The 216,355-nt window shown below is 40.5% G+C and overlaps 1 protein-coding gene across 5 annotated transcripts; it reads right to left on the bottom strand.

The window, feature by feature from the left end:
- Positions 1 to 3,223: 3,223 nt before the first annotated feature.
- LOC129707261 (nuclear receptor coactivator 3-like) lies at positions 3,224 to 199,383 on the bottom strand. Of its 5 annotated transcripts, none has more exons than XM_055652168.1 (23): positions 199,129 to 199,383; positions 160,226 to 160,318; positions 77,291 to 77,366; positions 54,847 to 54,954; positions 46,781 to 46,953; positions 44,709 to 44,809; positions 43,633 to 43,807; positions 41,509 to 41,697; positions 39,463 to 39,567; positions 37,346 to 37,486; positions 36,184 to 36,331; positions 32,188 to 33,502; positions 27,958 to 28,123; positions 25,391 to 25,591; positions 22,896 to 23,126; positions 21,068 to 21,197; positions 19,457 to 19,628; positions 17,239 to 17,544; positions 15,490 to 15,591; positions 14,577 to 14,802; positions 12,628 to 12,802; positions 11,311 to 11,498; positions 3,224 to 9,048 (listed from the first exon to the last, which is right to left on the bottom strand). In XM_055652168.1, the coding sequence occupies exons 4-23, from the start codon at positions 54,933 to 54,935 to the stop codon at positions 9,020 to 9,022; spliced, it is 4,362 nt and encodes a 1,453-aa protein (XP_055508143.1). In that variant the 5' UTR covers positions 54,936 to 54,954; positions 77,291 to 77,366; positions 160,226 to 160,318; positions 199,129 to 199,383; the 3' UTR covers positions 3,224 to 9,019. The 5 variants fall into 5 exon arrangements, with proteins under 5 accessions (XP_055508143.1, XP_055508144.1, XP_055508147.1 ...); XM_055652169.1 differs by having other exon boundaries at positions 199,172 to 199,383; XM_055652172.1 differs by having other exon boundaries at positions 14,577 to 14,784; positions 199,129 to 199,382.
- Positions 199,384 to 216,355: the final 16,972 nt, after the last annotated feature.

The raw sequence follows: 216,355 nt of genomic DNA, 5'->3' as shown, positions 1-216,355 counted from the left end.
AATAATAAAAAAAAAATATAATATAATAAAAAATCAAATATATATAAATAAAAATAAAAATAATATATAAAAAAAAAATATATAAAAAAAAAAATAAAAATTATAAATAATTATAAAATAAATTAAATAAATAATTTATAAATAAAATAAAAAATATTTATAATTTAAAAAATATAAATAAAAATACAATAAAAAATAATAATAATAATAATAAATAAATACATTATAAATATATATTAATAAATATATAAAATAATAAAAAATAATAAAAAAATAATAAAATAAATAATCAAAATAAATGCTAATTATATAAAAAATAAAATATAAATTATAAATCAAAACAAAATAAATAAATAAAAAAAATATAAATATTAAATATAAGGGGTAGGCCGTCAAAGAATTCACAAAAGATGTCCATGGACACAAACATGTCACTTGTTTCTCCAAAGGCACAACTGGCTTGTCAGAGTGAAAGACAAAATGCCTGCTAAAAATGCTCAAGGGGTCAAGCAAATCTTTAGCTAAGATGCAAAAGACAAACTCATTATGGACACAAAATGAAAATAATGAACAAGATTAAGATTGTGGCTGTGGAGAAAATTAGGTTATCACTTCTTGCCCCCAGCAAGAAACAAAATTAGATGAAAGAGCGATGAATTATTATCTACATAACATTACAGTGTGATTGTTGTGTTGGCACCAAACATTGTTGTTCTTTAAGGTGGCTAGTAAAATGGTTTGTAACTGGACTATTAATTCAAGTAACTAAATAGAAAGGCCTCCAATTTTTTTGGTTAGAAATAAAAATGGTACCAGTTCAACAAACATTTAGAAGCAGAGCATGCAGCCACAGGTCAGTGGCCCTGTCAGATAACAGGTCAGCCGACAATATTTGGATTCTTTGTGCTTGGAAAGCCAACCTTTAAAAACCATCTGGCCTCTTCCTCCACTGGAAGACAAGGGCAACTATAAAAGGTTTCCAGGCAGCCTTGAGTGTTGCTGGAAGGCCAGCCTGGGTACAATTCACCTGCTTCCTGAGCTTAGCTCCTGCTGCCAAGGATCAGAGTCCTGGGGGCCAACAACAGCCTGAACATTGAATCTCTCTGAGCTTTCCTGATGTTGCGGGCATCAGAGGAAGAAGGTAGCAGGGCAGCCGACCCTTGGAATCAACTGAACTCACTGATTTATAAACATTTTCATGATATGCTCTCTTTGATAAAACTAGCAAGGGGTCTCGACCCGAAACTTCACCCATTCCTTCCATCCAAAGATGCTGCCTGTCCCACTGAGTTACTTTACAGTATTTTGTGTCTATATTCGGAGTGAACCAGCATTGGCAGTTCCTTCCTGCACCCTTTCTATAACCCTAGCCTTGAGGATTGCATGTCAATATACAGAAAAATGGTGAAACAAACAGATTCTCTTTTGAAATTATTAACAATTAAACTCTGAGGTCCATTTCTTGAAACAGAAAACTTTGTTCATATTACAATGCTCTTAAATTTGATATACAGTGCCCTCCATAATGTTTGGGACAAAGATCCATTTATTTATTTGCCTCTGTACTCCACAATTTGAGATTTGTAATAGAAGAAAAATCACGTGGTTAAAGTGCACTTTGTCAGATTTTATTAAAGGGTATTTTTATACATTTTGGATTCACCCTGTAGATATTACAGCTGTGTTTATACATAGTCCCCCCCATTTCAGGGCACCATAATGTTCGGGACACATGGCTTCACAGGTGTTTGTAATTGTTCAGGTGTGTTTAAATGCCTCCTTAAAACAGATATAAACAGGTATCTCTGCACCAAGTCTTTCCATCACCTTCAGAAACTTTTATTGCTGTTTATCAACATGAGGACCAAATTTGTGTCAATGAAAGTCAAAGAAGCCATTATGAGACTGAGAAACAAGAATAAGTGTTACGAGACATCAGCCAAACCTTAGGCTTACCAAAATCAACTGTTTGGAACATCATTAAGAAGAAAGAGAGCACTGGTGAGCTGGGACTGGCAGGCCAAGGAAGACCTCCACAGCTGATGACAGAAGAATTCTCTCTTTAATAAAGAAAAATCCCCAAACACCTGTTCGACAGATCAGAAACACTCTTCAGGAGACAGGTGTGGATTTGGCAATGACCACTGCCCGCAGAAGACTTCATGAACAGAAATACAAAGGCTACACTGCAAGATGCAAACCACTGGTTCGCTGCACAAATAGGATGGCCAGGTTGCAGTTTGCCAAGAAGTACCCAAAAGAACAACCACAGATCTGGAAAAAAGGTCTTGGGGACAGATGAGATGAAGATTAACTTATATCAGAGTGATGGCAAGAGCAAAGTGTAGAGGAGAGAAGGATCTGGCCAAGATCCAAAGCATACCACCCCATCTGTGAAACACGGTGGTGGGGGTGTTATGACCTGGGCATGTAGGGCTGCTGAAGGTACTGGCTCACTTACCTTCATTGATGATACAACTTCTGATGGTAGTAGCATAATGAATTTTGAAAGTGAGTAGACACATCCTATCTGCTCAAGTTAAAAAAGCCATGCAAATTAATATGCTGGCGGTTCATTCTACAGCAAGACAATGATCCCAAACATACAGCTAAAGCACCAAAGGTATTTTTCAAAGCTAATAAATGGTCAATTCCAGAGTGGCCAAGTGAATCACCCGATCTGAACCCAATTGAGCATGCCTTTTGATATGCTGAAGAGAAAACTGAAGGGGACTAGCCCCCAAAACAAGCATAAGCTAAGGATGGCTGCAATACAGGCCTGGCAGAGAAGATACCCAGCAGCTGGTGATGTCTATGAATCGCAGACTTCAAGCAGTCATTGCATGCAAAGGATATGCAACAAAATATTAACATGACTACTTTCATTTACACGAATCGCTGTGTCCCAAACATAATGGAGCCATGAATTTGGGGGGGGGGGGGGGGGGGGGGGGGGGGACGGGTATATAAACACTGTTGTAATTTCTACATGGTGAAACCAAAAATATATAAAAATTGCCTTTATCAAAATCTGACAATGTGCATTTTAACCACATGTAATTTTTTTTCTATTACAAATCTCAATTTGTGGAGTACAGAGGCAAGTAAATAAATGTTAGTCTTTATCCCAAACATTATGGAGGGCACTGTACCTCACGGTCAAGTGGCAGTAAGATAATCTTTAATAAGCAATAAATAAAATGATACACATGGTACAACTATGTTCTTTTAACATTCACATTCACACACTTTAATATCATGAAAATTTATTCAGACATGGCTTGTGTGTATTTAATGTACATCTTTTACAGAATGCTTTTTACAACATCTGTTTCCAAACAGCTGAATAGCAAGATACGGTAACAAATTGCCAAAGACATTTTAAATAGAAATCTTTATTTACAACATTAACATTGAGGCGAATAAATCATTAAAAGCAATATCTGCTAACCAGTTTACCATTATTCTGTGGAACCATCTTAAAATGAATTTCCTTTCATAACTTGCTTTACTTGAAATGTAACATAGGGATATAAACGGCAATACTAGAAATCTTGAGACTATCCTTAATTGAGTTCTTACTATTCAAAACGTGTCTCCTCCAGATGGCCTTTCAAATATTGCTTTTCCAGCATGATACATTTATCAAATTCATAATTATGATACAGAAAATTAAAAACAATAGGCTGAAGCAAAAAAAGAAAAAACAAAAAGTGACTCATTATAATACTTGCATTTAATTATTTCTTATTTAAATAATAAATAGTTTGCTCCACTGAATAAACCTATACATTAACTATATTAATGTACAATTTGGTGTTATCAGTTAAGAAATGGGTTTGAATACACAATCTCAATTTCTAAAGCCGTAAGCAATCTAGAAATGAAAAAAAATTAAAAACCTACAATAGCACACTGTTTACCTAGAAATCCCAAATCTTCAAGAGCACCAGTTAAGATCGCACATAATAATTGTACAGGAATTTAAAACGGTAATTTTCAGCATTAAAAATATAACTCGATTTTATTCACAGTGCTCTGAACTCATTCTGTATTGTGAAGCACAACGTTGGGTAAAATGGTCATTTATTGTCAGGAAGGGTGGAAATCAATGTGATGGTCTGGAAACATGCAACCCAACCTTTTCAATTTTTAAAATGAGTTGCTGATATTACTCAAAGTCAGTGTTCAGCCTGAAAGGTAGACACCAATTTGTAAACAGTGTCACTGAAGTGTCACTTGGAATACAATCCGAGTCATTTAAAATTTACTAAAGAAGATACACTATTCTCACACTATATGCTTTCCTACAAGTCCTCCCTTCTTGGTGACATTGGATCCACACACAAGCACTGTTCTACAGGCAATTGGGGCCTGAAGTGTCTGATCCAAACATACATCATTCATCCACAATCGTGGAGAGTTTGTATCATGAGACATGCGACTAATCCTGTCCGGCTGATTCCACAATATACATTGATGGATACATTTTTTACTTTACAGGGAGCATGATTCCCAGCCAGTTTCCTCCTCATCAAAATCAGTATGGACAATTGTAGAGTATCCGTCCACGACTACATTTTAACAGAGGGATCGCACCTGGAGTTCCCTGACCTATGTGGCTCAGCTGCTATCTGGCTGGACCTTCTGAGCTATCAAGGATATCAAAGTACTTTTAAGTTTCTTTCACAAGGTTGACTGTATCCCTTCTCAGGATCTACTGATAACCTTGCACCCTTCAGAAGCAGGGGCTATTTCTGTTCTCCAATGAAATAACCATGTTTTAAGAGGTTGGTGCATTGATATCTGTAAATATTCTTGGCTGTAACAAAAAAAATGGAACTGAGCCAGTCAACAGTTAATTCAACTTTACAAAACAATCACATTTTGCCGTTTTTGAAGCGTAGTAATTGCCTCCGGAAATAAAATTAAAATGCAAAAATCTTGCTCTGCTTCTAAATCATGTAAATAATTACTTTTGTACATTGGAAATGTTATACAAGATAAGTAATGGCCTTTTCCCGTAAGATGCAAGTTATTTATCCCATGCCATGCACCTTGTACTAGTACCGGAAGAATCAATCCTTGAATTAGCTCTAAAGTACAACTTTGCGTTGAGAATGAAATGCCCGAATGTTCAAGGTGCCATGTCACCAGCTGTAACTGGGCACGTTTAGTCATTGAGGAATGTTTGTATATCGGGCTGCAATTTGAAACCTGACCACTTGAACCAGAAATCCTGCCTCACATCCACGGCATCTAATGCTTTAGTAGGGATGTTCTGTAAATCAGCTGGATCAGCATGCCGACATCGAATGAAAGTAATTTTCCCACATTGTGAGAGAGTTTTTAAATCAGTGAACAATAATAGATGCACATTAATTGGTTATATTCTTAATGGAATTCTTCACTAAATGTAGAACTAGCAGTTTTAATATCTATTTTCCCCCTAGAGATAAATAAAATGCAACTGAATAAAACAAAGCCTTTATTTTTCTGAGTCTCCACACTAAGACTCTGCTACTGTATTGTAGCCAGTGGACTCACAAGTTCAGGTTACTGGTTATTGCCAGGCTACACACAACAGTCTGAAGAAGGGACTCAACATGAAACGTCACCGATTCCTTTTCTCCAGAGATGCTGCCTGACCCACTGAGTTACTCCAGCATTTTGTGTCTATCAGGCTAATTTAGCTGTTTGTTTTGTTTTGACCTCACGTCAGTTAGATGTACAGCCAACCTGAGTATTTTCACTTAGTAACTGATTCCCCTTTCAACAAAAAAGCCTGACAAAATAATTTTTCAACTCTGATTTGCTCATGTATAAATATAACAATTAATACTACTTTTATTACTTCAGGACTGATTCTCTAATTCCAGATGAGTGGAATCAGCAGTCAACTCGGTCTTGTTCCACTGAACAACTTGGCTGGACAACAGATGTGTTGCATCTATTCTGTTTAACTTCCATCTCTGTTTAACTTCAGACTGCCAGATTTTATTTTGGTCCATTTGCACACCAACAGCTGCCAAGGAAACCAATACCAACCCTACGAGCATTTAAAAAAATTTTTAAGTAGGGTTAGATGGGGTTTCTTGGGAGTCAAACAGCAGGGAAATAAGCCTTCAGCCTTGTACATCTGTGCTAACTGTCCACAATCATCCAGAAGAATATAATTTACATCTCCATAACAGCACCCACTTCCCCACCATAATTCCTGTCACTCACCTGCACTAGAGCAATTTACAGTAGCCAATTAATCTACCAAACAGCATATCATGGAATGTGGGAAGCCAGAGCACCAGAAGAAGCCCACGCAGTCAGTCACAGGGTAAACGTACGAAATCCAGACAGGCAGAGCCCAAAATCAAGACTGAATCTGGGTCACTTGAGCAGTGAGGCAGCTGTGCTGATGCTGTGTCACTGTGTCACTCCCAAACTAAACAAAATCAGGTACTATTGATCAAAGTTCTCACAATGAAGCAAATCTGCTTTCAAGTTAAGAACAGTAATTTATTCAAAAGTGAACATTAAAAGCTGCGTTTCTCCTGTGAATGGATTATACAAAAACAACCCTCCATTGAATAGTTGTGGAATGTATCAGCTGCTGTTGAGAGCAACAAGTCATTTAAAAAAAAACTGTTAAGTGATCAATATGATCAGAGGTGGCCTCAGGCCATTAACTACACAAAACATATCCATTACTTCAGCCAAAGTAGGTCAATTTGTGAAAATATTGTTGCCAGAAATAGCATTTTGTCTCAATCTCCACGCAAACATTAATTGTGGTTGAATTGTTGCATAGATTTCTTTAACTAACTGAACATTTAAGCTAAAATCATTCAGTAAAAGTATCCTTTTATAATGTTGTTTCTATTTAGGGAAACAAGTTTCATCTTGACAGTGGCATATCCAACTCTATTAAAATAGAGGTCATGATTTTGTGTGTGTGTCCTTGCTGTACATTTTACTTAATGCAGTAGCAGACATTCATCTTAGCAAATGATGCAGACCAAACATTGGTACGCAGAAACAAATTAAAGAAGAAACAAGGAAAACGGAAGGTAAAGCAAAGTCGAATTAGCTCAGGCAATGAACAATTAAGAGTATATAAAATGACTCCACCCTGTGTTATCTTTAAGGTGATTTGCCAATGTTATGTTTATGGTTTGATCTTTTTTCGTTCACCGACAGTATTACATTTATGCTTCTAACTTGCAAAAAATAAACCCCACTGCAGTCAAGGAATTTTGTCTTTGATTAAACTTTCTGAAATCACTGGCATTTACTCTTACACAGTTATTTCCAGCTCAATGAGCTGAAGACAGATGCAACACAGAATTCCAGAACCCTCAAAAATCCCCGCAAACAATATTTAGTCTTACATTAGTTACTGTGTTGCCCATGGAATTGCACATTGCTCAGTTCATCAAATCATCATGGAGTTTGCTCATTCAAAATTATACAGAATCAGTAAGTTACACAAAGCTCAGACCATTATTCCTTTGGAGTCCAACTGTATAAATTGCCGTTTGAGGCAATGTCACTTGAGGCATGACGTCATAATTGAATCTCATTTTCAGCCTCAAATTTATATTCCACCTCCCCGAAGTAGTGGATTGCCAAAGTCGTCTCTTCACCATGATCCTTACATTATCCATCGCAAGGGATTCAGCAATTAGTATCTGTTCAACAATTTACAAGCAACTCACTCCCTTCCTCTCAGAGGCGAGGATAGCCAAATGGCATGATGGGCAATTCTGTCTCAATACAAATTAAAAGGAAAACAGGGAGAAATAAATCATTGTTCATACTTTCTGATCAATTACTGTTTTGTCGATCCTAGCCTCAATTTAAAGGTTAAGATTAATACAGTTGTACTTTTCAGAAGCACTTCTATTTATAAATGAAATTGGGGAAGGTGGGGATCAGGGGTTGAGTCAGAGGGAGGACTAAGAGAGAGAAATGCAGCCTTCTACAAAACTAAAAAGTGGATGGTGACATGGGAAAATCTAAACATTTTGCACATTCGTACAAATTAGTTCCATTGTCAATGCCAGGCGCAAATAGGACTGACAACCTGAACTGATGCTTAAAGGCATGTATACAGAAATAAGTCCGTCAAATAATTAGCCTCACCAATGCTGTGCAAACAAAAAAAAATCCTTAAATGTGACCTATAAAAGTGTATATATAATATAATATTGTATTCATTATTTACATGATATATTCACAGGAGCCAGCTTCCAGGTGTTCCATGCTGCAGTACCTTGCTTACAGTCAACAGCACGCACCTTGTATTACTCCCATATGAAATTTTTTATCTGCAATATTTCAAAACGAAGATTATTATTGCTAGGCATTGCATATGCAGATTTAAGAAGTTGGATGTTGAGATACATATTCTGTGATCTTTCTGAAATACCAATGGAATACTTAATGCAAAGATAAGCTGGAAAACGAAACCAAGGATGTGCCAGTGTGCAGCCAGGGCTACACTGATCACAAGAACAGTGAACCTCGACTACTTCAATCTTCTCTAAAGTGCATCCACAAGCACACTGTTCTATGCCGACACTTGGCAATATTTTTCTCCCCCAAATGTCCGCAGCTGTATAATGACCACATTGCAAGTGACATTTCACAATACTGTCAGGAAAATAAACATGGCTAGGTACTGCAATAAAGTAGATGCAAGATTTGGCAAGCAAAGATGACATTGAAGGACAATTAAAAACCAAAGCAAATCCTAAACAATTTGAATTTTCGATCAAGCTCTGCCCTGTCACCAGGAGTCTGCTTTTCGATAAAACATCTAATAAAAACAGAGAAACAGTTCTTCTTTCTTAAGAAGTGAACACCTTAGCAGGCTGGCACAGCGGTTCTGGTTGGGCCACACCAAACACCAGCAGCACACAAGATGGCACCGTTTCCTTCTCTGTGCAAGTCTCTGCTGTAGATCCTTAGTGCACTGATTTCACAAGCCACATGGACCCAGGTGAACCTTTTGGATTGATAGTCAGCCATCCTGAGTTGTCAGCAATATTTCTGTTTCATGGAAAAAAATAGATTAAAAAAATGAATTGAATGTAGAATCAGCTGTTTAGCCCACTTCAAGAAAAACAAAGTAATTCACACAATTTCCTTTGGCGTTTGAAAGAAACTCAGTGATGGCAAAAATAATCTATTTTCTTCTTCTCATGACAAGGATCAGAAAAAGTCATCTAGATCATATCACAGTCCAAATACAGAAGTTTCCTTTACTGAACTACCAATACCATCTTCATACAACAAGCTATTTATATTTTTTCTTATAAAACAATAAAACGTTAACTTCTTAGTTTTAGTTTAGGCCCTTTGGCCCATCGAGTCCATACTGGCCATGGGTCACCTGTTACCATTAGTCTATATTCCCCCATTTTGTCATCCACTCCTTATATTCTAGGAGCAATTTACAGCCGCCAATTAACCTAAAAACCCGCGTGTCTTTGGGATATGGGAGGAAACTGGAGCACTTGAGTAAACCCACGCAGTCACAAGAAGAACGTGCAAACTCCATACAGAGAGCACCCAAGGTCAGGATCAAACCCGGGTCTGATGCTGTGAGGCAGCAGCTGTACCAGCTGCGCTACTTACAGGCAGAGAAGTTAAATAAACTTGACCTATAGACTAACTATACATGTATGACCTTTCCATTTTACATGCAGACTACCCAAATAAATTCAAGATAAACGATACATCTAACAAAAAAACAATAAATGACTACCCATGCTACATCCATTCTTCAACACTCAGAACAGGTGTCTAAATGCATTTATTATATTGTGGTTGATTCTGCACTGGCCAAGCTGCTTAAAATAATTTCAACCAGATATAAAATCATCCTGACATAATTCATTTAAAAATACTTCAAACTATTGCAAATTTATATGAAGGCAGATACTGCAGCAGCATTACTTCAGCGCAGTGCTTCCCCCACTGAAGAAAGACATTTGGAGCGGTACATGGAACGCAATATACATAGAGCTATATGGGTCAAACGCATGCAGGAGTGACTAGTGCAGATGGGGAATCTCAGTCGGTATGGACAAGTTGGCCGGAGTGCCTGGAACCATACTGACTCTAAATTTCATTCTAAAGTTCTAGTTGCCAACTGCACTACATCAGTGAGACCAAGCGTAGGCTTGGCGATCGCTTCACCCAACACCCCCGCACAGGTCGCATTAACCAACCTGATCTCCCAGTGGCTCAACACTTCAACTCCCCCTCCCATTCCGAATCGGACCTTTCTGTCCTGGGCCTCCTCCATGGTCAGAGTGAGTCCCACCGCAAATTGGAGGAGCAGCACCTCATATTTTGCTTGGGTAGTTTACACCCCAGAGTTATGAACATTGACCTCCAATTTCAGGTAGTTCTTGCTTTCTCCTTCCTTCCCCTCCCCTTCCCAGCTCTCCCACAGCCCACTGTCTACACCTCTTCCTTTCTTCTTCCCGACCCTACCCCCACATTAGTCTGAAGAAGGGTCTCGACCCGAAACGTCACCTATTCCTTCGCTCCATAGATGCTGCCTCACCCGCTGAGTTTCTCCAGCATTCTTGTCTACCTTCAATTTTTCCAGTATCTGCAGTTCTTTCTTAACTAAATTTCATTAATAATGTTTTCCCTAGGTTGGTTCACACTATGAGTTGCTCTTTGAGGCAAGAAAGAGCAGAAGTAGAATGGGCCGATGTTCTCCGATTTATTTTTAACAGTAAATTCTGATGGGTTTGTAAATCATTGGGATCTTTGGGTCCAGTGAATCATAAATGTTTTTCCTAGTATACCAAAAACGGAAAAAAGGCAGATTTTTGGGCATCAGAGGGTACGGGAAAATAGGACAAGAAAGTGGACAACGTAGAAAGAAAGTACAGCAGATACTGGTTCATGCCAAAGATTGACACAAAGTGCTGGAGCAACTCAGCAGGTCAGGCAGCATCTCTGAAGAAAAAAAAGATGGGTGAAATTTCAGGTCAGAACTCTTTTGGGACAAGTGGACATGGCAACGTCGCCCTTCTCCAGCAATGCTGCCTGACCCGCTGAGGTATTCCAGTACATTGTGTGTATCTTTGGACAATGTAGAAGTCCAGTCATGTATTTATTACACGGCACAGCAGACTCATAGGCCTGAGGGACTTTAAAGACTTATCACTTTCACATTTCTTGTGGACAACATCTTAAGATTACTTTATTGGCTGCAAAACATTTTGGGGACATACTTGGATTGTCTAAGATTCTATATAGAAACCTTTATTGCTAAATGAAAACTCCTACCTGTTCTGGACCCATGCTTGATATCCCCGACACAGACATTGGAGCCATGCCCATTTGCCCTGGCATCGGACCCATACTGTTGCCACTGGCATTTACTGGCATGGTGTTGTTCATATTCATCAGGTTGCTGTAGGTGCTGGCATTTGTCTGTTGCCCGAACTTGCTGTGGAGATTGCTGTGAAAAAGCACTGCAAGCCAAAAAAGATAAAATAATCCAATTTACACCTGTTCTGTGCTATTCTGACCACAGCAGACAGATACAGAGGAGTGAAGTCTGTACGACCCAACTAAAATTCAGCTGCAGAAAGTCATTTACACCGTTGGCTATCTTCCTTCAAAAATATACGCCAATCTCTTCCCATCGTTATTTCTAGCAGTCTCACTGACCTGTAAACCAGCTAAATGTTCCAGCTTTTATCACCTTGCATGTAGAGAATGTAATTCTAATATTTGTTTAACTTAGTTTCGTTTAGAGATACAGCGTTGGAACAGGCCTTTCAGCCCATCGAACTTATGCCAGCTATCGATCTCCCGTATACTAGTTCTGTGTCCTACACACTTGGGGCAATTTACAGAAACTAATTAACCTACACACCCGTACATTTGTGGAATGTGGGAGGAAACCATAGTACCCAGAGAAAACCCATGCTGTCACAGAATGCACACACAGCACCCACAGTCAGAATTGAACCCAGGTTTCTAGTTGTGTGTGGCAGCAGTGGCTCCGCTGCGCCAATGTGTCGCCTGTTTCGTAGCCCACTGTTTTATTCTATCTGGAAAGGATTGTTCCACCTTTACCATCGTCACACTTGGAATGTGCTTACTCTACAGTATTAGCTGAGATTCTTTTTATTTCAGATCCACTCTAGACCTGTAACACAAATTTAGAGTCAGGAGTTAATCCCATTCCGATAAAAGAAATGCTAAATTTACAAGGGTAGCCCTGCATTATTTCAACTTGACAACGTGTGAACTGCTGTTTCAATTTAGTGTCAAAACAAATTAAGAGAACATTTTGAAAGTTCTTTGGGCTGCATGGTTTATTTTTAAACCAAATCATTAAGTTGTTATGGGATTCATTGCTGTCATCCTCTTATGCAAAAAATGTCAACATTTAAAATTTAGTCACATGCTCAAAGCTCTCTCGCTGGCAGAAGATGCAGTTTCTAGGCAAGCAACGCAACCAAGATACTACATTGCTGTAAACCACAATGCACAGATTTAAAAAAAAATTGAACGCACTTTCTGAAAGTGAAATAACGCAAGCATTCCAAATAGCTTGAGAATTAACCGATATAACAGCTCCAAATAGCATACCTATTTCCACCCATATTTCCTGTGGACCAACTCTTCATGTCAGCGGTTGTTTGGTAGACAGAAGCAGCCTGAGGGTGCTGCATCATAGGATTCTGCGACTGTCCCATTCTTGACATGAGTGCATTGTGAGGGCTGGGAGCCCGACCAAACGATGGATCAGTCTGCTGATTCATAGCTGCAAAGAGAAAACTAGTCAATCCACTTCCGACAACTCAAAACCAATTCATTCACAATTTGAATAGCTCGAGTCATTCATCAGATTGCGAATGAGAAAATAAAACTGTTTATAATCAAAGGCAAAGTTCTTTTTCTGTTCTTCCCTCATTATAAAGCAGATTTTCCATGGGATCCACCACTTGGCAAGACAATGGCATTAACGGATTAATGGAAAAGGACACAAAATGCTGGAGCAGCTTAGCAGGTCATGCGTCATGGATGGATGACGTTTCAGGCCAGGACCCTTCCTTAGTAGGCCTTGTTCATGTGCAGAGAACCGAGCAGTATGTCGGTTTCTTCCCTGCCCACACAAACATGCAAATAAACAGGAAAACTGGATAATCTTCCAGAAAAGGCATGTGAGCAATAGGTAGACACAAAATGCTGGAGTAACTCAGTGGGTCACGCAACATCTCTGGAGAACAAGAATAGGTGATGTTTCAGTTCAGAACTATGCTATTAGTCTATCTTCTTTTGTTAAGATAGACTTTTGTGTCCATCGTCAGTATAAACCAGCATCTACAGTTTCTTCCTACACAGAGAGTAATATATTTTTGTTTCAAAGTCTGCAGTTGTGGAAGAACCTCCAGTTTAAATTCCACTTGGAATATATTGGAGGACCAAGAAACCAAGAACTGTTAGTACTCCATTTGTTGCCTTTGTTGGTTTATAAGGCTAATAGGCCATAACTAGAGGCCTGCGGGTTCATGTGATCAAACAACACCAATTAGCCTATGTTTGCCCAAGTGGTTTAATAAAATATTCCATTCTGGATCAGATATGAAACTAAATATTATAAAGTTCCAAGTGTTATTTCCTACCAAAGATACAAAGGGCAGTGAAGAACAGGGCCACAAAATTGCCCAATAACAGGTAAATTATTTAAGGAAATAAAATTATATCCAAAAGCTGAACATTGCTAGCTGTGTCCAGGGGTTCAGGTGGAAACTACCCACACAGATAGAACTTGTTTAAAGTCCAGTTAGTCCAAGTTCAGAACTGGCATGTTCAGATTCAGATTCAGATTCAATTTTAATTGTCATTGTCAGTGTACAGTGAGGAGGGGGAGCAGGGATAAGAGTGGAACCTTGGATGACCAAAGAGGTTGTAAATTTGGTCCAATATAAAGAGAGTGCATGCAGGGTTTAACAGGATGGAATCACAGTCTTTGAGGAATATAAAGGGAGAAAAGAACACAAGCAGGCAATTAAAAAGGTCAAAAGGGGCAACAAAATGGCTTTGAGTCAGATTAAAGAAAAACCCAAACCTTTTTATACCTATATTAAAAACTAGAGGGTAACTAGGGAGAAGGTAGGACCACTCAAGAATCAAGAAGATGCTTGGAGCCTGGGGACATAGGCAATGTATGAAAATAATACTTTGCATCTGTTTTCACCAAGGAGGAAGACTTAAAGAGAATACCAATATACAAAGGTAGCTAGAGATTAAGGAGGAAGAGGTTTTAGGGCTCTTGAAGAGCATTAAGGTGAATATGTCCTCAGGACCAGATGGAATTTATCCCAGGTAATTGACAAAGGCAAGAAAGGATATTGTGGGAACCTTGACAAAGATCTTTGTGCCTTCTCTAGCCAGAGGCAAGGTTCCCGAGGACTGGAGAATAGCTAATGTTCCTTTATTTAAGAAGCTGAACACGGAAAGTCTAACTGGACAATGGCTAGGTAATGCAGGTGCGAGAGAGTGCAACTTAAACACAACATGAATGAATTCTATACCATAGTTTGCAGGGTAGGTGAATTGCTGCGGTGATGCCGGAGTTATCGGAGGACCGCCCATGGGAGTTTCCATGCCAGTGGGAGCCGTGACGTTGGGTGGGGGGCTGAAGCCCTGCTGTTGATGTTGCCTCATGATCATGGCTCGGTGCATCATCTGCCTCTGGCGAAGCTGCTGGCTCAAGAGCTCGCGTTGTCTCTGGGCCATCATCTGTGCATTGAGAAAGTCCTACAAATGAGTACAGAAGACGACATAAACAGCCCACAGTAATCCATTGGCCATTATTAGGACTGGAAAGTGATGGCTACAATTTGCATGTGCAACAATGTGGAAGTTCTAACACAGTGGTAGATAACCCATGGTGTCTAAATAAAGTTCTAATATAATGGTAGTCCAGCACAAAATGTAAATAATGTGGAAAATCCTTGTGCAGATAAATTCATGTTTAAAAAAGGTTCTATGCAGAACTTTTGTGCAGAACGGCATTCTGCATAATAAAAAAAAGCTCCCTCTTGACTGATCGAAATTATGTTTTTTTCCTTTCCTGCCTATACTAATGCAATTATTGTTTGGTAAACTGTATTAACTATCACCAACTCTGATTGGGACATAGTCCCATTTCAAATGTGAATATAAATTACGTTTCAAATCTAAAACTATTCCCGTCATGTTTGTCTGAGGAAAAACTGCGTGCAATGCAGGTCCAGTAATAACTCAGAAGAGATCCAAAGTAAATAAATGTATTTAGTAAACTCATCATATCACAACTTCACATTGTGAATACAAAATATGGACAAATGTGCATCCCTGGCCCTCCCCCACCCCCACACACAGACACAGACAACACATTTTAAAATGTTTTGGGTAAAAACAGATTAATATATAGAGAATAAAAGTCTGAAAGTGAGTCATTACCTGTGCCACCATTTGCTGTTGGATGCCTGGCCTAAGAGCTGGATTAACTGTATTAGGACTTTCCAGTTTGACTCCAAGGGACTGACGATTTGGATTCATAAGCTTTAAAATACAAATATGAGTAAAGTGTTTTTAATTTTGATTCAAATGCAGAATGCATCCCCGCATCATTGCAGCACCATTTGACTTACTGAGTTTCTGAGAAGAGGTCAAGGGAAAGTTGTTACCCCTGTTCACATGTCCTTTGTTAATAGCCAGTTTACTGGTGCAGCCGACTGAATTACCAAACAGAATTGCCCTCAACTAAGAATGTTGACAGAAGTACTCAAAATGAGCAGGTAGCCAGAGTACAAGCAAGCAAATTGGAATAGGTTGTTTGATGGAAAAGGAATGTCAGGAAAGTGGGATGTTTTTAAAAAGTGTGCAGACAAAAGTTCAGGGCATGTACATCCCTGTTAGAGTGAAGAGTAAGGCCGGTAAAGACGCCTGGATGACCTGGGAAATTGAGGCTTTGGTCAAGTGTTAGAAGTAGTGATGGGACAGATATAGGCAGCTGGGATCAAGTGTAACCCAAGAGGAGTGTCGTGAAATAGGAATTAGCTAATAAAAGGAAGCCAGAAGGGCAAAAAGGGTACAAGAGATAGCTTTGGCAGATAGCATTAAGGATAATAATCCCACGACATTTTACAAGCACATAAAGGGAAAAAGGTGCTAAGTCCTCACTCCAAAGACATACAGGTTTACAGGTTAATTGGCTTTGGTAAATTTGTAAATTGTCCCTAGTGTGTGTGATAGTGCTAATGTACGGGGTGATCGTTGGTTGCCGCGGACTCAGTGGACCGAAGGGCCTGTTTCCACGCTGCATCTCTGAAGTCTAAAATAAAGATTGCCTACTGACAACACAATCTAAGCTGAAGAATTGAAGGGAGGTCCGGCAGAGTACATTTCTGATTTTGATTTTGCCGTTTCACGAAGAAAACAAATTTAGCATGTGGCTGAACCACCGAAGTGTCTCCCATTAAAAAGAGTATACAGTTACTTCAGACACTTACAGCACCGTGGTTAACAGGCTTGATCAAAGATTTAATTACGCAATCAGGTCCACTCTGGCTGGAAATAATTTGGTTAATAAATGTGACCTTGAGAGGTCTTTTTTGCAATCTAACATAAACTTTCTAGGCTTGTAGGCTTGCGCCAAAAATAGCAAACGGCAACATGATCAGGGACTTTGTGGCAAATGCTTAAGATCCCCCTCAAACGGCAACCTTACAATTGCTCTAAAATCCACCTGATAGGTTCAGTCAGCATCCAATGAGCTTATATTCAAAAGTAAACACAAGGAACTGCGGATGCAGGTTCAAAAAAAGGCACAAAGTGCTCAGTGAATCAGGCAACAGCTCTGGAGAACATGGATAGGTGACGTTTCGGGATGGGATCTTTCTTCAGATGGACTATAGTGGGGTGGTGGAGAAAGCTCGAAGAGAGGTGGGGGCAGGACAATGGCTCGTAAATAATAGGTGGATACATGTGAGGTGGGTTCGTGATTGATAGATGGCTGGACAAAGGCTAGAGGTGAAAAGACAATGTGTGAGATAAGGAGTTAAGATTAGAAGTGGCGCCAAATGTTCAGATGTTTTAATTGCTTCTGTGACATGTTCTTTCTTTGTTATCAAGATCAAACAATGGAAATGTTAACAATCATAAACATCTTTGATATGAAAATCAGAATTCCAGAAATGCTGCTCTCACCTGCTGTTGTCCTTGTAACCTCTGCTGAAGTTGAAATCGTAGTTGCTTGGGAGCAGAAGCATTCAGCATACGATGCCGAGCAAAGTTTGCTCGGGCATGGATGTTGGGAAGGGGAAAGCTGCCTTGTTGACCCATTTGATTCATCATGGGGTTGAAACCCGGTTGTTGACCCTGCATGGAAGGATAACATCCTTGTGCAGGACCAGCTTGTGAAGCAAACTGCTGACTGTACAAAGCTTTCTGTTCCAACATCATGGCTGTGTCTTGTCCCGAGAAGAGTTCTGAGTGTGCCTCAAGAGGCTGAGCCTAGGAAGCATAAATAACAGCAATCTAATTAACTTTGGAAAACCATTAACGAAAAACTCAAATATTCACATGTAACACCTTTAGAAAATTAGGTACTTCAAAAGTAATACTTTGGTCAAATCTGCTTAATTATAAAGATTCAGGCAAATTCTACAGATTGCATTGAACAGCACAACACAAGAACAGGTCCTTCAGCCCACAATATTTGTGCCATACATGATGCCAAGACTATCACTTATCTACCTGCACAGAACCCATATCGCTCCAGTCAATACATATCCATATGCCTATAGAAAAATATTTAAAACACCACTAATATCTCTGCTTCAACCAGCACCCCCTGGCTACATGTTCCGGCACTCAACACCCTCTGCGTAAAACACCGCTCTCCCTTAACTTTCGTTAAAGCTATGCCCGCTAGTATTTGATGTATGCCTTTCACAATTTTATATACTTTTATCGGGTCTCCCCATAACCTCTGGCGTTCCAGAGTAAACAATCCGAGTCTGTCCATCCTCTTGCTGCAGCTAATACTAGGTATGTTACAAAACCTACCTGAATCGTGTCTGAGTATCTGCCCTACCCCGTGTGCGCGATTCTGGCGCTGTTTAGAGGGGGCGGGTTTAAAACGCGATTTTTACTAGGCTGTTGCAATCGAAAATGTTCAGCCTAGTAAATCATTAACGGAAAATCGCTGAAAGACCCTGTCGCAAAAGGTATTATTAGTTTTTATGGCCTTGTATAATAGTTATAGTAGTTTAAAAATCACTCTCTCAACCCGCAACCTCTCGCACCCCCAGGGTTTTATAAAGCAAACAATTAAAGGTATGTACCTTATTTTTACATTAAAAGGGGCTTCTTAAGAACCCTGTAAATAAAGTTTTCTATAGCGAGTAGTTCATTTTGGGCTCTTTATATCCCGCAGTATTTTTCTGGGCATTTGAGGGCACAAATCCAGCACAATGTGAACGTTCTAAACCAGCGCGTTCACAGGAACCCACTAGAAAGCTGATTTAAATTGACTTTAATTTACAGCAATTGAACACTAAATTCCTTCCATTTGGCCTATAAATTGATGTAAATGAGATTTAAAAATCATGTTTTATTGTGAATTATTTGTGAATATTATTTGGACACTTAGGCTATTTAAAAATGTTAATCATTTATTAAGAAATTGATAGATGTTTAGATCTAGTAATTGAAGTTTGAAATTAGCTACAATTGGGTAACTAACTAATTATATGCTTTAATTTCAGGTCCTCCAAGTAAGACTATTTTATATTTGTTTCAGAATGGTTCAATCTATGATAACTGAAAATTTCATTCAGTTCCCTTAATTTTTAAGAAGGTTATGGGCTTTTGACTGTCCTCGATCACAGCTTTTTTGTTATGTCCATAGAAAACCAATAGGGAACAAGATGCTAATTTCCGGGTATGAAAATGGCCATAATCTTTTTATTACTTGAGATATGAAAGTGAATTAGGTGTCAAATTAAACTTATTGTTATGCTTTATCTGATGGGATAAATTGCAGACTTGATTTTTTAAATCTCAAAATTTTGTACCATTGCTACTAATACCGCTAATCCAGGCATCACTGATAAATCATTTTTCTCCAGAGATGTTGCCAGACCTGCTGAGTTACTTCAGCACCTTGTACCTATCATTCTGATAAACTTTCATTGCACTCTTTCCAAAGCACTCGCATAACAGGACAGAATTGCATGCAATGCTCCAAATAATTCATTAATTTAAGCTATTCATATAGAAAGTAGCCTAGTTCATGTCAAAGCCATTTATAGATAGGACAAAAAACAAGGTGCTAGAGGAATGCAGTGGGTCAGGCAGCATCTTTGAAGGGACTTTCTTCAGACTGAAGAAAATACATATTAGTTAGGATTAATTGTTGCACCTGACTGATAAGATCTGGAATTCCCAATGCCCTGTCAATTTCTTCCAGTCCCATTTCATCTGCGTTGCTCAGCAGTGTGTCCAACTGATCCAAAAGAGCTTTCTCATCATTCTGAGCTTCGGCAGTAGTGGGAGGGCAAAGAAGATCATCCAAGGAGCTTCCAAATGGTTGCCTGTAATGAATAATTTACAACCAAATGTATCATTGCAGGTACAAATTGATAATCAAAAATGTGAGCTAAATGAACAGAACTATTTTTGCAGGCAGATCCAGTATGTCATCACCTACATTCCCTTTCACTGAATCATCAAGAATAATTTCCCATTGTTACCACATTAACAGCTCGAGACTGATAGCACAACCCGGTAGGTTTGTTATATTTATGTCAGGTTTTTGTTATGTCAGTGGCGCAGCGGTAGAGTTGCTGCCTTACAGATCCTGACTACTGCCGCTGTCTGTATGGAGTTTGTACTTTCTCCCTGTGACCGAGTGGGTTTTCCCCATGGTGATCCTGTTTCCTCCCACATTCAAAAGACATACAGGTTTGTAGGTTAATTGGCTTTGGTGAAAATTGTAAATTATTCCAATTGTTTAGGATAGTGCTAGTGCATGGGGTGATCACTGGTTGGCATGGAGTTGGGGGGGGCTGAAGAGCCTGTTTCCACGTTGTATCTCTAAAGTCTAAAGTAAAGTCTTAGTGAAACAACCTCGTGGCAGAGTTCACCAGCCAAGTGTAACGCCCTGAATATCCATTAGAATAATTCTATTTGCTGTCATTACCTTCCTTCACACGTATGTTGGTAATAGTCGCATTAATCTGCTGAATTATAAAGAGAGGGAAATTCCACAGACTGCAAGGACCTATTCCCTGCCATTTTGAAATTCTAAAGTCTAATCTTATGCATTACGGTGCTAGGATGCTGATAGATATTTGGGATTTGTCAAAGGAAGTAGGGAAAATTAGCTGATGTAATAACACCTTTAAGTTCTTTTTTCCAACAGTAGGATAGATCATATCATTAGTCTTTACACTTCAACAGACAAGTTAAAGAAAATGTTGATCAATGATAGTCGTAAAGCAGATTGGCTAACTCAACCCCAGTTTAAAAAGTTAAACTCTCACAAAGTGGATACTTGTGTGATTAGTTGCTGCAGCGTGATGGAAATTCCCAAATGCCACCATGGAAGTTTTTTTTTATTGGGCGTAGTATGGGCGGTAACAAAAGTGCTCCAGTGGGGCACAATATCACGGTAACTAATGGCTTGTTAACTTGCCACGAATAGCAAAAAGGCCTCAAAGAGACTTACAAGGGAAATGTAAATAATAGATAAGAGATACAAAATACCAGAGATGGACTTTTAATCTGCCCTTAACTAATGCTACATTTGATAATGCTTGAACATAAAGAGCAAACTATTCATCATCTCGTACCTGCTCTGATATTTAACACAATTATGTCTCATCCTTTAACCCAATGCCAAATGAAGCAAAGATAGAAATGATCCATCAAAAAGTAACGACTAAGCGATTCCAATGTCAACATGTATCATCAATCTTATAAGAGTCTAAAACAAGCAGCCCAACCAATTTTGTTTCCACCACACACTAACCTGCTTTGATTGCCTGAAGGCACTTGTTCCATCTGAAGAACACCTTCAGGCCATGAAGTAGATGGATTGGTGGGACCCTGTTGTTGCCCAAACTGGGGGCCTCCAAGACCCATATCCATTTCTGAAGATCCTGCATAATAAGGTAAATGGGCAACAAAATTAAAACAAAGTAGCAGAATAATAACCATATTTTCTTCCTCACTCCAATCCATTTATACAGATGAATATATATAAAAGTGTTTTTCTCCTAGTTCTTAAAAATCAAGTCTGTTGCTCCAATCCAAGAAACAAAAACACTCAGCTACAATACATAAAATAAATAAAAGGAAAGGCCCTCCAAACTTTAGAAAATAGCTAAAACAAAATATTGTAAATGCTGGAAACGTTTGGCAGCTTTTGTGAACTAAATGGTAACAGAGTTAACATTTCATGTTCGTGCAGGAAGGAACTGCAGATGCTGGCTTAAACCAAAGGTAGACACAAAATGCTGGAGTGCTCAGCGGGACAGGCAGCATCTCTGGAGAGAACCCATCCCTTCTCTCCGGAGATGCTACCTGTCCCACTGAGTTACTCCAGCATTTCACATCCACCTAACATTTCAGGTCAGCGACCTCCCATCAGTACTGGGAATAGATATAAAATACATATGAAGAAGTGAGGGGAGAACAACAGGTCTGAAACGTGGAGAAGGCTTGAAAGATTAAATGTCAAAAAGGGCAAGGTGAAAGAACCTGGCAGCCTGGGAGCTGGAAATGTAGAAATATGAAATTATCAACCAAACACAGGACAAGTGTGACAAATAAAAATACTAAACATTGTACTTATGTAAAATTGTTGTACAGCGTTAAATGCAAAGGGTTGTAATGTGTCATGTCAGAAGGTAGAAAAGGGTGGATAAGAGATTCACCAGAATGTTACTGGATTATAGGGAGTTTTGATACGCTGGTGAAATTAGGGTAACCCAAAGAAAGAAGTTCCACTAGGATCATGAGCTGCATGGATAAAGTAAGCACTATCTTTTCCCAGGGTAGAGGATTCTCAAACTAGAGGGCATAGGCCTAAAGTTATAGTGGGGAAGGAGGGGTGGAAGCGGGAAGGAGGCAAAGGACCTGGTTCGGTGCTGTACAGCTCCATATCTCAACGGTGTGATTGCATCGTTATAACAGTGCAAAATCCAGCAAAAATGTCAGTGGGAGTGAGGAACAGAATTAAGATGACCAGAATGCTCAAGATCTTGCTTGTGATTTGAACAGAAATGTTTAGTTTAGTTACAGCCCACAAACAGCTCCATTGGCCCACCGAATCTACGCTGACCAGCAATCCCTGAACACCAACGCTATCCCACACACATTAGGGACAATTTACAATTATACCAAGCTAATTAACCTACAAACCTGTACATCTGCTATCAGTTATGCTATCCAAGGTCTCCCTTTCAAAAACATTTTATCTTGGTAAATATTCCTAATTCTGATAAGAACTGTCACCTCGAAACATTAATTATTTCTCCCTCCATAAAAATGACGTGACCTATTGAGCTTTTCCAGCACTAAGTGCTTTTATTTCAGTTTTCCAAAATCGGCAATATTTTATTTTGTGATTGTCAATCAGCCCGCATTTAACTAACTTTAATTCTGAAGATAGACACAATGTGCTGGAGTAACTCAGCAGGTCAGGCAGCATCTCTCGAAAAAAAGGATGGATAGCGTTTCGGGTCGGGACTGAAGAAGGGTCCAAACCCGAAAAGTCACCCATCCTTTTTCTCAAGATACTTGCAGGGGTACAATGGTTTTGGGGAAGCGGGGGAGAGAAAAGAGATAAAACTTACGCATTCCCATCATCTGTTGCTGGAGTAATGTTCTTGCACCAGATTGTCCATTGGATCGCATCTGCATTCCAAGTGAGGAGTTACTCACTACACCTCTTTGCATTGATGAACCATACTCTGCACCTGGTCTGATCATAGACACGGGGCCTGTGTTTCCACCAGAGTTTTGCAGTCCCCACTCTCCAGTTACCATCGCCGTTTGCTGAGCAATACTCATACTGCTCTGTGCACCTGGAGGAGTACAATGTGCTGCAACATGACTGTGAACAATGAACGATGCCAGGTTATATCCTATATTATGGCTGCACGAAGAAAAGTGAATGCAGTAATGTTCTTCTGTAACATTTGCGATGGTCACAGAAGTCCACCACAGGATATTCACATGAGTTCATAACGCACACCCATGCAATTCATTTGTCCAGGTGAAATTTTGCTAGCATCATTCTAAATAAAATTCCCCAAACAGCAAATAAAAAATGACCGCATAATCGTCCAAGGTTTTGTTTGAGGGACACAGCTGGACAGAACAACTATGATAACTGTTTGCCTTACTTTCACTTGAAACAAGATAAAATCAGGGCTCAACATCTCATCAAGAAACAATGCGCTGAAGTCTCATTTCACAGGATGCCAGACAAGCTGATTTTACAGAAAAGAAACAGGGTGAATGGGTGATGGTTGCAAGACAACAAGCAATGATTAGTGAGAAAGAGACATTTACAAGAATATCATCAATAGCATTCCAATGGGGGAGGGGGAGAGGGAGGGGGAGGCACAGGTCACATAAAAGGAGTAATATTGAAATTTTTGACTATACCAGATTCTGTAACTTTAACGCAGATCAGAAATAGCAGTAATAAGACATTACTGGTAAACAGTATGGTCACATAGACAAGTTCAATATACTAAAGCCAAAATGGAGAAAAAAGATTGGGGGGGGTGGGGAAACAATCAAGTGACTGAATTTTAAATAGACAAAGGGGCAGTTGGGCCACGTCACACTGATATTCAAGTCATTAAAGGTTCTGTTTGAGTACATATAACCATGAAAAAGAAAATTATACACTGGAGTTCAAGGCAAACCCATGAGGAAGGTTTTTATATATTTGAGAACACTACTTCAGTTGTTCAGCTCGCGAATAAGTACATGCTCCCTGTTGCTACTGCAAACTTTGAACAGTTATTTTAATTAAGCAAACAGACATAGGTATGAATTACTAGAATGTAAATTTTAAAACCTTGGAAAAATATATATTTTTCCCTATTTCTGTAATTTGATAGTTCAAGTTCTCAAAAAAATGGTTGCAAATTGGGCAATGAAGTTTACTTCCAACGAGTCCTTTCTCTCAACAGAAAATGTATAACTTACCCAAATGTGCAATTCACTACCTTCCTAAATTAGTGAAATATTGAAGACAAAGTTTATGCAATTTTCATGTAAGTTTATGAATTATACAGCCAGGCATTCAGGAATAATGAGCTATCTTCCAAATGGGAACCATGAGAACCATGTAACCGGAGGACACTATAAAAGCATCATTGCACTGGTTTAAAGAGCAGGGTAGCCATCCCTGCTGTACTAGCCAGCAATTATCCATCAATCGATATCTTGGAAGTATTACCTAATCATCATCATGTTACTGCTTCTGGAGCTTGCTGGGCGCAAAGGGATTATCATTGTTTAGTTTTTCTGTTTAGTTTGGAGATACTGCGTGGAAACAGGCCCTTCAGCCCACCGAGTCCGCACCGACCAACGATCACCTGTACACTAGTTCTATAATATCCAAGTTTCGAATCTTACACACTACGAGCAACTCACAAAAGCCAATCAACCTACAAAACTGCACATCTTTGGAACCGGAGCGAGGAAACCGGAGCACCCAGAGAATACCCAGGCAGTCCACAGGGAGAACGTACAAATTCTGTACAGAGAGCACCCGTAGTTAGGATCGAACCAGGGTCTCTACTGCTGTGCCGCTTACACTGACAGAGTCAGGGCATTTCAAAAGGAGAATCTGGAGTAAAAGTTTATTAATCTGCTCTGCCTCTGAGATCTGAAAATTGCAAATTATTTCTCGCCTTCCTTAAAAAAAAGTGAGCTGCATGTTTTAAATAGACGCTTCAACAACTAAACGACAACCCTAGCAGTACTCAACCTTTTTAGCTCCTTTCAGAATGTTATCACATCTTTACATGAGCTTGTGTAAGTAAGTGCATTCTCATTCAGTTATTCAATGGCTCATTTCTTAAAATGTTCATCCATTTCCCAGCATTAGCTTTTGACGATAGGCTCTTTCGTATAAATAACATGTCTCTATACTCAGCAGATTATAAACATTCTTCAACAAAAACTTGTTTTTGCAGCATGTGACATTTCCTTATAAATGGAATGCTTCAAAATGCAAAAGTGGATGATGGCTGTAATACCAAGTTTTTGGTTGTCTTCCCCCTCCCCGGTGGATTCACAAAGTGTACTTCTCACAGAGGATACATACCTGCACTTCCCACAAAACTCTCTTGGCTGCCTCCCATTCGATTTACCATCATTGCTTGCTTTGCCATCATTCCATAAGGGGTGGTGCTTCTCAGAGATGGGCCAACTCCTGCACTGGCCTGGCCCTGAGTGCTAACGTCCAACGACATAGCTCGGTTAAACCGAGGCCTGGAGGATTGCATAGGTGGTGGACTGCCTAAAGCTAGAAGATTGACACAGAGAGTTATCCTGTTCGAGATGGTAAAATAAAACAATAGGAATACAAAGCAAAATATGAATAACACTTTGCAAAATAACATTTTGCTATTCGGTTTTTGTTCACATATTGTTAAGGCCACTCTACCCATCATCTGTACTGGTAATTTTACATCACTGACTTCCATCCCCATCTCCTTTTCCCAAAATATCACTTTCGTGACTGTCCATCGTTGTAAAGCACTAAACAAAAATCATAACATTCAGTAAAGGCTTTTAACGAGGCAGAAAACACAATGGCAATATATGCCAAATAATAGACATGTTTTCTTATTAAGCAAAAGGCCAAGAAGTAATAATAAATTTATGGTGATCAATTTCAAAAGGGATGGAAAAAAACTGCTTTGAGTATTGTAGACAGGAAAATAAAACATTTGTGAAAATAATTTAATTTTTTCCTGAAAGAAAATGTAGTGGTATTATAGATAATTACTTGAGAAACCTAGCAAGCATTGAACAGTGATGGTAACTTTCACCTTTATGAAAAATTCACTGTCCTTAATAATGTATTCAATCAATTCCAAAATAGGAATTATCAGTATTCCTTTTTAAAATGAAAACTATATTGAATCAGCAGAGAAGCAAAAATACAAAAATGTTGAAATAAACCCTTTGACTAAGACCGATGGTTGATCTCACTCTTTAAGAAGGTACACAAAAAAGTTTTTTAAACCATGAGAGAATATCAAGTCCATAAACTGCATTCTCAAATTGGTTGCAAAAATACTTCAGGTTTGTTTGTACATGCACTGCATTTGATGACAAATGAATTGTTTAGCCAATAATCACCCCAGTCAACATGACTAAGCAAAATGATGATTTAGCTCATTGTTGGTTGGGCAGCAGCTAGAAGTTGGTTGCTTCATTTGCTGAAAAGTGTGACTACATTTGAACTTTAATAGGCGCGAAACACATTGCGATATCCCAAGGACATAAAATGCACAGCTTGCTTGTGTCCTCCTGAACAATGAGATTCTTTTTTTTTTTAATCTTAATGTGAAACTCTTCTCAATTCACAAATTTTCTTACAGTACAGTCTAGAGTAGAAATGAATGATTATTTGATTTCATTAAAGTAAACAATATCAATACAATTTTCTGCAAAACAAACTCAAGCAGTCCCACTCGAAAATACACACAATGATAAAGCAATTATTTTAAGTAATTAGGTCACAGGACAAGTTCACAATTCCATCAGTGCAGAAAATTTAACCCAGATAAAGCCAATTGCTTTCCAAAAAAACTTTAGACGGCATGAAATTCTCAGTACATTCAACTTATTTTCAAATGTAAAAAGAACAAAACTTGCTGCTGGAGTTTCTTATCCTAATTATATAGTTTCTCCCCATATCACAAATGCATAAAAGATTCATTGTGCATACATTGAACCAGATGTAAATATTGCCCAAGTTCAAAATGTTATCCTACGCCTATTGTGATCTCGCTTCAAGGTCGTCTCTTGGCAGTCACTGCAACTGGAAATGGGGCTTCCCACAGTTGTGGAATTACCAACATGTTTGGACTTTTAATACAACGTCAATCAAAATGTCCCGTTGTAATCCAAGTCGTAAGAATCTGGGTCATCCAGTCTTGGTTGCTTAATTCCCTTGTACTTAGACAGGGCATGGAAGCGGAGGTTATGGTCATCGCTTAAAACTGACTTCCTTTAAGTTTTAAAGAATGAACGTGATTTGACATAACCAGGAAAGTTCCCTACTGTGTCACTAGTGCAGCATCCTTTGTACCACCTAGCTCCCTCACTAAAACAATATGGATATGGAGCTATGTTGTGGACTAATGGTTTCACGTGATGTTTCAAAAGATAACAGTGTTTATCAAATCTTTGGGATTTAGTTTGAATAGTTACAGCAAATTTGACTTCAAAAATGTTTACTTGAGAGCTACATAATGAATCAAAACAAAGATGACATGTTACCACAATACTCTATTTGAAAATGGGCATTTAAATATGACCAGCACTTCCCTCCAACCCACATCAGATAGGTGATTTCCAGTGACAAATTAGGCTCATGCCCCTTTTCCATGCTGGACCTACTAACAAGACACCGACTTCTTTGTGACCAACATCATACCACCCTCCACTGCCAATTATTTCCCCAAACTTCAAATATTTTCATATCATTGCGCTTAATGCAGCCCATTCCTTCAACCTTGAAGCATTTTGTTTATGATTTAATACATCTACGAAAGTTTGAAGCCTCCAGCATTAGCAGACTTGGACAGCAGGTGGAGCAGCTTTGCTCCCTATGAAGCCGAAGTAGTATCAACACTGCAAGTAATAAATGCAACTTACTGCCACGGATTTGTTTGGATGCCCCTGGTGATGGTGAATGACCTCTTTCGAATGCCATGGCATCCTGAAACATCGCTTGTTTATTCATCATGCTGTTCCCAGACTCTGTATAATACTGGGGCAAATCACCCAGAATATCATCCAAAGTATCCAGTTCATTGCTTGCCTAAAACACAACACAGAAGAAAAATCAGCATTAATAGTTCAAGGACCATTCAGTTCAACCATAAATTAACAATAGATTGTTTGTATGCACAAAACATCATAGAACCAAATGTAATATTTTTCTATGTTTTCAGATCAACCAAAGAAGCCTTTCATAAACCAACATCCTCGCAGGAAGGTCTTAAACTAGAGGGACTGGGGGGGGGGGGGGGGGGGGGGCAAGCAAGGGGTGGGAACCAGATCAGCAGGTCCGCAAATGAATAATGAAAAGATAGATGTTAAGACAAGTAAGTCTCAAAGAACAGGCTAGCGGGGACAGGATAATGAACATAGTGAGACATGGGCTGAACTGGGTTTCTTTCGATGCAAAGAGTCTTATAGATAAAGAAGATGAACTTAGAGCCTGGATCAGTGGATGGAACTAGGATGTGTGGCCATTACAGAGAGCTGGGTGCAAGAGGGGCAGCACTGGCAGCTCATCATTCCAGGGTTTTGATGTTTCAGATGTGATAAAAGGGGAGGTAAAAGAGGTAAAGGCATGACTAATCAGAGAAAAACTTTACAACTCAATTTAGACAGGACATAGTGGAGGATTCATCAACTGAAGCAATGTGGGAAGAGCGCAAAAGTAAGGTGCAATCACTAATGGGATTATATTAATGGCCTCTCAATAGCCAATGGGAGATAGAGAAACTTTTATAGAGAGAATATAAAAACAGGATTGTTGTAGTGGGTGATATTGACTGGGACTTAATTAGTTCAATGGGTTTAGATGGATCAAAATTCATCAGTGTTTTCAAAAGTAGTCACTGTTTCTTGAAACACTATGTATGGTCTAAACAGAGGGGGGACCTCCTATTGGAAAACAAGCCTGGCCAGATGACTGGCATATGGGAGAGCATTTTGAGAACAGTCTTAAGATAGTTATGAATAAGGACAAGTCTGAACCTTGGGGGATAGTACTGAATTGCGGAAGGACATATTACAACTTTAATAAAGAGGAGCTAAAGAGAGTAAATTGGGAACAGTTGTGGTTGGGTATGTCCATATCAGACGTGTGGGAGTTATTTAAAGGCCAGCGGATCAGAGTTCAAGACCAGCATATTCCACAGGAGAGACATGGAGGTCAAGATAAGACAAAATGAACGAAGAGAGGGATTGTAAAGTTGGTCAAACTGGAAAAAAAACTGGATTTAGGAAGGTGAAATCAGACAGGGCCCTTGAGAAATATAAAGAAAGCAGGAAATAACTCAAACAAGGAATTAGAAGGGCCAGAAGGGAGCCATGTAATGTCATTGGCAAGTCGGATTAAAGAGAAGCCCAAGGATGTTTACACATTCATTAAATACAAGAGGGTAGGACTATTATAGGATAAAGGAGGAAATTTATGCTTGGATTCAGAGATTGTAGGCGAGATACTATACAAATACGTTGCATCGGTATTCATCAAGGAGAAGGACATGGAAGGCAGGGAGATCAGGGGTGTACTAATATGGTAAGGCATTTTGAGTCTATTTTGGGTCTCTTGAAGAATAACAAGATGTATATCCCCAGGGCCCCCATGGGATCAATCCACAATTATTGAGAAAGGCAAGAGGAGATTACTGAAGTCTTGATGAAAATCTCTGTGTTGTCTCCCGCCAGAGGCGATGTCCACCAGGTCTGGAGAGAACCCAATGTTGATCCTTTGTTTAAGAAAGAAAATAAGGATAATCTAGGAAATTATGGACTGGTGAGCAAGTGGTGGACAAGCTGTTGGAGAGGATTCTTAGGGATAGGATTTCCACATATTTGGAAGATAATGTTCTCATTGGGGACAGTCAGTGAGGCTTTATCTGGACAGGTCACACTTTAAACTTGACTGATTTTTTTAGGAACTCTATGAAAGTAGCAGTACAAGTAGATACCGTAAGCAAAGTTGTATGGTATGCTTGCCTTCATCAGTCCGGGCATCAAGTACAAGAGTCAGGAAATAATGTTACAGCTTTATAAAATTTTGGTTAGGCTGCATTTGGAGTATTGGGTGTAGTTCCGGTCAATCAACTAAAGAAAGGTTGTTGAGATTTTGGAGATGGTGCAGAGGAGGTTTATCAGGATGCTCCTTGGCTTAGAGGATATCAATTAAAAATGAAGGTTTAAGCAATCTTGGATTGTTTTCTTCGGAACAGAGAGACTCAGCATTGCCAGGGCCATACAATTATGTTGCATTTCTCTAATTTTGATGGTCCCACAGAATTCTGAGCTTCCACTGCTGTAACCAGAGTTGACTGGCTTCTGCTAGTGCACCTTCAGGTGATGAATTTTGATTGGATTTGCAATTGCTCATGAAGTTGCTCATCACTCCCACAGCAGAAAAGATGGGATTCTAATTCTACATAAGAGTCTCAGCAAGATTGGTTTGAGACTCTTCTTCGCTCCCTGATATCGCCAGCTCTGTCAAAAAGCCTGTGTGCAAAGAACATTGTGCATACTCGTCAGCCATTTTCTGAAGGATAGTCCAAGGTCATCAAACTGGTTTTCTTGTCAGTAAATAGCTATGAAGCCACACCATTCAGTAAGCTTACACCGACAATTCTTACTGTGTCATGGAGCCCATTATGTGCAAAACATACCTTTAAGCTAACCTCAAAAGTACACACAGTCAGCAGCTGAGCTGGTGTCAGAGTGGTATAACAAATGGTGGTTTATTTTCAATCTCTTATCACCTTTATACTATTACCCTGACAGGCTACAGTTCAATTAAAAACAAGGAGAGAGGTGTGCAAGTGGAAGAGGGAATCTAGAACATTTGTAGCTTGCAAACCAGAAGAGTGTGGTATATCTCCATCACAATTGAAGGACTGATAGTGTGCGTGAGTTGGAAGACATAGATGTTAGGCTTTCAGTGGTAAGTGCAAGGTTGCCGTAGAGAACCTGGAATTAGGTAGAAACCTACCAGTACATTATTGATAGGAGATTTATGGGGGTGATCATCTTTTAGCAGTAATCATGAATAAAAGTATGGTTGGTAGGAGACGTGAAAATGTATTCACTGTTGACATTGGCCTGCATTGCCAACTCTTCCTGTGATCTTCCATATTAATCTGCAGATTGGGGAATGGAATTGTTTCCTTGGATACCAGACATAACAAGACTGCACTAAGGCAATCGGAACAGCACCCGAACAGTATATAACCCATTATTTACCGTGCTGTGCACTAACCATGCAGCAATAAAGCAACTGCTGAGGCCCTGATTAACAGATGTACAATCTTAACAGATTGTTGAGAAAATGGAGTCTCATGCTTATTTATGAAGCAAATGAACAACAAGTCTGGATGCGTACTGAAATTGCTCCAAGAGCAAACAGCATGAATTTATCATGCTATCTGAATCAGATGCAACGTACTTAGGTTCATCATATTTTGTAGATGAGGCATTCATTGCTTCCAACATTGTGTTTTCTGATTGAAATTCTGAGTTGCAGCCCCACTAGAAAAACGTCACACCTCCGCAAATGACATCTCCAGGAGACGAAGCCAGAGAATTAGGGGAAATAATGCAGAGAGAGAAACTAGAAACATTAGCCTGTTGCTTATGACAAAGTGACAATTGAATGTTAACAACCATTTGCACAACAATCTAAATCTTTAGAGCGGACATTTTGTATAGTGATTTCCCAAACTATGTCGCATCACAAAGTAGGACAAAATTGGAAAGGAATGGAAAGGAAGATTAAGGGGGTAACACCTACCTCTACCACCTATTAGATTGGAACAGTTCGCTATGACTAGCATATATGTGTTCAGAGCATGAGGAAAGTTGGGTTAAACTCTTCCAAAGCCTGACTATTATAACTATTCAGCTGCAACAGAAAACGGTAGCATGGAGGAAAAATGAAAGTATGTGGCGTGGAGACACAACATTGCCTGTCATGAACTCTGTGTGTATTCTTCCATTATTTAGCTTCCTTAAACAAATACCAACCCCTATTAGCAATCCATATTTTATTAGTACAACACAGCTACAGCTGATAAACACTGAAATATCTCTCCAGCAGTAAAATACAGTATTTTTAAGTCTTACCTGATCAGTTGGTTCCGTCTTGATACGAACTTCCTCTTTCACTTGTATTGAGCTAGACATCTTTGCTGCATTGCAAGGATCCATTTTGTCCATTCCTTCTATTTTGGGCTTAATGTCCTTTAAAGTTAGTTCTTTTGGATCATCTTTATCCAACAGGTAGCGCAGTAGTGCATTATTCTCCTTCTTCTTTGGACTCATCTGTTCTTGCTTGATCATAGCATCGCCCACTGGTGTCATGCTACCAGAGTCCTGACATGACTCTTTGCCTGTAGCCTCTGCAGTAAGCTTGGCCACCTCAGCAGGAGAGTTGCCATTCTTCAGCAGCTTATGCAAAATTTTGTGTTTCTCTTGTAAAGAAGAGCCATGCAAAGCGGTTGCAGCAGAACCAGCTCCGGCTGTAGTCGAGGTTGAGGAAACTCCTGTCGGACTTGTGATGCCCGCAGAGGAATCCTTAATACTGGAATCCAAGTTGGAGTTAGTTAATGAGGTCAGCCCCATGTCATCCGATGGAGAGGTCAACAACTGTAAAAGCTTGGTATGGTTTTTGTTCTCATGGAATCTTCTTTGGCCCTCTAAATTGTCACTGTTATTGAAAAGGTTCAGATTACTTTCCTTAATGTTCTTCTGATCAGAATGAGCATCTCTACTTTCTGGTCGACCCACCGTGCTCTCAACTTGGTTATGTTCCCCATATAGGCCAGGAGATTCTTTTATATCCATGCCGCCCATCTTTGGTTGCTGGATCAAACTCACATTCGGGGAAGATTCCAATTTCTGACCAGGTGACGACAGCGATGATAGGAGTGAAACTCCTAATCCTTCACTAATGGCTTGAAGTGCATTGAGGGAACTGCTGGAGAAGGTGCTATTTCCTGTGCTGTTTACATGTCCCACTGGTGATTGAATCCCACCAGCTGAAGAATATTGACCAGGTCCCATTCGCGGACTTAGTCGATGCCTTGGTGAAAGCATCAAGTTCTGCTGGGTGGTGTTCACTCCAGGGCTGCTGTGTGGGGGGCTGTTCATGGTGAGTGCATAGTTATTACCCTGTAAACCAGGTGCCTGCATGCTTGGCCCGAGGTTCATTGCACTTGTAGTCCCACTTCCTGCACCAAATCTTCCCATTTGCCCCATAGAACTGGGGTCATTCATGCTATTTGTACCATAGGCCATGCTGTTTTGAACTGGCATCCCTTGTCCTGTTCCCCCTGATGACATATTCATGTTGCCCGTTGAGTTTGCATTTGCTGTGGCAAGCGTCTTCATCATTTCTTGCCCCATGTTATTTTGATTCAACCTGCAACCATTCTGTTCCCTGCGGGTAAGACAAGATTACTGGAGATAAGAGCCAATATCAACATTTTAACATGCCTTCACTGTGAAGACAAAGACCCAAGCAGGGAATTCCCATTTTGACAATAACTCTATGTTATTCAATTAACAATGATTTCTACAGACATTTTGAATATCTGAACAGATATATCACTCATCTCTACTGATATGGTTAGACCCATGGACTTAAGCACAGAAACAGGCTCTTCGGGCCCATTTGCCCGGCCAACAGAGACGCCCATCCATGCTTGTTGCATTTGCCTGGATTAGGCCCATATAGTTCCACTCTTTTTCTATTCAAGTATAGGCCCATCACCGATTTTCCAGCACCCTTGGTTGCAGAGCCTTCCTGAATTTTCCATTTAGCCAGACCAACAGAGGTCATGGCCTTGGGGGGCCGGTATACAGGCCCACAAAGTCGGCTGCAGAAGTAAACTATGGGAATAAGACAACTGATTCCGGTCAGTGGGTGATAAATTCAGCAGGTTCCAGAGCCCCGGCCACAGGCGCCAAATTCCACTCGCCAGTTGGCCACAGAAGTTGGCTACAAGAACCGATCTACTAGCCCCGGCCCCAAGGGGCAAATTCGACCCATCAATTGGCACGGAAGTCTCGATAAGGTTGCATCAGCTGCCTCACCTGGCCTGGGTGCCACATTTTTTGCGGGACTCAGATGTGGGGGATGTTGTTGACTAGATTAATGGTGGGGAAGGGGGGTTATGGGCCTGTCCCGCTTTGGCGATTTTTCAGGTCTTTTCAACATTGTATTTGTTGTTACCTCTTCCTATGGCAGAACAACACTATCTCTGAATGTGGAAAAACATGCCCCTCAGATTTCATTTACACCTCTCCACACTCGCTTTAAACCTGCACCCTCCAATTTTAGACTCTGCCCAGCTAGAAAAAAAAGACACACCAAGTGCTTTACTCATGCCCTCAATTTAGTAAACATTGAAAAGTCATACATGTCATAAAATCAAAAGAAAATGTGATTCTTTATAATTGCCTATTAAATGCTCAAACTGCAATCTAATGCAGGAACTGAAAATGACAATTAAGTTAATAGCTAATAGCATAAATCTCATATAAACCTAATTGTGTAGGCTATTATTGTAGAAACCCAAATCCTTTACAGAATCAACCAAGATAAATTAATGCTGAGTGCAAGCAAAACACAAAATAGGTTAAGTATATTATCCATGACGAGATACAAAGTAACTGCCCATATGGCATGCTGTGTACATGAGTTATGGGCCTGTCCCGCTTAGGCGATTTTGCAGGCGACTGCGGGCGACTGTCAAGCGGGGGACAGGGCAAGCGGAGGGAGCGCTGTCTGAGTGAAATTCACACGATGTAAAGCTAACGTGATACAGACACACACTGCGATGAACAGAAGGTTGGCGCTGTAATTAAGACGGTGAAAGCACTGCATACGAGAAGGGTCACGTAAAATGTTAAAAAAAATCCACGGCGACCATAATGAAGCCACGACTAGTTCCCAGAATGCGGGAACTCCTCACGACCATGAAGGCGACTCCCCGGCAACCACCCGCGAACATGTGGCGACCGCAGGGTCTCCTGCAGTCGCCTAAAAAGTCGCCAAAGTGGGACAGGCCAATTAGGGTCTTATATGTTTGAATAAGTTCACCTTTCATTATTTTAAACTTTATGGAATACAGGCTCAAAGCATTCAGTCTCTTTTGGTGGGACAACCTTCTTTAATTTAGGCTTTACTTTACTTCAGAGAGACACAGTGGAAACAGACCGTTCAGATCACCGGGGTCCGCGCCACCCCGTACACTCACACTATCCCACACACGCACTAGGGCCAATTTACAATTTACAATTAACCTACAAACCTGTACACCTTTGAAATATGGGAGGAAACTGGAGCACTCAAAAAAAGCCCACACGGTCACAGGGAGAACGTACAAACTCCGTACAGACAGCACCCGTAGTTAGGATGAAACCCAGGTCTCTGGAGCTGTAGGCAGCAACTCTTCCACTGCCCCCACTGTGCCATCACAAGAAATAGCCTAATGAATTTGCGGTGACCATAATGAAGCCGCGACTAGTTCCCAGAATGCGGGAACTCCTCACGATCATGGAAGCGACTACCCGGCAACCACCCGCAGACATGTGGCGACCATGTGGCGAGCGCATAGTGTCCTGCAGTCGCCTAATTAGGCTTCTTAATGGTCATTGATTCAAAGAAAGGGATCGCTGAAAACAAAACTGATCTGTGCTAATTTCAACAACAAAAAAATGCTCTGCTCAAAAGTGGAGTTTGCATACATACCATGATGCTTGACACCCAACTGGACAATAAATATAGCACTGAAGCTTGAAGCTACAGCAAAAACTCTCAATTCTCACTCAAAGATTAAAATTCAATTACACATCTGGGGTGGAATTCATCCTTGGTCACATATGCAGGACATAGCAAAGTATACGTTCTATTCCAAAGTTTGGCTCCAGTGACTCCAGTCCCATTTCAGATGTATTATATGTGACCAGACTTCATTATTTACCACATGCCACTTTAATTAATTTAAACCACAACAGGTCCTTAAAACTCCACTCTAGATCATATGTATGGGCCAGTGGATGCATATCTACAAACAACTGCAGTTTCTAACTTAACTAAGACTTGCTTTCCTGTACCTTTGAAGCAGATGTGTGGAGCCAAAGCCAAGGGTTTCATTGGATGCTGGATTGCGCAATAGCTTGGTCTTGGTTTGTGCAGTGACAATAGTGCCATCTGACAAGGAAAACCGATACAACGGACTCTCTGCTTGGCCTTGCATCATGGCTAGATAGGATGAGAAAAATAATGTTATCGTACAAATGAACAGGCACCATCAATTTTACATTTTATTAAATTGAAGAACCACCAATGCAACTGAATCTCTGCATTTTTTTAATTTTTCTTTTTACAGTTTGTTACTTCACATTTATTTTTGTATGTTTTTTTAAGCAGACGTTAAAGTGGTATCATGGATGTGGATAAATTACACCCGTGTATATCTTTCCTTAAAGAGGATATATTGCTTTAAATTTAGGAAGCACCAGCCACCCTCGTTTTATAAATTTTTTAGTAATAATGCATTTTAAATCATAAAAACACACTCAGCACATGCTAAAATAATTAATCCAATGATCTTTAATTGGCTCTAGGTTCAATTAATTAAATATTGTTAAAATTCACTGTGCATGTCATAACATATCAAGCACTTAGCAAAGCGCTAAGGTGAACAGGTTTGAATAAATAGCACCAACCACATCCCCATCAAGATGGGCAAGCTACTAGTACAATTTGCAGCTCCACAGCTTAAAGGCAATAAGATATGATTAATTAATCAACAATAGGGAAAAGATCATTAATCAGACTTTGTTATGTGCCAGTGAAGTCGTGGACCAGAATAACAGAGAGCATTTAGCTTCAATGCAGCTTCTATTATTAGTTTATTATTGTCACGTGTACCTAAATACAGGGAAACATTTGGGTTTGCATGCTATCCAGGCAAATCATACCATGCATGAGGACAATCATACCATACACAAGTACAACAGGTAGTTTAATAAAAGAGAAAGGAAACAGAGTGCAGATAAGAGTTAAAAGAGTATTAGTAGTTTCTAAAACAGCACCATCTTTGAGCTTCAATTATGTTTTTGTTATGAAACTATGGTTGAAGACATGCCTTGTTTCTAACATCCATCTCAATAAAATTCTCAACTCTCCTTTGGAATATCCGTATGCACTCAACTACTCTTCACAATCCAACAACCATTCATTTCTCAGCTAATGCATGAAAGAGCACTTCACCTTCTTGGTAATGTCTTTTCAGTGACCATGGTTGTCCATCATTATGGTGAAAGAACCTCTGAATGCATCTCCTCACAAGATCTTCCCAACCTGGCTTCATCGAGGCACGCAGGGAACTTGGATCGATTGAAGTTATCTTGCCTAGAAATAAAAGGGAAAAGGAACTTCATATAAATCAATTTTAAAATTGGAACAGGGAAAGTAACAAAAGGCTTTTGGTCAACATGCACTACTAAATATACAGTTGCTCGGTCACTGTGTCTAGAGCGTACTGAATACCAAATAATCACCAGCTTACAATCTGCCAATCTGCCACTCAATGACAAGAACAATAGATAAATAGTAGATGAATGGGAACTCAATGGGATACAAGGAGCTGCAGATGTTGGTTCACAAAAAAGATGTACGGAGACTATCATTTCTAGGTTTCCCTTCAAATTTGCACACCATCTTGATGCATGGAAACATAACATCATTCCTTCATTTTCACTGGTTTCATGCACTGGAACTCGCAAATAATGTAGGATTATCTTCATTAGGTCTGCAGCAGTGACGTGAATGGTGCACAATAACTTTGCAAAGGGCAGTTATTAGTATTATGATTGTCATAAAAAAACATAGTTTTGCTTGCTTTCCAGTCAAATTAAACCATACGAATACTATCAAGCTATACACAAATACATGTAATACAAGGAGAGAAAATAACCAGAATGCAGAATATATTCTTATAGCTACAGAGAATGTGCAAAAAACAAAAAAGTATAGGGGCCACAACAGTGCAAGTTTGGAGATTGGGGCTACACCCTTAGTTTATGGGAGATCCATTCGATAGTCTGATAACAGAAAGAAAGAGTCTGTTCCTGTATCTGGTGGTATGTTGTACCTTCTGCCTGATGGAAGAGGGAAGAGGAAGAAATTACCAGAGTAGAAATGGTCCTCGATTACTTTGACTGCTTTCCCAAGGCAACGTGAGGAGTAGCGTCAAGGGAGGTTCGGGAGACTGGTTTTGTGATGGGTTAGTTATGAATGCTGGCTTTGCTATGATGTCCACATCACATAAAATGAAGGCAAATTCTATTTATCTAAGGCTTCTTTAAGATATTAAAATATTCTAAAAGTTCCAATTCTCCATCAATGAGTGTTTTACGTCGACAATATCAAGCCAATTCATATTTAAAGAGATTGATAAATTAGATTAGACTTTATTAATCCCCTTATTCAGGGGAAATTCAGATGTCCTTGCAGCACACTAATAAAAATACAACATAGTATTCATGAAGAAATTAAACACCAAACATAAAACATCCCCCCACAGTGATTCCCACTGTGGGAGAAGGCACAAAGTCCTGTCCCCATCCTCTTGTCCACCCAAAGTCGGGCCTATTGAGGCCTCCACAGTCGCCGCCAGTCTTAGATAAAGACTGTGACATTAATCTGATTATGAGGCTACATCAAAAATCATGGTGTCACTGTTTGATTGTTATGCCTTTCACACAATACAGTAGTTCCCAAGTTGTACATTGTGGTGTGGCTTGGTTGAATAGATTTAGAAACATATTTATTTTGTTGCGCTAGCTCAAGTTCAACAATTGAGACTCAATTGGAAGGCAGTGAGTGAAGATGCTCAGCAAATGAGTTGGGGAAACAAATGTGTGCAACAATTGATCTTATGGAGGTGGATAAAATCTTGAGAGGAATCGATCGGGTAAATGCGCATTGTCTGTTCCTACTAAATGTGATGTTTATGCCTCAAACAATATTGTATTTCCCAAGTTGTACGTTGCGATTTAGTTTGGTTTTGGGACGGGGGAGGCAGATGCGAGAACAGGGTAGGTCACATGCCACTTGTGCGTCTCAATCAACTGGAGCAAAGTGATGAATGGTGTGAAAAGGATTTCTACATGGTGAAACCAAAATGTATAAAAATGGCCTTTATTAATATCTGACAATGTGCACTTTAACCACACGTGATTTTTTTCTATTACAACTTCCAAATTGTGGCGTACAGAAGCAAATAAATAAATGACGGGTCTTTGTCCCAAACATTATGGAGGGCACTGGGTTAGAGGCATGGTAGACCTTTTTTTATATTAGGTTTGATTTCCCACAACACTCACCTGTTATGTCATGTCTTGTGACAAAGCTTTCAGGACTGGTGGGGAACTGTGATCGTTCCACTGGTGTAATCCGTCTTGCAACGCAAATCATACAGGACTGAAGATCTGGAGCAACAAAAATCAGTCTTCAGTTCCACTTTCCATGTTAATAATCAACTCAAATATTCTTTACCAATAAATTTTATTTCATCATATTTACTTCCCTGGCAAATGACAGTCAGTAACAGGTCAAAATAAATGGGTAAAAGTCTTCTTGTACAATCATTCCTTTGAGACAGCAGATCTTTACAGCTGGTATAATAAAACTAATTAGTCGACAAATAGGTTTAATGAGTTTGCATTCAGATTAAGAAATTAGGTCATTCGTATCCTCGATGAAGCTTGTTTGGAGTCCAATTAGTTAAAGAATCTTGCCAATTGAAAACCTAAGTGCGTGCAAAGTTAGATAATCTCAACTCAGCTTGGAGTGGTTTTGTCTTTGGTCACATATTGCAGAACTCGGGGAAGGGAAATTAAATGCCGAAATCTGTGACGCTGCATATAAATGAGCATTGAATGAGGATAGCACAACATTCAGCGGTGGTATCTTTTCCACATTCCCCAAATTTTTAGTTATCTTAATATTCCCATTTCTCTCACAATTGTTGTCACCAAGCAATAAGAATGATAATTGTCAATTTATTGATTGATTGATATTGTATTTAATCTACAATAAAGTGCAGTAATTAGAACTGCCAGTTTGGATGGATGATTGAGTTGCAATAAAGGACAATTTGACTTAAGTAAGCAACTAGTTCAGGTTGAGCTACTGAAAAAAAAAATTGCAAACGATGGTTTGGAAGAAAGAGAGAGGAAAAAATAAGGAGCTTGTGACCTTGAAATGTTTCGGTATAAAATTAAAATATATTAGAAAATGAAAGTATAATACCTAAAAATCACTACCAGGGCCAGAATCATAAGATTCCAGACCATTTAGATTAGATTAGATTAGATTTGTTTATTATCATTCAGACCTATCGGTCTGAACGAAATTTTGTTCCCCTGCAGTCGTACATACAATTAAAAAAATGACAAAAACACACAATCAACACAAATTTAACATCCACCACAGTGAGTTCACCAAACACCTCCTCACTGTGGTGGAAGGCAAAATCTTAAAGTCTCTGTCTCTTCCCTCTTTGTTCTCCCTCTGCGCCGAGGTGACAGTTCAACAGCTCCGCGGCCGAGTGGTCGCGGCTGCCGCCGCAGCTCCAGCTTCGGGGCCGAGTCGGGTCCTCCGCTACCGCTGCTGCTGCTGCTGCTGCCGCCACAGCTTCGGAGCCGAGTCGGGTCTCCGCTGCTGCTGCCGCTGCCGCCACAGCTTCGGGGCCGAGTCAGGTCTCCGCTGCTGCTGCTGCCGCCACAGCTTCGGGGCCGAGTCGGTGTCTGCGATGCTGCCTGCTCCGAAAGCTTCGGGGCCGAGGCGCAGACGGGGCTGCTGCTGCCGCCGCCACAGCTTCGGGGCCGAAGGGTCTCCGTGCTGCTGCCCCCAGCTTCGGGGCCGAGTCAGGTCTCCGCTGCTGCTGCCGCTGCTACAGCTCCGATGCTGCCAGCTCCGCCATTAGGCCTCGGCGCAGACGGGGACAGGGAATACGACCGAAGAAAAAGTCGCATCCCCCGAAGGAAGAGACCAAAGCATGTTTCTCCCACCCCACCCACACACATACACAACTTAATAATTAACTAAAACATGACAAGGAACAAAAAGAAAGAAAAAAAAACAGACGGACTGCAGGTGGGCCGCAGCTGTTAAGCCAACGCCGCCATCATGAATCTTGATGTACTTGATGTAATGCTTAAAAGGGTACAAGAATAAAATTACAGGACCGAAGAACCAAACAATCCACACAACAATGTAGAAACTGGCCGAAGTAAATTAATTCATAGAGAAGTCTAATTCACCCACAACTAATGCAAAGAACATTATGACAAATTCACCTCATGACACCCACTTGAATTTCATCTTCCACGTTGAAATATTATATGCTGAACATACAAGGATCTTACCTTCACCCTCTTCAGTTACAGCCTTGGGCTGAGAGAGTGCAAAGCACTGCATGGTTTCATATTTCTGACGTGGTTCGTGATTTCCATTAGACTCCTCCAAAGAATCATAAGGAATCTGCACTAGCATTCGACAATTGAATGTGTGGCTCTTCTGCCTCTGTGTTTCATTTGCCCAAGAAACTCCGTTCACTGAGGAAACATGAATGCAGATCATGAACACCAACTGATCAGAGACAATCTGAACATGCATGAGCAAATTGCATCAAGATATGCTTGCAAACCTGTTAACAGGTTAAAGATGCCAGCTCCTTATTAAGGGCCAGTCCCACTTGGGCGTCATTTGCACGTCTTTTACGCGACATCCTAAAAATTGTTTGGCACATTGTGATGCACGCATGGCGTGCGGTGAGGCGTGGTGGCGTATGCAGTGATGCGCGATAACGCACTGCACCCCAGGATTTTGGAATGCTCAAAATCCTCTCACGCCACCTGCACGACGTACCCCTTGTGCACTCTGACATACTGATGGCATACGCTGACGTACTGACCACGTACGTGTAGCGCGTGGTGACGCATGGTTACACACAAACATTGCCGATGCTAATTTATTATGTGTCACCATGTCAACATCCGTAACCATGCACCGTCGGCACACCATTTGAGCGCTGCACCACGTGACCACCTGGGTATAAAGCGCACGTAGTTTTGAAATTTTTTCACTGGGAAAATCCTTGCCACAGAGATCGGACTAAATACGAACGACATCGCAAATGGCTCCCAAATGAAGCAGGGCCCTCAAGAGCACTTGGCGCATGACTGTCGAACTGCTAGATGACTGTCGCGCATCATTCACTACCGGCCTGTAGCACAAATGACACCCAAGTGGGACAGGCCCTTTACTCTACATCAAACCTTGGTTAGATGATTGAAGGAGTAGTGTGTTTAACCCTGGTCATCACATAGTAAAATGGATAAAAAGGCAATAGAGAGTGTGCAGAGAGGATTTATTCAAATAATACCAGAAATGCAAGGATATTTAAGTCAGTAAAGGGTTACCAGACTGGATATCTTTATAGTTTAGTTTAGTTTGAGATACAGCACGGAAACAGACCCTTCGACCCACCGGGTTCGCACCAACCAGCGATCCCAGCACATTAACACTATCCTACACACACTACGAACAACTTTTACATTTACCAAGCCAATTACCCTACAAACCTCAGTTTGCACACAAAACAAAAACCACAAAACACAGTTAAGAGGTGAGAGAGTTGAATGATGAAAGCCTATGATAGAATGGAAACAAAGAATGGGTTCACTCATGGGGAACAACATGATTGGAGGCAGTCACCAAAAGTACATTTAAAGGGAGGGTAGACAAACATATGAAGGAGACGAGAGCAGAGAGTTACTATCAACGGTTAAAATGAAAAAAGACAGCAGGACTCTTGAGTGATGAACAGGCCAATCAGCCCATTTCTATGTCATGCATCATACATAAACAGCAACCATTCACTGGAAAATCTAGATCATTCTAGATACCTAGATTCAGAGACATTCTTTCTCATACACTAAAAGTTTTGCAAGCACACTGATCGAAAGGTTTTCTTCAATCGTGCATAAGTGTACGAAAAAACTTTCTCCCAGTGTGAATGTGAAGAAATTGAGTCAGCAATATGAAAAATCATGCATCCTTTCTTTCTTCTAGCCTTCCTTCAGTCATAAACACCAGTACAAATTTCTCACGCCTTCTAGTCAGAGATGGTAGCTCTCTCAATCCTATACCACCACCTCTTCCCACCCCTCATCTATTTTTGTGTTTCTACTGCCTTGCCATGTGGTATTCATAAATCCACGAATATAATAAATCAGATACCGTGGTGGGCCAGGTATAATTTATTTTCCCTGAACATCCACATGTAATCAACATAATGCCTTAAGTGCATTATTATAATTGTGAAATTCATTTGAAATAAAATCACCAATTTTAACAGACCAAGGAAGACAGAGTTATGATACTTGAGGGAACGAGGACCCTCACGTACTACTCCGTCATCTTAAAATGCTCGCAACTAAACGAGTGCACTGCCTCGAAATTTCACCATTTTTTAACGGTTTTCCTACCTGTTGATTTCGGCAAATTTCGAAGAAATTCATCACGGTCCTCTTGATGAAGGATATTATACACACTAGTGTTCATGAGCTCCTCCTGTTTGTACTGAAGGTACTGGGTAACGTTTTCGGACACAAAAACAATGTTTCCATCTCGATTAACCACAAACAGAAAGCCATCCAGGGCCTGCAACCACAAATAGACCATGTCTCACTGAGCAAAATGTGTGCAGGATTGTTCGTCAGATTAAGACATACATGTTGAATGTGCAATACAATTCAAAGACTTTAAATATTCTCTTAAAATCTGGTCATCCCCCAGTTTACGAATGGGTGACTTGTGCACAGTCTATACATACTAACACACATTTGGGAGACCAGCGGGTTGGATTTGGCGGGGCTACAGATGATTGTTTTTGACATTAGCTAAAATGTTGCCATGTCCAAGCCAAATAGAATATATTCAAGTTAAACACTTTGATGTTTATCTTGCAAAATCTATCCGTGTCACACCATTTAGGCTTCAATATCATTAAAAACATACTGCAGAAAAATCTTTCAAAAGAATCTCATTATTAGCACGTGATAAGCTCCATCAAAAATTGTTAATATCAGCTTCATTATTAAGAGTGGTAAAATTAGATTTTGAATGCTTCTCCAGATTATCTATCCCTATTAGACAAGTCACCTCCAGACCTGCTGTGTGGGAACTCTGTTTGTAGCTGCCCTCTCCGAGTTGCGAACTGTTCGGATTAAAAACAGTTCTCAAGAACAGAAAAGAGTACAAAGTGCTGGAGTAACTCAGCAGGTTCGGCAACATCTCTAGAGAACATGGATCGGTGACATTTGGGGTCAGGACACTTCTTCAGACACTCTGAAGAAGGGTCTCGACCGGAACGATCACTCCAAAAATGTGTCTTTTTTTTGTAAACCAGCATCTGCAGCTCCTTGTTTCTCAAGAACTATATCGTAACTCGGCGAGGACCTGTACACAACTAAAGCTACCAATCCATGAGGTCTTCCATTTCATTGGCGAACTGGTCACATGGAAAATTAATATTAGAAAGTATTGTGTATTATCAGATTACCTTGAGCAACAGGGGACCCAATGAATCTTTATCAATAACTCCTTGGCCTGTTGAAGAAACATCTGCTTTTTGGACATCATCTTCATTTGAAGACGCTTTTCCTATGAACAGAAACAATTAACTGTACAGAGACAAGTAAAAACGCTCTTCTCGCTTCATAGCTACGTTCATTATTAAATCAGCATTTTAAATTCTAAAACTGAACAGAGCTACCGAGTATGTCTAAACAACAAAATCACTGTGCGTTAAAGTTAAAGCACACTAGTTTTAGAACTCTATGGTCTAAATTATACCCTATAGAACATATTTTAAAAGAAAATACTGGGAAAAATATTATGCCGAGAAAAAAAGGTAACAAGATGACATTTTGAGGAGTTAATAAAGATAACGGAATGAAAAATTGAAGGATTTTTTGAGATTGTGATAATCAAAGGCTATATCACTCCATAATTGGCTGGCATCAAAGTAATGTAAAATTCACAGAATGATAGAGTTTTGGAAGAAATTGGGGGAATAAAATGGTATATTTGAAGATGAGGGCAGGATTTAAAGAACATATCAACACTGTTCTATCATTCTCGATCGTTTATCAGGATTTGAATAAATAATTAACCAGGTGATCAATTAAAATATACTTTCAGCAATTAAAGCTCGATTGAGGATTACTTAACTTCATAAATTGAACACTTAGAAACATAGAAAATAGGTGCAGGAGTAGGCCATTCGGCCCTTCGAGCCTGCACCGCCATTCAATATGATCATGGCTGATCATCCAACTCAGTATCCTGTACCTGCCTTCTCTCCATACCCCCTGATCCCTTTAACCACAAGGGCCACATCTAACTCCCTCGTAAATATAGCCAATGAACTGGCCTCAATTACCTTCTGTGGCAGAGAATTCCAGAGATTCACCACTCTCTGTGCGAAAAATGTTTTCCTCATCTCGGTCCTAAAAGATTTCCCCCTTATCCTTAAACTGTGACCCCTTGTTCTAGACTTCCCCAACATCGGGAACAATCTTCCTGCATCTAGCCTGTCCAACCCCTTAAGAATTTTGTAATTGCCTCTCAATCCTGCTTTATCACTTAGCAAGATCATGGCTGATCAAGCGCCTCAAATCTGTTTTCCAATCAATTAGTGGGGTTTTAATTTATTGCTTTAAAAAAAAAAAAATGTTATCCTCGAGCATGTGTTTACAGGCCTGTTATGTCCCTGCAAGAAATAATTTCACTGTGCGCTTCGTCTAACTATAAAACTGAACTAAAGTTCCTGTTTTCCTGCACAGCATGCACCAACACTAGATCCTCCACTAGAGGGGTGAAAGTCTTTCCACATCATAACAAATACTTTGAACAAACTCCAATGAGGTCATTACAATACAATTCCACAACAACGTAAAGCATTGCATTAATAAAGCACCTTTCCATTTTAAAAAATCCAAAAGGGCTATCTTTTTCTGAAAGAACAGACAGGGCAAAATCTCTATCCTTGAGTGGAGTTTTATGTAGCAGTCTGGAACCTGCATTTGTCTTAATTTAGATATTTTGGCTAAAATTCAAAAGGTTTTTAGTAATTAAAGTTTTAACATTAAAATAAAAATGTGTTATATAGTTTGCTGCAATTTCAAGGCTTGCAGCATCAGCAATGCAGGTTCTTAATGTTACTGCACCAAGTGAATGTCCTCAACAACATACAATGATAATAGCACATATATATATATTATTTGTCAACAGAACACTTTTTCAATCCCAATGTCCCCACATCCACACCATTAGAGGGACCACAAAGACTGCAAGCAGAGAACTTATTTTATGAATAATATAGATAAACATGCAGGAATGGTGAGAGATTTGGTGTTAGCAACAAGTCTCTCAATATTTGTCTCACTTCTTCTCCTAGCTTCAACTTTATTACATCAAGATAATTAATGTCAAGTGTGGAATTTATAATCTATTAACATAGAAAAATGCTCTGACATACTTCATCGTAGCATTATCAAACAAAATGGCAGACACAATTTATTGCAGATTTTCTGCATTAATATTTAGTAGGATTATAATACATCACATTACCTTGCTCTTTTATCTGACGAATCTGCCTCACTGTTTCTTTCAAGATTGCACATTTATCAGGTTTGACATTGAAGTTGTCAATGTCACTTAGGTTAGCTGAGATTAGTTCAGCCAGTTCCTCAATGTATTTGCTCTCTTGCTCACGTCGACGCTTTTCAATGCTGCAGTTTACACTGTCAAACAAGTTATACAGGATGGTGAAAACTCTGATAATCACTACGGACAAATTAATATTTAGAAAATGTAAACAATATTTAGTTTTCTGTATAATCTACACAATCTGAAATTCATTTTTTGTACAAAAAAAAAAAGTTGACATTAACAAGACTGCACAGAACAGACAAAAAAGACTGATATGTGAAGCCTTCCAACTAGTCATGACAGAGTACAAATGTCAATTAACCTAATTTGCGTTTGAAAGCCCAATCTTTTATCACTTAGCAAAATCGTAGCCGATACAAATGGCAGTCAATTTGGGGTATAACAATACTTTTGCAGAAAAGAACTGTCAAAGAAAGTAGTCAATTGAAAGGATTTAGTTGCATGTGAAGCTCCCAATGTATACTTCAGAAAATCCCCTAGTGCTATTGAAAGGCCAGTGAAATAATAAATCATTAGTCAATGATCCTGAAATAAATTTCATTCAGACCCAGATGTTAGTATAGAAATAATGAATTTACTTTTATATTGTCGGGAAGACTGCTGTAGAGCATTAAAGATTGATCAGTATAGAATAAACTGTGCGAGTCAAAGTTAGACAGCGTAGAAACATGTCCTTCGGCCGACTCAATGCCAACCATCCTACCAATTATACGGATTCCATTTATCCACATTAATTCTATATCCCTCTGCTTTGGCTTTGTCATTCAAGGACTTAACGTGATTCTTAAAATGTCGTTACTATTCGAGCCTTCACCGCTTCCTCTGGAAGCTGATTCTAACAACTACTCTTTCTGTTGAAAATGTATGCCTCAGATTCCCTTATATCATTTCCCTCTCTCCTCTTGTTTCTTGCCATAGAGGGAGTACGGAGAAGGTTCACCTCACCAGACTGATTCCTGGGATGTCAGGACTTTCATATGAAGAAAGACTGGATAGACTCGGCTTGTACTCGCTAGAAGTTAGAAGATTGAGGGGGGATCTTATAGAAACTTACAAAATTCTTATGGGTTGGACAGGCTAGATACAGGAAGATTGTTCCCGATGTTGGGGATGTTCAGAACAAGGGGTCACAGTTTAAGGATAAGGGGGAAGTCTTTTAGGACCGAGATGAGAAAAAAACATTTTCACACAGAGAGTGGTGAATCTGTGGAATGCTCTGCCACAGAAGGTAATTGAGGCCAGTTCATTGGCTATATTTAAGAGGGAGTTAGATGTGGCCCTTGTGGCTAAAAGGATCAGGGGGTATGGAGAGAAGGCAGGTACAGGATACCGAGTTGGATGATCAGCCATGATCATATTGAATGGCGGTGCAGGCTCGAAGGGGCGAATGGCCTACGCCTGCACCTATTTTCTATGTTTCCATGTTTTAGGTGCCCCACCTTGGGAAACAGTATCAGGCCATCTAACCTATCCAAGTCTCATAATTTACAACTATGTCACCTCTCATCCACGATCATTCCAGGGAAAACAGTCCCAATCTATCTATATAACTCAAGTTCGTCAATCCAGGAAATATCCTTGTGAATCTTTTCGGTAACCTCTCTGGTTTAATTGCATATTTTCTGCTGTTTGGCAACCAGAACTAGAACTGCAGACTATACTCCAAGTGGGGCCCAACTAACGTTTTGGACAACATAATGCCTTGGCCGAAGAAGGCAAGCATTCTATATACCGTCCTCACTGCCCTACCTATTGCGTTGACATGTTCAGGGAACTATACATTTGTACTCCAAGGTCTCGCTGTTCAACTTCACACACTGCCATTCACTATTTATGTCCGAACCTGACTTAAACTTTCCAAAATGCATCATATTGCGCTTGACCAAGTTAAATTCTATTTGTCATTATTTTGCCCACTTTCCCCATTGATCTAGATCCTGTTGTAACTTCACTTCACTGTCCCTGTCCATCTTGTCTACGGGCTACTCCAGCATTCGGTCTCTTCTCGGGCTCTTATACAAGTTTGTAAGAATGGTTTCCACCATAATCTTGACATATTAAAAACCCCAATTTACAACTACAGCTATTTTCTGCAGATCAGCACAATACAAGATTTATTACATCCAGAATTTTTAAAAATGAAGGCATCAATACATGAATACGGGCATGTTTTTGGACCTCAATTCCCCATTATGTACAGAGCAGCCCAGTCAAATTACTCAAAGAAATCTCAGTACAACTATACAATTGAAAGATTCACTTTTGACATAGTTTACAGTGTTCATCACTAGTCACGTCTTACACGCAATTCTGGCATGTCATTTAGAAAAAACAACAATCACAAAAAAAAACATTTGTGCCAGTACTGCAGATCTCCTACAGGTGGTAGCACACCACTGGCTTCCACTAGCAACAGAGCAATGCCTTTAAAATTCACAAGTAGTAAGATTTGAACTTTAAACTCAATTATGTAGCTTCAAAACAACTTTTTTTGACAAGACGTTGAACAGACTAGTGCAGATTTCATACACACATGCAGATTTCATACATTCATTACACAGAAGTTTTATTTGACAACCTAACCTACATTTGTGTGAAAATTATTATGGCAGCCGAGACAATTAATTTTTCAGGAATAGAGAAATCTAGGAGTCAGGAATCCCCAAAACAAGAAATCCAGCGCAGGCAAGGGATCCTTACAGGGAGACCAGGTTTTTTCTAGGAGTGATTAACAAATAAATCATCTGGCATTTAACTACCAAAATAAATGCAACTTCACAATTCAGAACATCACATAAATGCTCAACAAGAATGTAAACAAAAACATCTGTAACAAATGTATACATAGTGAAAGTCAAAAGTGGAAAATGTGCCCATATATCCATGTTTCCTCAATTGGCAATAGAAGTGTTTACTGCATGAAGTTTAAGGACTTTCATTTCACAAACATTTCTAATGGATAGATGTAAAATGACTCAATCTCCTATATTACAATGAACAGACATTTTCAAAGGTTTCAAAGGTCAAAGGTCTTTTATTGTCACTCGTACCAATTAAAGTACAGTGATGTTCGTAATACCATTTTGAAGAGAATGTGTTGTGAAAATGGAAGCTTTCGTTTCCCACTCATATTGCCACAAGACAAATTAAATAAAACTTTTTTTGCACAATTTCTTCAGCAAAGCCTGCAGAATTGAAATATGTTAATTTTACTGACATGCTCACAAATGTCCAACTTCAACTGCGTAAGCAATTGTCAAATTCACTTTCAAATCTACGTCAACTCACCATTAGTGGCCTGGGGTTTCTACTAGATTGCTATGGATTTTCAGTGCAACTTGCCAGACATTCATCAAACCAATAAAATAGATCATGGAAATTCAAGTGGAAATGACGCCCAAGGCAAATCAAGTTTCTGTGATTTGTTGCACTCAAAGCTCTCTCCACACACCAATTTGGTTAGTCTTCAAGATTGAATGAATTATCATGAAGTGTACAGTTAACAGTGTACATTTGAAGGCCTTCAAGGCGGCTCTAAGCATTTTTTGGTGATGGAACACTAACAATTGGTTGCTAAATGCTTGTTTTGAAGGTGTGTGTGTGTGTGTGTGTGTGTGTGTGTGTGTGTGTGTGTGTGTGTGTGTGTGTGTGTGTGTGTGTGTGTGTGTGTGTGTGTGTGTGTGTGTGTGTGTGTGTGTGTGTGTGTGTGTGTGTGTGTGTGTGTGTGTGTGTGTGTGTGTGTGTGTGTGTGTGTGTGTCTCAGCTGGCAGGTAGGTGAACAACAGCTCGGAGGGGTTAATGATAGGCAGATGGACAACGGCCAGAGAAAACTAGAGATGCTGCCCGAGCCACTGAATGACTCTAGCACTTTATTTTGTAAACTAACATCTGCAGCTCCTTGGTTCCAGTTTAAGTTGTATGAAATGGGCGGGTATAGAGAACAGTCCCAAGGTCATAATCACTTTGATTGAGCGAGACACACACAACATATGCTGGAATCTTGAACAAAACACAAAGTACCGGAGGAACTCTATGAGTCAGGTTGTACGTGTGGAAGGTATGGGCAGACAACATTTTTGATCAGAAATTGGAGAAGAGCGAGGAGTAATCTGGAAAAAGGGCATGGGGTGGTGCAAAGCCTCGCAAGCAACAGTTGAATCCAAATGAACGAGGCAAAGGGTGGAGTAAACGGCAAAGGCTAGAGATGAAAAAGAGACTAAAGGGTGTCAGGGTGTCAGGTTGAACAGAGGGATCTAGGAATAACTGTGCATAGTTCCCTGAAGGTGGAATTTCATGTAGATAGGGTGGTAAAGAAAGCTTTTGGTATACTAGCCTTTATAAATCAGAGCATTGAGTATAGAAGTTGGGATGTAATGTTAAAATTGTACAAGGCATTGGCGAGACCAATTCTGGAGTATGGCGTACAATTTTGGTCGCCCAATTATAGGAAGGGTGTCAACAAAATAGAGAGAGTACAGAGGAGATTTACTAGAATGTTGCCTGGGTTTCAGCAAATAAGTTACAGAGAAAGGTTGAATAAGTTAGGTCTTTATTCTCTGGAGCGCAGAAGGTTAAGGGGGGGACTTGATAGAGGTCTTTAAAATGATGAGATGGATAGACAGACTTGACGTGGACAAGTTTTTCCCATTGAGAGTAGGGAAGATTCAAACAAGAGGACATGACTTCAGAATTAAGGGACAGAAGTTTAGAGGTAACATGAGGGGGAACTTCTTTACTCAGAGAGTGGTAGCTGTGTGGAATGAGCTTCCAGTGGAAGTCGTGGAGGCAGGTTCGATTTTATAATTTAAAAATAAATTGGATAGGTATATGGATGGGAAAGGAATGGAGGGTTATGGTCTGAGTGCAGGTAAATGGGACTATGGGGAAATAATTGTTCGGCACGGACTTGTATGGCCGAGATGGCCTGTTTCCGTGCTGTAATTGTTATATGGTTATATGGTTATAAGAGAAGGAGTGAAATGTGGGTGGAAGGGAACAAGGAAAAGAGAGGGGTAAATAAAAGAAATGGGGGACTCTGGGATGGGAGATGAATCTACAAAGGTGATGTGGAAGCTAAACAAAGGAAATTGTTTGTTTAGTTGGGAGAGGGAATGCAGAACTGTAGGAACAGGGAAGGTACAAACAAAAGAGCTTGCTATTTCACCTAAATACTCCTTCCAATTTAGTGTTTGCACTGGATACTCACCATGTGGTCCCCTCTACATTGAAGAAATCAAATGCAGACTGGGTGACTGTTTTGCGTAACATCTTTGTGCCATTCACAAGGATGATCTTGAGCTTCCATCACCCATCTCTTGTATTCTCCATCTCATTCACACTCTGACCCATCTTTAGAGTCCTACCAGTCATATCCAACATAATCTCAATGAGAAAACCCATCTATCCAAATAGGCAACCCACAATTTTGGAGCTCTGTTCTAATTCAACAATTTCAGGTAACCACCTCACTCTCGCCGAAGATGTCCCTAGATATTTCAGTTTCAAGTCACATTTGTTTCTTTCCCCCACAGAATGTAAAACAGTGGAGTGCGAACCAGAGTTGTTAAAGTAACCAGAGACATTATATACTTCCTGTTCGCTCAACCCCTCTGCCTTTCAATTCATTAAGGCATGCTTGTTTTCTCATTGACCCTGTTTTTCTCCCCCCAGATATTGTCTAACCTGCCAAATGCTTCAGCAACTTTTACGGGGTTTTCTACCCAATATATCTAAGGCATTTTTATATCATATCCATTTCCTAAAGAAAAAAAATGTTCAGGAATAACTGAAGGAGTTTGACCAAAAATCAAGTTACGCTGTAATACAACAACAAGTTTGAGCATAATGTCTTTGAGATAGTAGAATATTCTCAAAATAGAAATTCTTGCCAAGCACTGCATATTGTTCAAACAGACTTAACAATCCAAGGTAATTTCCCCCATTAAATACACATGATTAATAAACACATGTTGACAATCATTACATCTTCATGGACAACTGGCATCTACTAAATTTCTAAAGAGATAATAAAAACATAATTTCATCTTGATCAATAGTTATTATTCCACTACATCCCATGACTGAATGATTTGTCATGTTTTGGTTTAAATTCAGACCTTAGTAGAGAGTGAAGTGCTTATTTTGTGGTACCACTGATAAAATGTTCCAATTTTTATAAATTACTACACCAAGTGGGACCTGTTGGGTCCCGTCCCCTCAACGCGCGGTTGCGTGGGGAGGGGGGGCGGCCTGCAGCGTCACACACACAATAACCCACCCCCCACACACTCTAACCACCCCCCCTTGATATTATATTAATATTATTCATTTGCTCCTTTTACCCCATCCCCACCCTATCCACTCATGCATAGCCCCCAACCCAGAGAGAGAGAGAGAGAGAGAGAGAGAGAGAGAGGGGAGGGGGGGGAGGGAGAGAGAGGGGGGGAGAGGGGGAAGAGGGGAAGATTGGGGGGGGGGGGAGAGAGGGGGGGGAGAGGGGGGGGAGAAAGAGGGGGGGGGGGGGGAGAGAAGGGGGGGGGAAAGAGAGGGGGGGGGGGGGGAGAAAGAGGGGGGGGGGGGAGAAAGAGGGGGGGAGAAAGAAAGAGGGGGGAGATAGAGAGGGAGGGGGAGGGAGAGAGAGATAGAGGGAGGGGGGAGAGAAAGAGGGATGGAGTGAGAAAGAGGGAGAGAATGATAGGGGGGAGAAAGAGGGGGGAGAGGAGAAAGGCCGGGGGAGAAAGGCCGGGGGAGAAAGGCCGGGGGAGAAAGGCCGGGGGAGAAAGGCCGGGGGAGAGAGGAGAGAGGAGGAGGAGGGGGGGGGGGGAGAAGGAGGACTCGTGCAACATAGCGCAGGCTGCACGAAGCAGATACAATGTGACGTCATCACGTCATCAGCCAATGCAAGGCGGATTTTTTTTCTAAGTTCTTTCAGATTTTTGAACATTTTGATTAATAACTCGAGATAAAAAGCATGAGTTTTTCAGGTAAGACCATTTGAGTCCACGGGATAAATCTCTACCAGAATATGTAAAAAATTTACCGTTAGAGTGTCGTTTTTTTGAGCAGATGTCAAGTCAAGTCAAGTCACATTTATTTATATAGCACATTTAAAAAACAACTCTCGTTGGCCAAAGTGCTTTACATTTGTTATAAGAATAGCACAACAAAACAGACTACATAGATATATTCATGTAGCCCTCACTCAGAGGACGGCAGGAAAGGCTTGGGAGTATAGATAAGTGTTTAGTCTCGACTTAAAAGAGTCGATGGAGGGGACAGTTCTGATGGGAAAGGGGATGCTGTTCCACAGTCTAGGGGCTGCAACCGCAAAGGCGCGGTCGCCCCTGAGCTTATGCCTAGACCGTGCCTAGATGTGATCACACACACACACACACACACACACACACACACACACACACACACACACACACACACACACACACACTTTTATAATTGTAGAGATACTCTTAACTGAAGGTCTGAGGTAACAAATAGTCACCATCCAAAGAAAGGTGGCAAGAGAAGAAAACAAACAGATTTTACACACGTCAAATATACCCTTTTCTCTGACAGATCAATTCACAACTCAACTGGCAGATGACCTCCAAATGAAACACTGCTTTCTTTTATGCCTTTTACTGAATTGAGGCCCAACTAGGTTTGTGGAACAGTGAAGTGATCACTGTGTTTTGTCACTCAGCATCACACCATTTTTTCTGTTATCCTCGTCAAAGAGAGAAAGTATTATTTCATCAGACTGGAGAAGGGTCTCAACCCTGACAAATCACCCATTCCTTCCCTCCAGAGATGCTGCCTGTCCCGCTGAGTTACTCCATTTTTTTGTGTCTATCTTCGGTTTAAACCAGCATCTGCAGTTCCTTCTTACACATTTAGCATACTCATTACACCTCAAACTGCCAACCTGTCGCTGCCTTTCAAGGAGATCAGCTTCTATCATTACATACCTTGAGCCCTGAGCATCAAAGGAAGAAAGTTTCCGTTTCCTTGAATCAGAATTCACCGGATCCAAAGTGTTTTCTCCAGGTCCACTCATCTTAAACACATATCAGCAACTGTGAAAAAAACAAAACTGAATTAGTAAAAACTCAGCTCAAATATTAATTATCCCCTGTTCAGAAAATGTCAATCTTTCTAAATTGTTTTAAAATAGATATTCACACCTTTTCAAATAAGCAGCAAGATAGTGTCGGTATCTAATGTGTCAGCATGATTAACGTTAATCAAAAATTAATGCCTTCAGAATCACGACTACACATAACTGGTTTCTGTGGAAACCTCTGCAGAAACAGTTAATACGTCATTTTCCATTCATGCAACATGTCATTTCCTTTCGATTTTAAAAGAAATAATTGGTTAACATTAAAGATGATAGTTATTTTTCCGATTGTTAATTAATTGGCAAACTAGTCTCATATGACATGAAATGTTTACTTTCAAACCATACTAGAACTAACCATACTTTACAACGAAATGCGAGTAAGAGAGTGCGGGAGAATGCATATATACCAAGCAAAATGACTCTGATTTTTGTTGATGCCATGAAATGCCCAAACTCATGGTCAGGGCAAACCATCGCATAAGACTGAGGGGAAAGTTACTGCCCTGTATTTGTTGAGGAGTTAATGCTGTTCCTAACAGCCAACCTACACTGTACAATTGACACTGGTGTAATGTTAGAAGCACTTCATATTAATCATGTTGAAAGTGCTCACACGTTATTAGAAAATACCAAATAAGAAACTGCTGAAGGAAAACAAAACTGTTAAATTGTCATATATATTGTTTCAAGGTTGCCAAAAGTCACAATTGACAGAGCTTGTTGAACCTGTGGTTTGATGTATTCTTCAGCATTGCACAAAATCAGCCAGAACACCATCTGCAAAGCTTTAGATACTGTTCTTTTTCTGAAGGTATCTCAACTTAACACCCGTTTCTCATTTTGCGGGCTTTCAAAGGAATAAGTGTTCATATGGCGCTGAAACAGAAATATTGGAGTTGCATTTGGCCTTAAGATGGTTTTGTTTTAGAAGTCGCAGAATCAATTTTCATTGTAGCAAACCACCAAGGCCAGCTGAACAAGTCAATGGCAACTCACTATAGTCAACACCAGACCACATTAAAGAACCATTTCATTTTCTCCACTATTCAAAGTATCTTTATTTCCCCCACAGGCATAGGTACTGTATTAAACAGATTTTTTAAAAATCAACTGAGTTTCTCCAGCATTTTTATGTTTTTAAAAAAAAATCAATGTGGGGCTAATTTATGGGGTTTTTTTTTCTGATTTGCTGGAAACAATTAATTTCACTCATTTTGCTGGGAGGGAACACCATGATAGTTAAGCAGAACTTCCTGTAAACAAGGGGCGGATGTTGAAGTTTTTTCCCCCTAAAGGTCTGACAAATTCTTTTAACCAAGTTAAGCTAGAATTAAAACCCTATTTCTAACTAATTTAAAATAAATTGCCCAGCATTTTTTTTTTGACAAATATCAAAACCCGATTGATTATTTCGTTATTGACGATATATAAACTGTTCTTAGAAAAAAATTGTCCTCACAGCAGAGCAATTTAAAGTTTTCTGGGCTCATCCTTTGTATGCGATCATAGGATATTCAAAAGTAAAATCCAAGAAGCCGTAGATCTTCCAAAATTAAAGTAAAATCCGTGTTTATTAATAAAAACTATTCCTCAGTATAGAGGCGTACTTGTGCAGCAATAGTTTAAATAGTAACTAGAGTGCTTGTACAATAAAGCTTAATAAGTAACGACATGGAGTTAAGAAAGCTCTTGCTCAATATACCTCTATTTGGTGACTGGCAACATTACATAGACGTTAACACAGTTTGTTTCAACTTCTAGAAACATTTTAATTAGGTCCTATAATCAAAATGACACATAATTCAAACATAACACAACTGGATTAAAAACTCCGGTTAATAGAAGAGCATTTCAGCAAGCACACATTTTAAGAGCAGGTGGCGATGTGGAATACTACAGAGGTCAATGCCTGGACTTTTGATATTTCTTATTTACATAAATGCCTTGGATGAAGTAACTAATTGCACATGCATCAGCATTGCAAACAGTATTGATGCAAAATGTGCAGTTAGTAGTGTATTTTTATATGAGACTTTGGATCAGCTTAGCAACTAATTAAATGGCAATTTTTAATTTTATACAAGCAATTGTGAAGCAAGAGATTCTGCGAGAAAAACAGCAACCAAAGTGCTTCAAGAGAAGAATATGAGAGTGACTAAGTAGTGAAAAAAGATTTCTTACCCACAATTGAAGGCCAATCCAGCCCCCCAGATTTCACAAGAACATATATGGGTGGGGAGAGGAGAGAAAGGAAGACTTGCTATTATTTACTCGGCCAGTACACAATCACATCCTTCCCTCACAGGTTTCATGTGACACAGTAAAGAGGACAGTTTCCCCATCAGTTAGCCATCCAATAGTTGCATACAAACATAGAAACATAGAAATTAGGAGGAGGCCATTCGGCCCTTCGAGCCTGCACCGCCATTCAATATGATCATGGCTGATCATCCAACTCGGTATCCCGTACCTGCCTTCTCTCCATACCCCCTGATCCCCTTAGCCAGAAGGGCCACATCTAACTCCCTCTTAAATATAGCCAATGAACTGGCCTCAACGACCCTCTGTGGCAGAGAGTTCCAGAGATTCACCACTCTCTGTGTGAAAAAAAAGTTCTTCTCATCTCGGTTTTAAAGGATTTCCCCCTTATCCTTAAGCTGCGTGACCCCTTGTCCTGGACTTCCCCAACATCGGGAACAATCTTCCTGCATCTAGCCTGTCCAACCCCTTAAGAATTTTGTAAGTTTCTATAAGATCCCCTCTCAATCTCCTAAATTCTAGAGAGTATAAACCAAGTCTATCCAGTCTTTCTTCATAAGACAGTCCTGACATCCCAGGAATCAGTCTCAAGATTCAAGATTCAATTTAATTGTCATTGGTGAACCTTCTCTGCACTCCCTCTATGGCAATAATGTCCTTCCTCAGATTTGGAGACCAAACAATGAATGCTGAAACTTCAGACATGGTTCAATCAGACTGCTCTTTATTGAAGTGTGCAGCGATACAAACAGCAGTCTGATTGAACCATGTCTGAAGTTTCGGCATTACTTCTGTGTTCTTTTATTCTATTGCTCGTGCTGTATATTCAAGCAGTCTTAATGCCTAAATGCATTGGAAAGGGTGAAAAGAACAGCAAGAATGATCACAGGAATCAAATGAAGTACAAGATTATAAAAAGACTGAACAAACATTTAAAAAATAAGGGACACCAATAAGGAAACTACGATATTTTCTAAAAATAATTCAGAATGCAATGAAGCAGAAGTCGATAAATGAATACAACTTCAAATTAATGAAATACAGATAAGACAAATTTTAAAGAAAGATTACTTAAGAGATAATAGCGTCGTATCATCTGCCAAATGAGATGCAGAGTGGAGGAGTTTAAGATGGTTAAAAAGTTGAAAAAGAACATAGAACATCAAAAAGTAAAGCACAGGAACATGCCCTTCAGACCCCCGTCAGATTATAATCTGAACAAAATGCCAAGATAAATTCATCTCATCAGCCTGCACTTGATCCATATAACTACATTCCCTGCATATCAAACAGTCTCTTAAACGCTACTAAGATTAAATGAATTTGCATGTCCTTGATTTTATAGTATGGTTTTTTTTTAATAACACCATGCTATGTTTTAAATTTCGACTGGGCAGATAGCTTTAAAATCAGCACAATAGCCATATCAAGGTCACCAAACTACTCCAGTTTATTTTTAGATAACAATATGATGCCATGCTCTTCATTTCAAGGCTTCTCTCAGTGATCAAGAGTCATTCAACAGGACCGATATGCAACCATAAGAATTACAGTCAGAACAGCTTGTATCACGTTAATACAAGATATGATTAGCTTCTATACATAAGCAGACTTGTTCAGTCAGAAGTGTCAAAAGGAAGATTTATCTTAGATTCCTCCGGAGATCCCCGACATCATAGAAGCCAGCTCTCAGCCAATTTAATTTATTCCATGTGATAAATCAAGGCAAGGCGGAGCAATGAAACTGCAAAGGCTGCTAGAGTAGAAAATATTTTAGCTGCAATAAAACCCACAATCCAGAACTTGCTGAGCCATCAGTTAAGCTGTTTGAGTAAAATTATAACACTGGCATTTCCAGACATATCCCCCCCCCCCCCCCCCCCCCCCCCCAAGCACTGTTTGGGATTCACCAGGGCCACCTCTTGGTACAAACGCCAATCATTTGACAATTACTTCTTTTGATATCCAAGCAGCATTGACCAAATGTGGCATCAAGGTGTCTGGGTAAAGCTAAAGCCAATGGGCATTGAGGGAAAAACAATACCTCACACAAAATGAAATGCTTGGATCATTGGAAGTCAATCAAGCATTTCTTGGGACATCAGTTAAAAATTTCTTAAGGCACGCAATGTCCTAAGCACAACCATCTTCAGCTTCTTCATCAATTACCTTTCTCCCGGCATAAGGTTCTGAAGTGTAGATAGTTGTTGATGATGTACAATTGCCAATTTGATTCACAATCCCTCAGCAAGTGAAACAACCCATACCTTGATTCTATAAGGCAAATTAATTGTAACATAATGAGAAGCCCTTTTGGCAAAACCAGGACAACCTTCAACTCTGGGCTGTTAAGTGGCAACAAACATCTGCTCCACACTAGTGCTGTAAAATGTACATCTGCAACTAATGATATTGAAAGCACCAACCCCTGACATTGAATTGCAAAGCTGTTGCAGAGTCCCTCCAACATCAACACTCTGGAAGTCACGATTGATATGAAACTCAAATGGACTAGCCACATGTCGAAAATGGGATATCTTACAGTGAATGGCTCGCCTGCCTACACACTTAAGCCTTTCAACCATCCACAAAACAAATGAGGAATATTCTTCATGTAGTGAAGCTACTATACTCAATGAGCTCAACAATAGCTAGGACAAAAAAGCTGCTTAATTGGCATGCCATTCATTTCCTCTGTCATTGGCACACAGTGGCTGCAGAGTAAAATGCAACGCAAATACGTTGCGAGCCCTCAAACTTGGTCATTACCACTAGGAAGGATAGAGGCAGTAGGGGCATGGAAACATTTCAGCCCACAAATTTCTAAGTCGCGCACTATTCCAATATGCGACTTAGAAATATGTTGCCGTACCTATATCCTGGAACAACCTATCGGAATCTAAATCAGATTGGTTTCTTCAAGGACAAGCCCTGCATAAGTAGTAACATTCTTTACTTCACCTCCCAAGATAATATCTGTAACCTTGTCAATGAATCCACAACAAAAAAATCCAAGGCCGGTTCAGATCATTCCAATGATATGTCCAAACTAACAATATAAATTTGTCTGTTGTCTCCAACAATATGCAGCAACAATGTTCCAAATATTCTTGATAATTGTTTCCCAATCTCTAGAAAACATAAATTTCTGCTTCACATTCATTATTTGCTGCCAATTCTCACTTGTACATGTCCCAGTCTCCTGTCTTTCATTGTACTCATTTCAAAATCCTTCCTCTGTAAATTCCTAATCTACAATTGTTATTACACTCTACTCCCTCCCCCCCTTCAAGCTAAAAGATAATGGTTGAAGTGTTTAATTGTCATATGCACCGGTAGCAACTGCAGCTTAACTGGCCCATAATGCAATCACACAGATAAATATACAATAGTACAATTATTAATAGTAGTAATACTAGGTAACCATAATAGTGTAAAACCACTTGCTGATCACTGTTTGCAACCTGCTGGACCTTCTTCCCGACAATAGTAGCAAAATGAGAGCATGGCCAGAACGGTGTAGGTCTTTGAAGACATTGGCTGGCTTTTTGAGGAAACGCCTCCTACAGATCCCTTTATAGAGATTATTAAATTGATGAGATAAGTATCTGCGATGAACCAGGCAATGTTGTCACTTCATGTAACCTCCCTCATTTCTAGGCATTCGAGTTGCAGAATCCGCTGTGATGCAACCAGTCAGTATGCTTTCTACCTTATACCTTCATGAGAGTATTTGTTAACATACCAAATCTCCTCAATCTTCCAAGGAATCAGAGGTGTGATGGACTTTTTTTGCAATTGCATCAATGTGCTGGGCCCAGGACAAATCTTTAAAGATTTGCACACCCAGGAACTTGAAGTTATTAATTCTCTATCCCATCATCTTGATGATGTAGACATGTTTGTGAGTCCCCTATGTTCCCCTTCCTTAACTCAATCAACTCTTTGGTCTTGCTAATATTGAGAGCAAGATTGTTGTTCTTCCATCATTCAGATGGTCAATCTCCCTCCTGTACTCCACACAATGGTGGTATCATCAGTGAATTTAAAGATAGCATTGGAGCCATATCTGGCGAGGTGAGCCTTGAGGTGCTCCTGTGTTGGTAAGAGGATGAATTGTCGCCAATTCCTACTGATTGTAGTCATTCGACGAGAAAGTCGAGGATCCAATTACATCCGGACAGGCAGAGACCTAGTTCTCAAAGTCTGATAGTTTTGGAGGGGACAATGGTGTTGAAAGCCGAGCTGAAGTAGATGAATGACAGCCTGATAAGTACTCCTATGATCCAAGTGGTCTTGTGCAAAATGGAGACCCAGTATGATCATATCCACTGATGATCTATTGTGGTGGCAGGTGAATTGTTGTCCGTCTCGGTCCAAAATAAGGCTGGAGTTGGTAAAGCATCATAACCAACGTCACACAGCACTTTATCACCATGAACATTAGTGTCACTGGTCAGTTGTCATTGAGGTATGTCACCTTACTCTTCTTGGGCACCGCCATTATTGATGTCCTTTTAAAGCAGGTGGGATCCTCAGACCTCAGTAATGAGAGTTGAAGATGTTTACCAGACAGTTGGTATGCGCAGGTTTTAAGAACATGGCCAGGTACACACACCATCAGGGCCGAATGTTTTCTGAGAATTCCTCAGGATCTTCTGATATCAGCTTCAGAAACTGGGATTATATTGTCATTCACATCCAATTGAAGCAATGGTGATATTTTCCATACAGTGTAATATGGTAGTTCAGAAGGGAAAAAGTATAACAGTTATGAAAATACAAATTACAAATGTAGATAATGCATGTTCAGTAGTTTAAAAGATGCGGCTTACAATCACAGTCTCGGTTTAGGAGGTGCAATTATTTTCCAGATTCAGTTCATTTAATTTTTCTGTTGATCAAGTTCCTGATCCACTTAGGCTGTCACGAGCTCAACTCCCCAGTCAACCTGGCAGCATAATTTTGAAGACACGCCAAGACAGTGTACCGATGCACTAAATCACTGTGCAATACAACACTAGAATACAGGTTTTATGCTCAGAATTCTCCACATGACAAGTTCCTATCTTCCATGTAAGAATGAGGAAGACATCAATGAGAGTGGTTTGGCAACTTGCCGGAGGAAGAGAGAAGAAAGCAAGTATCCATGAGTTTCCATAATTCAGTTTAGGGAGAGGAATGGTAAATGCACAACATAATATTTTATGACAAATGAAAGATGACATATTTAATAACTTAAAGTAGCTCAAATTAATTTTTGCATTCTTAATATTTATATTTTCAAATTATGCAACTGCACAAGTGTGGCACATGAATGCAGCACAACTATATATCAAAGCAAAAAAACATATCTCACAATTATTCCACACTGGTTTCCAGCATTTAGTACAGAAGTCAGAGACATACCAACCGCATAGAAACAGCAAAGTAATTTCATGTCCCGATGGTGGTGGGCATTTTGAGAAAGGTTTCCAAGTCTAATATCAGCAGAAAGCCATACTTGAGCATCAGTCTCCCAACGCCTGGGACTGACACACTGCAAGTCAGGGCAATAAAACATTACTATAAAAAACTGAGTATTAATGATTAATGAGGAAACTTCAATCTCTGACCCAAAGTTTGGATCTAAACCAAAGGTTAAAGAAAAAATTCCATCCTGGCCTTTAATCTTTAATATAATTCCTAATTGGAACAAATCTGAAAGACTATTAATATTTGACCAAGAGGACATTTTCAGTATAAGGCATCTAATTAGCTTTTGAAAATTATAATCCAGGTATTGTTTTAATGCAAAACTGAACTGATATTAAATGAAAGTTTAACATTTTACAAAAACAATACAGCACATGAGTTAACAGCGCAGGTGTAAAAGAACAATGTTACGCAACAACAGAATGATCGTTCATGGAAACCACTAATTGGAAATGCTGCAAACAAGCAAACTTATAACCGCTGTGCTAATATTTCCCCCCCATTCTTCCTAAGAAACTATCAAGAACTACGTAGAAATTTACATGCTGGAAATGCAGTGTTTTGGGGACACATTAATATGAACTGTTAGGGAATTCAAAACTTAATTCAAAGTTTAATTCATCTTCAGCCCATAAATTGTGGCAAGGTTCTATTCATTGACAAGATTGTATACAGCAATTACAACACCAGCTTCAACGCTGACATAATTTAAAAAAATATTGCAGATAAAAAGATATGCACTTTTTCCACACAAAGGGTAGTGGGTGTATGGAACAAGCTGTCAAAGGGGTACAGTGCCCTCCATAATGTTTGGGACGAAGACCCATCATTTATTTATTTGCCTCTGTACTCTACAACTTGAGATTTGTAATAGAAAAGAATCACACGTGGTTAATGTGCACATTGTCAGATTTTATTAGAGGGTATTTTTATACATTTTGGTTTCACCATGCAGAAATTACAGCTGTGTTTATACATAGTCTCCCCCATTTCAGGGCACCATAATGTTCGGGACACATGGCTTCACAGGCGTTTGTAATTGCTCAGGTGTGTTTAATTGCCTCCTTACTGCAGGTATAAGAGAGCTCTCAGCACATAGTCTTTCCTCCAGTCTTTCTATCACCTTTGAAAACTTTTATTGCTGTTTATCAACATGAGGACCAAAGTTGTGCCAATGAAAGACAAATAACCCATTTTGAGACTGAGAAACAAGAATAAAATTATTAGAGACCTCAGCCAAACATTAGGCTTCCCAAAATCAACTATTTGGAACATCATTAAGAAGAAAGAGAGCACTGGTGTGCTTACTAATCGCAAAGGGACTGGCAGGCCAAGGAAGACCTCCACAGCTGATGACAGAAGAATTCTCTCTATAATAGAGAAAAATCCCAAACATCTGTCCGACAGATCAGAAATACGCTTCAGGAGTGGATTTGTCAATGATGACTGTCCGCAGAAGACATCATGAACAGAAATACAGAGGCTACGCTGCAAGATGTAAACCACTAGTTAGCCGCAAAAATAGGATGGCCAGGTTACAGTTTGCCAAGAAGTACTTAAAAGAGCAACCACAGTTCTGGAAAAAGGTCTTGTGGACAGATGAGATGAAGATTAACTTATATCAGAGTGATGGCAAAAGCAAAGTATGGAGGAGAAAAGGAACTGCCCAAGATTCAAAGCATACCACCTCGTCTGTGAAACACAGTGGTGGGGGTGTTATGGCTTGGGCATGTATGGCTGCTGAAGGTACTGGCTCACTTATCTTCATTGATGATACAACTGCTGATGGTAGTAGCATAATGAATTCTGAAGCGCATAGACACATCCTATCTGCTCAAATCAAACAAATGCTTCAAAACTCATTCTCCAGCCAGACAATGATCCCAAACATACTGCTAAAGCAACAAAGGAGTTATTCAAAGCTAAACAATGGTTCATTCTTGAGTGGCCAAGTCAATCACCCGAACTGAACCCAATGTCTTCTATATGCTGAAGAGAAAAACTGAAGGGGACTTGCCCCCTAAGCAAGCATTTGTTTTTAAGATGGCTGTAATACAGGCCTGGCAGAGCATCACCAGAGAAGACGCCCAGCAACTGCTGACGTCCATGAATCGCAGACTTCAAGCAGTCATTGAATGCACAGGATATGCAACAAAATACTAAACATGACTACTTACATTTACATGACATTGCTGCGTCCCAAACATTATGGTGCCCTGAATCCGGTAGGCGGCGCGACTCTCGTCAGCAGCGGCCTCTGCAGCCCGTCCGCGTTTTTATTATTTTCTGTCTATGTTTTTATGTAGTTTTTGTTATTTTTATGTTGGGGGGGGGTGTGTGTGTGGGGGGGTGGGGGTGGGGGGTGGGAGGGAGGGAGGGGGAAACTTTTAAATCTCTCTCTGCACGGGAGACCCGACCTTTTCTTGTCGGGTTTCCGTTATCGTTGGGGCTGCAACGAGGAGCGGCCTCCAACAGGAAGAGACCGGGGACTCTGGTGCCGACGACTCACCGTCACCGTCGCGGGGCTGGCCGAGTCCGGAGCGGGTGGAGCGGTGGAGGAGCGCTGCTGCTGCTGCTGGCCCGACCTCCGGAGATTCGGAGGCTTCAACTGCAGGTCTGGTGGACGGCGGCACCGGGAGCCCGCGGGTCCCTGGAGGGAGACCGCTTTTCAGGGCTCTCGCAACGGCGACTTCTCCCGCCCGAGTTGCGGGGTCGAAGAGCTCCTGGAGCGGGGCCTGACATCACTGCCCCGCGCGGCTTGGAATGGCTGCGGGACTCTGCGAGCGCACGCCGGGGGCTCTAACACCAAGACCCGGTGTGCGACCTCGCACCACCCGGCGTGGCTTTAATGGCCGCGGGACAATTGCCATCGCCAGCCGGGGGCTTTGACTTTGACTCTGACATCGGGGGGGGGGGGGAAAGTGCAGTGGAGAGATAAGTTTTTTTGGCCTTCCATCACAGCGATGTGATGGATGTTTATGTAAATTATGTTGTGTCTTGGGTCTATTTGTTTGTAATGTATGGCTGCAGAAACGGCATTTTGTTTGGACCTCAAGGGGTCCAAATGACAATTAAATTGTATCTTGTATCTTGTATCTTGTATCCTGTAACAGGGGGACTATTATAAACACTGCTGTAATTTCTACATGGTGAAACCAAAATGTATAAAAATACCCTTTATTATAATCTGACAATGTGCACTTTAACCACATGATTTTTCCTAGTACAAATCTCACATTGTGGAGTACAGAGGCAAATAAATAAATGATGGGTCTTTGTCCCAAACATTATGGAGGGTACTGGAGTTGAGGCAGGGATTATCCCAACATTTAAGAAACAGTTAGACAGGTACATGGATAGGACAGGTTTAGAGTGATATGGACCAAATGCGAGAGGTGGGACTAGCTGGGAAATGTTGGCCGGTGTGGGCAAGTTGGGCTGAAGGGCGTGTTTCCACACTGTGTCACTATGAGATAATGACAGTCTTCTAAAGCTTGGTGAAAGCGAAACATTTTTAGAAGCAACTTTGACAATAGGTTTGAATTCAGCAGAATTGCTGAATTTGGAAAGGACAAAGCTAAAGACATATTTGTCAGGAGCAGGGCAAAGGAACTGAGGACTGCACAAACAACTAAAGAAGATTGTGGAAACTTTAAAATAAAATATTAAAAAATGTGCATGTAGCAATCACATGCCATTTTTGTATTTACTGCATATTTTTTTATCAAATTACTGCAAGGTCACCCTAGGAAGCATAATCAACTATTAGCGGTAAGTTAAAGGGTACCACCGAACATTAAATCAGATGCATTAATCCTAGCAAATGTCCAATGGGCGTGAACAGAAATAATGTTTAACATGACAACGATGATAAAACACATGACTGATCACAATACATTCAACTGAACGGAAACATAAAAATCTCAGGGGTATAACCAGAAATTAAAATAATTCAATGCACAACAGCTAAAAATTGAGCAGGAAACCAAACGTACAGAAACAAACAAGTCCTTGAAAGCCAGCAGGTAATGCCAATGTCATACATTTTCATCTTGGCAAAAAGCCGACTGTCAGAAGCATTAGAAGGTGTGGACAGCAAGTAATAGGAACAAACACACGTTCCATTAAATTTATAAGCAATAGAACTTTAGTTCAAGTAAATATTTCGCACTTGCCCAGCCACAGCTGCTCAATTCCCACCCACGCCATACATGTCAAAAACCCCACATCTCACCAAATGAAGAAACTTTCATAGGCATGCAAAGAAAATAACTGAATAGGTCATGCAGGCTCTGAATTGGAGCAAAATTGTCAGAGTGAAATGGAAAACGAAAGGGAAAAATTGCCTGAAATTGAAAGAGAATGAGCGCAGAGGATCTACCATACATATAAAGTCACAAACCGTTAATGGACCTGTGGGCTTATACCACTCTGCTCCATATCTGCAGATGTTGCTGCCAAGGGGACAGCGCACAAATTAGGAAGAATTAATCAAACACATCACTTTGGAGAGCCACACTATGATAGGACGGAAGTAACTGGAAGTATTGAGAACATTAGAAGTGAAGGTGGGATAATTCATCTTGCTTTCAATCCCAATTCTGTTGGGGATATTTCCAAAATCTTAAACAGAGATATAGGTAAAATAGACATGAACGAGAAGACAGCTGCGATTTGAAGGAGGAATAAAACCCCCAGCACATTAGAAATAGAATGGGAATTAGTGGGGAAAGATGAGAAGGATACGGTGGTAGGAGTTGTTTTGGGAAGAGGAAATGTTGGAGCTGTTTATGGAAGAGGAAATGCACTGGACGAAGTGGAACTCCACAATTAACCAGCTTTGAATCTTAGGGTGGTTGAATATTTAGCGAGAATAATGCTGAAGGAGCAGAGGTAGGTTTTATGAACAGGTAAACTCAAAAAAGGTAGGTGGAGGGACATGGGAGAGAAATTCATTCTGAGCAACAGGAGGAGGAAAAATTGGAATAGGTCTGGCTTAATGGCAAAGGAAAAATGCAGAGGTTGCTAAATGGACGGGCTTGGGGTGAAATTCATGGTGAAACTTAAAGATTTAATATGAGGAATTAGTTCAAAGTAGCTGCTACTTAAGAGAGAGAAAAATGCAGGTTAAACATTTAAGAAACAATTAGACAGGTACATGGATAGGATAGATTTCGAGGATTATGGGCCAAACCCAGACAGGTGGGATGAGTGCAGATGGGGCATGTTGGTCAGCGTGGACATGTTGAGCCGAAGGGCCTATTTCCATGCTGTATGACATTATGACTTCAAAAATGATCGAAGTGACTTAAAGGTCACTGCAAATTTGGATATTCTGACATGGGGTGCTTAACTAGTGATCCAAATTTAATTCTGAGGATATCCACATTATTATTGGTTTTCCACAGAACTGCTTCATTAATCACTTTCATTGTAAGCACGTACAATTTGCTACATAAATCTCCTTTTACATATCAAGCTTAAGCTAAAATGATGAATGTAAATAGCTACAAATAAAGATTACTATTGCATGACATCATTTATACATGTCATGCAAAATTTACTGTAAAAATTCAGTGCAAGTGCCATGTTAAAGGGCTGTCCCACTGCGGCAACCTAATCTGCGAGTTAAGAAGAGTGTCTTCGACCTTCAAGCTCGAGGGCACTCGCCTGGAAAACCTCGAGCTGGATTGACCGTCAGCGTTGAAACCGTGAACTGGATCGACCAACCGCACTCACAAACACATCGCAAAGGCGGGGGCCAGGGAAAGCAGGGGAGCAGACCCGTGATGAAGAAGAAGGATAGACAGCTGCACAGTGTACGGTAAGTCCTTTAGGGAGCGCGGAAGGGGGGGGGGGGGGGGGGGGGGGGGGGGAGGGGGGGGGGGGGGGGGGGGGGGGGGGGGGGGGTGGGGGGGGGGTGGGGGGGAGAGAAAGGGGGAGAGAAGGAGTGGAAACACTTTTAAGAAGTATAATCAAGTTTAGCAGCCATTTTACCTACCGGTCGGTTTTCCTGGGTCCTGCAAACTCCAATGAGCCAATCAAAATGCCCAGTCAGCGAAGGAGATTGCCTATGGCTGCCCTCGACTACCTGTAACTAAATAGCGATCCCACTCCACTGTACTACGAGTTAAAAAGAACCGTGCCGACCAAATTTTACTTGCGGAAAATTTTTCAACATGCTGAAAAATTTCCGCAACCTAGCTGAGGCCGCGAATATTTCGGAACTTCCATCGAGCATGAAGGAGAGTTCCAGTGACCTCATAGGACCTCCTAGGACCACGTGTCGACCATGCTGCGAGTTTGAGTCGAGGGCAAACTCTTCTAAACTCGCAGATTAGGTCGCCGCAGTGGGACAGCCTCTTTAGTGTTTACTTTCTAATCAACCACGGGGCATCATCTTCAGGTTGGCAAAAACATGGGGCATCATCTTCAGGTTGACAAAAACATGAAGAGAAAGGGCATTACCAGCCGACTGAAGAAATGAGTGACTGCTGTGTAGCATTTCAACCACAGAATTCACAGCATATTAAATGGTCACATAACATTCCATTAAAGAAACTTCAGGGCTTCTGTGTTACACAGCTTAATTTTCCACAGGGAATTAAATGAATGAATCACTTTGTCCAATTCTCACAAAATCTATACAAGCCCTCTTTAGATTTGAGAAAAACCACCATTCCTGCAAGGATAGAATTTACTCTCAACTGAGAGTTCTACAGCATTCATTGCTTTTTTTTCCATGCTACATACAGAAACGAACTGGAAACCACACACAGTCTGCAATTCAGCCTCTTAAGCCATTGGAAATACACTTTTTACTGCTCCCTAGATAGAAGGGCAGGTCCTCAATAACGTTTTTCAAACGAGCAAATACAAAATGTCTGTAGGCTTTGGACATCACTAAATGCTTTACCCATAACATGAACGACTATGACTGAGAAGTGTCATCAGCTGAAGGCAGCACTGTGCACTAATACGTGGGTTTCTGAGGAATGATGGATGACCAGTCAGGTAGTGCAAAAGCTCCCCAGGTCAATCTTGCTCAGCAAACAGCATTCTTTGCTAAGTACTGATGAATTATGTACAAAATGGATAATTTATGTTTCTGTGTTAATTTGAGACTATATGCCTTTAAAGGGGCTGTCCTACTGCGGTGACCTAATTGGCGAGTTTAGGAGAGTTTAAAAAAGTGTCATGTTGAAGACCTCCTTCGACTATGTTAAAGACTAGCTTTGACGAGCTTTGGGAAAATTGGACACCGAATAGTGGAGAATGAAGACGACCTCCTTCGATCTCCCTTCGACTATGTTGAAGACTATCTACGACTATCTTCAACTACCCTCGACTATCTACGAATAACGGCGACTTACTTCCACTATACCTACGGGTAAAGAAAAATATCGATTTTTCCCATGGCGCCGTTTTTTTTACCCGCGGGCATTTTTCAGCATGTTGAAAAATACGCCGCAACCTAGCTGAGGCCTCAAGTACGCGGGGACTACTCTCGAGCATGAAGTGGAGTTACAAAGACCTCCTAGGGCCTCGTGTCGACCATGCTGCGAGTATGAGTCGAGGGCAAACTCTTTTAAACTCAGCAATTAGGTCGCCGCAGTGGGACAGCCCCTTTACGTTACTGCAAGCAAGATTGTCATTTTACCCGTATCTCGCAGTACTTGTGCACATGACCATCAATTAGACATGATTTGAGTATCAATTGAAAGACATACAAATGTGGCAAAAATTGGTGGCATCCCAAAAGATTGGGAAATTTTCTAATTTCCTGGAAAGGATGGTGAAGAAAAATGAGGAGAAAATGGCATAGTGTAAATTAACAAATAATGTTAAAACTGTTAAAGATAGCTTCTACATGTACAAAAAGGGAATAGATTACAATAAGCTACAGAAAATACTGGAAGCCCACAGATGAACTGGCAATTCCCACTATTTCTTTCTACATTTGTTGCTTGACCTGCTGAGTGTTTTCAGTGATTTCTGCTTTTATTTCTCATTTCCAGCAAATACAGTTCTTTTTAGTTTCATTCTTATTAATTTGGATAGTTCCTCATAGTAAACAACATTGACACTATAAACATCCCAATAATAACAGATAATCAAGCTATAAAGGGAGGTGAATTTAACTTCTGCAGAAGCAGGGAACTGCAGATGCAGGAATTTTGAGCTAAACACAAAATGCTGGTGGAACTCCAGCACAGTGGAACACAGTGGAACTGTGGAGGGATTGGATGATGTTTTGGGCTGGGACTCTTATTCAGATAGATGTGGGGTGGGGGAGGGAAGAGGAGAGAAAGCTAAAAAAGGGGTGTACGGCAAAGTCTAGCATGTGATAGATGGCTACAGGTGAAGAGCGGTTGATTGGCAGATATGTGGAGTATGTGACAAAGGCTAGAGATGAAATGGATGATGAAGAATTGTGAAATGTAAAGCCAGGAGGAAGGGATATGCGTGAAATGAAACAGGGAGGTGCTTAAAGGAGGGGTGAAAGGGTAATAAGGTGACTCAGGGATGGCTGATGAACGTACAGAGGAGGGAAAGGAGCAGGGCCAAGGGTAGTGGAAATTGGAGAATTCAACATTCACACCAATGAGTGATATGCTACAGACAAAGAGCTGTTCATCAAGTTTGGATTCATTCTTCAAGATTCAAGATTCAAGAGAGTTTATTGTCATGTCTGGCAAAGGAAGAAACCCAAGGACGGAAAAGTCAGTGTGAGAATGGGACAGGCTTGGATTCATGAGTTTATAAGAATGAGAAGTTAACTTATTGAAGCAGAGAAGGCAGATAGGGTAAATGCCTTTGTGGGGTTAACTAGAACAAAGAAGCTTTGTTTCAAAATAAGTCGTCCATTTATGACAGATACAAGGACGAATTTCTTCTTTCAAAGGGATGTGAATCCTTGGAAGCTTCTATCCCAAGAGAACTTGGGAAATAAAACAGAATAATTTAATATATTTAAGGCGCAAACTGACAACCAATGTAACGCCAATGTATCAGTCTGAAGAAGGATCTCGACCCAAAACGTCACCCATTCCTTCTCTCCAGTGATGCTGCGTGTCCCGCTGAGTTACTCCAGCATTTTGTGTCTTCCTTGGATGTAAACCAGCATCTGCTGTTCTTTCTACACATTAACTACAATATATGTTTCTCAAACTCATGTACAGTGCCCTCCATAATACTTGGGACAAAGACCCATCATTTATTTATTTGCCTCTGTACTCCACAAATTGAGAATTGTAATAGAAAAAAATAACGTGGTTAAAGTGACATTGTCAGATTTTAATAAAGGCCATTTTTATACATTTTGGTTTCACCATGTAGAAATTACAGCAGTGTTTATACATTTCAGGGCACCATAATGTTTGGGACACAGCAATGTTATGTAAATGAAAGTAGTCATGTTCAGTATTTTGTTGTATAACCTTTGCATGCAATGATGGCTTGAAGTCTGCGTTTCATGAAAATCACCAGTTGCTGGGTGACTTCTCTGGTAATGCTCTGCCAGGCCTGTATTGCAGCCATCTTTAGCTTATGCTTGTTTAGGGGGCTAGTCCCCTTCAGTTTTCTCTTCGGCTTAAAAAAAGGCTCAATTGGATTCAGATCGGGTGAATGACTTAACCACAAGAATTGACAATTTTTTAGATTGGAAAAACTCCTTTGTTGCTTTAGCACTATGTTAGGGATCATTGTCTTGCTGTAGAATGAACCACCGGCCAATGAGTTGAGACATTTGTTTGAACTTGAGCAGATAGGATGTGTCTATACACTTCAGAATTCATTATGCTATTATCATTAACAGCTGTATCATCAATGAAGATAAGTGAGCCAGTACCTTTAGCAGCCATACATGCCCAGGCCATAACAACCCCACCACCATGTTTCACAGATGAGGTGGTATGCTTTGGATCTTGGGCAGTTCCTTCTCTCCTCCATACTTTGCTCTTGCCATCATTCTGAAGCTTTGTCTCATCTGTCCACAAGACCCTTTTCCAGAACTGTGGTTGCTCTTTTAAGTACTTCTGGGCAAACTGTAACCTGGCCATCCTATTTTTGCAGCTAACCAGTGGTTTGCATCTTGCAGTGTAGCCTCTGTATTTCTGTTCATTAAGTCTTCTGCGGACAGTGGTCATTGACAAATCCACACCTGACATGAAGAGTGCTTCTGATTTGTCGGATAGGTGTTTGGTTTTTTTTCTTTATTATAGACCATCAGCTGTGGAGGTCTTCCTTGGTCTGCCAGTCCCTTTGCAATTAGTAAGCTCATTAGTCTTCTTAATGATGTTCCAAACACTTAATTTTAGTAAGCCTAAGGTTTGGCTGATATCTCAGTTTTATTCTTGTTTCTCATTCTAATAATAGCTTCTTTGACTTTCATTGGCACAATTTTGGTCCTCATGTTGATAAACAGCAATAAAAGTTTCCAAATGTGATGGAAAGACTGGAGGAAAGACTAGGTGCTGAGAGCTCTCTAATACCTGCATTAAGAAGGCAATAAAACACACCTGAGCAATTACAAATACCTGTGAAGCCATGTCCCAAGAATTATGGTGCCCTGAAATGGGGGGACCGTATATAAACACAGCTGTAATTGCTACATGGCGAAACCAAAATGTATACAAATGGCCTTGAACAAAATCTGACAATGTGCAATTTAACCATTTTTTCTATTACAAATTTCAAATTGTGGAGTACAGAGGCAAATAAATAAATGATGGGTCTTTTTCCCAAATATTATGGACACAGTATGTTTCTCATATACCAGGTATAAAATCTTTTTCCTGGTGCAGACAGCAATATTCAACAAGGCTTGCATGGAATAAATTTATGCATTAAAGACGTTGAGTAGAAGTTTACCAGAGAACATGCGTCTCTATGACGATTCCTGGGAAATTTTTCACGTGTATTATTCTAAACACATGCAAGATGGCATAATTTAAAACATATTTTGCCATGTCATAACCTTTTATGCCCTTGTTGGATAAAAACAGAAAGAAAGAAGGATAGCAGAGGAGATCATTGGAGACAGCTGACTTGGCATTCAAAAAGGCATAAAGGCTTCAGTGATTCAAACTGATGTGGACAGTATTTTTCAGACAAGACAGGCACCATGGTCAGCAGTTCAGCTCAAGGACAAAAATGCTGAGACTGCAAGCAATGTGGTACACAGATGGAAGGAACAGGGTTTGCTGTGAGGCCGAAGACAGTTACTTCGGTCTTCCCAATGTTTAATTTAGTCATTAGAGATCACAAGAATTTCTAATGTGAGCCAGTTTTCACCCTTAAAATTGCAATGAAACACCACCACGTAGCCAAATGCTCCAAACAAAAGTACAATATTAATGGACCACATTTGACCAAGAAATATCAACAGTTCTGCAATGAATTACATTACACCCGTGTCAGAGGGGTTGTGTTTCTAGAGAGCATTGACAGCATTTGACAAACATTTACAGCATTTGGTGTTGTTTTTTCACCCATTTTGTATTTAATTGTTTTTCTTACTTAAATTCTGCAAGAGCAAATTTTTATTCCTTTTCAAATTCCATAAGGGTGAATTTCTGTTACCCCGAATTGCCAATACACCATGCTGACATTTAACTCCGTAAGTATCAGAAAGTTTGCAACTTCTGTGCAAGTGTGAATTTTGTATATTAAACAAAAAGAGTGCATTGGCATTTTAAATGACAGCACCAAAAGGAGCAGAAAAGCACAAACTTCCTTGAATTCCCCAGTTTGATTGGCAAATTTGTCTACTGAACCTCAAGTTGGTTAGACATGTTTAAATCAATATGGATAAACAATTCCACAGAGCCCCTCGAGTTATCTCACAGGAGATAGTGTCAGAATAAGTGGGACTATCTCAGGTTGGCAGGAGGTAACTGTCGTTTCTTGGACTTACAGAGTCATACAGCATGCAAACAGGCCCTGAGGCCCAACTTGCCCACACAAACCAACAAGTCCCATCTACATTAGTCGTGCACACATTTGGCTCATATCCCTCCAAACCGGTCCTATCCATGTACATGTCTAAATGTTTCTTAAACGTTGCAAATAGTCCCTTCCTGGACTATCCTCTGGCAGCTTGTTCCATACACCCACCGCTCAGTGTGTGAAAATGTTACCCCTCAGGTTTCTATTAAATTTTCCTCCACTCATCTTAAGCCTATGTCCACTGGTTCTCGATTCCCCTTCTCTGGGCAAGAGACTGCGTCTACCCGATCTATTCCTCTCATGATTTTGTACACCTCTATAAGATCATCACCCCTCATCCTCTTACATTCCAAGGACTGGAGTCCCAGCCTGCTCAACCTCTCTCTATAGCTCAGACCCTCGAGTCATAGCAAAATACTCATAAATCTTCTCTATACCCTTTCCAACGACGATATCTTTCCGATAACATGGTGCCCAGAACTGAACACAATATTCAATGCGGCCTCACAAACGCACTCACTCATCAATTATCTATCTATATATATTACTAAAACTCTCATCTTTTGTGTGTGTGTATGCGCGTGTGTGAGTTTGTGTGTGTGTGTGTGTGTGTGCGTGTGTGCGTGCGCTTGTGTGTGTGTGTGTGTGTGTGTGTGTGTGTGTGTGCGCGTGCGCTTGTGTGTGTGTGTGTGTGTGCGCTTGTGTGTGTGTGTGTGTGTGTGTGTGTGTGTGCATGTTCCTAAAATTACGCCAAAACGGTACACGATAGCGCTATAATTTTTGCACCACCTTACTCACAATCGTCTTGTGGTTTGTTTTCATCAAGTTTCATTCAGATTGATTTTACAAGTTATTCACAGTTTAACTTTACAAAATACAGTTTGAGAAAGAATTACTTGAACACTGTAGTGGCAGATGCAATTACAGCTATGACGTCACAATGGGATCTCATTTGCAACACCGAGTCCTGGCAGAGGGAGGCTGAACAGGAGGAGTGCTGCTGGAGGCAGGGGAAGAGGAATTTAATTTTTTTTAAAGTCATGGCAGCAAGTGCTTGCATTTTTTTAACATTTAAAAAGAGGGAGGATGAAGAGGAGGGGGAGGTAGTGCTGGGGAGAAGGGGAAATGAGCCACCCCTGCGCAGTTGGGAGATATGGGTGGAATATTGCGTTCGGGGAACGGGTTGCATTGGGGGGGGATGGGTGAGTGGTGGAATATTACGTTGGGGAATATTACGTGTGACAGGGATCCAACAGGTCCCAATTGGTCCAGTTTCCATTAATGATCTGACACGGGGGGCAGTATACAAAGCATCAGAGGCTGCCAAGGACATAAAAATAAGCTGGAGTGAATTACAAGATATTTGAAATCTGCAACAGGGTAGTTGGGTAGAATGTGTCGGTGAAAACTTAGCAAATACAGGTAGGTGGGAAGCCAAAAAACAATGAACTTTTTAAACAGAAATCAAAAGGCAGACTATTATGTAAATGGCAGGAGACTACAAATGAGTGGTGCACAGAATGATCCAAGCTTTCTTGTGCATGAATGAGAAAAAAAAGCAATCAGGCAGATGCATCAAGTAGTTCAGGCAAAAGACACATTGGACCATAGTGAAAGTAAGTTTGAATTCAGAAATAAGATTATTATTTTAAATGGTATTTGCTAGGCCACACCTGTAGTACTGTGCATTTAATCTATTTAAGAAAGCTGAAAGAAAAGGGAATGATCATTTAAGACCAAACTGCATCAGAGTTTCTTCTCTCAGAGGAATTATGATTCTGACCATACTGTGATGTCACAAGAGGGATCAAGAGTATCTGTGTTTATTGGATGTGGACTCTGGCTTTAAAGGCAGCACAATGGCGCAGCAGTAGAGTTGCTGCCACACAGCGCCAGAGACCCAGGTTCAATCCTGACTATGGGTGCTGTCTGCACAGTTTGTACGTTCTCCCCGTGACCGCTCGAGTTATCCCTGGGTGCTCTGGTATACTCCCACAATCCAAAGGTTTACAGATGTGTAGGTTAATTGGCTACGGTAAAATTGTCTCTAGAGTATAGGACTCCAGTTAGTATACAGATGTTCACTGGTCGGCATGGACTCCGTGGGCTGAACGGCCTGCTTTCAGCCGTATCTCTAAAATTTAAAGGATCCCGAATCTCTGGAATTCTCTTTCCTAGAGAACAGGGAAATAAATTGTTCAAAGTATTTATAAGATGTCGATATCTTATTGAAAGACAAGGGAAATGACAGCTATTGTGGTATTATGGGAATAATAGTGTAAGGAATGCGGTGGCCGGATGTGACGTGGGAAACCGGCAATTGAGGAGTTGCCCGGGCATGCACACGAACCTGCGGCTGCTGTACAGAGTTGTTAAATAAAGATATACTCCGTTTACGTCGTGGTACGAGCCTTATTATACAAATAACTCGACAGCTATGGGGAGCTGGCATGCACTAGTTATTGTTGTATTGAGTAGGCATCTGGCTTAAGAGGCCACGTGGCCTAATGCTGCTTCAATTTTTTGGGATTCCAAATAATCAAATTGCTTCTGAATCTTAAACAAAATCTGTACGGAAAATGTCCAGAGCATTAAACATATCATACCTCAGTTTTAATCTGTAAATATCTTGATGATCATGTAACTTCTCATAATAGTGCCTTCAGTCATCATGTGGCATTGCTGCAAAAAATAGAGACCAATTAAAATCTTAACTAAACAATGAACCAGAAAAAACAACAAGTGTCAATTCAAGTTAAACATTTGAATGAATAAATAAAATCAATCCAGCACTTTACTACCCTATATTAGCAATAACCTAATGCATAGCACTGTAATGGTAAAGTGCCTTGTCCCTGTTATTTCCTTTCAATAAAAAGTACTTTGAATTAACAGATGTTCAAAACCTCAATGAGGCAGCTGCAGAATATAAATTCAATTAAATAAATGTGTCGGTCTCAGTAAGAACAACCACAAACTATTGCAGAATAAAATGATTAAATCCATTTATATCCTTCAAAAGGTTGGCTCTAACCCTTAATTGGCCCTGTCTATATGTGGCTACAGATCTATCAATGCATTTACTCTTATCTACTTACTGCATTCTGAGGTATTTGAAGATGGATAACAAAATATCAGCAATATAAGTGACATTGACTTCCCATGATCAAATAAACAATCAAACCAATTACACGTCACATCGATAGATAGATATTTTCCTCACTGATCACTGACAAAGCCTGAAGTGGTAACTAATCAAAAACCGAGGGATATTACTGTGGTACAGAGTTAATAGACAATAGGTGCAGGAGTAGGCCATTCGGCCCTTCGAGCCAGCACCTCCATTCACTGTGATCATGGCTGATCATCCACAAACAGTACCCCGTTCCTGCCTTCTCCTCATATTCCATGACTCCGCTATCTTTAAGAGATCTATCCAACTCTCTGGAAACATCCAGAGAATTGGCCTCCACTGCCTTCTGAGGCAGAGAATTTCCCAGATTCACAACTCTCTGGGTGAAAATGTTTTTCCTCATCTCTGTTCTAAATACCCCTTATTCTTAAACTGTGGCCCCTGGTTCTGGACTCCCCCAACATCGGAAACATGTTTCCTGCCTCTAGCGTGTCCAATCCGTTAATAATCTTGTATTTCAATAAGATCCCCTCTCATCCTTCCAAATTCCAGTGTATACAAGCCCAGTCGCTCCATTCTATCAACATATAACAGTCCTGCTATCCCGGGAATTAACCTCATGAACCTACGCTGCACTCCCTCAATGGCAAGAATGTCCTTCCTCAAATTGGAGACCAAAACTGCACACAATACCCCAGGTGTGGCCTCACCAAGTGCAGAACCTGTACAACCTCTTTGCTCCTATACTCCTCTTGTTATAATTAGCTTTCTTCACTTCCTGCTGTACCTGCATGCTTACTTTCCGTGACTAATGAACAAGGAAGGATCCACATACCTCGTTGTACTTCCCCTTTTCCCAACCTGACACCATTCAAATAATAATCTGCCTTCCAGTTTTTGCCACCAAAGTGGATAACCTCACATTTATCCAAAGGGAAGAGATAAGACTTTTGCCTTCCTCACAATAAGGAGGTTGGAGATTCATTGTGATGGATGTTTGTGTAAATTGTATTAAGTGTGGGTCTTGTTTTTTTTTGTAATGTTAAGACTGTAGAAATGCAATTTCGCTCAAACAAAGCTGTTTGAATGACATTAAAAGACTATTCAATTTAAACTGCATCTGCCCACTCACCCAACCTGTCCAGGTCACCCTGCATCCTCATAGCATCCTCCTCACAGTTCACACTGCAACCCAGCTTTGTGTCATCTACAAATTTGCTATTGTTACTTTTAATCCCTTCATCTAAATCATTAATGTATATTGTAAATAGCTGCGGTCCCAGCACCGAGCCTTGCTAGCCACCGAGCCACACTAGTCACTGCCTGCCATTCCGAAAAGGACCCGTTAATCCCTACTCTTTGTTGTATACCATCAAGAGTTACATTTTGAAGTTTCCTGATTCAGCTGTGCCAATGATTGAAATGTTCAGTTTGCAAGTAAAAAGTAACATTATTTTAATCTGCTACCATAAATTAACTGATAGTATTTCATGTTTTGCAGAAATCATTACCCTCAGCACAAGAGATAAATTAAAGGGAGGAGTTGTATTTCAAAAAATAGTTTTTGCCATGGGTCATTAAAACTTTAAGCCTTTGCATCATTTTGTTTAACAGGGCTATGAGAGGGAGGGGTGGGGGTGCTAAAAAATAAATCAGACGAAAATCAGTTTCCACAACCAAATATTTATAATTAGTTATTCCAACAGTCTAGATTTTGCAGGGAACTATCAGCACATGCACAAACATCTCATGTTTCCTGACAACGGTTTGCTGGCATTTCTTGAAATGGCTCCAAATTGAGATCCACATGGAAATGTTCAAAAATAGTCAGTGGTTTTATATCTTTAGCAACCAGCTAATCCTGGTAGTATGGTCAGCCAGCTGTCACCATCTTTTTCACCATTTTCTGGAGAGGATCTTATTATAGCGAAGTGCCAGGATTTATGCCCAGAAGCACAAGTGCTACGAAACCTCAAAGTTTGTGCATTCCCACTGAACTAGGTGTCCAATGTTGGAACACTGTTCGGGAAATGTCAGTACAACTTTGGCAATAGGTTCCGAGCTTCCAGATTCACACATGAAGCGCTGAACGTCTTAATGCTTGCAGGGAGCAAATGCTGGTACAAAGTACTGGCAACGCAGCATGTTTCATCCTGCAACCTCTTGATCAGACACAGCCTGAAGGAGCACGGATCGGCAGAGCAGCGGAGTAGGACACAGATAGTACGCAGATATTGCCAGGCCAGGCCAACACCTGCAAGCAGACGCAGTGCCGCATGAACAACGGACCTTTTAGGCCAAGATAAGAACTTGATACGAGGGGCATTAGATGGCATTGGAAACATAGCAACTTTTTGTACTACCTCTGTGAAATCTACTATTCTTACACTATGTACTTTTGTACTTGTGATTGTGCTTATGTAGAGTATATTTTTTTCTGAATTGTATGTAAAACTAATAATTTCATTGTGTCTAGGTACATGTGAGAATAAAGTACCATTAAATGCAAGAAACCAATGAGATATGTGTACAGACGTGACCAAAATTTGATACAGGTACATGGTTTGGATGGACAAAAGGACTGAATGTGATAACTTCAAACAAAATTGAAGGGGAAGTCATTACATAGCCGGAGGTTTATCATAACACTGCATAAGGTAGTTAAGTTCCTCCAAGGCTTCTGAAAAATTATTCACAATGCGATTGCCAAAGTTAAAAAATACATGTAAAATTCTAAACGTGCTCCAGGATCAGTACCTGGGAAGACATAGAAATACATTCTATGATCATCAGGAAAGTGCAAGAAAAGTTAATCAACAGGTTTCTCTTGGAAATGCCTTGCTCTTGTCACAAATATTTAAAGAGAAGGGAATCTGAAGCTGTGCCAGGTATTGCAGATGAAATTAATGAAAGGAGATAAGGATATTCAAACTCAGACCTTTCAATAAAACCACTGAGTATTCAAAGATGGTTTTGTTAGGTGACATTTGTTGTCTAATAATGTAATATTCTTATGCACAAATATTATTGGTTACATGAGAGAAAACTAATATTGGAATTAATGATGAATTTGCTTTGAAGAATCGCCATTCAACATGGAAGAAACTTGAAAGTAGCACAGCATGAAAGGGTTAATGTGGTTCAGAAGAGTGACACAGCATTTAATTTTCAATGCACTGGCAGAGTAACTATCTGAACCAATCATTGCAATAACAGCAAAAAAAAAAAGGATTTAAGGGACAATTTGTTTGCTATTATTGAATATATATAGTTCAGATAGTTTATTTGACATTTAAGGGACACTGACAAGAACTTACATTTAAAGGGACAGCAGAGGGCTAAGGAGAACTAATAACTAAGGAGGAGTAATAATTATTCAAATAATGGATGCACCATTTTTTTTTTTAATGTGCACTAGATGATTGTGCATCTTCAATGGGATGCTGTTAAACTAGCGTTTTTTGTATATTGCAATTTGCGAATCTGTATCCATATTCAGCACTACAGTTTGCTATTCTAGCACTTCATAATCCACCATCGCATGTGCTGACAGATGGGCAGTGCTAATTGAGTAGCCGGGCGATCTCTTGATTAATCAGAGATAGACACAAAGTGCTGGAGTAACCCAGTGGGCCAGGCAACATCTCAGGCGAAAAAAGGATAGTTGATGTTTCGGGTTGGGATACTTTTTCAGACATTTTACTCCAGAGGTGCTGCCTGAGTTACTCCAGCACTTTGTGTCTACCTTTGGTATAAACCAACATCTGCAGTTCTTTGTTTCGACATGAAGATTAAACAGCGCTGCTCATTATTCAGTGCTGTTTAAGTCCAGCATATACCTGTTTACCACAGCCTTTTGTCACATCACTCTTGGGTATTTTGCGAGAGATGTAATACATCAAAATTTGCTCTCAGAGATCAGAAACATTTGATCTAACTTGATTTTAGGTGGTGAAGAAAATGTCCATTCTTAGCACATCATTTAAATCAGACCACAGGATTTGTGCTCGATTACATGTCTTAATCAACAAACACCATTTTCCTTAGACAAGCAAAGGCTGTACTGGTACACTGAAGGTGATGATGGCTTTCATCATTGAGAGGCAGCAGCAGAGATGCTGGAAGTGATCCATGCTTTCCGGATACTTATAATACACCATATTGTTAGCGTGCCGTCTTGTAGAGTCGATAGATTGATAGAGGATCTTTCTTTTTCCCCGTTCTCCTGTACACCTCAAATATATTGTTCCTATAGCAGGCAACTAAAAGCACTTGAGAGATACCACTGATGTGATCTTTGTAAACCTTATCCTGCTAATGGATTTAAACCTGAACCAACAACAGTGCCCTCACCCAGCCCAGCATTGTAGCCCTTTAATGTGCAACCTCCAATGTTTAAATGCCCAATTCCAGACTTTTGAAACAGACACATTATTCTGGTCTATCTTTGACTATCAGGTGGATGGAAGAAAAGATTCAAGGGTGTTTTCAAACCCATGGAAAAAGTGCAATGCCACCTCATTCTCCTCAAACCCATGACTCAAAAATTGAGGAGCAGCATTTCAGGATGGCATTGAGAATTTAATCATTCATTAAAAGGTCACAGAAGCCTGGCATAAATGGCAGGAGGAGGACATCACCTGCAAGATTGCACACCCGCTGTCCATCTAGTATGTAGTCCCTTGTGATCAAGTCTGCAGGTCTTTTATTGACCGAGCAATCACAGAACTGGAGTGGAAGCAAGTCATCCTCAATCCCAGAGACTTTCTAATAAGATAAAGATGATTGTTTTGCTAATAACAACGCATCCAGCTGAACAACAACCTAGAGAATTTATTTGATATTTAATAGACAAACTATAAATATCAGTTTCATCAACCTACTTTTTATGTGATAACAACCACAACAGCACAATGAAACAGCACAACACACACAAAGTCTGAGAAAAGGGATGGCTGGCATTATGGGTCAGAACCCCTCTGTTGATACCCAAAAGGCCCTGACCCGTAATGCACAAATTAATTCGCAATTCCTTTCTACATATTTTGACTGCTCCACTGCAAAATCTCTTCAAGGTATACTTACTTTGAAGAAGTTCTCCTGAAGGCTCCCAACCCGAAACATCACCCACTCTTTTTCTCCAGGGATTTTGCCTGACCCGCTGAGTTACTCCAACACTGTCTCTTCTATTGCTACGTTGCCCATCCGATAAATGGGCAAGAACTCATTCTGTTGAAGCCCCTCCTGTAATATTTGCAGCAACAGAAAAACACTTGGCTGCTTACACAAACACGTTTCATCACCAACTTGCCCCTGATCACTTTTTCTAAAGACAAAGAGATATATGAAAGTAGAACAGGACAACATAGTTTCAAATAAGATTACTTTTGATTCCCAATGCCCTATAATTGGCCCCAAGTATGTAAAAGTGGAAATCATGATCATGTTGAACTGACAAGTCAGGAAGGTGTTAAGTCCAAAACAAATACACCGGCACTCCAGCAAGGGGCTTCTGCGAAATCTGGTGTGCGTGGAGTGGAAAATATGTCACTTAAAGGGTGTGGAACGGATGAAATCAGTAAAATCAAAGCATTTACATTGTGTACATCTTGCAATAATTGAAGCAACGAATCTGAGCAGTTACACCACTGCCTGCGGTCATCAGTATCTGGCATGAATGAGGTGCTGGTAGTGGGAGCACAGAAATATTGTCAACAACGACATCACCTTTTGGAAATTAAGATTAAAAGGATGAAAACAACCAAAATCCAAAAGGTGGACAAGACCCAAAGGAAACTAACAGAGCCTGGTCTTTGGTGGAAGGATTCAGCATGTCTCACATCACACTTACATTATATTTAACCACCTACTCCCATTCCCAAAGAGCATGCTTTAATAACAAAATATGTTCACCAGCATACAAGACTACATCTGAGATAATGCAATCCACTGCAAGCTCACTACTGAATACGATTTATACTAAACACCTTCTCAGCTTCCCTTCATTTCTTCACAAATATTCTTTACCAGATTAGAATATCAGACTTGCATTGATCTTTACAGCAAAATACATGGAATGGTCTGGTATCTTTCTTAAGACTTAGTCTTCCCTCCACTAGTATAAAACACTCACTAGTAATCTTATTTCTTGTAAAAATGGCCTTGAAATTGTTATGGGATAAAAATGTTTGGCACTTAACACATACATTTTACGCATTTAATCAGCATTAGAATAATGACTCGTGCCAGTATTTTATTTCAAGTTGTATTTCAATAGATTGTTTCATAAAACTCAGTAGATTCCTATATTAGCATCAGAAGAGACCTACCATTCTTCCTTGATTGAAAAGTCATTAAATGCACAAAATAGTTTGGTATTCAACACCTGGACGAACTGGCAAAACTACAACAACTGGAGCTCAATGTCGCAAGATTCATGGCCATTCACTTTGGGTTCAGATGGACATACTGGAATATTCCTTTCGCCAGCAAGTTCAAGATGTGAAACAAAATCCTTTAAGAGGTGCAAGTTACATGAATCAAAGCTTGTGTAATGGTACCAAAATAATCAAGGTGACAACTGGGGTCGAGAATTCAAAGAGAATTTCATACAGCTATGGCAAAAAAATCTTGTTAGTTTTCACCTGGAATTGTGTTCAGTTTTCGACCTAAAAATCAGCATAGTTATTTTGATATCAGAAGGAATGCACAAATTTAGAAGATTTATAATCATCCATAAATGGCTAAATTGTGGATCGGTTTCATAAACCTAGGTCTTGGTCCTGTTTAAAGTGATCTAATCGAGGGGTTTAACATGGTTTGATAAGATCGACACTGGAAACATATTTTTAGTGGAGGGCGTGAATCGTATAATAGTTGAACCATTTTTGACTAGACAAAAATTCACAAAATGTTCCTTCACAAAAAGCTATTAAAAGTTCAAACACTTTACCCAAGGACTATAGATGTTAGATAATTCATGTTTTCATGATAGATTTTCTTTGGGCAAAAGCAACAAAGGATAACAAAGGCAGATAAATGAAGTACAAATAAGCAGAATGAAATAGCAGAATAAATATGGATGTTCATTTTAGTAATTTGTAAATATGTAAATTCATTTTAGTAATTTTGCACTTGAATTCTCTTTGAGAACTAAATTTGCCAAGAAAAGCAATTCAAAATATTTGAGAATTCATTAATTATAAGTTTATTCTAAGATTAAACTAAAATCATTGTCTTAGCAATTGTACAAGATATTTTCCCAACATGTCTGATTACTCATTTAAATCATTTAATTGAAATGTACTTGATCTTTTAATTTCATATTTGAAAAAACTCCAAACTGACTGTCTGAAGTGTATCAATTAATTTTGAAACTGTCTCAGAATGAAAAAAAAAAACAAGAAATAAGGAACCAACAGAAATCAAACAACATATTTCTTTATCTATCAAAATATCCTTCATAAATCAAAATATGTCAAAAATATCTACAATGAAAATCTTTGGCTGTATTTATTTTACTGAAATCAGTGTAATCATTAATAAGATGTAATGGAAGGGGATTATCCAATTCTTGGTCATATGATGGTAATAATAATGCAAGGACATTTTCAATCACAGTCATAATATGATGATTACAGTCAAGGCTTGTGTTGGAAATCTGACTTAGATTTGGGCAAACATAATTTCCAGAAATCTTTGACAAATCTTATACAATGATCGTCAGTTGAAACTGGCTTCCAAAAGGTGCCCAATCAAAATATAGCTTCACAACGTGTGTAACAACTAATCACATAATGTATAAATAAATGCTAGCTATGTGGAAATCAAGGGAAAACATTTGACTTGAGCATTATTATATAATGCAAATTACAGCACAACAGGAGGTAACCTTGGAGTTTGCAATGTGGTCTGTGCCACGTAACCAGATTTCCATCCAGTACTAAATGAGAATGCGAAACTGCAACTATGAAAGAAAATCTTACTCGCACTCTACTCTCATCACCATTTCCAATCTGAGCATTAAACTTGCACTTCAAGCAGACATCAATGTCACCCAAGTAGACTAATTTCACACATTGCACTAAAACGATCTCTATCCGTAACCTCAGTTCTTCTGCTAATTAAATTCTTCCATCAAACCCTCTTCCCCAACTCATTCCAATTTTCTCCTCATTGGCAACTCCTCCTCTGAACATGAATATCTTAAATGGTGCGAAATTCATTATTTTAATTTAATTCCAACTCACTTTTCACAAATCCATGGTAATTTGCATCTATTTGCTATTCCTTGATATAATAAAATTAAACAAACCTAAGCTTCAAATCCTTCCATTATCTCTCCTATATTTTATCAGCCTACTTCCTCACTGCCTCCAAGCTCCAAGCTTCTAATTCTGGCCTTCAGATGCATCTCTCCAAAATAATTAAACTCCATGTTTAGCAGTAGAGCCATCGGCTGCAACAGTGCCTTCAAAATTCCTCTCTTTATCTACCAAAGACATTCACATATCTGGGCTAGGTCTATGTTCGGGCTAAGTCTATGCTCATCACTTTGCTACAATACCTTAAATTTCTTTTCTTTTGCACACGATTTATTACTTCATTAATTGAGAAGTCAGTGTTTTGGGGAGACAAGTGTTTGCTCTAAAATGGTTTACTAAGTCTACAGTTTAAGGAAAGCAAACAAGTAATTCTATTCAATATAAACAAGAGCTAAAATGTCTAACAAAGGGAAATTTGCATGCGGCAAGCAAATAATTATTTACATTTTGTCGCAACTACACAATTCATCTTCAGTTTATTGTACATGTGATTGTAATAAATATTTCTGTTTTAAAGACAATAATGTTTTGAAAACCCATTGCATTGCACACTCAGGATAGGAACACAAAATTATTTGTTCCATTCAAATACAAAGATGATTAAAATACAGCATTTTTAAAAGATTTAATGCAAAACCAAGAAGATGGTTTGCAAATCAGCAACCCTGAAATCGCCAATCACTTTTCAGATATTTTCTTTAATTTCTAAAATTAGCCACTGTTTGTCAAAACACAATGACAAGACTGGAAGAGAGAACCAGTCTGCTGACAGTGGCACCACAAATGAGCCAATTTGAATTTTGGACCTCGTATTTAAGAATATTTATTTCCATCACTGCAACAATGAGTCCCCTCCGTAAAATTTGGGGCAAAAACCCATCATTTATGTATTTGCCTCTGCACTCCACAATTTGAGATTTGTAATAGAAAAAAATCACATGTGGTTAAAGTGCACATTGTTAAATTTTAATAACGGCCATTTTTATACATTTTGTTTTCACCGTGTAGAAATTACAGCAGTGTTTATACATAGCCCCCCGCCCCCCCATTTTAGGGGAACCATCATTTTTGGGACGCATGGCAGGTGTGTTTAATTGCCTCCTTAGTGCAGGTATAAGAGAGCTCTCAGCATCTAGTCTTTCCTCCAGTCTTTCCATCACTTTTGGAAACTTTTTTTGCTGTTTATCAACATGAGGACCAAAGTGGTGCCAATGAAAGTCAAAGAGGCCATTATGAGAGAAACAAGAATGAAACTGTTAGAGACATCAGGCAAACCTTATGGGCCGGTCGCAAATTTGGCCGTTTTTCAGCGGCCGCCTGAAAAACCGCTAATTGGAACGGCGACTGGCAGAGTGCACCGTGCACTGTTTGGAACATCATTAAGAAGAAATAGAGCACTGGTGAGCTTTCTAATCGCAAAGGGACTGGAAGGTCAAGGAAGATCTCCACAGCTGATGACAGAAGAATTTTCTTGTTAATAAAGAAAAACCACTGGTTAGCCGCAGAAATAAGATGGCCAGGTTACAGTTTGCCAAGAAGCACAAAAGAGCAACCACAGTTCTGGAAAAAGGCCTTGTGGACAGATGAGATGAAGATTAACATATCAGAGTGATAGCAAGAACAAAGTATGGAGGAGAGAAGCTGTGAAACACGGTGGTGTGGGGTGTTATGGCCTGGGCATGTATGGCTGCTGAACGTATTGACTCACTTACCTTCATTTGATGATACAACTGCTGATGGCCGTAGCATAATGAATTCTGAAGTGTATAGACACATCCTATCTGCTCAAGTTCAACCAAATGCCTCAAAACGCATTGGCCAGCGCTTCATTCTACAATAAGACAATGATCCCAAACATACTGCTGAAGCAACAAAGGAGTTATTCAAAGCTAAAAAATGGTCAATGCTTGAGTGGCCAATTGAACTAAGGCACGTCAATCACCTGATCTGAACCCAATTGAGCATGCTTTTTATATGCTGAAGAAAAAATTGAAGGGGACTAGCCCCCAAAATAAGCATTAGCTAAAGATGGTTGCAATACAGGCCTGGCAGAGCATCACCAGAGAAGACACCCAGCAACTGGTGATGTCCATGAATCGCAAACTTCAAGCAGTCATTGCATGCAAACAAAATACTAAACATGACTACTTGCATTTACATGATATTGCTGTGTCCCAAACATTATGGTGCCCTGAATTTGGGGGGGTGGGGGGACACCCATGTATAAACACTGCTGTAATTTCTACATGGTGAAACCAAAATATATAAAAATGGCCTTTATTAAAATCTGACAATGTGCACTTTAACCACATGTGATTTATTTTCTATTATTAAGTCTTAAATTGTGCAGTACAGAGGCAAATAAATAAATGATGGAGGTCTGTCCCAAACATTATGGAGGTCACTGTGACTTCTATGTCCATCTACTGTCAACAACTCATCTATAGCTTTGGACTATCCAGTGCACTGTTTCCAAGCCTTCCTCATACTGTTGTCTAATCCGCCCTTCTTCATGGCGAAACACCATAGCTGGATTCCAGAGAGTAGGTTGGTAGTCAGTCATGTGAGAGGTCTGTCCGTTGCCAGTTTATCTTCAGAGCATCACTCTTATCTCGGAGTCAGAAGTTGAAGGTTTCTGACCAATTCTGAACCACTAAATTGGCTTCCAGAAGGATACTCACTCAAGGATTTTGCAGGCAACAAATTACTCTCAATTAAAGTCTATAGAAATATATCATAGCACTTAACTCTGATCACCCTATGCATACCATACAGGTGCAGTTAATAGATTCTACTTCAGCATTAGGAAACATCTGCTTTATACAACGAAACGGTCAAAATAAATGAGATAGAGAAAATTCATCACAACGTGATTTCCTATTTAGCAATTAAGCGGAAAGGACAATGATTTAACCTGAAGCACTCGAGGAGTGAAACAAGTATCACAACAATTCAGTGTTAAAAAGTTACTTGGTGAACTTTAAACATTCTCGAAAGCGTTTTCTTGTCATATTAATCTTTAGTATTACTCTACTGGAATATGCTTACAGCTCTGCATGTTGAGTCCAAGTAGAAAGATTAATTGCCATGGAGAAAAGCGGTATGAAAGACTAAAATGATATTGCTAGATTCATTTTTAGATTAAAAATCAATATAGCACAGTGACTGTCACCGATAGGCTGTACATCTGTCAGATCCTATGGGAGTTGTTATATAATGTAAATTTGCGATTTAAAAGAAGGAAGTACTGCAACCTTTATTCAGAAAGACTCTAATCATGCAAGGTCATAAACCAGGAAGAGCTCAGAGAAGGTAAATATTTCTGTTGCTGTGATACCATTACAACTGATAGCCACTGCCACCTTTATAAATGGTCAAAACAAGTTGCAATTTATAGAACAGTAATTCCATTCAATTCCAGCAATTAAACTTTTCAGTGAGATCCCAACTTTTAAATTACTACCTTTTTCCTGCTGATGTTGACCCATATTTCCTTAAAAATAGATTTCACACGACTTATAAATAGCTGATCTTTAAAGTGACAATCCATAAAGGCGAGTCCACATTACCCAACACTGACATTTGAACAAATAATACTCCTCAGAATTCTAATAATGTACATTTGTCAGATCCTATATGAGATGCTAATAATGCTACTCAGAATTCTAATGAAAAGGCAAATATATATTAGAAAATATTATCCTATCATTTATTATGCACTCATGGCAAAATGGTGTGCATGGGCAGGGGTGAGAAAGGGTATTTTAAAATAACTTTAATCATATTGCACTCTATACTATATCTATTCACTCATTAATTTCAGTCTCTGCATTTTGGGTTCTCTTTCCTGTCAAAATCTGTTAATCTTATCAAATTTCTTAGTTAAACATTCAAGAGAAGGAAAAGATCAACGGATCTTACATGCAATTCAGGCTAAACGCTACCACAAATTAAGTAGCAGGATGCATACATGTGCAATAAACATTAATGGATGGATCCATATTCATTACTATGCTGAGAGAAACATTTTTCAAACATGCATTACAGTTCCTTTGATGAAAATTATAGGTTTATATCCTACCAGAATCTCATGCACCACTTTAAGAAATTAACACTGGTGTGTTTGTGTCTCACCATAAATGCAGGCATGAAAACATGCTTCAAGTGGGGGGAAAATTATATTTAGAAAAAAAATTCTAAAAGTAATCTTTGGCAAACAAAACTGAAATAACTGCACCCACACACACACACACACACACACACACAAAGCATGGTCTCTATGACAGTGCTTCCAATAAGAAGCTTTCAATGCAGAGGAAGTCAGCACAAACACCGAACGAATAGTACAAAAATAACTGATGCTTACCTTTAACCAATGAGATTGCTGTAAAAGGGCAAGTTGCCAAGATCTTCCTGGCAGTTCGATTAAAACCCGAATGGCTGACCAGTTGCCAAAACTAATTATCTAATTTGCTTTGTTTTAACCCACTTACCTCCTCCCAAACATTAGCCCAAGTACAAAAATGAAATGAATTCCTTTCAGAATTCAGAGCCCTCAGCTCGTTCTTGGTGAAACAGAAAACAGGAAACAAATCAACAAAACTCATCAGCTTGTTTCACTTAGTTCACGTGATCTTTGCCCAGTCAGCAGCCAATGCATTTTCCTTCCTGTATTAGCAGAATTATTGCTCTGATCGTAATGAATGCTTCAAAAAAAAAGCCTCCTCCTCCAAAAGAATGTACCAAGTTGTTTCCAGCATGCAGACGTTTCCAAAGATTGCTCCCCTGATTGGAGTTTTTTTTAATCTATTTAATTACTGTAACTGAAAGCTACAAACGTCACACCGTGCATATTTTAAATTAGCTCTTTTACAATGAAAGGTGGTGCAATCAGAACACTAAATCTAAAATAACTACAGTAGTACGAGCCATATCTTGCTATTTATAATAATCCCTGTTTAGATGCAGTATTTTCAAAAATCACAACCCCGACATACATATTATTTAAAAAAAACAGGTATATTCTCAGCCAATTATACTGTATCTTCTATTTTTGGAAGACTGGGTCATAACCACTGCTATCTGTGAAAGAGCAACATAGTCATTTGGAGATTTTGGCTTAAAAATATATGCATTTAATTTAAACTGATGCAATGTCTTTAAGTGTAATATTGCCGTTTTACCAACTAACTTGCTATATCATTCACACTTTATAGTTACTTGCCTGTAAACAAAAATCTCTCTAAATGCAAATGGTATTTACAGTCCAGCATTTTAAAAATAGATTTTGCAGGGTTGGTTGTACAAAAACAAGGCACTGAATCAAATTTACATTCATGTCTTCCCCACGCTGCTTTCCACATAACCTCATAGCAGGCAAGACATCTGTATTTTTTTTTAAATACGAGTTGCATGAAGCACACTTGCAAAAAAACAATATGCTGCCAGAACCCGAGTTAACTGCTTTTGTTTTTGAACAAGTCTACAGGACAAGTTTAAAGGACAAGTCTACAGGACAAAGCCTGAAGAAGGTTTTCGGCCCAAAACGTTGCCTATTTCCTTCACTCCATAGATGCTGCTGCACCCGCTGAGTTTCTCCAGCTTTTTTGTGTACCTTCTACAGGACAAAGGTCTGGGCATTCATGTAAATATTTGACTTTATTTATCGAGTCAGTAACAAAGTTTTACAGAATGCCCAGTATCGCTGGAGATCACTGAAGTAGAGTTTTACTGATTTCCCCATTTTCTACCTTTTTGGGAGATCATCTGAAATCAAATTAACTATCCCAATTAGAAAGGCCAAATTTGTCTTTGCACTGAAATTTCAATTTCCATAAATCATAAGGATGAACTCCAAAAATTGTTCATCCCTGTCTGGCGAAAAAATAAAACGAGGAAGGCGGCCATGGCCAACGAGGGAAAGCAAGGATAGTGTTAAATCCAAGGAAGATTGGCCAGAGGAAGCAGCAAACCGGACTGGAAATTTAGAACAGAGGTGGACAAAGGGGTTAATTGCAGGGGGGGGGAAAGAGAAAGAGCATGAAAGAAAACATGCAGGGAATATTAAAACTGATTGTAAAAGCTTCTGTAGATATGCAAAAAAAGAAAAGGTTAATTAAGACAAATGTTGGTCCCTTACAATCAGAGACAGGTGAGTTTATAATGGGAAACAAGGAGATGGCCGAACATTTAACCGAGTACTTTGATTCTGTCTTCACTAAGGAAGACACATTCTCCCAGAAATGCTAGGGGACCAAAGATTTAGCGGGAGGGAGGAACTGAAGGGAATCCACATTAGTCAGGAAATGGTGTTCGATAAACTGTTGGGACTGAAGGCAGATAAATCCCCAGGGCCTGATGGTCTGCATCCCAGAGTACTCAAGGAGGTGGCCCTAGAAATCGTGTATGATTTGTTGATCATTTTCCAATGTTCTCTCGACTCTGGATCAGTTCCTGTGGACTGGAGGGTAGCCAATTTTTAACGAAAGGAGGGAGAGAGAAAACGGGGAATTAATGGTCAGTTAGCCGTACATCAGTAGTGAGGAAGATGCTTGAGTCGATTTATTAAAGATGTTATTGCAACGCATTTGAAAAGCAGACAGGATCGGTCAAAGTCAGCGTGGATTTATGAAGGGGAAATCATGCTTGACTAATCTTAGAAAACATAAAAACATACAAAAATAAGTGCAGACATAGGCCATTCGGCCCTTCGATCCCGCACAGCCATTCAATATGATCATGGCTGATCATCTAAAATGAGTTCCCCGTTCCGGCTTTCCCCCCCATATTCCTTAATTCCTTTAGCCCTAAGAGCTAAATTTAACTCTTCTGGAATTTTCGAGGATGTAACAAGTAGAATGGATAAGGGAGATCCAGTGGGTGTGGTGCATCTGGACTTTCAAAAAGCTTTTGACAAGGTCTCACACAAGAGATTAATGTGCAAAATTAGAGAACATGGTATGGGGGTAGGGTATTGACATGGATAGATAACTGGTTGGCAGACAGGAACCAAAGAGTAGGAATTAACGGGTCATTTCAGAATGGCAGGTAGTGAATAGTGTGGTGCCGCAAGGCTCGGTGCTGGGACCCCAGTTAATTAAAATATTTATTAATTATTTCGACAAGGAAATTAAATGAGACATCTTCAAGTTTGCAGATGACACAAAGCTGGGTGGCAGTGGGAGCTGCTAGGAGGATGCTATGAGGCTGCAGGGTGACTTGGATAGGTTGGGTGAGTGGGCAGACGCATGGCAGATGCAGTATAATGTGGATAAATGTGCGGTTATCCAATTTGGTGGCAAGAACAGGAAGCAGATTATTATCTGAGAGGTGTCAGATTAGGAAAAGGGGAGGTGTGCTTGGACATCAGTCACTGAAAGTAAGCATGCAGGTACAGCAGGCAGTGAAGGAAGCTAATGGCATGTTGGCCTTCACTGCGAGAGGATTTGAGTTTAGGAGCAAGGAGGTCCTGCTGCAGTTGTACAGGGCCCTGGTGAGACCGCACCTGGAGTAGTGTGTGCAATTTTGGTCTCCTAATTTGAGGAAGGACATTATTGCTATTGAGGGAGCGCAGCATAGGTTCACCAGGTTAATTCCTGGGATGGTGGGACTGTCATATGATGAAGGAATGGGTTGACTGGGCTCGTATTCACTGGAATTCTGACCTTATCTTTTCACATTGATATTGCTCAATGTTAGTCAAGGTGAATAATTTCTGCAATGAAAAGCAGAGGAAGTGAATGTTTAATAAAACTCAAGAACAAATTCAAAACATGTTTTAAGTTTGAAAATCAGAAAAGTAACCCTGGTACCCCCTCCCCCTCCTCCCCAACCAACACAGCCACACCCCAGTCTGCAAAGAAAGGACCCAGCACCATCTCCTTCCCATTCACCACTTCACACCTACTTAAGGCAAGACTCCAGTATGAAAAGACTGGACCACCCCATTTCCCACCTCAACCAACACTTCACACACACTCACAGCCTGACCTCAGTCTGCAAGGACTGGGCCCTTCTACCCCCTCCAATCACCAATTTACACCCAATTACCCACACCCTCCTTGCTGAACAACATCACTTCATCATCAATAAAAGAGAAGAGGTGGAGTGGCTTTTCAGAAGACCGAAAAGCTGGAAATCTCCAGGACCTGACAATGTTTCCAACTCTACTCTCAAGCTCTGTGCCAAGCAACTGACACCTGTCTATACAGACATTTTTAACCAGTCCCTGCAAACATGCCCTGTCGCTGCCTGCCTCAAAGTGTCCACTATTGTCCCTGTACCCAAAAAGGCAAGGATTACTTGTCTTAATGACTACAGGGCTGTCGCACTGACCTCTGTAGTCATGAAGACACTTGAAAGGCTTGTGCTGGCCAAGCTGAAAAATATCACGATCGCAGTTTGCATATCGGGCCAATAGATATGTAGATGATGCAGTCAACCTGGGCCTGCACTTCAACCTACAGCACCTAGACCGCCAGGGGACCTATGCAAGGAACCTGTTTGTTGATTTTAGCTCTGCATTCAACACCATTGTGCCAGAGCTACTACATTAAAACATTCCGAGTTGACTGTGCCTGAACCCCTCTGTCGGTGGATCACCATCTTCCTGAGACAGGAAGCAGCAAGTGAGGCTGGGAAAGCATATCTCAGACCCGCCAACGTTCAGCATAGGAGCACCACAAGGCTGCGTACTCTCTCTTTTCCTCTACACTAACGACTGCACCTCCACAGACACCTCTGTCAAGCTTCTCAAGTTTACGGACGACACAACCCTGATTGGACTGATCCAGGATGGGGAGGAATCTGCCTACAGACAGGAAGAGTCACAGCTGGCGTCCTGGTGCCATCGCAACAACCTAGAGCTCAATGCTCTTAAGACAGTGGAATTGATTGTAGACTTTAGGAGAGCTTCCCCCTCCCCTCATCATTAACAACATCTCAGTCACATCTGTGGAGTCTTTTAAGTTCCTGGGAATCATCATCTCCAAGGACCTTAAGTGGAGGGCAACCATTGACTCCACAGTCAAAAAGGCACAACAGAGGATGTAGTTCCTACGGCAGCTGATGAAGCACAATCTGCCACAGGCAATGATGGTCCAATTCTATACGGCCATCATAGAGTCTGTCCTCACCTTCTCCATCATGGTCTGGTTTGGCTCAGCCACCAAGCACGACACCTGGAGGCTGCAGCGAATTGTCCGATCAGCTGAGAAGATAATTGGCTGCAACCTTCCCTGGTTGCAGTGCACTGTGCACTGCAAGGGCCAGGAAGCGAGCTGGCAAGATCATCTCTGACCACTCTCACCACAGCCACAAACTCTTTGAATCACTTCCCTCTGGAAGGCAACTCCAGACTGTCAAAGCTGCCACAGCCAGACATAAAAACAGTTTTTATCCACGAGCAGTTGCTCTATTCAACAGCCAAAAATCTGTAGCCTCCCTTTGATGTGGTATTTTGTTGGATCACCTGCTTGATCAATGGTGTTTTATCATTAATGTTTTATTATTATTATTAATGTTTAGTGTTTTCTGAGTCATTCGTAACTGTCATTGTATGTCACTTGTGGGCGGAGCACCAAGGCAAATTCCTTGCATGTGAATACTTGGCCAATAAACGTACTTACTTAAGAACATATTTAATATATCTTTGTTTTATGATCGTCCCAAAACTCTACCAATAAGACCCTCATAAGCACGTGGAACTGTGGTATAAACAAAAATATATATTTTTTAAAGTAGGCAAGTTCTACCTTTCGGCATCAAACATAATAAGAGGTCGATCTAAAGTTGTTCTCGCTGCTCTCGAGGACGAGGACAATACTTATGTACAGGAATTGCTATCAGATTCTTTGATCTGTTGTGAAAAATTGCCTGAAATAAAAAAAGCCCCAAAAGGAAGCAAAATATCAGAAATAACAGACTTTTGACTTACTGGAACCACGACTTCCTGTGTGCATCTGGGAAGTTGCCTTCATTACTGGTATACAGTTATCTTACTCTGTTGTATGGTTCAAGCATTTCAACCTCATCTTTAAGACTTATTCTCAGCATTCTCATAACAATTGCATTATATAAATCATATCTTGCCATTATGTAGTAATTTATTATAATGTTAATAATTTACAATTGTAATTGAAATGTGGGTTATTCACAAATGAACATAATTTACATGTAAAATTTATAATGACGTTATATATAAAATACTATTACAGCATTGATACATGTACACGTGCCCACTATAAAGAGAGATACATAATGTAACATTAAAACTAATCACCAGCAATGGAAATAAAGACAACAACTGTAACAACTGTGATAAGGTCTACCTCTTATTTTGCAAAGAAACATTTGTGCATGTTCTCAATGCCAATATTGGAACAAATCACTTGAAAGCTTGCTTCCAAGTTAAGGAAACTTTTACTTTCAACATTCAAGATCTTTTGAACCAGGAAGCATGCATCAATGGAGGAGGAAAAAAACTGTGTAGTTCATTTTCTTTGATTAAAATTAATTGCCACTTTTTCCTCAGAACAAGCAATTGCCAATCCTATAATGGTAAACGAGTTATTTTCTGTGTTGACCTGACTAAATTGGCCTTTTAAGATCTAAACTAGAACATTCATTGAAGTCTGAAATTTGCTGCTTAAATCCAAAAGTTGTTAAAGCTGCTAATAAATCTGTGAACATAGCTTCCGAGGATGAGCCAAGAATTTTGTATGAATACACCCCAATACCGTAGCATTTTACCCATTTATTCAGGATGCAATCTGGTGCCATGGGTACTATAAAGAAAATTAGAGGCCCCTGTGGAGTTAAGGCAATTCTAAATGGCAACGAGGTTTTAGTTCAGATTTCCAACATCCAAAGGGCTACTTTGTGCAATGTCAGATAATTCTGCTTCTCCCAATTACACTTCCTTTTGCTTCTTTATCTGTCCCATCTAGAGGATAGAATCCGCACATATTGATAATTCCATCTATACCTTGCACTGTCACCCTATTTTTAATCATTTAATGTCACCAATCTATCGTTCCAAAGATCCTCCTTTCATCTTTCTCTTCCCTCAGATTTCTCTCCATACGAGGACTGATTTAGTTCTTAGTTCCCCCATTTTGAAAGAAAAGTTACTGAGCTGAAATATTAACACAGCTTCTTGCTCGACATATGTTATCTGACCCAATCATTTCCACCATTAAAAAAAATCAATCACAAACCACATACGTGATAGACAAAAATAGGAACAAAGCTTTGGTCAGGTGACATTTCGGTTTAGGACCCTCCATCAGCCATAGAATCAGTCTGAAGGATCCCAACCCGAAACAGCACACATCCATGTTCTCCAGAGATATTGCCTGACCCATCGAGTTACTCCAGCACTGTATTTTTTGTAAACAAGCATTTGTAGTTCCTTGTTTTAACAAATCTCAATCGTTCAATGGTTCCTTTATTATCACATGTGCCAGTGAAATTCTTATTTTTGCATATAGATCAGAAGATTATTGCCATAAACAAGTACATAATAAACAGAAACTTTTAATGCAATACCCAAAGTCAAACCGTTGAACAGTTCTTCAGTGAGCTACTGAAACTAATGCTCCCATCACACTTTTGAATCCCAAGCCTATTTCCTTGGACATCAGCAAATAAAGTATGCCCCTTGGTTTAAAGGGGGGGGGGGGGGGGGGATGGAACAAGAGCTGCAGTCTCTGTAGCAATTTGTTTTTAACAGCATAGTTTCTGAAACTCCAGGCATGCCACCCATTGGGTTTAACGGAACCAAAAAACTGGTGAAATGCATTTTACCAAACAATTGCAGATCCAAAAATCTAAATTGTATTTTAGAGCATAATCCAATCTAGAAAATTGTGCCTTTATGCAGAATACCTTCCAAGGCTCCAATATTTAACTGCACGTAAAGAATTAGAGCAGGTACTTAACTGGAATTGCATCCTACCTATTGATGATCTTTTATTATCAAGCAAGTTGTGAGGAGGTCCAAAGAATAGGCCTTTAACATTGTGCGATTACCAGCCAAGGATTATTTTCTTAACATAAATCCAGCGTTTCAATGTTACATTTCATGGGTGACATTACTCTTTCACAATTGAAATGCATAAAGGAACTGATAACAGACACTTGCTACTCAGTGTGTAGGAAGGAACAGCAGATGCTAGTTTAAATCAAAAATAGACACAAAATGCTGGAATAACTCAGCGGGACAGGCAGCATCTCTGTGGAGAGAAGGAATGGGTGACTTTTCGGGTCGAGGCCCTTCTTCAGTCTGAATCAGTCTGAAGAAGGGCCTCGACCCGAAACGTCACCCATTTCTTCAATCCGGAGATGCTGCCTGTCCCGCTGAGTTACTCCAGCAGTTTGTGTCTCTCTTGCTACTCAGTAGCAGCTTCAACATCAGCAGAACTTGTTATGGTGATGACTTATGGACACTTCATGGCACAGAGGTTTAGGTGGGACAAACTTTAATATTGCTAAAATCAAACTATTGCAGATATAAATCTTAAATAAAAATCTGAAGCATTACCAACATATTTAATTTTTACAAACAAATCCTTTCATCATGGAAAGTGAATCAAGTCACATGGCTGCAATTTCAACATATAGATGATGGTAGGAAGAGCAGAAATTAACCGTGCATATTAAAATGTAAGAAATGGGAATGGAACATCATCTGAATTGATACATTGTTCAGAAATTGCCCAACTACTTAATGGATAAAAAATGCAACCATTTGGCTCCTTTACTCTTATTTCGTGACAAGAGGCAAAGGAGAAAGGATCCAACAATATACCCTGCAGTGCTTTGTGGATCCATAAGTTTTAAATCCGAAAGGAAAAAGGATCAAGAGATATAGTTTTGAAGATGTCCAGAGGAAGTAGATCATTGAAAGGACAGTATAACAGGAAAGCAGTGATTATATATTTCAAAAGTATACACTAAAATGGATAAACTATACGTGGAACAGGTACTTCCAAGGAAAATCCTTCTTCGATTTGGATAAAAAAACGATCACACCCACTAGAAAGAAAAATGGTGATGTAAAACATTGCCTAGATAGACAATGTGAAATATTTAAACAGTTGCTTAAGGCAAACTGGAAACACAATCAACAAGAACTGAGGCAAGTAAGGAATAGAGGTTCATCCACTCAATTTTTTTAACTTTCATAGATACTGAACTTGTGCCAGAGGACTGATCTGGTCTAATGTTTTTCCTCTGAACTGATAAACAGGTTCTTCTGAACTAGTCAGCTAAATGTTGATTTTAGAAATATCTACAGAGTTCTATGCAAAATAAAGTTAATCATTAGAAAGGTAGTGGCTTAATTAAGGGGTGACATAATTTGTAAATAACACGTATTTGAATTTTAATGAGGCAAATATACGAGTTTAGTTTATTGTCATGTGTACTGATCTGATATGAGATCGGATCAACCATAGAAAAGTACAGTACAGGAACAGGTCCCGCGGCCCAGAATGTATGCGCCGAACATCATGCCAAGTTACAAAAAAACTCCTCTGCCTGCACATAATCTATATCCTTCAATTCCCTGCATAATCATGTTCCTATCCAAAAGCCTCTTAAATGACACTATCCTCTCTGCCTCCACCACCGTTCCTGGCAGCTCGTTCCCAGCACCCATCACCCTCTGGGTTTAAAAAAAACTTTCCCTGCACATCTCCTTTAAACTCTGTCCCTCTCCCATTAAAGCAATGTCCTCTTGTATTTGACATTCCAACGCAGGGGTAAAGGTGCTGACTGTCTATCTTATCTGTGCCTATTGTCCATGAGAAGACGCCAAGCAAACTCCATGAGCTGCTGTTGTCCCTCTAGGGAGCAGATGCTCGCACAGTGGTATAGGTTTAGTATACTGAACATTTCTGAAGTCTTCAACGATGTATAACAAGAATCATAGTCAATAGATGAGTTAGAGACAAAAACATAAGCAGCATTGTCCTCCAAGAGTTGGTGCTTGGAAAACTGCTTTTCTCGATATCCACTGCACTATCAATCTGGCCATTGATATTGAATACATTACGCCAAAATGTTTAATGACGGAAAAAGGGAGGGTGTAAATTACACAAATAATTGTCAAATACAATTTAGTGCACTTGCGAGGAAGGTGGCAAAAATACTTCAAATGGAAAAACAAACAAAAGGAGAAAAATTAACAGGATAAAATGTGTTGGTACATCACGGTTTAAATTAGGAAAGTGAAGTGCGACATAAAAAAAATCTTCAAGGTCACATTCTCCGAAAGTAATGTTGAGCACAAAATCAAAATCACGAGGCACAATCTATTCAAACATCAGCTGGGCTGTGTTCACCACTCTCTGCAGGATTAGGTGGTTGAAGGCGGAGTTACAGTAGCAGGATGAACTGCATTCTGTCTGAATACTTTGAGCATTTAAGAGAATCCTCATGGACATGCTGCATCTTCTAATCACATCTTCCCATTTCCGCCTTCCGCAGCGACTGACCCCTCAACTCCTTGGTTCAATCGTCCCTTCCCACCCAAACCACTGCCTCCTCGGGTACTTTCCCCTGCAACGCAGGAGATGCAACACCTGTCTTTATACTTCCTCCCTCAACTACATCTAGGGACCCTGACAATCCTTTCAGGCGAGATAGTTTCATAGGCACCTCTTCTAACCTTGTCCACTGTATCTGGTGTCCCCAATGTGGCCTCCTGTACATCGGCGAGACCAAACATAGACTCCCCACCATTTCACTGAGCACTTCAGCTCAGTTCGCTGAGGCCTATGGGATCTCCCGGTTGACAACCATTTAAACTGCCCTTCCCAATCCCATTCTGGCCTTTGCCCTGGGTCTCCTCTATGGCCAAGGTGAGATCACACACAAATTGGAGATATGGGCAGGGCACAACCCAGCAGTATAAACGCTGAATTCGCTAATTTTAAGTAACCCACTAAAATTCCCCTTCCTCTACCCTAGTAATTTAACTAGTTCAACAGTTCATCCCTTCGTATCCCTCTTGAGATCACACCTTCGCAACACTAGGCTTACCAGGGCACCTATTTGTCAGAGGTCCTCTGGTGCCAGTCCTGGTCTTTTCTTGCCTCCAGCTATTCAACCCCCCCTCTCTACTTTCAGTCAGATGAAGGGTTCCAACCCGAAATGTCACCCATTCTTTTTCTTCGGAGATGCTGCCTGTTCCGCTGAATTCTTTGTTTTTCTACATTATGTGTTTTGTTGATCACTGCATCATCTGTGACGGGACCAGGTTAGGTTGCTGATGATATGGATGCCAAAGAAGCTGTCAACACCTCCACAGCACCTCAGTTGATTAAAACAGGGTTGTACTAACCCCTTTGAACAAGGTTTAAACAAAGAGCTCATTCTGATTTCTGACAGGAAATGAATACCATTCACTATTTTGCATCTTAAGTTAATTTTTTGCAGCAGCTCACTAGCACAGGTTGAGCTAGGTTCAAGGACATTACAATGCTCAAAAGCATTTTCTATGAAGCTGATCCAGTATTTCAAGTTTTCCTGATCCATCTTTCCCACAAAATTGTACTTTTCGAAGCCAATCACCAAGCGAGAAAAAAATCAGGAAAGCTATTCCTCATCATTCTTCATCAGTCTGGAGGGTCTCGACCCGAAACGTCACCCATTCCTTTTCTCCAGAGATGCTACCTGTCCCGCTGAGTTACTCCAGCATTTTGTGTCTCTTCGATTTAAACCAGCATCTGCAGTTCTTTCCTACACAGGAAAGCTATCATCAAGTCAAGTTGCATAGAATGGTAACAGGCCCCACAGCTCACTGAATCTGTGATGACCACATGACCACCTTGCCAGTCTATACTAATCCTCCTTTTCTGCATTAGTTCCATATCCCACCATGCCTTGCTCACTCAAATAATGCCCAGATGCCTCTTAAATGTTGTTACTGTTTCTTCCTCCACGACATTCTCTGGCAGCTCATTCCAAATACTGTGGGGGGAAAATGTACCCCTCAAATCCCCTTTAAACCTTCTCCCTATTAAAACTAGCCCTCTAGTTTTAGTGACCCCTATATTGGGAAACAGACATTATCAGTCTGAAGAAAGATCTCGACCCAAAACTTTCAGTCCGAAGAAAGGTCTCGACCCGAAACATTACCCATTCCTTCTCTCCAGGGATGCTGCCTGTTCCGCTGAGTTATTAGCTATTTACCCTATACCTACCTCATATGCATACACCTCCATCGTGCCTTCTTTGCTTAAAGTAAAACAGATACAGACAATTCAATCTCCTCTTGTCACTCAAGCCATCCAATACAGGCAACGTCATTGTAAATTTGTTTGCATCTCCGAGACCAGACCGGCACACAATATTCCAAATGTAACCTAAGTAACATGTTGTATAACTGTAACATGCTGTTCTAACTCTTGTACTCAATTGGCCTGGATACTGGAGAAGCAACAACCCTCAGCACCACTTTAAGAGAGCTACCCACAAAAATCTCAATGTTCTCTATTGCAACAGAATTATGTTTCAGGTTGTCAAATGCTGTTAGGCATGCCATGTGCTCGAAAGAAACTGTAACTGTGATGTTGGCAAGACTAATAAGCAAACTACATTGAGAAATTCACACCCGAAGCAAAGCAAGAAGTAAAATGCACAATATCTTAGATATTTTAACATTCATACCAAGGATAAAATATGAATATTACACTAATTTGAAGAAATAAAACATTAACATTTGTTGCATTTAGTCATCTTATGGGTGTAAAATGGATACATACAAAATATGTTCTTCTGGGCCCAGAGCTTGCTGAACTGCAACCGTGGTTCCGTTTCAGAGGCCATGAAACAAAGCACCCAACTATCTTTGAGCATGCTCACATTCCTCCCTCCAGCAACATTACTTTAAAATAGATTGATCATTCATCTTACAACAGTATCTAAGAAAACTGTGCAGACAGGCTGTCAAATTAGTATTTATGTGGAAATCGTAGGAAAAGACCAGTCAGCCCATGTGCTTATTTTGCCATCCAATACAATCGTAATCTTTCACATCAGGGGTACTTTCCTGTACAACTACCATATTCTTTAATTCCCTTCTTAAAAATGTATTGATCTGTGCTGAAAATACTCAGCAACTGATTTTCCAGAACTCTATTGTAGCAGTATAGTTCTTGCCCTACAGTGCCTGCAATCCGGGTTTGATCTTAACTTTGGGTGCTGTCTGTACGAAGTTTGTACGTTCTACCTGTGACAGTGTGGATTTTTCTGGGTGCTCCCCCCCACACTCAAAAGATGTACAGGCTTGTAGGTTAAATGGCTCCAGTAAAATTGGAAATTGTAAATTGTACCTAGTCTGTAGGATAGTGCTAGTGTACGGGGTGGCTGCTGGTCGACACTGACTCAGTGAGCCGAAGGGCCTGTTTCCGCGCTGTATCTCTAAAGTAAGTCAAATCACTTCCTTCCAGATGAACAAATTAATTGAGTTAGGCCACTAATCCTGGTTCTGAACACGTCGGCCAGGAGAAAGCATCAACTCTGCATGCAGCTTGTCAAGATCCGGAGGAAATTGGTACATTTCAGTGTGATCATCTTTCCCTCAAAAGGATGACAGTACCCTTCTACTCAAGTCCCTCCTCATCAATTCTTGGTTTAGGTTTTTTTTTCCCCTCCTCAATTAGTTGGCCTTCACTGCATTCTTTCTATCCCAAGAACATATTGACTTAAAGGAGACCAGGCCTGCAAACAATATTCCAGATATAATCTGGGGCCCTGTGTGATCAGCACAGGAGATCCCTATTTAAAGGTTTAGATATATTTGTGTATTTTTACAAAACTGGAGAGATTTTGAGGAACAAGATTATTATTCAGTGTTTTACCGCAATACACTGTTCTTAACAAAAATCTACCCATAACTTCAAGACCGAAAGTCTAAAACTTTTTTCATGGCTGACAAATCTTCATCGTTTTACCACCAATTTTGGACACCAAAAATGACGTTTAAAAACTCTGCCACATTTAGTTATAAATATTTTGAGGAACAAGATTAACTTGAGGAACAAAATAAACTTCATATGGCCCCTTATACATATACGTTTTGATAATGATCTAGGAAAATAACTTCATCAATACTAAGAGAAAAATACAGTAACATAAGATAATATAGTACAGTAAAGATCCCGTAACGGTCGTTGTGCTTGGTGTCCATTGTCACAACGACTGTTATCGGGGTCGGTACCTCCGTAAGTTAAATCACGGAGGCTCCTAACCTCTACTGCTTTTCAAAAATCCAACGAGGTATCCTATGGAAGTAGCGATTTTTGGGCGATTTAATTATTTTTTCCTATTTTCCAATTTAATTTATCAAAACATTGTGGTGTCAAAAACACGCAGCAACCGTTTACGATATATTTTCCGACTTTTAAAAATCAATTAAAAAAACATTTTGGACATAAATTGGTCATTAAAACTAAGAAACGGCGCCAATCTTCAATTTGGCAACACACTGTCTCTTGTTTACATTTCGTACGGACCAAGTTGCTAACTTCATTCCTTCATGTTAACTTCGGGAAGCTTCGCAAACGACCGTTACGGAGACATTTTACTTGCTAAAAAATCAGCCCAAATCAAACGTTCTGACGAATCATCGGCCATCGATATAGCTCAAATCCATAAGATAATGTACCGTTTAGATAATATTGGCGAAAATGTTTGGTTTCCGCTAATAATGTAACATTCCTTTTCTGGGACACCAAACCTTTGTGTCCATCGCAGCGTACATTTGTGTGTATGATGTGTAACGTGCGTTGCCATGTCCACTCGGATGGATCCAGCATTTTACTACAAGAACAGGTGAATGAAGTGGAAACGGTGTTTGCAATTTTATTGTTCCTTGTGGTATTCATAAACATAGAAAGGAATAAGAAATACGTGCACTCACTGTGCCAACCAGGTCACTGGTGGACACCACGCGACAACCATCACATAAAATGTTTTTGTGTATTTTTATGTCATTTTTGGAAAGCTGTCATCAATATGCATGCTATGTTTTCTTATATTTTTTGTTAATACCATGTTAGTCATGAACCCAATAAAGTGCTTGTCAACTTTTTTGAAGATATTTGAAATTTGACCTCCTTTGTCACATTTGCAGTATTGTAAAAAGACACATTTGCTTTCCTAACCAGAGCCAGCATGATCTTCCTCACAGATATTTGCTATAGACCCGGAGTTACGCAGTGATGCAACAAGCCATTTGGGCCACTATGTCCATGCCAGTCACCTTGACCAGATGCACTAATCCCATTTTCCCACATTAGGTCCATATAAATGAATGAACGAATGAATACGCTTCATTCTCTTCCTTGTCTATTCATACATCTTCCTCAATATCCCTTAAACATTGAGATTATAGCCTCTGGTAGCAAGTTCCAGATAAAAAGAAAGTCCCCATAAAATTCCCTTCCTCTTACTTTAAACCAATATCATTTTGTTTTTAATGACCTCACTATTTACCGATCAATGCCTCCTACAATTTTATATACCTCCCCCAGGTCACCCTCAATCCCCTACACACCAGGAAAAACAAGTCCAATCTATCCAATCTCTCCCCACAAGTCATTCAATCCAGACCAGATCTTGATGAATCTCCTTTCCACTCTCTCCAGCACAATCACAATCTTCTTAGAGGGTTGCAACCAGGACTGCACAAAATACTCCCAAATGTGATCCAAACAGTATTTTGTAAAGTTGCAACATATCATCTCAACTTCTGTAGCAAACTCTAAAGTTACTTTGTTCATCAACATTCCTTCGTGCCCAACCATTTACTGCATTTACTATCCCCATTCAACTTCGTAAAATACATGATCTCTCACTCAACAAAAGTGATTACACATTTTATAAACATTTCACCATTGTTATTGTCTTCAAACTTTCTAAATTTCCCCACAACAGATCACATAAAAGACACCTCTAAATGAATTACTCTGTTCTGCATTCATAGAGGAACCAATGGACATTTCAGATGTAGATACAAAGCTGGTTGAGCAAAATAACAAAAATCAAATTTTGAAATATCAATTTCATAAAAAGTTGCTGAATCAACTCATGAATAAAGTTCAGGAGTTTCAAGTGAGGTTTGATATGTGTAGACATCATGTGTAACATTATGGGGAGTGGTTGCCAAGGAGGAGAAAGGAGGGAAAATGCATCATCCTTTGTGGCTATCGGGAGAGAATTAAACAATTTAGAGGCAAGTGGCTGCATATTTACAAGGGAGAAGCCCAGGGTAAGTACTCCATGGCTAATAATAGTTCAAACAAATTCAATGCAGAGAAAGGAAATGTTGTAAATAGTAATGAAAGATCACATCACTGTGCTCCCATTTCCTGGTTCACAAAGTGGGTAACTTGGATAAAGAGAATGCAGCGATTGCCTGTTTGCAATTCACAAAGCGCTTTACAAAAGATTAATGCATCGTTCCAGGCAAACTTCCAACCGTACTCAATATATACAATTACAACTTGTGCCAACGACGACATACTTTAGGAATCTGACAAAGATCCAGTGATTTAACATGTCAAGATGGAAAGAATCACCCATCAATCCAATCCATATTCATTACATGCCATTACTCAAACTACCCTTACCTACCACCCATACATATTGAATACAGGTCCTGCTGATGTGTAACACATGACTGAAAAAGCCTTGCTTAAAGCCAACTTTAGTCATTTATATGAAATATTTGAGCCACAAGGAGGCCATAAATGGGGTAAGTTCCTTCTAATTTACAAATACGCAACTTTATTTCTTTGCTTCTTAGCAAAACATAAATTGTGATTTGCACTTAATTTGCATCTTTCAGGGTTTCCCAAAACCACAAATAATTAGTAAATTTCCAAAATCTGTCATTGCTGTAATGTCGAAAAAGCTGTTCCCATAAGATCACAAGACTTGGGAGCAGAATTTGACCATCAGCAAATCGAGTCTGCTCTGCCATTTGACGATCAAGTTGGTGTTGGCGAGCACCCACAAGCAGCAACATGCCATCCATAGAAAAATCAGTTCAAGAAATACACAAGCGATAATTCTACTGCTCTCCCAAGGAAGATGCTACTGTTTTTTTTTTTAAGTCTATTGTGAGAATAGAGGCCTTGGGTAAGCATTGCAAATGAAAAAATAGGTATCTCTGGAAGCATAGTACACTATGATGACCTTTAAATTTTGGCCTCGAGTATCAGAGCCTACAAAAGGTGTAAGTGCTAATGGATGGGTCAAGCTGAAATACATGTAGGGCTCGTTGGTGACCAGAACTATTCGGATCCATATATTGTTACTCGGACTTGCAAATATTTACACAACTACATAAACAGGAAAATATCTTGCTGTATTTACAGTTCAATTTAAACTTTTAGTTTAAGGCTAAAGGTACAACATTGAAACTGAGCCTTCGGCCCTCGAGTCCAGCCAATCACTGATCACCCGTACACACTAGTTCTATGTTATCCCATTTCGCATCCACTCCCCACACACTTGGAGCAATTTACAAAGGCCAATTAAGCTATAGACCCACATGTCTTTTGGGATGTGGGAAGAGACCAGAGCACCTGGAGGAAATCTAGTCACAGGCAGAATGTGCAAACTCCACACAGACAGCATCTGAGATCAACATATCGTGTTGAGAGGCAGCAGCACCAGAGTTAGAATTTTGGTCCGCTTCTGTCACAGACTGTGTGTAGAAATGTAGTAATTTTCAATGGATGCAATTATTGAAGCTTGGCACAATGAACAAGACCCACATTATAATCCTGAACAAGCATACATAAATTAGAAGACTGCTTCAGATTGCTGCTCTTCAAGGGGGAATGGGAATAGAGGCAATGCTAATCAAACTTTCAAGCAACTGTTTGGTACCTGTAAAGACACATCACTTACTGATGGAGCAGTATTGCCACAGAAAGTCGAGGCAATGTTTCAAAACTCTTCAACAAGCCACCAAATGACAAAACCTGTAGAGGCAGTTGTCCGGTCACAGCTAGGTTGACGTGCCATGGTCAGGGTCATAGCAGCAGGACTTGCCAGTTGGCTCGGGTACTAATCAATCTTCTCAGCATCTCTTTCTATTGCCAGAAAACTTACTGCAGCTTTCAGTATGAACTATATTTGCATACATCCAAATCAACACTCCAATCCCGCCCCCCCCACCACCACTAAAAATCTAATTATTATAACTCCACTAGTAAATCACCAAGTCTTGCATTTAAATATCTTATGGCTTTAAGTTTCATATACTCTTATTATCATCCCAACAATTTTGCTGAAAACTTGTTGAATGTTTTCTCAAATCTCATTTTGGATCACTTCACAATTAATTCAATTCCATTTAAACAATGTGTAAGCATTTCACCAATATGAATATAATTTGTTCTTCAAAGTTATTCCAAAAGCAATTTAACTAAAAAGTGAAGTGTTGAAAATATGAATAGTTATCGCATGTTGGTTATAGAAATATGAAATTGAGATCAACTGTAGGTGTGATACAAGTATGAAGAATGTGATGGAACAAATTAGATAGCTGATGCAACTAGATCACATTGGAGCAATCTAGAGAGGGCAGAACAATTTGAAGAAAGTTGCTTATGGATTTCAAAAGTTTGATTGTTATATCTTGACACAAGACACAAACTCAGGAGCTGGCAAGGCATAAAAACACATCCCAGAAACTGATGTTTATCTACAGACAACGATCCAAAATATGCCAATCATCCATCAATGGAAGAACAACCTTACAGCATTCTTAAAATGTATAATTTCTACACATGTTGAAAATCTTATATACTTAAGTTGTGTGTGTGTCTCAGTGTGTGTGTGTCTGTGTCTGTGTGTGTGTGTGTGTGTGTGCGTGTGTCTCTGTGTGTGTGTGTGTGTGTGTGTGTGTCTGTGTCTGTGTGTGTGTGTCTCTGTGTGTGTCTCTGTGTGTGCGTGTGTCTCTGTGTGTGTGTGTCTGTGTGTGTGTGTGTGTGTGTGTGTGTGTGTGTGTGTGTGTGTGTGTGTTGTTGTGTGCCAATGGCTGCACGCTGTATTCATGCGCTGCGATTGACGTCGCCCGGCCACGCCGCTCATGCCCTGCCCGGGTATTCACAAATCTGAAAGAACTGTGGAAAAAAAACCCACTGTCTTCTTGCTCTCGCTGCAAGTGATGTCACCCCCCCGACCACTCCCCCCATTCTTGTGCCCTGCCTGGAGCCTGCAGCGAGGGAGTTTTGCGTTCGGGAACCAGCCCTCTCCACTGATGACGCGCCCAACCCCCCCCTACACCTCTCTCAAACTCTACCCCCCCCTCCCTCTCTGCCCCCCCCCCCCTCCTCTCTGCCCCCCCTCATGCTCCCCCTCCCTCTCTGTGCCTCTCTCTGTATCCCATCCCTTTCTAGCCGCGCCTGCGAGTTGGGGGCTATGCATGAGTGGATAGCGGAGGCGATGGGGTAAAAGGAGTGAATGAATAATATTAATATAATATTAATGGGGGTGGTTAGTGTGTGCATGTGGAGGTGGTTAGTGTGTGTGAGTGTGCGCGCGTGTGTGTGTGCGCGTGGGGGGTTGGTTGGTTAGTGTGTGTGTGTGTGTGTGTGTGTGTGTGTGTGTGTGTGTGTGTGTGTGTGTGTGTGTGTGTGTGTGTGTGTGTGTGTGTGTGTGTGTGTGTGTGACGCTGCAGTCCGCCACCTCCCTCCACGTTGAGGGGACGGGACCCAAGGGATCCCACTTGGTCTAGTAAACTTAAAAAATTGCATAGCCTTTAGAGTTTAGAGATACAGCGTGAAAACAGGCCCTTCAGCCCACTGAGGCCTCGCTGTCCATCAATTATCCATGCACTAGCCTTATGTTATCGCACTTTTGCATCCTACACACTAGGAGCAATTTACAGAAGCCAATTAACCTACAAACCAGCAAGTCTTTGAAATGTGGTAGGAAACTGGAACTCCAAGAAATCCCATGCAGTCACAGGGAGACCATACAAACTCCACACTGATAGCATCCGTAGTCAGGATCAAACCCGGGTCTCAGGCGCGGAGAGGCAGCAGCTCACAGTGCCACCCTTAAGTAATTAAGCAAAATCTCGGCGGACTAAAAGTACTTCAGATTTACCATACCACGTGGTATTTCATTCATCAGTTTAAGACTTTATCATTTCGCCATGTATACAAATAAGATTTTTTTAAATGAATCTCAGAAGAATGGTCTTCAATGATTTTCCATATTTAACCTGTGCAAAGATAAGATGAATTATTAACTTAAAATTAATTGCTAATAATTTTAGATTCACTGTGTAACTTATATATTTTGGGTAGGAATACAAAGAGACTAAAGTATCATAGGCATGTAATTGCACACAATGACGTTATAGCATAGTAAAAGGCCTCTCACTATACTGTGATTATCCATTCCAGTACTCTAACTGCAGCAGTTTTATTAACCCCCTGTGCAAGGTTCCGTTTTCCCCAAACCAAGCACTTGTTAAACCATGAAATATTCAAAACTTGCTGTATTTTCCTTGTAAAATTGTAAGATTGAATGTCAATTGTAATGTCCTTGGAGGACAAAGAACATGATTACTTTCTGCTTTTGCAGCAAGATACAAGTTGCAAGTTCTTTGCATTGTCATGACAATAAAACATTTTTGGGGGTTAGTGTGGTGGCTGCCAAGATTGAGGCAATTACATATTTTTTTGACTGCATTTGAATAATTGTCTAAGAATACCGAATATCTGCATCAATGAATGAGGTGCCCTAAAAAAAGATTAAAACCTTCACAAAAGATAGACACAAAAAGCTGAAGTAACTCAGCGGGACAGGCAGAATCTCTGGAGAGAAGAAATGGGTGCCGTTGCGTTAAACCAGCATCTGCAGTTCCATCCTACACATACAGCCTTCACAAAATTAGCTTCAAGATCCTTGCTATCACCATCTAATGCGTTTACAGTCTTTTCTCATCCCAAGTTAGACTCCTTGATAATCTTATTTTGTTTATAGTAAAAACACTTCTTGTTTTTATTTTTACCATTCTTTGTTTCCTCTTTTTGCTCAAAAATTGGCTGCCACTGTCATCCACTAAAATTCTTCAGTAAACTCCTATCTGGGAGGGGATCTGGTACTTTGACTCCGAATAGTCTGTCCTTGGCTAACAAACATTTACCAATAGACATTTTTTAAATCTCTCATGTCTCAATATGCTCTCTTTTGGGGAAACAGTGTTCCATATTGATTCCCTCTTTTCTGAAATAGTACTTCATAAAATATTTAAACTGGACAAAAGTTCCCTACACTGTGCTTCAACAAATGTCCATTTATGATAACTACATTATTTAATATTTTAAACATTCAAGTTAATTAATTCCTACAACTTTAGCACTGTAACTGTTCCCTTGCGAAGGCCCAAAAACCATCACAGATGTCCATCACAAATATTTTTGCAAGTTTATTTTTCCAATTTATTTGGATTTTAACGCATGTTGCAGTATTAAAATGCATCTAAATCTCAGCATGTTAGCATGTTTGTTGTTTCTCAAAAATGTTATCTCCATTACGATGTTAGCTAGAGTTTTCTTGCACTTTGACCCAGCAATGAAGAATGGCAGTAATTCCTTCCAAGTCGGGGATGTTTTCACTCGATTTATGCATTTGTTTCTTGCACCAAGACCCATATCTGAACGTCAAGCCATAATTTTAATTTTGCAGCACTCAACCGCGAATTGGAAGTCTCTAATATTGTGGATAAGGTCTGTGGGCAAGCTTCTCCCTGAAGGGATTTCTGTGTTGTAGAAAAGGAGTGATTATACTGTCTGAGAAGCATACTTTTGGACACACTTTTAATTAGGCCCATATTTTAAAACCATCATCATTTAATGAGAGAACTTAAAATCTATTTGGCCCATCAAGTCCATGCTGGCTCATACATGAGTAATCCCTTCAGTCTCATTTCCCCAGAGATCTGCAAAATATTCTCTCAAATTGCCATCAAATTCCCTTTCAAAATCACTGATCAAATCCTGCAAATATTTTCTGCACATTTCAGGACCTTAATTCTTTCCCAAAGTTAGATTAATGAAATTGGGTTCAACAATACTGTTTTGATCTAACCAGTATTTTCTCAAGATTCAACACAACTTCCCTACTACTTTTACACTTATTATTGTATTCTTCATCTATAATAAAACAATACGTTGTGTGTGGCCCCTCACTCAGGCAATGGAGGCGGATAGAAAGATGGTTACTGAGCTACAAGACAACCAGCGTTATAACAGCCAGCTAAACAGGGTGTAGAGTAGCCAAAATATTCTCCAATACATAAGCAAAATCTTCATCCTGAATGTGGCCGAATGATCGCTTTTGCATGGAAACAAACTGTTCATCCATTTTCCTCTTGTTGAATTTCACACAAACTGAAGCCAAACATGCTCAAAGCTCTTCAGTCAGTGATGCCTTTAAATCACTAAATAGCTAGCTAAACTATCTTGCTTCCCTGTCATTATTTTAGATAATGAAGTTATCAACAAACTAAAATAATACTTTTACAGTTTCAAGTTGCATACACACCAGTCAGCCAGTTTTATCTAACTGGATATAGACAAAATGCTGGAGTAATCTCAGCGGGATAGACAGCATCTCTGGAGAAAAGGAATAGGTGTCATTTCGGGTCGAGACACTTCTCCAGACTTTAGAATCACAATTTGCACTAAATCCTTAGAAATTACCTCTTAACTGAATAAGCGGTATTTGTAAACATCCATCTATTATTGGCTTCAGAGAATAGGAAATTGAATTGACAATTATATAAAAATAATTTACTAAGCTTTTGCCTTAAAACTGGTTTTCTTGTGCTTTTGAAGCATTTTTTAAGATAGTAAAAATAATCGACTATATGACTAATGTTTCATGGTGTTCATTAATGACTGGACACAGTATATATTTCATTAGATTAATAATGCATAGTGCTAGGGTGAATGCTTGATGAAATTAAAGAATTATAGCAGGTGTATGTTGATTGATATGATAGGGGTAGCCATAGACAACAGACATTTCTGAGCAATATAGAAATCACCTACAGAGAGCTCTCTACAATGCTTACGTTCTCTACTACTGTCTATAACTTGGGGTCTATCTAAGTTGCATTTAATTGAAATAAAGTAAAATTCTAAATACCTGCCATCTGATTGTTTTGAAATCTTAATGATTTAGCACCTGGCTTACCAGGTGATGGGTTTGCTGTGCTTCTTTTCCACTCAGAGTTCTACACTCCTTTTCCACTCACCTGCTTCAGTTGAAAATTGTAATGTTGCATACATTAGCAAAAAGTTAATCGAAGTGTGCTGCGGTATTAATAAAAATAATATCTAATAGTTTGGAAAATCAGCCAGTCTGGCACCAAAGTTCCAAATACGACTGATCATCCCAGTTTGGCTGCAGTCACTACTTAAGTGACATATTCTAACAATATTTTCTTATGTCACTGAAAAGGAATCTTGATCAATTGTCAGGATTCCCCAGAGGTACATAACAACAAAAATTAACCAATGCTCACTGTGGTACGGTGATGCAGCGTTAGAGTTGCTGTGCCTTACATCGCCAGACCCGGGTTCGATTCTGTCTCCAGGTGCTGTCTGTATGGAGTTTGGACGTTCACCCCTTGACTCTGTGGGCTTTCTCCGGGTGTCCGGTTTCCACCCACACTCCAAAGACAGATAGGTTTGTAGGTTAATTGGTATCAGTTAAATTGTCCCTAATGTGCAGGATAGTGTACAGGGATCGCTAGTCGACGGACACTCAGTGTGCCGAATGGCCTGTTTCCACACTGTATCTCTAACCTAAAATTTGAGTTTTTGCAATTTCCCGTCACATAAATGTTCCCTTTATGAAATCGCTTAAGATTCTAAAATGCACCAAACTACACACTGCTCTCAATATTCATGTGCACATGCATTACCCATGTTCCATGGATTGCCAACGAAATTACGACATTGAACATAACAGGTATATAAACTTATGCTGTCACCAGAAACTGACATCAATTAATCATAAAAATGAAATTACAAAACATAAACTTGAGTGAACTATTCAATTAGTGAAACATTTGACATTTGGATAGTAGCTGTTATGTTGTCTAAACAGGCAACTCAGTGTAAAATGAAAAATAAACTATATATTGTTAAAATGCAAATATATTACTTTGGTGAACAAGAGGCCACAGTGAAGTCCTGCTTTGCATATGCATGTTGCGTGACCAAGACAAAACAAATATTTGTAAATATGTCTTTATGTACACAGGACGTTGAGAAAATGCACACAGCATTAATACCCTTAAACTGGTATCGTAAAAATAATCTAAAATTCTCTCAAATTTATTCTCATTAATTCCGCTGATCTCTCACAGTTGTCATTTACACGGATTTGAAGAGTAACAGAAGGTACAGAAAACAAATTAATTTGCGCAGATCATTGAAACTATTTAGAGATTGCACTTTGAATAAAAATACATTCATATAATATGTAGAGATCTCTCCTTGTCTCGCAAGTATTATTTGTATACCATACTAACCAATATGCTTGGTTAATGTACAATCAATAAAGATGAATATTTAAGCTCTTTTTAAGTGCCTGCATGGCCATGCGCTGAAAAGCCTTCTGTGTTGGCATCATTCATTGTATTTACAATATTATTACTATGCATTAATCAATTAGAAATTTGCAAGTGTGCTATCACAATGTACGTCCTCCTCTGGTTACAGCAGAGTTCCATTCCTGAAAATAGCTCGTAAGCGGCACAGTTTGCACGTTGGAAAAGCGATCGTGTGCAGAATTCCCACACAGCAGAAGATGCCTTCAGCCTCACAAAAATTGGCAAATCCATCCCATCCGTTCCAAAAACTCGCTCATATGTATAGGTTGTACACAAGTCAGGTATTCATAAGCTTGGGATGACCTGCATACAGATTGTTTGCTTTTCCAACAAGAGTCAGTAGATTGCAGATCATAAAAACACAACCCAGATGACTAGTGCAAAAATTGAAATTGATGCTCCACTAGAGTTCTGACAAGATGCCAAAGATACAGTTTATTGGATAAAACATTGAAGCAAGGCTCTGTCTAAGCTGATGTAAAAGATTCCATGCCGTATTTTATATAAAAAAAAGCAGGAGACCCACCCCCGTATTCTGGTCCCACTCATCCCACTACATTTGCAGTCAATTTACATGATGATCCCGTTTCATGCACTACTAATATTTTCCAGTCTTTTCCACAGTTCAATCATTGTCTTGGTCTAGTAGATTCTACAATCAGAAGTAGTGAGTAGATGATCCATCTTCCTAAGTCCACACCATTGCATCGGCAAGTGATATCAAGAAACAGCTGATAGCATTGGACAGAACAATGGCTACGGGACCTGTTGACAACCAGTTGCACACGTGACACTGAAGAGATGTGTTCCACAGCTAGCTGTACCTTAATGCATGCTGTTCCAATATCTGCATCGAACTAACTGTGGAAATTTCCCCCTTTCAGTCCAGGTGCATCTGTCCCAAAGCAAGACAAATCCAAATTGGATAATTACCATCCAATCAATCCACTCTCCATCGTTAAATTGATAAAGTGGTCTTTGATAGTGCTATCAAGACATTTTTATTCTCCAATAATTTTCTCATTAATTCAGAGTCTGGATTCTGTCAGGACCTCTCTACTCCACATCTCATTTGAATCTTGGTCCAACCATGGATTAAAGAGCAGAATTCCTAATGCAATGAGAGAATGGCTGTCCTTCCAAAATTGAAGTTAATGAATGACATGAGGAAAATACTCCAATGGTTTATGTAATACCTGTAGCTTTCTTTTGGGGGGGGGGTCAAATTAGCAAGCCTAGCGGGACAGAGTCACCTTCAGCAGCTGCAAAACCACCTTCTTTTGGTCCAAAATGGGGATGTTCATTGATGTTCAACTCCTTTCACAATTCCTCAGTAAACAAAGCAACCCACACATACACACAAGAATTAAACAGCAGTCAGGTAAAGGGCTGAAAGCTTGAAAGTAACATTCACACCACAAAGCCACCAAGCAATGATAATCTCCAATGAAAGAGTATAGCATTCCAGGAATTCTCATTGCATAGTATTTCACCATCAACATTGTGGAGGAAAGAACTGCAGATGCTGGTTTAAACCAAAGATAGACACAAAAAGCTGGAGTAACTCAGCGGGACAGGCAGCATCTCTGGAGAGAAGGAATGGGTGGTGTTTCGGGTTGAGACCCTCCTTCAAGTCACCCATTCCTTCTCTCCAGAGATGCTGCCTGACCTGCTGAGCTACTCCAGCTTTTTGTGTCCATCAACATTGTGGAGATCTGCATTGACCAGAAAATCAACTGGATCATCTACATTATCACAGCTAACAGAAGCTGTGTATCTTGTGCTGAGTGATGCACCTCATGACACTTCTCAGCCTTTTCACTACAAGGCACAGGTCAGAGACAAGTTGGGAACTTCCCATTTGCCTGAATGAATGCTGCTCGCACCAACCAGACAAATCAACTGGCAAACCAGGATTGCAGTGTTTACCATCAACAAAATAAACTGCATTATTCACCAGGCCACACTGACAATACATCACCTCTACCACCAAAGTAGTGCAAACATAGGAACAGCATCATCACCAGGTTCCCCTCCAAATTGCACGTCATATCTGTTCTGGAAAAATAGATCATCACAATATCAAAATCCTTAAACTTCCAACCCAATACAGTAAAGCCCCTGTCCCACTTGTGTGTCCTTGGCACACTAATTACGCGACCTCGTGGTCGCGTTGAGGCGCGACGGTCCCGAGTGACTTCATGTGTCCGCACAGCCGTCTGGAGCGCGTGATGTAATTTGAAAATGGACACAAAATGCAGGAGTAACTCAGTGGGACCGGCAGCATCTCTGGAGAGAAGGAATGGGTGACGTTTCGGGTCGAGACCCTTCTTCAGTCTGAAATAAGGGTCTTGAACCGAAACGTCATCCATTCCTTCTCTCCAGAGATGCTGCTGGTCCCGCTGAGTTACTCCTGCATTTTGAGTCTATCTTCAATTTTCTTGGCCCCGCTCTGGGAGGAGGAGTGGGGGTGGATCCGGACCGCAACGGCCTTGAGCCCCAGGCCGAACTCGGCGATCCTTTGCCTGCTTCTGCTGCTGTTGGAGGTTAGACATTGCGTCGCGCCAGGGTCTTGGGCCTGTCCCACTTTGGCCGTCAGTTACGCGACAGGCTGGTGGCGCACAAAGATTTTGTTCGCTACAAAATTTCAGAGCGTCGCGCGATACCGCGCTCAACTCCATACCCCTCCGCGCTTCTCAGTGGGACCGGCCCCGCGCGGCCACACGATGCCAGTGCGCCACAATGCGATGACGAGATCACGTAATTTGCGTGCCAAGGACACGTAAGTGGGACAGGGCCTTAAGAATAATTTCACCAGGAGTACTGGAAGGTTTAAAAAGGTGGTCCTAGCACCTTAAGGACAATGAAGGGAGGCTATAAATCCTGGCCTTGTTACTGACATCTCTATCTTGTGAAAAAAAATTTTTTAATACCGACCACAATCCGAAATGATAATCTTTAAGTTATTTGTTCACAATGGCACATTACTTGGGGCAGCACGGTGGCGCAGCGGTAGAGTTTCTGCATTACAGGCCACAGTCCCGGATGCAATTCTGAACACGAATGTTGTCTGTAGAGTTTATACTTTCTCCCAGTGACCTGCATGGGTTTTCTCCTGGTGCACTGGTTTAATCCCATATTCCAAAGTCATACAGGTCAATTAGATTAGGTAAAATTGTAATTTGCCCCAAGTGCTTTTAGGACAGTGTTAGTGTGCGTGAATCGCTAGACCGAACGAAGGCCCTGTTTCTACACCGTATCTCCAAACTAAACTTGCTGATGTAAAACTGTTTGAAGAAGCTTTCTAAAGCAAAGTAGAGTTTGCAAAGCAGTTCCATGAATAACAATTACGACTTCCCATTCGACTGGCATCAGGAAGGTGTGAGAAACTCCATGAAAAAAAAATACACGATTTAGAGCAGTATTATCCAACAGGAGATATTGAATGCAAATTGTAAAATTTCAAAATAAACAAATAATTCACTTGAATACACTAGTACTATATTTCTATCAGCACTGTGGTAAAATCCATGCGTACAGGAACTTTAGAGTAATAACGGAAAACAGTGGAACTACTCAAAGCAAGATAAAAATAATTTGTTCCCGGTTTATGACTTTTCATCATAAATGGAAGTTAGGAATGAAATATGTTAAATGATGAAAGAGTGGTGGTAGAGAAAATGTAGATGCCAGCACAAATCAAATGACAAAAAGTATGAGTGTGATGCTAGGGGGTGGGGACGGACATGGAACAAGAAATAAGACGGATCTCAATTATGTAATATTGATATCTATAAATACACATCAGTGAATAGAGGTTTGTCAGACTGACTACAGCACTACTGATGCAGGTATAAAATGACTAGAGGGCAGAATGCTGCGTACTGTATACTATTCTAGTTACCACACTACAGAAAGATATATTTGCAGTGGGGAAGATTTATGAGGTCGCTGCCAGGATAATTCGAACGTAATTGAATTACAGTTGGATTTTTTTTTTTGGAACAAGGAAATTAGAGATAATAGTTAAGGACAAACTGGTGCACAACACATTATCGTATTCTTTATTTTCTCATCTAAATATGAAACAAGCTTATTTCAACTCCCCCACAATCAACTATTTATGGCACAAATAACAGACATTGGAACAATATGATAGGATCATTCCTCAATCCATGCTCAATCTGTTTATCTCAACTGGGTAGCAGGAGGCAGCGTCACAGGGTGGGGAATTAAAAAAGATAATTTAGTGGTCTCCAGCAAAACAAAATGCTGGAGGAGCTCAGCAGGACAGATGGCATCTGTTGAGAGAAATGGATGGACGATCATTCTTCAGACTTAGTGATCTCTACACCTGTAAATGCGATATTAAATAGGACAAGATTTAACTCAAATGTGATGTCTCAATATATACATTTTGATTTACTCATAAATAGCTATCAAAGGCAGTAAGTGAGGTATATTGCTCAGCATACAATTAGCAGTAATAATCAAACAATTTCTCAGTTGGTATTGGTATGCTGGGGGACATTGCTGTTTTCTGAGAGTTAAGGGTGGGTGGTTCAGATGGAAAAATGACAGGGAAGAGTCAAATACTGACTTAAAACACCATCATGTTCCTCCGATTACTGTACAATGAAGATTGGTACCGTTTTGGATCCAAAGAAAGATAACACAAATATTAAATTAAAGCTTTGAGAAAAAATATATAATTTGTTTCTATATGGGAGGGGGGAGGAGGGGAGGGGGAGGAGGAGGAGGGGGAGAGGGAGAGGGAGAGGGAGAGGGAGGGAGACCGAGAGAGAGGGAGACCGAGAGAGACCGAGACCGAGAGAGAGAGAGAGACCAACTGAGATGCGCCCCAGAATGGGATTTTGAAAGATTTCCAAATATAGGCCATTTGTCATTATGTGAAGCTTCGATAATTTAAACTCATTACGTTTAAAGTAATGAGAAACAATGCACTGGAGAGAAACAATGCACTGGAGGATAAACACACTTTCGCCAGAGGCCCTTGTTGAGATCCATGTGCCTGAGTCAGCTTTGTGCAGAATTATTAAAGCTTCAGAACTTTAACAAAACCTACATTTTCAATCTTTTCCCTTCTCCTTGTTAAATGTCAGTGAATATAAAACAGTTGTTTTCATTATTGGTTCCCATACTCCACACAACACAGCACAGGAAAACAACATTTTTACTTCTTGCCAACTACTCTGCATTCTACGTAGCTCCATCCGATGAAGGTCAAAAGTTTACAGAGTTTTTCAGAAACTACAGCAGCCAATCAAGGGAAAAAGTTCCACATTGCATATGTTTTGACTCTAACCAAATTGACCTTTTTTTCCTTCTTTTTGTAGTGTTGTGGGCATGATCCGTGAATGATTGAACATGCCAACTGCAGTTTAAAGCATTAATCCTCAAGGCAATTGTGACTAACTTTGGGTCATAAAAATATTCACAAGTTTCTCAGTGGATGGAAATTTTAGTTAAACCTTTTGCATAACTATTGAGAATGAAAAATAGAATCTGTAAAAAGTGAAATGACAGTGACTTAATTGCAGAAAACTTAGTTGCACCATCTGCTTCCTGGGCTGTGGCTCATTATTTAACAACATATTCCACAAGTTATGTTTACCAGAAGGAATTGTATGCATCAACAAAAGGCTGCTTGTCCCACGTGACACTGTATTTTCAGTTGCCATTTCTAGTTGTATTCCGAAATAACAAGGTTAGCAAAATAAAAAGCTAATTTCAGCCCTTCCATTCAGAGAGCACACAATATTATAATGTACGTAAACCCAGAGCTTCTGAATAAAAGGACATACCTTTAGAAAGATGAGGAGGAATTTCTTCAGTCAAAGAGTGGTGAATCTGTGGAATTCATTGCCACAGATAGCTGTGGAAGCCGTCATTGGGTATTTTTAAGGCAGAGATTGACAAATACTTGACTGACAAGGGTGTCAAGGGATATTGGGGGAAGGCAAGAGAATAGATTTGAGAGGGAAAGAGATCAGCCATGATTGAATTGCAGAGTAGACTTGATGAACCGAATGGCCTACCTCTGGTCCAATAATGTATGAACTTATTAGCATGTGTCAACCCACTCTGCCCTTCAAGCCTGTACTGCCATTTAACAAGATAAACAACTGCAAACGCATCTCCATATTCCTGTCTCCCTGCAGTAACCTTTCAGTTATCAAAAGTATATCACTGCACTGAAAATATTCCAATAATCAGCTTTCGCCACTTTGAGGAAAAGTTCAAAACACGAAAAGAACAGTGCTCAGTGCGTGAGGCAGGTTCTCAGGAGAGAGCACAATAATAGACAACGTTCGGGTTAGGTCGAGTTTGTTGTTTCTACAGTGCAAGACACTTGCCAGCCTCAATGAATTTCACCTTGTTTTCGGTCTTATTTTTCATGCTCGATCTATCTTTCCCTCTCAATCCCATTCTCCTGCCTTCTCCCCATAACCTTTGACCCCCTTTTCACCAAGACCCATCAACGTTCCCTTTAAATAATAGCAAAGATTTGGCCTTCAGAAAACCCTGTGGCAATGAATTCCACAAATTCCCCACCTCTGACTGAAGAAAATTAGCTGCCGAATCTCCTTACTAAAAGATACGTCTTTTTATTCTTAGGATGTGCCGTCTGGTCCTCGACTTTCACACTACTGGAAATATCCTCTCCACATCCACTCTCTCGAGGCCTACTCAGATTGTGCACTTCAAATGGTTTTTGATTTCATGTCTAGAAGCGAGGCCATGCCACTAACATCAGCTGGATCTCCATGTTTGCGTATATCCTTTAAAATAGTGACGTTTTTTCCTACCATCTACTTTTTCACAAATTTTCAGCCATTTTAATCATTTATCAACCACTGAATAATCTTTGTCATGGACCTCATTTTGTGGAAATAATCTTTTTTCACTTTTTTTTCATGATTTTAAAATATTATACTAAATCGCCTATCAATTAATGGATATTTGCAGTATCTCACTCAGTCATAATTCTTTTTCATTTTCTGAACTAGAAAGAACAGGGAGGACACGTTTTGAAATCCTTAAAATCCCCAGAATCATCATATAATTGACCCCACTAATCAACACAAACTTTCCAGCAAATCTGCTCTGGATCTCCTCCAAATTCTTGACATCCTTCCCAAAGAGTGGTTCCCAAAACTGAGCACAAGGCAATTAAAAAAAAATGCTTAACGTAACTTAACGCCTCTACTAATACAAGATTTCATACTTTCACGTGCTTACTGTACAGTCTTGTCAACTCATCCTGTTGCCAAACATCTGTATTTGCCCTTTATTATTATTATTTTTTTTAATTGCTTTATTTTGTATTTTGAAATGCATCACTTCAAACTTCCAGTATGAAATATTGACTGTCCATTTCTGTTTACATCCTAATGATGCCCATTATACCCAGCATTGTTTTAACTATTCAAACTTTTGTATCATTACACAGCATCCATTCTACCAAAGTCCATGTAATTTAATATTAAACAAGCAATGGTCCCTGGAGGACATTACTTGTGAACTCATTGATATGGAAAAAACAATTGCCACTATGAGAGCCTGCTTTCTGTCTCTATCAGTTTTGCATCCATGCTGCCAATTAACCCTCAATTCCTTAGATACTAATTTTGCGATGTTATCCTTTGTCAAAGAGCTTTTGATGGCCCATATAATCATCAACTGCAAAACCTTTATCAAAATTGTCCATTAATTCTTCCACTTGAAACAACTTGGCAGACACAAATTTAAAAAAAAAAAAAAATCTATTTTGCCATCAATTAATCCTTACTTTTCCAAGTTAATCACTTTCATTCTTAAGATCATTAGAATTTTCTCCATCACTGATAAAGCATGGAGGGTGACTGCATAATTTAAAGAGACAGGATGGAGATGACAGAGATACAGGCAATCCCCAGGTTTGTTCCTTTCCCTAGAACTGTTCTCAACTTGTAGTGTTCTCAGGTCGGAATTTGTGGAAGGGGATCAGCAGCAAAGGGAGCATGCGGGCAGGCACAGGAAGAGTGGCCGACTGGCGGCCTAAATAACAGTAAAAAAAATTAGTCAGGTCAGTACTCTTATTTCTATTCAATCCATCCCATTTCCTGTACCTCATTGAAGCAGTGGGGAGAGAAATGAGAAGAGGGGAGGGGCAAGGGTAAAGAGGCAAATGGAAATGCATCATTGCCACTTGGCAGAAGGATGCCTACTGCAAACCCAGCAAATCTATCCTCAAGTTCATAAATCAGTATGTAAAAAGGCATTTTTATCAGCATAGGAGAATGCTTACAAGCAATTCATGAAATTTGCCCAATTCAGCGCCAATTGTGGTATATTTATTTCCGCAACATTGTGTCATTTCAGATATCCATCATTCCTTTGCATCTTATATCTGCACTAATATCTGAGTTTTTATGCATTAAATATGAGTTATTACTTATTGCTATTGCTTCAGATGTCTCAATGCTATATTGTAAACTAAAAAGTGGTAGCTACATAAAACATGTTAAATGTCATAATTGCTCTAAATACAAACTTAATTTTACAATATAGAATTTTGATGCACAGAAGGGAACTAAAAACAACATTTCACTTGGCTTCTTTCAGAACATCAGTTACATAATATTAGGTTTGCCTTTTTTTTATTATAGTAGCTTGTAATCATTTTTTTTCTGAACAACATAATAGGTATGAGAGGATGCCAAACACAATATACAGAATAGTAAGCCGTCATTCATGGTTGGCTTTTTGGTGTAAAGGGATCAAAAGTCAATAGCACTAGGGCCAAACAGAAGCACTGTGCACAGAGCAGTCAAACTATCACCTCCATTGTCCAAACAGTAAAAATACGTTTTCATTTAAATGGGTAATTTTGATAGGTTATCATCTGAATATGGTGTAATGACTAATATGACAGAATAATAAAACAGACTAATGTGAACAGCGCACGCGCACAATCATAGATAGTGACAAGCATGAGCCTCTATCTGTATATATTTTTTTATAACTCTAAAAGTCTAATCTTGTATGTGTGTATATGTGCATGTCTTTAGATTTTCGCAAAAACACTATGCGGTAACGATTAAATTTTTACATATTCTGATTCACATTTTCCCCCTCTAAGCAGTGAACAGCTTCCCTGAAGGTTTTATGCTTTATTTCTCGACGTTGCTAAATTAAAAAACAAAACAAAAACTCCCTTTTAAAACGACCAGCTTCCACTGATGACGTCACAATGAGGTTGGCTCGGCTCGGAGCCCGTTTCACACACAGATTCCACGAGCCTCGAATTACGTCAGCCCCCCCCCACCCCCCCCGGGTTATTCATACTTCTCTTTTCTCCCCCCCCCCCCCCAATATATATGTGTGTGTGTGTGCGTGCGTGTGTGTGTGTGCGTGCGTGCGTGCGTGTGTGTCGCCGCAGGAAGGATAGCAAAAGGAGCTTGATGCAGAATATGCAGTGTCCACTTTAGTACCTGTATAAAGATTGGGGAAGATTGATCTTCAAGGGACCAGTATGTTCTTGGCTGCAGGTCATTGCAAAAAGGAAGATGTGCTTGCTAAAGTGCAGCAAGATTCATCAGACTGGTTCCTGGGATGAAAAGTGATAACAGGAGGAGAGGCGGCAAGGCCTTCATTTTCTAAAGTTTCTTTTTTGTTTTTTTTTTTGATTTTCTTTTTTTTTTTTTTGTTTATTTTAATAGAAGTTTAAAGAGGAAGAATAAATACTTTGTGGCAACTGTACAGGGCCCTAGTAAGATTGTGTACCATCTTGATCTCCTTCCCCAAAGGAAGATGTGCTTGCTAAAGTGCAGCAAGATTCATCAGACTGGTTCCTGGGATGAAAAGTGATAACAGGAGGAGAGGCGGCAAGGCCTTCATTTTCTAAAGTTTCAAAGAACAATAGATTGCTTCATTGAAACATGCATAACACAAAGTACCCAGAAAAGCAAATGCAGAGTACTTAAAGAGTACAGAACTGCAGGTGGCAATCTCAAAATCAAGGCTTGGCCAGTTAAAACTTTAGTTTAGTTTATTGTCACGTGTACCGAGGTACAGTGAAAAAAGCTTTTGTTGCTTGCTAACCAGTCAGTGGAAAGACAATATATGATCGAGCGATCCATAGTGAACAAATACATGAACCTGGTGAATCTGTTGATTTTTCTGCCCTGGATGCAAAGAAAGACTAATAAATTTATAGGTTAAATAGTAATATGAACAAAGAGTAAGACATTTGTGTCCCTGGTAGAAAATCCACTGTGATCTTGTAAATCTTAAGACCAGGCACAAGGGCCAAACAGTCAACTTCAGCTCATATTTGATAGGACCCTACTAAACTGTACAAAGACACTCTTTGCATGAAAAACCTTGCTAGCCAGCTGGTCAATTGAGATCCCCATATTAAAAAAAAGAAAAAACTGCCTATTAATACAGTTAGAAACATGAAATGATACCACTGAAGAATTCTCGAACTATTAACATCTCATTTGTTTAAACAATGCTTTGGCATGAACCATCAAAATATCACTACAACTAATGCATTTGTAACCTGAATCTTACTTTTAGGATTGCCTTGCATTGATAAAAGTTTTATTTTGTTAACCATCTTTAATCAACATTACTGGATCCAAGAGCTTCTTTTCAATTATTAAGGCAATTCCGATTACTTCAGCTGCAAACAAGTAACACAATCGCTTGTTCACTTAAACAGAACTGTGTATTACTTCTGGAGGAGGAAGGGGCAATTTCCTGCTCTTCATCTACAAAGGCAGGAAGGGGCCCATATTCAACTATAGAGGGGGGAACAATTTAAGGACAGAATGGAACAAGAAAAATGTAAATTTAAGTGAAAATGAAGTTTGGGTCTAACACTACACTAAGATGTTTCTTTAGAGATGGGCTGAGATAATTCCCAAATTCATGACCATTTTGTTTTGTGCATGGGATAACTTTACCAAATGGACTGCACTTCCCATAATTCTCTCTTACCACAATTTTACAAGGCTTCTTGATGTCTTTCAATGGCACATTCATGTCGATGATATTGGCAGTCAATCCAATCTCAAGAATTCATGTCAGTGTTAGAGTCATAGCTTTAATGAGGTTTATCGCCCAGTAGTTCGGGCTAAACTCAAACTGAATACCAGTTCCAATGAAGATTTGGTGCAAACCAACTAGTTTCAATGATTTGGGTTAGCAGCAGGGCTTGATAATACTGTCAAACAACATATTCCATCACTTCACTGATGATTGCAAGCAACCTGATTGGGAGTTATTAGGCAGCTTGAGTATTTTGTTTCTTGTGAACATAAAACAGTAATGTGCTGGCTAGCTTTGGAAAGCACTTTTGCAGCCTATAAAGTTCTTGAACAGGTCAGTAGTTCTATCTTTCTTCAACAGGTGTCTTTATGAAAATGTTAATGATTAGTTATGATTCGTGGCAAATCATACAGTAATTGTATAGGGAGTGTTCTTAACTATTTGCTATCAAATATTGGGAATCAAATTAGCTTAACTGACTGGCTTCAGCGAGGTAGAGCAATTACCCGGCTTTCAGTGAAGATGGCTATGAACATTTCTGCTGTGTCTTTGGCAGACAAAGTCAGACTCTGCTGCTGCACACTGTGGATACATTATTGGAGCCTACTCCTCCCATTAGATGGAAATTCACAAGATGATATTGATTTTTAATCTTTAAGACAGTTGAGCTAATTTAGCTTCCAGTGTGAAATGTCTGTGTTGCAGCATCTTTAGTTCTCTGATTTATTCTTAGACAGTGCTTGATTAAAGGTTGTTACAGTATTCCATGCAAATTGCACCATCTATTTTGCGTATACAACACTTGGATTTACTTCTATGCCCCAAACAATTTTGCTAAAATAATTTTGTCCCAGCTTACCTCCAAAACATAGATATTCAAACATAACAGTTATTGCTAATATAAATAGTATGACATGTTATAAAGCTATGAAATCAAATCAATTAGATTACAGTATTTGTGCTTAACTGTGATTAATTTGCATGGGATTGAGTTCAAAGCCAAAATGCAGCAATGCCAACTGGAGATGATGTAAAATATTTCACTACTATTATTTGAAATCTCTTTGTATATATTTTGTGATGGTACTCATGTCTGCTGGCATCCACCCTCACCATTTGGCATCTTCACATGCACTCAGAATAGAACTCTAGTGAACACGAGGGTGGCACAGTGGTAGAGTTGCTGCCTATTAGTGCCAGAGACCCAGGTTCAATCCAGACTATGGGTCCTGTCTGTACAGGATTTATTCTGACAAATGGTGCACAATCATCCTTGCTTCAAACGACAAGTCCATTCATGTATAAAATAAAATTATTTCAACAGGTGAATTGAAGAATGAAGGCTACCATCATAGTTACGCACCGCTTTTAGAAAATCATGCAACACAATGGCTGGTTTTCTTCACTGCATATCCACTAACACGATGTATTAGTATACTTTGAAGTTGACCAGAGCAAACTCCCAATTCCGCAGTTAAGTGAAATTGAGATTAAAAATTTATTTATTGAAATTAATTTGCATTCATCGTTTTGTTTCTTTCTTGCACCCTCAATTACAAATGATACAGGATGCAATCAAATTATAAAATAAAAACTCTTGCGACCACCATGAAGCTACAAGGTACAAAAGGGACAGAGGCAAGAAATCATTCAATTGGAATTAGTGGACCTGTAAGGCAGCTCCAAGACTACTGTATGACATATTATAATGAACTAAATTAAAATGCAAGGTAGACAAAATGCTGGAGTAACTCAGCGGGACAGGCAGCATCTCTGGAGAGAAAGAAATGTTTATTACTGATGCTAGAACAGATGTCTGTTTTGTTGGGGATTTTAGATTTAGTGATATCCTTCAAGTACAAGAAACCTCGATAGGTCTCTGAATTTCTCCATTAACTTGCAAATGTGCATGCTACATTTTATTTTAAAGCTCAATGGTTTTTATTATAGTGTGCACACCATTTTGATTGCCAACTCATAAAATTGCAGCAGAGATATTGCTAATCCTTTACAGGCTAAATGGACTCAGAATTGAATGTAACAATAAAAGTCACTTAAAATATGAAAAGGCATCAATTCAGCAAAATGCAGTTCCCAAACATTGCAAACCTAAATTATTGTCAACATGCGCTAGTCATTCTCTCCAAAACTAATTTATATCACAGCCTCACAGTCATGTCAGAGCTTCTCCCCAGCATAACCAGTTTGCCTACTTCCATGCATGTGAATTCCCTGGCCATATGATGGCATGCATGAGAGTTGGGTAAAAAATGTTTTTAAAAGCTAAAGTTGATGCATAATTTGGGTACAAAGATAATTTCATTCAATAGCAAGCTGTCCAACTCAGAGGAAGACAAAGGTGACTAAAAATTTGGAAAATGTTACTACAGGTGCACAACCTTTTATCCGGTGTTCCGGAAACCGAAAAACTCCGAAAACCGGCCATTTTTTCCAGATGTCGTCTGCGCACCAAAGCTCGCGTTTGGCGCCAAACTTGACCCGAAACGACCCACGGTCAACCCAGGTCTGTACTACTGTAGCGGCTGCCTCCTCCCCGGAGACCGGGAGACGCTTAAACATCTGTAAATCATTGCTTAAATGTTAGTCAGTTAGTTTGGAGCGCTTTTATGTGAAGGGGGGGGGGGGTGAAGGGGTAAACTTTAATTCTTAGTCCCCTACCTGGTCGGAGAGGCGGGGAGCGGTCAATGCCTTACCGGGTCGCCGTGCAGTAAGCTCCGCAGCGCTGTGGCCGGTGGGGCAGCGGGCGGCGCCGGTTGTAGCTCCGACCCCGGCAACTCTACCCCTGGCTGCGAGGCGCTCCAAATCCAGCGCCGCCCGCGGCCGGACGCCCCAGCTCCGCGAATGCCGGGAGTCGGCGGCGTCGCAGCGCTGGGATACCAGCGGGGAGCGGGCAATGCCTTACCGGGTCGCCGTGCGGCAAGCTCCGGAGCGCTGTGGCCGCCGACCCAACGTTCGCGGAGCGTCGCTGGATTTGGAGCCGCGCAGCCAGGGGTAGAGTTGCCGGGGTCGGAGCTCCAACCAGCGCCGCCCACGGCCGGACGAAGCCCCCAGCTCTGCGAGGTTGGGAGCCGCCGACCAGGTAGGGGACTAAGAATTAAAGTTTCCCCCTTCACCCCTACTCCACCACCACCACATAAAATCCCTCCAAACTAACTGACTAACATTTATGCAATGATTCTCCCGGTCTCCGGGGAGGAGGCAGCTGCTTCAGACTTTTCAAGCCGCCCGCGCTACCTACCTAATCTACGCTAAAAATCTTCCATTCGGAAATCCGAAAATGTCCGAAATCCGACAAGTGTCTGGTCCCAAGGCTTTCGGATAAAAGGTTGTGCACCTGTACTCATGTCACTGAGCTGCCCAAACTTGATGAACAGAACTTGTTTTCAGAAAAAGTTAATCTATTTTAATTACAGAGAGAAAGAATTTTGTGCGATACGACATCTGAGCACTTTATAATCAACTGAAGCACTTACGAAATGCAGTTTTTGCTCAATGTGTGTGAAATATATCAGCCAGACTGTGCACATCAAACTCAAAAACAGAGCAATAATGATCAGATTATGTATTCAATGATCTTGGTTGAAGTGTATATATATATATATATATGTTCTTTACATTCGCCATAATGTTTTGTCCATAAGAGAACAAACAGCGCCCAAGTTTAACTTTCAAAAGAGAAGCATTCCTTCAACAGAAAAGTCAGTATTTCTATACATGTGCCCAAGGGCAGAAAACCATAACCTTCTATCTCTCAAGTATTCCCCTCCCAAGCAATAATTCATAGGATTTTCTTGCATGATGCTCAGAATTTTAACTTCCATTACCTGCTGTCAGAATTTAATGCCAATAAACAACTCTAAACTTTGTTTTACTTTATTTGAAAACAAAAACAATGTCCAAAATAAAATCACAATGTTATATAACTTGCTCTAAACTGCATGTCAACACATCTAATAAGAAAATATGCAGATCAGATTACAAAGCTGATCAATTTGAGCCTCACATCATCAAAGCTGGTTTTTCAAGCTATACAGCCATATTTATAGTATTGTATGCTATTTATGTTTGTGTGAATTTTCCCCATAAGCAGATAGAGCTCAGAAGGCCATTCTTTACAAATAACATATTATTATCTTTCAGTTATTGTTTTTCGCAAGGGCATTTTGACAAAATAAAGCATTTTGACTAATATAATTTGCTTGCTACAAAATAAAAAATGTAAACAAAAAAATCATGACATTGCATTCGCTGGTTAATCTTATAATCTTACATCATGTTAGTGAATGACATGATTCTGTTTGGGTATACATTCAAAGGACACACAGAACAAGTCAACTATCAGCATCTCAGGGTGGGAGATACTCTCTTGAACTATCTGGGATAAAACCAATATTATTATGTACATAAATGACAGATTAACAGTGTAGGAAGGAACTGCAGATGCTTATTTAAAACAAAAATGCTGGAGTAACTCAGCGGGACAGGCAGCATCTCGTCACCCATTCCTTTTCTCCAGAGATGCTGCAAATTACTTCAGCATTTTGTATCTATGACCGATTAACAACCGATTTATACAAGACTACTTTGCTAACCATTGGTAAACCATATTAACTGATCAAAACACCAAGCTACGTCAACTTGTTTCTGCATTGGAAAGAAACAGACTTAAGATATCAGGTTGATATCCTTTCATCAAAACTTTGAAAACTTCAAATGTTAATCTTTGAGTTCCACAGAAGTCTGTGCCAGATGGAGACCAAATAATAAATTGAATGACAACCCTGGATGGGCAAGCTGTGAAAGAATGACAAAGGATTGTTTATTGCAATTTTTTGGGAAATTCCAACAAGGCAAACATCGTAGCTTTGTCATACTCCATTTTTAAAACTGGTTGAATTTGTGACTTGGAATTGTGTCAGGTTTGAAACTCAGGTGAAAGCTTGAAATGGTGGCAATATTGGATCAAGAAATGTTGTAGAATTGTATTACTGTGTGGTCAACATATATCTGGAACAAAGGGTACAAAATGCTGGAGTAATTGAGCAGGTTTCATTATCCTTGGACAACACGGCTAGGTGACCTTTTGGGGCAGAACTCTTCTTCAGACTACAAAAAAGGCTGTGCTAGAGTAATTTAGCAGATTAGGCAGCATTCATCTGGAACAAGTAGAGGGAGAATCCAAGCACAACCACCAAAGTAAAAAATGCAGGGGTACTATGAGAACCTATTGGAGGAAATTCTCTAAATATGAAAAACAGGAGTGGTATGGGTAGTCCCACTGAACTGGTCAACAGAGAAGATAAATTAGTGGAGGACAGTATAGTCAATCCTGTCAAAAGCTACAGAGGTCAAGAAGAATACACTGGCACCACACAGAGTGCCTTTTCATTGTGATAGCCTTGGTGCTCTATTCCAAACATTCACAGACAAACTCTCCTGTACTAAACAGGCCTTTACTCAAGTTGTTGACTGTGACTCAGGCATCACCTGCTCTGTGTCGACAGACTATCAGAACCTCCTGTCTCTCTGTCATCTTATGTTGGGTCTGATGGAAGCCGCTGTCTTGCTTTCCTTGGCTACTAGCTTTTCCCAGCCCAGAGAATGCTAATGCTAAAGTTCGATGGCCAATGACTGCCGTGAGCACATGATTGATGCTGCCAGTTTCACAATGATTTTCGCTCTCTATGCTGGCTGGTATGCAACCCATATCTCAGGCTCAGAGTAACCACAATGCTCAACCGGCCAACACCAGCCCTCACGCTTAGCTTCTCCACATTAAGCCATGGGGCAAACACATTTCCGGGACACCAGCTGAGGGCAAGGATTCATGTTAGGTCCCAGTCTAGCAGCCCCTTCAGTCACATCTCTCTCCAAATAAAGTCCCTCTTGGCGCTGTTTCCATTAGCATTCTTATCCTTGAGATGGCATCACAAACTGCAAGTCAAGCAAGGGTGTAATGCATCACAGTTAATCTCAAAAGCTGCATTTCTCCCCCCCCCCACTTTAATTAGTGTATTTTCTCTCAAGAAAGAAAACTTGATTTGAAACGTTCACACAAGAGAAAAACTGAGCATATTTGGAAGGCAACAGTATATGAAAAGTACAAATTCACTGAAGCATTACAAATCTGTTATGTTAATATGTTAACAAAGTTCACTGAAAAGGTGAAAATATCCGTGCCAAATGATCTGGAGTAATTTTTCAACTTTGACTCTACTTCTATATAACTCAATTAAAAATAACTCAATCAACTGAGGCACGGTGGCACAGCGGCAGAGTTGCTGCCTTGCAGTGCTTAGTTCGATCACAACTATTGCCACTGTCTGTACAGAGTTTATACATTCTACCCGTGACCGCGTGGGTTTTCTGATATCTTCAGTTTCCTCCCACACTCCAAAGACGTACAGGTTTGTAGGTTGATTGGCTTGGTGTAAAATGTAAAATTGTCCCTAGTGCGTGTGTTAATGTGCAGGGATTGCTGGTCGGTCCGGACTTGGTGGACCAAAGGGCCTGTTTCTGCTCTGTATCTCTAAACTAAAAAACTAAACCAAATCCAACTATTATGGCAAACAAACAAACTGCTGGAAGACTCAGCAGGTCAGGCAGCATCTGTGAAGGGTAATGAACCACATCATTGTGAAATAAATGGTTTGTTATTTGCAAGAAGATTCCAGCAACTATTCTCTATCATGGTCACACGCCCTATCAGTAATTTAAGCGACCCATCATCCATTCATTAAACAAAAAGTTAACAAATTTGTATGACTAACTTGTTCAAAAATTAGAACAAAGAGGGATGTGTACTTTGGTATACATTTCCAAACATCTCTCTCATTGAAATCCAGTCACCATTCTAACATATAAGATTTTCGTTTTGTTTTGTTTACCTGGGGCAATTAATATCCGTACCAGAGAGTAATTGAAAAATTGGAAATCAAGTAAGTAAGTTTATTGGCCAAGTATTCACATACAAGGAATTTGCCTTGGTGCTCCGCCCACAAGTAACAACATGACATACAGTGACAGTCACGAATGACTCCGAAAACACTAAACATTAAGCTACAGCTTTTTGGCTGTTGAATAGAGCAACTACTCGTGGATAAAAACTGTTTTTATGTCTGGCTGTGGCAGCTTTGACAGTCCGGAGTTGCCTTCCAGGAGGAAGTGATTCAAAGAGTTTGTGGCCAGGGTGAGAGGGGTCAGAGATGATATTGCCTGCTCGGTTCCTGGCCGTTGCAGTGTACAGTTCATCAATGGAGGGAAGGTTGTAGCCAATAATCTTCTCAGCTGATTGGACAATTCGCTGCAGCCTCCAGGTGTCGTGCTTGGTGGCTGAGCCAAACCAGACCATAATGGAGAAGGTGAGAACAGACTCTACGATGGCCGTGTAGAATTGGACCATCATTGCCTGTGGCAGATTGTGCTTCATCAGCTGCCGTAGGAAGTACATCCTCTGTTGTGCCTTTTTGACTGTGGAGTCAATGGTAGCCCCCCACTTAAGGTCCTTGGAGATGATGGTTCCCAGGAACTTAAAAGACTCCACAGATGTGACTGTGTTGTTTTTGATGGCGGGTGGGGTGAGGGGAGGGGGTGCTCTCCTAAAGTCTGCATTCAATTCCACTTAAGACCATTGAGTTCTAGGTTGGTGCGATGGCACCAGGACACCAGCTGTGACGCTTCCTGTCTGTAGGCAGATTCCTTCCCATCCTGGATCAGTCCAATCAGGGTTGTGTCATCCACAAACTTGAGAAGCTTGACAGAGGTGTCTGTGGAGATGCAGTCGTTGGTGTAGAGAGAGTAGAGGAGAGGAGAGAGTACGCAGCCTATGCTGAGCGTTTGCGCGTCCGAGATGTGCTTTCCCAACCTCACATGCTGCTTCCTGTCTGTCAGGAAGCTGGTGATCCAGCGACAGAGGGGTTCAGGCACAATCAACTCGGAAAGTTTGGAGTGTAGTAGCTCTGGCACAATGGTGTTGAATGCAGAGCTAAAATCAACGAACAGGATTCTCGCATAGGTCCCCTGGCGGTCCAGGTGCTGTAGGTTGAAGTACAGGCCCAGGATGACTACATCATCCACAGATCCATTGGCCCGATATGCAAACTGCAGAGGGTCCACCAGGGAGTTTGTGATATTTTTCAACTGGGCCAGCACAAGCCTTTCGAGTGTCTTCATGACTACAGAGGTCAGTGCGACAGGCCTGTAGTCATTAAGACAAGTAATCCTTGCCTTTTTGGGTACAGGGACAATAGTGGAAACTTTGAAGCAGGCAGGGACAGTACATGTTTGCATGGACTGGTTAAAAATGTCTGTATATACCAGTGCCAGCTGTTTGGCACAAAGCTAAAGAGTAGAGAGGGAAACATTGTCAGGTCCTGGAGATTTCCGTCTTTTTTGTCCTCTGAAAAGCCTCTCCACCTCCTCTATTTTTTATTGTTGATGATGGAGAAGTAATGTTGTGCAGCTCGGAGGGTGTGGGTGATTGGGTGTGAAGTGGTGATTGGAGGGGGGTGGGAGCAATTCCCAATCATTGCTGAATTTGGCTTGTAACTTTAAACAATGTTGGGCATTGCCTCATCAACAAAGCCATGCCTCATCAAAATCCTACAACAGCTTATTACAGGACATGTATGATATTTTCTTCATCAACATTTAATCACCAGTTGCTATTACTAACTGTCAAATCACACAGATGATAAGAAGAAAGCTGGAAGAGAGGAGGGACAGGACATAGCCTGGCATGTAATAGATGGATACAGGTGAAGAGAGTTTGTGATAAGCTTTTTCCAAACATTTGTCTATCAAACCTCCCCGCCCCCCACCTGTATCCACCTATTACTTTCCAAGCTTTGTCTTGCCCCTCCTCCCTTTTATAGATTATAGACATTTTCTAAAGGTGCATGATAGAACTGGAATATAAATTCTACACAAAATTCGATCTTTCAAGTTGCATTATATTATTAGATTATCTATTTTTGCAATATGCAGTTTTAAATAAATTTTAGACTAAAACAGCTCTAGGAGATTCAACAACAAAACTAATAGCTGCGAAAAAGCTATTTGAGTTTTAAGCAAGCAAACTAAATTTCAGAAGATCTCAAGGTAAAATGTAAAACAAAGGCAAATATATGAAATATTTTGAAGCAGTATCCAAAAGAAGCAAACTTACTGAATACAAGTCATACTACATATTAAATGATTAACCGATTTGTCCAAAAAAGTAAAAAAAGATTTTCAAATACTTATTCAATTCATTCTTGTTAGTTCGGATGGCACAAAAAAAAATCAAATTAACGTGCACTCCACTAGTTTACATTCCAGGTATAGCAATTTAATACATTTTAAAAAGGCTTTTCAGTTCAGTTGCCAAAACTCACATCAAAGAGTGAGCTAAAGTTGCCACACTGAATGAAAAAACAAATAGATCTAAAACTAATCCACTGCTGTGAGAACCAAAAAATTCACTCGTGAAGCAATTCCAAAAATCAGCGCATTTTGACATTTTCTGACATTTCAAAGCTGAAGAGAAAGGCAAATAAAAATTTGTCTTAGCATTATTGGAGTACATAACTGGAGTTCTGTGAAGCTAGATTACCTCAAAATGGAGACATGACTGTAACCCCCAAGGAGAACAGTTTCTTTTGCTCAACAAAACTTCTTTGTATAACAAATCCTGCAAACCTCGAAAAAAATCTAAGTTGAACTGTACCCTATTTTACAATCAGCAATTCCATAGTTTCAGTGGAGACGCAATACTCCTTCACTAATTAAAAAAAGGTTGTAGACATTCATGTCACAGTTGCTCTCATATATACGTGCACGGACGTGTTCATCCATGGTAGGTCTCCAAAACAGTGTCTTGTTTTAAACTCAGGAGAACAAGGCAGTCTTAACTTGAAATTACAGGCTTCTATTTCAACAAAAAATTATAGACTATGTTGAGCCAATTTAATATAATGTTGTGCATTTGTACCAATCACTTTTGAACGCCCAGAAAGAATCCCGTCTCCAGACAGAACCGAGCAAGCTGCTACTAAATGATTGACCTTAAATACGCAACAAAGCTAGCAGTGTTGAAAATTCTAACTTGGGCCGAATTCACTTGGGACTGTAGTGCTGTCAGGTTGGACCTACTGAAGTAAATCAGCATATATAAAAGTATATATTATCTTCAAGGGCTGCAGCTCATAAAACTCTATTCACAATATTTTTTCTTTGAGGATTTCCTACACAATTTAAAGGTTAATTTATGTTTTTCAGTTAATTTGTTATTTAAAATTTTTTTAATTATACACGTGCCGTATATGAAGTTAGTTTCACGAGTGTTTAACTAATGTATTAAATAAGCAAGTGCTTCGAGAACAGAAACAAAGTGCATGATAAAAGCAGAATATGCAAGACAAATAGAATCTCCGAAGAGTGGATGTAAAGCTTTAAAGTTCGTGCCTGACTCCATTCTGTTTCTTGTCCTCGACAGTGAACAATGTTGCTCTTAATGATTTTATTTGTTGCTGCAACCATTATTAGCTACACAAATTGATTTCCAGAAGCTAATCTTCAAAAATCCATTTAATAGAATGAGAATTTGACAAATCACGCTGTTCAATGGTAAAGAGATGGACTTGTGAAATGCAACAAGATTCATAGTGCACAGAATTACCCTCCCACATAAATTAGTGAATTTGCAAACTCTCTGCTCCTTAAATATATTTGTCTCCCATTACAGCAAATAGTTGATAGAATTTAACTTGGCTCTGCCATGCCTTGATAATTTGCTCCTTCCAAAGCCCAGTAGACTAATCATTTGTAGAGTAATTCACAGCATGAGAAAAATGTATCCTATTTTAAAGACAGATACAGTGGACAGGTGATTTTTTTAGAATTAGAACTGCAGCAGCAAAAGAAAAGGCTGCAGCCAATAAATCGTGGGGCACAGTTTTGGTAAGTCCATTACATTTACCTTAAATTGAGGGGGGGGGGGAAACACTTACAACCTGCTCCTTTCAGCCACGGATACTATTAGTCATACAGCATGAAAACAGGCCCTGCCACCCAACTTGCCCTTGCCGACCAAGATGCCCCATCTACACATTTACCCAAATCACTAAAAACATTGGATATTTGTTTCAAAATTCCTGTTATCACTTTCAGTTAATAGTTTCATGAGCAACTCAGATCTTACCCCTCCCACAATGTTTAGAAACAGAAGCCAAAATAAACATTTCACTGTGACTCTGCAGTTCTTAATACATGACAACAAAAAAATAGGGTGTGGAAAGAACAATTATAATTAGCGAGACAATGTCAGAAGCAAAACAAAAATGAGGAATATAACCAAAACATTTAATTTAATCAGCTTTGTTTTAAGCCTACTCAAACACATAAAACAAGAACTGCTGAACAAATGAAACCATGATATCGTGTAGGAAAAATTTGCAGATGTTGGTTTAAATTGAAGGTAGACACAAAATGCCGGAGTAACTCAGCGGGACAGGCAGCATCTCTGGAGAGAAGGAATGGGTGATGTTTTCTTCTTCTTACTGATGTCAGGGGAGTGGGCGGTACAGAAATAAAATGTAGTCGGAGACAGTAAGACTGGGAGGAGAACTGGGAAGGGGAGGGGATGGAGAGAGAGGGAAAGCAAGGGCTACTTGAAGTTAGAGGAGTCAATGGGGTGCGAGCTAACAAAGCAAAAAATGAGTTGCTGTTCCACCAATTTGCACTCTGACAATGGAGGAGGCCCAGGGCAGAAAGGTCAGTGTGAGAATGGGAGGGGGAGTTAAAGTGCTGAGCAACCGGGAAATCAGGTAGGTTTAGGTGGACTGAGCAGAGTTGTTCAGCGAAACGATTGTCGAGCCTGCGCTTGGTCTCGCCGATATACAGGAGTCCGCACCTACAGCAGATGAGGTTGGAGGAGGTGCAAGTGAACCTTTGCCTCCCCTGAAAAGACTGTTGGGGTCCTTGGACGGAGTCGAGGGGGGAGGTAAAGGGACAGGTGTTGCACCTCCTGCGGTTGCAGGGGAAAGTACCAGGGAGGGAGTGGTTTGGGTGGGAAGGGGCAAATTGACCAGGGAGATGCAGAGGTAATGCTCTCTGCGGAAAGCAGAAAGGAGTGGAGATGGGAAGATGTGGCTAGCAATGAGACCCTGTTGGAGGTGGCGAAAATGTCAGAGGATTATGTGCTGTATGCGACAGCTGATGGGGTGGAAAGCGAGGACAAGGGGGACTCTGTCTTTGTTACGAATGGGGGGAGGGGGAAGCAAGATCGGAGGTACGATATATCGAAGAGACCCTAGTGAGAGCCTCATCTATATTGAAACCCCCGTTCCCTAAAGAATGAGGACATCCCCGATGACCTGGTATGGAACACCTCATCCGCAGATGCGGCATATACGGACAAATTGGGAGTAGGGAATAGAATCTTTATAGGAAGCAGAGTGGGAAGAAGTGTTGGCTAGATAGCTATGGGAACTGGAAGTATCATGAGCTAATTCTGATACCACCATTATCAATTGCGACGTGATAGCTTCCACTGATTTTTCAGGATGGACGATGACAGCAAGGTCATCATTTGTAACACGATGGACTCGAAAGAAGAAGAAGTGGGTTTGTAAAAGATGTCAATCAATAGTCTGTCTCCTCTGATGGAGACGGTGAGATCTAGAAACAGTAGGGAAATGTCGGAGATGGTCCAAGTGAATTTTAGTGTGCAGGATGGAAATTAGTTGTGAAGTTGTTGATATCAATGAGTTCTGCATGGGTGCAGGAGGTAGCACCAATGCAGTCGTCAATGTAGTGGAGGTAGAGTTCGGAGACAGGGCCAGTGTGTAAGCCTGGAACAGTAATTGTTTGACGTACCCTACAAAGAGGCAGGCATAGCTGGGGCACATGCGAGTGTCCATAGCTGCACCTTAGATTTGGAGGAAATGGGAGGAGTCAAAGGAGAAGGACCAGCTCTGCTAGGCAGAGGAGAGTGATAGTAGACAGAAATTGGTCTATTCTGCGGTTGAGGAAGAAACAGAGGGCTTTAAGACCTTCCTGGTGAGAAATGGAGGTGTAGAGTGACTGAACATCCATAGTAAAGATGAGGTAGTAGACTATAATATAGAATATATTAAATCATAGTACTCATCTCCTGAGGTTTCAGGCAAGTTGGATGCTTCCCACAAAGCAACGATATGCATAATGTGGAAATCAGGAATAAAAACAGAAAATCTGGAAAAACATACGTCAGGCAGAATTTGTGGAAAGAGAAACAAGATAGCACATCAACAGCAGTGACCTTTTGTAAAATCGGCTCCGTTTCTTTCTCCACAGATGCAGCCCAATCTCAACGTTTCTTATTTAAATTAAAATGCATCACACTTTTAACAATGTTTGTCCTTTGAATACTCATTTATGAATAATAGATTACATCAAATGCAGATATTTAATTGAGGTGGCTCATTATCAGTATATTTTAAAACACTCCGCTTTGAAAAATGATTCAGAGAATGAAAGATTAGAGGAAAAAAACACATACAGCAGAAAACAAGGACTTTAATCCAAGACAATACATGTTTTTTACAGGTCATCTAATGTCACTAATCGCTATATTTAGTTAATTTACTTTCTTCCAATCAAACGCCTCCACATGAAACATTTCCTCAGGTGAAAAACTGGCAATTAACCTGGTTTCAGATCTTTTACTGGATCTCAAATTGATTTGGAATTCTAGTACTGCAACATGACGTTACTTTACTGCCAATTTAATTTTCTAATTTTGTCCATTCTTCTAAAGGCTGGTTTAAATGCAACATACAAGAAGGTGGGGCGAAATAGGGGGGAAAATTGAGGAAGTCATTCTCAAATCAAAAACACAAAAGATCTGCATACAAAGGTGTTACAGATACAGATTCAGGCTATCACTGCAAATAAGATTTCAAATATGTTGCAATTATTTCAAATGGAAAATATACAGTACATCTTCAACCACATTATGCACCTTTATTTTAAATTACTGATCTTAAAGTTTAATCTATTTAATATATTCTCTGGAGCCTATGAATGTGCAAAGTAAACGTTTATCCCCTGTTCACTCTAGCTATAACCTTTTGATACCAGGAAAAGCATGAAATAATTAGTGTGGAAAAAAATGGCGCTGTGCTCTCTTTATTGCATCCAAACATTTCACTTTAGCAAAAAGAAGCCAGTAGAAACAGTTGTACTCTGGAGTGCTTGTGCTAAAATGAGCTACAGCCATTTGTAAAAACAGAAGGCAAAGCTGTGCTTTGGTGGCAAGTTTTGTTCATTCTTTTAAAAAAGGAATCCACGTCATGTTTGCACTTAAAATTATTACCAAATATTTGAATAGAAACGTTTTTCTCCACTCAAAATTCAAAGCAGGGTTTAACATGTATAATATGTTACAGGCTACTAGGCTGTTAACATGCAGGGAAACAGCATTCTACAAGTCGCTTGTGGTGGGCGTTGCACAGAACACGTACCAAGGAAGGGTCAAAAGTTTATGGTGATTCTATTTTCACCTTTTAACATCCAATCAGCGCGAGAGGTTTTGCTAACTGAATTTCAACTTATACAATTAACCCCTTAGGGACCATAGAGAGTGAGAATGTTCAACACAGCAAGTTCAAACTGAAATTAAAAGAAATCTTATAGGAAACATCCTTAAATTCACATTAAGCTTATGCATGCTTAAAAAGATACTTAAACATTACTATGAGAATTATTTTACAAAATTATTTTGCTGAGATTTGAGAGAACTAGATCAAATCTTTCTTAAACAATTTTAATAGTTTAATTGTGCCAGTGGCAAAAGTCAAGTATGTTCAAATTTGAATTTAAAATTGACCCAGTAGGTAAATTTGATAACTTCACAGAAAGTCAAACTGTATCAAAGCAAAATAATATAATATGGATGCTAAAAACCATCTTTTGACAAAACAGCATTGCAACAGACAGTTTTAGGCTAATGACTAGTTCAGAATTGGGGAAAAGGAAGACACAAAAGACAGCAGATGCTGGAATCTGGATACAAATGATTATTTTTTGCTCTCTAGACAGAACAAATCTTGTGACGTAGAATTGGAGGAGGAGAAAAGAAAGGGGAACCAAAGGGAAGGAATGTACAAAAAAATGTAGAAGGAAGAAAATATTAAATGGCAAAGGCAAAAGGTACAATGACGGAAACAAAATTAATAGCAGTATCACTTGTCAAAATTACTGACTCAAGTATTCAGTCCTGAGCCTACTCGAATAATGAGGAACTAGGCCTCCTGCCCAGGTACATTGCCTACCTCCGTTGACCTGGGGCAGATGCAAGGGACTGATATTGCTGATCTTCTGCACCCAGGCATACGGCAGTTAGCTCTCAGCTAAAAATAAAAAAAAATAAAAAAAAGCAGCTTCTAAACCCAGGCAGTAGTCCCACGGCACCATGCTCAAATTACTGTGGCAGAAGGCAAATCCGGAAGTGAAATTTCTGTCTGAAGGTTTAGGCCATTTTTTTTTTTATTATTATTTATTTATTTATTTATTTTTTTAATTGGAAGTACAGTAAATCACATCACATATATCTTATTCCATTTTGTTGTACCACTTCGTTTTTCGAGCTTTAAAGAAGGTAGAAATAAAAGAAGTAAGGAAAGTGAGCAAGAATCGTGAAGGTGCAGGAAAGTGTTGGGAGAAGAAAGTCCCTTAGGGAAGAAGTTAGAGAAGGAAGTAAAGAAAGGAAATAAGACCCTAGAAAGAAAAGAAAAAAAAGGAAAAACAATCTCTCTATTGTAACACAAAACTCTGCAAAAAAGGATATACCGTGTTTTTTTTTAAATTTATTTTATACCCCCCGTTACCAGATCCTGGTACCATTTATATTTTAAATTACTATTGTACCTTATGCTTGTAATAGTTCCGTAAATGCAGACCACGTCTTTTGGAAGTGGTCTGCTTTGCCTGCTAGGAGGAGTCTCATCTCTTCCAAGTGTAGTGTTTCGAACATGTTTGAAATCCACATTTTTATTGTTGGTATTGGAGCATTTTTCCAAAATTTGAGTATAAGCTTTTTCCCCATTATTAGCCCGTAATTAAGTAAGTTCTTTTGAAACACATTTAATTCGGGGTTACCTTCCGATATTCTCTAGAATTTAGAAGATTGAGAGGGGATCTTATAGAAACTTACAAAATTCTTAAGGGGTTTGTTGGACAGGCTAGATGCAGGAAGATTGTTCCCGATGTTAGGGAAGTCCAGGACAAGGGGTCACAGCTTAAGGATAAGGGGGAAATCCTTTAAAACCGAGATGAGAAGAACTTTTTTTTTTCACACAGAGAGTGGTGAATCTCTGGAACTCTCTGCCACAGAGGGTAGTTGAGGCCAGTTCATTGGCTATATTTAAGAGGGAGTTAGATGTGGCCCTTGTGGCTAAGGGGATCAGGGGGTATGGAGAGAAGGCAGGTACCGGGATACTGAGTTGGATGATCAGCCATGATCATATTGAATGGCGGTGCAGGCGAAAGGCCGAATGGCCTACTCCTGCACCTAATTTCTATGTTTCTATGTTTCTATTCCAAAAATGATCCATTCTGCTTTTGGTACAAGTTTTATTTTAAATAATTTTGTGAATATTTCAAATATTTAGTTCCAGAATTTTTGAATTTTTATACAGAAAACAAAAGAGTGCGATATGGTAGCTTCTTGTGACTGACATTTATCACAAATGGGTGAGACATTGGGGAAAAGTTTATTTATTTTAGTTTTTGAATAATATAGTCTATGTAATGTTTTATACTGAATTAGAGTATGTCGTACGTTGACCGAGCATTTATGCATATATAGTAAGTGTTTATCCCAGCTCTCCTTTGAAATTCTTATAGCTAGTTCTTGTTCCCAGTCTCTTCTAATACCATCGGTTGTAGGTATTTCTATATTTAAAATAATGTTGTACAAGTATGATATTAGATTTGCTGATTCAGCCTTTGGCTTCATGGCTTCATCCAATAAGTCTGGGGGCATGTTATGATAGTCTTTTGTGTATTTTTTCAGATAGTCACAGATTTGAAGATATTTAAAATATTGATTATTTTTCAAATTATATTTCAGTTGTAATTGTTGAAATGATAATAATTTTCCTAATTCATACAAGTCTCCGAGCGTTTTGATTCCCATTCTTTCCCATTGTGTAAATGATTTATCTATAATTGAGGGTTTAAACGACGGGTTATTGACTATTGGCATTAAAAGGGATAGATTTCTTAATTTTAGATTCTGTTTTATTTGTTTCCAACTTCTAATTGTGCTATGTATCATTGGAATTTTATTATAATTTTTGTTATTCAGATTCATTGTTGAGAGGAGAGTCGCTCCTGTATTACACGGAGAGCAGTCCTCTCTCTCCATTACAATCCAGTCCACCTGCTGGGCGGAGTTGTCCAGCAGGTGAATCATATTTTAAATATTTACTGCCCAATTATACTACATAAAGTTGGGGAGCGCTAGACCACCCATCTCTTTTGGTTTAATAAGGTGTGCTCTTTGTATTCTGTGGGATTTGTAATCCCATATAAAATTTGTAATGCCTGAGTCTAGTTTTTTGATAAACTTTTTTGGAAGATATATTGGAATTGATTGAAATAAATATAGGATTTGTGGTAAAAAGATTATTTTTATAGCATTTATTCGACCTATTAAAGACATCGGGAGCGTTTTCCAGAATTTGATTAGATTATTTAGTTTCTTAAGTAAGGGGCTATAATTGGCATTAAACATAGCGTGATAATTTCTAGTGATTTCAATTCCTAAATATTTAAATTTTTCTGTGGCTATTTTAAAGGGGAATTTCAAGAGATGTGTTGAGTCTTTCGGTTTTATCGACATAATTTCACTTTTGTTCCAGTTTATTCTGTATCCTGAGAAAGATCCAAAGTCCTCAATTAGATTTAATATGTTTGGTATACTGATTTGGGGTTTTGTGATATACAGTAATACATCATCTGCGTATAAGGATATTTTGTTATTTGAATATTTTGTATTATAACCGTAAATATCCGGGTGTGTTCTAATTTTTTCAGCTAAAGGTTCAATTACCAGAGCAAATAACAGCGGTGATAATGAACATCCTTGTCTATTGCCCCTTGCTAATTGGAATTTCGTAGATAGTATATTATTAGTTAATATTCTAGCCGTGGGTTTGTTATATAATAATTTTATCCATGTGATGAAGTTCTCTCCCATTTGAAAATTTTGCAATACTTTAATCATATAATCCCATTCTACTTGATCAAACGCTTTTTCTGCGTCCAATGAAATGATAGATAACTCTTGTTCTTGAGGTTTGTGAGAGTGCATTATGTCAAGCAGACGTCTCAGGTTATTAAATGAATGTCTCTTAGGTATAAATCCCGTTTGATCCTCATTTATTAATTTACTAACATATTGACTTAGTCTTCTAGCTAGTGTTTTCGCTAATATTTTTTGATCCGTATTTAACAAAGCAATAGCTCTATATGAGCCTGGTTCTTCTATATCTTTATCATTTTTAAGTATTAATGTGATCGTTGTTTCTGCTAGTGTTTCAGGTAAGATTTGTTCTTTAAAAACGTATGTATACATTTTCTGTAGACGTGGTGTAACTATGTCCTTAAAACATTTATAAAATTCATTACTGAATCCGTCTGGTCCTGGTGTTTTTCCATTCTTAAGTGTGTTTATCGTGTCTTCTATTTCCTTAGATGTAATTTGTGCTCCCAGTTCCTCTTGTTCCTTCAATTCTAGTTTTGGAAGGTTACAATTGTCCAAAAATTCTGAAACTTTATTATTGTCTATTAGCATTTTCGATGTGTATAAATTCTTGTAAAATTGAGCAAATCTTTTATTGATATCATTAGGTAGGGTTAATAATTCCCCTCTATATGATTTAATCTTTAAAATTGCATGATCTTTTTCCCGTTTTTTCAGTTGGCGTGCCAAAGGTTTATGGGGTTTATCCCCAAATTCAGAATGTTCTTGTTTTGTAATTTGGAATAATCTTATAATCTTCTCTGATAATAATTTATTTAGCTTAAATTTCAGTATTAAAATTTTATTATGTTTATCCATAGTTGGGTCTTTAGCATTATCTATATCTAGTTGTCTGATTTGTTCTTCTAATTGTCTTTGTTCATTCTTATTCTTTTTGTTTTGAAAAGCTTGATACGAGATAATGACTCCTCTAATAAATGCTTTGAAGGATTCCCATAATAAAGTGAGAGTTATATCTGGTGTATCGTTTGTCTCAAAAAATAGGTCCGTCTGTTTTTTTAGATATATACTCCCTTGTGGGTCTTTCAGAATTTGCGAGTTAAACCTCCAGAACGATTTGTTCGTAGACATTCCTTCTAATTTTAAAACGAAAGTTAGCGGGGAGTGATCTGAAATCGTATTGGTGTGATATTTAGGGTTCATAGTATAAGGGATTAGTTTTGTATCCACTAGGAAGTAGTCTATACGTGAGTATGTTTTGTGTACCATTGAATAAAACGAGTATTCCCTTCCAGTCGGATTCGCAATCCTCCAGACGTCTGCTATATTTGTATTTAAGATTTCACTAGTTTTAGATTTCATATTACCTCTTTGTTTTTGCATCGATTTATCCAAGTACGGATCTAAAACACAGTTGAAGTCTCCTCCAATTATAACATTTTGGTAGTTAAATTCTGCGATTGTATTCAGGATTTTATTAAAAAATTGAGGATTATCACAAATTGGGCGCATATATGTTTACCAAAGTGATTGGTGTAGCATGGATCTCTCCTGTAACTATAAGATATCTCCCTTCCTTATCTGATATAATGTTCTTTGATTTGAATGTTATTCGTTTGCGAATAATAATTGTGGTGCCTCTGGATTTCGAAGTATATGAGGAGTGAAATGATTGGCCTATCCAATTCGCCCTCAATCTCATCTGATCTTGATGTTTAAGGTGCATTTCTTGTAGAAAAGTAATGTCCGTGTTATATGATTTCAACTGAGCTAGTATTTTGCCCCTTTTAATTGGTTCATTCCCCTTATATTCCAGCTACACAGTGTGATTCCTCCCATTTTCTTTCATCTTGCATTTTCTCTGATTTTAATACCCTTATTTATTACGGTGCATCCATACCTCAGGACTCTGGATATTTGGGGGGCGTTTATATTATTAACTTCTTTGGTAGATCCCTTTTGCGATTTTCCTTGGAAAAAAAAACCACATAGTAGTGACATATTGTGATTTAAAAAAAAATTGAACAAGTAAAATTACAGTGTCTGAAGTATTCGACACTGTAGTGCGTGTCCCACGCGTCTGTGGGATTCGATATCTATTCGACTTCCGAAGTTGATGTTGTACAATTAGCTCCGCTCCTTTTATTACTCTAAACCTAGGATGGCGGTGCCATTTCAAAATCAATTATATTTCACCCAATTACACTATATATATATATACATATTTCATTCAGACTTATCAGATCAGTGTTCAGCTACTGTAAAATTTATTTATCTAACACTTTCATCTACTAATTATTTATAATTAGTTATACCTTTGATAATAGTAAGCTGTTAGCTGTAAGGGTTAACCTTACGGTTTAGGCCATTTAACAGTGGTTAAAATGACAGATTAAAAAATATTAAGATGGCAAATAAAAAAAGCTTATTAACAACAACAAAAAATCATAACTTACCTTTCCCATTACATTGCCAAAAATCCTTATTAAAATCAATGAGATTAAACCTATTCCAAATCAGATCTGAATCAGAGGGGCAATTCCTAAGAATAATGCTTGGAAATCCTAGTAAGACTCTGCACCAAATATCTCTTCCCCAGCAAACCCCCTTCACTCTTCCCCCACCCTTGAGGTTCAATTTCTTCACAACACCTGGTCCAATCCTCAAACTACTTTATAAAGCTTCAGGGCAAGAATCTGGAATTATGGACCTCATCAGATTTCTAATAGTCTAATGGCCTCAGTTTTAATTAAGAATTGGCATATGCCACAAAAGTGAACAAATCTGTCTGCCAATTGACAGATTTGGCCATGTCTAGTCTGTGCACCTTTTAACCACAACTTTGTTCTTTAATCCACGTCAAAACTAATATAAGATTTACAGTTCTATGTAAACATTGTTAAACAAACATTAACACCAAACTAAATGGAGATTTTGAAACCATGCAACCAAAACGTGTTCAAAAGAGATAATGTTTAAAGAAAGATCTTGTGGGGAAAGAGAACTGCAAAGTTTAGGAAGAGTAATAACAGGAGCAGAATTAGGCCAAATTGGTATCTTGAATGTGATCTGCTATGTAATAAGATCATGGCTCTTCATATACCTCTTGACTCCCTTGTTATTTTAGTGCCTGTCAATCTCTGCCTTTAATGCATTCAATAACCCTCACAAACGCAGCTTTGTGATATAGAAGTCTGAAGATTAAAAGAACACCCTCTCAGCACCCATCCCTCAATGCCCCTCCCTTCAGAACATTAATTTTAATAAGATCTGCTTTCATTCCATTACACGCCCCAACATGCTCAAAATATGTAAATCTGGTAAGCCATTTAGAACGGAGATGAGGAAACACTTTTTCACATAGAATTGTGAGTCTGTGGAATTCTCTGCTTCAGAGGGCGGTGGAGGCCGGTTCTCTGGATACTTTCACGAGAGAGCTAGATAGGGCTCTTGAAGATTGCGGAGTCAGGGGATATCTGGGAGGGCAGGAACAGGGTACTGATTGTGGATAATCAGCCATGACCACATTGAATGGCGTTGCTGGCTTGAAGTGCCGAATGGCCTGCTCCTGCACCTATTGACTATTGTCATTCCAGAATACCATTTAGTCAAGTTTCTTTGCGCATAATTGCACATAATGGAGCAAAATGGTACTTCAGGATCAATCTCGGCAGTACCCAGCTGCATCACAACTTACATTCTCCTCAATACTTGCCTGCCTATTCATAGAATATAAATAGCAAAGGCCCCAACACCAATGTAAGTAACATGCCACCAGTTCCTGGCTTTCATCTTTAAATAACCATTTGCCTCCATTGTTTCCCTTCTTTAACATCATGACCTTCAAAGTGTGGAGGCTGAGAAGCAGGAGAAATGTGTTGGAAGGAACTGCAGATGCTGGTTCACACTGAAGATAGACACAAAATGCTGGAGTAACTCAGCAGGACAGACAGCATCTCTGGATAGAAGGAATGGTGACGTTTTGGGTCGAGGCTCCTCTGCAGATCTTCTTCTTCATTTTGAAGAAGGGTCTCGATCAGAAACCTCACCCAATCCTTCCATCAGGAGATGCTGCCTGTCCCGCTGAGTTACTCCAGCATATTGTGTCTATCTTTTGAGAAACAGGAATTTGACTAAAGCCAGTAGTAGTTGTATATTGTGGATATGAGAAACAGCAGATGTTGATTTGCAATAAAAGACAAAGTGCTGGAGTAATTAAACAGGTCCAAACAGCATCTGTGGAGAACATGGATAGGTGATGTTTAGGTTCGGGACCCTTCTTCAGGCTGGTTGAAAGGGGGGTGGGGAAGGGACAAAGCTGGAACAGAGGGCAGGACAAAGTCTGGCAGGTAATGGGTGCTTTTCTGAATGGAAGTCTGTAATCAGACGTGTACCTCAGGAATCAGTGTGGGGATCCTTGTTGATTGTGATATGCTAACGATACAGATGTAGGAGGTACAATGAGAACATTTGTGCATTACACAAAAGTATTGCGGATAGTGAAGAAGGTTAAAGGGAACAGCAAGATATAGGTTGACAGATGGAATTTAGCCGCAACATGTCGGAGCTGATGCATTTCGGAAAATCAAAAAGGACAAACAATAAACAGTGGGGATGTTAATAAACAGAGGGACATTGGGCTTCAAGTCCATAATTCCATGAAAGTGACAATGCAGGTAGATAGCGTGATGGAGGTGGTATATGACATTTTTGCCTTCGTAGGTCGAGGCAAAGAATGTAAACATTCGGACAATATGTTGCAACTTTATAAACAATTAGACCACACTTGGGGCATTGTGTGGTTTGCCACACTGCGGGAAGGATTAGGTTGCACTTTAGAAAACAGAAGATTCGCCCAAGATGTTATCTGGATTAGAGGATTTTGGAAAGAGCACAAATACGCTGGGCTTGTTTTTACTGGAGTGAAGGATGTTACGGGTGAGGTGATAACGATATAAACAAAAGAGTCATAGACAGGGTAGGTAATTAACATTTTGTTCCATTGCAGGGAGATCGAAAACAACTGTACACATGTTTTCAAGTGTGAGGAAGGAACATTAAAGAGGATTAGATGGAAACTTTTTTTTAAACACAAGGATCAGTCAATATCAGAAAGTGCTGCAGAGGTGATGGTGGAATCAGATTCAATTACTTAGATGGACAAAAAGGTTTGCATCGGTATGGTGGGCAAAAGGAACTGCTTCTGTGCTATAAAACTCCATGAACAAACTAGCTCTCTTTTCTGTTGACCCATTAGATAGTTTCATAATTATAAAAAAGGTCTTGATAGAGTAGAGACAGAGCAAATATTTCTACTTACATGGCAGAGAGTAAAATGACCATTCTCAATGTAATATAGTAACTTAGAAATCAAATAAAGTATTTTCTTTTTGATAATTTTTGCTAATGTTACTCCTTATTCAAAAAGAGCCGCAGAAATAAGCCAGGAAACTGCAAACCAGAGAGCCTTATATTAATCGTTGGAAAAGTATTAGAAAACAATCCAACGGGACAGGATTTATGTTGACTAATTAAGAGGAGTCAACAGGGGAAATCCTGTCTCACAAATCAGATTGAGATTTTTGGTAAGTAAGAAAATTGACAAAAGCAGGGCTGTAGATGAGATTTATGTGCACTTTATCAAAGTAGACTGATTAGCGAGTTTGTTGACAATACAAAAAATGGTTGAGTAGAGGACAAAAATTGGTTGACCCAGTTGCGTTTGATGTAATACAGGAAATAGAAGAGTTGGAAAGCTGGGTATAGCAATGGCAGACAGAGTTTTAACCAGACAAGCACGAGACTATGCGTTTTGGGCCGTCAAATACTTAAGGGGCTGTCCCACTGTACGAGCTAATTCAAGAGTTCTCCCGAGTTACCCCAGATTCGAACTCGGAGAATTGCGGTAGGTACTCGGGGCTCTTGTGGATATTTTTCAACGTTGAAAAATCTTCACGAGTTTACCGCGTTTCTCGAGTACCTGCTGTTAGCATTTCGAGCCGCTAAGAGACGTCCCGAGCTCCGACGTACCCGCTACATACATTCTATGTGCTTACCACAAGTTTGATTTTTTTTAAACTCGTGAGAGCTCTTGAATTAGCTCGTACAGTGGGACAGCCCCTTAACAGGACTTTAAATGGAAGGCACCTCAGGGTACTGAGTGTAAGTATAAAACTCCTTGAAAATGATGACAGGTGCATAAGGTAGTGAAGTTCAATAATCAGTACTTCATGAGGAAGGCTCAATAAGACCAAGGAATTCATATAATTAGAATGGGAGATGACAGTCCAGCACATCATAAAGCACCAGCATGAACTAGATGAACTGATTGATGCATCTGTGATGCACATTCTATGTAAATCTATGTTAACTCTGCAAAATAATTATGATTTTATCCCAATTACGTAATTACGATGCTACTTTCCAGTTAACAAGCAACAGTTTTGATGCATTCAGAAACAGAATAACTTAAAACTACTAAAACTACAACAATTGTTAAGTATGAAACCACCTCACAATGCTTTAAAGTTAAAAGCAAATATTTAGTCACAAGAATTTTGTGACGGTTAGTCACAAGTGCATGATAAAATGACAAACCTTGTATGAACCAATTCCTCATAAGCCAATGTTTAACCTGGATAATATGTGATGACTATCATTCCTATTGTTGGAGACATTCACTTCTCAAACTATTGTAGACACAATCTTTTCTGCAATACCTTTGTCTAAGAATAAGATCACCATACAAGAATAAGACTGAAAAAATACACTTTTCAGAGATGCAACAATTTAATGCAAACCTGAAATAAGAAAACATGTCCTGCTCTTTTAAACAACTTATTCCACTTCAAATAGAAACAGAAAAAATAAAGAAACAAAATCTTTAAGTTCCTTACAAATCATCATATATTTGCCCTTGCAGCTTTATATGGCTTATTTACATTCTAATTCTCCTTTTCCTAAGCCAAAATACCTGCTTGTAACATTACATGATTAGCACTCTAGTATTCCGAGTTGGCCCAGTTGCATCAAGTATCCAGATTAGAAATCCGATTCAAATCAGAATCGCAAATGCAAGAGAAAAACAAAATGCTAACAAAACTCAGCCTCAGCAGGTCAGAGAGCATTCACGGAGAGAGAAATGGGATTAATATTTCTGGTTAAAGACCCTTGATTGGTACTGAACTAGCAGAGTTGACATTCCACTCAAATGCGGCATGCAAATAAATAGAGTAATTTAACCACCCCCACCCAATCATTATTCTTCCAATTGTATGGAGAGATCATCCATGCTAGTTTGTCACCTCAACACAACTCTTCCCCCAACCCATATGAGCTCTTGTGTGGGACAGACATTTACTACAAATTAAAGAGAAATGCAACTTTTCTGCCAATTTCAACAAAAACCTGTTATGAACGTACCATTCAACTTCATTTAGAGTTCTGGCTTTCATGACTGCCACATAGCTTTGCGTTTAAAGTAAAATATAACTGGTGAACAGAAATTGTTAACTGGTGAACAACATTGATCAAACTTAAATCTGCAACATAGCTCAATGATAAGTTAGTATGTGTGTAGTACACAAACACAGACCACAAAGAACAGATTTCATCATAAATCATTAACCTAAATGTTGCTGGAGTAATCAAAAAGTACAATGGTTTTTAAGTTCAAACTTAAAAGTGAATTGGTTTTGAATAGCTCACTTCAACCTTCACTTTTTGAATTTATTTTCAGTAATTTCTTATTTAATGTGCACTTTATATTTCAAATCCATGCAGCATGAACGATAACTTATTGACGACTTTCACCTGCTCAAATAGAGTATGCTCTAAACCCAATTGCATAAGATAGCCCAATTTAGATGAAATCAAGGGCCTCCCCTCGCTCAACAGGTTTGAACAAAAACTTGATAAGTGTCATGTATCAGGGAATGAATAAACAAAGCAAGCTAATTTGCATTTCATTGGTACAACCTCTTTTCGCACAATTATATAAACACAGCTAACATCCCTACATCAGCAGGTCACTTAACTAGACTTAAAAGAAATTCACAAATTTTTCATGCAAGATTTTTGACTTTGAAACGGTCTACAGTTTATGTAGATCCGTTCAAATGTCCCACGAATGTGACAGGTCTTTTTTTGCACTGACATTATTTTAACATATGATGTTGGAGTTTCCTCAAGTTGTGGAAGGGTGTACTTGTCCACTGGAGAAGGTGACAGACTTATCACTGATGACTAACCTCACTGACAAAATATGCAAAGTGAATGGTGTTGATCAGGGTCTTATTCTGGATCTTGTCAGGAACAATCTGATGTCTCAATCTTCCAAATATGCAATGCTCCTCCTCCATTTTGATGAAGGAATTAATGGTTTGGAGATTAGTACCAAGTATGGACATGTGCAAGACTGATCTACACACTGTCACTCAATGAGAGGAGTAGAGATGTGGTTTGAGCTATCCCGGCAGCTTACCACCACACAGCTTGTTGAACTGAGCAAGATTGAGAAATGGGGTTCATGTGGTGACAGAGCATTGCTTGATCCCGGTCTACAGTATTATTCGATTTGTGGTGTATCTTGCATAGAACAGCTGGCAGGAGTATTCACATTCATCTTTAATCTCTCACTACCCATTTCGGAGATTCCCACCTGCTTTAACTATCCCGTGGATTAGTCAGCAGCAGCCTAACTCTCAAATTCACATACAAACAACTTGCCAGACTCCTACATCACAATCCTTAAAAGCTTCCTATCCCACCAGACAACACATCAGCAGGGAGTACAATGTTATACACATTGGACCGAACCGCTCAGGATGTCCTCAACATCTACAAATAACCTCATGAAATCACATCAGCCCAAGCATGAGCCTGATAATCTTCATATTACCACCTACCATTCCCTCAAGTTTGACAATGTTAACGTTCTGAAAGATAAACAGGGAACGTATCAGCTTCAATTACCTTTTAGTTTAGTTACACAGTGTGGAAATAGGCCACCAAATGCATTCCAACCAGCGGTCCCCGCACATTAACATTATCCTACACAAACACTAGGGACAATGTACAATTTTACCAATTAACCCGATCTGGATTATTATGGGTAGAGAAAATTGCTGAAAAAAACTCAGCAGGTGAGGCAGCATCTATGGAGAGAAGGAATAGGCGACATTTCGGGTCGAGCCCCTTCTTCAGACTTATGTCAGGGGGGGGGGGGGGGGGGGGGGGGGGAGAAAGGAAGAAGCAAAGACAGTAGGCTTGTGGGAAAGCTGGGAAGGGGAGGGGAAGGAGGGAGAACGCAAGGACTACCTGAAATTGGAAAAGTTAATGTTCATACCGCTGGGGTATAAACTACCCAAGCAAAATATGAGGTGCTGTTCCTCCAATTTGTGCTGGGCCTCACTGTGGCAATGAAGGATGTTTTGTCGCTTATCCTTCATGATCCACCCAAATCTCGTTGCACTTATGTGCAATGACAATAAAAAGAAAAAATATATATATTATTATGATGTAGTTGATTTGTCAAAATGCAGTTGGAAAGAGAGGTGCTGAATCCTAGGTCCTGAAGTTTGGAGATGAGTTTGGTTGAAATTATGGCATTGAAGGTGGAGCGAAAGACAATAAATAGAAGTATAGCTGGTCTGCAGAGGAACTAGTCGTTTTCCATGGGCTAACTCTCTGGAAGGCTGATCTGACATGTACTACAGTGATCATGGGCTCAGAGGCTGGCAGAACAGGTGAAGCCATTCCACTGGCGTTATGTTCAAAACTAGAATTGAACTCATCAGGGAGAGATACATTGTTGCCCATGATTTTGCCCAACTTTGCTTTGTATCCCCTTGTAGCATGCAAGTCTTGCCACGATCGCCAGGTATCTGAGCGACTGGTCTGACATTCTAGCTTGGTCTGGAATTGTCTCTCAGCATCCCCAATTGCTTTGTGAAGGTTGTATCTATTTTTCCTTTACAGGTTAGGGTCACCCAACTCGAACATGTCAGGCTAGGTCTTCTCCAGTGAGTGGATCTCCATGGTTTCCAGTTAGGGATCATTCTGATTGCTCCTGCATGCAGTCTTTTGCACGCTTACTGGTGAAGTCTGTGATGATAGTGGTGTATTCATTTCAGGCCAGGCATCCTACATCCAGTTGCTCAGCTGCCAACTCCACAAAGCATTTCCATTGTCTACGAGGCAGCTCCTACAGGAAAGAACGTAGACCAAACAGCACAGCACGGGAACAGGCCCATTGCCATGTTGAATACCCATGCCGAACACAATGCACTAAATTCGTGCATAAAGTAATCTTGGGTGCCTGCATATGACCCATATCCCTCCACTTTCTATATATCCATGTGCCCATCTAAAACGCTCTTAAATGCCATTTTCGTATCTACCTCCACCACCATCCCTGGCAGCACGTTCCAGGCACCCACTATTCTGTGTAAAAAAAAAAATTGTCTTGGACATCTCTTTTAAACTTTCCCCTTATGACTTTAAAGCTCTGCTCTCCAGTCTTTGACATTTCCACAGTGGAAAAAAGGTTCAAATTATTGACCCTGTCTAAGCCTATCATAGTTGTATATACTTTTATCAGGTATCCCCCTCAATCGCCAGCAACTCAGAGAAAATAATCTTCATCTGTCCAATTTCTCCATGTAGCTAAAAACCCTCAAATCCAGGGAACATTCTTATGTTTCTCTGCACTATCTCAAAAGCCTCCACATCCTTCCAACCAGGGCAACCAGAATTGCATGCAATACTTCAAATGCGGCCCAACCAATGTCTTACTGAGCTGGCTTACATTCAACACCCTGACCCATGAAGGTAAGCATACTATGTGCCTCTTTACTACTATTGCCGTGTGTTGCCACTTTCATGCAGTTATGGACTTGGACTATAAAATCCCTCTGTATATTAAAACTGTAAAGGCTCTTTCCATTACCTAGATACTCTCCCCAATGTGCAACACCTCACATTTGCTGGATTAAACTATCAGCCATTTTCCCAGCCATTTCTGTAGCCGATTTATATCCCATTCTATACTTTGACAGCCTTCCTTACTGTCCACAACTTCAGCAATCATAGTGCCATCCGCAAACTTACCAACCAACCCATCTAAAATTATGTCCAAATCATTTATAGTTCAACATCCATAAAGCAGCCTTGTTGCCTGGCAACCCATAACTGCAGATATACCATCCACAAAATGTACTACAGTTAATGGTCAATGTTACTTTGTTAGTAGCTTCCAAATTGTATTACCTTGAGGATAGGGAAGCCCAATGGAACACGCATGATCTCAAAAAGGTTTTATATAAACTTGACTATCATATAAAGTTTTATCATTGCCACGCGGTTTTTATATTCAAAACCTTTAAAACTTTAGCTGATGGATATATACATCAATCCCCTTCAATTTGCTTGAAGGTTTTAAAAAATAGAAATTCCAGCATTGCTGATACTTAACAGTTTGCTAAAGCAGAATAAATTGGTAAATTTGGATTCATATTACACTCAACGCCAGCTGTTCTAAAGAAGCTTTAAAAAAATCATTAGAATTCTAAACAATTATTGGGTGCACAAATATACCGACTTGATTAAACCAAAATTTTTACTTTTTCCACCGCAGAAAAGCAAATATGGTTTCAATTTATATGCTGCAGCAAATTATCTTCATCAGGGTCTCTGGTGATTTAATACAGCTGTAAGGTAGACCATCAGAGAAATTTCATATGGCATGAATCACCAAAATCCTGCCAGCAATTTGCATGCATTCAACCAGCATTCTCAAGTACACTTAAACCTTGGAACTTTCATTGCACCTATCAGCATAAATACTTATCTTTCAAAATGAAGAGAAATTCTGTAAAAGTTATAATTAAACAGTTTACAAAAATGATACCAAGAACATTTTGTTCTCAAGAGTATTCCCTTGGTAACACTGAAACAGTAAAAACTGTAGCACTGGCACGTTCTTTTAGCTCAACAAAAACCACTGCTACAGCTCCCAAACCTTTAACTCTTTTGCTGACACAATGTAGTAAACTGCTTTTCAGTCAGATGACCCTCAGATTGCATCAAACAATACTTGGGTCAGGATAGCTCCCTCCATTTTTGAGTTAATTATTACAATGCGTTATCCACGTAGAATTCTGGGAATGAAAAACATGAAACGGGCGCTTCAAGGGACTTTGAACTAAAATAGAACACTGCAAACAAAAGCAGGACTTCAAAAGTCAGGCGGCAGAGCACTCATGACTCAATGCCGTATGTAGTGGGTTATAATTAATGCAACAAACTGATGAAGGAGTGGAATTGCTTTAAAATTAAACAGATGAGATTGCAGAAAATGGAGTAAGGGTGATTAAATGATCCCCTCCCGTCTAAAAATCCTGCATCTATGCTCCAAACATCCTGCACCACATTCCTTAAGGGCCTGTCCCACTTGGGCGTCATTTACACGACATGCTAAAAATTGCTTGGCGTGTCGTGACGCGCGCATGGCGAGTGGTGAGGCGTGGTGGCGTATGCAGTTATGCGCGCCACCTATGTGACGAATCCGTTGCGCACACTGACGTATTGATGGCGTATGCTGACGTACTGACGCCATACGTGTAGCGTGTGGTGCCTATGCTCATTTATTATGCATCAGCCTGCGTAAACATCCGTAACCATGCGCCGCCCGTACGCCGTCGACACGCCATTTGAGCGTCGCACACGTGACCACCCGGGTATAAAGCGCTCGTAGTTTTGAAAATGTTTCACCATAGTGTCTTTGATTTTCACTGGGAAAATCCTTGCCACGGAGATCGGACTAGGTACGAACGACATCACAAATGGCTCCCGAAGGGGGCAGGGCCCTCAGGGCGACTGTCATACTGCTAGACGATTTTCGCGCGACGGTTGCACAACCTTCGCGCGTCAGTCACTGCCGTCCTGTCGTGTAAATTACACGCAAATGGTGTCCAAGTGGGACAGGCCCTTTAATCCCTCTGCTCCTCTCCACCTTACTTAGGATAAATCTTCAGCTGATAAGATGGAGGTCGTTTTCATTTCCAAATTTTGTCCTTGATGTTTCTGCATTTCAACTGTTTTCCCCACACCCCCAACGATTGGCTTAAACAACATTAATCATGAACATCAATCTCAATTGCATTATCTTGTATGATGGAGGCAGCTCCAGATAGACTGGGGTCAAACATTCCTAAGTATCCATTTCCCTTATCCAAGAAAGAGTTTTTTTTTGCTAAGGTAAATATTTGCACGTTTTTTTAATCAATGTGGCAACAAATTTCAAATAGACTCTCTAGCAACAAGTTTGGGACCAGATCCTTTGTAAATTAGGATCCAGGCCCTATGGCCCACCGAGTCCACACCAAGCATAGATCGCCCGTTTACACCAGTTCTATATTGTCCCACTTTAGCATTCACCGCCTACACTCTTGGGGCAATTTTAGAGGCCAGTTAACCTACAGACCTATGTCGACATACTTCACACGCAGATTAGCATTATTACTGGAACACCCAGCAATGGCATTGTTACCGTACAGAACCAAAAGCTTCAACTCCAACAGCCACCTTACCTGGTTCTCACCTGGTTCTAATCAACAACACCAGAATCAGTGTTTATGGTAATAACATCCTCCCACTCGTTCACACAGATGCAATGAGCATTTCTGCTCCAAAGGAACATCACTCCACTCAACTAAGCCCATCAGCATATCGTATTTTGCCACATTAATCCAGTTTGCCCTTAAAAGCAACCTTTTAAAGTACTATGGACTCTACACCTTTCAGGCTTTGCTTTTCCAAGGACATCAGCTCTTGTTCTGCATTCCAATCATGTAAATTATTAGTTCAGAGAGTATTCTACGAAATTTGAGCCTTCCCAGTATCCAAATCTTGTCAAACAAGGAAACCAGATATGTAGAAAGACAGTATGTTACAATTAGTAGCACAAATGTACAATAATTAATGGGCATAGTCATGGGGTGGAGCTGTCAAATAGTAAAACCTCGAAGGTTAGGTGGAGGCGTAGTCATAAAAGAGGATATTTTGCTGGTTTTGACAAGGATAGTAGTAAGAAAATGAAGGAATTTGTGTACAAAATTTCAGAAATTTGAAGTACAGCAGCTAATCAAACAACACATTGTAGGAGGAAATAGAAAATAAAATGAACAGTAAAGCAGCAGATATGGGCATGAATACCTGCAAGACCATAAATATATTTGAAAACAAAATACTAACTTCATACTGGAGCACAGAAAGACACAGGACACGTTGGATATAGACAAGTGCAGTTTTGTGGAGGGTTTAAACAGGGAAGTTGGTAGAACATTGATGTTTTTGGAGTTATGTATTCTGGCAATGAAAAACAAATTGCACAGTGACCCAAATGCTGTTAGTTAATATGAAGGGGAAAAAAGAGTGAAGTCTCACACTTCAGTCGCCCTTCAGTCACTTCAGTCAAGAAAGTTTATATTCCCCAAGCGACAACTGGAAATGCTGATAGAAATCAAACATAGTAATGCCAATGCGGCAATATAGTCGGAGACATGTTTGGCCAGGGCCAGCAACTTGGTAATGTGGCAATAAAATTGGGTTGAAGAAAATCACAGTAAGTACTGTACAGCCAATCTCATTAGCACATTAATAGATACCATTTGTAAGGCACATATTCCTCTTTAGTTCCTCTAATGCAATATAATACCATATTCAAACTGCACTCCACTCCCAAAGAAATTGCTTTGAATTGATTTTAGAAAACAAAATATCACGTCTGCTGCTCAAGATGGTCTTTGGGGTCAAACATGGGGTAAGGTAGCGCTGTTAGATAGCCAAAAGCAGATGATGATTCTATGAATGCATAATTTAAAATTAAGGTGAAGGAAACCGTAAAGTAGAAGGATGAATTTAATGCTAGTTGAAAAAGGCAATTAAGTAGCTAAAATATTACAATAGGTGTGCAGGGAAATTGTATGAATGACAATACAGATGATCTTGAAAGTCTCAATTCTGTGAGATGGAACAAGAACCATCTGTGGGGAGGGCAAGATTCAGTTATATTTATTAACACAATGGTCTCCATTTTATTATGCCATTATCATCATACCTGTAACACACACTTTATTTGAAAACTCTCCTTTCATTCTTGTTTAATAATATCAATGTTCAAGATGTGATATCATAAGGCAATGAACATCTGCACAATGGTCGACAAAGCTTGGTTCAGCTGTGATACCCAGAGGGTGGTGCCTTTGAAAATTACCCACAAGGGCAGTGGAGGCTGTTACCAGTGCATCAGGACAGATATCAAATGTTTTTTGTACTTTAAGAGAATCAAAGGTCATTCAAGAAAGTGCAGTTTAACTAAAACAAAACAATGACATTACTGATAGGTGAAATAGGCACAAATGACCTTCTCTGGGTTTCAGTTTTCAGAGATACAGCATGGAAACAGGCCCTGTGGCCCATTCCAACCTTCGACCACCCATTGACACTAGTTCTGTTATCCCATTTTCTCATCCCCTTCCAACAAGCTACATTTATGCAATAACACAACAAATAAAGATACAATAATCAATAGTAAAATACATTAATAATTAGTAGTGCTGGGTAACCAGACCATAATAGTGCAAAACCGATGTACAGAGTACAACTAAAACGTAGATCATAGTTGTATGGAGTTCAGGTTGCAGCTTAGTGTTCAAGAGCGAGATGGCCACTGGCAAGGAGCTGTGCTGGAACCTGGTGGTCACCATTTGCAGGCTCCTGTACTTTATTCCCCATGGTGGCAGTGAATTGAGAGCATGTGGATCTTTGCTGTCTTTTTGAAGCAGTGCTTCCTGTAGGTTCCTCCAATGGTGAGGAATTCACTACCCATGACTGACTGGGCAATATCTAGCACATTTTGCAACCCCCATTCCAGGAGAGTCGTTACCAAACCATGATGCAACCCTTCAGTATGCCCTCTAATTGAAGTGCAATAGAGTGTTCAACAAATCTTCTCAATCCTCAAAGGAAGTAGAGGCATTATTAGCTTTCTTTCTGACATCTTTGTAGTGTGCTGCAAAGAAAGAGAGACGTGGAATCCACCATCCTTACCTGATCTGGTCTACGTGCAACTTAATTGTCTTCTCAGTTGGGGAGCAATTAGGGGTTTTCAATAATGCCAGCTTTGCCGGTGATATACACATCCTGTAATCAAATAAAAACTCAATTAACGATAGGTCAGAATGTTTATTTTATTGAATTTTATAAATAAGGTCTGAAATTTCTGGTGTGTGCAAATTCTGAACTCAAATTTTTAAGAACTCTTCATAAATGGATGGGTTTTTGAAATCAATCGTATTTCTGGCATCCAACATGGCTATGAAGTCCAACAGCTACACTTTGCTATTGACTACAGAGGTACATTGCATCTGCTTTAAAAGCACACTTACAAACCAAAGCCTTGACTCAGAATTATATTCAGAATTGATAGAATTAGATATCAGAGCCTCAAGATAGTAAATATTGCTTTAAATAACATTTTTTCTTCTCCACCAAATTGGTAACAGGGTAAAACTACCCTACCTGAAGCCAGTGCTGCACAATTGTCAGAAGCCCTGGATAATGGTCTACTCTTTCCAGTATCTATTACCCCAGAAATTCTAAGGTTACTGTTACTTATCCAGCTCTCTGCCCATTATAACTGCTGACACTGCATTTCAGACCCTAAACATTTGCTGTGTAAATGTCATCACACAAAGCTTCTTTCACCTTAATTCTACGTCATTTGGTTCTTGATACCTCCACCAACAGGAACAGCATTGCGTAATCTACCCTATTCACGCACTTCGTGATTTTGACATCTCACATTCCATGGCAACATCTTCTATTCCAAAACAACCAGCGCAGATTCCACAATTTTCCAGATAACTGAAGTATCTCAACCACAAGTCGCTTGGTTAAACTGGATTCAAATATATGCACCTTGTTCCTTTAATAGCACCCAGAACTGGACACAATACTCCAACAGCAGATCAAGTGTTTTATAAAGCTTCATGACTTCTTTGGTCTACTGCTCTACTATATCTCTTTTGAAAGCACAAGATCCAGTATGCTTTTTTTTTTTAAAAGCCAGTTTCAACAATTGATATTGCCACTTTTCATTCTTTATAGCAAAATGCAAACGATTATATCTTAACATTAAACTTCATCCACCTACCTCCCTATTCCACCAACCTGTCAATGTCTCCTTGAAGATTAATACTACCTCCCGCTGAGTTATTCCAGCATTTTGTGTCTACCTTCCAGTGTTCACACCAGCAAATTTGGAAATTATACTTCATATGCAAATCTGAATTAATAATCTAAAAATGGTCCTCGTATCTACCAGTGGAAGTACAGTGCCCTCCATAATGTTTGGGACAAAGATCCATCATTTAATTATTTGTCTCTGTACTCCACAATTTGAGATTTGTAATAGAAAAAAAAAAAAAAAATCACATGTGGCTAAAGTGCACATTGTCAGATCTTGTTAAAGGGTATTTTTACACATTTTGGTTTCACCGTGTAGAAATGACAGCTGTGTATATACATAGTTCCCCTATTTCAGGGCACCATAATGTTTGGGACACATGGCTTCACCGGTGTTTGTAATGGTACCCGGACATGGCGACGAAGGATGATAAGTAGAAGCAAAGAAATGGAAGCCAAATAACAGAACGGAAACAAAGCTGAAAATCCAAATAACCGAAAGCGTACTAAGCCGAAAAGCCAAATAACCAAAAGGGCAGGACGCCTAAAAGCCAACTAACCAAAAGGGTGGGACACCTAAAAACGAACTCACCGAAAGGCCGCTATTCCGAAACGGCAACTAACCGAAAGGCCGCTGTGCCAAAAACAGACATGAAGTTGCCGGGGGGGGCGGGACTTGTCGGTGATTGCTCCAGACTCCCGCGTCCATCACATCACTGACCGGGGGAGACAGGTGGGTGGGGGTCATTTTCCCCATGCAAGACCGCCCTGGGCTGGAGGGTGACTGGGCACTCTGAACCCGAGTACCAAGTTGTAAGTGGCCGGAGCGCATCCCCTGGGACAGCCCCCACTCTCCCACGGCCACGACCGCCCTCCGCCACGTCTCCCCCGTGCGGCCGCACTGTGACAGGCTGTGGGTCGAAAGCGCACCAATTGCTGACAAGTCCCGCCCCCCGGCGACGTGATGTCGGTTATTTGGCTTTTCGGCACAGCGGCCTTTCGGTGAGTTGGCTTCAACGTGGCCTTTCGGTTAGTTAGCTTTTCGGCCCAGCAGCCTTTTGGTTAGTTGGCTTTTAGACGTCCTGCCCTTGTGGTTATTTGGCTTTTCGGCTTTGTTTCCGTCCGGTTATTTGGCTTCCACTTCTTTGCTTCAGCTTCTCGTCCTTCAACGCTACGCCCGCACACGGTTTGTAATTGCTCAAGTGTGTTTAATTGCCTCCTTAATGCAGGTATAAGAGGGCTCTCAGCACCTAGTCTTTCTTCCAGTCTTTCCATCACCTTTAGAAACTTTTATTGCTGTTTATCAACGAGGACCAAAGTTGTGCCAATGAAAGTCATAGAAGCCATTATGAGACTGAGAAACAAGAATAAAACTGTTAGAGACATCAGCCAATCCTTAGGCTTACCAAAATCAACTGTTTGGAACATCATTAAGAAGAAAGAGAGCACTGGTGAGCTTACTAAACGCAAAGGGACTGGCAGGCCAAGGAAGACCACCACAGCTGACGTCAGAATAATTCTCTCTATTATAAAGAAAAATCCCCAAACACCCATCCGACAGATCAGAAACACTCTTCAGGAGTCAGGTGTGGATTTGTCAATGACCACTGACCGCAGAAGACTTAATGAACAGAAATACAGAGGCTACACTGCAAGATGAAAACTGCAGGTACGCTGTAAAAATAGGATGGCCAGGTTGCAGTTTGCCAAGTACTTAAAAAAGCAACCACAGTTCTGGAAAAAAGGTCTTGTGGACAGATGAGATGAAGATTAACTTATATTAGAATGATGACAAGAGCAAAGTATAGAGGAGGGAAGGAACTGCCCTAGATCCAAAGCATACCACCTCATCTGTGAAACACAGTGGTGGGGGTGTTATGGCCTGGACATGTATGGCTGCTGAAGGTATTGACTCATTTTTTTTCATTGATGATACAACTGCTGATGGTAGTAGCATATAGACACATCCTATCTGTTCAAATTCAAACAAATGCCTCAAAACTCATTGGCCAGCAGTTCATTCTGTAGCACGACAATGATCCCAAACATACTGCTTAAGCAACAAAGGAGTTTTTCAAAGCTAAAAAATGGTCAATGCTTGAGCGGCCAAGTCAATCACCTGATCTGAACCCAAATGAGCATGCCTTTTATATGCTGATGAGAAAATTGATGGGGACTTGCCGCCAAAACAAGCAGAAGCTAAAGATGGCTGCAATACGGGCCTGGGAGAGCATCACCAGAGAAGACACCCAGCAACTGGTGATGTCCATGAATTGCAGACTTCAAGCAGTCATTGCATACAAAGGATATGCAACAAAGTACTAAACATGGCAACTTTCATTTGCATGACATTGCTGTGTCCCAAGCATGATGGTACCCTGAAATGGGGGGACTATGTATAAACACAGCTGTAATTTCTATAGGGTGAAACCAAAATGTATAAAAACTGCCTTTATTAAAATCTGACAATGTGCACTTTAACCACATGTGTTTTTTTCTACTACAAATCTCAAATTGAGGAGTACAGAGGCAAATAAATAAACTCTGGGTCTTTGTCCCAAACATTATGGAGGGCACTGTATATGGTCCCCATATACTTACCTCCACTTTCCACAACAAGTACTGTTTCTTGTTATTTAGCCTATTTCTCAGCCATATTGCAATTCTGTCTCTTCCCTTGGCAACATCAGATGCATCCATCCAAACCAAATGTAACAATTTTAATCGTTACTTGCCTATCTGGGATCATCTCTTTATCAATTTTTCATTTGTCTAAATTTGGTACATCTTCATATGCTTGCACTCCACCAGACTGATATTCATTTAAGACTTCCTTCTTGTATTTTAAAGTGCCTCAAGTCTTCTATTGTCATTAATTGATTTATGGGCAGTGCACATGGCAAATATAAATCTTTAACACTTCTTTATCATGGACATTGGAGTTGGAAATTGTATTGTTGGAAATGCACACAGGCAAACAAGCATTTTCTATCACTTCTGGTTCATGCCTTACACAAAGTGGAAAGGCTTTCGCAAATCAAGAAGTGATTCATTTACCCATTTATCTCTCGACTTGTAACCAGTAACTGGGCCTTACTGATCTTTGCCGGAAAAAAAATGTCTGACCCCACACATGGATGGCTCATTTTGTTAAAATACTGACAACAAGTAACATAGGGATGGCCCACACATGAAAGAAGCTACCCTCATCACAAAGGGCGAGTATCCAAAACAAAATGAGATAATGAACTGGTTAACCTTCCTGGTGCGTACGATGAAGCAACAAACCCACCACTGTGTCCAAAATTAACTGTGACATTCCACAACAGTCTCACCATTGTTTGCATATACATTCAGACCCTGCAGCTCTTAATGCCAATTGATTTTTAAATGTAAAATCCTGGGAATTAAAGGAAAAAAATAAAATCTTAAAAACCCAGGAAATAGAAGTTATTAGTCAGATGAGGAAAGAAACCCTCCAGCGTTCAAATGCTCGGATAGGGGAGCTATGCCAGAGAAAAATCCTCTGGTCTCTAAACATGTAATAAAAATGCAAATACCTTGATCAAAGCATCAATATTATAGCAGAAAAATGATGTAAAATGACACAAAACTAGATCAAATAGTTACTTTCCATTGAATTTTATGAAGTGGCTCTGCACAGGTCAAAAGATCCTCTGTGCCAAGTAGCAATCAAAAGGTTCTAAAGAATGGGAAAGTTGATAAACACCATGGCTTGAACTTCCTTGCTGTATTATTATGATTCACTGAACAACAAAACTGGTAGAAAGGGGACAGAAAAGATAATTCAGCCCTTCAAAAAGCTCAAGCAAGTTAGACACATCCAAGTCTTAACTAGCAACTTAAAAACGTCAGGCACGCAAGAGTGGCATTGAGTGCAATCTCCACGCTTCTGCAGATTGTCAATGTAATACAGGTGCACAACCTTTTATCCGAAAGCCTTGGGACCAGACACTTGTCGGATTTCTGACATTTTCGGATTTCCGAATGGAACATTTTTAGCGTAGATTAGGTAGGTAGCGCGGGCGGCTTGAAAAGTCTGGAGCAGCTGCCTCCTCCCCGGAGACCGGGAGAATCATTGTAAATCATTGCATAAATGTTAGTCAGTTAGTTTGGAGGGATTTTATGTGGTGGTGGTGGTGGAGTGGGGGTGAAGGGAGAAACTTTAATTCTTAGTCCCCTACCTGGTCGGCGACTCCCAACCTCGCGGAGCTGGGGGCTCCGTCCGGCCGCGGGCGGCGCCGGTTGGAGCTCCGACCCCGGCAACTCTACCCCTGGCTGCGCGGCTCCAAATCCAGCGACGCTCCGCGAACGTTGGGAGTCGGCAGCCACAGCGCTCCGGAGCTTGCCGCACGGCGACCCGGTAAGGCATTGCTATCCCAGCGCTGCGACGCCGCCGACTCCCGACATTCGCGGAGCTGGGGCGTGCGGCCGCGGGCCACGCTGGATTTGGAGCGCCTCGCAGCCAGGGGTAGAGTTGCCGGGGTCGGAGCTACAACCGGCGCCGCCCGCAGCCCCACCAGCCACAGCGCTGCGGAGCTTACTGCACGGCGACCCGGTAAGGCATTGACCGCTCCCCGCCTCTCCGACTAGGTAGGGGGCTAAGAATTAAAGTTTACCCCTTCACCCCCCTTCACATAAAAGCCCTCCAAACTAACTGACTAACATTTAGGCAATGATTTACAGATGTTTAAGCGTCTCCCGGTCTCCGGGGAGGGGGCAGCCGCTACAGTAGTACAGACCTGGGTTGACCGTGGGTCGTTTCGGGTCAAGTTTGGCACCAAACGCGAGCTTTGGTGCGCAGACGACATCTGGAAAAAATGGCCGGTTTTCGGAGTTTTTCGGTTTCCGGAACACCGGATAAAAGGTTGTGCACCTGTACCATCAGTAGCTTACAGTTTAGAGGAAGGCAATACTTTCAGTATGCTTACCTCTTAATTTTCACTACTTTGCTTATCATATTACACAGCGCTATGAAGCTGAAATTCCCCGATTAGTGGCCTAACCCCTGTACCCATAGCACTTTACCTAAAAACACCATAACACCTTCAACTACAGTTTAAAGTTCCCTACAGGGGAGTACAAGACTAATATTTCTTCTCTGGAGACTGCAAAACATGACGACACACAATGATAGTGTGCAACCAAAAGTAGGTAGAATTCCTGAGCTGACAACATAGCAGTTAATTGTTTTTGACTCTGCCTGTGGTCAGTCTCCAAGATCCATAACTGGAGCTTAGTTTGGGACATAACCAGAAGTGCCAAATGCTGTTTGCAGACACAAAGTCACAACTTCTCACCCCAGCACTAGTTCAGAATTCAACTCTAGTTAGCTCAGCATGGAGTACATGGAGCAGAAGAAAAGCTGGAGATTAAGATCGACGGCACGAGCAAAGGGTAGAATGCTGAAAATGAGTAGGACGGCTTTAGTGGCGTCTCCAAAACTTCTCCTTACTGCTTGTTCGTCCAGAGGTGGGGGGAAAACAGCACCAATTCAGGTACTAAAGCTGTGTTTTTTCTTAATATTGTTATAATGGTTGTTTTAATAAAGAACAATAAACGTATTAATAATTTAAAGTTACAAATAATTCAACAAGGGCAGCATGGTGGCACAGTGGAGGGTCGGCTTGGTGGTGCAGCAGTAGAGTTGCTGCCTTAAAGCGCCAGAGACCCGGGTTCAATCCTGACTACGGGTGCTGCCTGTACGAAGTTTGTATGTTCTCTCCTTGACTGTGTAGGTTTTATCCGGGAGCTCCAGTTTCCTCCCACACTCCAAAGATGTTCAAGTTTGTACGTTAATTGGCTTTGGTAAAGATTGTAAATTGTCTCTGGTGTGTAGGAAAGTGCTAATGTACGGAGATCTCTGGTCGGGATAGTGGGCCGAAGAGCTTGTTTCCACGCTGAATCTCTAAGCTACACCAAAAAGGAGCTCAACAAAATACCTGCAAGTCTGAGAAACAATGATAAATTTCCCTATCACTGTCCCACTTTGAATCTTATACTCATAAAATGCGGGGGCTTCGACCGGCGGCTGCAGGAGCTTCGATCGCCCTGACGGATCGATCGACTGCCCCGACCGCGGGAGAATAACGAGGAAGAAGTTTTGGCTTTATTGCCTTCCATCACAGTGAGAAATATGCTGTGGTGGATGTTTTTGTTAACTATTATGAGTGTGGCTTGTTGCTTTTTTTTTAGTATGGTTGTATGGTAATTTGCATATCACCGTACTTAATTGGTACACGTGGCAATAAAATACCTTTGAAACCTTTAATTCTCTTTTCACTCTCAACCCTTGCAAGATTACATAGTCAATGAGAGAAAAAAAGGACATAACTCCAGCACCAAACATAACTCCAGCACCAAAACATCCAGTCCCTTTCCCCATCAAGGATTACATCTGTCCAGCGAATTCCGAGGATGTCATTAATTATCAATAGAGTTCACTGTAAAGGCTAGATTATCCCTGTGCCACAATCTGACGTTGGCTCATCACTCAAGACCCATCTACCTGCCAGTATCCAGCATTTAAAAAACAGTTGCGGGAACTCAGGGGATCACCCAGCAACTGCTAACGGAAATTACTAGACAACGGGTCTACCAGGTACTCAAGTTTCGGGTCAGGACCTCTCTGTAGGCTGATGGAGTGGAGGGAAAATAGCTGTAGAAAGAGGGGTAGGGGTAGGGGTTGTCAAGAGCTAGCACTTAACAGGTGGATCCAAGTTTAGTTAAGAGAAACAGCACAGAAACATGTCTTTCGGCCCACCGGGTCAGCGTCGAACAGTGATCCCCGCACATTAACACTACGGACAATTAACACATACACCAAGCAAATTAACTACAAACCTGTACGTCTTTGGAGTGTGGGAGGAAACCGAAGATCTCAGCGAAAACCCACACGGTCACGGGGAGAAGGTACAAATTCCTACAGACAGCACCCCATGTCGGGATCGAACCCGCTGCAAGCGTTGTAAGGCAGCAAGTCTACCGCTGTGCCACCGTAACGCCCCTAAGTGAAGTGGGGTTGATTGGCAGACGAGTCAAATCAGGAAGAGAAATGTGATTTTCCTTAAATAAAGATGGTAACTAAGACTGGAGGGGATAAGTGGATGTCAAACGGGTGCAAATGGCAGAAAGATTAGGAAGGTGTAGGTTGAGGAGATAAACAGATGGAGGAGGGGAAAGGAATTGGGTGACGGGGCGGAGGGAGCACTGGAAAGAAAGGAGAGCGTGTGGGGATGGGAAAAATCAAAACCTGGGTAGATGAGAGGAGTGGTTACCTGAAATTAGAGAATTCAATGTTCATCCCGTTGGGCTGTAAGATTGCCAAACAGAATACGAGGCATTATTCTTCCAGTTTGTGTGTGGCCTCACTCCGGCAACAGAGGTGGTACAGGACAGACTGGTTGGGAATGGGAATTAAAATGACAAGCAACCAGGTACTCAAGTTGGCGCTGACTGACAAAGTGGTGTTCGGCAAAGTGATCACCTAGTCTCACGATCTCACTGATGTGGAGGATGCCACATCAAGAGCGTCAAAATACAATAGACACGGTTGGAGGGGGTGAATGCAAACCTCTTTCAATTGAAAGGACTGTTGTTGAGGGAGGTGGTGTAGGGCATGTGTACATTATGTCCCTCTTTATTCATACAACTAACATCCTCTGGGTCACAAACTATTTAATATTTTGTCAGAAGCTACAAACTAACAATACATCCTCTCTCTACATCTTATTATGCTGTCACGGAATAGAGATTGTATCTATTGTACAAACTGAACTATAACTTGTTTTGGAACTAGATAACTTTGAAATGGCAAATGAAGGCCATCAATAATACAATTTCATTGGTCACAAAAAAAAAAATCCTATATTTCCCATTCCCACAAAGTACAATAGTTCCTCAAACAGCTACAATGTTATTGGGTGTTTCAGTAAAAACAAATTTGCATTACACAATAGACAAGAGACAATAGGTGCAGGAGTAGGCCATTCCGCCCTTCAAGCCAGCACCGCCATACACTGCGATCATGGCTGATCATACACAATCAGTAGCCTTCTCCCCATATCCCTTGATTCCGCTATCTTTAAGAGCTCTATCTAACTCTCTCTTGAAAGCATCCAGAGAATTGGCCTCCACTGCTTTCTGAGGCAGAAAATTCCACGGATTCACAACTCTCTGGGTGAAAATGTTTTTCCTCATCTCTGTTCTAAATGGCCTACCCCTTATTCTTAAATTGTGGCCCCTGGTTCTGCACTTCCCCAACATCGGGAACATGTTTCCTGCCTCTAGCGTGTCTAATCCCTTAATAATATTATATGTTTTAATAAGATCCCCTCTTATCCTTCTAAATTCCCGTGTATATAAGCCCAGGCGCTCCATTCAACTTATCCCGGGAATTAACCGCGTGAACCTATGTTGCACTCCCTCAACTAATGTCCTTCCTCAAATTTGGAGACCAAAACTGCACACAATACTTCAGGTGTGGTGTCACCAGGGCCCTGAACAACTGCAGAAGATTTAAAGTTCCCGCCACGCCGCAGCCAGAAGCACCGCAGACTGCAGGGCCAGCAGTCAGAGCTCCTCTCCAGGGGTCCCCGGCGAGAGACCCCGCTCCTGATGGTAAGTCCCCGCTGCGCCTGCGGTAAAAGTTGGCCGCGCGGTCAGATCTTTTTCTCCTCCCGGGTCCCCCACGAGGGATCCCAGGCAGTGGATGCCGCACCGGCTGGAGCTCTGCAGACCGCGGCTTCAGGCTGCCGCGGGCCAGCAAACGGAGCACTCCCCTCCGCGACGAGAGTCCGCGCTGTGCCCGCCGCTGAAGCCCCAGGCTATTTTCCGGGAAAGGCCGCGCCGATCCTCGATGTTAGGCCACGGGGGAGGCGACATGGAAAAAGTCGCCTCTCCATGGAGGAGGCGACCAAAACGGTTTCCCCCTTACCCCTCCCCACACAAGACACACAAAGAAACATTAAAAACATACATGTAAACACAGTGTCAAGATCAGTGTCAAAACTCAAAAAGAAATGCAAATGAATCACTCTTTCACCGGATTTGTACATTTCTTTCTGAAACTCAGTTCAATTGAAAATTGTTTTATAAAGCTATTCAAAACACACACCCATACGAAAAATAAAAGGTAGACTGGAATTATCTGCATATTAAGGGTCCCACCGCAACATATGAAAAGATATTCCCAGATTCAAGTGCCCCCACATTGTTATAAATGCCCTGAGACCCAGGGAATTGCAGCTGTTGGAATCATGAGCTAAACAAAGTGCTTGAGAAACTCTGTGGGTCAGGCAGCATCTGTGGAGGAAATGGACAGGCGATGTTTCAGATTGGGATCCTTCTTCAGAAGAAAAGTATCGGAAAGCTTCAGAAGAACTCTTAGGGAAAAAAATTGGCAAGTTGCAACATTTGACTCAAGGCATTGGCAGTATAAACTCAAAGCACCAGAGCATCTTTTGAATGTGCTCTGCTGGTGAGCATACGCATGGTCTCATATCTCTAGCTGTACTAAACTTAAAATATGAACAAGAAACACTATTCCTTTGGAAACATTACCCAAGCTTTGAAAATATTTGAATTCAACTAACCATACAAGCTATATTCAAAAGTTCAATTTGTGCCTTATTTCTTTAATTTCAGACGATAACCACTTTGATTTTGGTTGCATCCTTCTGCTTGTCACATTCACCCATTTTGATCAGCATAACTTTATAAAAAGCGCTGCATAGTTGCAATGAGAAATTTTAAATCAATAGACGAAAGCTTATCACAACCTACTGTTCAAAAGGCATTCGAACACAAAACATAATCTATATTATTTCTTTATGGGCTCTGCTTATGTTCAGAATAGGGGGAAAACCTCACCAAATTCGACAGATGCACCTTAGAAAGCATTTTATCAGGATGCATCACAGCTTGATTTAGGAACAGCTCCATCAAGACCACAAGAAATTGCAGATGGAGCACAGACCATCACACATGCCAACCGCCGTTCCATTGACTCAATTTATATTTCACAGGGCGGGCAGCATAATCAAGGCGAGTCACACCATGGCCACTCCCTCTTCTCCCCTCTTCCATCAGACAAAAGGTATAGAAGTGTGAAAACACATTCCTCCAGATTCAAGGCCAGTTTCTTCCCAGCTGTTTTCAGGCAACTGAACCATCCTACCACAGCCAGAGAGCAGACCTGAACTACTATCTATCTCATTGGGGACCTTTGGACTATCTTTCATCGGACTTTCCTGGCTTTACCTTGCACTAAACGTCACTCCCTCATCATGTATCTGTCCACTGAATGGCTCAACTATAATCATCTTTCCTCTGGCTGGTTAACACCCAAAAGCTTTTCACCTCGATACACGTGACAATATACTTAACTGAACGGAAATGACAATCCAGGCCACTGAAATGCATTCATTAACAATGTGACAGAGCTTTGTAAAGATAACTACATTAATGAAACAAAGCACTGAAGAATCATTACAAAGATCAGCTGAAATTTTCAACATCTCAGAATGAGATTCTGCCTAATAATAAAATACCCACCAAACATACACATCTCGTGCTTCCACTGAATATAGAGGCTATTTGGTTTTATTGCCATATTTTAGAATAATCTAAAATGAATTGTTATTTAAACAAAATTCCAGAATATCCTTAAAATTCATTTTTTAATACCTTCAAATGAAACTTAAAATTGAATTCTTTATGTGGAATAGTGTAAAATCTATGGTTCCTGATCTAAATTCTGCACAATTTTGTCGTTGCTCTGTTCTATTTTCACGCATATCTGCAAACTGGGGCCCAAGTTGGTGGCATGAAAGGCAACATCTACTATTTTTATCAAACTGAATTTTACATGTAGTGTGCACAACGAATCTCTGGCACAGAAACATTCCAAAAACTGTTCAAATGCAGCTATTACAATCCTCCACATTGAGCAGACCGATCACTGTCATAACTGACCGACCTTGAGGCTGCATTCTGCAGTCTGTTCCTATAGCAACCACATATTTCATCGACTCCGGTCCGCCTATGGAAAACTCCTAGTATGCAGGCACAGAACAGTGGCACGACACAAATTTAGTTTTCACTCAGGATTCAGAAAATATTATCAGGGCAAGATGGATTTTTATACTGTGACCCTGATCACCAGTATTTGAGCTTTCATTTCAAACCCATAAGATTCAGGGAAGATGGCGTGTGTTGGGGGTACATAAAGCCCATTATCCACCCCACTGTCCAATCTCAATCCAATTTTGTACCCTCCATTTCTCTAGATACTGGCATTCAGCAAGGCAAGACCATCTCCAGAGAAGTGACCATTTGTTCCAAGAGTGCAACATGTCAGCCAACTCCTTTCGAGCAACTTGATATGCCCATTACAGAAATATACTGGCTCAGACTTTGCAGGAAGTACTGGCAATATTCTGCCACATAACTGCAACCAGGTTTGGAATTACTGCACACGTGGGTGTGATTCTCAAAGTCTTAAACATTTTGCTTGCCATTCACCAGGATCTACCAGCTGTGCTTTGCAATATACAGAGGGGAAATCCACCAGCAATACTTGTATTAGGCTAGAACTGAAACAAGTATAGCGTCCCCTTTTTTTTTATGTAAAGGGACGTCTAACGAAATATGAATACGAGGAGATTTACATTTTTTAATTAATCAAGTTTAGATGCTCATTTGATTATTTTAAAGAGTTGCAAGGTTAAGTATTGCAAGAAAGAAGACAAAAGAGACTACAGATGCTGGAACAAAAAACAGATCACTGGAAGAACCTCATGGGTAAAGCAGCACTTTCAGAGGAGATGTGGATTGTAGTCTGGATTGCAAGGTCCAGACATGAAATGTCAGCCCACATATTTCACAACCATAGATACTGCATTTGTTTCTCTCTGGTTCTGTTTTGGGTGAAGTATTTTAAGGATCAATTAAAAAAAATGTTAAACTTCTTTACTATTGGGATTTGAATATATTTTAAGTATTTGAGTGTCAGAGATTTATAAATGACATCATGTCAGTTTTATGAGTTGCGTGGCTTTGCCAGCTATCAGAAGCATTTTTCCTTCTGTTTTGTTGTGGGGCCTTGTCAAGCCAGCCACGTACTATACTATGCTTTTATCATTCAACCCTATATTCCCTGGTCTTCATCCCAAAGGAACGTTCGCCCCTCATTAAAAAGCATTTACACAATCTCAATATGCAAAATCAATGGCAATCACAGTCAAGTACTGAATAAAAATCCAGGCCACCATCCCCAAGACTTCAACCTGCTGTTAAGTAGCAAAAAATTGTTCTGAACATCATCTGAATGTTATTACAACATTGAGCACGTGTAAATTAAGCAAAATTCAAACATGAAACATGGATCCTGTCTTCAATATTTTGGAAGTTACATTCAAAACTGTCAGTTAATACAGATGAACGGAAAAAAATCATCTGAAAATTCTAAGGGGAGTAAGAGGCGACCGTGACTCACAAGGGAAGTCGAGGACAGTATAAAACTAAAAGACGTATAACATAGCAAAGATGAGCGGGAAGCCAGAGGATTGGGAAACTTTTAAAGAACAACAGCAGGTAACTAAAAAGACAATACGGGGAGAAAAGTTGACATACGAATCTAGCCAAAAATATAAAGGAAGATAGTAAAAGCTTCTTTAGGTATTTGAAAAGGAAAGGATTAGTTAAGACAAATGTGGGTCCCTTGAAGACAGAAACAGATGAATTTATTATGAGGAACAAGGAAATGACAGACGAGTTCAACAGGTACTTTGTTTGTGTCTTTCTTAATGAAGACAGAACCAATCTCCCAGGAGTATGAGGGGACAGAAGATCTGGGGGGGGCAGAGGAACTGAAGGAAATTCACATGTCAGGAAACAGTGTTGGGTAGACTGACAGGACTGAAGACTGATAAATCCCCAGGGCCTGATGGTCTGCATCCCAGGGTACTCAAGGAGGTGGCTCTAGAAATCGTGGACGCATTGGTGATCATTTTCCAATGTTCTATAGATTCCTGGGGATTGGAGGATAGCTAATGTTTTCCCACTTTTTAAGAAAGGAGGGAAAAAGAGAATTATAGACCAGTTAGCCTGACATCTGTGGTGGGGAAGATGCTGGAGCCAATTATTAAAGATGCAATAGCGGCGCATTAGGATAGCGGTAACAGGATCGGTTCAAGTCAGCATGAATTTAGGAAGGGGAAAACTTGCTTGACGAATCTTCTTGTATTTTTTGAGGATGTAGCATGTAAAATGGATATGGGAGAGCCAGTGGATGTGGTATATCTGGACTTTCAGAAAGCCTTTGATAAGGTCCCACACAGGAGATTTTGGGCAAAATTAGAGCACATGGTATTGACATGGATAGAAAATTGGTTGGCAGACAGGAAACAGGAATTAATGGGTCCCTTTCTAAATGACAAGCAGTGACCAGTGGGGTGCCACAAGCTATTTACAATATATATATATATATATATATATATATATATATATAATATTATATATATATATATATATATATATATATATATATATATTATATATATATATATATATATTATATTATATATATATATATATATTTATATATATATATATATATATATATATATATATATATATATAATATATTATATATATATATATATATATTAATGAATCAGATGAAGGAATTAAAAGTAACATTAGAAAATTTGCAGATAACACAAAGCCGGGTGGCAGTGCAAACTGTGAAGAGGATGCTATGAGGATGCAGGGTGACTTGGATAGGTTGGGTGAATGGGCAGATGCATGGCAGATGCAGTGTAATGTGGACAAATGTGAGGTTATTCACTTTGGAGGCAAGAACAAGAAGGCAGATTATTATCTGAGTGGTGGAAAAGGGGAAGTACAACAAGATCTGGGTGTCCTTGTACATCAGTCACTGAAAGTAAGCATACAGGTGCAGCAGGCAGTGAAGAAAGTTAATGGCATGTTGGCCTTCATAACGAGAGGATTCGAGTATAGGTGCAAAGAGGTCCTTCCGCAGTAGTGCAGGGCCCTGGTGAGACCACACCTCGAGTATTGCGTGCAATTTTGGTCTCCTAATTTGGGAAAGGACATTCTTGCTATTGAGGGAGTGCAGCGTAGGTTCACGATGTTAATTCCCGGGATGGCGGGACTGTCATATGATGAAAGAATGGAAGGAATGGGCTTGTATTCACTGGAATTTAGAAGGATGAGGGGATAGAAACATAGAAACATAGAAAGTAGGTGCGAGAGCAGACCACCAGGTCCATCGAGCCCGCACCGCCATTCGCTCATGGCTGAACACTAAACAGACACACTTACCCACAAACAGTAGACACAAGACACAGAACACAAGACACTACCCTCCCCTTTATACCGCTATCACCCCTCTCCACCCCAAGAACCTCGTGATCTCCTGGGGGAGGCAAAAAAACGGATAAAAACCCAGGTCCAATTCGGGAAAAAAATCCGGGAAATTCCTCTCCGACCCCAATCTAGGCGATCGACACTTGTCCAGGAGATCACTCAGGTCTTACTATACTAACCATACCTAGGTCCATATCCCTGCCCTCTCCCCGTAGCCCCTTATCCCCTTGGCAGCTAAAAAACCATCTATTTTAGTCTTAAATATATTTAAAGTTTCTGCTTCCACTGCTCCCTGGGGCAGTGAATTCCATAAATGAACCACCCTCTGGGTGAAGAAGTTCTTCCTCATCTCAGTTTTAAAAGAGCCCCCCCTTATTCTGCAACTATGTCCCCTAGTTCTAGTTTCCCCGATCATTGGGAACATCCTCGGTGCATCCACCCGATCAAGGCCCCTCACGATCTTATATGTTTCAATGAGATCGCCTCTCATTCTTCTAAACTCCAAAGAGTAGAGTTCCAGCCTACTTAACCTTTCCTCATATGTCAATCCCCTCATTGCAGGAATTAATCTTGTAAACCTTCGCTGCACTGCCTCCAGGGCTAGTACATCCTTTCTTAAGTATGGACCCCAGAACTGTACACAGTATTCCAAATGTGGTCTCACTAATACTGTGTACAGCTGCAGCAAGACCTCCGTGCTTTTATACTCAATCCCCCTAGCAATAAAGGCCAAAACTCCATTGGCCTTCCTGATTGCTTGCTGCACCTGCATACTAACTTTCAGTGATTCATGTACTAATACCCCTAGATCCCTTTGCGTTGCATTACAACGCAGCTCCTCCTCATTTAGAAAATAACTTGCCCTATCATTTTTTTTCCCAAAGTGAATGACTTCACATTTATTAGTATTAAATTTCATCTGCCAAGTTGTTGCCCACTCACCTAGCTTATCTATATCCTTTTGCAGACTCTTCCTATCCTCCTCATCCCCTACTTTTCCTCCCATTTTTGTATCGTCCGCAAATTTTGATATATTACACTTGGTTCCCTCCTCCAAATCATTTATATAAATTGTGAACAACTGGGGTCCCAGCACCGACCCTTGCGGAACCCCGCTAGTTACCGGTTGCCATCCCGAGTATGAACCATTTATCCCCACTCTCTGCTTCCTATTTGTTAGCCAATCCTCTACCCATGCTAATATATTACCCCCAATCCCATAATTTTTTATTTTTAGCAATAGTCTCTTATGTGGCACCTTGTCAAAAGCCTTTTGGAAGTCCAAGTATACCACATCCACCGGTTCCCCTTTATCCACCCGGGTTGTTACTTCCTCAAAGAATTCGAGCAGATTCGTTACACAGGACTTCCCCTTCACAAAACCATGCTGGTTCTGTCCGATGAAGTCATGTTTATCCAAGTGCCCCGTTAGTGTTTCTTTAATAATTGTCTCTAACATTTTACCCACCACCGATGTTAGACTAACCGGTCTATAGTTACCCGCCTTCTGTTTACTTCCTTTTTTAAATATAGGTGTTACATTGGCCATTTTCCAATCCACTGGGACCGTTCCTGCCTCCAGGGAGTTTTGGAAAATTATCACCAATGCATCCACAATCCCCACCGCTATCTCCCTCAAGACCCTTGGATGTAATCCATCAGGCCCAGGGGATTTATCCTCCTTCAGTCTCATTAATTTCCCTAATACCACCTCCTTGGTGATCTTAATAGTATTTAGCTCCTCCATTCCTACCGCCCCCTGTTATTCCAGCGTTGGAATATTTTTTGTGTCTTCTATGGTGAAGACTGATACAAAATACTCGTTTAATGCCTTTGCCATTTCCATGTTCCCCACCAACAACTCTCCAGTCTCACCCTTAATTAATCTCTTAGTTATTTTTTGCTGACCTTTAAATGCTTCCCAATCCTCTACCCTCCCACTATCTCTGGCTACCTTATATGCCCTTGCCTTCAGCCGAATACTATCCTTTATAGTTTTACTGAGCCATGGCTGACTGTTCTTACCCTTACCCCTTTTTTTCTTCATAGGAATAAATTTTTCTTGAAGGTTATACAGTATACCCTTAAACGTACACCACTGCTCATGTACCGTCTTATTCTTGAGTCTGCTATCCCAGTCAACTTTGATCAGCTCAGTCCTCATACCTTCATAATCCCCCTTATTTAGACTAAGCACCCTAGCCTGAGTTTCAACCTGCTCCCCTTCTATTTGAATATGGAATTCGACCATATTGTGGTCACTTGTTCCCAACGAGTCCCTAACTATGACATTTTTAATTAATCCTGCTTCATTACACAGGACCAGATCCAAGATTGCCTCCCCCCTTGTCGGTTCTGTGACATACTGTTCTAGGAACCCGTCTCTAATACATTCTATAAACTCTTCCTCTAGTCTACCCTGCCCAGTTTGGTTTGCCCAATTAATATGAAAATTGAAGTCCCCCATGATTACAGCAGTTCCCTTTTTACATGCGTCAACTATTTGCAGATTTATGTTCTGACTAACAGCGTCACAGCTATTTGGAGGTCTATAAATTACACCCACTAGTGTTTTTTTCCCCTTATTATTCTCTATCTGTACCCAAGCTGTTTCACTATCCTGATCCTTCAACGCAATATCCTTTCTCTCTATTGCCGTTATTCCCTCCCTTATTAAAAGGGCCACCCCTCCTCCCTTTCTTTCCTGTCTATCTTTCCTAATTGTCGAGTACCCCTCTATATTTAACTCCCAGTCCTGATCCCCTTGCAGCCATGTCTCCGTAATGGCCACGATATCATAACTATATATACTTAATTGCACCGTTAATTCATTTATCTTATTACGAATACTCCGTGCATTTAGATAAAGCACTTTCAGATGATTTTTACTACCCTTCCTTTCCGTTTTTGCCCCTTTTACATCTAAAGCTTTATCTTCACACATTCTGTCTCCTGTCACATTTTGACTTTCCGCTTCCCCACTGATACCCTGCTCTATTTCCTCTACCCCTGCCGTTATTACCCCCCTTGATACCTCCCCCCCGCTACTTAGTTTAAAGACCTCTCTACTGCCCTAGTTATATGATTTGCCAGGACCCCAGTCCCAGCACCGTTCAGGTGAAGTCCGTCCTTACAGAACAGATCCCCCCTGTCCCAGTACTGGTGCCAGTGGCCCAAGAAACCAAACCCATTATTCCCACACCAGTCTTTGAGCCACGCATTTAGCTTTTTAATTTTACGTACCCTCGCCGATTTGGCCCGTGGCTCAGGTAGCAATCCGGAGATCAGTACCCCTCGAGGTTCTGCTTTTTAATTTATTCCCTAACTGCTCAAACTCCTTCAGCAGATCCTCCTTCCTCGTCCTTCCTATGTCATTGGTCCCCACATGGACCACGACCACTGGATCCTCCCCCTCCCTCTGCAAATTTCTCTCCAGCATCGCAGAGATATCCTTAACCCTAGCACCGGGTAGGCAACACAGCCTTCGGGACATGTTCTGCTGGCCGCAGAGAACCTTATCTACCCCCCGAATAATACTACCCCCTATCACTACGGCATTTCTTCTAACTCCCCCCTCTTGAATGGCCTCCTGATCCACGGTGCTGCAGCCAGGTTGCTCATCCCTCCCACAGCCCCTGATCCCGTCCTTACATTGAGTAAGAGCCTCGGTCATGCTCGTCAGGGACAAGGGCTGTGGCTCCTGCCGCATCTCCTCCTGGTTCCCCCTACCTGCCTCGCTTATGGCCACACCTTCCTTTCCTTGCTCACTGCCTACTGAATTAGTTAAACTGGTCGGTGTGACCATCCCCTGGCACAAAACATCCAGGTAATACTCCCCCTCCCTGATGTACTGCAGCGTATGAAGTTGGGTCTCCAGCTCATCAATGCGGAGCTGGAGTTCCTCTAGCCTCAAACACTTACTGCAGCTGTAGGGATCTTCTACATCAATGGTGTCGACAAATTCCCACATCTCGCAGTATTGGCACATCTCCTGACCGCCCATCTTATATAAGTAATTAACTGGTCCTATTTAAGAATCCCCTACTGTATTGATACACCCCTTATTTATATAATCCTACCTCCTATAAATGGGAAAGTACTCACCCCAGCCGTAAATTACCTACTGGTTTGGCTGTCTAGTGGTAATTCCGTCCGCTCTTCCTGTCTGGTCCACTGCTCCCTTGCAGTGCGTGGCAAACCTCTTTGCCTCTCCCAGAATCCTTAGCCTCTCAAGCGTATTGCGTGGTCTCCTCTCCGAAGACTCTCGAGCCAAAGACTCACACTTTTCTCACAGACTCTCGAGCCAAAGACTCACACTTTTCTCACAGGGCACTTCCCTCACTAGGCCGCTCGCAAAGAGCTGTCCTGCTTAAATTGACTGATAAATTGCCTATTTACCAATTTACACAGCCAATTCCTCAGTTTTCAACTGGTTTCACCCCTCTCCTCACACTTGGGCTAGAGCCAATCAGTGGTATCTCTAGCTAATCTGTTGCTGCTGTTGTTCCTCCCAAATCTACAGCAGTACAGTACAGATCTTATAGAAACATAAAATTATTAAGGAATTGGACAAGCTAGATGCAGGAAACATGTTCCTAATGTTGGGGGGGTCCAGAACCAGGGGCCACAGTTTAAGAATAAGAAGTAGGACATTTAGAACCGAGATGAGGAAAAACTTTTTCACCTAGAGAGTTGTGAATTGGAATTCTCTGCCTCAGAAGGCAGTGGAGGCCGATTCATTGGATACATTCAAAAGAGAATTAGATAGAGCTCTTAGGGCTAGAGGAATCAAGGTATATGGGGAGAAGGCAGGAACGGGGTACTGATTGTGGATGATCAGCCATGATCACATTGAATGGCGGTGTTGGCTCGAAGGGCCGAGTGGCCTACTCCTGCACCTATCTTTCTATGTTTCAAACAAAAGTACCGTGCAAGCTCAATAAAATGTTCCTCATTATTCTGCGATTTTGGATAGAAGACAAAAATTACTACGTTGAGAGAAATTAGGTAAAGATTTGATTCACTTATAACACTGATGTTAGGGTATCCCCTGAATATGTGTTTTGTATCAAATTTGCACTGTATTTAAAACAGTACACAGAGTACAGCACAGGAATATCAGCCCACAATATCTGTTCTGAACATGATGCCAAGATAAACCAATCTCATCTGCCTACACATGATCCATGTGCCTCCATTGTCTGCATATTCACGTCTACCTAAAAGCCTCTTAAACGCCACTTTTATATCTGTCTGACGCCAAGCCTGGCAATACATTCCAGGCACCCATCAACCAACCTCTGCTGAAAATAAAATCTGCCCTGCACATCCTTAAAACTTTGCCCCCACAGTTAGCCAACGAGGCTCAAATACCAAACATTTACCCAATTGTTTTGGATAGGTTACTCCAATTAAAAACTAAAAGTATGGCAAACATTTCAGTCAAAGGTTTTAAGGCCTAAATACTGCCGTTACTATATTGACAAGCAATTACATAGTCAAGATTATTAAATTAACAACATTAATTTACAGTAGGGTGGGGTCACTTGACAGCAAATCTGAAGCACCAAACATAACAGGAACTATTTGATAAAAGGTTACAGTAGTTTGTATAAATAGACCTAAGGAAGGATGTTGTTGTTTCACCTTGCCTGGTCATATATTTTGAGAGAGCAAATCCGATTCTGAAAAAATGTAATTGCAAAACGAAGCTAAAGGATTCCTTTAAACGCGAATTTTAAACAGAAAATTAATTTAGAAACTATATTTTTAAGTAATCTTCATTCTTTCTGCTAAACATTATTCAGTTTGGATACGAGAGATGAATTCCATTGTAAGCAATACACTCACAATCACCCTTTGGCTAGAAAGTAAGCATTCATAAATCTGCATTTGGCCACCTATTGAAATTCACAACAACATTTTAAAAGAACTTGCAACTACATTTAATTCTGCATACTCATATTTCAAATCTTACTGTACATCTGACATTAATCGGACTACTTATTTCTTGCTGGCCTTCAGTATAATTAAGCATGTACAAGGCAGTGTGGCGCAAAAGAAAATGGCACACATATTGAATTCATTAGTCGAATTATAGTCCATCCTGACAAACCGCCATTTCTTCAGGTCTTTTTTTTTTTATCATGACAAGCTCTAGGACTCCTGCTAAAGCTATTTGCTCCATCTGTTAATGAGACAACACAAAGATCATTGTGAATTCCTGCTGGTAACATCAGATTAGTAAGAGTTGTTCAGCTTTCATTAAAAACTGATTTAAACTTCTATAAAATAATAGGCAGAATAAAATAAAATGTGTGCTATGGCTTACTCGTAAGCTATTTTTGTAGTGAGAGGAGAGGGGGCAGGCAGGAAGGAGAGAAAGTGCAAGAGGGAGCAGGAAGGAGAGAAAGTGCAAGAGCAGGGGAGAAGGGGAGAGGGGGGAGAGGGGGGAGAGGGGGAGGGGGAGGGGGGAGAGGAGGGGGAGAGGGGGGGGAGGGGAGGGGGAGGGGGGGGGGGGGGGGGGGGGGGAGAGAGGGGGGAGAGAGAAAAATAGGGGACATGAAGGGGGGAGGGATGGAAGGCACATGCAAGCTAGGGATCAAGGAGGGGGTAGAGAGCTGGCATGTGAGAAAGAGGGGGCAGGTAGAGCTCTATCATGACAAGCTCTAGGCCTCCTGCTAAAGCTTTTTGCTCCATCTGTTAATGAGACAACACAAAGATCATTGTGAATTCCTGCTGGTAACATCAGATTAGTAAGTTGTTCAGCTTTCATTAAAAACTGATTTACACTTCTATCAAATAATAGGCAGAATAAAATAAAATGTGTGCTATGGCTTACTCGTAAGCTATTTTTGTAGTGTGAGAGGAGGGGGGCAGGCAGGAAGGAGAGAAAAACTGCAAGAGGGAGCAGGAAGGAGAGAAAGTGCAAGAGCAGGCAGGGGGAGAGGGGGGGGGGGGGGGGGAGGGGGAGGGGGAGGGAGAAAAATAGGGGACATGAAGAGGGGAGAGAGAGAAAGCACATGCAAGAAAGGGAGCATGCAGAGGGGAGATAGCGGGCATGTGAGAAAGAGGGGGCAGGTAGAGGGGAGAGAAAACGCACAGCAGAGAGGGCAGGAAAGAGGAAAGGCCACACGAGAGAGGGGTAGATAGAGGGGAGAGAGAGTGCACCAAGGGGACAGGCAGAAGAGAAAGAGAGGGAACGTGACCACGCTTGTTGGGGGGCAGGCAGAGGGGAGATAGAGAGCGCGTGATACAGGGGGTAGGCTGAGGGGAGATAGAGAGCTGAAGGGAGAGAGAACTCACGCAATGGCCAAACAGAGGGGAGAAAAAGCACTTGAGGGACAGGCAGAGTGGGGGGAGAGAGCGACAGATTGCGTGGCAGGCAGAAGGGTGAGAGCACAGGCAGGCAAAGTATTTCAAATTCTTGTTATGGTGAATTAAGAAAATACCATGAGCTGCATTGTATAACTTACATGTTATGAAAAGTAATTCGGGAAAAAATATTACAGTAAATAGAGGCAAGAATAGTGGAAACCACAAGAGCAATGTGGAATGTCACAATGAGAAAATTACATGCATGGGTCAGGGAAGAGAAGCCTAACATGTGATACTCAGCAAAATTACAAAGTCTTCATAACAAATAGATTAAGTTTAAGTTTCATTTTCTACAGTCAAACAGCATGGTAAAACTACAAGATGTCATCCCAAACCTAAAACCAGCAATTTATTGTTGAAAAAACTTCCAGCGAAGATAAAAAAGACCTATTTGTTTTTCATCATGAGGGATTTGGAGCATGTGCAGGCAGAGGAGATTAGATTAATTTGGCATCATGTTCGCAACGGGTCACTTGACTCTCAGTGTGGTACTGTTCAATGTTCGAGACAGGGGCTTGTGGGCGATAGGTGGAAACAAGTTGGAGTGGAAAAACCCAGGGGTGTGGATTACATAAAATTGGAAAATTCAATGTTCATACCATTAGGTTGTAGGTTACCCAGGTTGAACATACTGGAGGTATACACCAAACTAACCCCCCAAATCCCCCCCCCCCCCCCTTCCATGTTTCTTTCCACTCCTATCTGATCTGATAACCGTCCTCAGCTGGCTTCATCTGCCCACTACCTACACATCTGTGTTTCTTCTCCTTTAGCCTCCCTGTCCTATTCCCCCCCCCCCCCCCCTCCCCCCTCACTTGGTTCCATCGCCCACTCCCTTATCTGATTTAACTTAACTTCTAGCCTCTGTTCCCCCATCTATGTCACCTTCTCATTCCCCCCCACCTGGCTTAATCTGCCTAATCCTTTTTCTCATGTCTCTCATATATTTCTACCCATTTCCCACCAGCCTTCCTAACTTCTCTATACTTGGCATCTTCCCTCATCGAGTATTATACTCTGGATAATTCTGACACACTAGCCGCAGTCTTAGAGTGATACAGCATGGAAACAGGCCCTTCGGCCCAAATTGCCCCACCAGTCAACATGTTCCAGCTAAACTTGTCCCACCTTCCAGCGTTTGGTCCATATCCCCCCAAACCTGCCCTATCCATGTACCTGTCGAACTGTTTCTTAAACGTTGGGATAGTCCCAGCCTCAACAACCTCCTCTGGCAGCTTGTTCCATACATGCACCAACCTTTGTGTGAATATGTTACCCCTCAGATTCCTATTAAATCTTTTTCTCTTCACCTATGTCCTCTGATCGTTGATTCAACTTCTCTGGGCAAGAAACTCTACCCAATCTATTCCTCCCATGATTTAATACACCTCTAAAATATCACCTCATCCTCCAGTGCTCAAAGGAATTGAGTCCCAGCATACTCAACCTCTCCCTGTAGCTCAGACCCTCTAACTATTCAACATCCTCGTAAATCTTCTCTGTACCCTTTCCAGCTTGACAACATCTTTCCTGTACCATGGTGCCCAGAACTGAACACAATACTCTAAATACATCTCGCCATCATCTTATACAACTGCAACATGACCTCCCAACTTCAATACTCAATACACTGACTGATGAAAGCCAATGTGCCAAATGCCTTTCTGACCACCTTTTCAACCTGCGATTCGATCTTCAAGGAACCATGCACCTGCACTCTTAGATCCCTCTGCTCTACAACACTCCTCAGAGCCCTACCACTGTGTAGGTCCTGCCCATGTTAGACTTCCAAAAATGCAACATTACAGAATTTTTCTATAACATTTTACGAGTAAGATTCAAATCAATTATTTCTAAACTTTACCAATATATAAAATAGCAAAATAAATTATAATGATCTCCATGTGAATTCAGATCAAGCATTGAAAATATCAACACACATCCTCTCACGCAATTTGCCTAGGTCCAATATTCAAGAAAAGTATGAATACTGAAAATCAGCATAAATGACATAAACTATTCTTAACTTGAAAGGTTATCAGCACTTGGCTTCCAAAGGGAGGAATGCTTACTACAATGTTGGCAATTAACACAGATGGAAGTGCCTCTCTCTCATGCATACCATTTTATTAAGTCGGATTTCTACCCAAAGTCTAATAGATAATCAGACAATTCGAAGACAGTATGTTGAAGATGTATGCAATCAGATTCAATCATTGCCAAATAATTGCATTTGGTGAATCCAGCTCGTGAAGAAATTTGATAATCTTACAATTAAATGGTTTAAATAGAAATGTTAGTCATCTGAACTCAGGCTGTTATGTTCCCAAAATAAACTTGATCTCTCGGATTCACCTGGTTCCTTCAGAAATTGTGCCTCACTGGCATCTCAGTTGGCCCAACATTCAAATAATGGACATGGAGACTGAATTACTTTGCCACCTGTTAACCCCAAAATACAAATTAGGTATTACACATTGAAATGCAATAACATTTTAAACTATGAAGAATTTTAACTATTATAAACCAGTATCTTCAGCATTGGCAGTTTTCACAAGTGTGGAGTCTAATTTATTTATAATTACATTCTTGCACTAATTTTTTAATTTACTTTATTCAACTTCCTTCACTCACCCTATATTTTGCCCTTTCACTTTATTTTGTGTTCATTCTATGTAGAATTTACTTTCATTTCTAAATTTACCATATTTAATTGGTTCACGAAAAATGCTGACCTGTTCTGACAAGCCCCACATCCCCAGAGGAGTTTCAAAAAGTTCTCCAACAACTTTAAATTGCCACAAAATTATGAAAGCTCTAAGCAGCTGCAAGCATGGCTAATGGTAAGTGTCACATCGACACCACGACTCAGATTTTATGGCTTTTACTTTCAAGTAGATAGATTATGGTAAAAATCCATATGGTCGCAGTCAAAGTAAACCACAATGAAATGTAATAATACAATGGCATGCTTTGCAATTGGAACAGAGAAAGTGCAGCAGTTGAGAGTTTACACTGTTAAATGGTACTACTTGAAAAACAAAAAAAGCACATTGGAACTAAAATCAGAAAAGAATGCCAGAAAGTCTCAGCAGATCAGACAGCTTCTGTGGAAAGACAAAGTTAAACATTTCAGATCAAAAAAACTTTACATCATAACCAGAGAACCAAGAAAATAACAATTTTAAGTTGTAGAGTTGGAAGCAGAGGGATGGATGTGACAAAAAGGAAATCAGACTGCACTATTGAAAAATAAATGAGCTAATTTTACAGACACTAGCATTATCCCACACACTAGGGACAATTTACAATTTTTACTGAAGCCAATTAACCTACAAACCTGGACATCTTTGGAGTGTGGGATGAAACCAGAGCACACAGATAAAACCCACGTGGTCACAAGGCGAATGTACATACTCTGTACAAACAGCCTCGCGGTCAGGATCAAACCCGGATCTCTGGCGCTTTAAGGCAGCAACACTATCGCAGCAACACTGTGCCATCTTAAAAACCTGAAATCAAATTTCCCGAAATTGTAACATTGGGTTGCAAAAACATGCCCAAACGGAAGTTGAGATAGCACGATCCAGAAAGTGAAAAGAGAGAGGAACCATTTAAAAAGCTTTGAAAGATTGACTATGGCTCAAATCAACTCCTGCCTTAGCGATGACTTGGATTCCCTTCAATTTTCCTATCACCACAACAGGTGAACAGCAGATGCAATTTAACTAGCTGTCCATTCTGCACTGGACCATTTAGATAACAGGAACACATCTGTTAGGCTGCTGCTCATCAACTACAACTTGGCGTTCAATTATCCCCGAAGATGCAAGACCTGTGCCTTGATGTTCCTTTTCAATTGGATCCTTGGTCTCCGCATCAGCAGACCTCAAACAGTGCAAACCAGGAATATCTCCTCCACACTGACCATTAGCACAGGTGCATCTTAGGGCTGTTCGTTTATCCCTTTACTCTACTTTCTTTACATCGATCACTGTGTGGCTAAACACAATAGACAATAGGTGCAGGAGTAGGCCATTCGGCCCTTCGATCCAGCACCGCCATTCAATGTGATCATGGCTGATCATCCACAATCAGTACCCCATTCCTGCCTTCTCCCCATAACCCCTGGCTCCGCTATCTTTAAGAGCACTATCTAGCTCTCTCTTGAAAGTATCCAGAGAACAGGCCTCCACCATCCTCGGAGGCAGAGAATTCCAGAGACTCACCACTCTCTGTGTGAAAAAGTGTTTCCTCATCACGGTTCCAAATGGCTTACCCCTTATTCTTAAACTGTGCCCCCTGGTTCTGGACTCCCCCAACAGCGGGAACATGTTTCCTGCCTCTAGCATGTCCAAACCCTTAATAATCTTATATGTTTCAATAAGATTCCCTCTCATCCTTCTAACACAGCTGCAATGCCATCTACAAATTCTCTGTGAGCTGAATGACAGGTGGTCTCAGTCAGTATCAGGAGATGGGAACAAATGCGAACATTCTCATGCAAATGGAAACAAAACCCAGGAACCAATCATTGAGTTTAGAGGTGAGGAGCCGTGTGCTATTTTTTATTGGTGTGTATGTCGTGGAGACATGTAGGAAATTCCAACTCAGTTTACATCTTAGATGATCTGTACTGGGAGTAGCACGCTCTTGGGAATCACAAAGATGGTAACCAATACCTGTACTTTCTTAGAACTTTGAACTGATTCAGCAAGGCACCGAATACGCCAAACCTCTATAGATGCATTGATGAAACAATCCTGACTGGTTGCATCATGGCCTGATACAGTAATTCCAACACACGAGAAGAGGCTGCAGAGGTTGAGTCTCTTTTCAAGGAAGAAAGGAACCACGTAGACCATACAGGTACCTTTTGCAGTTGTAAAAACAATTGTTAATCAGTGGTACAGATGAATTGATTAAAACCAGGGAACTGATAATCTAAAGTGGCAAAGGGCACTGGAGGTGTCACAGGTGTAAGATGAAAGACACTGGACCAGGAGAAAGGATAATTAAGAAATGGGTTTGGTGCTGCAAGAACGGACTGATGAGCAGACAATGGGTCAGTCTAGATAATTCCCCAAGAGACTGAAGCACCTGCATTCAGCCTGAAGACAAGACTCTCAGCATTCAATTGTCTGCCATTTTAATTCACCAGCCCACTCCCACTGAGACATTTTGGACTGTTTAATTTTTTCATTTAGATATACAACACGTAACCGGGCCCTTCGTCCCGCCGAGTCCGCACCGACCCACAATCCCCGCACATTAACATTATTCACACACACAAGCAACAACGTTCAATTTTACCAAGCCAATTAACCTGCAAACCTGTATGATTTTGGAGTGCGGGAGGAAATTGGTGCTCCTGGGGAAAACTCACGCAGGTCACCGGGAGAATGTACAAAATCCAGACAGACGAGCAACTGGTCAAGATCAAACCCAGGTCTCTGGCGCTGTAAGGTAGCAAATCTACCGCTGCGTCTCCCTGTTGCAACAAGGCCCAACAAAAGTTTGAGGAAACACAACTCGTGTATTTTCTCTTCATGTGGTAGTCTTTGGTACTCCAAGTAATTGAATTCTACGACCTCTATTTTGTGGTCAGTTTCTCTGTACATGGTCCATCTACAATATAGGTTCCGGATTTTCCTTTTCCCATTACGGCAGCGAGTCCTTCAGGATTTTTCCATCAAGCTCCACATTTTGGATTTTTACATGCCTTTTCCCCCCTTCAACTGAATGACTATCTGCAGCTCATTCCCAGAGCAAAACTCCCTCTCTATTTCACTCTCTCTACAACTTAAGTATTTTCTAACTTTTTCCAGTTCTGACAAAGTCTTCAAGCCAAAACATTGCGTCTGTTTTTCTTTCCATTGATGCTGCCTGATCTGTGGAGCATTTCCAGCATTTTCTGTTTTTATTAATGAAACTATTTTCCTACTCTGAACTCAACTTAAAAAGCTTCAGAAAAAAAATCGACAAAATACAAGAACCTCCAAATTCCAATTCTTTAAAGCTAAAATTTAAATTCTAAAATTGCTTGCAATGGAAGCCTAAATTAATTTGAAATTAATGAGGAATTGTGTCAAAAACAATTGATCATGTGTTGTTTCCCCACTTTTAGCCAAAACATTAACAACTTGCATTCATTTTGCAGCATTATTAAATCAAAAATTGATATCAAGGTACAGCAAAATACAAGCTAAAGCTACAAGGGTTGGTTTTAATAAAGAAATGACATCAAAAAGGACGATTGTGGGAGTATTTAGGTTCCTAGCAGATGAATATGTTGGAGCTGTTGGGTGAAGGAGATTGGTTTGGAGGGGATTGGTCATAGGGCAGGAAATAAGTTTGCTTGGAAGCAAATTTATTAAGAATATTGGGAAAACTGGAGGCAAATCCTGTGCATGAGCTCTTGTGAATTTTACTGCATCACGTTCTTGATATGGAATTTAAAGGCTGCCAATATGCAGCTTTTACATACACTTGGAAAGTTACTACATGAAGAATGGGACACCTTTTGGTGTTTGCTCAGTCCCCTGCACTAATCTGTATCATTGACTGCATAGCCAGCCAGGCATCATTGCCATCTTTAAATTCACAACCATATCACCATTGTTGGATGAATAATGGGTAATGATGAATCAGAGTACAGGAGGAGATTGATGATCTGATTGAATGGTGCCAGAACAACAATCTTGCTTCCAATGTTACCAAGTCCAAGGAGCTAATTCCTGACTTTATCAACAGGACAGGAGTGGAGGGAATAAACAGCTTCAAGATCATGGGCATCTTCATCTCCAAGATCTATCCCAGGACCAGCAATGGATGCAATCATAAAGAAACCTCATTACTCCCCGACTTTGTCAGAAGATAATCTATCAACTTCTATAGATGCATTGTAGAAAGCATACTGATTGATTACATTATGGCCTGGTTTGGTAACTCGAATTCCCAGGAACAAAAGAGCATGCAGAAAGTGGGAGACAGTGGCAGTCCATCTGGGGTACTGATCTCCCCACCAAGTATCTACAAGAGGCACTGCCGCATAGAGGTAGCTAATATAATCAAAGACCCACACCATCCTGGCAATGCTGAACTCACTACTACCATTGGGAAGGTGGTACAGGAGCCAGAGAACAGTAACCTCCAGGTTCGAGAATGGCTTCTTCCCAGCAGCCTTCAGACCCCTGAACACTGCCCAACATTAATCACAACCCCACCTCAGCAACTGTGGTCCACTATGAAGTTTGTTTTGGTTGCACTACATACTTTGGTTTTGTCCTATTCTGGTCCAGTTACTTTGTATTACTGATTATTACTTTATTGTATTATTAATTAGTGTATACTTGTTTGTTGTGTTATTGCATTAAAGCTGCAGGAAGAATTTCATTGTTCTGTTGCTGATACATATGAAAATTAGACACTCTTTAGTTATTTATAGTTGCAGAATTACTTGAGTACATGGCTTTGGGCAATCCAAATGCACAGCATTGCAATACAGTAAAGTCACTTCTTGGATATTGCCCAACACCAATTCTAGAGTATTAGAGCAGGGTTAAAGGAAGATATTCAAAAAGAGCTGTAAAATATACAAAATTTAGTATGGGAATAATCAGTATTTTTCTGGGCTAAATGTTTTGGACAGATGGATTTGTTTTACAAAGAAATTAAACAATCTATTTCTGGGACCCATCATCAAGCCGAACTTATGTCCAAGCCAACAACAGCAATGTTAAATTGCTTCAAAGGTGGTAGGAGCAAAGACAAGGAGGAGAAGGAAGAAGTGAGAGTGGGAGCAAAAATGAAGGAAGAAATAGCTATCTAAATTGTTCTATAAATAGTGGCATTTATCACCGCCATATCACAGAGTTTTATAAAATGAGAACAGAATTAAATCTCAGCTATTCATATTTCATTTCTTTTCAAAATTAATCCTGTTCAGATAAATAAGACCAATATTCATGCACTTCAAGGAATGATAATCAACAGAACTAAAATAAATAGCAGATTAAATCATTTAGTAGTTTCTGCAGCAGAGGATGCCCTCGCATTTGCGTCAGCCACACCCTACATGTTCAATCCCAATTTTGCTGAAGCAGCACTTTTCCACACAATTTTCTTTACACGGTCAGCTATTTACACAGCTAAGCAGATTAAATATTTGCTCACCAAGCCCTACCTATGGAGAGCTCAAACAGTCAAAATACTACATATCTAACATCAGCATGCATCTCATTATCTAATCCAAAGCCAGACAACCGATTCCATGATCTACATTTTATGAATCCCTGCCTACAAAATGAAATGTAATTATTCCACAGCACAGTATTTAGCCTCATTAGATGTTTTTACTGTCCTGGCTACATATAAATAAACAAATCACTGAACCCTTTTTATCTCCATCACTGACACGACATGTTCAAACGCATCATTCCAAAAATATATGCATACTTCAAATGAATCTCTTTTTCCCTCACCATTTTATATTTATGCCTTAATAGTGCAAGCTCAGCATGTAATATGATCTCCCAAATTTAAAAAAAAAAAAAAATTGCATTTTGGGAATAAATTGGAAAGAAGTGAACCAAATTGTCACTATTGAGGAGACATAGAGCAACATTAACTCCAGCCTAAAGACCCATCCCTTTGAGTAGGAGCTCCAATGTATAAAAATACACAAAACTAAAAATACTACAAGAATGGGTTACATTTGAATTGGCAACCGTAATCTAAAATTAATCCATAGTCGGATACATTGAAATGCACCTCATTGGACCAGACAGTTTAAATTGAACATTCTTGGAGGCATCTCCACGAAACAGCACTAATTCTGAACAGGAAAGTATAATTCATATTGATGAAAACATACCCTTAAACTGGTCCATTCAAATTACACACATGTACATACAGTGCCCTCCATAATGTTTGGGACAAAGACCCATCATTTATTTAAATGTCTCTGTATGCCACAATTTGAGATTTGTAATAGAAAAGAAAATCACATGTGGTTAAAGTACACATTGTCAGATTTTAATAAAGGCCATTTTTATACATTTTGGTTTCACCATGTAGAAATTACAGCAGCATTTATACATAGTCCCCCCATTTCATGGCACCATAATGTTTGGGACACAGCAATGTCATGTAAATGAAAGTAGTCATGTTTAGTATTTTGTTGCATATCCTTTGCATGCAATGACTGTGATTCATGGATTATTGTGTGTCTTCTCAGGTGATGCTCTGCCAGGCCTGTATTACAGCCATCTTTAGCTTGTGTCTTTTTACAATATTGCACACAAAATGTGACAAAATGGGGTCAAATTTCAAATTTCTTCAAAAAAGTTTACACACACTTTATTGGGTTCATGACTAACATAGTATCAACAACAAATATAAGAAAATATAGCGTATTTTAATATAATACTTTTCGGTCCGTCACAGAAAACATGCTTGCATCAATCTGTAGTGTGCATGGTTAAGCATATATCATTATATCAACCACATTTTTGTTTGGAAATGGAAAGAAATAATACAAATTGCATTAATTGCAGTGTGTAAAAAGAGTTGAGATATTGTATTATAATTTTGCTGCATGTCATTGTGGTATATATCATGTCTTGATTGGTGAATGTTTAGTCTGTGACTTTATTTGAAGCAGAAATAATATGTGAATGCTTCATTGAACATAATTCCGACTGGTAACTACGCACTTCGACCGAGCACATTATCGCACGCGTCATGCAAGCCACCTAAACAGTCATTTGGCAACCTAAAAAGCTGCCAAGGTTGCCCGGCTGGCAACAGGGAAAAAACGTTAAGCGGGAGACCTGTTAGAGGTTTGGAGCCTCCATGATTTAACTTACTGGGGTACCGACCCCGATAACAGTCGTTGTGACAATGGACACCAAGCACAACAACCTTTACGGGATCTTTACTGTACTGTATTACCTCTATGTTACTGTATTTTTCTCAGAAGATATTTCCCTAGACCATTATCAAAACGTATATATATGAAAGGCCATATGAAGCTTATTTATTAATTAAATATTCATGACTAAATGTGGCAGAGTTTTTAATGTCACACTTTTGGTGTCCAAAATGGTGGGAAAACGATGAATGTTTTTCTGTTATGAACAAAGTTTTTGACTTTCGGTCTTCAAGTTATCTAATTTATATCTGCTATTTATAAGGTTTCATATGATGGGTAGATTTTTGTTAAGAACAGCGTATTGGTGTAAAAAAGTGAATACTAATCTTGTTAGTCAAAAACTCTCCGGTATTGTAAAAAGACACAGGCCTGTATGGCAGACATCTTTATCTTATGCTTGTTTTGGGGGCTAGTCCCCTTCAGTTTTCTCTTCAGCAAATTTTCTCTTCAGCAATGCTCAATTGGGTGATTGACTTGGCCATTCAAGAATTGAACATTTCTTAGCTTTGAAAAACTGCTTTGTTGCTTTAGAAGTATGTTTGGGATCATTGTCTTGCTGTAGAATGAACCGCTGGCCAATGAGTTTTAAGGCTTCTTTTTTAAACTTAAGCAGATAGGATGTGTCTATACACTTCAGAATTCATTATGCTATAATAATAAATATAATGATAGCTGCATTATACATATGCAGTTTTATCATCAATGACGACAAGTGGTTGTCGGGTGGCTGCCGCCCAATTGTTTGCCAAGCCTTTTTAACAAGTTTGTATGCACAAAATGAATTTTGGTTGTCAGGTGGCTGCAGCCCAATTGTTTGCCTTGGCTTGGCTTTTAAAATAGTTGCAACATTTGGCTGCCAGCCCAAGAATCCATTCGGCCCACAATGTCTATACTAGCCCTCCGGAAACCAGTAGCTTCGGCCCACAACACCCATACTAGCGCAACAGAAAGCCCCCACCCCACTCCCACTCACTGGCGAGCAATATTGGAATTGGTGGAGAGGTGGAATATTGCGTTGGTGACCAGCCCTCCTGTGTGATGTTGGGACCCAACGGGTCCCATTTAGTCTAGTATGTAATAGAGATCTGTGATTCCAAGCACTTTTTGACCATTATCCTGTTTCAGGACCTTATTTTAATTTGGTCTCATAAATAATATGGTCACATAAATAATGATTAGTTGTCCAGTCAACTATCAAAATGTGTTTGTTATATTTTCAAATTCAGCGTGGCCATTCCATCAAAATCAAACTTCCCCGCAATCTGCAAAGTATTTCAGCATGTGAAGCGTGCTTTTTTAAATTTCAAATTAGTGTTATAAAACTTAGAGCAAACTTATGTTGAAAATTAAATAGAGACATGGAACTGCAGATGCTGGTTTACTAAAAAAGACACAAAGAGCAGGACCGATCAACGGATCGGGCAGCATGGATAGGTGTTGTTTTATGTTGGGACCATTCTTCAGACTGATTGGGGGAAGAGAGCAAACTGGAAGAAAGGAGGGGCAGAACAAAACATGGCAGGTGGATACAGGTGAGGGGGGAGGGAGAGGGGGGGAGGGGGGGGATTGATAGACAGGTGGTTGAACAAAAGCCAGAGAATAAAAAAGGCGAAGATGATGCACAAAAGGTTTGAAGAGTTGTGAATTGTGAAGCATGAGGAAGGAATGCAAGTGGAGGGGGAGGGGGGGGGGGGGGGGGGGGGGGGGGGGGGGGGGGGGGGGTGTGAATCCAGGTGTGGCACAAGGGAGGGAGTATGGGGAAGAAAGAGGGGTATGGTGGAGAAATGGGTTGTTCAAGGTTACCAAAAATTGGAGGATTTAATTTTCATACCATTGGGGTGTAAGCTACTGAAACAGAATACAAAGTGCCGTGCCTTCTGTTTACGTGTGGCCTCAGTCTGGCAACTGATGCAGCCCAAGACAGAAAGGTCAATTTGCAAATGAGAAGTGGAGATAGCAACTGGGAGATCTGATAAACCTTGGTGGACCAAGTGCGGGTGTTCGGCAAAGCAGTCACGGAGTCCACGCTTGTTTTTGATGTACAGGAGGCCACATAGGAAACATCAGATGCAGTAGATGAGGTTAGAGGAGCACGTAAACCTCTGTCTCACGTGGAAGGACTGCAGGGATCCCTGGATGGAGGTGGAGGAGATATAGGCACAGGTGTTACATTTCCTGTGGTTGCAGGGTTGAATACCCGGAGAGGGGGTGGTTTGAATGGGAAAGGAAAACTGTGAAACATTGAATTTTTGCTCTACAGAATATATGATACAGCTTTTGTGCAAAACATTCACCACAGATTATTTGCTGCGTCTACACTAAATATGGCTTAGATTCATTACCTAGTAAATTACATTTCTTCCTGTACCTGCTAGAACACTGCAGGAACTGTTACATTCGTACATAATCTGTTAAATTAAGACAACCATTTCACAGACTCACAATTATTTTAAATGTCAGGAACATTGCATACGTGTGAAGAAGGATAAGTGAGGATACATGAGAAATTAGTTCACAAAATGGGGCTGAGGAGAGAATAAATATTCACCAAATGCTTTTAACATTGGAGCAAATAAAATATTATAACTAAATGCCACTTGCTTAATAGATACAATACTGTGCCAAATTAAAATCTGGATCAATTTCTTTGGTGAAATGCCAATGTTTCTTCAGGTTAAAATACACCGCAAATCAAACCCAATATTTAGTCATATGATAAGCATCAAGTTTTAATAATGCTGCTTCAAATCAAAATTAAAACTTTTGTACAATATAAAGAAATAAGCTCCCAATGCAGTACGCATTAAATTTTAATCTAAAAACTAGTGCACAACACATCAATATTCACTGATGTGAAGATCCTATCCTATGCAAAAGAGCAGAGTAATCACTGCATAAATATGACAAAATGGAAAGCAGAAACTATCAATAATATTTTTCAGCGTCCACGATGCTGTAGATATTGTAACCCTGGTACTTTTCCCTAACCACCTTTGATTGTAAATGTAATCAAACTAAATACAATGCGAGGTCATCTAAAACTGTTACTATAACAACATCCTTGACTGTTACAGCTCGACATAACAATTGTGCGCAGACAGTTGCTATACTGAAGTGACAGGAAAATCTGACATCCACCTTCTTAACCTGCACACAAATAACTACCAGCTGTTCAAAACAAAATGCAGTCAGGTCAGTCTTGAAGAACTCTTGCATAATTTTAGCAGTCACTATTAAAACACACACCCATACCTTCTTGTGTACTAACCACAACATTAAGATCAAAGATTCAACTAAAATGATTTTTTTTTTTAATGTAGCTCTTAATTAATTTACCAATGCCTGAAACATGGAAACAAAGTCATTATTTCTGCTGCAAATGTAAAAACCCTAATACAGCATGACATTTTTCAGCTTTGGAAAGTTAGAAGGAAGGGAACTGGTTCCAAACAAGGTCTGGCTAGTATTGCAATACATGTTTTGGGTACCTCTTAGCAGGCATATTTCATGGGCATTAACAAATCTACTTGCACATTTGTTCACGTCTGAATCTGTATTTTTCCCTACACGTCTCCTCACTACTTAACACGAAGCAAACAACGGAAATTATCACAATTATCCACGGTCATTCATATAAGCTTACATTCTAAAAAGTAAGAAAGTTTAGTACCATTTCCAAAAAACGGCCGGTCAAATTAGAAAGGCTTAGTATCAAGTAAATAAAGTGGGACATTGCACACATAAATGCCATAACCTCCAGAAATATGCACCTTAATATGCAAAAAGTATCTGCAGACTGTTCTAACAGGCCTGCCAGTAAGTGCAAGATGCAGATGTCAGATCCACCAGTACTTCAGCAGCTGTCTATCAACAAACACACCAATGACAACTGCTTATGAAAAACAAGTCAAAAGTCAGTCCCTCAAACTACTATCAGCAGATTCAACAACGCAAAAGCCTATCCTACTGTTGTCTGCACATCCACAATTCAAAGCAAGCCATTAAGGTGCCATCATGTTGAATTATGCACAAGGTGCAGATATCACCAGTTTAAATTTAAAAAATTGAGAACTAAAACACCCACCAGAGATTACAGCCTATCCCATCCATATCTCAGAACTTAGTTCCCCCCCATTCCAAATAGCAAACAAATGAAAATGTTTATGACCTCCTGTGAAATTCTACCAAAATTAACAAGGTAAGCTATATGTTTTTTTACATATGTACTTCAGGTAGTGCAAAGTGTTTCTTCAATAGCTGCAGACATTATATTTCTTCATACTCATTTTTTACAATGACATTTAAGTTGTCTCTACATCCTAATATTCTAAACATACAAATAATTATTATAATTCTCAGCGATTTAAAAAAAGCAGTTTTGGTTACTCCAGACACAGCTATAAATATTCTACTTCTAAACCCTGACATCTTAATCTCAATTGTAAATTAATCCAAAGATAACATTTAATATTGTTTTACTGCAAGGAAAATACAAGTACTGTCTTCATAAAACAACAAATGGAGAAAAGCAAAAATACAGCATTAATCAGAAACTTAGACATTGGAGATTCTCTGGGATCTGCATTGACAAATGAAAAGTATAAATAGAAATGACATTTCAAGAATTGACTACATTCATAAGAATGCACCACATCTGGCTTCCTCTTTCTGCAAAGGGTTAATGGTCGCATTGCATAATTTAGGAACACATTAAGTCCAATTCCTGGTCTGTTTTAGGATGAGCAATGTCAGTCAGAACAGAATTTGATTGCTTGCAGCAATCAGTGCAAAAACACAATGATCAAAAACAGGATCATCCAACAGATTTATAAAAAGATCCAAAGCACATGTGGACTATTGCACTCATAGACCAACGCCACCCTTGTTCCTTCACAATCAATGCCCTTACATGATTGCTGAAGTATAACAAACATACTATGATCTGTGCCTTACCCATTAAATGCTGAATATATATGGTGTTGTTATTTTAAATCTCTGTATTTTAAACAATTTGAGCATTTCAGTTCAACTAAAAAGATCAGCTGCCTCCCGATGCCTTTCCCTTTCGCAGCATGGCAGTTTCCATGTTTTGTGCAGCTCAGAGTACATTGTAATTCGCGTGTTAGTTTAACGTGAGGATGACAAAATACATCTTTGTTTAACGCTTTTGTCTCCTTTTTTTCCTCCCTAGCTGTCAGAAACGCGAGTCATTTTTGCTTACAATTGCAAGATAGTCTTCCTAGCCTTACCGTCCTCACGACTGCAGACCAGCAGAACAACCTAGGGGACATTTTGCGCTTTTCCTCCCCCTCCCCATGTTGTTATTGTTGTTTGAACGCTACATAGAAGCGCAATTAAGATTCACGCCGAAACTGTAATTAAAATCCCTCCCAAAGCCCAAACCAACGTGACAGGAACGGCAACGCCATGGCGACCGCTTGATGAGCACCAATGCGAGCCCGGGCTGAGGCGGGCGGGCAGGGGCGAGGAAGCCAATGGGCGAGGGTCGGGGGGCGGGCATTCGCTCCCAACTTCAGTCCCAGTAATTAAGTTGTCTCGAACCCAAGATCTTTATGGGTTTTAATTTGTTTAAAATGTAATAGCGGTGATTTGCTATCCTCGCTGCGGTCTTCCCCTCGACCTCGAGAGAGAGTGAGAGAGAGCGAACGAACGAACGAACGCGGTCGGGGTCGGAGGGGGGAGAGGGAGAGGGAGCGGGGCAGGAGGGCCTCGCCGACCGGCCGGTCGACCGACCTTCAGAGGGAGCGGGAGAAGGCGGCAACCCCCCATCTCCTCCCCTCCCAAGGCCGCCCCGGCTAACAGGTTGGTGTGAGGAGCCACGCGTGTAACTTCGGGGAGGGGAAGAGGGCGGCCGCGGGGCTCGGGGAGGGGAGGCTGAGGGAGGTGAAGGAGGAGCGGGAAAGAAGCAGCGGCTCCTCCACAAAGAGCAGGCGGCGGGCGGGCGGGGAGAGGGTTAACGCGCCCGCCGCCCTGCCCGACCTCCAACCTCCTCCCCCTCCACGCGGCCTTCGCGCCCACTTACCAGCGCGGGCTGTTAGTCGCGGGAAACCGTCCAGTATCCTGACCTTCGTTTGCCGAAATAAGCCGAGCCAAAGCGCCGCCATGTTGCTCCTTGTTTATTTAAATCTCCAACACTCCCACAGCAGGCGGCCCATCGCGCGTGCGCACCGGCGCCCCGCCCGCGGTGCAACCTGGGAGTTGTAGTCCCACTGGCCGGGTCAGGTGTGCAGGTGGGTGCGCACTGCCATCAGGTCGAGGTGGTCACTGCCGTGGGGTGAGCGTAGACTCAGACATTGCATTGCCATTGTCTGTAACATGAATTGCGAGGAGTGGACTGCAGTCGGACTGCTGCAAATAAAAGCGTGAACGTGCATGATTAAAGGAAGTATTTTAAATGTAAAAAAGGTTGGGTGTGTAGCTTTCATGACAGCCTAATTATTTGGATTCTGGAGGTTTCGATGGTAGATGACTAAGTGCATTCAATGTACACACCGAGGATACATGATTGCATCACACTACTATCCAATGGGATACCACTACTGGCCACATCTTCCCATCTCCGTCACTTTCTGCTTTCCCCAGAGACCGTTCCCTCCGCCACTCCCTGGTCAACTCGTCCCTTCCTGCCCAACCCACCTCCTCCCCAGGTACTTTCTCCTGCAACTGCAGGAGAGGCAACACTTGTCCCTTTAACTTCCCCCTCGACCCATCCAAGGACCCCAACAGTCTTTTCAGGTGAGGCAGAGGTTCACTTGCACCCCCTCCAACCTCTTCTACCATATCCGCTGTTCCAGGTGTCAACTCCTGTACATCGGCAAGACCAAACGCTGGCTTGGAGATCGTTTCGCTGAACACCTCCGTACAATCTGCCTTAGGCTACCTGATCTCCCGGTTGCTCAGCACTTAAACTCCCCCTCCCATTCCTAATCTGACCTTTCTGTCCTGGGCCTTCTCCATTGTCAGAGTGAGGCCCAGTGCAAATTGGAGGAACTGCACCTCATATTTTGCTTGGGGAGCTTACACACCAGCGGTATGAACATTGACTTCTCTAACTTTAAATAGCCCTTGCTTTCCCTCTCTCTCCATCACCTCCCCCTTCCCAGTTCTCCCACCCATTTTACTGTCTCCTACTACATTCTATCTTTGTCCCGCCCACTCCCCGACATCAGTCTGAAGAAGGGTCTTGACCTGAAGCGTCACCAATTTCTTCTCTCCAGAGATGCTGCCTGTCCCACTGAGTTACTCCAGCATTTTGTGTCCACCTTCAATTTAAACCATCATCTGCAGTTCTTTCCTTCACACTACTATGTTTTGTCCACATGTTTCCATCTCCAATTTATAGATGGAATTTATTTAAAGTCACTTTTTTAACAGTTTTCAGTACAGCAAGAGTTACATCGTTTGAACATGACCTTGCCAGTCAATCCAGTTGCAAAAATTAATTACAAATCAAGAGCTATTTGAAGATTCTTGAAATGTAGTAGTGTCCATGTTGAGAACTAAATAAATGGACCGAAATCAATGTAAATGAGGTAAAATGATTATGTTCTACCTGATAAAGATTGAACTGTTATGAATTGGTGTAAGAGTTGCCATCTAAATAACTCAATAAAAACAGTCAACACTTACAAACCTCTCTTTTTGTATTTAATTTCTAATGTCTTTTGTGGAAAGCTTCCTCACTAAATTGTGCCTTAGTTTGATTCATGCATTATTCTTAAGGCATGATAGACACAAAATGCTGGAGTAACTCAGCGGGCCAGGCAGCATCTCTGAAGAAAAGGAATGGGCGACGTTTTGTGTTGAGACCCTTCAGACTGGCATGATTCTATTTAAATAAAAGTTTAGTCATTCATTCGAAATTATAATGTTCAGAAGCTACTTTTGAGTAGATGTGTTTGTTTAAATGCACAACATACTATTGGCAACAGGTATCACAATCATTACAGTTTTGTTTATTCTTGTCAATGAATCTAAAATCCAACATTATTTATGGTACAATAATTCTGTGGTAATGATGAAATGTGCCAAGGGTGTTCATAACTGGTAAAAATGCACCATATCCCCCAGTAATCACTGCTTTAGTAAGTATTTTGTTACATGCTTCTACCATACCACCTCTCATATACTGATGAGAACCAGAATACTGTTTAAACTGAAAGAAGACTTGTTTCTGAGAAAAGCTAAACTTCTTCAAACTCTTGGGGCATTGACAGAGAATTGTCAAATTAGTATCAAAGAACCTCAGACGAAATGTGAGTTTCTGACCGCGTGTTGTGAGACCTCTGGATGCGGTAATCCAGTCGGTAAGTTTGAAGCAGGCTATTTTTAGGGCACCTTTTCTAGCCCTTTTCCCAAGTGGGGTGAGCAGAGTAGATCCTAAAGAGGACTGCTCAGTCGTGGGTGCAGCTGCCAAAGGGCAATTCTATGGGGAATCCACCTAACACCCTGGATTAAGTCCTATGGCGATCAGCAAGTGGCGACGGGGGCAGGATTGTGAGATCTGGAAGCCCCTGGTCATGAGCTGGCACATCAGGCGGTGGGTGCTAGATTCAGTCGCTGGACTCTTGGAACGAGGCAGAAGAGCCCTTCGGCAGCTGCAACCACAACTGAGCAGTCCTCTTTAGGATCCAATTTGCTCACCCCACTTGGGGAAAGGACTAGAAAAGGTGCCCTAAAAATAGCCTCAAACTTACCGACTGGATTACCGCGCCCAGAGGTATCACCACAGAAACGCAGAAATATGAATATGAACTTTGGAGCATAGAATGTGCATACATTGATTGATAGTGCAACCAGTAACAGACCAGAGAGGAGAACTGCGATCATCGCAAGAGAACTGAGAAGATGCCAGATTGACATAGCGACCCCTTCTGAAACCCGGTGGGCAGATGAAGGACAACTGAAGGAGGAGAAGGGCGGCTACACTTTCTTCTGGAAAGGAAAAGCTGCTGATGAGCCCAGGATCAGGACAAGAGTCTTTGAAGACCGAGACCTAAAGGCTCAAACAAAACTGCTGGTCTACAAAGCCGTTGTGCTCTCCACCCTGTTATATGGAGCAGAGTCATGGACCACCTACAGCAGATACCTGAGAGCCCTGGAACAATACCATCAAAGATCCTTACGAAAGATTCTGAGGATCAGCTAGGAGGACAAACGCACCAACATCAGCGATTTGGAGGAAGCCAACATGACCAGCATCACCACCACAATAATGCAGCACCAACTTCGATGGACTGGCCATGTCATTTGCATGTCCTGTACTCTCAACTGAAGAAAGGACGGCGAGCCCCCGACTGGCCAAAGAAACGCTTCAAGGACAACATCAAGAACAGTCTGAAGAAATTCCATATCGCATCAAGCAACTGGGAGCACATTGCACTGGACAGGCGCTCCTGGAGGAAATCCATGCAGGAAGGAGCTGCACTTCGCGAAATAGAACGCCATGTCGCAGAGACAAAGCGACAGCACCGTAAGGAGAGAGAGAAGGGGTCTCGACGACTACCAACCACTGCCAGTCTCCACTGCTCATGTTGCACCAAGGTGTGTGGATCGGGGATCTGCGATCTGCCTCTACAGACATCTACAGACCCACAAGTAGACGACCCTATGGAGTGGAGAGGACAGTCGTACTCGTTTCGAGTGACCGCCGTTGCCGATCAAGTGCTGTCGCCCCTTTGTCAGTCATCACCCTGGAAGTACTAACATAGAACACTAGCTGTTCCTCTGATGTCATAATAGTAATAAAAGTTTGTAAGTTTGTTTGTGTGTTGAATGTCCTGCAAAACAAATGCTTCACTTCAGACACATCTCGAGAGGGTCATGAAACAACGTTATCAACATAGAAACATAGAAAATAGGTGCAGGAGTAGGCCATTCGCCCTTTCGAGCCTGCACGCCATTCAATATGATCATGGCTGATCATCCAACTCAGTATCCTGTACCTGCCTTCTCTCATACCCCCTGATCCCTTTCGCCACAAGGGCCACATCTAACTCCCTCTTAAATATAGCCAATTAACTGGCCTCAACTACCTTGTGTGGCAGAGAATTCCAGAGATTCACCACTCTTTGTGTGAAAAATGTTTTACTCATCTTGGTCCTAAAAGATTTCCCCCTTATCCTTAAACTTGTTCTGGACTTCCCCAACATCGGGAACAATCTTCCTGCATCTAGCCTGTCCAACCCCTTAAGAATTTTGTAAGAATAAAAGATATTATTATTATCATTAAGTTTCTATAAGATCCCCCCCCTCAATCTTCTGAATTCTAGCGAGTACAAGCCGAGTCTATCCAGTCTTTCTTCATATGAAAGTCCGGACATCCCAGGAATCAGTCTGGTGAACCTTCTCTGTACTCCCTCTATGGCAAGAATGACTTTCCTCAGATTAGGCAGGGCTGCCAACTCTCACGCTTTGAGCGTGAGAATCACGCCCTCAAGCAAACTCTCACGCCCTCACGCTGATCAGAAATTTCTCACGCTCTGTGGTGAGAAATTCTGTGATCAACAAAAATGGCAAAACTCGGATAAACTGCATGGTCCGCGGGTGTTGGAGAGCCGGGGCTGAGGGAGGGATGGAAGCAGCGGGCGGATACAGATGCGGGGAGCCGGGGCTGGTGAGTTTGCGGGGCTGACGAGTATTTGCGCGGCTAGCGAGTCGCTCGCTGCAGCTTCGGCCATGGAGCACTCCGGACAATGCGAGTCTCCCGGGCCGTCGGAGGCGTCGGAAGCGCCGCTGCCGTGAGAGTCTCTGTGCCGAAGGGCCAGACTCTCAAAGGGAGGTGGAGAGAGAGAGGGGAAGGACACAGGGAGACAGGGGGGAGAGAGAGGAGGGAGAGAGGAGACAGAGGGAGGGGGGGGGGGTGAATGAGAGAGAGAAGGGAGAGGGGGGGGAAAGAGGTAGGGGAGAGTGGGGGGGGGAGAGGGGGGGAAGAGAAAAGGGGGTGAGAGGGAGAGAGAGAGAATGGGAGAGGGGTGGTGTAAAAAAGGGGGAAAGAGAGAAACGGGGAAAAGAGATGGGGGGGCAAAGAGAGAGGAGAAAAAGAGGGGAGAGAGAGCAAGGGGGAGTGAGGTGGGATGGGGATATGGGGAGAGAGAGGGAGAGGAGGAAGATGAGATGAGAGAGAGGTGAGAGCAGAGAGAGAGAGGGGAGAGAGGTGTGGAGAGGGAGAGGGGAGATAGAGAGGGGAGAGGGAGGGAGAAAGAGAGGAGAGAGAGGGGGGGAGGGAGAGAAGAGAGAGAGAGAGAGAAGAAAGAAAGAAGAGGGGAGAGAGGAGGAAGGAGAGAGGGGGAGAGTGAGGTGGGATGGAGAGAGGGAGAAGAGAGCGAGAGGGAAGAGGGAGGGGGAGGGGAGAGAGAGAGAGGGAAGGGGAGAGAGAGAGGGGGAGACGGGAGAGATAGGTGTGAGAGGAGAGGGAGAGAGGAGGGAGATAGGGGGAAAGAGAGATGGAGGGGAGAGATAGAGGGGGGTTGAGAGGATAGAGAGTGCATCCTGGAGGACAACCAGTGGCTGCTGGAAGTAAGTACCAAGCACTGGGTAGAAACGGTGGAAGATAGTGGACTTCAAATGGGGGTGGTTGGAGAAAGCATCCTGCTTGCCTGCTAGATTTTTACTTACAGTATCTGCAGGAAAAATGTTCCCGATGTTGGGGGCGTTCAGAACCATGGTCACAGTTTAAGAATAAAGGGGGGGGGGGGCAGTTAGGACAGAGATGGAGGATAAACTTTCTTCACGCAGAGAGTTGTGAATCTGTGGAATTCTCTGCCACAGAAGGCAGTGCAGGCCAATTCACTGGATGTTTTCAAGAGAGAGTTACATTTAGTTCTTGGGGCTAACGACATCAAGGGATATGGGGAGAAAACAGGAAAGAGGTACTGATTTTAGATGAATAGCCATGATCATATTGAATGGCAGTGCTGGCTCGAAGGGCCAATGGCCTATTCCTGCACCTATTTTTCTATGTTTCGATGCTTGACTATATGGCAATAAAACTCGATCACTTGATTTTGAAGCATTCATGCATGGTGGAGGTATAATGTAGTCATAGAGTGATACAGTGTGAAAACAAGTCCTTCGGTGCAACTTGCCCACACCCGCCAACATGTCCCAGCTACGCCACCTGCTTTTGGTCCATACCTCCAAACCATGTATCAGTCTAACTTGTTCTTAAATGTTGGGATGGTCCCTGCCTCAACTACCTCATCTGGCAGCTTGTTCCATACACCCATCACCCTTTGTGTGGATAAAGTTACCCCTTAAAAAGTTCCCTCTGAAAAATACTTCATACAAAAAACATTGAAATCATACTTCTACAATGCACTAAAACATGATTTTAATACATCAAATTTCAAAAAGTTCCTACCCTGGGAGGGGGAACCCCCTTCTTCCACACTCTCTCCCCACTCCCTCACCGGGTACCCCCAAGGCCAGTGATCGCACAGCCTCCCCCCCTTTCAAAAACGCTCCAATCCAATTTAAAGCATATATATTGTATTCAAGTGTAAGTTAAAAGACTCGCTGCAGTATGCACCATATTGCACAATTCCAATGGGAGGGGGACACCCCTCCTCCCTCCCCCCCCCCCCCCCCCCCCCCCCCCCCCCCCCCCCCCCCCCCCCCCCCCCCGTCGCTATGCTCCCTGGGCTTGGTCTCTCGCAATGTCTCACTCCCAACTCTCACCCAATGTTGGCAGCCCTGGATTAGGAGACCAAAACTGTACGTAATACTCCAGGTGTGGTCTCACCAAGACCCTGTACAACTGCAGTAGAACCTCCCTGCTCCTATACTCAAATCCTTTTGCTATGAATGCTAACATACCATTCGCTTTCTTCACTGCCTACTTTCAATGACTGGTGTACCATGACACCCAGGTCTTGTTGCATCTCCCCTTTTCCTAATCAAAGTGGTATCTCAAAGAGAGAGCGATGCACAGCAATTATATGCAACTGCAAAGTAAATAAAAACAAACGTCGCCCATTCCTTCTTTTCAGAGATGCCGCCTGAGTTACTCCAGCATTTTGTGTCTACAAAGTAAACCAGCATCGGCAGTTCCTTCACATTACACATTGCAGACTTGGGTGGTAAATAAGGACTCAGTATATGATCGAATTTAGCCACAATGTGTTAATAAATACAAACCACCTAAGAAAGTTCTCAGGCAACAGGTGTTACCAATTTCAGACATTTAGAATTCATTCTCCACACTCTTAATTTCCTAAAGAGAATCGTTGCATTTCTACCTCGACCGCGCTCTCTGTGCGCTCTCATTTCTACAAAGAATTGCCACTGCTTCTCCACCCTCACTATGATCATTGCCCCTTTCCGCGCCCGTACTGGTTCAGGAATGCACATCGGGATATTTTTAGCTTCAATCTTCTTTTCATAGGAATGTTTCCACTGACCATGGGCATGGGTTTGCAAATGCTCAACAGTGAGATCTATTTCAATTCCGCATGAAACGAGTGCTCCAGAACTGAGCAACATTAATTACCAGGGTAAGATTAGATTCCAGGGATTATTGGAGCACTACATTCATTGTTACACCAGAATTTCACTTGCGTAAAAATGCTGCAACGTCGCTTTCTGTCACTGGCCCGCAGTATTTTTATTTTGGAGGGGGAAAAAGTTTGCCACTCCCGTATAATTTTAAAATAAGTTTATCCGAGGTCTTACATTGTGTGGTTTTACTTTTGCCGGCGTTAACAGATTTAATTTAACACCAGTACTTTATCTTATGATAATATCCCATCGTGCATTTCAAAGCCTGTATGAAGGGAAAAAATGCATGTGTGTACGTGCAGAGAGCAGGAAAAATGCGCACTGCTCTCTGGAAGAATGGGCGGCTGTGTCTGGAGCTGGAAGGGCATTTACGTTCCTTCCTTGGGGCGTCTAAACTTGTGCACTGGTTAATGCTGGATGGGGGGAGGTCATTACCCGAATTTAAGGTGCACACACACGCCCTCTGCTGCATTATCTGGACCTTAAACCCCACCCGTTTAATCATTCACAGGACCTTTCACCCCATGAGTCTTCCCCTGGTCTTTTTGACAGACCTGTGGAATAATCTCCTGCTGCCTTCGAACCCAGTCAAATATACCGTTAATATTCCACCGCTACCACGCCGCTGAATTATGGCGGAATAAAACTCTCGCAAATGCGTTGCATGCTGCCAGAAACACACAACTTTTCCGCGACCATGTAATGTTATCGCCACCTTGCCAGTGGAAATATATTCACATCGACGAGAAAATGCAGCCTGAGAGCTGCAGCTCTGGACTCGAGGCAAAAACGCCACTTGGATTGCAACCATGTATTACATTAGCAACAGTGGATTACATTAGCAACCGTGGATTACATTAGCAACAGTGCATTTTGTTTCCTATTTGCTGTGCTTTGTCTATAACGTGTTTAATCGTTATCCTTTTAATTGAGAGAGACGCCCTTGCAAATGGAGTGTGATCTACACCCTCTTGCTTCTGAAGGTGAAATTGCACCCTTCATAAAAGCAGCGTGATGGTAGAGTTGTTTCTTACTTAATAATATGCTTTCTTTGGTAACCAAGATCGATTTATTAATTGGAGAAAGTTTTGGGGCTGGAACTGTATCAATCCACCTTACCAGTCATATCCACGATTATTTCGACAAACACCTCCCCTTTTCTCCCCCCTTCCCCACTCACTACCCCTGAACGACTGCACTGGTTCCTCTTCCACCCCCACCTCAAAGTCCATTATCTAGCTTTGCGGTTCATATAAATGTATCCCTCTTGGGTTCACACCTGCTTCTTTTTCTAACCTTTATCCAACAATCACATTGAATGGCGGTGCCGGCTCAAAGGGCCGAATGGCCTACTACTGCACCTATTGTCTATAGGGTGATTTCACCAAATGTCAAATGAGCGTAGATCCCCCCTCACGTGACCGAAAATTTTAACTGGAGGACATATCTCAGTTTGGTACATGTTAGTGAATGGGGAAACACGCACTTTCCCACCCGTTAAAAACATCGAAAACGGACGATTAATTACAAGAGGGAACAGAAGGTAGAAAACAGCGGAAGTGAACAGCAAACATTTGCCGTGGTGATTTACAGGTCCAAAATATCGGGAATTATCGCGTTTGCTCGCTGAATTTCATCAAAAGTAAGGAATTATTAACTTACTTTTGATGAAATTCAGCGAGCAAACACGATAATTCCCGATATTTTGGATCTTTAAATCGGCCGTTTTCCATGTTTTTAACGGGTGGGAAAGTGCATGTTTCCCCATTCACTAACATGTACCGAACTGAGATATGTCCTCCAGTTAAAATTTTCGGTCACGTGAGGGGGGATCTACGCTCATTTGACCTTTGGTGAAATCACCCTATTGTCTATCAGGGAACTCCCTTGCCTGAGGACATCAGTTGCCAGCCTGGATTGTACTGCTTTTTGCTTCCATTTTTTTTCAATGCCTGAAAGGTCATCTATCCATTTTCTCCAGTGATGCTGTCTGACCTGCTGATTTACTCCAACATTTTGTGTCTATCTTTACATCTACAATTATGTTTGGCATATTTGGGACTTTAACTTTGTTTCTTTCTGATGACTGATAATTCTAGGAATGCTAAATTCAATGTATTTTTATAAAATGTAACGTTTGGTTGCATGGTAAAGAGAGGGGTGAGCCTAATTCCAGCATCGTAATATTTCTGCACAGTAGATGGTTCCAACAATCATTTTTCTATGGAGCCTTGTCCCAAAATGTGTCATTGTTGATTTTGACCAGTTTAGAACAACACATAAATATTTAAGTGAGATGATTGATTTGCATTGAATTAAGGCACAGTGAATCTACCTTACTGCTGTGTGATCACAGTTTCTTGTGTCACTTAGCCACTTTGTCCTGGCATTAGAATTTCTCAAAATTATGTACTATTTTACTGGCATGAGATTCTAAATGATTTATATAAATGCAAATACATTTTAATTTCTACCACTATATTGATGCAAAGCAACTTTGGATAAACACCTGGTAGAACTTTAGAACCTAGACTATTTCACTGAAGAGTCAAGGTCGGTGATAATAGTACACTATTTGATTTTAGACTTGCTATGAAGCAAATTTAAAATTAGGCATTAGAAGATGTTAAGCTTTTGGACTTTCTTCTAAACCTAAATTGCCATCATAGTTCATACTGCCTAAAGCAGTGGAATGTACAGAATAGAATAACACATACATACAGCATCATTAATATAGTACAATACAACTAACGGTACTTCAAGATAACTTAAAAAATAATAATTGAGCAATAAAGGAGCAATAAAGTTAAATGCAAATAATTAAGCAAGCAACATTATGAAATTGAAAAGGATAAAGAGACAGTCACGGAAAGAGTGAAAGGAATATAATGGCCCTAGTTTGTAAGAATAAAAGAGATAATGAGAAAAACCTTTATCTGATTTCAACACAGAGAATAAGAACTTTAAATCATAGGCATTATTAGACCATGTTCAATGTAGTTCAAGAAACATATTGGCACAGGATGAATAGGAAGGTGTGAAGATACTGGCAGCAATGTTTTGCCTTTGTTTAAGTTTAAAGTGAGAGGCAACAACCAAGAACATTGGAATATGTGATTCTAGAGCCACAAATGGTTTTGTAGTGTTTTCCACACACAGATGAGTAGAGGCAGGTGATAGTAGAAGTTATAAGTTTGCACCAATAGTAAAATGATTTTTAATCCCAGTATTCATGTCTGGATTCAAACTGCAATACCACCAACCTGGATACACTGCAGCAGAGCCACTGTTGTGCCGCTGCCGATCGGAACGCCTGTTGAATGTTTAGTAGAGTGTTAAATTTGTTCATGATACATGTATTTTTATTTCTATTTATTTTTAATGCACACTGAATGGACACTGGTTGAGCAACGTTTTTTTGTTTCCTCTGGGTATGTGAATACTCAGGAAATGACAATAAAGATATACATACATACATACATACAAGTAAAAGGACATTTCTTAAAACTACTGTACTGGCTACCAGTTATGATTAAACTTTTTTCTGCTAATTTTTTGGGGGTCTTGAAATTAAAGAAGTGTTGTAAAAAACATTAATGACATACCTGATATTTGAGTATAAATTGTTGGAAGGTTGGATAAAAATAACATTACTTGTTAATAGACACAAAAAGCTGAACTAACTCAGCAGGTCAGACAGCATCTCTGGAGAAAAGGAATAAGTGACATTTCGGGTCGAGTCCCCTCTTCATCTGAAGAAGGGTCTCGACCTGAAAAATAATGGTTGTGAAAAATAATCTAATAACATTTGCCATAAAATTACCCAGTTTAAGTAAATGTCCAACATCTGAGTAGCATCAGTAAGTTGAAATCTCTCAAAAACATAAAATCACTAAACATTTATGACATGGAGTGCCAGTGTTCAACCTGAATAGCTGAACACCACTCCCATCTTTAATATGTGATGTTAATGCCCAATTTGTACTCTCAAAATAAAAGCATTTCACAGGATGTATAGCGGAGAAACAGACCATGTGTAAGAAAAAACTGCAGATGCTGGTAAAATCGAAGGTAGACACAAAATGCAGGAGTAACTCAGCGGGTGAGGCAGCATCTATGGAGAGAAGGAATGGAAGTCCATTCAGCCCAACCAGTCCCTGCAGGAGATCGCCGTTCCCTAAAGAACGAGAACATCTCTATTATCCGAGTATTGAACACCTCATCTTGATGCGGCGTAGACAGAGGAATTGTGAGTAGGGGGATAGAGTCTTTGCAGGAAACAGGGTGAGAAGAAGTGTAGTTGAGATAGTTGTGGGAGTCAATGGGTTTGGACTAGATGTCAGTCGATAGTCTATTTCTTGCGATGAAGACTGTGAGATCAAGAAAGGGGAGGGAGGTGTCGGAGATGGTCCAAGTAAATTTAAGTGCAGGATGAAAATTGGTGGTGACATCAGTCTGAAGAAGGGTCTCGACCCGAAACGTCGTCTATTCCTTCGCTCCACAGATGCTGCCTCACCCGCTGAATTTCTCTAGCTTTTTTGTCTACCACCCATTCACACAAGTTCTGTTATCCCACTTTCCTCACCCATTCCCTACACATTAGGGGCAATTTTACAGTTAATTTTACAAGTTAACCTCAATGCGTCTTTGGGATGTGGGAGGAAACCCACACGTTTGCAGGGAGAATGTGCATATTCAACACGGACAGTGCCCGAGGACAGGATCGAACACAGATCTCTGGTGTGTGAAGCAGCAAGTCCACCAGCTGTGCCACTATTTTATTTTCCAACACACAATAAATAATACGTTGATAACTTTGCTTACTAAAAAAAATAAACTATCCATTTTCAGTCTTAAATCTCTAAGTCACGCTGTCCCACTTTAGAGCTACTGTATGTTTTAATTTAGTTCAAGACTATGGGGCAGTACATTGGTCATAAAGTTGCTGCCTTAAAGTGGCAGAGACCCGGAATTGATCCTGAATACGGGTGCTCTCTGGTCCAGTTTCCACGCTGTATCTTTACTAAAACTAGACGGAGTCTAAAGAAGGGTCTCTACCCGAAATGTCACCCAATTTTTTCTATCCAGAGATGCTGGCTGCTCCATGGAGTTCCCCCGCACAATTAAAGCATGGAATAGTCTTCACCCTACCATAGTTACCCAACCAGATGCAACTAAATTTAAGGTCGCTCTTTTTTCCCTCAAGAACCCTTTTTTGCTTAAGTCCAAGTCAAGTCAAGAGTCAAGAGAAGGTACACAAAAAAGCTGGAGAAACTCAGTGGGTGCAGCAGCATCTATGGAGCGAAGGAAATAGGCAAGAGTCAAGAGAGTTTTATTGTCATGTGAGATAGATAGATAGATAGATATACACACACACACATATATATACATATACATACATATACACAATAAATAAACAGATAAAGTGCAATAAACTGTTATTCAGAGTTTGGAGTTTGGTGGTGGACGCTCCACCACCTCCAGTTTAAATTCCATTTGGAATGTTTTTAGAGGACCAGGAAACCAAAGGGAGGGAGAAAGTGCCCACCGCCGACCAGTTGCCGTGGCAGTGCACATGTGTAGGACAGCTGATGATGTGCTGGCCGTGGTTGTGTGCATGTGCAGGGCGGCCGGCCTTGCCGGCGGATGAGGAATGACCGGAGAGCGGAGTCCCGGTGGCCCAGACACGGATGGCGGGCGGAGACAGAGAGAGATAGAGAGGGGGGCCCCGCTCAGAGTTGAACGATAGGTGTCCCGGGTGCTTGCCAAGCCAGGCAAAATGACACAGCTTCTAGGTTGCCCGGCAGGACTTTAGGTGGCCATTGGCACCCGGGCAACCGTTAATCTTGAGCACTGAACTCGTAGAATTTCTTTGGGTTGTCTGTTATCTTATTTGCCAGACCCATCTCATGTCCCTTATTTGCCTTCCCGATTTCCCTCTTAAGTGCATTCCTACACTCCTTAAGAGATCCACCTCTCAGTTGTCTACATGTGAAATATGCCTCAATTTTTTAGGTCAGAGCCGCAATATTTATTTCATTCAGGGTTCCTGCTCATGCCAGCCTTGTCTTTTGCTCTGACTGGACTATGCTGGTCCTAAACTCTCTCCATCTCACATTTAAGTTTCTGATTATCAGACACCCCTTTACCTGCAAACAGCTTCTTGCAATCAACTTTTCAATACCAACTTATCTACAGGTACCAGCAAACTTGGTCTTGTCCCTGTTTAGGACTTAAGCTTTTCAACCAGTCCTATTATTTATTATCATCAGACACAAGTGTTGGAATAAACCACCCAAAGCAGTTTGTTATTTCTCTATTATTTTCCATAACTATTTTAAAACAAATAGAATATGAACTTGGGACCCAAAGTGCTACCCAAGTGGATAGAAAAGATTTAGAGGGATATCGGCCAAAAACAGACACATGGGACTAGCTCAGATAGATATTTCGGTTATCATGGATTAGTTGGGCTAGAGGGCCTGTTTCTTTGCTGTAGGGCTTGGATCTAGTACAACCTTCTATCAACTAATTAAATAGGAACAAAATGACTCTACTCTCTTTTCCCTAGATTCTCTTTTGTATGTGGATACAATCCATCTAACCACAGATTCTCATTTTCTTTGAGTTTAATTTAATATATCCTCTCTCTATTTATAGCACTTATCTCATCATCTAAGGCAATGTCCGTCTGTTCTCACAGATAAACACTATGGGATAACAATTTAATGTTTCAGCCTTTTCTTTATCATTACCTTTACAATTACCCTGTATATCCCTTTATAGCCGCTTCCCATCCCCATTTAAAAAAAAATCTTAATGCATCTGTAAAATATTTTATCTGCTTTGATTATTTAATGTCATAATACTTTGCGTTCCCTTTATGCTCTCCTTATGCATTTGTATTCCCTACTATCACGCACTAGATATCTCTCTAGATAGATAGATAGATAGATAGATAGATATTTATTCTATTATGGCTTGGACTTCCTCTCCCGTGAAATATATCTTCCCTGCACATGTATATATTTCCCATTGTTCTTCTGTATCTTTGCCAATATTGTTGTCAAATTTATCATCACAAATTCTATTCTCACCCACTCAAAAATCTCTAGCTTTTGCTACAACCCGTTAACTTGGTTTTCCTCTTTGCCTTTCTCCATTGTTTTAATAAACCCCATTTACAGTTAGTGCATCAATGTTTACCTATTTCTTACCCTGTCTGGTTATTTGCCATATCTGTTATCATATCCTCCTTTGCTGCTTTTGTTCTCTAAAACATAAGAATTTAGCCTTTAGAAACAGGCCCTTCGGCCCATTGAGCCAACACCAACCAGCGATTGCCCCGTACACTAGCACTACCCTACACACTAGGGGCAATTTTCAATTAACAGAATTAACCTATAGATCTGTATAGGGTCTAACGCCACTGTGCCATTCCCTGTTCTGTAAAGATGGTCAAAACACCACTCCCTTACATTCTTTACATGCCTCTTTTGTCCATTCAATAGTGGACGGTGAGCCTCACATCAGTGATAGGAACGTTATTGGAGAAGATTCTTAGGGATAGAATTTGTTGACATTTGAAAAAGCATAGGTTTATTAGCGATATTAAGCGTGTCTTGGTATGGGGAGGTCATATCATATGAACCAAATGGAGTTTATTTTGAGGAGACGACAAAGATAATTGACAAATCTAGGGCAGTGGATATTATCTACATGAACTTTTTTTAAAAAAGCAAGGTCTGAACAAGGTTTCTCATTATAGGCTGATATAGACATTAAGGTAATTGGGATCCAGTGATTGGTAGATTGTATTCAAAATTAGTTTACCCATAGATGACAGGGGGGAGTGGTAGAAGGGTATGATTCTGACTAAAGGATTGTGTTACTCATCAGGGATCAGTGCTGAGACGTACAATATATGAAATGATTTGAATGAAATTGTTGGTGGGTTGATTAGCTTGCCTATGCCACCTAATGTGCCCCATCTGCAATTCCCACCTGTTAGTGTTTGGTTCATATCACTCATAACCTTTCCTATCCATGTACCTGTCCCAATGTATTTCAAATGTTATAGTTTCTGCCTCAACTACTTCCACTGGCAGCTCATTCCATAAACCCGCCACCGTCTGTGAAAAAGTTACCCTTCAGATTCCTATTAAATATTTCCCTTCTTACCTTTAAACTATGTCTCTGGTTCTTGATTTCCTTACTCTGGCTAAAAGGGTTCTTAATTCCCCTACTCTAGGTATTGCACTTTGGAGGTCAAATGTTACAGAAATTGCAAGACCCTTAGGAACATTGATATAGAGGGATCACCGTCAAATCTGTAGCTTCCCGATAGTGCCATATAATTAGATGGGGTGGTGAAGAAGGCGCAAGGCATGCTTGTCTTCATCGGCCAGGGTGTGGGCATGAAGGAAAGGAAGTTATGTTGCAGTTGTATTGAACTTCGGTTCGGGCACTTTTAGATTATGTTCCGTTTTAGTTGATGCATTGCAGGAAGGATGCAATGGCCTTGGAGAAGAAATTTGCCAGGATGTGCCTTGATCAGAGACCATTAACTAAAAGGAGACATTGGACATTGATAATTTTCTCAGGAGCATCGGAGGCCGAGCAGTGACCCCGATAGAACGGTATAAAATTATGAGATGAGAGGAATAGATTGGGTAGTCAGTCTTTTCTCCCCAGGTTGAAAATATCAATGACTTGTATTCACTAATTTCACCAGCTAATTTCTTCCACTATTAGGTGAGCTGCAGCCAATCGTATAATTAATCCACAATTATCTTTTTTTTCCCCATCCAAATATACTATTTTTGACTTCATAATTTCTATTGCCATAACAATATCCTTTAAAGGAAAAATTGATTCCATCTCCACCCTCCACCCCAATCTCTTTTGGCTATGTTTTAACCATCACCGTGAAATTTACAGTGCTAATGTTTCTGTCAATATGTCTTATTCAAGAGCAAGTTCTTGTATCTGCTGCCCTTCTAAGTAACCAAGTCCCATTGTTACAATACATTATCAGGTCATTTCCCTTATTTTGTATAATCACTGTGCAAACTTTACCACCTTCTTCCAACATTTCAGTTCTAATAAAATCACTCTTCAAACTTACGTCACTCACCGCAGAGTACATTTTGAACCTCCTGAAATCCTTGTCGTAAATGACATGATACAAATGAAAGTCTTGTTTTAAGACTGCTAGGTTTTGTGATGCAGAAAAATACCCCACTTCTGCCTGCAGAAGAGACTTCAAGGTTTGTGCAGAGGGTATAATAAAATCACTCGTATTTAGACCATGCTGCAGGTCTTGAGTATGGCTGAGGTGAGTGACCTGCTGTGTGTCAGTTCTCAAAGGAGTTATTTTAAGGAACTGAATTTAAGTTGCAAAGCCGATTTTAACTGTGTCGCAGGAGACTGCAGATCTGGTAATCTGAACCCCAAAACAAACTAATAGTGGAACGCAATGGGCCAGGCAGCATATGTGGAGAAAAAGGCCAGTTGACAATCCAGCGTTGAGCCACTTCACCTCGCCTTAAGTATCTCGACCCAAAGCATTGACTGTCCATTCCACTCCACAGATGCTGACTGGCCCATTAAGGTCCTCCAGCAGTTTGTTGTTTGCTCCCGATTTTAACTGTTTTCAGTTGCCTTAGACAGCCATCTTATTAACCCCTCCAATCCTGCTCAACACTTTTGGCAAGGCAGCTCATTTAGGACAGATGGATACAAGGAATTAC

The sequence above is a fragment of the Leucoraja erinacea genome, chromosome 21 (genome assembly GCF_028641065.1).
Source record: "Leucoraja erinacea ecotype New England chromosome 21, Leri_hhj_1, whole genome shotgun sequence".
Classification (NCBI taxonomy): domain Eukaryota; kingdom Metazoa; phylum Chordata; class Chondrichthyes; order Rajiformes; family Rajidae; genus Leucoraja; species Leucoraja erinaceus.
Note: the sequence above shows the minus strand (reverse complement) of the source record. Positions and strands in the feature narration are given on the sequence as shown.

Coding starts and splice junctions, on each gene's coding strand:
- LOC129707261 (XM_055652168.1), bottom strand. CDS start 54,935: ATGAGTGGACCTGGAGAAAACACTTTGGATCCGGTGAATTCTGATTCA. Junction 46,954..54,846: donor TTTGATGCTCAGGGCTCAAG/GTATGTAATGAT, acceptor CTTGTTTGACAG/TGTAAACTGCAGCATTGAAA. Junction 25,592..27,957: donor ATCCAAACAAATCCGTGGCA/GTAAGTTGCATT, acceptor TCAATCTTCTAG/CTTTAGGCAGTCCACCACCT.